This window comes from Canis lupus, chromosome 28 (assembly GCF_048164855.1).
Source record: "Canis lupus baileyi chromosome 28, mCanLup2.hap1, whole genome shotgun sequence".
Lineage (NCBI taxonomy): Eukaryota > Metazoa > Chordata > Mammalia > Carnivora > Canidae > Canis > Canis lupus.
Genome location: NC_132865.1, coordinates 18034182 through 18310721, shown reverse-complemented (window position 1 = coordinate 18310721; position 276540 = coordinate 18034182). Strand labels below are relative to the sequence as shown.

Genomic DNA, 276540 nt, shown 5'->3' with positions numbered 1-276540 from the left:
TTACTCTCCTTCTCTCCCAGTAACCTGAACCAATTTTACCATGGTATTCTTTTGTGAAAAATTCTATGTTTAAAATGCTTTTGATTTTATTGTTTTCTACAGGGAATTTTCCAGATTTTACTTAGAGAAAGTAAAGTATATTATGAATACTCAGAGAAAATGTCATTGTTTCCGAAAGTAGAAGATCTGGATAAATTAAAACCATAGAACATATTATACTTTGTCCTCAATTCTTTGTGACTGACTATAGAAAGATAATTAATACAACTGAAATAGAATATGTTTGAAATGAAAACAACTGAAGATATTTATTATTATTACTTGCTTTTTGTTTAAGCATATTGTCCTGAAAGAATATTCTTCTAACAGAAGGCATTTAACTTGTAGAACTTTGGTTTCATTTCATTGTGCTGGAAGTGGAACATAATATAGTAACTTCATAATTGTAAAATATATGGTTAAAGTTTCAGACAAAGATTCTTTGTAGACCAAACTTCAGTCAGGCTTTTGAACCCTCCCCTAGGCCCATCTGTACATTTTCTTATAAAATGCAGTATTAGTAAGAACTCTGCTAACTGAATTTACAGAAACATCTCCCCACTTCAATATCTGATTACCCTCAATATCTTATTGGGTTTCTTATCTTCCATCATCCCTCAGGTGATGCCTGATTATGCCCATCTATCTTTTAGATAAGCCAGAACCTCCCTTACCCCTGATATTTTCTCTTAGTAATTTTCTGTCTGCTGACCTCCACCTTGCTCCTGGCTATACATTCCAGGTTGCCTAGGCAATATTCAGAGTTGAGCCCAAACTCTCTTCCCCATTATGGTAGTCACTATACCTATTGGAGTGGCACCCCACCCCTTTAAATAAAATCCTCCTTACTGTGCTTTAACAAGTATCATTAAACATTTTTTCTTTGATGTTCCTCAACTTCATATTTAAAAAAATAACAATGCGATAAATATCCTAGAAGGCAAACTTTTAGGCATATCATTTATTCTTTTGTTGTCTCTGATTGGGTGAGTTCCATTGCCCTGTCTTCGACTGGACTGATCCTTTCTTCTGTTTCATCTAATCTGATATTGAACCCCTCTAATGTATTTTTCAGTTCAATTATCATATTATTCAGCTCTGTGACTTCTGTTTAGTACTATCTTATATTATCCATCTCTTTGTTGAAGTTTTCCCTTTGTTTTTACATTTTTCTCCCCAATTCAATGAGCATTTTTATGACCATAACTTTGAACTCTTTGTCAAGTAAATTACTTATCTTCATTTTATTAAAGTTTTTTTTTCCCCTGAGGTTTTAACCTTGTCTTTCATTTGGAACATATTCCGCTGTTTCTTATTTTGTTTGACTCTCTACCTTGGTTCATTTATGGTAGATGAAATAACCAGTCTTTCTCTCACTCTTGAAGGCATGGTCTCATGTAGGAGATGAAATCTGTCCTTCATCTCTGCCACAGTTCCTGGTCAACTCTTGAATTTCTTGTGCAAGCAGCGTATTATATTTTTAATAACTCTCAATACTTGAGGATGTGCCAAGACTCATTGTGTTTGATAGGGGAGGACCTAGCACCTAGAATCTTGCTGACTGGAAGCAACTCAGCTTTTAAAAGGCATCATCTTTTAGAAGTATATGAATACATACAGCATTGTTGGACCACAAGCATGAGCCCTCTGGCCCTCAGAGCATGGTGATATAGAAGTGTCCCCTGAGCAGCAGTTCAGAAATTAGGGCTGCAGACTAGGATTTAACTCTTTTTTGAGTGATACTGATGAACTGGAGCAAGGCAGAGGAAAAGCACCAAGATGGCATCCTTACTCTATATTCCTTGAGAGCAGCTCCATAGGCCACTAAATGTGTGCCAAGTCTAAAGTCTGCCTTTCAGGCCAAAGTTCTGGGACAAACAAAGTGGATTCCTTTGAAAGACTGGAGAGTGTGCCTCATCCTATGTCTGCACAGTGCCTGGGTTTGGTAGCCTGCCAAGAACTGTCTCTCCAATTTCCACAGTCCTGTGGGACCCAAGAATGAAACCTCCATGAGCCACCAGAGCCAAGCAATCAAGGAGTGTACGCTGGGCAACAGCTGCAAAACCACAGGAACCAGACATAAAAACCAGGGCACCAGACTCATGTAAAGCATGCCCTATTCCCACCCTAGAGACACTAGTGCACTGGAGCATAGTAGAGGGTGAGTGCAAAGGTCAAGCATATAAAATGTACTGAATTTCACTCACACAAATATTCAAATATGCAAGAAATTAATATAATAGCTTTTATTTAGTTTTTAAGTAATTGAGCTTTCTTCCTCTGATTCTACTCACTTGCTAACGGGAAGAAAATAAAAGGCCAATCTAATCTAAATCCTACTCTGATCTGATCATTAAAACAATCATAGGAAGAGTTCACTCTCCCCCCAAAAATAAACAGCCTCTTAGTCCACTGATGTGTATTGGAAGAAGATTGAAATATGGTCCTTCATAGGGAACCAAACAAGAAGCTAGGACAGGATCTCTACTCTTACTATGTCCCTTACCTTATCTAACACATGTCTTTGTTTCAGGATATAGCAGGAAAAATACCCACTTTCCTCCTCATCTCTCTTTCTTGCCATTCCTAAAGTGAAAGATGCAGTTGGGACTTTTATAATTCTTCCTTTCTGTCATATTTTCTTAATTATCATGTAACCAGCATGCTGTCATAGACAAAAGGTGCATTCTCTCCCCCTTGGGGGGCAACTCTTTTTTTTTTAATATTTTATTTATTTATTCATAAGAGGCACAGAGAGAGAGACAGAGACATAGGCAGAGGAGGAATCAGGCTCCTTGTGGGGAGCCGGATGCAGGACTCAATCCCAGGACTATGGTATTATGCCCTGGGCCAAATGCAGACACTCAACCACTGAGCCAACCAGACATCCTGGGGAGCAACTCTTAAGAGCTGCTTCCTTCTGACTTCCTAAAACATGCTAAAAAGGGAGGAGGATTACAGGAACCATGAGAAATCCTCTTTCTAGACTAATCTTGCTAGAGAATTCCATTTTGTGCATAAAAACCTGAACATAACTTTATTCCTCCTGTAGCAAAGTATAACCTTTCTCCATTTCCACTTACTTCTACCAGATAAAAGGACAAACACCTCTGGCTTGCCAAGTTGAAAGTCACATCAAAGGAAAAAGAAATAGACTTGATGTTTTTTAAAATGCTATCGCATAACAGTGAAATTCATAAGAATGAATGCATTTCATTAGCATCAGAGAGTACCTTCATACTACTTTACTCTTTACATATTTCCACCATTAAGGCCAAATATTTTTCTATTTTGGATCTTTTATTTTTTCTTTCTTTAATCCACCATTCCTTCTCTGTAATGCCATAACGTTTTTGTAAAATTGTTCGTTGCTGCTGCTTTGAAAATACTAATTTTTCTTTGCCATTTAATTTTAGCTGTGTTCGTGCTTACTATTGTTTCTCCTTATTACCATTGTTTGACTTGTACAAAGTAAAAATATAGGGGGTTGAAATAGGAAGGTATATGATAGAGACATAGATCCTCTTTGATTTATCCAATCCAAATTCCTTCGCATGGGATCAAAAGATGAGGGCCCCTCACCTTTTCTGATGGCTGCCCCTGGCTTCCATTACCAGAGCTTTCTGCTTTTGAGTATATTTCTGTGATTCATGCCACATAATTTTATTTATTTATTTTATTTTTTTCTACTTTTGTTTATTTTTTAAGATTTTGTTTATTCATGAAAGAGACAGAGAGGGAGGTAGAGACATAGGTAGAGGGAGAGACAGGCTGCCCATTGGGAGCCTGGTTTGGGACTCCATCCCAGGACCCCAGGATCATGACCTGAGCCTAAGGCAGATGCTCCACCACCAAGCCACGCAGATGCCACAAATATTCTACTTTGAAAAGTATATTCACAGTTTTTTTAAAACAGTCAGTTTCCCTCTCTGCCAATCCAAAATTATCTGAAAACTTAGCCTAAATTCAATATATTCATAAAATGAGGTTTACAAAATTGAACTTACTTTCCCTTTGGCCTACCTAAAATATTTTACAACAACCAGAATACAAACAAACATGCATATAGTACAACTTTGAGCCAGGCATTGAACTTAATACATATTAATCCATTTATTCTTTGCAACAATCCCAAAAGATAAATACTAAAATTTTTCAGAACATACATATGAAGACACTGACGCATGATGAGTTTAACCAACTCTCCCATAGTTGTACAGCTAGTCCAACATCATTTTTGTAGGGTTTTATAGCCAAGATATATCTTAAATTTTAGGAGATCTCTGAACTGCATGAAATTCCATGGAGAATTTTGTTAGATGTTTAAATGTGGATTTTTCTAGATAGAACATCTCCATCTTTACAGCAGATTTTGAAGGTAGTGTTTCAAAAAGTGATTACAAACTATGCTAAAAAGTTTGAAGTGTTTTCTCCAAGTTACCTAAAAGTGTACTTTTTAATAATTCTTCTCAATGTACATTAGGAATCCAATAAATATTTTTGATTTGACAGAGCATCTGTCTTAACTGAGAAGTATTTGAATTGGTAATAAGAGAACAAGTAAATTAACCAAGCAGAAATAAATGAAATCACAGTTCATTCATTAATCATCCCTACTAAATTGTAATAATAAATGGAATCTAGAAATGTATAGGCACATAGTAGTATTTATCTCAATATAATATTAAAGTTATATTTCTCAAAAACATAGCACAACAAAAATGTGTTTTTAGATCAGTCAGTATGTTTAGCCAGTATATCATAACAACAGGTTTACTGAAATTGAAGATGATCTCCTTCACCTTGTTAAAATTGAAAATTTTTTCTATAATTCCTATAGAATACATATGATAATGAATACATATTTGAGTTACAAAATATATTTAAGTCTCTGAGGTTATATGATATCCTTTTCTAACACTTACTTGGCCTTATGTTGGCATATCAGCAAATGTAATTTAGGTAGGTGACTTCATAAGAGCTCTAATTATGACACAGGCACAAACACATGCAGACATATACATGCACACACACAAACATGTCTAATTCATTTTTAAGAAGTATATTTAATAACACCTTCTCTAGAGTTTACTTATTTATATTCACATCAAAATGTGAACTCAAAAAGTATACTTTTAACAAAATCACTTTAATTCTTATCAAGTTGCTTAGATGATTCCTACATAACTAAACATAGCATTCATTCTGTGTTGGCATAATAAATAGAGTAGACAAGAATAATATACATTTATTTTAGAAGTGGTTGGGTTCTCATAACTAGACCAGTCAAGAACATCTAGAAATATGAAATTAGTCATTTAAAACAACTGAGGCCCAGGTGTGACATCTTTGGAGGACAAGATTACAGTCTTAAAATGCCAATGAGAATGGTTTATGTTTACAATTCTTTATGATTGCAGGCTTGTCATGAAAATAAATTGCCTATAGTCCCTGCCATTTTCTATTCTTGTCTCATCATGATAATAAGGCATCAGGTTTTTTATATTCAATATATTCTGAAATGCAATTTCATATAAAGATGTGTAGGGTACTAGGACACTTGCTACCTATATTTACTTGTAGATTTCATTTACATCCATATTTCTGAATGTACTGCCTGCTTTGCCTAGTAATATATATAAATTAAATCATAGTTCTGAAATATGAATGGAAATAAGATAGTAGCCCAATCTCACATTCATTTCTTAGAGTTGAATTATTTTTTCTAAATTCAGAAATGCCCAAAAGTTTATCCTGTACCCATAGGCAATTCATGAAGATGGGACAAGGCAGTATATCACCACACTATTTTTTTTCAAAGGAAATGAATGTTTTCATGTAGTTATGTCACTTGCTGTCTTATTATTGCTTTCTAAAGTACTCCCACATATAAGTCCATGGTTATAAGGGCCTGGTTTTGATATGTAAGATAATTTTCCAGTCTGAGGAAGACTATTAGTGCATAAGTGCTAGAATTATAACACTATTAAGAAAACACAATTGGAATGGAGCAAATTAGTATTTTTAAACAAGAATAGGGAGCTGTTATGTTCAAAATCTTAAGAACTCTCATAAAGATCAAAAAAAGTATTGACTTCCGATATATGTATATATATCGAAGCACATAATAATGTGGTTATACATTTTGGGACTAGAGACATGTCAAAAAATGAGAAAAAAATCACCTGACAATCTTATCCTCAACCTTAAGCTTAGCTGGAGCTTCAACTTCTTCTGGAATGTTTGATATAATCACCTAGATCCTTGTCCTCAGGGAAAGCTTCAAACCTTTCCTTTCTGTATTCCCGCATCATATTCTAAGGTCTTCCAATTACTTCCATTAGTCTTTATCACCCACATTATATTTGTTTATTTACATGTATATCTACATAAAACTTGTACCTTTTTTGGAAAGCTATGCTTTCTTTTGCTTTTTATATCCACAGTGCTTACTACTGAGTACATAATGAATAGAACAGATAAATGAACAGAAAATTGATTCACTTGGTGCTTGTAGAACTTGCAACATGTAATGATAGAGGAAAGTCCTACAGTTAAATCCAGACTCAAAACTGACACTTGAGAGTTTGGGGAAATCGCTTAATTTTTTTCTATGCCTTCTTTGGGGAGAGAACATAGTATATCTCATAATGTTGTGAAGATTAAATTGAAATATGTACAAAAATTATTACAAGTGCACAATACATCAAGCAAACATGTTGTAAATAGATAATTTGGGTTATTTTTAGTTTTGCTCTTATTGTTATTTAAATATAATAATTACAACACTAAGTGACTATGATAAACTGAGTATCTAAAAATATGTTTAAGGGATATTCTGGTTAATAGGCAGAGCCAAAACTCTTCATTCCTCAGACTCTCTTGGGTGTGTAGGAGGTGGAGCAATGAACGAGATAGGAGGCTGTTGTAGGTTCCATAAGACTTTGGAGTGAACTTCTCATCCAGTAGAGGGGATAAAGGCCTTATATGGAAAGGATACAGAAAGTCAAAATGTAGAACAAGTTGGAAATCAGAGGAAATAAATCACAGAAGCAAAATATGATTTGACAAATCTGGCCAATTGAAAATAGGACTAAAGTGGAAAAATGAGAATTGGCCCCATAATACCAGGGATATATATGGTGATTGCTTCTTTGCTTGTATATTTTTTAATATAGATGTTGGTTCAAATCATTTAAGGTATGACTACATGTAACCCATTCATTTAAAAGAGTTGAAACAGAGTAATATATTTGAGTAATTCTCTTGATCCAGCTAACATTCTAAAAATATTTTCAATGTAATTTTAAATGCTCAGAGCCCCTAATCAATCCAGCAATCAATGAAAATTATATATTGATTGCCTAATATGTCCCCAGCTCTTTGCTGGTCTTTCAGAAGTCTAACAGACACCATCAAGGGCTATTTAGGTGATTACACATATAAAACAGAATATGAAAGTCTAGTTCTGACAGTAGAATTTCTGTATTTACTATTAATTTAAAATTTTCAATTATATATCTTTCTCAAATATTTTGAACAATTTCTTGATTTCATAAAAAGAAGATATTTAATATAAGTAAATGGTTCTTAATGTGCATCATCAAGATAAACATTATTGGCTATTCTTTGATATTACAGTATTCATATCTTTTATGGCAGAAGCAAAATACTCATATCTTTTAAGCACATATAGATAATGAAAAGTTGTTGAATTAAAGAATAAAGATTAAATTTCGTATATTATTCTATATTAAATATTTCATGTCTGAAAGTGACATGTGTATGTTAAAGTGTATAATTAAGTGCAACACCATTTCATAGAAGCTTCATAATTCACTTAATTTCAAAAAGAAAAACATCTACAAAGTCTGCATCATGAGGGAAATGATTCAGACTCAATAGTTATGTTTCTTCTATGTCTCCTTTAGGATGTACTGGGTACTGGGGAAAGCCTGAATTATCTACTTAATTGAAATAAATCTATGCAGCACAAAAGGCATTTCAGGTAGACCGGACTGCATGAACAAAGATACAAATTCAAGGAAGAAAAGAACTTGGTGAACTTGAGAGATGTCAAGGAATTTGGTTTGACTGGAATAGAGGTTGCATGAAGAGAAATGGAATATAGAGGAGAGATGAGATGATGGATGGATCCAAATGTCTAAGAACACGGAATACCCTGCTTGGATTATGGATGTTACTCTTTAAAGCAATTGTTCTTAAATATCAGTGTATTTCAAAATCATTTGGTAAGATTGTTAAAATGCAACTGCAACCAAAGAGGTGAAAGACCTGTACTCTGAAAACTATAAAACACTGATGAAATAAATTGAAGATGACACAAACAAATGGAAAGATATTCCATTGTCATGGATTGAAAAAATTAATATTGTTAAAGTGTCCGTACTACCCAAAACAATCTACAGATGCAATGCAATTCCTATAAAAACACCAACAGGGGATCCCTGGGTGGCTCAGCGGTTTGGCGCCTGCCTTTGACCCGGGGCGTGGTCCTGGAGTCCCAGGATCGAGTCCTGCACCGGGCTCCTGGCATGAAGCCTCCTTCTCCCTCCTCCTATGTCTCTGCCTCTCTCTCTTTCTTTCTCTCTCATGAATAAATAAATTTTTTAAAAAATTAAAAATACCAACAGCATTTGTCACAGAAATAAAGTAAATACTACTAAAATTTGTGCAGAACCACAAGACCCCAAATAGCCAAAGCACTTTTTAGGAAAAGAAAAAAGGTGGGAGTATTACAATTTTAAAGTTTAAGATACACTACAAAACTGTAGTAATCAAAACACTATGATACTGGCACAAAATATACTCATAGATCAATAGAACAAAATAGAGAGTCCAGAAATAAACCCACTCTTATATGGTCAATTAATTTATACCAAGGAGGCAAGAATAAACAATGAGGGAAAATAGTCCAATAAATGGTGTTGGGAAAACTGGACCACTTTCTTATACCATACACAAAAATAAGATCAAAGTGAATTGAAAAACTAAATGTATGATCTGAAGTCATAAAAATCCTAAAAGAGAACACAGGTAGTAATTCCTCTAACATCAGACATAGCAATATTTTTCTAGATATGTCTCCTAAGGCAAGGGAACAAAAGCAAAAATAAACTATTGGGACCACAACAAAATGAAAAGCTATTCACAGCAAAGGAAACAATTGACAGAATGAAAAGGCGACATACTTAATGAGAGAAGATACTTGTAAGTGATATGTCTGAAAATGGGTTAATATCCAAAATATATAAAGAACTTCTACAATTCAACACACACACACACACACACACACACACACACACACAGAGAAACGACTCAATTTAAAAATGAGCAGAGGACCTGAACAGAATTTTTTTCAAAGACATACGGATAGCCAGAAGACATAAGAAAAGATGCTTGGCATCACTAATTATCAGGGAAGTGCAAACCAAAAGCACAATGAAATATCACCTGACTCATATCAGAATGGAAATCAAAAAGATAAAAAATAACAAGTATTGGGGAGAATGTGGAGAAAAAGAACCCTTGTACACTGATGGTGGGAATGTCAATTGGTACAACTACTATAGAAAACATTATGGAGGTTCCTCAAAACATTAAAAATAGAAATCTCATTTGATCCAGTAATTCCATTACTGTGTATTTACCCAAAGAAAATGAAAAACCATTTGAAAAGATATGTGTGCCCCTATGTTTACAGCAGTATTATTTACAATAGCGAAGATATGGAAGTAATCTAAGTGTCCATTGATAGACAAATGGATAAGGAAGGGACGGTATATGTATATACAATGGAATATTATGCAGCCATATAAAATGGGGTGAGAGCTTGCCATTTGAAGCAACATAGATGGACTAGAGGGTATTATGCTAAGTGAAATAAGTCAGACTGAGTAAAACAAACACCATATGATTTCACTCTTATGTGGAATATGAAAAATGAACAAACAAAAAAACAGAATCAAACCTATAAATTCAGAGAACAAACTGATGGTCACCAGAGGAAAGGGGAGTGAGGAGTTGGACAGAATGGGTGAAGAGAAGTGGGAGATACGGGCTTCTAATTTTTGGAATGAATTACTCTCAGGGGGCAGCCCCGGGGCTCAGCGGTTTAGCACCTGCCTTCAGCCCAGGGCCTGATCCTGGAGACACAGGATCAAGTCCCGTGTCAGGCTCCCTTCATGGAGCCTGCTTCTCCCTCTGCCTGTGTCTCTGCCTCTCTCTCTCTCTCTCTCTCTCTGTATCTCTCATTAATAAATAATTTTTTTGAAAAAAGAATTAGTCTCAGGAATAACAGGTCCAGCCTGGGGAATATAGTCAGTTATTGTAATAGTGTTGTATTGTGACAGATGGTAGTTATACTTGAGATGAGCATACTATAGAGAAATTGCATCACTATGTTATACACCTGAAACTAAGGTAACATTGTGTGTCAACTATACTCTTAAGTTTTAAAAACTAGGAAATGTGAATAAAGTATGGATTTTAGCTAAAAAATAAAGATGAATTTTTAAAAATACTCAACTGTACTGTGGGAGTGATATCAGCAAGATGGTAGCACTGGAATTTTTAGTGCTGTCCCTTCCCAGGAACATCAATTTGTACAACTATCCATACATAAAAATACTTTCACAAAAGCTAAAGATTTCAGGTGAGGAATTAGAGCACTTGGGGGGAACACAGAAGTAAGAGAAGAAACATTGGAGAGGGTAAGAAAGGCCCTATTATCTCTATTACGTTTCCTGCAAGCCCAGGCAGTCCAGCACAAAGAGAAATATTCTCCTTCATCCCACAGGGGAAGAAGAGTGAAGTGAGCACCCAACTTCATTGCAGACCCCTGCACCAATACCGGGCCTGTGCCAGAGCTAGCCTGGCTCCCATGGATTTAAAACCCAGAATGGCTCTTAGGGACTCAGGCTCCTGGCTTACCTTAGCACCAGGCCTGGCAATGTGGCCTAGGCTCCAGGTGAGCTCCCTGAACCCAGGATCACAGCCCGCATCAGCACTAAGGCTAGCCCTCACAGATCTGGAATCTGGGACCTAGGCCCCCAGCCCACCCCAGTGCCAGGCCACCTTCTATGGACCTACGTTCTAGGCTGACTCAGACAACTCAGGATTCCCAGCTGTGTCAGCACCAGACTGGCCCAGGGGCCCCAGCCTCCAGCCATGCTCCTGTAGATCAGATTCCTGGCCCACTCCAAAAGTAAGCAGGCCTCCATGAACTTAGATTCATTGAGGTGGGCTCTTACAGATGTAGGCTACAGGCCAGTTATCAGTTTCAGACTGGTCCCGCAGCCCGTTTCCAGGCAGAGAAGCCACAATTTTACAGTAAAAAAAATGCTGTTCTTTTGTGAGGCTATTGAGTGAGGTCTGTCTTCCAGTGTTCCACAATTCACTACTAGAGCTGAGCGCCAACATCAGAAAAAACAAGTACTGTTTCTTTCTTTCCATATGAAGTGGCCTATCTTTATTTATTTATTCAGCTGCAATTTCTGAAGAGCTACTCTATGCCAGTCATTTCACTAGTGCAGAGATGCAATGTGAGCAAAACTAGATACATTTCCTTGGAATGTCTTTGTTTGGTTTTGGTATTAGAGTAATGTTGGCCTCATAGAATAGGTATGCAAGTATTCCTTCTGCTTCTGTCTTCTGAAAGAGATTGTAGAGAATTGGTATAATTTCTTCCTTAAATGTTTGGTAGAATTCGCCAGTGAACTTATCTGAACCTTGTGCTTTTTGTTTTGGAAAATTATCAATTACTGATTCAATTTCCTTTTCATATATGTATAAGCATTTTCAGATTATCTGTGTCATCTTGTTTCAAGTTTTGGAAAATTATGTCTTTCAAGGAGTTGACTCTTCTCATCTAGGTTATCAATTTGTGGGCATAGAGTTACTCATAATGTTCTTTATTATCCTTCTAATGTCTATGTGATCTATAATAATGTTCCCTCTTTAATTTCTGATGTCAGTAATTTAGGTTCTGTCTTTCTTTCTTTTAGCTAACAAAAAAGCCTTATCAAGGCTTATCAATTTTATTATTCCTTTCCAATAATCAGCTTTTGCTTTCTTTTGATTTTCTCTATTAATTTTGTTTTCAATTTCATTGATTTATGCTCTAATTCTTATTTTTTCTAACCTTATGCTTACTTTAGATTTAATTTGCTCTTCTTTTCCAAGTTTCCAAGTTGGAGAGTTATATTACTGATGTTAGATTTTTAAAATTTCCATTATATGCTTTAAATGCTATAAATTTCCCTCTAAACATCATTTACACTGCAACTCACAAATTTTGGTAAGTTCTATCTTCATTTTCATTCAGTTCAAGTTTAAAAAAAAAAATCCTCTGGAGATTTCTTCTCTGACCCATGTGTTATTTAGAATTGCACTGATTAAACTCCATGTATTTGGAGATTTTCCAGTTATTTTGTGTTATTAATTTCTAGTTTAATTCTACTGTGGTCTGACAACAGACATTGTATGATTTCTGTTCTTTCAGATTTGTTAGGATGTGTTTTATGGCCCAGAATTTGGTCTTTGATCTTTCTTGGTGAATAGTCCTTGTGAGCTTGAGAACAATGTGTATTGTCCTGTTGGATGAAGTAATCCATAGATGTCAATTATATCTAATTAATTGGTGATAAGCTATTAAGTTCCATGATGTCTTCACTGATTTTCTGCCTGCTAGCTCTATCCATTTCTAATAGAGGAGTGAAGTATGGTACTGGATTTATGTATTTCTTCCTTCTGTTTTATCAGTTTTTCCCTCGCATATTTTGTTGTTCTAATACTATAAGCATATAAATTAGGGGCTATTATATCTTCCTGGAAAATTAACCCTTTTATCGTAATTTAATGCCTTTCTTTATCCCTGATAACTTTCTTTGCTTTGAAATCTGCTAAAACTAATATACCTACTCTTCCTTTCTTTTAATTAGTGTTCGCATGTTATGTTTTTCTCCATTCATTTACTTTTAATCTGCATATACCTTTGTATATAAAGAGGGTTTCTTAGAAGCAACATGTAATTGGGTCTGGTTTTTTGATCCATTCTGACAATCTCTGTCTTTTAACTGGTGATTTAGAATATTAACATTCAAACTGATTATCAATATAGTTGGATTAATATTTATCATATTTGTTACTTTTTTCTATTTGTTGCCTTATTCTTTGTTCCTATTCTTGACTTCCAATCTTTTTCTGCCTTTTGTGGTTTTAAATGAGCATTTTATATGATTCAATTTTTCTCTCTTTTCTTAACATATCAGTTATACTTTAAAAAAAATTTATTGATTTCCCTAGAGTTTGCAATATGCATTTACAACTGATCCAAGTCCACATTCAAATAATATCACTTCACTGGAAGTGTGAGTATAATTATAGTGACAAAATAATTCCAATTCCTGCCACCTGTCTTTCACTAGCATTGCTACCATTCATTTCATTTATATATAAGCTAAGCATAGATAGGTATTTACACATAATATATGCACATAAGTATAAATGTAATCTAAACCATTGTTGCTATTATTATTTCAAATAAATTATCTATTAAATCACTTAAGAATAATAAATGAAATTTTTTATTTTATCTTCACTATTCTTTGTTGCTCTTTTTTTCTTTAGATCCAAGTTTATGACCCATACTATTCTTTTGCTCTCTGAAGTTTTTTTTTTTTTTTTTTTTTTTTTTTTTTTTTTTTTACTATTTCTTGCAAAACAGATCTCTACTTGCAACAAATTCCAATTTTGATCTGAGAAACTCTTTAATATCCTTTACTTTTAAAGGATAATTTTGTACGGTACAGTTTTTAGGTTGGTGGGTTTTTTTTTTTTTTCTCTTAACTCTTTAAATATTACATTCTACTTTTTTGCCTCCATAGTTTCTGAGAAGTTGGATGTAATTCTTTGTTCCTTTATAGGTAAGAAGATTTCTTCTAGCTTTTTTTTGAATTTTTTCCGTATCTTTGACTTTCTGTAGTTTGAAAATGATATACCTAGGTGTAGTTTTCTTGGCATTTATTCTATTTGATTTTCCTTGGGCTTTCTGGATCTATAGTTTAGTGTCTGACATTAATTTGGGGGACTTTCTCAATCATTGTTTCAAATATATCTTCTGTTTCTTTCTTTCTCTAGTATCCCATTAAGTATATGTTATACCTTTTGCGATTGTTCCACATTTCTTGAATATTCTGTTCTGTTTTTGTCAGTCTTTATCCTCTTTGCTTTTTAGTTTTGGGGGTTTATAGCTATATATCCTCAAGCTCAGAGATTCTTTCCTCAGTCCTGTCCAGTCTACTAATAAGCTCATCAAAGCTATTCTTTATTTTGTTACAATGTTTTTGATCTCTAACATTTCTTTTTGATACTTAGGATTTCTGTCTCTGCTTATATTGCCTTTCTGTTTTTCATGCTGTCTTCTTTATCCATTAATTCACTTAGTATGTATCATATGTGTGTATATATATATATATATATATATATATATATATATATATATATAATTGTTTTATATTCCTGGTCTGATCATTTCCACATCCCTGTCATGTTGGGTTCTGATGCTTGCTCTGTCTCTTTAAATTGTGTTTTTTGCCTTTTAATATGACTTTTAATTTTTTCATGGTAGACACACATGCTATATTGGTTGGAAGGAACTGCTGTAAATTGGCCTTTAGTAATGTGGAAGTTAGGTATATGTGGGGAAAAGTTCTACAGTCTTATGATTAGGACTCAATCTTTTAAAGACTATGCCTCTGGGTTGTGAACTTCACAAAAGTTTCTCAGGCTTTATCTCCTTCCTTTATGTAGAATAGGATGGCTAGAATAGGCCGTAATTGGATATTTCCCTTCCTTCAGGTCAGTTAGACTGATGCTATCTCAGCACATTAGACTCTGGCTAACTAGTTTCCCCTGAGGGCAGACTTTGATAAAAACAAAGTACTCTAGCATAGATCAAAATGATTCTTTTTCTTCTCTTCTTGCCTGAATCATATGAGGTGATTTTTCTTGGATTAATGTGAGAGCTTGGTCAGGCTCCCACAGCAAAAACTAAAAAGTATGGAAGCCCTTTATAACTGGGTCCCCCTTGACTTTTGAAGTATCAGGGTTGTCCACATTGAGTCTCCAAAAACGTCCAGGTACAGTTTGGGTTTTCTTATCCTGACATTGGTCCAAGAAGCAGCTTCTGCTCGTGAGTCTCTACTCTAAGGTTGTATTCCTTGTGTTCACGTGTCTGTTTCTCCAGTATTAAGAACAGTGGTTTGTCCCGTGTCCTCCACTCTATTATGGATCCATAAGAGTTATTGATGTTTCATTTTGTTCATCTTTTGACTTATTGTTAGGATAGAGACGTGTTCTAGGCTCCTTACATGTGGAACATAAACTGGAAGTCTTCTAGAGAGATGCCCTATCTTTTTTGCTCTTTCTGGCTAGATATATTTTATAGGATAAAACTAATGGGATACAGATGCAATGAAACGCAGGGACACCTGCACCCCGATGTTTATAGCAGCAATGGCCACAATAGTCAAACTGTGGAAGGAGCCTCGGTGTCCATCGAAAGATGAGTGGATAAAGAAGATGTGGTTTATGTATACAATGGAATATTACTCAGCTATTAGAAATGACAAATACCCACCATTTGCTTCAACGTGGATGGAACTGGAGGGTATTATGCTGAGTGAAGTAAGTCAGTCGGAGAAGGACAAACATTATATGTTCTCATTCATGTGGGGAATATAAATAATAGTGAAAGGGAATAGAAGGGAAGGGAGAAGAAATGGGTGGGAAATATCAGAAAGGGAGACAGAACGTAAAGACTGCTAACTCTGGGAAACGAACTAGGGGTGGTAGAAGGGGAGGAGGGCGGGGGGGTGGGAGTGATTGGGTGACGGGCACTGGGGGTTATTCTGTATGTTGGTAAATTGAACACCAATAAAAAAAAATAATAAAAAAAATAAAACTAATGGGGGTGGTTAAGGGCTAAGAAAAAATGCATTAGGAACAACTAGCCAAATCAAACCCCTGTGAAGTCTTGGTGTTGTAAATGTTGAGTGAGAATAAGGAGACACATTTATAGATAAGAGTGATATGTTTATACCGATACAAAAGATTTTGAATCAGAAATCTTACATTTGATTATACCCCAGTTCTTCCTCTGTTTAGTTACATAGCCTTTTTTAAAAGTACTCAGTTATCATGATTTACCTATCTGTAAAATGGTAGTAAACATAAAAATCTCAAAAGGCTAGCCAGCCACATTTTAAGAAGACCAAATAAGAGAAAATGCATGAAAGTATTTTATAAATTATAAAGGGCATGAATTATATGACATTATTAAAGTACCATATGAAGAACTGCTTAAGCTCTCCTGAGCTTTAGTCTATAAATATTCATTGCCGATAGTTTGTTTACAAGTGTTTATTGGGACAAGAAGTATAGCTGTAAATTGCTCATCTTGTTTGTCATTTAATAATCATGATAGAATGATCAGTGGTTAAAAGATTATAGAGTCTTCTCTTTTAGAACTGATTTTCTGGTGATTGTTGAAATTCTTTCTGTCACTAGAGGATTTTTAAGAACTAGCCAATTTGAAATTCCTATACAAACAAACCTGCCTTTAATGTAGTCACAATCCCATACATTAAGTTGTGGAGTTAAACTCGGGTTCCCAAAAAATCTTCCTTAACTAAAACATAAATACTCTAGTTTTCCAACTTTTATAAACTAGGTCAAAATTAAATTTCAAGAGTGAGATGTTTCCTTAATGTTTCCTTAAATGAACTGTTGACAACTCTTTGGAACATTTCAGTATTAAATTTGGCTTCCCTCACAATAAGGCTTCTTCTGTACAGATTGTTAAAATCTAGTCACCACACAACCATAGATCCAGAATTTTCATTTTTGCTCCAAAATGTCACTGGAAGGGATTTCGTCCTTACAAACTGCATAAAATTTACAGTAGTATATTTGTAAAAGTGGAATGCTGAAATAGATCTGCTTTGATTCCTTGGTAAAGAGAAAAGAAGGGCAAGAAGCTTCAACTTCTATTTACCCTGGCATTAACTCAAGATAAGCCTTAAAATTGCTTTTTGGTGTACAAACAGTGTGGTTTCTCCATCAAAAGGTTATTTGTTATAAAAGGGCTTTATTCGTAAGACATTGGGTACATTCACTTTTTAATTAGAGCTGCCAAACTCTAGGCCAGGGTGAGGTCAAAAATCATCTTTTTATGATGCTCTTTTTCCTGATTATAAAAGTAATAACAAGTGCAACAGAACCAATTTCTTTCCCAGAGGATTCTCTCCAGTTAACTGCTCCATGAAAAAATTAACCACAAAATGAGGCTCTGATTTTGCCCTTTTAATGTTTTGAAGACTTCTTTAAATGCTACATTGTCATACAGAGAGACTATGTTTGGGCTAAACGTAGTGTTGTGTTGTTATTGTTATTTTTGTTGTAGTTTTTTTTTTCGTAGTCATCTGGCACTCAATGAATGAATAAGTGAATATATGAATGAGTAAGTAAATGAGCTTTTTACATGAGACATTATTTTATTTTATCCCTCCAGATGGGCAAGCAGCAAAATACAGTGACAATCAAATACAAATTTTATGCCACTTCATTATTGCTGAGAATTATGGAGCAGTATCAAGAAACAGTTACTAAGTATGAATATTTTTATCATTTAGTCAATAATGAAACAGTAACAGTGGATTTGAGACATTAATTGGATTATTTGAGGGTTTCCTTGCTATTGAGTTGTGTAAGTTCTTTATATATTTTTTATATTAACCCCTTATTGGGTATGCTGTTTGCAAATATCTCCTCTCATTCAGTAGGTTGTCTTTTAATTGTTGATGGTTTTATCTACTATGAAAAAGCTTTTTTTTTTTTTTTTTTTTGGTGTAGTTCCAATAGCTTATTTTTGCTTTGTTTTCTCTTGCCTGAGATGACATATCTAGAAAAATATTGTTAAGGCCAATGCCCAAGAGATTACTGCCTGTGTTTTCTTTAAGGAACTTTATGGCTTTAGGTCTCACATTTTGGCCTTTAGTCCATTTTCAGTTTATTTTTATGTATGGTGTAAGAAAGTGGTCCAGTTTCATTCTTGTGCATGTAACTGTCCAATTTCTCAACACCATTTGTTGAAGAGACTGTCTTTTCCCCATTGTATATTCATGTCTCTTCTGTTGTAGATTAATTGACCATATAAGCATGGGCTTATTTCTGGGATTTCTATCCTGTTCTGTTGGTCTATATGTCTGTTTTTGTGCCAATATCATACTAGTTTACTTGCTATGGCTTTGTAGTAAATTTGAAATCTGGGATCATGATTCCTCCAGGTTTGTTCTTCTTTCTCAAGATCATTTTTGTTATGTGGATGTGTGTGTGTGTTTCTGTACAAATTTTAGGATTATTTTTTACAATATGCTTGAAATATGAAATCAGTATGTTTCTTTTTTACTACAGAGTCTGGTTTTCCAAGTCCCCTTATTTAAATCTTTAATTTCTTATTTTTTAGAGGTAATGTGAACAGAGTTTAAAACATAGTGGTTATTCTTCAACTTTGAGTATCACACTTTTAAAATATACTTTCATAGAGAAATGGAAGTTTTGAACATCAGGCTTTTTTTTTTTTTGAAAAGTAAAACCTTCCTTCAAAAAAAAAAAAAAGGAGAGAGAGAGAGAGAGAAAACATTGTGTTCAGTTCACAAAACTTCCTATTGCAGAGACAGAGCAAAGTTTGAGAGTCTGAGCTTAAGAATTTTCAAAAAAGACATAGAAGAGAGGATGGAACAATGTAAGAAAAATCCCTGCAATTGAAAGGGAAAGGATAATCTTTTGGTGTTGGGGTAAGGTTGGAAAGATTTGGAGCAGATGATATCATGATGCAGAATCAACTTTCTTTTTTTTTTTTTTTTTAATTTTTATTTATTTGTGACAGTCACAGAGAGAGAGAGAGAATGAGGTAGAGACACAGGCAGAGGGAGAAGCAGGCTCCATGCACCGGGAGCCTGACGTGGGATTCGATCCCGGGTCTCCAGGATCGCGCCCTGGGCCAAAGGCAGGCGCCAAACCGCTGCGCCACCCAGGGATCCCAGAATCAACTTTCCCTTTACTCAACCTCTCAACTAAACCCTGAAAGAGAAGGTAGGATGTTCTGATGAGAAATAATAAAGCCCAAAGAAGGTGATGGGGAAACAAAGCAAAGGCTCTTTTTGTGCCTGGCTTCCTATTTAGAAAGCTGAACAAAGACTATTTTATAGAGCACATCATAACATCATGGTTCTGCCAAAGCAGGATGAAAGTAGAAATTTCAAGTGTGGGTCAGTTCCCCATAGTCTATATGGCATACATAGAGGATCTTAAGTAATTGGAGAGGGGTTATGGAAATGATGAGAATGCTGGTGGACCATGACTTCCAGAGTGACCCTATTGCAGGATACCAGTGATACGAAGACACAGGGACATCCCTGTACTGAGGAAAACAGCAGGCCAACCAGAAGACTTTTCTTCCCCAACCAGGAGGATAGGCGCTTTTTGCCCTCCATTGTGTCATACCATATTAGTAAAGAAGAGGGGGAGGAAAAGACCCTTCCAGATGTGAAGAAATTTAAAATGACCATCCAAAAGACACTAACCACAGGAATAGATATTGGCATATTAAGATTGAGGTTTGGTTTTTCTTTTCTCTTCTTTCTTCTCCTTAATCAATGAGAAAGGTACTTCAGAGTAAGATGAGATCAGATACAGAAAATAAATCATTCTGCATTTTAATAAGTCTGAGTTGTATATAAATTTTGTCCTCACTAAAATGGCATTACCCAGACTTTGCTTGGAACTCTCCAAGCTCTGCTTCCATTCTTGGCTGTGGGACTGTAGCAAGGTAATATTAACATTCCCAGGTTAACGGTTGCATTTTCAGAGTAGAGGGCAACTTGTTCATTCTCAGTAAAATCCTATAATTGTGAATATGTACAACTACGCTCTCCCACAAGAAGGATAGTAAAGGCTGATTATGTTAAATCATTTCAGTATCATTAAATATACTTTTAAATATAATTTTATAAAAATATAAGGTATACTTCAAATCATAACCAAAACAAACTAATGAAAACAGTTTAGAAGTAGTTCAGAAAATATATCAAATGTTATTTTGGAAAATAAAAATGTGGTAAATTAATGCACTTTTATAAAGCTTTCTAAGAATTGATTATATTAATAGTAGTACTTGAGACAGTTGTGGTACTCTTAGCTTAGTTATTTTTATTTTTATGGTGACATAAAGCTAATTATTTTTAAGGTAATTATATTACACAGCAAAATGTGCTGATAATATTTAATCAAAAAATATTTTAGACTTCCTTCTATTTTGCCTAATTTTCTTTATAAATTCACTGACAGAATGAAAGCAAAGTGAAAATTTAGAAAATTTTAGCATTTGGATAAATGTAACTTCTTAACTAATTTAAAGAAATAATCCTTTAAAAAATTATTTGTAGAGACTGTTAGAGGTAGTTCTGCTGTCCTTTCCCCAATCCTGTGTTTTAATTATCTAGAAAATGCACTTACTTTTGCCAGTGAAAATAAAGCCCAAATGATAGAGAAATGCATATCTTTTAGATCTCAAGTACTTAACCTGTAAAATTAAGAGTTTGGACTAGAAAAGAGCATTGCATTCGTATCCATCATTGCATCACACTTAAGCTATTTCAAAGCTCTATGAAAATTATGTAAGAAATTGCTTAATCTAGTTTTGTAGGAAGGGGAAAAAAGCAAAAAACAAAACAAAACAAAACAAAACAAAACAAAACAAAAAACCCACTGAACTTCAAAATCAAGGAAGGCCCCATATAGCCATCTGGTGGCTTCTTAGGGAAATACATCTGATTCTTCCCATTAATATTTGAAAATTGGCTTATTAAGGAAAATAAATTATTCTTATACTAAGTATTTGTATGATTCTAAAGCTCATCTAAAACATTTTAATTACTTCTGAATTTATATTTGCTTTTATTTTTTCTTCAAAGCATGAAGATTTCCCCAACTTAATATCATTATTCTTTGCTATTTATTCTAAATTAGTTTATTGCTACATTTTCAAGATAACAATTTCCCTAAAAGATCAGCCCCACATAGACTAAGCATTTAAAGTTGGATAACTGTATGGATTATCTTTTTATAATATAATATACTATTGTACTTACTATATACTATTTTGTATATTTACTATATATTATACTACATATATATATACTATTAAATGTCAAGTTTCAGGGATCCCTGGGTGGCGTAGCGGTTTGGCTCCTGCCTTCGGCCCAGGGCGCGATCCTGGAGACCCGGGATCGAATCCCACATCGGGCTCCCGGTGCATGGAGCCTGCTTCTCCCTCTGCCTGTGTCTCTGCCTCTCTCTCTCTCTGTGACTATCATAAATAAATAAAAGAAAAAAATATTTAAAAATAAATAAATAAATAAATGTCAAGTTTCATAATCATATGGAAAGTGTAGCTCAAGTTTTATAAATAACATGAAAAAGCATCTGTATAGTAATAGATAAGCCTATGGTAACACTGTTAGCGTCACTAAAGTAAAAGAAAATCAGAGAAAGGCCTTACGCCATTCCTAAGAAAGGAAATTACAGAAAAAAAGCCTGCGTATATATTGCTTTCATATACTATGTATCATTTGCAAAGATTCTGAATATTTCTTTTAGAAAAAGAGACTTCCTTTTCAATGTAGCTATTTCTAAGCAATGAAATAAAAACAAGTTTATAAACATGAACATGATGAAATGAAGAAAAATTATAGATATAAGTGATGTTTCATAGGCAGAGACAAAGCAAATGTGTAAAATTTACTAAAGGAACGTTTTGCTTCATGTCTATGTAAAAAACGAAAAGAATGAAAAATAAATGTAAAATTATTAAAAATAATCCATGTATTTTTTCCAAAGGGCAACAATATTCTCAGTATATTAAAATGTAAGGATTGTTCAATAAAACAAGTGTATGAGATTTTAGTGCATTTGCATAGCACAATAATTTTATTGGTAACAGAGTGTTTTGTTAGTTTTTTGTGGCATCATTCCATATGAAATTTAATGTAATGTTCACTTAAATATGGAGGCTCATATACACTTGTAACTGAGGTGAAAACTGCTTAGAACTGATTTTCAGATGTGTACTATCTTTATCCTGTATAATTTTCTTGCCAATTTTCTTAGTGAGTTTTTCAGTCAGTAAAACTTATAGAAGCAATACACAAAGTTTTACTCAAGTGAGGATGCAAATTTGGAATGCAATCACTATGATAACTAAGGAAAACATTAAAACAATCAACAGCAATTATTTTTCAACTCTAACATTTCAACCTAGAAATGTTAATATAGAATCAGTTCTCATTAAAACTTACGACTTTTAAAATCATTCAAGTAGTAGCACATAGCTAAACTGATCAAAATGGTTTCCTCAAAGTCTGACTTCTCAGGGTAGTTTATTCTCCTCTCCTTTTCAAGACAAGAAAAAATATAGAAACATTAATTGTTTTTAGACTTTATTTTTTAGAAGCATTTTAGGTCACAGAAAAATTGAAAGTACAGAGATTTCCCATAACCCTCTGCCCTCACACATGCACAGCTTTCCCATTATCGACATCCTCCACCAGAGTGGGACTTTGATGAACTTATTACCATTGATGAACTTACACTGATGCACCAAATCCTTAAAAGTTTACAATTTACCTAAGGGTTCAGTTTTGGCATTGTACATCGTATGGGTTCTGGCAAATGTATAAAGACAGGTATCCATCATTATAATATCATACCAAGTATTTTCATTACTATAAAATCCTCTGTGTTCCACCTATTTATCCTCCCACCCTGCACCCTCAGCAACTGGCAACCACTGATCTTTTTACTGTCTCTACAAGTTTTTTTCCTTTCCAGAATGGCATATAGTATGCAATATTTTCAGATTAGCTCCTTCTACTTAGTACTATGTATCTAAGTTTCCTTCACGGTTTGATAGTTAATTGCTTTTCACATCTGAAATATATTCCATTGTCTGGATGTGCCACCATTTAGTTCATTCCCTGTTCTTGATTTTGGCCATTCTAATAGATGTGTAGCAGTATCATGTTTTAATTTGCATTTACCTGACGACATACAGCATCGAATATTTTTCCCTATGCTTATAATGCTATCTGTGTATCTTCCTTGGTGATGTGTCTGTAGCCCATTTTTTAATTGGGTTACTTGTTTTCTTATTGTTGAGTTTTAAAAATTCTTTGTATATTTTGGATAATAGGCTTTTATCAAATATGTTTTCTTGCAAATGTTTTCTATTTGTGGCTTGTCTTCTAACTCTTTTGACAGTATCTTTCACAGAACAAAAATTTTTAATGTTAATGAAGTCCATATTATCAATTTTTTCTTTCATGGATTGTACCTTTGCTGTTGTATCTAACATCATCATCATACTCAAGGCCATCTAGGTTTTCTCTTATGTTCTCTCCTAGGAGTTTTATAGTTTTGCATTTAATATTTAGGTCTATAATCATTGTGAGTTAATTTTTGTTAAGGATATAAGGTCTGTGTCTAGATTCTTTTTTCTTTTTTTCTTTTTTCTTTTTGTATATCAGTGTCCAGTTATCCAGCACCATTTGTTGAAAAGACTATAATTTCTCTTTTGCTTCTTTGTCAAAGAGTGGTTGACTATATCATGACTATTTCCAAGCTCTCTATTGTGTTTCATTGACATATTTGTCCATTTTGCCAATTGCACACTGTCTTGATTCCATAGCTTTAAAGTCTTGCAGTCGGGTACTGTTGGTCCTCCAAATTTTGTCTTTTGTATCACTATTGCGGTTTGCTATTCTGGGTCTTTTGCCTCTCCATCTAATGGAAATTTAGAATCTAAACTGATTTTAGAATCAGTTTATTGATATCTACAAAATAACTTGATGAGATTTTAATTGGAATTGCATAGAGTCTCAAGTTGGGAAAAACTGACATCTTAACAATATTGAGTGTTGCTATACATTAATGTGGAATTTTCCTCAATTTATTCAGTTTTTGCTTTCTCTTCATCAGAATTCTGTATTTTTCTTCACATTGATCTTGTCCATGTTTTGTTAGGTTAATGTCTCACTTTTTTAGGTGCTAATGTGAACGGTACCATGCTTTTATTTTAAATTTATTTCACTTGTTCATTGCTAGAATATATGAAAGTGATTGACTTTTGTATATTAACTTTGTTACCTGCAACTTCGCTATACTTGATTATTAGTTCCAGGAGTTTATTGTTGTTGTTATTGTTAATTCCTTAGGATTTTCTACATAAATGATCATGTTATCTGTAACCAAAGATAGTTTTACCACTTCCTTCCCAGTCTACATACCTTTTATCTCCCTTTTTGCCTTATTGCATTACCTCAGACTTAACATTACAATGTTGGAGAGGAGTGATGTGAAAGGACATCCTTGCCTTGTTCCTGATCTTAACAGGAAAACTATTTTCTACCGTTGAGTGTGACATTCACTGTAGGGTTTTTGTATATATTCTTTATCAAGCTGAGGAAGTTCCCTGTATTCCTAGTTTGCTGAGAGTATTTAACATGACTGGCTCTTGGTTTTTTTGTCAAATGCTTTCTCTGCCTCTGTTGATATGATCTTGGGATTTTTTCCCCCTTTATCCTGTTGCTGTGATGGATTACATTTATTGATTTTTTTTTTAAATGTTGAACCACCCTTGCACGCTTGGGATAAATCCCACTTGCTCATGTGTACAATTATTTTATACATTAATGGATTCAATTTGCTAATATTTTGTTAAGGATTTTTGCATCTATGTTCATAGATCTAGGTTAGAACATATAAACATAGATCTATGTTCATAATCTAGGTTAGCAAATTTGTGGACATAGAATTATTCATAATATTCCTTCATTATTTTAATAGCCATAGGATCTGTAGTATTATCCATTCTTCCATTGATATTGATATTAATATCTATGTCCTCTTTTTTCTTAGCCTTGTTAGAAGATTATCAATTTAACTGATCTTTTCAAAGAACAAGCTTTGGTTTCACTTATTTTCTCTATTGATTTCCTGTTTTTAATTGTATTGATTTCTACTCTAATTCATATTATTCATTTTCTTCTATTTACTTTGAATTTAACATTCCCCTATTTTTCTAGCTTCAATGATGAAAGGTTAGATAATTGATTTTAGATCTTTTTTCTAACATATTTATTAAATGCTATAACGTTCCCTGTAAGCACTGTTTTTATTGCATCCCATATATTTTGATTTGTGTTTTCATCTTTAAATTGTTCAAGATATTTTCAATTTCTCATTAGATATCTTCTTTAGAGGCATCAAATTTTGAAGATATAAAAATTAAGCATATATGTGTGAGAAGAATTGAAATCCTATATATAAAACAGATTTTATTTCCTACACCTCTCCAAGCTTTTTGTCCAAAATATTGGTATGATCCATATCAAAGAATGTATGCTTTCATTAATATCTTCAGACCCATGGGCTATATTTGTTTTTGTTCATACTATGGGCTTTTTTTTATTATTATTATTTTTTAGTGGCAAAGTAGTTTTATTTTTTCCATTGATGTTGACACAATCATGGAATAAATGTTTCATGAGTGAATAAGTAATGAATAAGGTATTACCTTTTAACCTTTTTCTTTTACATTTTTTAATTTAAATTCGATTTGCCAACATATGGTATAACACCCAGTGCTCATCCCATCAAGTGCTCTCCTTAGTGTCCGTCACCCAGTTACCCCATCCCCCTGACCCACCTCCCCTCCCACACCCTTTGTTTGTTTCCCAGGGTTAGGAGTCTTTCATGGTTTGTCTCTCTCTCTGATTTTTCCCACTCAGTTCTCCTTTCCCTTATAATCCCTTTCACTATTTCTTGTATTCCGCTTATGAGTGAAACCATATGATGAGTGTCCTTCTCTGATTGACTTATTTCACTCAGCATAGTACCCCCCAGTTCCTTCAACATCAAAGCAAATGGTGAGTATTCATCTTTTCTGATTGCTGAGTAATATTCCATTGTGTGTGTGTATGGTGTATATATATATGTGTGTGTGTGTATGTGTCACATGTGTATCCAAGTCTTGATTGGATATATATCGTGTGTGTGTGTGTATCTTCTTTGTCCATTCATTTGTCATTTTGTCATAGTACATCATGGCTCCTTCCACAGTTTGGCTGTGTGCTTTTTAAAATAAACAGATAAAAATGAAGATTTTGGTGTCAGATATTCCTAATCTAATTGCCAACTCTACTGTTTAATATATTTCTTTTATTGAAAAATGTCTAGTAGTAAGGTAATAATGGTAATATTTTTTCATTGTGAAATAAGGAATGAGTGAATATTTTCTAGTTTTCTTCTGCTTGCTTTTTTTTTTCTTCAGAGAGGGAAAGAGGGGAGAATGACAGAGAGCAAGAGAGAGAGAGAGAAAGAGAGAGAGAGAGAGAGAGAGAGAATCTTAAGCAGGCTCCATGTCCAGCACAGAGACCGATGCAGGGCTCAATCTCACAACCCTGAGATCATGACCTGCACTGAAATCAAGAGTCAGACATTTAACCAACTGACCCACTCAGATGCTCCTCTTTTGTTACTTTTAATTGCTATTAGACATTGTATATAGAACAATAGAGATTATGATATAATTTTCTTTTACTTAGTTTTATTTATTTCTCATAAAATTCAAACCTTTTTCTCTGTGGTTCTCTGTGATTTCATTCTGCTTTTCTCCAAAGCTGTTTTTTCCCTTCCTCTCCTCTCCTCTCCTCTCCTCTCCTCTCCTCTCCTCTCCTCTCCTCTCCTCTCCCTTCTTCCCTCTCTTCTTTTTCTCTGTCTGGCGTTTAGGGTGAAGGGTTAATTATTTAGATACCTCCTAAAATTGAGTTAAATGGGGATTGGGTTATAGCTTTAAATTCAGTTGAATTTACCCATAGAGTAATCCCCAAACTTCCATTTTGCTACCATTTTGATCATATTATTATTTGAGGCTGGATTGAAGTTTCAGATATTTTTGAATCAAGACTTGAATACACATGTGACATCGCATAATTAAATGTGGTTCTCTGTGATTTCATTCTGCTTTTCTCCAAAGCAGTTTTTTCCCTTGCTCTCCTCTCCTCTCCTCTCCTCTCCTCTCCTCTCCTCTCCTCTCCTCTCCTCTCCTCTCCTCTCTTCTCTCTCTCTCCCTCCTTCCCTCTCTTTCTTTCTCTTTTTTTTGTGTGTGTATGTGAGGGGTGAAATTTAAGTTTGCATTGGGAGGAGGCACGGGACAATTGTTAGTGCAATTTGTTTTATGTTTGGGGTTCTTTCGGATTCTATTTCATCTCTCCAGTCTACCCTCTTGTATAAGGCTTAGATGAGTCCTTCTCTTCCTATTTATTCTCTTTCTATGGCAAGGCTTTCCTCTGTCCACCTTTATCTAGACTAGATGCCCACTCTCAGTAGTGGTTCTCTGCTCACGTATGGAGGACTTATTTTGTATGGAATTCAATTCATTGAGCTTTCCCTGTATTCAATGTTCTTTACTAGTTGCATAGGATATGGTGTTTTTTTGAAAACTTTGTGTTTCTCTTGTTGCTATAGAAGCAAGGGTTTTTTACAGCTCTACATCCTAACAGGACTGCCATTTATCTGTATTCTATATTAGTCACAACATAATATAGATTCAAGTTTAAGTAAGGTACAATAAAAATTTAGAGAATTCCATTTATTAAAAGTTTTAAAAGATTACATATCTTAAATCAACACATTATTCCTAGTGTGTGCGCCTATGTTTCTTTTGCTGCACAAATATTTCACTGTCTCAGTGTAGCTTTAGGATAAGTTTTGATCATTGTTAGGACAAATTTTCCTTCCTTTTTCTTCTTTAAGACTGTCATGATTTCTCTTGGCTTCTTGACTCTACCATAACACCCATTCCTTCAACTTGGTTGATAACAATTATATTTTAAGAAAAATTGAAATAACCACACTAATGTATGCCAGAGTATAGTGACTGATAACCTTCTAAAAGCCTTCATATCTTTTTCAAAAGACTTACTATCCCAAATTAGACTCTTCATAATGGATTTTCAGGTAATTTGACAAAATGAACTAATACTTCTCAGTCAAAGGTTATGTATATAATTGAAATTTATGTGTACTTTAAATAGTCTTTCTGCCTCCACTTCTTTACTTATGTAGTTATATAAGTGAAGAATTCTCATTCCTTTTACCACTAAAATTTTATCTTCAAAATTCTCAACAAGATTTAGTACTCCATGATTCCTTCTTTTATGGCTCAATCCCACATGTATCCTTTATTTCTATGATCTTTTATTGAAATTTATTTATATATTATGTTTTGTATTGTTCTTTTGTCCTATATTCATTCACACATCCTGAATTATGTATTATGAAACTTCCAGTTGCAAGTGTCAGAAACCAAACTCAGAAAGCTTAAATATAAATGTATTGTCTCACATAATCAAACCGTAGAAAGATAGGAATAGAGTGTATTTCAGTAACACAAGCTGGAGTTTGGAATTCAAATAGCATTATCCCTCTCTCTTATATTTTTCTCCAGCTTTCTCTCTTCAGCCACAACCACCATCACTAGTCTAGACTTCCCATGGTGTATTTTTGACTCAGGTACTTCAATATAGTGAGGAACTTGTCTGGGTTTATATCTTAACAGCTTACAATACTAGAGGAAAGAACCATTTTCCATCCACTTTAAAAAATCAAAGAAGGACTCTGTCCCAGTTTGGGTCACATATCCACCTTTTGGACCCTATGACCAAGAGGATATAAAACTATTATTAGTCTGGCTTGAGATGTGTTCCTCCCTTTGGCTGTATAATGAGATAGACTGGGGCTGAGTATTCTGATTGGCAATCCATCATAACGTATCAGAACATGTAGGGTTCTGTGAAGTAGGCCCTGAAGTCTATATGTGTGTGGGGGGGAGCTGGATGTGAGGATATTCTGATATTACCTAGAAGAGGATTTCTGAGCAGATGAAAACAAGCTCCTCGAAAGCAAGAACTATGACCTATCCTTTAGCTTCTTATTTTTCCTACTTCTCTTCTGAACAGAGAGAGTAGATTCAAAGGTCCTCTGATCATAGGAAACATCTGTGGGCTAAGTTTACTGATTAAAACTGTAGAGTTCTAAAATACATTCATAAGAAATTTTTCTTTGTTTTACAGTTGTATTTACACTGAAATGATGTTTTTATACCTTTTTTAAAAACATTGGTGAGCTAGATACCTGTATTTAAAAAAATCAGAGAAAGATAGAATGTTTGGAGGGTGATGTAAAAATAATGAATTAAAAGAGTTTAAGGTTTATATCAATCAGTGGAAGATAATAGGAAACTATATTAATGTTATTTGTAGAGTTGGAATAACTTTTCTTTTCTCTGTCTCTCCAAATCTTATGCATAATTCTAGGCATAACTTATGTCCCTCATTTCAATTTTGGTGATCTGTGGAATTCCAGCCTTTATCAGTCTCCTTTGACTGATCCTACTCTGCTTACTTGTATTTGTATAGCCACAAAATATAAATGTGACCATTTATTTGAAATCAAAGAATAATAGAATGTTTATTATCTTTAGCCATCTCTTATAAATATATCTTGGCTGTCTCAATCAGGTTCTAGATTTTTCTATGCAAAACGGCATGCCTTCTGCTTCTCTTTAAGTCTACATAGTATGATCATAGTTCTGAACACAAAATCTTTCAGCTGTTTGTGAACAGTAAAGAATTAGAATGAAAAACTTTCAGTAGGATGTATCTTGTTATTGCTTTGAAGATAGTTTAAGAAAAAAACATAATGTTTGCAAAATATGCATTCTTTTATTTACTGTTATAGATGCCAGATGTTTACTATCCTCCTAGAGATCTGAAAAAGAAGAGGATTAATGTCATAACCCTGTCTTCTTAATAGACAAGTGAATTTATGCCACTGTAAGTATATAATCCGGGGAGAGGAAAGGTTGGGAAGCTCTACTGGCTTCTATAAATATATCTTCAAATTAATAAGGGGACCAGATATTTCTTTTCTTACACCATTCAGACTGGAACAACAATTTAGATCCTTCTGGAGTTCATCTTAAATTCTTTGGAGAAAAGGATAGCATATAAATAATTGAAAATAAAGGTATTCTTTCAAAATATGACCAAAGTCTGCTTTGCCTGTCTTACCTGAAATAAAACAAATATATGTATTTCCCTGGGAAAGCATCTGTGTTAAGGGTCCTTTTCTCAATTGAATTTATTTTTAGACTCCATGAAAGTTATAAGGCAGGAGAGCTGGCCCCAATTATTGGAGCAGCAGTACATAATAGAGATTGGAACCCAAATACTAGCCCTATGTAAAGAGATTTTAACTGATCTGCCTTACTAAGATAAAGGTGGAGGCATAAGTCTTCTTTTTCATTACAGTTCTATCCTATGTCTGTTGCCTTGCTAATAATACACTGGATATATTTCTAAAATTACATAACTAAATCAAAAAGGTCTATTTCCCACTAACTACTATGCATCACTTTCTTCTACACCTCAGGTAAAGATAATTTCAAATTTGGGTCACATGGCACCTAGCTGGCTCAGTCAGAAGAACATGAGACTCTTGATCTCAGCGTCATGAGTTTGAGCCTTATATTGGGTGTAGAAATTATTTAAAGAAAATAAACTTTAAGTAAAAAAAATTCAGATCACATAATTCTTTGGTCTGTAAATCACTTCTGTAAGAACTAAAACTAATTTTAAAAAAAGATAATATTTTTGGTTCCAAATATAGAGGAGCAAGAACATAAAATAATATGATAGTGATGAAAGAACACAGTTGGCCTTAGTCTTAAATCCCAGCATAGAAAACATTTAATTTACTAAAAATAAAGACACACAGATAGTTAGCAACTCTTTTTTATTGTAATGTAGACTAGTAAAGTTTAGCCTGATTTCTGACTTAGAAGTATGGTTCCTCTTGAGACTCGAGCATGGCTTCTGGTAGTGACTGATTCCATTTTGCATCATTTAGACCAGAAGTTCTTTGGGTGGGGTATACTAATTGGCCATATATGATTCTTTTCAGGGAGATTTAAAACCCAGAACTCTCCTTGGTCAATAGGGAGTAGAGGCAGAAGAAAGGGTCTATGTGTCTATGCATATGGGCCAGCAGCAGCCTGAGAGTGGCACAGAGTAAGATCCAAATAGATCTTGTGCCCCTGAAAGAAGTGTGGAAGTAGCTAAGAAGAGTGAATCTAGAGAAGGCCTGCAGTCAGGATCCAGGAACAATAACACAACAACTAATAGACCAAGGACCAAGAATCTTCCAATACCATATGCAACTTAGGAGAAACCAACAGGGACAGATGGATAATAGAGAGTCTTTATTGCTTAGTGTTTGGCATTAAGAAAGCCACTGAAAATTTTGATGAGGTGAAGGTAGAGGACTGAAGAAGGATCCAGAATTAACTAAGATTACCTAGAGTAGACTGACGTTAATTTTCTGTCATGGAAATTGGTAACTTAAAATAGATACTACATTTGGCATCAAAATATAAATTTCCATTTCCAGTACAACTGGTCTTGTGGATGGACAGTCATATCTGATAAATTTACAAAGCAAATTTTTTTTCAAGAAAATAGATTATCAAGGCAGTTACTCCAGACTTTAAACTTTTCCTATGTGAGTTTCTGTTACCATGAGAAATGACTTAGAAACACAGAGAGTTGAAGAAAAGCAGATGGCAGGGTTCCAGAGGAAGGCCTAAACTCTTCAAATTATGAAAGCAGACATGCCCAGAACTGACAGACTGTAGGCAAGAGGGAGCAGCAAGAGGTGTATTTTGCATCAGGGGTGGAAATGTTCTGTGAGAGGAAATGGATATTGATGAAGTGGCGTTTTGTGACAAAATTCTCAGTTTTGAAGGAGACAAAGGCTGAAGACTCCTCAGAAAATCATCCTAAAGAAAATAGAGTCACACAGACTTGGTTAAAGGATGGTTGAGGGACAGAGGTCCAGGGAGATTAGAGTATAACTTCTGCATGACACAAAGAGGGACACATGTGGCTAGGGAGAGCTAATCCTCTCGTCTTAGTGATGGTGGGGCCATCAGTTTATTTATTTGAGCCCTGCTCTCCGTGGTGGCCATTTGGTGTTTCAGCCAGTTGTTCCATGGGACCCTAGTCACTTGGGCCAGTGGGGAAACAAGGGGACTTAAAGGTTAGGCCTACATGAAATGTGAAATAGAAGATGAACAATCGTGTTATAAAATGACATAAAATATACTGTTTTATTTTGCAATAAACACTTTTGGCAACAAGAAAGTAAAAACAATCATATTTGTAAAAAAATAATTAGTACAGAAATTTGTCAGGAGAGTTGGTAATAAGTGTATAATTGATTTAAAGTATTTGTGGAATCTATCATCCACTGTGGGAGAGTAATGATATCACTAGCCACATATAAAACAGAAGAAACAAATCTGATGAAGAAGCATTAACAACTATTTCAAAAAGCAGCAGTTAAATTAAAAAGATGGTGCTTGAAGACAAAGGCTGAATAAGTGTGGCTGGCAAAAGGTACATTTACCTATCACACTGTGGTACATGACTTTTCATATAGATCAAAAACCTGTTATTCTGAATTAATTTGACTCTCATATCAGAGCTATGGGCAATAATTATGTAAGCCATTTTTAATAATAGCAATAATTACTTCATACAATTTATGGAATCAGTATAGAGCTTTGAAAGTTTATTTTTTCTGAAGCAAAACATTTGATATTATTATGAATGCTACTGTGAATTCAATTAAGATCAAAGTTAAAGGTATTTTTTATTGATACATTTAGACTACTATATTTTCATAAGATTTGACATCATGATAAAACAATGTAAGTTCTCAATTAGAAACCTACGGACCAGAACTAGACTTGGAATTAGTTGTAGTGCAAACATAATTCACAATTGCATCTGAATTAGCTTTATAGTCCTGCTGTAACAAATTACCACAAACTTACAGGCCTAAATAACACAGATTTACTATCCTGTACTTCACTAGATCCTAAATCCAACACAGGTCTCACTGGGATAAAATTAAGGTGCAGCGGGACTGCATTCTTTTATGGAGGCTCTAGAGGAGAATCTATTTTGTTACCTTTTCCAACTTCTGTAGATTGCCTACACTCTTGGTTTGTGTCCTTCTTCCTCCATCAGTAAAGTAGCATCTCTTGAACCTGCTTCTGCCACCACACCTCTTTCTCTGACCACAGCAGAAAAGGTTATCTACTTTAAGGACCCATGAAATTAGATGGGGTCCATCCAAATAATCCAGGATAATCTTGCCATCTCAAGGCACAATCTACAAAATCTTTTGCTATAATAAAGTAGCATGTTCACAGGCTCCAGGTTAAGGCATGGAAATCCTTGAGAAGGGGATAGTATTTTGCCTACGATAGCATCCAAATAAACTGATATCCTACCAACCCAAATATAAAGTCTTCCATAAAGACTCTGAAGTTGAATAGTCTCATAGTTACAAGTTTACAAATAGTAATAAGTGTTCTAAAAGAAAATCAGAAGGACCAGAAGAACATTTAATCGAAAAGATTTCCTTGAAGAAGTTTGAGCTGATAACTGAAGTTAAGTAGAAGATAGATAAGTCAAGGAGTTTCAGCATGTTGGCTATAGATCATGATGCTTTCAAGAAACTAGAGAAGGCAGTAAAGGGTGTATAATTTTGAGTGAGGGGAAGAGTGCCATAATCTAATACCCACAGAAGAAGTGGGAAGAGATCAGACAAGCTTTTTAGATTGTTAACTTTTTTTTTTTTTAATCTTAAATGCAGTGAGGAGTAATTTAAGGGTTTTAAGCAGGAGGAGAAGTGTGGTAATCAAATTTGAGATTTTATAAGATGGTTCTGGCCTCAGTGTGGAAGATGTATGGGAAGTCACAAAAGTGGATCCAAGTTACTAAAAAGGTAGATATAAGATGCTGTGGACTCATGATCTACTCGTGGAAATCTGAAGGTCACCTTGATCAATCTCAGGTCCTCTCACACAAATCTGGTTTTCTTTAGCATCCTCCATGTGAGTAAATAACCATCTAGTTCTGCAAGCCGTAACCTAGGAGTTATCCATAATATTCCCTCTCCTCACTTCCCAATATCCAAGTCCCATCAGCTTTGTCTCCTAAATAGCTCTTGAATCTGTTTCCACCTTTCTGTCCCCACTGCCAGCACCCTAGTGAAAACTGCTTTCATTTTCTTGCCTGAAATTTCACAATAACCTTTTAAGTAATCACCCACATGATTGTCCTGTTATTTATACTGCAATTAGTGTGGTTTTTCAAAAGCAAATGTTTTATAAAACTCCTTCTGTTGTACCTTGCATTTCCCACCTCCCTCTCTTCACATTCACACATAACACACACACACACGCACACACACGTACACACCATACACACATTTAGAACTCATGGTGGGTGTGGTGAACCCTCTCTCATAGTAGGGCCATTTTGTATGCCAATTTCTTAGTCTTCTTTCTAGAACATTCTTTCCTATGCCTAAATAACTAATTCTCCTTCATATGCAGATAACTCAGAGAAGCATTTCCTAATACTTTATTTTTTCTTACAGGCTCTCATTAAACAGTAATGTGGGCATCTGGATCCAAATCCAGGTGAATCTGGTTTCTAAGCTCTTACTTGTAATCACTGTGATATACAATCTCCTCCAGCATAAACACCTTCTCTATTGTCCCATAGTTTAAGAAAGGATATGCTATTAAATATATAATCTGTTTTAAATTTTACTTTCAGTAAGAACACGAACCTAGAGAGCAAAAACCTAATCAACACTGAATGAATTTTCTTTAAAAGTAATTTTTTAAAGTAATCTCTAAGCCCAACATGGGGCTCAAACTCTCATTAGGTCACGAGTCACATGCTCTACCTACTGAGCCAGCCAGATGCCCCCTTTTATCTTTTTTTATGTAAAAGTAATGTTTAATAGTTTTTGTTTTCACTTAAGAAGACATTAAATAAATGAGAATTAATGATAAGGATTTCCAAAGTCATGCTTTAAGAACAGATATAACAAGTGTATTTGTTAGCTTGAGTACTGTCTGGAAGCCGGACAAATAAACCAGTGACACTGGGAGGGCTCTCTCAGCCATTAACCTTCATGAAAAAAAAAAAAAAAAAAAAACGTGAACTCAATAGATAGCTCTGCAAGTCATCTTAGCAAGTAAAAGAATAAGTAAGAAATCCTCTGTTCTTAGAAAAAAGAGGTGAGATGTACTAATGAGGCTGCTTAGAGAGGTTTGCATTTTCACTATTAGTGCCAAGATAGATAAAAAGGGCTCCAGTCTCCAAGGCTGTCACTCCATCACCCTTTCCAACACTAAATTCTCTTAATTTTTTTTTTCACTTTAACAGCTAGGGATGTTATCACTTACACTAGGGTCACTGAGAGGGTAATACTACTCTTGGTGACGCTAATGAAAAGGTACAGTGGTGTCATGAGTTAATTGCATAGTTACCACACAATTACCAATTTATGCTCTACGGATGCTAACAGAGAATGTAAGGAGCTAATATTCTGTGTACTGAATACTGCCTGCTATAAGAACAGTGCTTGGTAACATGTGACGTTTGCATGAACAGGTTTATTCACATAAATAAAGATTAAGAAAAGGAATGCTTTCCCATATCAGTGTTCTAGAGATACTTAAAAATGGACCTTATAACAATGATCTTTCTTTTAACTGTTTCCTTCCAAATCATTCAGATTTCAAATACCTGGTTGCTAGCTTAACAAAATTAATATTCAGCAACAACAATAGTTGTTTCGCTCCTGAATTGACCAGCTTCAATTCAACTTTGTTTTTCTGTAACAGAGAGGTGTCATATGGTAAATAAGATGTACAGAAGGTAGAAATAGACTAGGCTACGTGGACTCAGTTTTCATAACAAAAAAATTCATTAAAAATCATTTTTGTTTGATGTCAGTGAATCTCTTGTTCTAGTATTTGATTAGTTCTTTACTGCCACCTAATTTTCAGGATCCTTGTATGTGTTTTCCTTGTTGAATCAACTTTATTGGAATATGATGGAAATAATTTATTTGAAGGGTGCGTTCAGCAAAAATACACCAATTTTAAAATAAGGTTTATTTGGTGACTCTGAAATGTGGCTTCAGTAAAAGCTAGGAGTTGATTGCTTCTATAAAATGATCCGTAACATCTGTAAACTCACCTCTTCAGAAATTTTATTCTGAACCCTAAGCAGAATCCATATCTTACCTATAACAGTACAGATGAAGAGTAAATATAAGAGTAAATTTTCTGTCAAATAATGTCATGTTAAACAGTTTTCAATTATACCCAACTGTAATCTATATATGTTTGCTGATCATGAGGCACAATGAGCAGGGTGATAAGAGACTGGAATAAAAGTTATGAATTCCTGGCATTATTCAATCAAACACATGCATTAAGTATGAGACATTTGTGGAAAGTAGAGATACAGTAGTGGACAGAACAGGCACAGGGCCTATAATTTGTTTTTTCATACTTCTTAACATTTTTATAAGCTATTCAATATTATGTACTAAATCCATTCCCACTTAAACTGACTAGCTTCTGTTCCCTGAGTGCTGACCAATACAACTACTAATGCTTTCTTTTATATTTGCATGGTCCCAAAGTCTTCTGTCTTTCACTGAATATGCCTTGACTGCTGACTCAGTATATTGCCCACACTGTAGAGTACATATGGGATGATCTCCCATTTCCATTGATGGGAAAAGCAATTTCCAGATTGTTTAGGAGTTAAATAGAATCCCCACTGTGCAGAAAGGTGACCTCCATTATGCTTGTCCTTAAACAGCTTCATGCTCATAGTTACATAGGCTGCAAAAGAATATTAGGGCTAATACTTGTATACATCAGGTTTGGTTAGATCAGATTCTCAAAATGTGGTCATTAGAGCAGCAGCATCAGCATCACCTGGGAACTTCTCAGAAATGCAGATTCTTGGGTACTATCCCCAATCTACTAAGTCAGAAACTCAAAGGATGAGAACCCAAAATCTGTATTTTGACAAATCTTTCAGGTAACTCTGAAACTAAGTTGGAGAAACTAAGGATGAATTATGTTCCAATAATAAACTTCTTATAACTTAGAATACCAAAGGTTTATGTCTTGCCCATGCAGGATACATTTTTTATGTATTACCTGGCTACTCTCTTCTATGATGTCCCTGTTTCAGAACCCAGTCTGAAGGAACACTTCTGCCACCATTTTAGAGGGAAAAATACATCTGGTAATTAAATGTCCTGGCCTAAATATATACACATTGCTGTCACTTACTTAGAACTTATTAGCCAGATCTGGTCACTTGGTCCCACCCCATGACAAGAGCATTGGGAAATGCTATCTAACATATCCCTGGAGGTTTAGATTCAGAAATAGTTAGTGAAAAGCTTTTATGATAACCACAACTCAGAATCTGATAACCAGATATTTGGCTCCTTCTCCTTTATGCGGTCAAGACATATTCACCCTCTAAAGAAGGGAAATTTTAAAAAAAAACCTCCTATCCATTCTTTGGGGGATACTTTGGAGTTTTTAAAGTTGGGGATGATACATGAAAGTCGTTATAGGAGGTCTGGATGTAGTTCTTGATCTGGATATCTGTGGAAAAAAAAGTTCCTCTCACCCCCATTCCAATGGTGATTAGGATCCCATACCCTAGAAATAGTGTGTTCCTTAAGGTCCTACAAGAAATAGATGCCAAGATGGAAATAAACATGTAATTATTTTATAAGGGGAAAAAACTATGAAAGAGAATGGGGGAGGATCCCGAGAAGGGTGGGAGAGATAGCAGCGTGTGATGTGAATCCGACCCTGAGTGAAGGAAAGGAAAATTGGGTGGAAGCATCCTAGATGGCCATGCTGTCAAAGGAGTTTCTATAGCCAAGATTGGCTGTCAAGGTAATCTTTTATCTCCTAGAAATGGGCTACCTGAGTAGACTTAGTCACCAACTCTGAGAACATGTGGGAAAAGTGATACAAGGGTAAATATAGCAATAGATATCAAAGTGCAACAGCTTGATCAATTAAGTTCCCTGTGAGGTACATTCTCTTGGGCACCATAATCTACAACCTGTGTCATACAGATGTACTTCTCACACAGGATCAGGGAGCAGCTCCTCATGGTTCCTAGGGACTCCTTTTCCCGAATGGAACTTCAGAAGAGGGAGGCTAGTGAGATGAACCATACCTCCGTTGTTACATTTGGTCTTGAAAACAAAACTCAGCCTCTCCCTCCTCCACTCTCCATCCTAATGACCGTCACCTTTAGCTACCACCTTGGCATTTACTTGTGTAAAAGTACTCTTATCGCCTCCTGCTAATCAGGGGTTGTCCTGGGCACAAGGAATCCCAGCTGCTCTGATAGCAGCTATAACTTGTAGTTCCATAGGTACCCTGTTATGTCCCCTTCAAAAGTAGACCTCTGGGGACACCTGAGTGGCTTAGTCGTTGAGCACCTGCCTTCAGCTCAAGTCCTGATTCCGGGATCCTGTGGTCGAGCCCCCACATCATGTGTGGTTCCCTACTCAGCAGGGAATCTACTTCTCCCTCTCCCTCTCACTTGTGCACTCTCTTTCTTTCACTCTCTCTCTTTCTCTCTCTCTCTCAAATAGGTAAGTAAACACTTAAAAAAAAAAAAGGACACCTACAGAACCCAGAGTTTTGGGAATAAGAAACATGATATTTTTCAGTGGATCATTGGAATGAGATAGAGGCCACTTTTGCTCTCACCTCCTGATTCCTAGACCCAAGTATCTTTCCACTTGTAGACATAGCATCATCATATAGAGATCTCTGATTTAACAAATACTTCTATCTTGAAGATTGGCACACCATCCTTTCAGGTGTTTCCTCTAACACGATGCCTCAGTTGCGCCTTTGTTTTTGTTTTTTTAATATTTATTTATTTATTTATTTATTTATTTATTTATTTATTTATTTATTTATGATAGACAGAGAGAGAGAGAGAGAGAGAGAGAGGCAGAGGCACAGGAGGAGGGAGAAGCAGGCTCCATGCTAGGAGCCCAACGCAGGACTTGATCCCGGGACTCCAGGATCACACCCTGGGCCAAAGGCAGGCACCAAACCTCTGAGCCACCCAGGGATCCTCTCAGTTGTGCCTTTGGAAGGGTGATCCAGAGTTCTATGAACCTGGCTGTCTCTGAGTCATGCAACATATGATATGATCAATGTATCCCATGGTCATAGGTCTGCTCTCATACCCCTGTTTAGATAAGATGGTGTGTGGGTTTTACTGGAATTTAATTCTAGTTATCAGCCTAGCATACAGAAAGTGGCACTGCTTCTGCTCACAACTTGTCACATAATCCCACCTACCTAATGCCATACAAAAAGTACAGAAGACAGAGAATCAGAAATATTCAGAGGATACCATCAATAGCTATCGCATCACCAAAAGAATGACAGAGGAAAAAAATATTTCTCTAAGAATTTAAGGAAAACAGAAAGCTCTCTGAATTATGATGATCAGAATAGTTTTTATTTTTCCTGAATATATGGAGCTTTTATTGTAATGCCTTAAAGGGGAAGTGGAATGAATACTCCTGGAGAGTGAGATAACCAATACAGATGAATGGATGGTCCCAAGCCTTACTTTAAGAAGTGACAAATGCTATGAGTTTACTAGGTTCCACTTCATATGCTTTTTGTCTAAGCACACAACAATTACACTTCCTTGTTATTCACTGTTCAGTGGGGCCATGGAGCCATTTCTGGACAATTAATCCTGATCCAAAGGGGCATGTATCTGTCTGAGGCTGAGGCAGTGAAAAGCTCCTGGGTGATTCTCCAGTCTCTCCCAGTTCATGCTGTAGTGAATATGGAAGTGCCTTGCTGAAGTTATAGAGCCACAAGTTCTAAGTAGCACTGATAATTACCAGTTGTTAGAGTACAAGTGCACTGAAGCAACCTTCACCTGAGAAATATACAACTTTTTTTAAAATTATACCACTGAGATTTTTTACTTTTGTGTTGCTACCACATAGCCTAGCGTCATCTAATTAATATAGGGAAAAAAGCCGTAGAAATAAGTGGGGACTAGAGATGGACATCCATGTATGCTCCTGTTAGAAGTTGGACTAGTTCTCTTTAGTTAGTCAGATGCCGATTAAAGTAATGGACACACAAAGTTTAATAAACAAAGTACACTTTTTTTTAGGAAAAATGAAAGTAATAGCATGTTGGTTGGTTTGGAAAAGGAAGAAACTGAAGGCAAAGAAACCAGTTAATGTATTACATGGTTCAATGGAAGTGGTAAAACAGATACAAGAGCTTTTGCAAAGAAAAAAACACCAGAATTCGGGGCACCTGGGTGGCTCAGTGGTAGAGTGTCTAACTTCTGCTGGGGTCATAATCCCAGGGTCCTGGGATCGAGCTCCGCATCAGGCTTACTGATCACTGGGAGCCTGCTTCTCCCTCTCCTCCCCACTTGTGCTCTCCTGCTATCTCTGTCACTATCTCTGTCTCTCTCTCATAAATAAGTTAATTACTTAATTAAAAAAAGGAAAACACCGGAAGTCTGTGACTAAGTGGCCATGTAGAATAAGAAATTTGGAAATTACTCTGAGGTGTCATGCACAAGTGATGTGGAAAATTATGGCTACTTTCTCAGAAATCAGAATTTTATGGGGAGAGGATATTTCAATGAGTTCAGTTGAGGTGATGGTAGGGTGCAGTCAGGTGAAGAGCTTTCCAAACAGATGGAAATACAAAGTTGGAATTCAAGAAAGTCAGGCCAAAGAAATTTGGAGCATGGGTAAAGGGGAATGAGGCACAAATGATAAATAAAAAAAAAAACTTGTTTGCATGAGTCACAGATTGAGGTTGTATGTTTCAGAAGAGTGGAGGGGATTTGGGATGGCCATTTTGAATAACAGAGATGTAAAGAAAGAATCAAATATTCACACCTGCCAGGCTTTGCTGAAGCTCCAGTTTATGGTGTGAAAGGGAAGCTTGTTTTTGTCATTGTGTTTCTCCAATTCTGAGCTAAAGAAGAGATGTTCTGAGGGTGGAAGAGACTGTGTGAGTTGGTGTGAACATCATGCCAAAGGTCAAGAAGTAAGAAGGTGAGGGTGTTGGTGAGAGCAGTGCTGACAGCTCATCATGGATTCCAAGTTGGCAAGAATTCCAGTGAGGCGAAATAGACTGGATGATACAGAGACAGGAACATCAGGTATCTGAAGGCCATAGTAGAACTGACTCTACCAGCTTGAAGATCCTTTTGAACTACATTAAAATTCTGGCTAAACATAATGAGGATCCTAAAGCATTACCTCTGCCCACAGGCAGGGGACAGGGAGGAGCTGATTTGTGTCCCACCATGTCCTGCACAATCAAATCCAAGTTTGTCAGAAAGGGCACTTTTGAGCAAGTTGTATACCATACCATCATTATTTAAAAGAAACAAAAGGGAGATTTCTGGGTTCAAGCCTTTTACTGCAATTTTTTGTGCCCGTCACTTAACTCTTGCTTGATACTTCTGTTTTTTGCATCTGTAAAGCTTCCTCATAAGGCTCTTATGAGGATTAAATAAAATAACATGTGAATAATATGTGAAGTGCTTAGCATAGTGCCTGGTACATGAACATTTTAAACTGATGATCATTGCCATCATTAGTAATTGTGTAGAGGTGGTAATAGCAGGAGGGTTATTTTTGCATCTATTGAACTTGACAAATAGCCTCACAGAAATTCACCGGTTCTTTAATTTTTTTTTAATCTACCATTTCTGAAGTGTATAAATTGGAATATTGATAACCTTAGGCATAAAAGAAAGAGTTAGACAGAAATGTGGTAAAATTTAAGGGCCACATTGCCCCAACTCTTGGTGATGGCTGAAATTCCACCACTCAAGATTTATTTCCTTGATTTAAAATCTTTGCCTGGGGATCCCTGGGTGGCACAGCAGTTTAGCACCTGCCTTTGGCCCAGGGCGCGATCCTAGAGATCCGGGATCGAATCCCATGTCGGGCTCCTGGTGCATGGAGCCTGCTTCTCCCTCTGCCTATGTCTCTGCCTCTCTCTCTCTCTCTCTCTGTGTGTGACTATCATAAATAAATAAAAATTTTAAAAAATAATAAAATAAAATAAAATAAAATCTTGCCTGGCAGTATTAAAATGCTGATCTCCTTGGAAGAAATAAAGCATTAAGCTACTAGTAATTATAAATTTATTTCTCATATTCCATTAATGGCTTATCTATATGGAGTAAGATGAATAAATAAATTGAGAGCATGAGATGCTTTCTGAAGTAAGGCTTTGACAGACAAAAGGCAAACAATTTCTATTACTACCTAACATTTTATTGAAGGAAAATATAAAAGGAACTTCAAATCTATATATTACATAATCACAGAAGAATAAAACATTCTGATGGTGAAAGCCAAATTTATCAGTTCATTTTCACCAAATCTGTTGTCATGGATTACAGACATATAAACAATTAACCTCAAGAGATGAAGAAGTAAGACCAGTGGGGGTACAGAAGGACACCGAGGTAGCAGAGGAGGGAAAACTGACAGACTCTGTTGCAGGCAGTGAGATGGGGGGACTACAGCTAAAGACTCGTTTATAGGAAAGCAGTTTCATATAATGGGTGAATGTTCACCAGAAAGGTAAGAAAGGAAGGACATTCTGGATGGATGTTACAACAGGTATAAAAAAAAGTACAGAGGGAGGCTTGGGTACTTCAGGAACAGAAGGCAATTCACTACTGTAATTTGGTTGGAGAAGAAAGAAGCTATGAGTGACTGCGACAGTCAGTGGCACCAGAGAAAAACCAAGCCACATTAGGAAGGACCTTGCAGGCCACCCTAAGCAGTTTGGAGCTGGTGGGAACCTCTTAAAGGCTTTAAAACAGGTGCCCAAATAAGTAAATATTTTCGAAAGTTATCTTGATATTGTTGGGGAACGGGGATTTGTAGCCCAGGATGCATGAGTGGCTCAGAGGTTCCTAGGTGGCATTCCACATGTCCAGAGGCACTCTGACATTATGTATAAAGTTCTGCATATTATGCAATTGTTTACTTTCTCTGGGAGAGAAACCATGGACCAATATGGTCAGGCTGCCATAACAAAATACCACAGACTGGATGGTTTAAAAAACAGATTTTTTTTTCTCACAGTTCTGGAGGCTTGAAGTCCATGATCAAGGCGTCAGAAAATGTGGTTCACGGTAGAGCAGTCTCCCTTGCTTGTAGACAGCCACTTTCTTGCTATGTCCTCACATGGCATTTCCTTGATGAGTGCACATGAAGAGAGAGAACAAGCCCTTAGGTGTCTCTTCTTATATGAACATTAATGCTATTGGATCAGGACCCCACTCTTATGACCTATTTTAACCTTATTTGCTTCTTTGGATGTCCTTCCCATCTCCAAATACAGCCACACTAGGGGTTAGGGCTTCAATATATGAATTTGGATTGGCAGGGGGTAGGGGGGTAGAAACAGTCTATAACAGACTAATTTTGATCAGATTTTCAGTGATGCAAAACCATGAGAATTTAACAATAATGGGTGTAAAATTTAAGAATTGGAGGTAGAGTTAAGTTAAAGAGGTGCATAGAATGGACAGACCTTTTTTTTAAAGTATTATTAACTAAGATACTGACAGATTAAACAGGGTGTAAATATGTAAGATGGCGCAGTCACTACTGGTGCCCACCCCATACCTATTCTCTTGTACTTTCTTACTATGGTAGATCGGGAAAAAATGGCCACAAGTTCCTTCCATCCCTAAAAGCATAGTGACTATACCATCTTCCTATCAGGAAGTAGAAACCCTCTACCTCTTGAACTTTGGCTTAACCTTATGAATGGCTTTGGCTGATGGGACATTAACAAATGTGATATAAACAGATGCTTCAAAAGTACTAGGACACTGGGGCTGGCCTTCGTTTGCTTCTGGGAACTCTCAGAGCACCATGGAAAGAAGGCCTAACCTCCTAAAGGTTGAGACGTCCCATGAGGGGAGAGAAGACCCGGTCATCCCAGCTGAGGTCCTAGACATGAGCATGAGACCAGCTGAACCATGTCAGAACTGCCCCGCCAACCTCAAAGAATTGTGAGCCATGATAATTATTGTTATTTTAAACCACTAAGTTCGAAGTAGCTTATTACACAGTGAAATTCAATTTACTAATACTGATTAACAAAACCCCAGAATAATTTCCTCGATAATCTGGCTACCAAAGCTACCTTCCTGTAATGTATAGCTGTAAACTGGGTCTTGGTGATCCAGGTCTGGCCAATGTGGTATAAACAGGAATTACTCATTGGCATTTAAAGAGTGAAGCAGTTTAAAGGGAGATGATTTTGATAGTCCGTATGATCCTTTGGCTCTTTGCTCTTTCTTCTCCTTACTTCCAGGAATGCAAATAAAATGAAGGAAGCATGTTGTAACCAGGAGGATGTGAGTCCCACAATAAGGATGGTAGGGCCAGAAAACAGCAAGAGCTTGAGCCGTGGCAACATTGTTTAACAGCCCTGGTAGGTAGAAACTGCTTACCTCCAGATTTTCTGTTACGTGAGAAAAATAAAACCATTACCCTAATCTACTGGAGCAGATGAACTGAATACCAACCAGGAGGTATTACAGCCCTTCCAAAGACCAATATCTGTGGAGTGGAACCAATGCAAGCCAGATTTTGGTGTGTTGATGAGTGAATAGAAGGTGTTGATAAACAGACCATAAATTAATTGCCTCTGACTAGTGAATTTTGTCCACAAAGGCCAAAAATATAGGGCAACGTTAGAAAGGGACAGACTAGAGCAAGCAGATTTTTTTCTCTCTCTCCCTCCCTTCCTCCCTCCCTCCCTCCTTCCTTTAATTTTTTTTTCTTTCTTTTTGAAATTTTGAGTTTGTTGGTAAGACAAACATATTTATAGCCTGCAGGGAAAAAGCCACAAGAGAGGGAGAGTTTGAAGAGACAAGAAAAAGAAATAATTGATAGAACAAGGCCAGGCATAGGCAGGAAGGAATGGGATCAAGAACACAGGTGACGGGATTAAATTTAACCAGGAGCTGAATCTCTCCTTCCCGTGAATGTCAGTATTTCTTCCCGGGAAGGGGAAGGTGCACTTAGATCTACATGGATACACAGGAGAGATACAAAGGGCCTGACTGCTGTAGTCTCCAGCTTTTATCTGATGTCTGATCTTGATTGGAGGTATGTAAGAGATCAGGAAGGCTGAACTGGTGACTTCATTTGTGAGTATTAAACCATGGCAGGAATCCCAAGCCAGCTGCTATCAGCTTTTGAAAACATTCACTGCTCTTAAATTCAACCTAGGTGATACAGTGCTACTTAATAATTAATATTTCAAATGATGTGGATTAAAACAAAACAAAGCAAAACAGAAAACACCTTGGGTCAAAGGATAAGCATTCACATACCGTTTCTAAAATTATCAATATGCCTCCAGAAGAGAAAGCTTGTTCTTATGCAGAGAATTTGAATATATTTGATTGTGATGATTTAAGATTCTTGACTCCTGAGCCAACTTATATTTCTAAAGTAACCGCCCTGAAAAGAGAGCATTTTGCATAATTAGAAAAGAGAAAAGTATGTTCAGAATGTATATACATTTTGTTTAGGAAATTAAATTTGAAATTAGAATGAGGCAAGGAGGGACGATAATTAAGCTGACAGCACCAGTAAAATTCAGGGATAAATCTTTGGCAGTATGTTGGAGGGCTTTTCAAGAACTCTGTTGCTCTGCATTGGTAACTTCATTACTTGAAATTAAAGTATAAGTAGACATAAATTGTAGGACAAATCTATAGAAAGATTTGCATGATATCTGTCAAAAATTATACTAAGCAGATGAGGTAAATGAGATACTTGTGACAATATATTTTTTTAGTACTTGGTTTTTATGAATGGTAATTTTTGTTTTCATTTGGATGTCTGATAGTTTGCAGACCAAATTTTAACATTCAAACAAATGTTTCTTTTGGAGGTATCTCATAACATGAATTTTGGTGGTCTCTTTTTGCCTCTTTTCTCTATGGGAGGCAGTATGACATGGAAGACGCCAGCCCTAATGCTGGAACCAGATCTAGAATTTGCCAGCTTCATAATTCTGATCCTCAGTTTTGTCACCTATAAAAGGGTGTTAATAATACAGATCTTCTAGGGTTGTTGTAAATATCCACGTGTTAAATCATTAAAAGCCCACAAAACTATGCCTGGCACAATGTAATCACTCAAAAAAAAATCAGCTCTCATTGAAATATGGGGATGATCTTTTAATGACTATTCCATGCAGCATACTTTCTACATATGCTCGATATTTTATAATATGAAACTCAACAAAATATAGTTTAAGTTGCCATAGCTAAATAGATTTTAACTTATCCTTTTTTTAATATTTGATGAAGTCAGTTTTCAAAGGAGTAAAATATTTGTAACAAGGCATCAGAATCAAGTGTATAATTAACTCCATCTTCTCTCCCTTTTCTTCTTTCCTTCCTTTCTTTCAAATTTCTTCCTTTCTTCTCTCTTTCTCATGTCTTATAAAATGGAAGATGTTTACTTAGGAGTCCAAGAGGAAGGACAATAGCTTCCTTTTCAATTTTCTTAAAATTTGAATATCAGTTGGCACCAAAACTTATAATGAGTTTAATCCAAAAAAAACCCAAACAACATAAAATCTATGTGAAGAGGATATGCAGAAGAAAAGTATAATAATAAAACGATTGTCTTAGGAAAGCTCAGCAACCTTAATGATTACTAAAAACAAAAGGAAATGGAGTTCAATTGAATGATTATGTTATAAAGTCCCTAACACAATTGGATATTTCCTTTCCTTCAGCTTTAAAGTTAAATTTTCTTGATCATTTCTTAGACTTGTTTTGCTTCTAAGAAAACAGATGGAGTCTTTAAAGGATGTCTAGAGTCAGCATTTTCTTTTATGACCACTAGATGGCAGGTATAGGATTCTGAATACCTTCAGAAAGGCTATGTATCAGCTATTCTTATTTTTGCAGCACTAGATGAGAAAACCGATTTGGTTCAAAGTAGGAAATTTTAGAAATTAGTCTCTTTTTTCTTGTTCTCTCCCCACCCCCATCTCCTACACATAGCCTTAAAAAAAACTGGTAAAACAGGTAAGGGGGTATAAGGTTTCTAATGAGGCTTTTAGGTTTTATCTACAGTTACAGCCCTTTTGCAGGTTTGTTTTCTTAATTGAAAAATTACAAAACTAAAATCCAGCAACAAATCCGTATTTAACAAGACATGTATTTTCATGCAAAACGTTTGAGATGGGTTTTTTGGTGTGTTGTTTTGTTTTTGTCTGAGCATGTACAACCTAAACTAGTGTGTTGTTTCTATATAATCTTGATCTTTTTATTTTCTCACAGAAGTGGATCCCTGTTATGCAAGGGGCAGTTAGAGATTATAATTTAGTAATTGATTTCCTTTTTTTGTGTCTTTATGATAGGGAGATAGTCAGGATGTAGGGAACTTTGAAAAGATTCTTTTTCTTTTTGTCTCCACAGTTTTCATTAAAAATCCCCCTACCCCACCCCGGGTTTAAAATGAGGCTGAAATATCGAATTTTCTGGTTTGAACACTTGTGACTTTCCATTGAGGGGCCAAGGCCTTGGAAATGTAAAGGGCCAATCTTTGTCACAGAGGGGTTCATTGCAGAGAAGGGCGTGTTCTGCAAAGACAAACAAGTCCCACAGATAGTTGCCAAGGGCACGGAATACATCTTTGCATTACACCTTGAACTAGCATGCTCATATCACTTCTTTTTTATTGCATGCACCATAAATGACTGTAAAAGTTTGCAAATCTTGCAGAGACCTTGGCAATCAATACTTCAGTAGGAAATCTACAAAGAGAGGGGGTGGGGGGAAAAGAGATCCAGTCTAACAGTTTGCTTTTTTTGGCACGGGAACTGCACGTTGACACTGAGAATCATTTAATGTTCGATTTTCCTAGTGTCTCAGGCAGATTCGTAACATAAGCAGAGCAGTTTCCATTTAGACATTACATCTGAAATCTTGGGTTTATATTAACAACTTAGGTAGTCTGGAGACATTCCTGTGGCCTTACTTGGGCTTTACTCTGTGATTTGAGCATAAAATAAAGACTAATTTTTATCTTGATCGGTGTAACCAGGTAGGATCCGTAGTCCTGGAGGCCATGCCTTTTCCCAACTATTTTTAAGCACCTGACTCCCCAGAAGGGCCCTGCAAGATCCTGGACGTTGCATTTGAGGATCTGCACGGCGTGGCTAGTGGTGCTGCTGGAAGGATGCTAATCAATCCCTCCTCCGTATTCAATCTACTGGTTTTGTTCGTTTTACCATCGTTGAATTCCAGGCGTGAAAGGTGGGTGTTCGGTGAAAAGTCCGGCACACCACAGAACAGGCGAGGGTACCAAAGCCCTGGGGTCGCCGTCCCAGTCCGCTACAGCTCCGAGCCCAGCGCAGACCTAGCTGGGGGCTAACTGTGCAGGGTCAGGGGAGATGAAAACGACTCGGCATCCCCCTCCCAGGGGCGCAAGCCTGCAGCTTTACAGCTCTGGCAATCTGCGCCCTCGCTTTGGGCTGCGCTAGGGAGCAAAAAGACAGTTAGTTCTTTCCTTAAAAGGGACGAGGACCGCCGGGGTCGTGAGCGGCGGTGGGGTGGGGGTGGGGGGGGGCCCGGCCCTGCACGCGAGGCCCGGGTGGCTTCAGGCCGTTCCCGCCTCCATCCCCACCCCCAGCCTCGCTGGCCAGGCCCTTCCCCCGCTCCCAGTCCCGGTGACCGGAATCCCGGCCTGCCGCTCAGATGCACGACACATTCAGCGGCCTCCAGGGAGTTTTTTTTTTTTTTTTTTTTTTTTTTTTAAATTCTGGCGTGAGCTGCTTCACCCGCTGTTTCGCCCCCAGGGTCAAATACGACCCCAGCCGGAGAGCGGGGGGACGCGCGTAGCGCCGCTCCAGACCTTTAATTTCACCGGAGTCCCCGGGGCCACATCCCGCCCGCGGTGCTTTAGGTTAGGAGGACTTTGGAAGGGATCGCTGGGCTTTAGCCCAAATCCAGAAAGGACCGGCAGGTGGAGAGCTGGATGAGTTCTTTACTTCTTTTTTTTTTTCTTTTTATTTTTTTTTATTTTTTTTTGCCTCGTGCATGTAAAGGCGCGTGAGGCTGGCTGCGCGCCGCGGTGCGGTGGGCGGGTGCAGGGCGGGTGCAGGGCGATGGGGACCGTCCGGTGCTGGCCCAGGTCAGCGGAGCTGGAGCGCCTCGGCAGGAAGGCGACAGGTCCCGTTTGCGCCCTGCCATGGGTTTCTGTACCGGGCGAGGGACGTGCAGTTGCCCTCGGAAATGGGGTCCCTGAGCGCTTAAATCCGGAGGAGTGTTTCGGCGCTAGGTGCCCCGCTCCTGCCAGCACCGTCCACACCTCCGGACAGCTCGGCCCGTGGCTTCTGCTTTAATTAATCGTATCAGAACCGCTCCTGGTGGGGGGGGTGGGGGGGGCGGGAAAAACAAAAAACAAAAAAACGAACCCGAGCTCTTATCAAGGCGATCAGGTGCCGTTGCAAAGGAGAAGAAGAAGAAGAAGAAAAAATAAATAAATAAATAAATAAAAAATAAAAAAATAAAACGGTGTAAAAAAGATGATCAAAGCAGAAAGGGGAAAAAAAAAACAACAGGCTAAATGAGACATTTAACAGGAAAATGAAGTAAAGGGGTTTTGACTCTACGTTTTCTGTTCAGTTTTAAGCATAGATACGACAAATACATAGGTATATAGTTCCCCCCTAAACACTAAATCCTGAAACAGAACTTTTTTTTTTTTTTTTTTAAATCTTATGAGAACCTTTCCCTAAACATTTATCCTTATCTCTTCCTTCTGGTTGTGTTCGCCCCACACCTCCTTCCGCAGAGCATCAGAGGACGACTCCTCCGTAGAGCACATTTTTCATTTTCAGCATCATAAACCCATGCCACGAAGAACTGTAATAAATTAGTTTCAGGAAAAATATAAGTGATGCTCTAAAGCACTGTCAACGGGCATCCGCTGATCTAGTAACAACCGCCGGTCCAAGTCCTCACACCTTCCTTGGGTTCTTAATGTCCCTGTTTTGTTTGTTTGTTTAGTCATCTGAAACCACCCCCTTCGCGCCTTGGAAGACAGAGGCTTGACAGTGCTACATAAACTCTTGGAGATTTTTCTAAATCGAACAAATGCAGTAATTCCTTTAGATAATAACTAAGTCTTAGAGTTTCTACTTCTTGATCGCACTGCCATTTCTCTCATCGTTAGTCAAAATCCTTGTGGTGACAAAAATTCTCCGGCAAAGGTTCTACATGTGGTCTCAAAATCTGAACACAGAACATGCTGGCGATCATCTCCCGGTAGACCTGGGACTCTACGACGCATCGATGATGAATTGATCACCCCAAACCCGACCCATTGACATTGTAAACTGTTAGCGGTGAAGTAAACCGAGACTCTTGAACTAAAATGTGGTTTCTCTGCTGGGAACAACAGATGTCAGGTAGCATTAAAGCTTCCGCGAATGGGGATGGAGAATTTGTCTTGGGTCTTTTAACGTTTTATGGGAATCATATTTGCAGTGTGGCAGATAGTGTGACAACCATCACCATCTAAGGATCTGGGAATAGTTTTAAGGAGAATGTCCGCAGGTGATCTTTGAACAGCACCCCTGTGACAGATTTGTTGAATGAGCATAACCCGTTAATTGTTACTCCTCCGCCCCAACTCTCTCTGGGCGGCTTTCTTGGGGCCGGCGTGGAAGAGGCCGCATTTCGCCACACGGTTTGCAGCCCGCGTGGGCAACAAGGACCCAAAGAATGTGTTTAGCTCGAGAAGGTCGATTTAAAGAAAATAGTGTATGATTTCTCCCTTTTGTTCTGATTACGAAAACGACCAGCTCCTTGTTTTTAAAAGAGCCTTTCAGCGTGAGATTCAGAAGGAGGAAACTGAGAAAGTTTAGTAAGCCCCATCAAGAAAGAAAAAAGGGGAAACACACACACACACACACACACACACACACACACACCTAGCTCTTTGATCTCCCTGGCATTGTTATTACAGTCTTAAAATAACCGCCAACCCCTGGTCGGAAAAGAAAAAAAAAAAAAACAAAAAAAAAAAACCTTACGGATTAAGTAACTATTTATCTCCTGGGGATAATTACTTGTTTGACCCGAAGTCATTCATTCCCGAAACCACCAAGCTAGATTGCTGAGATGTTTTTAAAAGCCGCGGCTTCTGGGCCATATTGCCCGGTTAACAGCAGCGCGATCCCGAGGACCAGCGCGACGGGACCGGGTGCGAGGATCGCGTCCCGAAGGCTAAAGCTTGGGGAGGCGCCTGGGGTCGGGAGGCAGCGAGCCCGCGCCCCATCCCCCACGGAGGCCGAGAGGTACCTAAGCACCGACGCCACAGGTGGCCGGGCCGGGCCGGGGCGGGGCGGGGCGCTCCGCTCGGCCCCCGCTTCGCCCCGCGGCCCTCGGGGTCCCCGGCATCGGGGAAGGAGTTACCCGGCGGCCAAGGTGCAGCTTAACGCACCGCTGCGGCTTCCCCTGGCGGCGCGGCCGCAGCGCCGTCCCTAGGAACCCATTCCACTCCCCTAATGACACTTCCGGCCCTCTGCAGGACCTCATTGGCTCCGAACGGGATCTGCATGGTGGGGTCAGGCGGCTTTTGTCCACCGACGCTGGTCCCAACGCACCGCCCCGGAGCGGGCCTGAGCGGGGGAGGCGGCGGGCGCCCCGGGGGGGGGGGCGGCCCTGCAGCGGCGGAGCATCCCGGGCCCCGCCCGCCCCGAAGGTGGGAAAGGGGCATGTGGCGCGCGGCGGTGCGGAGGCCCCGGAGGCCCCGGACGGCCCCGCGACAGCGACCGAAATGCGCCGGCGGCCCGGCCGCTTTCAGTTTTCATTGAGGCCGCTGGTTACTGTTTAACCTCCCCACCCACGTCTCAGTTTGTTTAGTAAATCGATCGTTCCGAGGAGAGTCAGGCCGCTGCCCCGTCGCCATTGAGCAAAACGAATACTCTCCGGCATATGGTGAAAAGTCTCTGCGGGAGATCCCGAGCAACACACACACCAACCCCCCAAACAACCAAACAACAACGACCCCCTCGAGCCTCCCGCCCCCATCACCCAGCCCCAGCCCCACCCCCACCGCCACCGCCACCGCCACCCCCACCCCCACCCCCCAGCTCCGCGCTTTGGAGCCAACTTCCCCAAGCTCGGAAAAGTGCGGCCCCGGACGCCGCGGCCCGGGGTGTGGGGGGGGGGACCCCGGGGAGATGCGGCGGCTGCGGCGCTGAGTGCGACGCGGGAGCTCCGGGAGCGCGTCCGCGCAGGTAAGTGCTGCGCCCGCCCCCCCCCCCCCCCCCGCGGGCCCAGCCCCGGCCACCGCCGCTCCCCGCCGCTGTCGGGCCGGAGGAGTCCCCGGGCCCCTCGGAGGGGCCGCCGCCCCGGGCTGAGCCCTGCGACCCCCCGCGCCGGGCGGGGACGAGAGCAGGTCCCGCGGGGCCGCGAAGGGGCGGCCGCGGGGGGCACGCGCAGGCTGCGCCCCCAGGACAAGTAAAACTAAAAGTTGGATCCGTTTGGGAGAGAAAAGCTTTGGGGAGGGGAGAGGGGGTGTCGTCGGCGGGTCACGTGGTTGGCAGGTTTCTGGGGCCCTTGGTGGAGTTGGTTGGGGGGTTTTGTTTGGTTTTTGAGGCCTGGGGCAAGGCCAGGGCTTCTGCATACCCCTGGGCCCCGAGCTTTGTGGGGAGGTGCCGGGGCCTGGAGCATCTACCCCGACGCCTGGCTGCAGTCTCACCTTCTCACCTTGTCACCCCCCCCCCCCCCCATAGGGACACTTTGGGAGTGGGCATCTTCCAGGGACGCTGCTGCCGGGAGATGATTTGCGGAACAAGCTATATAGTTTATACCCACACACAGGTGTGTGTTATGGTTACATACATCATAACTATGTACGGTTCTACTGAAATCATTTTGGCCTCCTTGGGGAAGAGACGTCCTTTGGAAGCTTGTTTGAGCAATGCGCCCCTTAAGCAATAACCATCCCATGTCTAAGGGAAATAGGCCAGCACGAGTTAAGATCTCTGGATTGAATGGGATGTGTGCTTCCTACTTGATGCGCCTGTTTCTAAGGCTGGCCCAGCACGGAGTCCGGGGACCCCTCTGCAACCTGCAGTCGTCCCTGAACTTTGACTTGACGCCAAGGCCTAGGGGGTGGCAGAATGCAGAAGCTCTAAACTCAGAGGGATGTCCTGAAAGCTAACCACCTCATTGATAGCAACATTTCCTAGTGTTTGTCTTGTTCCTTTTCTCACTTTTCCATTCTTTTTTACTCGTAGCCTCTCTGTCTCTCCACAAACATACATTCAACATTAAAATAGTCTTCCTCTCCAGCTAGCGCTGCTTTTACATAATAATTCTGCTGTCCCCACCCACTCGCCACACCTACCTCTGTTTTTCCTCTTCTATGGACACATCATCAGGCCACCTGATCTATTTATTATGTATTTGAAGTCTGTGGCCAAGTAGAGTTGGCTCCTCCCTGGTTCGATTTGTAGGAGGGGATGGAAGAGACAGAGGTAAGAGTGCTGCTGAACTACTCATTTTTCTCTTTTAAAAGTGGAGTAAAGGGGTGCGTGGCTGATTAAGTCATTAGAGGATGTGGCTCTTGGTCTTGAGGGTCATGAGTTCGAGCCCCAGGTGTATAGGTTACCTATGTAAAAAAAAAAAAAAAAAAAAAAGGCGGAATGGAAATTGAAAGCCATTATTCTCTTCTTTCCATCTCTCCTAAGCTCCGTTTTATGGCGTACAAATAGAATTTTTCTCGACATGCTTTATGAAGGTAGCACAACACTTTTACTACATATGTCTATTAAGATCGCATAAGCCTTTTATTCTGCAGTTGTGATTCTAAGCATATGGAACAACACAAATTAATTTTGAGGATTGCTTAAAAATTTTTTTAATACTCACATGCAAATTTTATTTTTGAGGGCCCCATTTCTTTGAAAATTTTTGTTACTTCTGTGAAATCTAAAAGTAATAAAGCAACATGAAAACTATAGTAAAATACAAAGTGAACTCCCCTATTCCACTTCATATGCGTAACTGCCATTGATGGTTGGGCTTGTATCCCTTCATGTGTGTAACCACAGGAACTTTTCTCTCGTTATTTCTAAAGCTTGGATAATGGTTCATATCCTACCAGTGTTCTGAAATTTATTTTTCATTTAATATCAAATATTTCTGTCAATATTTGAAGATTGTTTTTTTTTAAATATGTCCACCCAATGTAGCCAGCCAGTATCCCCCAGAATATTCACTTTGTCATAGGGAGGCTCACTGCACAGAGGTGACCATCTGAGGAGGAAGTGAAGACTGAAACTTTGACCTTACAAATAGTGATGTAGTGAATGTCTGTGTACATTATCTTTGCAAGGAGATAGATTTATTGTGAGATGAGAATTGCTGGATCTAGGGGGATGGTCTCATTAAATTTGATAGATATTGCAAGGAGCCTTAAGTACCCACCGTGTATTTACCATGCCCTCACCAACACTGGATAATATTGATGTGTTTAAAGTGTTGCCTAACTGGTTGAAAACATGATTTCTCATTGTTGGAGTTTTATAATTTGGAAATTATATGAACCAGTCTTGGAACATCTGACTTAGGGAGCTTGAGAATTTTGTTTTAAAAATATAATAACGTAGAGGGGCACCTGGGTGGCTCACCTGGCCAAGCCTTAACTCTTGATTTCAGTGCAGGTTATGAGCTCAGGGTTGTGAGACTGAGCCCCATGTTGGCCTCTGCGCTGGGAGTGGAGCCTGCTTAGGATTCTCTCTCCCTCTCCCTCTAGCCCTCCCCTCTGTGTGTGTGTGTGTGTTAGCACATGCTTTCTCTCTCTCTCAAATAAGTAAATAGATATATAAATAAATAATGAAAATATAACAAAGTAGAAAGGGAATTATATGCGTTTCAAAATTCCATCTCATTTTGAGCTTGTAAAGGATGCCATTCCATTAGTTACTACCCATCCATTTACTAAATGAATGGCTAGAGGTACTGGTACCTTCGGATCCTTAAGCTAGATGCAAACAAAATAGTGGTGTGTACAATGATAGCTTCATGTAGAATCACTTCTCTTCGCCCTCCACTTAGAAACTGTCACCTATTGATATTAATCGGTTCATACATAGGCATAAGGAGCACTTCAAGCGAGGCTTACTCTTACAGCTGAACAACCTATTTAGGAATATTCTTTATATATATATATATATATACATATATATAGTTAATACTTACTGAATTCTTAATATGTGCTATGAAATTTTCTAAGCCATTTGCATGCATTTTTTTCCTTCTAGATTCTTTAAACAAATTTCTAGAGTTCATAATAATAATCTCCCCATTTTCAGATGGGAAGAATGAAGCATAGAGAAATTTAGAGACTCTACGAAAGCTACACATGTACAAGTGATAAAACTGGAGGTTCAAATCCAGGCACCATGGCTCTAGGCTATGAGAGTAACCATGGCTGCTCTACTTGGTCATCGGGTTGCTCACTGCATAAAGATGACCCACTGAGGGGGAAGTGAGAACTGAAACCTTGATTCCTCCACCCCCAGGCCAAGCTATATTCCCTTGCTCTTGTCTGAGTGTTCCCTGGGGAAGACACTTTTCTTGGTCACAAAATGTCTATAAGGGCTCATAACAACCTTGCTTCTGATGTATCAGGAGCTGTATATATGCACATTTATTTATGTAAGTAAGTACCTTTGTAACTCAGTACTATCTTGCCCATTCATTATGAGTACACCTTCAAGAATAGATCTGCTTTATTGCCTATACTCCCTAACTTAATACATATATAATACATGACATAATGTGTTTATATTTGTATATGAATATTTAATACATGATCTTTTATCATATTTTATCAAGATGATTTTCTGGAAAATACATAAGGGGTTCATTTTTTACTTTTTTCTCTTTTTCTTAACATTTTGAAGGACATGAAGATCTTTGAGGGTGACCAACTCATGGCATTTGAGCCAAGAAAGAAGGCTTTGTTGTCACATTGAGATGTTTATATCCCTGCCCAACCATTTATTAAAAGGGGAGCAGGGAATAGGGGACTTGGGAAGTCCACCTTCCTTATTTTTGAAGTATATGGAATTATAAATACCTATCATAGAATTGGTATGCTGATTATATATGTTAATACATGAAAACATTAGAACAATTGGCATATATTAAGTACCCAAAATGTATTCTGTATTGCTGCTATTGTGATAGAATGAGATAATGCATCTAAAAGCACTACTTGATTTATAGTAAGTTGTTAATAAGTGTCACCTGTTTTTATTGGCCCTCTCTCTAGAGAAATTATATTTACATACACAAACAAATTACATATGTCTTCAAGAGTTTATGGAGCCCTAGAGACCTGGCTAAGCCTTCTAATAAGCCTCAGAGATACGATGATGAATAAGAAAGACATCGTTCCTGACTTCATGGTGCTTTTTAGCTAAGCAGTGTACAAGGATTGTCCTAAATATGTTTAGTGGTCAGAAGATGGGCTTTGGATCATTAAGATCTGGGCACAAATCTCAACCTTGCTCTCTGCCAGCTGTGTGTCATTGAATAAGTTAATATTTCTGTGCCTGAGTTTTAAAAACTTATAAAATGAGAATAATAGTCATTACTTGCAAAGTATATGTGTATTAATTCTTGTATTATTTATATCAAACATTTTATCTGTTGAATGTTTGATACTTTGTCTATATTTCAGTAAAGAAGAATCACATTTATCTATGAAAGCAAAAAGTCAACATAAACATCTAGGCAATGTCTCGCCATCTCATTTAAAGTATTGGCTAATAATGTCATCTGGGCACATTAATTTAGTTTTGTTTTTTTTATTTTTGAATCTTTGAGTATTGTTCCTCTAGTTCATATACTGTCTAGTGTTTTGCTTGTGCTCTTAGCTTACTTAGGATTATAACATCTGTCCCAGTATTTGCTCTTTTTTTTTTTTTTTAAGATTGTATTTGTTTATTCATGAGAGACACAGAGAGAGAGGTAGAGACATAGGCAGAGGGAGAAGCAGGCTCATGCATGGTGCTCAATACCAGGACCCCAGGATCACAACATGAGTGGAAAGCAGATGCTCAACCACTGAGCCACCCAGTTGCCCCTTGCTCATTTGTTTCTTTTGCATTTACTTGTTTCAGATATCATGGTTATAAGTTGCACATAAGGGATGCCTGGGTGGCTCAGTGGTTGAGCGTCTGCCTTTGGCTCAGGATATGATCTTGGAGTTCCAGGTCAAGTCCTGCATCGGACTCTCCTGCTTCTCTCTCTGCCTATGTCTCTGCCTCTCTCTCTGTGTCTCTCATGGATAAATAAATAATACAATTAAAAAAAAAAAACAAAAAAAAAACAGGGGATCCCTAGGTGGCTCAGTGGTTTGGCGCCTGCCTTTGGCCCAGGGCGCGATCCTGGAGTCCCCAGGTCGAGTCCCATGTGAGGCTCCGGGCATGGAGCCTGCTTCTCCCTCCTCCTGTGTCTCTGCCTCTCTCTCTCTCTGTCTATGATAAATAAATAAATAAATCTTAAAAAAAAAAACAAAAAACAAGAAATGTTTAAAATAAAAGAAATGAGTTGCATGTAAAGTTGATATATATTAATTTAGCAGGAATTTTAAGTTATATACACCTTACTAGGTGCCTAAATACAAATATAAATAAAATAACATCCCTGATCTCAAACACAAACAATCTACTTAGAAAACAAACACATATAATCATCTATAATGTAAGGCAACAACTATTTCATTAATATAATAGGTAGAAATACCATGGAAAACAGAAGCACAAAGGATACATGTAGCTTGAGTAGCCAGAGAGGAGCTAATGATTTTCTGATTAGAAGTTGTTGAGTGGGGATCTTTTCTACATCAGAAAGGTGTTTGGGGCAGCGGAGGTTACAATTGGAGTAGGTGGTATGGCAAGAGATGACATGGAGAAGGAATACTGGGGAGACCGTGCCTAGGTGTCAAAGATTTGAGCTGTGCCCATTAGGCCATGAGGAGCCATGAAAAGTCTATAAATAGGTTGGGTTATGAAAGATTTCCCTCTTTTTTCCCCTTAAGGTTGACTGGCAGCATTCAGGGTCAGATTGTTGAGTATTTAAATAGAGTATGTTTCCCTACTTTGTGCTAATTTTCAGCAAAATAATTGCTATTTCTAACCTGAATTTTTTAAAAATTTTATTTATTTATTCATGAGAGACAGAGAGAGACAGAGACACAGGCAGAGGGAGAAGCAGGCTCCCTGTGGGGAGCCCGATGCAGGACTTGATCCTGGATCCCAGGATCAGGTCCTGAGCTGAAGGCAGATGCCCAACCACTGAGCCACCCAGGTGTCCCTCTAACCTGAATTTTTGCAATAACTGTTCTCCTACCTAGTCCTACCGGCCTCCAGTCAGTTTCCCAGATAGCAGTTAGACAGATGTAGAGAATACAGATTGGACCATTATCTTTTTTGGGTTTGGGTTTGGGTTTTTTTTTTTTTTTTTCCCTCCATTTAAAACAATTTGTTAACTTCTAATGCTCTTAGCGTGAAGGGCCAAGTGACTGAGTCCATGATTTTCCTGAGATCCCTTACTTGAGGCTTCTGCTGGAATACATCTCGTGGTTCCTCAAATGCATGCTTCTCTATGCTTTCAAAGTACTGTTTCTGTTCTTCTGGACACTCTTAGCCACCATCACCATCATTTTTCCCTCATCATCCTAGCCAACTTCCACTTACCTCACAGGTCTGTACTAAAAAAAAAAAAAACACCTTCGAAATCTTTCCTGATCCAATATATCAATTTCCTTGTATCTTGTTCCTGATGTGAGTGTTACCAACTTCATTACATACTGTGGTTGGATGTTTGATGATCATTCTTTCAGGCTGACTGTTGGGCCTCCAAGGGTAGGAACTGCATTGTTCTTGCCCACTTCTTTAGTTGGGCATTTAGCTGAAGCTTAATGAAAAAAATGTTCACTGAATGAAACAACTATAAAAGAGAAGAAAGGTGAAAGAATTAAAATGCTTGTTAAAAACCTTATTTTCAGGCACTGTATTCTCTATTTGAGGGTAAAATAATGACGAGAAATGATTCTCTCCTAAACTTTTCATGTCTGGTTGGGGATATGAATAAAAAAAAAGCTATTACTCTGGTAAGTGCCTTTTCCAGAATAATATATAAATAGAATAGTATAGTACATACCCTTTGTGTCGTCCTTTTTCTCATTTAGCATAATAATTTCAACATTCCGTTGTCTTGTTGTGTGTATCAGTAACTTATTCCTTATTTAAAGAAACAGATATGTGAGGTACAACCAACATACGATTACACGGCACAAATGCAAAGTGCACGATTTAAATGTTTTGCATAAGTTTATACCAGTGAAACAATCACCATAAAGTTAGTGAACATAGCCAACATCCCTAAGGTTTCTTCAGGCTCTTTTGTAAACCCTGCCTCCTGCTCCTACCTCAGATAACCACTGATCTACTTTCTGACCCTGCAAATTAGTTTGCATTTTCTAGAATTGTTTATCCGTGGGAACATAGGGAATTCTTTCACTCAGCGTATTGCTTTAAGATTCATTCATTTTGTTACATCTATCAATGCTTGCTTGTTTGTTTGCTTGCTTGTTAAATAGGATGACACTCTAAGGATATACTATACTTTGTTTATTCATTGACCTGTTGATGAACATTTGGATTGTTTCAGTTTTGCTTCAGTTTTGGCTTTTGCAAATAAAGGTGCTTGAACATTTGGGTACAAAGTCTTTGTGTCGACATATCCTTTCATTTGTTTTGTATACGGTTGACCTTTGAACAATATGAGTTTGAATTGCACAGACCCATTTTTTGGTGGATTTTTTTCTTTATAAATACAGTACAGTGATATGAATGTATTTTCTCCTCTTTATGATTTTCTTAATGTTTTCTTTTCTCTAGCTTACTTTATTATAAGACTATAGTATGTAATACATATAACATACAATGTGCTCTCAGGAAGGCTTCCAGTCAACAGAAGGCTATTAGTAGTTAAGGTTTTGGGAAATCAGAAGTCATATGTGTATTTTCAATTGCATGTGTGTGTGGGGTCAGTGTCCCCAACCTCTGTGTCGTTCGAAGGTCAACTGTAATTACTGAGAAGTATAATAGCTGGATTCCATAGAAGGAACTGTCAGACTGGTTTCCTGATTGTACCACTTTATGCTCCCACCAATTTCTTTACACTCTTACCAATATTTGGTATGCCCAGTTTTTTAATTTTAGACATTCTAAAAGGTGTGTGATGAGATCTCATTGTAGTTTTCATTTGCATTTCCCTAATGACTAATGAATCTGAGCATCTTTTCTTTTTTATTTTATTTTTTTTTTTCCGAGCATCTTTTCTTGAACTTATGTACATGTATTTTCTTTGGTGAAGTTTTGTTCAAAAACTATGCATCTCCACCTATCTTTTAAAAATTGAGTTATTTTCTTCTTATCAAGTTGTAAGAGTTCTATATATACTATAGCTACAAGTCCTTTATCAGATATAAGTTTATTCTCTCCCATATGAATTTATTCTTATACAGGGGCTAGGATTGGGTCAAGAAAAGAAAATAAATGATATTTCAGTCATTAAAAAGAATAGCATACATAAATGAAAAAAATAAAGTTGGTTTTATGACTTTATGAGGCCCCATTGTGTGGTAAAATAAGAAAAGGTAGTAGAAAGTTAGTTTACAAAAATAGGAAAAGGCCTAAAGATAGAGACTTTTTTATGTCATGCCACAGAATTTAGACTTTTTTTGAGCACTAACATTAATAAATATCATTATAACTAAAATGATGATACTAATAATTGAGCTTTACAGTTTATAGAATTCTTTTATATGCACAATTTACAGTGCTTTCCCGTACATTATTTTATTTAAGTCCTTTGACAACCATGGGAAGACAAAGACTCAGAGGCTTATGCAGTCATTATTAAATATAGCTTTTTAGATTTTAAGCCAGTGTCTTTTTAGCTAGTGTGTGTGTGTATGTGTGTGTGTGTAAGTTTGATGCAAGAGTGATAGTTGGGTTGATCTGCAAGGGCATTCTTCCAGTAGGACAGGGGATAGTGTCCTGTTGAGTTCTGGGAGATGGTACAGTAGACCCTGGTAAAGGTTAGGGAGTAAAATGAAAATTTGCAGTTAATGTGGAATATTTCACAAAAATTCAGAATCTCAGAGCATTTTCTAGACTCTGAATTTTCTTACTTGTCCTTTATTTGTAAACTGATTCTAGATGAATTAAGTAAAATTATATGTATTTGTTAGTTAATTTGCTAAGGAAATATATAGAATGACTCAGTCTTTAAATTTTTAATTTTTGTGTTTGTTTCTCAGGAAATTCAAAGATAAAAACTTCAAGGAAGTTTTTAAACATAATCCTTTGGTTCAATATATTCTGTTTCTCTTGTCCTGTCCAGGGCCCTGAGTTGTTTCCCCATACCACTGATGTGCACCATTTGTCAGCTTCAGAAATTTGAAAAAATTACGTGCTGAACAGGCTCACAATTTAGGATTTCTCTTTTTCTTTTCTTTTTTTTCTTTTCTTTTCTTTTTTCTTTTCTTTTCCTTTTCTTTCTTTCTTTCTTTCTTTCTTTCTTTCTTTCTTTCTTTCTTTCTTTCAAGTTTTGACATTTCTTCATTTGCTCCTTTTTTGCAAATCTCATCCATCTTTAATTCTTGTGGCTTCTTTTCATGGTAGAGAAATAAAGGGATGGTAATCCAGAGTAACTGAAATACTCATACTCTCAATTGAGGGATTCATTTATATTCTAAATACTCTCTTATGAGTACATAAAAGCAAATTAATAATTAGGTTTAATGTGTCCATACACATTGCTGTATGTTATCTCTGTATCTTCTGTGTAACCATTTCAAAATCACTTTAAGAACTGCTCAAGTACCGTGCAATATGTTTATGCAGACTTAGCATGGACTGCTGTTTTCTCACCAATTAATCTGGAATGTCAGAGGGTCTTTTAAAGCATCTTTGCAAAATCCTTCTCATTGAGGGTATACCATTTGGATAGTTTGGGGGCAATGTTAGCCAACTGACCAGAGCCCTGCCTTACTCATGGGCACAGTGTGTTGGTAAGGGTTAAATGAGGGGCATCTGGCTGGCTCAGTTGGTAGAGGATGAGACTCTTGATCTTGAGGTCATGAATTCAACCCCCACACTAGGCATACAGCCTACTTGAAAAAGTTAAATGAGATGACTTTTAAAGCATTCAGTAGAGTGGCACACAAGGGAAACACTGACATCACTTGCTCCTCTGCATTTTCTCTATATTAAATTAATATTTCTATATATTTATCCCTATTTCTGTAGGTTTCATATACATACATATAAATGTAAACATAAACACATACACATAACTTATTACCGCTATTAACTACTGTGCCTAGTTACCATTTATTAAACACTTTCTGTGTGCTGGGCACCCAGTGCTTCATATAAATCATTTAGTTTTCACACTAACACCATAAGGTCTAAAGTATTATTATCTCCCCACTGCGCAGAAGAGGAAACTGAGGCAAAGACATAAAGACCCAGCTGAGACTGCATAGCTAGTTATAAGTAAGTGTCAGGGCGAACCGAGGCCCTTCTGCTAAAGAGCAGTTTCTTCTTATAAGAGAGATGTTATGCAGTTAATCTGATTTGATTTTTAGGCTAAAAATGAAATAAGGTAATTTTATATTCCTCATTTTTCATATCCCATCATTATTTATGTGAAGCATGTAAATGATTTCCCTGGGCTCATCTGAGCATACCTGATACTTGTATGTAAACAAAAACCATGGTGGATTGATGCCTGAGACAGGTTGGAATAGATCATGAGACACTGAACTGGAGCTTCTTCTTTTTTTTTTTTTTAAAGATTTTATTTATTTATTCATGATTGTCACACAGAGAGAGAAAAGGCAGAGACACAGGCAGAGGGAGAAGCAGGTTTCACGCAGGGAGCCCGACCTGGGATTCGATCCCGGGTCTCCAGGATCGCGCCCTGGGCCAAAGGCAGGCGCCAAACCGCTGCGCCACCCAGGGATCCCTGAACTGGAGCTTCTAATGGAAACTAATTTATTAAAATCAGGGATAATAATGATAATAGGCACATATTTGATGAAGTAAAATCTGATGCTTAACGGATGGACTTTCAGAATTTTAACTACCTTTGCAAAATGAATTGAAGCATTTTGAATATTAACTTAATTGTAATAGTGTGTACATTATTATCTTCTCTTCAGGAGTCATGGATAAGTATGAAAAGTTTCCTAAGTTGTGATTATTTGATAATGAAATGTTTTAGGAAGCAAGGTTTACAATTTAAAACCCTGAAGTGTTGTTGTTATTGTTGTTGTTGTTGTTGTTGTTGTTTTAATATTTTTTAATTTATTTATTCGTGAAAGACACAGACAGAGGGGCAAAAACAAAGGCAAAGGGAGAAGCAGGCTCCCTGTGGGGTCCCAGGACCCCGGGATCATGCCCTGAGCCAAAGCAGATGCTCAACTGCTGAGCCACCCAGGTGCCCCAAGTCCTGGAGTGTTTTAAAAGATGATTTTTCTTTCTTAGTTTAGTTGATCACCTTCTTTCTGGACAAAGAATCCTGCTACCTGAAATTATCCTCATTATGGATATGTTAAATAAGAAATATAAGGATATTTATAGTTAGCATATATAGTATATACTGAACTACTTTCCATTACCACGTGACTTATGAATTTTAATGGTCAATTTTTTTTCTATTCATGCATTGATTCCCAGAAAGTTGAGAGTTACACAACTTGCAAAGTAATTGTTATCTAAGTAGAGAGTCTGTTTGATATATGTCCTCAAATTGCATTAAATACTTAACTTATAAGGGAGAACAAACAGTATGCATGCATAACACATAGTTCTTTTACTTAAGCCTAAAACAATTTTGAGTAACGTTGTTTTCTACCTATATAAAGTACATATTTTTTCTTGTGAGTCAAAAACCTGACATTTCATTTTGTGAAACTGAATTGATAACTTGGATATTTGAAACAAGTAGCTATGATAAAAATGTATCCTTCTTTAAAAAGGGTTATAATTCAAATAGGCAAGAGTTTTTGAGTATTATGTGCAAAACATGTAGTGGTTTAAATGATATAAGGAATAAATAGGATCCCTAGAGTTTAAAAACTAGCAAAATAGTTGGAGAAATAAATACAATAATACTCATTCAAGTTGGTTTATAGTAAATTTTGTAATATACAAATCACTTATTCCTGGATACAGATACAAATATATGTATTCATTTCTATAGAAATACGTACACCAAAGAGATTGTATAGCTCCTCTTTCTTATATAATGTATTCCAGATATGGGTAATGTATGCAGAACTTATCTCAAAAAATTTTTTTTTCTGCTTGAAGAAAACTAAGGAATAAAATATGTTTATAAGCTAGATATTTTCGTACTGTAGGGCTGCCTTAATAAAATACCAGAATCTGGGTGTTTTAACATCAGAAATTAATTTTCTCACAGTTGTGGGGCCTAGATGTCTGAGATCAAGGTGTTGGTGGGTTTGATTTCTTCTTGGTCTTTCTTTCATGAATGTCTGTACCCTAATCTCCTCTTTTAAGGACGCCAGTTTTATGTTCGGGCCCATCTGTATGACCTCGTTTTACCAAGTACAGTCATATTCTGAGGTCCTGGGGGTTGAGGGGGAAGGCACAATTCATCACATAACAGCAGGGTAACCGTAAGTAATTTAGTCTTACTACAGTCTTATATGTTCAGATCTTCCTTATGGTCCATGCATATATTCGTTTTAAACTATAAATTAAATCAACTCAGTCTGAAACCAAAACCACTCATGTTGACATCTAGAAAGCCTTCTTCTCTCCTAATACTCACCCCCCCTCCCCCCATCCACATAGTCATTCTTGCTTTCATGCAACCTCTCTTTTGGCCAGTCAGATTAGGACAAATGGCAAAAATTGATGTGGCTTGAGGATATCATCTAGATTCACTGAATACACATACAAAGATGGATCTTCTATGAATAAAACAGACTATGAATAATGTCTTATTTTTTAAAAAAATTTCTATATGCTACATATGTACATACTACTATTTCTCCAAGTTGGCCTTTGAGTAACTGGTACAGCGTTTTGATTAAGTAGCAGTAGAGGGAAATTCTGTGGGTACGTATATTTGGGGCACTGAGACTATGAAAAGTTAAAGAGCAATGGCCAATTAAGCTAACTCCAAAATAGGGCAGGTACTGTGTTTGCATTTTGGAGAAACATTTTAAATATGTCTTTCTTTCGGATTTCACTCTCTACTGTATCCAAGACCTCACATAAAACATGTATGCTGGGCAGCCCAGGTGGCTCAGCGGTTTAGTGCCGCCTTCGCCCAGGGTGTGATCCTGGAGACCCAGGATCGAGTCCCATGTCGGGCTCCCTGCATGGAGCCTGCTTCTCCCTCTGCCTGTGTCTCTGCCTCTCTGTCTCTCTCTCTCCGTCTCTCTCATAAATAAATAAAATCTTAAAAAAATATATGCCTCAACTTAATTTAGAAGCACTAAGTTTTAAGAAGCATTGGATGCACAAAGGAATATATACAATAATTCAAGGACTGCTAACCAGTTATTCCATGAATTAAAGAGCCATACAGCTAAGCACCACTGATAATGGTAGCAAAAGGGCCAAAATGCCAGACCAGTTCTGAGGGACGCTATCCATGGCTGCATCCTCTCTTTCCTGGTCAGGAGAGATAAACAAACACACAAGGCCTTTCAGGTACAAAGGGCAATTTCTGTATTTGAAGTTATGCATTAAACAGATTGTTTCAGAATTTCTCAGGTAGAATCCTGACAACTCAGCTTGCAATAAAAGTGCCACGATTCATTCTCACAAACACTTTGGTTTCACTCACGATATAATTGCAAATCACAGGCATTTGAAGCAGTGTGCTCACTCCAGTGGGTCTGTTTTAAAATTGTGGAAGATCGGTTGCATTATGTCTTTAGCCATCTTGCAATAAATATCTTAGGAACAGTAGTTCATTGATTTAGAGAAAATTATCAGTCTTGGCATGGGGTGGTATGTGTAAAGCATTTAAGACAGAGGGAATTAGACAGTAGACTGAGTTGCTGAGTGACCCTTGACAAGTTATTAACTTGTTTGTGCTTTAGTTTGCCTGTCTCTAATCTAGAGGAATACTACCGACTTTCATAGGGTTGTGAGAAGTTTAATTGGACAACACCAATAGAAGATACCATCTAGCACCATTTTCTAGTATTTGGCAGTTACGTAATAAATGGGAATAGCCTTTCTTTTCATCTCTGTGATGTTTAATTTCCTCTTATGATCCTGGAAGTAGTTATTAAAAAAAATTTTCTCAATTTTTCACATAAACCATAAACCCTCTTCCTTTATATACCTGATCTAATTTGAATTAGAGATCGGCCAATATCACCTCCAAACGAGCCTTGCAATTTCCACTTCCCCTGCATCTCTGCTGCTGTGTCATCCAAGCCACAATAATGGCATACCTGGACAACTCCAGCTGCCCATTAACTGTTCTCTCATTTTCCATAGTGTTTCCCTCAACATAAGTAAGAACCTATATCACCTCCTGTTTAAACCCATCCAGTTGGTTGCCCATTGTGCCAAGATTAAAATCCAGACCCTTTGTTGCGACCTCTGAGGCATTTGATGACCTGGTCATTCTCTTACTTCTGGCCACATCCATGTGTCCATGTTTTCTCTGTTATCAAAAAAAGCCAGGTTATTTTTCACAACTTTGGCCCTTTTCATTCAAAACTCCTTCCCAAATCACCACCACCTCCCATACATAAACATGACCTGAATGTCTTCACCTTTTCCTTCTGTTTAAATTTCACCTACACAGAGAGGGTTCTAGGAGTTTACTCTGATTTGTGCCTTCTTCGTATTTATTGTTGTTTGGAGATAATCACATCAGCCCAGCTGGCTGAGAGGTCTCAGCAGTAGAAACAAGTGAACATTGTGAAAAGGGCTGAAACAAAAGGCTAGGAGAGCAAGAGAAGAAAGGAAATACAAAATTTTTAATAAAGTAAAAAAAAGTCTGGCACATTCTTTAATCTCTTTAAAACTTTTTTTTTAATAATGTGGAAGCTTCTTTACATTTTTACATAGCCACATGTCAAGAAGGTTGAAATAAGGGAAAGTAATTTTCATAATCTATTATATTTAACTCAATATATCAAAAATGTAATAACTTCCATGTGAATCAATGTAAGTATAACAATCATTAATGACATAGTTTACATTGCTTTTTTTTAGTAAGCCTTTAAAATCTAGTACATTTTTATGCTTGCAGCACAAGTCAATTCCCACTAGTCACAGTTCAAGTGCTTAGGAGCCACATGTGGCCAGTGGATACCATGTTGGTCAGTGAGGATCCAGTAGTGAGTCGAATGAGATTCAGTCCATACCACTCTTTCATTGCCTGGGTTGACTCTTTATTTAATTGTGGGACGATCTAATTTTGAATTGGTTTTTCAGATTAGATATGTCAGATTTCTGTTTTCAAAGACTTTTTAATCAATTCATGGGCAAATATTTTCTCACATTTATGAATATGAAAAACCTATCATTTCTTTTTTAATTATGTTTGAAGACAAATAGAGTTAATAAGGGTTAGTTTACACCAGAGAATTCATGGTTCTGCTAGACTTTCTGCTACTTGTAAGATTTAGTTGTAAGGCAGTTTATATGGAGTGGCATTTACAAGTGATTCTCAAAGTTGAGTGGTCATCAGAATCACCTGAAAGCTCATAACCATGCAGATTATTGGACACACCACGAGAGATTTTGATTCTGGGTTAGAGCTGAGAATCTGCGTCTCTCAGTATTCTTTAAGGTGCTGCTACTGAAGCTGCTGAAGATTGTTACTGGTGCAGATCATCTCCTCTGCTCTCAGGCACTGTGCTTGTCAGGATTGTCCCGAGCAGCACCTTTCATTTCGTCATGTGGTCAGTGATGGAGACCTTGGAAACCACTATTTTTGTTTGTGTGTTTGTTTGTTTGTTTGTTGGGGGGTGGTAATCCTAAGTGGAGGACATTTCCTGTCCATTCATTATGATGCTGTATTTCATATGGAGAATGGAGGAGCAAAAGAACCATAGAGGGGGAGGAAAGAGAGAACCATATAACAAATTTCAGAACAGGAAATTGTTAAAGAAATGTCACTAAGATGGGAGGAGGGGAGAGCAATACAAGCTCCCTGATGACTGTCTCTAATGTTTTGCTTTGAGAGGTGGGGAACAGAGTCTATATTCTAGGTCCAGATGATAGACTTTTACGGAAGCAATAATAGCTCTGTTGAATACTCAACCACAAGTCTAATATGTCCCCTGCTGTAATTTATCTGTTTTTCTAGCCATTTAATACCCACTAAGTTCCAGATCTTAAAATTAGCTTTGAGGATCACATGGAAACAACTACCATTGTTTATATGAAACGAATAATGCTCATACAGCTAGTGTATCTTGTTGAATTTCTACAAAGCTGCTGTTGTGTGCATCAGGCCCCTGCAAATACTAGATAAAATTAATGTTAAATTTTAGAGTAATGAGAAAAATCCTTACCAAACTAAACATAACTTTGATAAAGCTGTGAGTTTGAAAAATTTTAAAGGCTAAATTTGGAAAATCAAATGAAATTAATCTTTGTTTTTTTTTTCTGCAAGTCTTAATTTTCCTACTGCATTATCTAATATTTATTGAGTACTTATCATTGGCGGGCATTGTTCTAAATGCTTTACCTGCTTTAACTCATTTAGTCTTCAAAACAACCCAATGATCCTATTATTATTGTTCTTATTTTTAGATGGACATTATACAGCTAGTTATAGCAGAGATGGTATTTTGAAACACTTACCTGCTCAAACACCTAGCTGATATTCAGTTGCCTTACTTTGTTCTTTTAAGGCAGGATTCTCTCTTCCTTGATCTTCTGTTCTACAAACCTACACCCAATTACACATCGATTTCAATTTTTTGCCCAGAATTTTTTCACTTTTGCATAATTTCATGCTTAGGGTTTCCTCTATGTCTTCTCTATGCCATTTACTTTATTTGAAGTATAACCCCTTTTCTTTTTGCTTAGATCTATCCCTTAGTAACATTTTACATTAATTAGTTCTTGAAATATTGAATATATTTATACATATTCTTACTGTTATTAGAGCAGAATTGTAACAACTTCAAAGAATTTTTTAAAATGAAAATTGAATTTCCCATTATTCAGCACACACACATTTCTTTTTTGTACTTTTTTACCTACTCTTTTATATATATGTGTGTTTATGGGCATGCATAGCTTTTATATTTATTCACCATGAGTAATTTGTATTTGGATTTTTTCATTGATTATTTAATTACATTTTTTTTCTTATTAGGGAAGTTTTTTGAATTATTTTTGCAATATTACATAAAATTCCATTGAGTTGAAATAACACAATCCACCTAGCCATTTTCCTATTGTTGTACAGGTTGATTTTAATTTTTTTCCTACTCATAATTTTGTAATGAATGTTTGTACATGGACAGAGCTTTTTAAAAAGTTGATTTATTTCTCTAGTATTAATTTAGTAAGTCAACAAGTCAGCTTTCTTTTTTTTTTTTTTTTTAATTTTTATTTATTTATGATAGTCACACAGAGAGAGAGAGAGGCAGAGACACAGGCAGAGGCTGAAGCAGGCTCCATGCACCGGGAGCCCGATGTGGGATTCGATCCCGGGTCTCCAGGATCGCGCCCTGGGCCAAAGGCAGGCGCCAAACCGCTGCACCACCCAGGGATCCCAACAAGTCAGCTTTCTTTAGCTTTTGACACATACTGTTGTATTGCTTTTGCTTTTAACTGAAGTTTTTTTTATTGAATTTTGACTTTTCTTAAGGACACATTCAAATTTTTACACATGTAAAACATAATCATTGACACCTAAAGTATTTCCAGTTCCCTAAAAAAATACCATGGTACTCTTACTCACACCTAGGTTAAATCTGCCTGTTAACTGTACTGCTGTATATATTAGTCGCTGATTCTTTTTCATTGTTGTGTAGTGTGCCATTGAATGAATAAACAGCAATCAATTTACTAAGCCTACTGTCACTGGATATTTGGGTTGTTTCCAGTTTGGGGCTATTACAAATAAAGCTGCCTTGAATGTATTTTATGTCATTTGTTGGACCTGAGCCCTCATTTCTGATGAGTGTATTTCCAAGAACAGAATTACTGGATCATAGAGGATACATATGTTTAGATATTTTTAATTTTCTTATGATTTAAAATCAATTTAAAATACTAGTACAAATATTTCTATATTGTAAATTAGTAAGAATATTATACTCCTCATACAAAGGGGAGAGAATTAATAATTTAGGAAAGTAGTTACCAAGTTATGTTTAGAAACTCTGTGTTTTGTTCATGGCAAAACTTAACAAGCCTTAGATAATTCCCTTTCTTTCTGTACAAATTTATCATACATGGAAGTATATAAGTATTACTGCACATAAATATTCCTAAACTATTAAATTTTTTTATAATAATAAAAATAGTGATAACTTTTTAAAATTGAGATGCAATTGGCATACAACTATTATTACTGCTTTGGCTGTAGGCACCTTTTACTGCTACTTTTCGTGGAATTTGCCCATGTGTGTCACTTCACATTTAGTAAGTACTGAATACACACTACCAGCTGACAGGTAGGTATTTGCTTATGTTAATGAACCTCATGAAACCATACCCTTGCACTGTGTTTAAGATAGAGTTCATGTAAATAGTTTAGGTAAGCACAGCACACGCAAGCACCACATACACAAATCATGAGCTTTACCATGTATTAGTGAATACAATTTTGAAAACATGCTTTTTATTTAAGTAAGGTTATGAAAACAATGGGTTTTAAAGAATTTAAGCTATTCTCATACATTATATCTTCTGCTCCTATTATGGGAAAAATTTCTCTAAATAAATTGGATGATTCTTTTATGTCCTCTCTTACACCTCTCAACCAGGAAGTGAGCACAAAAAATTCCTCTAACACCGACTTTCATGCAGTCATTAAGCAGCTTTTATATTTGTTAGGGTGTGTTGGCAATAAATATCTTCTCTCTGGGACTCCCAAATTATAGCCCGGTGTGAAGCTTAATTATATCATTGAACTCCCACCAGACAATGTTTCCTTTATTGCAATTCTTATTTATTGGAAGATAAAAGGGTATAAAGTGAAAAGAGTAGTTGGGAAGTGATAATGATTGGCTAAGTACTATGAAACTCCCTGCCACTGATCAAACTATGTTAATGTTTATTTTAGTCCTCAGGAGTAATAGTCACCTGTTAAAACTCCATCATATAAAGCCATTTCCAGGTCTCGGGGTCATGTGAGGTGGGAGACAAATAGAATGATTTATTTTAAAACCAAGATACACATCAGATTTAAACATTTTAAATTTGTGTGTTCTTTTCCATATTGTTACACAAGTGGCCTTACTTTTGGAAAAATAAAATTGGAGAGGTAATGTTTAAAGATACTACTATTACATTGGAAGTGAAGCTATAATAAGTGATTTTTTTAGGACAGTTTTAGCAATGAATGATAACATACCCCATATTGGCTCTTTGCAGGTATGTTTTCACTCATGCTCTCCCTCTCATTCTTAGTATCAGAATGAACATTACCTTCGGAAGACCAGTGAGTAGTCTGTAGTATTGAGCACCTAATAGCATCCAGATTTTAACTATTGGAATAAGTATTAAAAAATTAAGAATATTGTGGCATCTAGTATAGTACCTTATGCATAATGAGTGTCTCAATAAATATTTGTTGAATAAATGAATATATTAATGCAATAGGTGAGATTTTTTTGAAAATGTATCCTACTTTGATTTAGATTAACAGCAGGTATATTGAGAAAAATGTAGAAAATGAATAAAACTTATATAATACTTCAATAAATGATAGGTATAGCAAAAAATATAACTCATGATTTGTTCATTTAAGTGATCTCTGAAAGTTTGAGTAGCACTTTAAGCCAGCAGTTCTTGTCCTGGCTGTATACACTAGCCAAGCACTGTACATGTTTATGAGGAGTTATGTATTCCAGTGTCTATCACTAGAACAACAAATAAGACATTGCTTTCCACTCATACAAAGGGTATTATATGGGAGTACGAATGAATGAACCTGAAGTAAACCATCAATGTGGTTAGACCTCAGACACTTGACATTGAGTGAAAGAAGCAAATCAGAGACGGATATATTGAGTATGATTTCTTTTATATGTTTTCAAAAACAAAATATAAACACCATTTTATGTAATATGTAAATATTAATGTAATTAATTATTTTCTGTGAAGGGGGAAGATTGAGAATAATGATCAAAATCTCCTGTTAATGCTTAATTACTTGAGCATGTACCTGGCAGGTGGATATATGATTGTAGAAAGGCACAAATGAGACTTCCACAGACTGTCAATGTGTTCTTTCTTTATTTGGATGATGTTATTCAGTGTTTCATTTATTATTAATATTTAACCTGTACAAATACATTATATATATGCTTCCTTTTCTGATATATTTTACAATTTAACGAAATAAACTGCTTCTTAGGGGCACTAGTATATTAGGTCATATCTTTGTATTCGTGGAACTTTCAGCTAGAGTAAAGGTACACATTAATTCAGTAATTGCAATTACTATAGGCTTATTGAATGAGAAGTACGTTGTGCCATAAGGCTGTGCAATAGGTGATATGATCTAATCAAGGAAGTGCAGAAAGACTTTCACTGAGAAAGGGGAATTGAGCTAATATCTAAATAATGAGTGGAAACTAACTTGGAAAAGAAGGAAGAAAGGTAAGAGTACTTCTTGTAGGGAAACTGATATAGGCTTTGTGGTGCAGGAAGGAGCACAGTGAATATGAAGACAAGAAAGAAGGACAATGTTTTGGTGCAAAGAGAGAAACGAGTGTTGGGAAGAATATTATTCAAGAGGTATGTGGGACCAAAACGTGGATCTTATAGTTACATGTTAAGACTTTTGTCATTTCCAGAGTGATGCGAAGCATTAGAGATGTTTTAAGTAGGGAGATCATGAGAACAGATTTACGTTTTGAATATATCATTCTGGCTGCAGCTGGGTAGGGGCAGAGGTATACATGGGTAGACCAGTGGAGAGTCTATTTTAGTAGTTCAGGTAAACACATTTTGAAGGCTTGGATGAAGGTACTATAGAGGGGGTGAGAAGATATAGATTGATTTCAGAAAAATTTTGAGGGCAAAATGTAGGGGATTTGATAATGGAGTGGATTTGGGGAGTGAGTAAGAGATACTTGGAGAATGATTTCCTAGTTTCTAGCTTGCTTAAATGAGTGACTGGTGGTACTCTTAACTGAGAGAGGGAATAGAAGAAGACCACAGGTTTAGGGACTCTACATTGTCTGTTCATATTTATACATATTAAATGTGTGCATGTTAGACTTCTGAGTGCAGATACTGGTCTAATTTAGACTATCTTTCAAAAGTGTGTTTCTAAACTGTTTGCATTATGTCTTAAACTGAATATTCAATACGGCATAAGACCTTTTTTTCTCCCTCTCTTTTTAGACAACAGACAGACATGTGAATATAAAGGAGGTCTTTTTTGCCTCTTTCTCTCTTGCATTTCTATTTCTAACCATCACCCCTTCCTTCTACCATAGGAATCTCTTGACTCTTGATTTAACATAGTGGAGGATTATTGGTTCTTTGCTGCTCATCATGGTTAAAATAATACCCTCCCTCAATAATGAAGCAAGTGGTGTCTATTCTTAGGCTTGTTCCAGTATTAGTGAAGATCTTGACATAGCATAAAGGTGTAATGATTTGAAGAGTAGTTCTGTGCTGTCCCCTTTGAAGAGAGAAGGCTGATTAGGGCCTTCCTGAGTCTAAGAATCATAACATTTCATTGCTCTCTTCCAACCAGAAATCCCATGGTCATTCTTCCCTTTAATTTCTGATAATACGGCGGACTGTATATCTAGAGAAAACTTTCCATTAGTAAAAACTAAAAAATGCCAACAGAATGTATAGTTTTTGAAAAATATGTTTTTTAAAAAGACTAATTGTATAGCTGAGTTGGGGGGAGGGTAAAGGAATTTTAAAAACACATGAACACCATGAAATCACAAATTGAGAGAAGTTAGCAAGCACTGAAACAGATGTTTTTCCTGGGATATTTGGCAATTCCTCATGGCATACAGTTTAAGATTTGAGAACATTTTTTGATAAACAAAAAATAGCTTTGGCTGGCAAAAATTGGTTGGGTTGTATTGGAAAGCACTCTGTATCAATAGGATCTCTGGAAGGCAACTCTTATTGTTAGTTCGATGAAACAAATACAGTGGTTATGGAAGAGGTGGGAGAGAGAGGAAGAGGGAGAGAGAGAGAGAGGATGAATATGTTCTTAAAGGAGAGTAGGAATAATTACTTTTCTTGGTTTTGTTTCTGAGTGCAGTGTAAGCAAAGCGAAGTTTTACCTGAAGAAAATTCCTAACTTCACCCTCATGTAATTCAAATTCACATCTAAAAATAAATTCCAGTTTTAAGGTTGATAATTTCCCCAAGTACTTTGCAGAAGCAAGCAAAAGTCTCACAAAAAGAAAAGCACTCTAAGTCAAGGCCTTAAATAATTCTTACAGATAACATTTCAAAGGGCATGAGATCATATTAAGAAATCAGCACTAAATAAGGTAGAACAAAGCATAAATTTATTCAGAAAAACAAACACCAGACACAGACCCAAAAAGACTGTAGCTACTGGAATTTTCACTTATGAAACATAAATTAATTATATTTAATATGTTAAAAATAGTATAGATTTTAGAAATATAGTAAAAGGCAAGACTATAAAAGCAAGAATATATTTGAAAAAGTACCAAATAGTAGTTTGAGAGAATTACAAAATAAACAAATAAGTGTTGAAATTCATTTTATGGCTTATACAGCAGAGGAAACACAGCTGAAATGAGAATTTTTTTGAAATAAATATCTGAAGAAAATATAAAGAATATAGAGCAGAGAGACAGCTAGAAAATATGAAAGAGACTTTCAGAGATAAGGAGGATAAAAAGAAAAAGTGTCACGTATACCTAATTGGACAGCCAGATAGATGGAAGAGAGAAAATCAAGGTGAGACAATATTCAAAGTGATGGGGGCTGTAATAGATTTTGAATTTATGAAAGACACCTATCTTCATATTCATAAAGCAAACAAATTTCAAGCCAGTAATACGGGAGAGTATAACCAACAGAACACTGTAATATATTACAGCAAAATCACTGAACACTGATCAAGACGAAGAAAGGCAAAAAAAAGTTAACAAAGAACAGAAAGGTAGTAGATGGTAGAAACAAATCCACACACAGCAGTAATCATTATAAATATGAATGGATTAAAATTTCCAGTTAAAAGAGATTATTGGACAGAAGACAAAACGAAACAAATCCCAGTTCTATTGTTAATAGAAAAACTCCTGAACTGAATAATATAGAAAACAAAAATTGGGAAAGATATACCAAATAATTGGTAACCAAAAAAGGGGGAAAGATTCACTTTTTAAATAGCAGACAAAGAAAATTCTAAAAAATATTGTTCCATGTGGTAGCCAGCCTCTGACATGAACCCCAGTGATCCTTGCTTCCTGGTTGGTATTCATGGCTTTGTGTAGTCTCTTACCCAAATGAATAGGCATGACCTGTATAACCAATAAGATATTCCAGAAATGATAATGTGAGAGGGAGGGAGGGAAGGAAAGAGAATTATTAAGCTTTGAGAGAAAAGAAACAAATTTTGATTTGTTATGTAGATGACATGATTTCCCATTTAGGAAAAAAATCTACAAATTATTAGTCTTTTTTAAAGAGATTTATTTATTGATTTATCTATCTATCTCATGACCTGGGAGATAATGACCCAAGTGGAAATCAAGCACTGGATGCTTTAACTGACTGAGCCACCAAGATGCCTCAACGAATTATTAGTCATTTTTAACTATAAAATCAAGATAACAAAATTCAAGCACAATTCCATGTATTAATATTTAGTTAATATTTTAACTTGGAAAATGTTCCATTTTTTAATAGCAACAACATAAATTGTAAAGTATCTAAGAGTAATTAAAATCATGCAGATTTTTTATGGAAATTATAAAATTGCATTGAAAAACACAAAGATACATCCAAATAAATGGAGAAGCTCACTGCAGATAAAAAGACACTTTTTTAAATGACGATTTTCCTCAAATTGTTGCATGGTTTAACACAATTCCTATCAAGTGTCAACAAGACTTTTCATGAAAGCTGACTAGCTCATTTTAACATTCATACGATAGATCAAAAGGACAGGAATTGCTAATTCATTCCCGAAAAAGCAGTATGAGGAAGCACCCCTTGCCCTATCAGATATCAAGATCTATTTTAAACCTATTATAATTATTACAGTGTGCTAGTTCAGGAATACATTGCTGGAACAGACTGCTTAGCTCATAAACAACCCACACATACATGGAAACTTGTTCTTTTAGCATTGCACATCAGTAGAGGGAGCTTAGTCCTCTGGCAGAAGGTGTTAGGAAAATTAGCAATTTTTATGGAAAAGATAGAACTGGACCCCACCTCATTCACATGTAACATAAAAATCAGTTCCAAATAGATTAATAAATTAGAAGGGGGACATAACAATATGTTTCCGATCTCTTTTTATGAAAGGATTACTTTTAGAAAGAAGCACAACTGTAGAGATAGTCTGATAAATTTCACTTTGTTCAAATTCAAGCCCCCCCCCCCCCTTGAAAGGCACTGTGGGAAGAGTGAAATGACAGTTCCAAACGCCAGACTAAAACGTTTGCATTGCCCATGACCAACAGAATTTAGAATCTAAAATATATAAAAACTTGGTAAGCTAGTGACAAAGAGACAACAAATAAAAAAAAGTGAGGATAAGACAGTCATTTCGTAGAAAAGAAAGCAAAGTAGCCAAGAAAAATTTGTCAATTTGCTGACTCTAATCTGTAACACTGGAAAGGCAAATTTAGACCACAATGAGTGTTTATATCTTGCCTTATTTCCAGGAATAAATGGCAATATCAGCATTACTGAGCAACTAGAACTGGCATATGCTGTAGGTGTACAATGCTTTAGAAAACTACTTGGAATGAATGGCAAAATTCAGCAATAACTGTGAGCTAGCAGTTCCACTGCTAAATGGACCTCAGAGCAGGGCTTCTGGAACTATTCAGGACAAAGGAATCCTAGTTTTGAAATTTCCCTCCTTCCTTCCTTCTCTGTTTCCCTTCTCTTTTTCCTCCCTTCTTTCTCCTCCAGCATGGTAATGATGTTTATTTGTAATACAATTTAACTATATTTATTTCACCTTGCTTTCAGGGTTGTTTTTTGTTTTGTGGGGATTTTGTTGTTTGTTTTTCTGATTCTTGTTCTTGATTATTTAATTTTTTTTTCCAACATGGTATGTTATGCTTTCAAAAGTAAAAACTATGTATAAAAAGCGATCCCTTACAGAAACCACATTCCCTCCTGTATCCCTTCCACTCAATACCCCTCTCATGTAACTAATTTCATTGGGATTTTTTTGGCATGATTAGAAGATATATGCATGTTAATTTATTTTTTCTCTTTCACAAATAGCTCTATTTGTGATTATACATGCTTTCTGCCTTTTCTTCCCCCTGCCCCCCACCCTCATGATATCTCTTGAGATTTTCTGACATTTCTTGAAGACCTTTTTCATTCTTTTTTTTTTTTTTTTTTTAGATAGTTCTCTATTGTGTGACTGCATCACAGTATAGTCAACCAACATCTTAGGTTGAATACGTTGATAGTTTCAATATTTTAGTTTTCATTTCTTTAAAATCACTTCTTTTGTCTTTATTTTGTTTATTGCTACTACTACATTCTTGAAAGATATATTTTGTCTTAATAATAACAAAAAAATCAATTGAAGCTTACATTCCTGTCAATGAATTAGGCATTAAAAATAAATTATATGGGGGATCCCTGGGTGTCTCAGCGGTTTAATGCCTGCCGTTGGCCCAGGGTGTGATCCTGGAGACCCCAGATCCAGTCCCATGTTGGGCTCCCGCAGGAGCCTGCTTCTCCCTCTGCCTGTGTCTCTGCCTCTCTCTCTGCGTCTTTCCTGAATAGATAAATAAAATCTTTCATAAAATAAAATAAATTATAGAAATTTATTTCTCTAATTTAGCAATAATGTTAAGTGATAAAATTTTAAAACAGACTTATTTACCAATTGAAAAGAATGTATAAATACTTATAAAGTTATGTATGTGTTTATATTTTATCCAACTTTTACACATTTTTGGGTTATAGTTGCTAACGTAATCTTAAAAGTATTACGATTGTTAAGTGCACATGACTCATATGCCACAGTGTGACTTACCACAGGAGTTCAACACCATCATACTGGTGAAGCCCTGCTAAATAAGACTGATTCTGAGCTCGGATATTACAGCAAAATCCAATTATTATTAAAGCTTCTAACTGCTTACCCTCTATTTCTGTACTTATCCCGTCATGGACTTATAACAAACAATCCTTGAACTGGCGTAGGTCCACAAACCACGTGTTGATATGTGCACCTGGAAACATACACCAGAATATTTATAGCAGCACTGTTTGTAAAAGCAAATATTGGAAATACCCCAAATGTCTATCAATAATGGAATGGATAAATGCACTGTGGTATATTCACGTGGTGATTTATTATAAAAGAGAAAATAAATCACTCTTCTATCCATCAACATAAATAAATCTCATATAAACAGAAAATTCAGTTTAAAAAATCAAATCAAAGAAAAATACATTATAGTAGCATTTTCATTTATATAAAGACCCAAACAGAAACAACTAAATAATACACTGTTATTAGTTTATGGGTATGTTGTAAAACTCAAAGTAATGTAAGGAGTTATTAGCATAGGATAGTAATTAACTCTAGGAGTGGGATTCAATCAAGGAATGGTATCCAGAGTCCTTCAAAGTCACGGTTCATGTTCTACTTCATAAACTAAGCACTAGGCATATGGATATTTATTTCATTACTATTAAACTGAAGAGATACTAGATGTTATTTTGTATATATCAGAGGTTTCATAATAAATTATTAAAATTATAAATATGCAAGACTAAAAATAAGACTCTTTGAAAGACTTGTAAAGAGATGTGAATAAATACGTAGAGATTCTTGCATGGAAAGACTCAGAAATATAAAGCTTCTAGTTCACGTGAATGCCATAGATTTGTTTCAATTCCAATCAGAATAATTAAATTAAAAAAATAATATCCATATCTTAAGGTCTGTAAAGGATAGAAGGTCATTATTGCATAAGGAGTTTCAAGATAAGGATTTTCATGACAACATACAAATTTGGTTTTTAAGGTTTTCTGGGATAAAATATATAATAAAATGCCTGCATTCAATGATTTGGCCAGACCCACTGTAGATTTAATACTCAGATTACTGAAACTGGAAATTATGACAGAGAGCAGGGGCACTGAATCTCAGGCTCTCCTTCTAACTGATCTCATGATTTTAACTGCATTATCCAATTTTCTGGTAACTAAAATGAAAACACCAATAGTATTAATAACTAAGATAAAAATTATTTGTCTTAGCCGTACTCTAATGAAGAACTCTATGACATTAGATTATTTTCAGACTTACTTTTGAGAATAAAAACATATGGTATATGTAATGTTGTAGTGTGATTTTTTTTTCCACCGTATTGTGAAAATCCATTGATGTCAATCTTAGTTCATCATCGTGATAAATAAATTAAATAAATTATAATTTATTTTATATTTCTCACATGACAAAATAGAATTTTTAAAAAATACCCCTATTCCCTCAAAAGTTAGAGATTAAATGTGAATAAGAACAACTTGATATATATACTGGATATTAATTGAATTCTAAAAGTATAATATTTTTTAAAAGATTTTATTTATTTATTCATTCATGATAGACACAGAGAGAGAGAGAAAGAGAGAGGCAGAGACACAGGCAGAGGGAGAAGCAGGCTCCATGGGTCCCAACATGGGACTCAATCTCGGGTCTCCAGGATCACGCCCTGGGCCAAAGGCAGGAGCTAAACCGATGAGCCACCCAGGGATCCCCCTAAAAGTATAATAATTAAAGTTCTATGATACTGCTTTGAGAAAAGAATAGAACAATGGAATAATATAAAAGCTCTGAAATCATGTTTATAAATGTATAATATATGATTATATAATTCTGAATATGTTATAATATGTAAGTAATTGTAACATATCTATGAGTTAACTATTCAGTAAGTACTGCTAGATGCCATTTGGAATGAAAAAGATGAGTGAAATATTAAGATAAAAAAACACACAAAAAAAGACATATCTACCTGGTTTTGGAAAAAGGAAAACTAACTGTAAAACAATATAAGAAACCATAAGTATGGATAGATTTGTTAGAAGAGAAATATCTTTAGAATTATATAGAAATACCATTAACCTAAAAATCAAATAATCTATGAACATTATTTTCCATAATTATTACAGACAGGTTTAAATCTAACATATTAAAACTTCATAAATGAACAAGAAAAATTCTCAAAGTTTAATAAAAATGACATATTTAAATGGCATAACTGCATAAAAACCAGCTTTCCTTGAATATTAGCCAGGATGCAAATTATACTGCTAGAACTAAATGGCCCAAAAGGGTTGCTGTGATAAAGTAGAAGTTTATTTCCTTCCCACTTAGCAACCCCTAAGCCCCTGGTCTAGGCTGAATGATTATTTGTGTTTCACATGGTCCCCTGGGGACTGAGATTGTTTCTCTTGAATTGGTTTGCTATCTCCTGGAGCCCAGGTTGGCAGTTTTTTGTGTAAAGGACCAGGTAGCAAATATTGTAGGACTTGGGGGCCATATGATGTCTCTTACAATTAATTCTGCAGTTGTAGGGTGAAAGTGGCCACAGACTATACACAAATGGATATGGCTGTGTTCCAAAAAACTTTATTTACAAAACAGTCGTCTCTGTCATTTTTATGACTCTTGCTGCAGGGCATTGTCTTTACTTGGCCTGGATGAGGCTAAATCACAGGCACATCTGTATTTCAGCTTGCAGAAAGGAGGGAGCATGGAGGATTTCATGCACAATATCTTCAAGCTTAGGCCCATAAGTAGCAAGCTTCACTTATGATCATATTCCATTGGTGAAAACTATAGCTACAGCCAGCTGCTGAGAAATGTGACCTCCAATTCCAAAGTGCCCAATTACTTATCTCTTGCCATCGAGGGAGGATCATATCTAAGGGAATTGCTAGTTGTCACTGCCAAACTGTAGTCATGTAAGTTCAAAATTACTTTAAATTTTATAATAAATGATATAAATAATGATTTTCAAAGAGCAAAAGTGTTTTATTCAGTGTTGACATTATACCATTACTAGTGGGTACAATAATAATTGTTGCAGTTTTAGTAGGTCTCCAACATTCTTTGGTTCTAATACAACCTCAAAGCATTTATTGTCATTACTTTTCAAATGAGTATCTGATTTTTAAAGAGTTTAAAGACTAAAGTATGCAATTAGTGAGTGAGCCATGATTCCATCATAGGCACTCCCATTGCAAAGCCTAAGCTCTGCACTAGTGGATAATGAAAATTAAGACCACTTTTGTGGTGAATACAATGACACTGTGGGTCAAAATTTATGAAGAAATTCATATCATCCGACTTAATTATCCCACTTCTAGAATATTTTTCTGTTTTGAAATAATTAGTGATATTGTCAAAGTAAATACAGTTAATGTACTATCCTATCTTCAAATAATGTTTTCACATAATAATGATATAGGACAATGCTCACAATGTAATACTGTATAAAAATAAAAGATTGAAAATAAATTTTATTTAATTTATCACGATGATAAACTAAGATTGACATCAATGGATTTTCACAATACGGTGGAAAAAAAAATCACACTACAACATTACATATACCATATGTTTTTATTCTCAAAAGTAAGTCTCCAAATAGAGAATAATCTATATAATATACATATATTAAACATGTACACATGCGTATATATGTAAGTGTTTAATATATGTATATGCATAGCATGTATACATATTAATGTATATGCACATACATACATCTATAACTATCTAATGACATACATCTATCTATAACTATCTAATGTAAGAATATATTAAAAATGGTACTTTGGATGATAAAATTATAGGGCTTTTTTAGTTTTCTGTATTTTACAAAATTTTCAATAATAGGCATATATTTTGTTTGGGCATATTTTATTTAAATATCAAGTTCAAGTTAATTAAAATATCAAATATCAAGTTAATTAAAAACTATACTTTCTGACTATTAAGCCTTTGATTTTCTAGTGTTAATAATAATATCTAACATGTTAAACAACTAACCTCTTAAGAAAAACTGATTAAATCAAGTTAATTAAATTTATATAGAATTTATTCTATATATAGACATGTTATTTAAATAATGAGTGCATTGGGCAGCCCAGGTAGCTCAGCGGTTTAGTGTTGCCTTTGGCCAACGGCATGATCCTGGAGACCTGGGATCAAGTCCCACGTTAGGCTCCCTGCATGGAGCCTGCTTCTTCCTCTGCCTGTGTCTCTGCCTCTCTCTCTCTCTCTCCATGTCTCTCGTGGATAAATAAATAAAATCTTAAAAAAAAAAAGTGAGTGTATTGTCCTAGCATATGCATGTCTTTTCATGTGGCTGATTTTATATTTCTATTTTGTTAGCTTTTAGTTGTATATGCCCATTGATGGGCCATTTTATTTTCTTTTTTGGGTTTAATTTCTGCCAGGAAGGGCATATTTATGAATTCCTTTTTATAATTTAATTTAATATTTTAAAATATTTTATTTATTTATTTATTCATGAGACACACAGATAGAGAGAGAGAAGCAGAGACACAGGCAGAGGGAGAAGCAGGCTCCATGCAGGAAGCCAGATGTGGGACTCGATTCCGGGACTCCAGGATCATGCTCTGGGCTGAAGGCAAATGCTAAACCGCTGGCCATCCAGGGATCCCTTTTTTTAATTTTAGTATGTAGCACAGTACCAATAAGATTTCAGCTTAATTAACTGGGCGTTCAGTTTTAGTTGACGGTCGAGTGAATCAGTGGCAAAAATCATTTGAAATGTTTCATCAAATGTTATTTCAAAATAAGTAATATCTTTTAATGAAAGCTCTTTGCCAGACATGGGGCTTGAACTCACAACCTCAAGAGTCATGTGCTCTACCGACTGAGCCAGCCAGACACCCCATCATACTATTTTAAATCTTGAGGAAGGTGACATAACTTATTTTCTAAATCAGGATACTCTTGAGAGTAGCAAGGGAAGCTATTATTAATTATGCTTGGCCAACAGACTGTCACCTGTTCAAGTTTGGGCTACTGGTCATTGTAACAAGGGTTAACTATAACCAATCAAATTGAATTTTAATGTTCAAATGGAAGATTTGCTATTCGGTAATTACAAAGTAATCATAAACCCCTTTCAACATTGCATTTGTGTTAAAACATATTTGATTTTACTGATTCCTTCTATTAGTAATGACATTGCTACCATCTTTATGATCTATTATCTCAAGTCAAAGAGGATGGAGACTATAGGAACTGACTTTTCTTGTTTCCATTTGGGAACATTGATAAGTTTGTTTATAACATAGATGCAACCTAAAATTCAACACTTTACTTTTGTTTTGTTTTTTTTTTGTTTTTTGTTTTTTTTTAATTTTTTTATTTATTTATGATAGTCACATCAGAGAGAGAGAGAGAGAGAGAGGCAGAGACACAGGCAGAGGGAGAAGCAGGCTCCATGCACCGGGAGCCCGATGTGGGATTCGATCCCGGGTCTCCAGGATCACGCCCTGGGCCAAAGGCAGGCGCCAAACCGCTGCGCCACCCAGGGATCCCCAACACTTTACTTTTGAACTCATCAAAAATTTTAATTTTCTGACTCAAAATTATCCATTTCTTAGAATTCTGTATGTTTTCTTTGTTTCACCAGCACTGTATTAGAGAAATAGGATTTTAATTCCTCACGGGGATGGCATATGCTTTATAGAGAATGACAAAGCTGCTTCAAGGTGGAGTTAATTCGCCTTGGAGTTCAATGACCTGCTCCTACAATTAGTCTCTTATCTAGAGTTTCATTATGTGAGCCTCAGCACATAGCTTATCACTGGTCAGACTCCTTTCTTATTCTTGGGGTAATTCAAACCTTCAAAAGCTAAATTTCCAGCTGTAAAACATCCAGAGTGGTTGTTAATGAAGACACATGTCACCCTTTGTATAAGTTCGGGCTTTTCAAGTATCTTTCCTTTAAAATTATACCATAAAAACCTTGACTTTATTTTTTAAGTGTTAAAAGAAAGAAGTATATGCATAGTTTCCCTATGCACGTGTTTCATTTTTTGAGTAATAGGCCATGATTTTATACCTAGGTTAAATTATTTCCATCCTTTATTATTGTTATCAATGAAGAAATTCATGATCTGTGAAGATTTCTGAGCATATGACTTATTATTAGAAAAATAACTTAGAATTACAGGGATTGTTATAGGAAAGAGAGAAAAAACTTAGTATAGCCTTATGTTTGCCAAAAAGTTTTTAGACTTTAAGAGGGAATTTATGCAATATTGTTTCCTCATAGGATGCATAGAATGTTATGCAGTGACTGACGGAATAAAATATTAGAGGCCCAGTGTGATCATGCAGCTTCATTCCCAAATTTTCCTGGCTTTATATTTTCATAGCACTTTTTCTGCTCATTTATTGAATCTATATTATCTTGAATGATATGTCTATACATTTGCCTTCCACTTGAATGAGGGATCTATGAAGGCACCTTCAATTATTATTCATTATAATTCTTAATCACATTGCCTACTCTGTATTAGGCCTTTAATAGACATGTTTAAGATAATTAATAAAGAAATGAATGATTATATAGGGGTTTTAATGTTCAAATGGACCATTTCGGGTTGAAATTGTAGCTCACAACCATCCACCAGGGTAGCGGTATGTCAGGCCTCTTGAATTTAAGTTTTCTATACCCTATACCACCAGCCCGTCCTGATATCTGCAGCCTCATTCCTACTCCAGGACTATAGGTTATGTCTTGTTTTGTTCCTTGCTGGAAGCAAAATAGCACAGGAACTAATAATACTGATTTGGGCCTTCTGGAATTAAGTGATTGATCTGCCTCAATCACAGGCAAGTTATTTCATATTTCTGATCTTAATGTTTTATGGTTTTTTTTAATGAAGAAAGTAATGTATATCACATGTGATAATACTGAGCATTAAGTAAAATGTGTATTAAGTCATTAGTACATTTACTAGTACATCCTCACTTATCCTCTTGTTCTCCAGCCACATTGGTCTACCTGAAGCTTCCAGAATACACAGATTGTTGGTGCTTTGGTGTTTTTCTGTGCTCTACACAGAAGCCCTTTTCTCCCCAGTTATTTTTGCTAGGTCTTTTCCTAAATGTCAAATTCTGAGAGAGCTCTTATCTAATCAGCCTATCAAAAATAGCCCTAATCATGCTGTCATCTCATCTTGTTTTATCTCTCTTAATTGTACTTAGCAGTCACTGACATTTTAATATGTATATTTTGTATGCCTCTCTTGCTTACAAGAATAAGGTGCATGAAGGCAGAGACTTTGCCCTCTTTATTCACTGCTCTAGCTCCAGTACTAAGGAGAAAACTTAGTCTATTACATCATGAAACACCTATTTTTTGACTGAATGGAAGGAATTGTATAAGAAAATGCTGCTATTAAGAATCAAACTATTAAGGAGGGCACGTTTTGTGATGAGCACAGGGTGTTGTTTGTAAGTAATGAATCACTGAATTGTACTCCAGAAACCAATATTGCACTGTAGGTTAACTAAGTAAAATTAAAAAAAAAAAATCAAACTACTTGGAAACACTTGTGTATATGCATATTACTATAAGTGTTAACATTTTGTAGGGAATAAGATTGTCAATTATATATAAAAAATGAGATATAGGTCTTGAGTTCTTCCCTATTTCAGCCACACCCATGCTTTTTGTGCAATAAGTCCTTAAATGCATTTTTCTATCTCATCAAAACCCAAACAAATAACTCATCTTCCAAATTAAGTATATCAACCCTCAAAACAGTAAAACACTAAGTTTTTAGGAACTTGACTTCCTAAAAAAAAATGGACACTGGACTACACAGTCTATTTGAGAACACAAAATGTGATTTTTGAGAACATAAAATTTATTAACTTTTTTAAACCTAAGTGATATATTTCATGTAGTTCTTCCATCTGTCTCTATTAAGAGTTGTATTTGGTAATAACATTGCTTCTAGATGGATAGGAGGGGATTAATAATTAAAAATTAAGTTTCATAAAATGTTGGTATCTTTAGTTACACACATATCCAATTGCTACAGTCAATGTGGTGAGTAATGTTCAAGTATTTATGCTCTAGAGAACAATTAAATGATTTGCTACAACCTGGTGTTATGAATGAACATAGAGAACTATAATTTTTCCGGGTAGTTGATCTTAAAGTATAGCAAAATGAAATATGCAAGTAATTAAAGAAAATGTTTTACTAACATTTATCTTGATAAATTATTTCAGTTCTACGTTTCATTTTGCAGACACATCTGCAATGCCATTGAATTAGTGAAATAACTGAAAAGCTCATAAAAGTGATAATTGCTTTTATATTTTTGAGCAAGATGTTAAAAAGATTTTTAAAACTAACCATAATGCTCTATTAACAAAAATTCTTCAATAAGTTACTTTTGTTGTAGGGGCACCTGGGTGGCTCAGTCTGTTAAGCGTCCAACTCTTGGTTTTGGCTCAAGTCATGATCCCATGCATCGTGGGATGGAGCCCCATGTCGGGCTCCGCAGGGAATCTGCTTGAGGTCTCCTTCTGTCCTTCCCCCCACTCTCCATCTCTCTCTCTCAAATGAATAAATAAAGCTTAAAAATATTAGTAGTTGCAATGTTTGCATATTTTCCGTATGCAAACTTATTTAATCTTATCTTCAAAAAACTAAACCGAAACCAAAGCAAAAAAAAGATCCTAATTGAATATGGTTATAGCTCTATGGGATTAGGTATTCTAAGTCAGAACTGGTTACAGTGAGTTGTGTGGACTTTTCCACCTAGTGAGCATCATTGTCTGAGTGCTTATGGGAACCGTAGAGTGCCTCTTATCCAGGACTTCTTTGTCTAGAAATACTCAAAATTTTACAAACTTGTCCAGAGCCTCATGTATCTAAAAAACTCATTTTCTACACTTTGAGGATCTTATTTTCTGTGTAAGATCGTAGTTGAATTATTCAAAATTCAACATAAATATTATTAGGAAAAAAGGAATGTATAGAGTTAATATTGAATACATTGCGCCACCTACTAAGAATGAGGTTACAAATGTTTGAGGGTGGTATGATATATAATACAACTCAAGAAGGGACTTATGGGGTTACTCTAAGAATTTGCTGATCTGTCATATTTGAGATTTTTTTTTTAGAGGGGGGCAGAAGGAGAGGGAGAGAGAAGAAATCTTAAGCAGGCTCCATGCCCAGCATGGACTTGGGGCTTGATCCCACAAAGCTGAGATCATGACTTGAACTGAGATTGAGAGTTGGATCTTTAACTGACTGAGCCATGCAGGCATCTCAAGATTTTTTAAAAATCTTTTTTCTATTTCCTTGAGAGCATACTCCTGTGAAAAATATAACTGTGTTTTATTGGATTACTTAGTTTTCATTTTAAGTTTATGTTTGCTATTCTACTTTATCTGGGCCATTTTTATGTCTAATTCCTTTTTTAAAAAATGGAGCATATCCCAGTGGGCATGGGCATGGAGCCTTCCTAAGATTCTCTCTCTGTCTCTCTTTCTGTCTCCCCCCCCCCCATCACTTGCTACTCACATGTGCTCTCTCTCTCTCCAAAAAAAAAAAAAAAAAAAAAGGAGTATAAGGAATTGACAATTGACTTCAGTATTTACTTAGAAAGTATAAGAAATGCAGTTCTTACCATTCTTACCAGGTTGGTAATCAAAATCTCTTCCTTGTATTGTGAAGGTAAAATAAACACTCTATATGCAAGCCACATGGAATAAAGAATCTATTTTTAACCAGTTGATGTTTTTAGTATTTATCAAGTCTAATATATCCAGAAGATCCATTGACTAATTAATTTAGTCATTTACCAAGTATGTTGTATTCAGAGCAGATTCCAAAGCTCCATATTAGTAACAATGGACTATTCTGCATTGTAAAGAGAATACATGTGCATCAGTTTTCATGAGGAAGGACCATGTATCTCTCACATGTCTATTCATCTAAGAGGAAGTGAGAAGATGAGGATGTGTATTAATTCTTGCCACCCTTCCCCTTTTTTATTTTTTTTTAAAGATTTTATTTATTTATTCATGAGAGACACAGAGAGAGAGGCAGAGACACAGGCAGAGGGAGAAGCAGGCTCCATGCAGGGAGCCCAACGTGGGACTCGATCCTGTGTATCCAGGATCAGGCCCTGGGCTGAAGGCGGCGCTAAACCACTGAACCACCTGGGCTGCCCACCCTTCCCCTTTTTTAGTGTAATAAGGTAGCCTTGATTTATCAGGTAGTTTTATGTGATCTCCTTTCTTGGCCTTAAGATAGAAGGGAAGTTGGTGCCCACCATGGGCTGTATATTTTATGCCTATCCCCCACTATACCCCTGCGGTAAATCTTTCTTTAAGTGAAAAAACTGAAGTTGTCCAGAATCAGACAAGTAGCAGAGCCAGAATTAAAACCTGGGTTTATGTGACTCTAAAGTCATTCCCTTAGATTTTACCATGAGTTATTTGAGGAAAGAGGAAAGAGGCAATATCTTAGGTTGAAACTTTCATGGAGCATCACAAATAACATTAAATCTAATAGGTCGATCTTCTGTGTGCGTTAGAGAATACCTCTGAGAAGGTATGTGGAGCATTTGGGGTGAAGGAGTGGTGGCAGCTGGGTTGGTGGCTACTCAGGTCTTGCTCAGCAAAGGGGTATTTATTCTTGGGAGCATTACCATAGGGTAGAGTAGGCTCCTTTCTGGAGATGAGGGAAAGCAGCATCTAAGATCTGATGGAGTAAAGGCTTGATTTGCTGGAGGGAGTGGTTAGAAAGAGCATCTGTATGTGAAATTAGATTCGTGGTCAAAGTGAATGGAGATGTGAACTCAAGAGATGACTGTGAGCTCATGGGCCCTAAGCAGTTCCAGGGGGAGCCTGGCATCAACACTGGACTGGGTTCAAAATAGGATGATTAATTAATTGAGAATAGTGACCATAGCAAAGAAACATTCATCATGAGAGAGTTGAAATTTTTAAGAAAATTAAAATTTGTCATTAATAAGCTGCAGAAACTAGGTTTTCCTTCCTAAGGAATTATCAAAATGAGTTTGTGACAGATGTAGTATACAGAATGAAAGACCTGCTATATTTTTAAAAAATACAAATCTATATACACTTTGTAAGTATATATACATACTTACAAATGCATGTGTGTTTATGTGCATACATATATGTGTATATATTGTATGAGGTGATGGCCATTTTCAGTAGAGAACAAATTAGAGAATGATAGTAATTTTAAGGAAAATATAATGAGCTGTTAATTATGTTTTAAGACTAGCCTGGGCACTGGTAGGTGGTTAGGATTAGAAATATAAATTTGGGAGGTAATAATAATAGTAGCAGCTCCTACTGTTCATAAGGTTCCTGAATTAATGTGTATATAGGTAAACATGATAAAATTAAAGACCAGGTCTTGCATTAAGGGTGGGAGAAAAATGTATAATCTAACTAAAAGAGATGAGGAAGGAAGAAATAAGCAAGAGAAAGAAGACCAATGTATGTTTGTGTTTAAAGAGCTAGACTTTATCTACTTCTAACAGAAAATAGTTGTCAAAATGAGAGAAATCTTGAGAACAAAGAGACACTCCAACTCATTTTTAAAGCTTATTTTTCCTAAGGGAACAGGAATCAAATTTTAATGATTTCCACTGGAGACAAAACAAAAACAACAAACAACAAAACAAAAGCAAATAAACAAAAATCGTGTTCCGATTTTGACATATATATATATTTCTACACTATCCTGTTCTTTGGAGGTTGAGGAATTGTGTCTTCTTTCTTCATTTCCTAAATGCCATATGTGTAGTATATTTATTTAATCGAATTTACACCTTCATTGGAAGCAGCAATAACTTCCACTTACAGGTTGGCATTTAAGGGGCAGAGTTCGTGTTGCTTCAGCGTTGTAACTGGGTCAAAGTTAAGAACAGTTTTAATCTCACGTATGCTTTTTAAATCAAAAGTGAAAGCTAAAGAGAATAATGAATTTCATTCTTACACTCATTTTCCTAATGACTTTCTGAGTTTTTTCACTACTCCTTAACAGATATGATACTAATGAAAAAAGTTGTTTATCTTAAAATATGTATTTTTAAGAAACAATAATGGTTTCTATCTTAGGTAAACATACCATTTTAACTATATTCAAAATACAACAATACAAAATATTGGGCATTTTTAAATTTTTCTCATTTCATTTTTATTCACTTATAATGACTACATCTGTTTGACAGTCACTCAACAAATATCTATCTATCTACCCATCTATCTACCTATCTGTCATCTCTCTGTCATCTTCCTCATTCTTCTAGGCTAAGTGGGATTATATAAGGAAACATAATTCCTACCTCCTGATAGGAAGGAGCTTCATAGTAGCTGGGCAAATAACATATAAAATTGAATAGAATTTAGGATAAATAATAATACCAAGTATGTCTTGTAACAATATACGGCCATATCCCTAGTCAGCAGGATATTCGTAAAGTATCATGAGTTCTTAGGAAGGAAAGATCACTGTGGACTGTCAAGAATATGAAACCTAATATATGTGCAGAATTTTAAACTTGTGCCTGAATTGTTCTCATTATGTAGAAAAAAATTCTGATTTCTCTGTGCTATATGAATAAACAATATAAAATATGATCAGGAAACTAGTAGGAACATGAAAAAAATATAGTTGTTTTGTTGGGTGATAGGATTCTGGGTAATAAAATATTTATTCTAGTTGTCACTTCAAAATCTTGCTTGTGTAGTGGTGTTTATAAATGAACTGTGTACTTTGGCTTCGCGTAAGCAAAAAGAGGTAAACTCTGCTATGTCCTTGTGTAAAATCAAGGAGCTAATTCATACATATGTTCATTCAGGAAATGTTTGTTCATTTATGCATTTAATCATATACATGTTTATTCATACCTCCTGTCTTAGTTCAAGCTGCTCTAACAAATTACCAAAGACTGGGTGCCTTAAACAACAAACAGTTGTTTCTTATAGTTCTAGAGGCTGGAAGTCCAGGACCATGGTGCCAGCATGGTTGGGTTCTGGTTGAAAACCCTCTTCTGGGTTGCAGACAGATGATTTCTTGCTGTATCCTCACATGGCAGAAAAAGAACTATTGAGTTCTCTGCCCTCTTCTCCTAAGGACATTAATCCCATTCATAAAAACCCCACCTTCATGACCTAGTTACCTCCCAAAGGTCTCACCACTAAATACCATCAAGTTGGGATTAAGGTTTCAACACACACATTTTGGGGAAGCATATTCCATCCATTTGGGGAGTCCTCTCCTATCCATTGGAGTGATTCAGACACTAATGACGTGATGTCAGCATGGACAGGCATTTATCTTCAGAATGCTGAAGCAGTCTGGAAAAGCTCCCCATTTCTGGAATGTTACTCATACACGTGTGTGTGTGTGTGTGTGTGTGTGTGTGTGTGTGTGAGTGTGCTGTCATATATGTATATGAAACTCTATAAGCATTTGACGAACACCTACTAGTCTCATACAGGATATGGGGACTTTGTTTGGTGATGTCTGATACTCATTCTCACATTCCAGAAAGGAAATACCCAAAGCAAAAGTTTACTTAGTCCAAAGCTAAATAAGTGCAAGATTTGCAAGATCTTTTGGTTGATATCAGTAATGGTTCCCTGGGGTGCCTGGGTGGTTCAGTCCGTTAAGCGTCCCAACTCTTGATCTCAGCTCAGGTCTTGATCTCAGGGTCCTGAGCTCAAGCCCTCATTGGGCTCCATGCTGGGAGTAGAGACATTATTATTATTATTAGTTATAATAATATTTATGTTGATGATGATAATGATGATGGTTCCCTAAAGAAAGGTTTTTCAGATAATGTAAGACATGTTTTAAAGGGTGCACATTGGGATGCCTGGGTGGCTCAGTGGTTGAGTGTCTGCCTTTGGCTCAGGGCGTGGTCCTGGAGTTCTGGGATCCAGTCTTACATCGGGCTCCCTGTGGGGAGCCTGCTTCTCCCTCTGCCTATATTTCGCTGCCTCTCTCTGTGTGTCTCTCATGAATAAATAAATAAAACCTTTAAAAATAATTATTTTTTTAAATTTTTATTTTTAAATAATAAAAATAAAAAAATAAAAAAAAACAAAAAAAAAGAAAAATAAATAAATAATAAAAATAAATAAATAAAGGGCTGCACATACCAGTGAAAAACTATACACTATGGAATAGGGGGAATCATGTAGTAAATCATTTTTCCTTAGTCACATTTTAAACTTTTTAGAATGATTTTGCTTTTTAGTAAGAATTCGCCTATTTGTGACACCCCTTGGATAGAAATTAACTAGCTCAATGTTATGATACAGTACACAGAAAGTTTAATATGTGGCATCTGAGCAAAAACCTCTTTAAATACACTGTGAGCACAAAGAATTCCTGAAAAACGACTGGTATCTAAATGGTTTGAAAAAGTTACTATAATTCCCTACAGGCGCAGTTAATGAAGGCAGTACCTATCCCTATATTGAAAAGATGGACATGGTTTTCAAATATAGTCAATTTATGTGGAGAGACAGAAGATACTTATTTCCTTTAATCCAGTTTACCATTTAATCTATAAATGCAAACCATGTTAAAGGATGCTTGAAAAAAATAAACTTGAAAGTCAACATTAACCTCCCAAGGACCAGCTGAAGGTGCTCCAAAGACAATAAAAGCAAAATTTCATTATACAGACTTCAAGTGGGTTTTTTAAAAAATACCAAGCCTTTCCAACTAAAATGATGAATGCTGTTCTGATTCTAATTGACAAGTATTATATAAAAAAGAGTTCTTGCCTTCGTTCTTATCAAAACTGTGGGGATTTCCAATGATAGGACAATATTATGTGGGTGGAAACTTCTCAGAAGAATAGAGAACTTATCAGTATTTACTTAAGTTCTATTACATTCAGAGCCATAAAAGCAACTACGCTCATAAATTTATAGCCAGTCAAGGATATTGCCTCTTCCCCCAAAGAGGCTAGATATTAAAGGAGTACAGTGAATGAGCTCAAATCATGAAGTGGTTTCAATATTGGAACAGTTTTCCTCCTTCATATTTCAACTTGTAGCCAATATGCTATGAAAAATCACTGGCTAGCTAACTTTGGGGCTTTGGAAGCAAAAAAACAATCTTAACCCTTTTTTTCTTACAGATTTTATTTTTCTTCCATAATTGGTACGTAATAATAGTGTTTGCCCATGAATGAGCTCTAACCGTAGGTGCGTGATCACCCTACTTGCTTTTTATAATTTCAAATTTGTAGATAAAGATGTTCATAGAGGTTAAGAAGCTTGCCCCAAATCATAGCAGAAACAAGACATAAGCCCAGATCTTTCTGATTTTGAAGCTAGTCTAGGATTAGCTTCCTATTTCTGCTGTAACAAATTACCACAAACTGAGTGGCTTGAAATAGCATATATTATTTTATATGTTTTTGTTTTTTTGTTTTTGTTTTTTTTATAACACAAGAAGTCCCAAAGAAGTCTCCTTGGACTGAATTTAAGATTCAAGAGGGCTGCATTGCTCTGGAGACTGATGGAGAATCTATTTCCTTACCTTTTCCAGCTTCTAGAGTTTTTCTCTACTCCTTGGGGCTCGTGGCCCCTTCTTCCATCTTCCATCTTCCAAGCTAACAATCCGATCATTCTAATCTCTATTTCTGTCACCACATCCCCTTTTCTAACTCCTCTGACTCCCTGTTCCATATTTTAAGGACCCTTCTGATTGCATTAGGCCCAGCTGGCTTTTTCAGGATATCAGGATATTCACCCTCTTTTTTTTTTTTTAAGATTTTATTTATTTATTCATGAGAGACACAGAGAGAGACAGAGACAGAGACAGAGACAGAGACAGAGATACAGCCAGAGGGAGAAACAGGCTCCAGGCAGGGAGCCCGACGTGGGACTGGATCCCGTGTCCCCAGGATCATGCCCTGGGCTGAAGGCTGCGCTAAACCTCTGAGCCACCCGGGCTGCCCTATTCACCTTCTTTTAAGATCCTCAACTTAATCACATCTTCCTAGTCACTTTTGCCATGTAAAATAACATATTTGGAGCTTCCAAGGATTAGGACATTTTTGGAGGCCATTATTTTGCTTATTGCAGAAGCTAAGGAAGATATAGATAAACATAGTACAGTTGTGTGCAGATTAATATTAATAAAATTAATGTTAATATATTGATATTATAATTTAGTAGACCATATATAATCAGTAAGATTAATAATCACTAAAATGACTATGCTAGTATAATATAATAGAAGTAGTTTGGGACAGATAAATCCTTGCTCCATCATTTACTAACCTCAGATAAATCTCTTAGTGCTATTTCTTTAGAGTCAATACGCTGGTAAAATTATACCAAATTTTATTCTGTAGAACAAATAAAAACATATTTAAACACTTACCTGGTAGGTGTTTAACAAATGCTTGTTTCTTCTCCCTTATTTTTAGAAAATAACAAAGAGAAAATGGTTAAAATAGTACATGCTGCATGCAAATATCACAAGTACTGAGTAATAACAATTAAACCTGCAAAATCTGTTTATTTTCTAAATATGTTTAACATTCTGTGTCAGCCTTATTTTTATTTAAGAAATAATATTGTGCTACCCCTCCCTTTTTTTCCTCTCATATTCAATGCCTGCATTTTTTTTCCTTATAATGTTAAATTTGGGCATTCGAATTAATTCATTAGCCTGATGATGGCTTCTTCTCATACCATTTTAGGTACTTATTTTTTTAAGATGAAAGTTTTTTTTATTGTTTTAAGTGTACAGCTAGTAGTTTTATGGGACATGAATTCTGAGTCAGTCTTTTAAAAATTACTTTTTTTGATTAATCACAATCATGTTACAGGATGGTTAGAATTAATAAGTTCTCTCTCTGCCTTGTCTTTTCTTTCTTCTCAACAATTTTTCTTTCTTTTTTTTTTTTTTTTCTCAACAAATTTTCAGGGCAACTCCTAACTGTTGCTTTTTAATTCTTTTCTGTTGGAGTGCTACTCTATAATTCTTGATCACATGCCCCTCGACTTTAAAATAGTATTATTGACTCCTGCTCTGAAAGTTGAGGATGTGTCCCCCTTAACTTACCCCATCTCTCCTAGCCCTTCCTTTCAATATTTGACATTTTTATTTTTCGTTTTGTTCTTTTATTGATTACTTTTATAACTTGAAATAAAAGTTAAAAATTAATTTCTTTTTCCAGCAAGTCTAGACTCTTAATTTTTTAAGACAAGTTATTATTACTTCTACTAATTTCTTCACCTTTTCCTTCCTCCTGTGGCTTACTTTTGGTCAGCTAAACTTTTATGTTCTCAAGCTTATTTATATTTATATTTTTTTCTTTCAGTAACCACCACCAAGTCTTCCTCTTTTTTTGTATTTATATTGATTCTAAAAGTTGGAAACGTGTAAATAATGTTGGTAGTCCACAAGTACCGTCTAAAGCTGAGGCTATACTTAACTTGGATATCGGTTCATCCCCAGAAACCTAAGATACCCTTGGAAAAAAGTTAACTGTGCTCAAATGATTCTTTCTTTTGTTTATTAAGCTCAATTGCTTGAAATCATTCTAAATTTACATTTGCTTTACATCTGGGCTTTAACTTTTCAGACAGGTTTGTTCTTAACCCTGAAATTTCAAATTATGTTTCTTTTTGTTTCTCAATTTGCTCTTACCTTACCCTCATTTTTTTTTTTAACCCTCAATGCCTATTGTTGTCTCAGATTTTCTTCCCCCAAAACGTCCCTTGTGGAGCTCTACATATTTTTGAAAATCTCACAACGCAACACAATTGGAGGATTTCAAAAGATGAGTGTGGGCCTTTTTTCATCCTTTGACTTGAGATCCCCATGGGCCTGTTCAATTTTGAAGCTTATATTCTACTTTAGTATGGGAGATATATTCTAGTTTTTTTCTTTTTTTTTTTAATGATTACTTCTTTCCCATTTCTTTGTTTTCATTTTCTCTTCCCGTTTCTGTTAGTTGGACCTCCCAGGTTAGTTTTCTTTGTCTCTCTGTATTTTTATTCTTTTTTCTTCATTTGTTCTTTACATAAGAAATATTTTTATTGCTTACTTTTTAGGCTTCTGATGCACTTTGTATTTTGGTTATTATGTGTTTAATCTCTAGGATCTCTTCAGTTCTATAATTATTTCTATTATTTATTTTAATATTTTTAATCTATAAAATATACCATACATGCATAAAAGCAAACAAAATATTATTTTCAAGACTGTCTTGGCTGTTCTTATTCTTTTGAACACCACATAGATATTTAGAATGAGCTTATTAATATTCACTAAAAATCATGCATGAATTTTCATTGAAATGCAATAACCTTACCAATAAATATGCAAAGTCCTTGATTTATAGAGTCATCTGTTGATACTGTCTTCAACTTTGGGATTTTCTGCATAAAATCATTATATATGTTCTATAAGTACACTATGCTTTTATAGAAATCAGTCTTAAAAAAATACAAAAAGAAATCAGTCTTTAGAAAAAAAAATCACACCCCTGTTTTCTTTACTCTGAGGTAAAGGAAAACCTGTATTAGTCAGTGATTGCTACACTAATGCTGCATAACAACAAGAAGCCATAAAATGCTCAATGACTTACTCTTTATTTTTATACTCTCAAGGGTGTTAATAGGATTGATCTAGGCTAGGCTCTTTTGGATTAGGGCTAAACCACAGAGTTCGGATTATATTTCAGGTCTGAAGTACAGTTGAAGGGACAGTGGATAGAGGGGCATATTCTTTGGCAGATGACAGGCACACAAGACAGCAAGCCAAGCCATGAAAACAAAGTTTCTGTTGCATGATGTCCACTAACATTCTATTAGTCAAAGCAGTTTCATGGCCAACCTCAACATTAGTTGGTGGGGAAGTATACTCCACTCACAGCACAGGCACTGTAAAAGTACCTAGCACAGGGTGTGGTTGTATAATCCTAGTGTAAGAAACTGAATAATTGGGACAATAATCCAATTTATATCAGAAGGAAAGTATATGAATATGAGTATTCTTGGTATATATGATTTTTTGTTTGTTTATTTTGCCATTAAAAACTTCCTCAAGCTCTTTTTTTTTAAGAATTTCACTGATAAGATTAAAACGTTACTCATTGACTTGTTATATAAGTAGCCACTTTACTGAAGAGAAAGGGCCACTTATACTCTCTCATTAGTATGAGACCTGTGTTCAAACTATCCAGTGAATATTCCTCAGTATGACCAGTATTTTCACTAACTCTTTATTTGCCCAAATCCTATTGCCCTTCAATTTCCAATCTTCAGATCTCTCCGAGTTATGTGTTGGTATTTCTTCTTTCTCATTCCTCCATCCACTTGGTGAACAGGTCCTGTCAGTTCCAACTCAACATACCTTTCAAATCCACTGACTCAATTTTTATTCATTAGAATTTTTCATCTGCAACCAAGAGTTTTACCCTCACAAACATTTGGAGTCAGAAACATCTTTAACAAGAGAATTCTGAGAATGTCCCATGTTTAGAGGCCTCAACTGCTAGAACCTTGGCTCTCCACTGACTACAGGATAAAAACTGGATGTCTTTAGAACAGCATTTAAAGCTCTTTATAGCTTAGTCTCAATATTTTTCTCTCCTGAGGAACATTCAGTTTCCATCTCTCCTCATCCACCACTCAAATCTATATGGAATGCTGACTTTCAAACTCTTTACTCTTCTAGATGACTTTCTCACTGTTTCAACTATCATCCACTGTCTTCTACACTCAATAAGTCATTCACCATGCAGAGCCAATTCAGACATCATTTTTGCTCTCAGGCTTTACCTGACCCAGTCAGTGTTCCTCTGGGGAATTTTATCCCATTCTACCGAAATACTCATTTAAAAATTTCTCTCTTGGATTCTTTACTTTTGATTATAAATGTATAAAAAAATTCTTACAAAAACCAGGTGACATATACAGAAGAAAATAAAGTCTGTAATAATCACTGTTCTCCTCTGCTTAAGAGAATACAGTTAATAATTTGGTACTGTTTTGTTTTAAAGGTCAGTTGGCTTCATTTAACAACATGGCAGAGGCATTTTTTCAATTACATCTCATTGTAAAAAATTAATTTAGCTATTTCTCTCTCACCCTAGATTGTTCATTCCTCCAAGGAGCATCTATTCTCTCGTAATGCCTTATTTCCAGTAAACAGTGCAATGTCTGGCAAATAGGAGACATTTAATTAATAGTTTTGTGAATGTTAAATGAAATGGGAATATGTTTCTAAGTCCAAATATCTCAATGAATCAAAAAAAGTTTATTAACTACAGTCAATGATAAATTCTAAAAATGGTGGTATTTTACTAATGTCAATACATCTTGTTTTATCAAAATATCATTTTTTGGGACACTGGCACTGTGGCAAGGCAATAATTATGTTGTAATTGTTTGTCAATCCTATCTTCCCCTGTTTTGATGGTTGGAAATTTTTTACCATAAGGAATTCAGTCACATAAGGCTTTAAATATTGATCAAATAATGCTGCAGCCTAAATACTGGAAAGGATTCACAGGGTTAAATCATTCTAGTCCTTCTTTTTTCTTCCCCCTTTTAAAGAAATGTAACTCTATTGTCTGATCTCCTTATGGTCCTTGTCACAACTGTATGGCTTTTAATCACTCATACATTCAGTGAGTTACTGCACTGCTGGAACCTTAATAATGTTCTAGTTTGTTTGGATGATCTTCCTGATAAGGTCCTGACAATCTCTCAGTATAATGGGAAGACAATCAAAATAAAAAATGCTCTAAGAGTTCAGGTAGTAGAGCATGCTATTATTTTTCACAGAGTGCAAGGATATTAAAATACTGACTTCCATGCCTTTGATTGAGTTTGTGATGAAATTCAAGAAAAATTGAAAATTTGAATTATTCTACTGCCAGTAGGGACTGTATATCATGAGCAGAAAGCAGGCATATATAACCAACTGTTGTATCATAATCTCAAGAGTGTCAGATTGTCCTTCTTTTATAGGAGTTTCTGTAGTGTGTCTAGGCAATTAATTCATTATATAGCTCTTTTATATTTGCAGTTACCACATGGAATTTTACAAAAATATCAAATGTCAACTTTACTGCACATTGTTTGAATAAATAATAATAATGATGATAGAGTATTTCAGATTTTTCAAGGTGCTTTCCATTAAATTATCTCATTTAAACTCACCAGACCTCTTAAATAAGCAGTGGAATTATAATTCTCTGCTTGCTCCCTCCTTTCTGGCTCCTTCCCTCCTACTGTTTCCCTATTTCTCTTTCTTTCTTTTAAAGGAGAAAATTTGGTATATGGGAAGAGCACAGAATATAAATTCAAGCATTTAATCCCATTCTTGCTCCCATTGAATTATTTGGCATTGGGAAGATCACTTTCATTTCTTAGAACCTTGGTTTCCTAATTGGCAAAATAAGAATAATGCAGAACTATATACCTCAAAGTTGTGAGGATTAAAATGAAATATAGGAAACATAAAAAAAAAAAACAAAAAGCAAATGCAATGTCCTTGTTAGGTTCTTTTAAAGGGAGCTTGGGATAATGGAAGAGAGAACATTTTGGCCACACTGCTTTTTAATTATAGTACTTGATCAAGTGATCTAACCTTCCTGAGCTTCATTTTTCTCATGTATAAAATGGGCCTAATAATTCCTATCTTGTGAAATTATTAATAGAAAAAATAAGGAAACATATATACTGTTCCTAACACAGTTTTTGAAACATTGTATTGTATAAACTCTTAAAAATTGTTTGTCTTCCATCTTCCCTCTTTCCTACCTTATTTCTTCCTACTTTATTCTTCTTCCTCCACTTCAACTTGTATGGCAGGGAAAATGGAGCACATGATTGCAAAATCCTGAGATTGAATAATTAAAACATTTTTTAGCATCAAGACTTTTCTCTTTTTCAAATAATATTGTAAGCTGCAGTTGAGAAAAGAGAAGGGGATTCAAGTCCCCATGCCCCTCTTTTGAGTGAAAACCCTTCCTCTCATGTCGTAAAGCCTGCCTTGAATCCTGAACACTTTTCACAGTAGAATTTGAAAACCACTGTTATAGTGCAACCTCTTCATTTTACAGATGAGGAAACTGAACTTGAGAAAAGTTGAGTGACTGGCCTAAACTTGCAAAGCTGGTAAGTGGCAAGCTAAGGCTAGAACTCATTGTGTTTTCACTTTGCCCCATTGTTCCCCTTACTAAGTGATGGTACAGAGTGCAGATATGTATAATTAAGATCCCTCTCTTGAAGGATAGTACAGTCTATTTGTGGAGGTGGAATTTAGATTAAAAAGTTGAAGAAATGTAAAGTGGCATGATATAGCTATGAAATAGATGGAATAGGTAAATACTTCAAGAATAGAGGAACATGAATGATCATTGTCTTTTGGGATGGACTCTACAAGCTCCAGGAGAGCAGGCTGTTTTTGCTCATTGTCATTTTATTCCCAGTGCAGACAGAAATGCCTGACTTCCAATAAGACACTATTACTTGTTATTTTGAATGAAGTGAATAGATGGGGTAATGAAGTATATAATCAAGTCAAACTTAGAAAAAGTCCAGGGATTTACAAAATATAGGTAAGGGTGTTTAAACTGTGGGTTGCTCTTCATTCTTGTGCGATGAAATAAATTTGGTGGATCATGATTTACATGTAAAAAGTTCCAGTGTCATTATGCCATGAAGATTGTTTGGATTTATATGTGATACTGACATATAACATGTTTAGATTTTTAAAATTTTTATTTACTTATTTATTTGAGAGAGAGAGCGAGAGAGCAAGAGAGAGAGCGAGATGGCAAGAAAGAACATGAGCAAGTTGGAGAGGGAGAAGCAGGTTCCCTGTGAGCAGGGAGCCCAATGTAGGGCTCTATCACAGGACTCTAAGATTATGACCTGAGCTGAAGGTAGCCACTTAACTGACTGAGCTACCCAGGCTTCCCATATAATATATATGTTTAATTGTGTGTATACTTGGTCACAATTTATGTCTCACTTTAGGTCATGGTTTAAAATGTTTGAAAAATACGGTTTTAGACAAAGGAAACACTAAAGTTTGAGGCAGGCATATAAATGTTTTGTGGAAGAATAGTAACTTTAACAGAGTTACTAAGTCAGAGGTGAAAAGAATAGTGAAATCAAGATGAAGTTGAAATCAAGATGAAGTTTGTCCAGAGGAAGAGGAATCCATTTGGTTCTTTAGCTACTGAAGAATCCTTGGGGATCCTTTTTGCCTTCCACTGTTTCTACACTCCACACTAGAAAGATTAACCAAACTACACTTTAGAAAGATTAAGTCATCAGGAAAGGTAAATTTGATTGGAACTGGGGAGTCCAAATAGAAGACTATGCAAAAGAGTTATCACAGAATGAGGAGTTGTGGCCTTGACTGGTGATAACTAGTAGAGAAAAAGTTTCTTGCCATGACTGAGGGTTAAAAAAAAGGTAAGTGGATGGGGTTAAAAAAAAGGTAAGTGGATGATATTGACATAGAGCCCAAATAGCAATTTCTTAGAACTGAGGGGGGAAAAATTAGGAAAAAAAAGTAGGACAATAGTCAAGAGAAGATTTAAGATGGGAAGGAGGTGAGAATCTGGGATGGGTCAAGCAGAGAGAGTCAATAGAGAACACCCCTAAACATGACTAGAAATGAATCTAGAAGAAGATATCAAAATTCTAGCTACAGAGATCACCTTGAAAGGAAGAGAATTCAATTTCCTTCTTCGGAAATACCAGAGGGAATGAGAGGGATACTGATTGTAGACGATAGAAACTTAACGTGTGAATAAACATTGCTTTCAGTAAGTTGAAGATTGACCAGACACAACTATTTTAATCAAGGATATAGTATTACTCTACTTAAACTTTGTGTTACTAACAAGAGACATTTTTTAAGTGTGTAAAAACAATGTATTTGTTGTATAGGAAACATATGCTTTATTCAACCTAAATTTGTCTGAGACACTACTGCCACTTAAGAAATTACAAAGTTCTGAGTATTCTTCATTTATGGGTAAGTTAGGAAGTTAGAAAGAAGATGATTATTGTATGAAAATTTTGGATCCTCTATCCTTAAAAATTACTTAAATGAATTTGATAATGATAAAGCAAGTTCTGAAAGCTGGAAATACAATTAGAGAGGGATAAAATATGTTCACATTAGTCAAGCCTTTCTTCTTAATTTGGGTTTATCTGCCATTCAGAGGAAACTTAGAAGTTAAGCGTTAGAATAATTATAATTTAAATAAAAAGCTATTGCTCAACTTTTTTATTTAGAAAAGGAAACTAAATAATACCCCTTTGTTGTTTACCAAAGTATAGATATGATGGCATTACAGATGCCCATAAATGTGTGTATGTGAGTTTACATAATTAAGAGCACATTAGTGTGTGTGTGTGTGTGTGCGCGGGTGTGTAATGAAACTGTCTCTAGGCATGGTCAGGTACAAAGGTCCATCACTTAGGTCTCAGAACTAAATAAACATGTGAGTTTATGATTATTTTATTGAGCTTTCTTATTTTATGAGCCACTAATGGCCCTTGGATCAGTTATGTTGATGAGCCTGGAAACCTACAGCTTCAATGAGATTTTATTTATTGTTTTTATTTTAAAGTGCCAAGAAGAAAATGCCCAGTTCCCAGTCTTATTTTTCATTTACAATAAACCATAGAATAAAACTTTTTAATGTAGAGATGGAACTAAAGTATATGTTAAGTAGTTTCTAACTGGCAATTTGTTTATGACTTTCTAATTTACTTTCAATTTCCAATGCAAGTTGTTGAACTTTTGAGTTTATTTCTTACTATCAACTTCAGTATCAGCTTATGTTGCTTTTACACATGCTGAACTTATTGGCTAAATTTACAGGGTTATGTGGTTTAGCATTTGTGAGGAAATAATGTATAATGAGACACTTTTTAAAATTTGTTTTTGCATGTACTGTAATTTATTCATGTAATTTGTATATAGTTCTGTAATTTATTCATGTCTTTTTTTTTTTTTTTTTGAGAAAAAAACTGTAAACTTCTGTGGGAACTTGCAGACTTAGATGGAGCTATTCATCATTCCAATTTAGTCTTTCCGAATTTACCCGCCAGGTAAGTCCCTCCCCTCTTCTAGGGCTAGGTAAATAAATTAATGATGTGAGGTAAAGAAACAGCTCCAGTTCCACAGGAAAAGACTTGAAGAGTGACAAGTAGATGCCCCTGACTAAAGTATTGATATTCCTAATATTCATGAATAGATCGAGTTTGAAAAATAAGCATAAAAGTTTTACTTAATGTAGTAGTTGATACTTTGGGTTACTTATCTATTAGAATTAAATAACCTCCTTACTCTACTTTTTTATCAGCATCTTGCCATTTTTATTGATAGCACCTCTACTAGAGTTTGTCATGTGAAAGAGACATTTGCCAGTTTAGCTTCAAGTATCTTAAATATTTTGGTTTTCTAGATTTTTTTAAAGATTTATTTATTTATTCATGAGAGACACAGAGAGAAGCAGAGACACAGGCAGAGGGAGAAGCAGGCTCCCCGCAGGGAGCCTGATGTGAGACTTGATCTCAGGACCAGGGGATCATGACCTGAGCTGAAGGCAGATGCTCAACTGCTGAGCCACCCCAGCATCCAGCATCCCTGTTTTTGTTGTTGTTGTTGTTGTTTTGTTTGTTTGTTTTTTAGATTATCCTGAAGTTAAAAAAGAAACCATTTGACTTGATACATGAGTGTGTTCCATGTGGTTAAACTGTACCATTAAATTTTGAAAGGATTCTAGGTCACTTTTTGAATCACAGACTTTTAGTGCTAAAATATTTATTAAAATCACACCATGGAGAATGAAAAATATTATTGCCTATTGAATCCTGTATATTCAGAATTAAATCCTTCAAGTTTCTTTATATACACAAGAGTTAGAACAGTTCACTTCTGGTGACCAATTTGGAGTGGAAGTTTAAAGGATATCTAAGCAAGAAACACCCATTTTCTGTGTATACAAATGTTCTAAATAAGATTTATGTCCAAGTTAAATAAAATCAAAATCTAGTGTTTATTATTCTGCTAGACCTTGCATTTCTTTGCATTACCACTTGCACCATTGCAAATATTATTATAACAAATTCCCATTATTCATGACTTTACATAAATTCAAATGATTTTGAAATTCAAATGATTCTAGTGACAGAGGATAAAAATCTTTTAAGGGAACTCCTATATATGAGAGCTCTAATAATACTTCCACAGGCATTTCTAAAGTCCTAAACCTCGTTGTTATATAGATTCCAAAATCCAAGTCTTATAGAATCGGATTTTTAAACAAATATTTTTATCTTAGTGAAGATGGTAAAATTTATAGCAAATTAAGAGCTAGGTGTTGAATCTGGCAACAGAGTAGCTAGATAATGGAGCGCACTTTAAATAAACTAAATAAAGTGGCTTGTTAGACTCGAGTCCGTATATGTGACGTGGTGACCAGGGAATGCCTTTGGTATCAGATAAATTTAAGTTGGAATCTTGGTCTTGTCAGGGGTGTGTGTTCCTGCTCAAGTTACTGCACCTTTTGAGTGTCAGTTTTCTCATCTATAAAACTGAGGACAATAACACATCTTACTGTGTAGGATCTGATTAGGATTAAATGAGAAAGAAGAGGGCCTCGCAAAATGCCTGGCTCAGAATTGGCCCCTCCTACGTGTTAAGCACAGTACTCTCCTTTCAAATGCAACTTTCTGAATTGTCCTGCAGGAGCTCCAACCCTTTTAAACAGATCTGCCTCTTCTGGTTTTGCTCATGAATGAAGACAAAAGATTATTTTACCTAAAGAAGTAGAAATGATTGCCTTTAACAGCAGTTGTATACACCGAAAAGGAGGGGTGGAAGAGGGCTATATTTCCTACAAGTTAAACTTTTTATTTCTTGCATATCTTAAGGATTTTTAAAATCTACACTTTTTTGTTGTTATTTTATAATCCATATGGAATATTTGGTTTTTCTTCTGCCTTTGAGAAAAAGAAATGTGTGAATCCTTCACTTGTTCATAGTTTCAGACTAATAATTACTCACACTGAGTATTTTAAAAATGTCAGTTACAATAGTAAACAATTCACACGTATTAACATACTTCTCAGTTATGTATGATATTATTTCATTTTTACACGTAAGGAAATTGAGGCAAAAAAGAATTTAGGTACATTTCCCCAGGGTCACGTAACTAATAAGTGATAGAACCAGGATTTGAACGTTTGAAGACTGCCTTCAGAGCCAACCACTTATTCACGGCACAGTAAATAATCAGAGATAAAGTCAGTCTAGAAAATCATACCAGGCTGTGTCATTAAAGAGGTCCTGTCACTGTTTTTACTGTTTTTTTTTTTTGGGGTGGGGGGTATGTGTGTGTGGGTGTTTTGTGTAAAGAAATTGCTATGCTGTGTGACTACTTATTTGCTGAATGAACATTTTGTTTATTAGAAACAAGATAACAAGAGGGAATATAACAAGTGTTCTTCTATATTTGTTTAACTACTGTGCGGGTGGACATGAAGGAACATTTTACCATAAGCTGAAGAAATTTGAAAAATCTTTTCAATCCCTAATGTTTAGATATTTTTTGGTGTTCAAGTAAGAATTTTGTTTTTGGAAACAATCCTGTGCAATTTAAGAGTAATGTAATTTTTATCGAATGTATATTTAATTGCCTAATAGGTAATATTTGGCTTATCTCTGTTATACATAAGGTAATTATTTTATTAATCAAAGTAATTTATCAAGAATTAATAACACAAAGCCTTAATAGGTTAACTGGAAAATATCTAACATGTGCATTGAATTAAATCCAAACCTGGGGAAAATAACCTTCACTTTTTTGAGCAGGACACATATTGATTATACATGTGTGCAGCCACGATGGAACCCATGTTGGAAGTGTGTCAAAGAGAGCAAAGCTGGCAGCTCTGGCAAAATGCGACAACATGACTGTACTTTAATATGCAAATACAGGTCTTCTATAGGATTTTCAGTTTTACGTTATGTAATTTCTCATCAGGGAAATTAAGAGTGAATAATAAATATAACATTTAAAATAAAACTCAGTTGGAGTTTAAGATAGTCTTCACCACTATTAATTTCTTCATACCTAAGTGTGATATCTGAATAATATTTTATCTTATTTCTTGAACCTTGCCCAAAAACAGCTGAGGTAATCCATAGTGTTATACATATTACTGCAGCGTAAGTAAAGGACTCTCGGTCTCCAGTCCTAATAATGAATGATCTTGAGCGAGTAACATCATTTCTCTGGGTCTCATTCTCTCATCAGAGGTTGGAATTAGGTTGCTGACTTTCAAACAGTGCTCGGCCGAGTCAAACACATCTGGAGTGCTTTTATTTCCCATACAATTCACACTTTGTATTTTACCTATGGGTTGCTTGATATTTGTTTAAAAGATACTTCCATAAATTAAAGATTTGAGGAGCCCTTGGACTAGATTACATCTGGAAATCCTTCCACCATTACCATAATATGATCCATTTCTTCTTTTCTAATTCCTGTGCTAGAATTAGACAAAGTACAAATGCTTTATACCCCAGACTTTTCATGGGATACTCATCTACCCATTGTACCAGTTGCAGTAACACTTGTTTTTCAAGGTCCAACTCTATGGCCATCTCTCTGATGAATAAACTTAGTAAGTCAGGGAAAAACTCTCCTTTCTTGGAATTTTAGTAACAGTATGTTAGCATATTTCTTTATGAGGCACTTACCTGTACTTCATTCTATCATGGTTATTATGTCTTTGAATTGTTGCCATCCCTAATTCCTGCAGGGGCTAGCCAGTGTATGGGGATGAATAAAAGATAATGATGAGATGATAGGGCACTCCCTGGAGAGCACATATGTCATCAGGAGGGGTCAGAGCCTTAATGGGCTTCCTGGAGACTGTCCACAGGGAAATTTAAAATCAATATTACCAATTGTGTTTCAATAAAAAAAATGTACACTCGAATGTCTTATGAAAGTTTTAGCTTTTGGAAATTTACATTAAAAAATAAAAATCAAATAATGCCAGAACAACAACAAAAAATGAGTGATGGCCACTTACATATACTTCTGGACTGCATGTGTGTCTTCATTCCTTAACATGAATGCAGTCTATTTATTTATACCTTTGTTCAATAAAAACTAGTGTATATTATTAGAAATGTTCAGATAGCCTTTTTATATGGGCCTGAGTAAAATCATGATATTGATAAAAACTAGTGCAAGCCTGACTGTCAAGAGCAATAGGACAATATCTTCAAAATGATAGAACTGTAAGTGGGTCATCTTCAAAGGTAAAATCTTTTGCTCTTAACCTCAGTGTCCCCTACTTGATGCTTTGCAGTATAATGTAGATACCTTCTAGAACAAGGAGGTTAAGAAACATTTCACAGTGTTACTATAGTTAAGAAAGAGGCAGATGGATTGGCCAGTTGCCTGGAAGAAAAGTCTCATCTAAAAATTTAGGAGGGTTTTAGTACAGCCTTCTTCTGTTAATCTTAAAGGAGATCATTTCCATTAAAGACCGGTTTTCTTTTTTTGCTTTTCCTGAGCACCTTTAGTACTCGTAAATACCTTAGAATATGCCAGAATACTGATGAGTTTATATTCTTTTAAATATTGGTCTGCTGGTGATCACACTTACTTATTCTCATCAAAACAATTTTAATTTTAAATTATCCCAACAAAATTTTAAGCACTCACATTTTAATTCTCTAAATGACAGTGATAATGTTTATACCAGATTTAAACTAGTGTTTTATTATTGTTTCCTATTTGAAGTAATTCCCCATTAAGCTTTCATATTCTAGTTGGAATTTTAATCTAATGTTTTATTCTCTTTTGACTAAAAAACAGAGTATTCAGTAGTGACTGGGTGTTTAGGAGGGATGCTTGAACATTTCTGAACTCAGTGACCTATGAACTTAACATGCACCAGCAAAATAAAGTTTGAAATGATGTGTTTATGATGCTAGCTTTCCAATTATGAGGAAATCACTAATTGTTTATCGTCTTGCAGTTTACTAAAATAAGTACAAAATTGATATTATACTTCTTTTAAAAAGCGAGTGATGATTTACTAGGTATGTATTCATTTATTTCAAATAGTTTGAATAAAATTTCTGCTTTTATTTTAATAAATCAGCCAAGAGAAGTTCACATTTTCTTTCTAACACAAATGTAATTCTTTAAGTAGTGCTGATGGTGCAGAGTTCCCTGCAATACTCAGTACCTTTGGTTTTTAATAGTCCTGTTAACAAAGTAGACAGAGACTATCTTTTTTTTATAAAAAGGATAATCCACCGATTTCCCTGAGGAAATTCCGGATCCCAGGGCCCCTCCCTGCACACTCTTGTAGTTCTGCTTTCTTTCCTCAGCCTTTGTTACACTGCCCCCTGCATCTCACCAAGTGGCCTCACAGTGTAAATTGTTCAGGTTATTCATCTGTCTTTTCTCCTTAAAAAAGTATACAGTCTATGCAACTGTCCATGGAAGTTCAGTTTCACTGATACAAAGCTGAGCTTATTAAGAAGTCTACTTTCCTTAAATCCAAGGAGAAAGCTAGTATTTAAATCAAAAGTAGATAATATTTTTAAACCAAGTGTATAGCAGATAGTTTCCTTGAAGATTTATCATAACATTCTTTGCAAGACAAAACAGGCTAAGATTTTAATAAGTATTATTATTATTTATAGTTGCTTAGAGTTATTCCTGTATGTTAATATAGTTGGTCAATAATAACTAATAGGATTTATGAAAAGAATAACCAACTTAGCACAATTTTCTATGCAGATGATACTTTCATATGAAAGACCTCATTGGATTATAACTACCCTAGGATCAGTAGTAGTATTAATAGTGGTGTTATTACAGATATATGTAAAGATTCAAAAATAAAGTTAAGAAAGACTAAAGTTAAGGAAGCCAGTGGATAGCAGCTTTCAGAATGTAAATCTTTTTTAATGAAATACAATTTTAGTAAAACTGACAATGTTTTTCACTTTGTCCCAACATGTCATTATGGGACAATAATCTCAAGTAAATATGAATTTTTTAATCTCAGCATTTCTTAAAATAGAAATTATTAGAAACAAATCAAATTATTAAATAGGAGAATGGTTAAGTATATTATTATACATCTTCATGATGAGCATTAAGCAGCCATTACAAATCTTGTTTTTTAATAACATAGGAACGTGCTGAGCCAAAGGCAGACACTCAACCACTGAGCCACCCAGGTGCCCTTTAATCCGTTTTAAATTATTTTTGCACATGGTGTAAGAAAGTGGTTCACTTTCTTTCTTTTGCATATTGCTGTCCAGCTTTCCCAACACCATTTGTTGAAGAGACCATCTTTTCCCCATTGGATATTCTTTCCTGCTTTGTTGAAGATTACTTCAACAAAAATTACGGGTTTACTTATTACTTTTGTGTTCTCTTCTACTGATCTGTGTGTCTGTTTTTGTGCCAGTACTATACTGTTTTGATCACTATAGCTTTGTAATATAAATTGAAGTCTAGAATTGTGATGCCTCCAGCTTTGCTTTTAGTTTCCAAATTGCTTTGACTATTTAGTCTTTTGTGGTTCCATACAAATTTTAGAATTGTTCCAGTTCTGTGAAAAATACTGTTCATTTTGATAGGGATTACATTAAATGCATAGATTGCTTTGTGTATTATAAACATTTTAACAATATTTGTTCTTCCAACCCACAAGCATGGAATGTTTTTCCATTTTTTTGTGTGTTATCTTCAACTTTGTTCATCAGTGTTTTATACTGTTCAGAGTACAGGTCTTTCACCTCTTTGGTTAGGTTTATTCCTAGGTAACTTACTGTTTTTGGTGCAAATGTAAATTGGATAGTTTTCTTAATTTCTCTTTCTGACGCTTCATTATTTTTTTCTGACGCTTCATTATTAATGTAAAGAAATACAACAGATTTCTGTACATTGATTTTGTATCCTGCAACTTTACTAAATTCATTTATTAGTTCTAGCATTTTTTTTTTTTTTTTTGGTGCAGTCTTTGGAGTTTTCTCTATATGGTATGTCATTTGCAAATAGTGAAAGTTTCATTTCTTCCTAACTAATTTGGATGCCTTTTATTTCTTTTTGTTGTTTGATTGCTGAGGCCAGGACTTCCAGTAGTATGTTGAATAAAAGTGGTGAGAGTGGACATCCCTGTTGTGTTCCTGACCTTAGGGAAAAAGCTCTCAGTATTTCCCCATTAAGGATGTTGGGGCAGCCTGGGTGGCTCAGCAGTTTAGTGCTGCCTTCAGCCCAGGGCCTGATCCTAGAGACCCCGGATCAAGTCCCATGTCAGGCTCACTGCATGGAGTCTGTCTCTCCCTCTGCCTGTGTCTCTGCCTCTCTCTCTCCTGTCTCTCATGAATAAATAAATAATAATTTTAAAAAGGATGATGTTAGCTGTGGATTTTTTATAGATGGCCTTTATTATGTTGAGGTATGTTCCCTCTAAACCTACTTTGTTGAGAGTCTATATCATGAATGGATGTTGTACTTTGTCAAATGCTTTTTCTGCTTCTATTGAAATGATCATATGGCTCTTTATCCTTTCTGTTACTGCGATGTATCACACTGATTGATTTGCAAATATTAAACCATCCTTGTAACCCAGGAATAAATCCCACTTGATTGCAGTAAAAGACTTTTTTAATGTATTGTTGGAGGTTTTTTGCTAGTATTTTGTTGAGGATTTTTGCATCTAAGTTAATCAGGGATATTGGCCCGTGGTTCTCTTTTCCAGTGGTGTGTTTATCTCATTTTGTTTTCAGGGGAATGCCAGCCCCATTGAATGAATTTTGAAGTTTTCCTTCCTTTTTCTGTATTTTGGAATAGTTAAAGAAAGAAGAATAGTTATTAACTCTTCTTTGAATATTTGGTAGAATTTGCTTATGAAGCCATCTGGTCCTGAACTTCTGTTTGTTGGGAGTTTTTTGAACATTGATTTCATTTTCTTTGCTGATTATCAGTCTGTTCTATTTCTTCCTGTTTTAGTTTTTGTTATTTGTTTCTAGGAAGTTATCTACTTTTGCTAGGTTGTCCAATTTGTTAGTATATAGTTTCTTTATAATATTCTCTTATAATTGTTTGTATTTTTATGGTATTGAGTGTGATTTCTGCTCTCTCATTTGTGATTTTATTTATTTGAGTCCTTTCTCTTTTTTTTGGTAAGTGTGGCTAGAGGTTTATCAATTTTATTGATTTTTTTTTTCCCAAAGACCCAGCTCCTGGCTTCATTGATCTCTTTTATTGTTTTGTTTTGTTTTAGTTTCTATATCATTTATTTCTGTTATAATCTTTACTATTTCCTTCCTTCTGCTGGTTTTAGATTTTGTTTCTTGTTCTTTTTCTAGCTCCTTTAGGCGTAAGGTTAGGCTATTGAGATTTTTCTTGCTATTTGAGATAGGCCTGAATTACTATAGAGCTCCCTCTTATAACCACTTTTGCTGCATCCCAAAGGTTTTTTTGGGACATTTGTGTTTTCATTTTAATTTGTTTACATGTACTTTTTAGTTCCTTTGATTTCCTGGTTGACTCATTCATAAAATAGTAACATGTCACTTAACCTACATGTATTTGTGGTCTTTCCAGATTTTTTCTTGTGGTTGACTTCTAGTTTCATAACATTGTGGTCAGAGAAGATGCATGGTATGACTTCAATCTTTTTGAATTTTTTAAGGCTTGTTTTGTGGGCCAATTTGTGATCTGTTCTGGAGAATGTTCCATGTGCACTTGAAAAGAATGTTGTATTCTGTTGTTTAAGATGAAATGTTCTGAATATATATATATATATATAAAACATATATAATATGTTCTGTTAAATCCATCTGTTTCAACGTGTCATTCAAAGCCATTGTTTCTGGCAGCTCTTTTCTGCCCTTTGGTACTGTCCCTATGCTTTAATAAAACTACCTTTTCGCACACCCCCCCAAAAAAAAACAAAGCCATTGTTTCCTTGTTGATCTTCTTTTTAAGTGATCTGTTTATTGATATAAGTGCAGCATTAAAGTCCCCTACTATTATTGCATTATTTCCAATGTTTTTCTTTATATTTGTTATTGTTTTATGTATTTGGGTACTTCTATGTTACGTGTATAAGTATTTACAATTGTTATATCAGGATGGTAAATGAAAAGAGCAAGATATACAAATATACAATGCATGTGATCACAATTATGGAAATGTACTTCTGAGTCCTGAGCCTAAATGCTCCAAAGTGCAAATGGCTCAGGGCCTTCTCTGGGATTCTTTTGTTCCACTTTTTTGCCTGGCTGCCCCTCCTTCAGGTCCCAGATTAAATGTTACTTTCTCAGGGAAGCATTTGCTGACCCTCAGGGTCACTTCAGGCTGGGTATGTTCCTTTCTCATTTCTATATTCTCATAACATTTAAATTTCCTTTAACATATTTATTTTGATTATAGTTAATCACCTTGTAGTATCCCTTGAATATCTATCTTCCTCAATAGACTATAAGCTTCATTTGAGCAGTAACTATGTCAGCCTTGTTTGCGCAACTACCTGGCACAGAGACTGGAACATAAAATGAATTCAGTAAACACTCTTTGAAGAAATGAATGAATGAATGAATGAATGCAAGGCTCTGTGCTGAGAACATTTCACGTAATCTTATTGAGACCCCACAAAGATGTTATGGATCTTTGTCACATTTTATGGATAAAGAAACTAAATCTAAGAGAAAATTGTCCAAAGTTATATAGCAAGTAATTGGGACAGCTTAAATTTAAACCCTGATATCTTGGATTATAGTGCCCGAGCTTTTAGCATCTGATTGTGTAAGTCGTTGCACAACTAATGCAACTAAGAAGACATTTATACCCTGTTGAACTACACAAATGGCTTTATTTGTAGGTCAAATATGGTAATATAGGACAGCCCAGGTGGCTCAGTGGTTTAGCGCTGCCTTCGGCCCAGGGCGTGATCCTGGAGACCCGGGATCGAGTCCCACGTCAGGCTCCCTGTATGGAGCCTGTTTCTCCCTCTGCCTACGTCTCTGCCTCTCTTTCTCTCTCTGTGTCTCTCATGAATAGATAAATTTTTAAAATCTTAAAAAAAATGGTAATATGTCACCAATTTCCTATTTATTAATAATAATGAATTTATAAATATGTTAAATATATAAATTTGTATATATGTGAAAAGAGCGATAGAATTGCTGTGCGGTTTTCTGCATATTATTCTATATTCCTCAGATTTTCTATGCCAAATATTTATCATTTTCTGTGGAAAGAAAGACAGTTGTTAAAATCTATTCATCCCATAATGGTGAAGCTAGATCTCACGTCCATTTCTTTGGCACCATATCCCAAAGAATTTCCACTGAGTAAACAGACTCTGAAAGAGAAAAATCAGAGTTCTGTGTATTGCATAGTTGATAACTCTCTTGTGAATTGGTGTATAATTGGCAGTTGATCAACTTTTCTGCTTAATGTAATCCAAAGTCAATCTTTAAAGTGCATTTTTAAAATTTCCATTTGAAATTCTATGTAAAACCTAAGGCCATGGAACAAGAAGCCACATTTAGTCTAGATCATTGAAACTCTTAATTCATGTTTTGAGCTGGTTAAATATATTTCTTTATAATATGTCTTTCACCTTCTCTGATATTTTCTCTCACAGACACTGCTAGCAATCAAATTTATAGCATCCAGTTTTAAAGACATATGTTTTATTTATTGCAAGCATTAGTAGTCAAGATAAACATAGCTTTCAAAAGTTAGTTTTGTTCTTTAAACCCACCAAGGTAACATAATTTAAAATTTATTTCTATAGTTTTCATCATACTTTTTCTCTTGACTTTCCTTCCTGTGATTACTATTTTGATTGTTCCTGCTCTTGAAATAGATAAAAATGAGCAAGGACTCTGAATAACAGCAGGTTGCTACCACTCTAGTCTGTTAAATACTTTTAGCAGAAAAAGATAAAATATCTTGGCATATAGCATTTGATAGGCATGGAATTAGGGCATGCTGCCTACACACAGATCCTGATGATTGTCAAAGCTACTGGCTCCATTTAAGTCTACTCCAGCTGCCCATTATACGCTGGATCCGAAGAATTAGATATAACTCCTAAGTGATTAGACAGGGCTTATTCTTACATATGGCTTACCAGTCTTGAATGAATGAATGAATGAACCCTAACTAGATTCTTAATTTCTAGCTGTTGTTTCTTGATGATTACATTGGATTTGTTGGCCCCAACCTTACAGATGAACCTGATTGCTCTTCTGGATTGTCTTTAAAAACCAGGCTTTGAGGCAGCAGTGGCTCAGTGGTTTAGCACCGCCTTCAGCCTAGGGCGTGATCCTGGAGACCCTGGATCGAGGCCCACATCAGGCTCCCTGCATGGAGCCTGCTTCTCCCTCTGCCTGTGTCTCTGCCTCTCTCTCTCTCTCATTAATAAATAAAAATCTTAAAAAAAACAAACAGGCTTTGCCAAATTATTTCCATGTAAGCTCTCTACATATCTTAAAGTAATAGTTAATTGACCCTCTTAAAGGGACCTCAGCATAATTTCTCTCTGAACATTGACAGTATTTTTAATATATCTTAATAACTAGATTTAATTAACCTGATTTGGTTTTCCTTTCTTCCTTCATTGATCATATGTATGTTGAATTTGTGTTATCTGCAGAGGCGTCAGCTAAGCCTTGAGAGAGAAGACAAAATACACTTAAACAATAGTCTTTGCCTAACCATATTGTATACTTTAGTTAAATTAGTAATAATTTGCCATAGTTCATTTGCAGAAATCACTCTATATCCTTATAGATGGAACCTGGCCAAATTCAGGCAAACAAACAAACAAACAAAAAATTTTAAGATTTTTTTATTTGTTTATTCATGAGAGAGAGAGAGAGAGAGGCAGAAAGAGAAGCAGGCTCCATGCAGGGAGCCTGATATGGGGGACTCCATCCCGGAACTCCAGGATCTCGCTCTGGGCAGAAGGCAGGCCCTCAATTACTGAACCACCCAGGTGTCCTACAACAAACAAAAATTTAAAAACCTTTTCTAGGCTTACAATTTTTAAGTTGATTTTGAAAATTCACCTTCAGAAGTGAATTCAAAAACTGAGTAACTTAATTATTTTGTTTAACATCTCATCAATTTAAAATATGATAAAACTTAGATTTGTTCACTCTTTTCTGAATGATGTCATTGCTTTAAAATTCATTTTCTTTTTTTTTTTTTTAAGATTTTATTTATTTATTCATGAGAGACACACAGAAAGAGAGGGAGAGGCAGAGACACAGGCAGAGGGAGAAGCAGGCCTCATTCAGGGAACCTGATGTGGGACTCGATCCCAGAACTCCAGGATCACGCCCTGGGCTGAAGGCAGGCGCTAAACCGCTGAGCCACCGAGGGATCCCCTAAAATTCATTTTCAAAATCTTTAATTTCTTTCATGATAATGTTTACCTTGGGACAGGCTTCTTTTGCCAACTCACAGACAGGCTATTCTTTTGCATGTAATTCTATGTGCGGATTAGCCTTTCTTTTTTTAAAATTATACTAATAAAATTTATAACATGATTTTGGCTCTAGGACTTGCCACATTTAATACTTCTAAGATAGATATAGCTTTAATAATTTTTAATCTTTTGATGTGTACACTTATTTGTTTAAAAAATCTTTAATGGCCTCCAATCATGCATGAAAACAAACCTGAATATATCTGTGTAGCTCTCTCTAAACCTCCATAATATGATCCCACTCTAAAGGTCTAATGAGTTTCTCATGCATTCTTTCAAACATCCATTACTTGCTTTCTTTTTTACCCCCAAAGTCTTATTTACACTTGTTCACCAATTAAAATTTGCACATTCCGTAAAGCAATGTTAGAGCTAATACCATTGATCACTCTTTTCTTCAATTATGAATTGTCCTCTGAATTTCAGAAGTAACTAAGTTAGAATAATGTAATTGCCCAGTTATTCATACTAATTATTTGTGTCAATTTTTCTCTCCACAGATAGGTTGACTCCATGAAAATACAAAGTGTATTCTCTATCTTTATGTACTCAGACCCTAAGACAATGATATTCCTCACTAAGGACCACTTAGTAGGGAGTTTAGAAATTGCTTCTGCTATATATAATTTGACAAGATTGAACATTTGGACATTCTGAACAATAAGCTTAGAATCATACGATCTTAGAACTTTTACGCATTAGGAATCTTAAGGATTAATATACCAAATTCTTCATGGTACAAATAAGTTTGAGATTTAAATGGAGACAAAATGGACCATCCATTCCTGGTAGATTTTATCCCAGTGTCTCTGATATCTTTTTTCATTCTGTTTCCTCAAACTTTAAGTGAAATATATGTGTTGCGATGGCTTTCACCTATGAAAAAATATTAAAAGACAGTGTCACATTTATGCTTTGGTAAGAAAGACAGAAACGACTTTAGGAATTTGAAGCCGGAAGGGATTAAATTCAAAGAACACAGTGCTCACAACACCACTGGAAAGCCTAGAGAAAGGAAATTCAGGAAAGAAAGCTATTAGCTTTCAGGTTCACTGCTAACTTTGGAGCCGAGGAGCTGGCCTCACTGATCAAACTATCGCCAACATCAAGGTGGCTGAGTTCCAGGAAAAACAACAGAGGCCTTTATAGAAACTTCTATATGGTGAAGCTTAGGCATTTATTTGCTTCCTACTACTGCATGAAGCAATAGCTTCTGCATCTCTTCTACCTTCTAAATGTGATGCAAGTGCTTCTAAATGGCAGAATCTGATCCAGAAAAACAAATTTCTTCTTATATTTACATCTTAGTTCTTTATTCTGACAATTTGATGCCTTTCCACACACCTCAGTACCTCACAAATGATCAATCTGCTATACCACTGAACAGTAATTGATGCTGATAACAGTAGAATTGTTAGTGCTGGAAGGAACTAGAACTAAATTGGACCCATCTTCTCATTTAAAAGGTCAAAATCACAAAGCAGTGGGATTGGAGAGCCAACTTTAAAAAACCTACCTCCTTACTAGTGATGGAAAGTTTTCCACTCCATGTGACTCTGAACCTGCCTGTTGCTCTATGCTTCCGGTCAATTTAATTTTATGACCTTCAGATTTAATGAAATAAGTACTACTTACACCTAATTATTTGGTGCTCAGGCCATGTTTTAGTTTAATAAGACACACTTCAGAAATTGCTACCCGATCTTATCCCATAATACAGACTAAAAAGGAGTTAAGACTGCTCATTGCTGCTCCAAGATGAAATCAACATTTTATTTGATGACTTACATACAGGAAAGTTGACCAATAAATCTATTTAATCAGATCTCTCAATGTTGTGAATGATCCTCCTGGTAGCTAGATATTATAAGTCTATTGTGGCCACTTCTCATTTTTACTCGTTGTTCTGGATGGAACTTGCCGTGGCACTAGGGCTTTCTTAAGAATAAACCATTCCAAAATCACACTGTTATTATAGGTTGCTTTGTCCTCAGGCTCTCTAGTCTTCCTTTTGGGCTATTGGTCTTTCAACATGCAGTTAGGGGATTAAAGTAAATCATTTAATCCATGCAGTGTGTCACTCAATAGTATACTTTTGGAGATTGTTTCCACAGGAGCACCCGTGAGCACAGCCAGTCTGAGATATTGACACTATAGAAAACACTGACAGCGTGCTCCTTGTATTGATTCTACTCTTCTCTGCAAATATAGACTCCGTTCCCTTACCACAACCTTGTAAGTGGTGACTGCTGAGGTCTCTAAATTGCTTCGTAAATTATTTATTACTGGACACCTTGTAAAGACCTCCTTTCTCCTTGTTGGACTTGCTTATGATTTCTAAGGTCTCATATATATTGAAAAGTCTCACTGTACATGGACCTTCTACTAGAACTGTTTTTCTTACTACCTTATGTTTGAAATATGACTTGTTCTACCATATAATGATTATACCTCTTGTCATTCTTATTTCTGATATGTTGTGTACAGATTGTCATAAATGTTTATATATGCATGTTTCCCACTGAGCACTAGACAGGCTGGCAATTTGGAGCCTGGCACTGGGCAATTAAGCAATGCATTTTCAAATTTAAAACGCTGAAAATATTTGAAGGCCATTTATTTAATGATGGAGGAAACAGCTTTTATTAGTCAAAATTGTTTATTGGGTCCGACATACCTACTTGATTCACTTACACTGATGTAGTAGAGTCAGTGTTCTGAAAGAAATTTCCATATGCTTTTTAAAAAATTATTCTCTTCAGTTTTCTTTTGTGATTCTATGTACCATAAAATTTTTAATGTTCATAACACAGATAATAAAAAACAGACTTTTGTGTTGAGTAAACAGGGCAGTTTGAAGATTCTAACTACCTTTTTCGCTGACTGAAACTACACACACACGTATAAAAATACTCAATGGAAAAAGATTTGTGCTTAATCATATGAATTTCTTCCTCCCTCTCCCCCTGGTTTCCTACATTGGTAGGCTCAGTACCTATACACTTTGTGAATTAGGGCTAAAGTTATTGTAGCACCCTTTATAGTTTGGAAATTCAGGAAGCTTCTTGCCCCATCCATTCCTTAAAATCCATTTGATTATATTTGAAGAGTTTTCAATATCATCTCAACCATTTAAGAGCTTCTATGACTCGAAGAAAGTAACTTAGGCTTTGTAAATAACAGTTCTTTCTAGAAAATGAAATGATAATAATAATAATGACCCAAAAAGATTATTAGAAGAGTAAATGTGATAATATACAGTCTTAGCACAAGCATATATTACATATCTATAATGGTCATAACATAACTGGTACATAATTTTTGCTAAAGAATTTAATTTCATGATGTTTATATATATATATATATATATATTTTAAGATTTTACTTATGTATTCATGAGAGACATGAGAGAGAGAGGCAGGGACATAGGCAAGAAGAGAAGCAGGCTCCATGCAGGGAGCCTGACATGGGACTCGATCCCGGGACTCCAGGATCACGCCCTGGGCTGAAGGCAGGCACTCAACCACTGAGCCATCCAGGCGTCCCTATGATGTTTATATTTTTTTATATAGTACTAATAGATACTTGTTGAAAATAATGAAAATATGCAGTGAATAATGGTACATTAAAACCATAGCATCTTTTAGGAAATTTTTTTTTCTAATTATAGAAATTTAAGGAGCATGAAAACATACTTGTAAGATCACTGCAATTCTCAATGAAACAAGGAATACAAATCTGTTGGAAGACACAGGTCTATAAATCCATTATAAGATTTATAAGCAGAGGAAGCCAGCTCTTCCTGGGAAGTCCAGACTGACTGCTGTGGGCAAGAGAGAGCACAGGAAAAGCAAAGCTGGAAGCCAGCAAGCATCTTTAGAGAAAGAGGCCATTGTAGCCATACATGTCAGGCCTCTGTCAGTGATATTCTTCCCAGGCAAAGTTTGATCCAGTGAAATGCTGATTTTCTTGTCTACTGTTTTGTGCCAACATACATTGTTATGATCTTGTTTCATTCTTTCCCTGCATACTGAAGGAAATTGCTTTTAAAATGAGTTGTCTATACCTATTTTCATACTTTACTTCTAGCTTGGAATACTTGTTTCTTGAAATTATTTCTTGAAATTATTTCACTGTTTCAAGGTCCAGCTAAAGTCCCACCTTCCCTATAATCTGTCCCTATCGGTCCACCCACTTGTTTCTTTTTTTTTCTAAAGTCTTTCAGCCTTGATAATATGAATCACCCTAACTAGTACCTGAGATTAGATACCATACTATTTGGTTAAATAATTATTTATTGTAAAATTATTCTTCCAGCTAGAAACACATAAGGCAAGAAAGATTCTTTTACTGTCCCTTCAGTAGCTACATAATGAAAGATTAAAAAGAGAACCAAAAAGCTGGTTAAAACAGAGGGTTTTTTTTTTTTGTTTTGTTTTGTTTTGTTTTGTTTCAGATAAAACGCACATTCTAGCGCTACACTGGAGCTTTCCAGTAATCCTCTATGTTGTGCAACGTTTTACATATGTATCCTACTGTCACCTAATAATAACTGACTTTACCGCACTGCTTCAGAGATTGTGTAAAGTTTTCACATAATTTATTTCATTTATTTTTTAAAACAATTTTATGAGATGAATCTTATCCTCATTTTGCAGGGAAGAACCAAAGCCCATAAGAAGTTATATGGTTTGTTTTGAGTTACACTGAAGTCCATTGCCTTTCTGTCAATCCCAGCTGATCTCACAGAGTGGCTCTTTCATCCTCACAGTAGCCACATGAGGAAGGCCAGAAAGACATTTTCTAGCTTTGATTAGTAAACAATGAGGCTGATTTCTCTTGAGAAAAGGTGAGAGAATAACTATCCAACCAAAGCAGTCTCTGACTATTCCCTTTTGGAGGCAGAAGAGGTGGGGACAATTCTCTGAACAAGATTGATTTGACACAAAAAACAGGTGGCAGCCTACAGACTTACTATCTGCAAGAGATGCATGACTGAACAGAGTTGGGACATGATTTAAATAAATATGTGTGTGTGTGTACACGTATACACACCCATATATTCAGATATATATGAATAACATAATATTGAAATATATGTGAAAACCTGTAAACCTATTTTTATTTCTATTGTTAACAATTAAACTGAGGCATATTAAAAATTTTAAGAGTTTATTTAGGCAAAAATCAATTTTATGCTACTAATTTCTTTAAACCTTGCTATGTTTTTATTGTGATTCATTTCCAAAGATATTTGAAAATTTTTCCCAAGTAATTAGGAGTATGTTTTATTTTGCTATTGCTACATTTCCTACTTCAAGCAGATTTGCAGACTCAGACATCAGTGCCAAATAATAGAGTGACCACCCTCACCATATTGATATTTAAACAAAGGTGAAGTTTCTGAGCAGCATCCCATTGATATTTAAATTATGATATTTATTAGGGTTACTAAATGATTGTAAACTTTGAGTTCATTCATGAAAATTAATGGAATCCTTACTTTGTTGAAAAAATTGTGGGAAAATCCAAGTTGTATAAAACACTGAACCTTTCTACAGAAAATAGAGTGCAATGAGGCTATGAACATGTATTCAATAAATTAACAGACAGCATGAAATAAATGATATAATAAAGTCAGACAAAGCGTTTTTGCAGAGAGTGAGGAAAAAGCATTCCCTGTCCTAGTGCTCACACACACACGCACAGACACAGAGCTGACAATGTAGGAGACTAAGGAAAAATCATGCAGTAGATAAGTGAAAATTTAAGTCATTTTTATTGCCTAAAATAATGAGATGAACATTAATAAGGTTTTTATTATAGTTGCATAAATTGGGCTTTAATTTGTGACCATTGAGAATACTGCTACTGACTAAAGATTGAATTTGTTTTTATTGAATGTAATAAATAAAGATTGTACATTCAAATATCATGAATCATGTGTATTTAGAAACAATTTTATCAAGTGCAGGTACTATGACTTATTAATCCTTGAAATTATTGCCTAGATTAGTGCCTAGCACATAAAAAGTGGTCATTAATTTTTTTTGAATGAACAAATGCTGGTAAAATGTAATTTTTGAAAGGGCCAAATTTAAGGTAATGTCATTTAATTCAGCATATGTAGAAATAAATATGCACTCAAATACAAAATCATAAAAAAGTGTTTTAGGTTAACAATAAACATCTACCTTAGAAGGTGACAGTAGCAATTTTTATTTAAATTGATTGTAAATTATGGCCTGCCAGTTATGTATGAGGCAGTGTTTTTGGTGGTAAGGAAACTGCATAGTTTCATGAAGTTTCATTTCCATCAATTAATGATTTTTATCCAGTAGTAAGCTAGAAGATGTCATCAAATAACAAAAATTGAAAACAGAATGAGATGAGTGTAATAGAAGAGGGGGGGAAAGGCAGTGATTTGGGAGCTAAATGAATTTATGATCATTTTATTCATGCTTACGTGGCTGACACAGATTACATTTTTAGATTAAACAGTGTCCTCCTACCCCTCTCATCTTATCCTCTTCGAAATCATCAACAGTATTTCATATCATGCAAAGTCATACAGAAAACTCTAATAATGTAAGTATAGTATCTCTGAATCTCCATTTCTGATATCCTCATGTGGTGGCATTCACTATTATCACTTCTATTACATTGTTAAGAATAAGGAAGATATTCTTAAACAGGATTTTAAGGTACTAACCATTAAAATTAGTGTTGGCCTCAGAATTCACTATGCTTAGGAGGTAGCAGGTCCCTGAGCTTGCTGTCCACTTTGGAATTTGTGTAAGGCAGGCACAATAACTTACATAAAGGCAAAACATTTCACCTTTTTCAATGAAATAATGTATAGAAACGTGTCATATGAACAGTCTAAAGAATAATACTAGGATAGGCCCAGGATAGCTATCTCCCTACTTAAGAAATAAAACATTATCTATATTTTTATATTTTCCTCTTTGCCCCTTTTATTTATCAATTGCATATCCCCTCCCTCCTCAACAAAGCCTTTGAATTTTGTGAACTTTTATATTTATATTTATAGGGATGTGCTGCTAATAATTTATAATTGAAAGACACATAAATACCTAAAGGAAAAAGAACATAATATCAAAACTAACATGTAAAATCTGTTACTTTTTCAAAAACAACTTTATATTTAAATCCAATTTTAATAATATAAGTGACAATGAAGAAAACATGGAAGTCAGAGAAAATTATTTACAAGAGAAACTGAATTTACAGTAAAATGTACTTCTTAAAGGTAATTATTTTTGAAAATATTATTCTAATCACTGTTAGTCTGTATTCTTTTGTTTTTTTTTTTTTGCTTGTTTGTTTTTTGTTTTTGTTTTTTGTTTTTGTTTTTGTTTTGTCATGAACTCTACCTGACACTGGCAGGGTTCCAGAAGCTTTTTGAATATATCTTAATCTTCTAATTTCTTTTCAACTTTGTTGATGTTACATTGCCTTCACAACACTGTTTGTTTTTTTTTTTTGATATTTTATTTATTTATTTGAGAGAGAGAGAGGAGAAAAAGAGCACATGCAGGGTGGGCAGGGCCTGAGGAAGAAGGAGAAGCAGACTCCCCACTGAGCAGGGAGCCTACATGGGGCTCCATCCCAGGACCCCAGGACCATGACCCGCACTGAAGATAGACGCCTAGCTGACTGAGCCACCCAGGCACCCCTGGAGATTTTTTTATTTTCCCTGCAGCCTCCAACTATTAGCTAGTCACACAGACACACAAAAAGACATTTGCTACTACTATAGTTTCCCTTAGAACATTTTTAGCCTCCTAATTGTTTTGGGCAGGCTGCACCAGAATTCTCCACCACTTAACATTAAGAGGGGATTTATTCTCAAACGTTAGAGCCTGTTATTACCATTTAATTTATAAATAGGGAGAACCTCCCCTGCAAAGTGCAAAACTGATGTTATGACCGTTCGTAACGGTCATGAAAGAGTTCCTGCAACATATTGCTTTTGTTTCACAAAAATCAACAGGACTTAATGTCACTGCAATCAGAAAAGTGGGGAAAAGATACAGAAAACATAGAAGCAATGTCATGTGGAAATTATACTGTAATGGAGCAGCATCAAATATATCATTACTACATATGCAAATGATATTACGATGAGTGTAGAAAAAATTTTGCTAGTCTCAGATGACCAGCCTAATATTTTATGATTATGAGAATTGCAGTTTAAAGGAAAATTTAAAGCAGTGTCTACTAGATTTTGACATGTTGTCTTATCAAGTACAAATTTTGTTGTAGAAAGTACATGTCCTCAGGTCAAATGACCTGTGATTCAGAATAGCCTGGTTAGGTAGTCCAAAGCCCTTTGTTTCTTGCCACTAGATTTGAATGGATGTATAAGTGCTTTGTAAATGAGAAGAGTTTAATGACTGGGAACCAAACAGCTGTATATTTGTATTTGAACCTACATTAAAGGTATCCAAAGTCCCTTATGTACATAAAAAAAACGACTTTAAAGCAAATTCTGTTCCCTCAATTGGCAGAAAGAAATGCTTTTGTGTTTGTATGTTGTTAAAACATATTTAACTTTAGGGTCACTGGGTGGCTCAGATGTTTAGATGTCTTCCTTCAGCACAGGTCATGATCTCTAGGTCCTGATATCCAGCCCTATGTCAGGGCTCCCTGCTCTGTGGGGAGTCTACTCCTGCCTTTCCCTCTGCCTCTCCCCACCACTTGTGCTCTCTCTCTTGCTCTCTCTCAAATGAATAAATAAAATCTTAAAAAAAAAACATATTTTACTTTATTTGGGATAGGACATCACATCTGATTCCTCATAGGAAGAAATCCTAACTGTGGACATAATAGAGCAACCAGAAGGAAAATAGATTTGATTATAAGAATTAAGATGAAATAAAGATTTTCACCCTGAATTCATAATGATGAGCTCCTCTTCAATAGCTATAGGAAACAATGCTATCTTTGCCTCTGTGTTATTTATTAGGTATATTATTTACTGAGATTTATTCCTCTTTTAATTTCTTATGAAAACAAATGAACAAAGAAAAAAGAGACCAATAAATACAGAGAACAAATTAGTGGTTGCCAGAAGAGAGGTGGATGAAATAGGTAAAGGGGATTAAGAGTATTGTCTTGATGAGCACTGAGAAATGTACAGATTGTTGAATCATTATATTGCACACTGGAACTAGCACTGTATGTTAATTATACTTAAATAAAAAAATGTTAAGAGAAAAATAGACTGTAGATACTGGCATAAAAATAGATGTGTACATCAATGAAAAAGAATGAGAGTCCAAGTAAAAACTATACATTTATGGTCAATTGATTTTGACAAGGACCATGCTCAGTGGTTGATCATCTGCCTTTGGCTCAGGTCGTGATCCTGGGGTCCTGGAATCGAGTCCCACATTGGGCTCCCTGCAGGAAGCCTGCTTCTCCTTCTGCCTGTGTCTCTGCCTCTCTCTGTGTGTCTCATGAATAAGTAAAATCTTAAAAAAAAAAAAAAAACAAGACAGTTTACTGGGAAAAGAATTGTCTCTTCAACAAATGGTGTTGGGACATTTGGAGATTCATATGCAAAAGAATGAAGTTGAAACTCTCTTTAACACTGTATCCAAAAATTAGCTTAAAATGATCAATGCCCTAAATACAAGACCCAAAACTATAACACTGTTAGAGGAAAACATAGCTTTACATCTTTGTGATCTTGGATTAGGCAATGAATTCTTGGATAGGGCACAAAAAGTACCAACAAAAGAAAAAAGCAAAACAACCAACAACCATAAAAAATAAATTGAGCTTCACCAAAATTAAAAACCTTTGTGCTTCAAAGAGCAACTCCACTCCTAAGTATGTACCCAAGATAATTTAAAATATATATTCGTATAAAAATTAGGGCAGCCTGGATGGCTCAGTGGTTTAGCTCTGCCTTCGGCCCAGGGCGTGATTCTGGAGACCGGGATCAAGTCCCACCCACATCAGGCTCCCTGCATGGAGCCTACTTCTCCCTATGCCTGTGTCTCTGCCTCTCTCTTTCTCTCTCTCTCTCTCCTGAATAAATAAATAAAATCTTTAAAAAATTCATGTCAGTGCTCATAAAACATTATTCTTAATAGACAAAAAGTAGAAACAATTCAATTTTCATCAATGGATGGATGAATAAACAAAATGGGAGATATCTATTAAATAGAGTGTTATTAAACCATAAAAGGAAGTACTTATATATGCTACAACATGGATGTATTATGAAAACATGCTAAGTGAAAGCAATAACACACACACACACACACACATACTGTATAATTCCATTCATGTGAAATGGCCAGAATGGGGAAATCTAAAAGATAAACATAATTAGTGATTTCCAGGGGCTGGTAATGAGTATGAGTTTTTTAGGATGTGATCAGAATGTTCTGGAATTAGATAGTGATGATAGTTGTACAACCTTTTTAATATTATTAAAACCATTTAATTATAAATATACATATATATTGTAGTGAAAATATATATTTGTTACAAATGTATACACATTACATTTATGAAGTTTAATTATGTATACGTGTGTGAGAGTGTATCTACAATACCTGGTCTATACAAATAATTAATTAAATGCAAGTGTAAACAACAACATAATAGTTCTAGTGTCCAGTTTAGCAAAAAATAAAAGTATCAGATATTTGGTATTGATGAGGTTGTGAGAAAACGGGTATTCTGTTACCACATAGTGTTCGAGTGAGTGTAAATTTTCACAATCACTTTGAAATAATTTGACCTCATCTGACCGCGTCCCTCCAAAAAAAAAAAAAAAAAGAAAAAGACTCTACCTGTCTCTGCAAAACACACATTGGTAGGAAAAATGTAGTTGCTCATGATAACATTATCTATAATAGGAAACCCCTAGGGACAACCTAATTGTTCATTGGACAAGTAATTTCCTACTAGAGGGTGATATGGAAACATTTCCTGGTTATATTCTCAAGCAAAAAAGACGTTTGTAGGACATAAAGTATATTATTATTTATTTATTTGTGTTTTAAAAGTATGCACACACACACAGAGGTTTTGTATGCATAGACTTTCTTTGGGCAGACACACAAAAACTCAAAAATAGTGGTAGAGTCACCAGGAAGGACAATTTGGGAATTGGAAGGAGGGTGAGGTTACCTTTCATAAAGAAAACTTCATAGGTAAATAATTATCAAATATTTGAAGAAATTTCATGTGGTAAACGAAAGCATTGGATAAGAGAACGGGCTTTGACATTATGTAGCCCTATATTTGTGTTTGATTTTTGTCACTGAATTCATTTTGGGCAATTATTTAAACTCTCTATGCCTCCATATTCTTATAAAATAAAGATAAAAATAATGGTCACCTACAGCGCTACTGTAGATATTAAATAAGTACAGAATGTAAAATAACATTTGCTGGGCCTGGCAAAGAGTAATCATCTAATAAATGCTATATAACATTTTTATGAGCAATAGCAGTAGCTCAAAATGATTGAATGTGCAGAGGTTTTGGCTTTCAGTAAGAGATGTCAAGATATTCTCGCAATAACAGCTAATCTGGGTCAGAGTTTCCTAATCATGGTGCCATGCCAAGCTGATGTGTTATAATTATTGTGGGTTTGGTGAGTAATTTGTTTGGTAGGTTACTTTACCAAAGTTAGAGGACTGTTTATGTTAGAACTGAATCATTGCTGGGATGCCTGGGTGGCTCAATGGTTGAGCGTCTGCCTTTGGCTCAGGGTGTGATTCTGGGGTGCTGGGATCCAGTCCTGCATCAGGCTTCTCCCAGGGAGCCTGCTTCTCCCTCTGCTGGTGTCCCTGCCTCTCTCTCTCTCTCTCTCTGTGTGTGTCTCTCATGAATAAATAAAGAAAATCCAAAAAATAAAAAAAATAAGAAAAGAAAAGAAAAAAGAAAAGAAAGCAAAAGAACTGAAATATTGCTGTGCCAATTAAGACTCTAACTCTCCAAAATTATGAAATGAATTTTTGAGTGGGCTAGAAAGGGAGTTACTTATACCCACAGGGCAGGCAATTGCTGACAGCTCTGGGCGTGCCAGTGGGAGTGTATGGGAACTTATGGGAAAATCATGTCATCACAAGAGCTGTAATCCTTTGCTGTGGATAAGAACTAGTTCAAAGTCAGTAAATACAAATCCAGGTGACCTAAGGATTGAGGAATCCTTGTAGACTATTTTCAGAATACATGAGGCTGAGTTACCTCCATAATCCTAAAGGCCAATAAAATTCTGAGCATGATTAGGAAAGAAAACAGAAAATATAACCTTACCCTTTATATTAAACAATAGCATTTCTGCTTTTAAGATACCAGTGGAGTGGTGGTATCAAATCTCAAGAAAGACACATTCTTAGAACTGGCATTACTAGGGCAAAGGTTATAACATTTCATTATATGTCCATATGCATATACATGTTTGGAGGAAAGCAGTATATATTATCAGCATTTTTTGAGTCGTATTGGTTGTCTGCAACATATAGTGTTGTCATTTACCAAATAAGCTAATTTGCTAGGCATAAAATTGTATTTTGAGATGAATGTCCTTTGCTTATCACCAAATTTAGAATTTTCCCATGTATTAGTTTTCTGTTTACATTTCCCTTTGTCTAAATTGTATATTTATGTTCCCCTGATGACTATTAAGTTTTTGATATTTTTATTACAAATTTAAATAATCTCTTATTACTCACAGATAAGCAACCCTGGGATCCTATACAGTGAATTATGAATTGTGGAAGCTAGTTTGAGTCTCTTATCTGCCTAGGTCTATAATGTTGTGATTTTGAATTATACCTATTATATTTGGTGGGCTGTGAGTAGAAAGGAAGGTAGATTTTTCTTAATTCCATTCATTAATGAAGGTGTTTATAGAAATTTTACCAGAATCTGGGATATACTCAATTCTTAATACTTATTATGATTATCACTGAGTAATATTCCTTTCAGAAGATTTTATCAGTAGTTTATTGGGGTTTATAAAGAAGGAACTATAATTTAAATAAAAACTTGAAAAAAATGAAAGAAGATCTCTGTTTTTGTAGGGTGACATTTTAGAAAAGATGTTAGTTTTTGGGTGTACTGATTTTACCCGCTAAATATTTGATGTAGTTACTGATTGCTAAACCCGATTCTCCCGCTAACTTGTTGGTGAACCTTTGACAAGTCACTTAACCTCTTTGTTTCCTCAAGCACAAATGAAGTATTAGTCTTAGATGTCTCTAAGGTCCATGCTAGCTGATTCTTTCTGATTCATTTACGCTACACATATCTTTCTCCCAAATATACCTTTGGAATTTCCAAATGAATTTACGATTGTCCACGGTCTACCATGAGTTGGCTTCTCTTTTTATCTGATTCTTTAATCCTTTTTTCAGCACAAGATTAGCAGTACAAAGGTTTCAGAAGTTTGGAACTCAAAAAACCACAATGTTTTGAAATTATATTCATTCACTAAAATATGGACAAAGTTAAAGCAAAATATATAAGAACACTGTTTATCTTGCAGTCTTTTGGAGTCAGTTTCACTGTCCGGTTACTCATAAACAAACACAAATGTGCCTTATGCTGAAAAGAATTATATTGCAATCTCCATAATACAGGGGTTACAGAAAGTACATGATACAAGAGTTGCAAGTATACATACTTGGGTATTCTTGCCACTTGTTCCACTAGTTTAAAAATCATCTGAAGAAGAACGTGGTGAATTCATTTAACTCTGTTACATTTTAAATATTTTGTAGATACACAGACTCTAAATAATTAACTCTGCTTACTACTCAATGATTTAAGTGGAATGACCCTTGACAGTCTGTTTGTAATAACTAACACGGTGCATTTTAATTATTATTATTTTTTAAAATTTGGAAAAGACATCCCCAGAGTTTAAGATTCTTGGAGGTGAAACTGCACTTTTAAAATTGGTTATTTTGGTGATTTTTCTCTCTTAATGAAAATGAAAGCGTTCTGCATTTGAAAAATGTGGGTGTGCTTTTAAAGATGATGATGTAAGTAATTCCAGATTAGGCAGTTGGTACTCTTTTTTTTTCTACCACAGTGCACACATCTTCTAATGTATTAGAAGCTGTATAGCCTAAAAGTTATATAGGTCTGAAAGTACATCTAGTGATTCTTGTATAAAAATCTGAATTTGAAAGTTCAAACAAAGACTAATTTCATAAACGCAGGAGTTAAAGATAGCAAAAATAAAATCTATCATAAAATTTACAAGCAGCTTTAGCAGTTATTAAATACTGGGTTCAGTAAGCAGAGAACTCTTATCTTCATTGTAAGTGCCTGTTTATCTTGTACTTGAACTCTTCCCTCATTTTATCCTTTTGAATAACACTGTACTAAAGTGGATCTCTGATTAATATTTAAATGTACATGGGGATAAATAGGTAACATAATCAGAGGAAATAATTAACAAGCCACCTCATTCTCATATCCTTTCATTCCTATAACATAGGTAGCATGTATCTTGATTACTAGAATATCATTCCCTCTGACCTCCTTTTTAATTCAAAGCTTAGAAGATTTCATGATTGAATTGGCTCACTACACTTAAAATTATAGTTCCTAAATATTGTCCAAATATGCTGCTTGTGCACTGACTTTTCCCAAATCTGACTTTTCTCCTCCTACATACTATCAAGAGGTAATCCGTACGGATTATTTTGCCCTCCAATTTAGCCAATTTTTTGATGGGATGCAAGGTCACACAGGAGCTTAGGTGGGAACCAATGAAAAATCTTTTTGGAAAAATAATTTTTTTCAGTGATTAAAAATGAGATCATTCTCCATGTATCCATGTAGTATTATATTAATGTCTTGATGCTTGAACATTACAGTTTCATTTGAGCTGAAAATTTCTGTAGGCATGTGAAAAGCTTACATGCACAGTAAATTCTACATGTATGTGTGTACATTAGGATGAGAATGAGCGTTCACGAAATACATACTTCATTTATTTATATATAGATTATCTGAAGAAATAAATAATTACCTATTTTTATATATAACCCATCTACTTGCCTTCCTACCTATTTTATTATAACTTTTGTCTCTATTATTCTATCATCAAGGGGTAAAATTGGGAAGGGGAAAAATTGACTTTTAAATTTTGATTTACATACATTGTAAAATTTGCTTTTTCTAATGACAAATCATTTAAGGCTTTTATAATTAAAGATGTGAGGAAAACAGTAAATTTTTTTTGCAAATATATTTTATAAAACTATTTAGTATTTATAATAAAGTTTCAAAACTGGTTCAAAAAGTATTAACTGTCCCATTAAAATTTAGTAATATGTTTTTAAAATACATGGTGTTTGGAAATAATTGTGAACAGAGGTGTGTCAAGTTTAAGATAATCATATAATTAAGTGCTTTAGAATAAAACGTAAAAAGTAATAAATGGATATGCCAGGTTTTTGGGTAAGAAAACTAAAATGTGTAAAGAATTCAGAAGCTTTTGAATTGATTTATAGTTTGGGTAAAACTTGTCAAAAAGATTGTAAAGTTAATTTTAACGGTATAAACAGAATGAGATAGTAATTTTGTAAAAAAAAAAAAAGAGGACAAAAAAGAATGGAGACTAACCGTATTAATATTAAACAATATTATTAGGCTACAGTGATGCTATTAGTAGTAGTAATATACACAGAGACAATAGTGTAAAAATAGAGAGACCATATGGAGATTGTCTTTATAGATAAGAAATTTCATTCTCCTGGGGTAAGATTAGGCTAGGACATCTATGCTACCTTCTCTCCCCAGCAAGAACTTTGAGACACTATTTGAGAAGGAAACCTGGACAGAGGCCTTGAGCCATTTGCTAATCTTATAAATCCAAATAGGATATGTTTTCACAGGGATTTACTATATATATATATATATATATATATATATATATATATACACACACACGTATATATAAATTATATATTAATATGTAATATATTTATATAATATTAATAAATACGAAATATTTGTATATAAATTAACATGCCTATATATATAAAAGTGATTATTTAAATACAAATCAAAAGGAAGTTAGATCCCATCTTATGCTATATCCCCCAATAAATTCAGGTTTTAGGTATGCAGCTGTAAGAAGACAAAAAGTACCAGTTTTCAAAGAGCTTGGGGTCTTGCTAAAAACACAACCCAGTGTAATTACAATAACAAATGTTGATCTTATATTGGAAGAACAGTGTGATGAGGGAAACAGGGAAGCTGTAACTATGTAAATAGACTTGGAGGCAAGAGAACACCTGAACTGAGGAAATCCATTAATACTGAAGCCTAGAGGGTAACGGGTGACTGAAAAAAGATGAAGCTGAAGAGGAAGACCAGCATTGAGTTTGAAGTGTCTTGTGATACATGTAGAAGGATTTGAACTCCATTAATAAGAGCAGTGGGAAATCATTGAAGATTTTTTAAATTTTAATTTATTTAACCTGAAACAAAATAAAAACTAAATAGTTGCCTCATGTCTCTTACCTCCTGCCAGTGGCAACCACCACCAATCTCTTTTATATCTATGAGCATGGTGGGGTTTTTTTGTTTTGTTTTGTTTTGTTTTGTTTCATTTTTTAGATTCCACATATAAGAGAGAACATAACAGTATTTGTCTTTCCTGTCTGACTCACTTCACTTAGCATAAGCCCTCAAGGTCCATCTATGTTGTCACAAATGGCAAAATTTCATTCTTTTTTATGGCTAAATAATATTATATATATGTATAAAAGTTAATCTTTGTATATGGTATAAAACAGTGGTCGCTGGGAACATGACTTCACTATGGATCATTGTGGGAGATTCAGAAGGGCAGCGGCTGTGGCCATGGATTGGTAACCGTGCCTCCCGAGCAGGGTCCCTAACAATACACCTCCATGACCACTAGCATAGAAAGGATGGAATGAAGTCATGCTTCAGGAGGTGTTTTTGAATAAATGTGATGGGGATCAACTATTGAGTAAATGAGGTGGGAAAAGGGAGAGAATTTGATAAAACTAGATTTTTATTTTGGGCTTCAGGGCTGATGATGGTGCCAATTATAGGGTAAGAGAATGCTGGAGAAGTAGATTCGACTCAGGAATGTATAAGTACTTTCTGAAGACAATAGAGCGCATGTTGAGTATGAGCTAGTCGAGAGACATCCAAGATGCAGCTGGATGAGAGAACAGGCCTGTTAGTCTGACTTTGTTTCTGTCTTTGTGTCTATCTCTCTCTGCCTGTTCATACCTATATCTATATGTTTATATATCATGTGTGTATTCATATATATATAATTGCAACCCTGAGAGAAGGTGAGATTGCCACACTTTAGAGTGTAAGACCTGCCTTGCTGCTAAAACAGCAAAGATATCACAGAAAACTGAGTGTAAGTGACTATCGGGCTGACAGTCCAGTTAAGAAAACGCACAAATAGAAAATTCAAAGATACTATAATAAGAGCGTATTTTTAACGACATTAAAAAATGCAATCAGGGCAGCCTGGGTGGCTCAACGGTTTAGTGCCGCCTTCAGCCCAGGGCATGATCCCGGAGACCTGGGATCGAGTCCCGTGTCAGGCTCCCTGCTTCTCCCTCTGCCTGTGTCTCTGCCTCTCTCTCTCTCTCTCTCTCTCTGTGTGTGTCTCTCATGAATAAATAAATAAACAATTTTTTTAAAAAATGCAATCACTATCTTTTGAATGAAAACTGTCTTTTAAAATTCCTGTTACATATTTATTATAAAGTTACAGTTCACTCCCTATCTCCTGTTATTGTATGTCTCCCTTCATAATATGTGGTTATTAAAATTAACTTTGGAGGCAACAAAGCTCTTTTTCAGTGGGGGGAAAAAGCTATATTGTTAGACTTCTTTGTAAAAGATTCTGCACAACAATTACAATTGCTATGCTTGATATTAGTTCATAGATTCTATTCATTCATTTGAGAGAGAAAGAGAGAGAGAGCACAAGCAGGGGGCAGAGGGAGAGAGAGAAGCAGACTCCCCACTGGGCAGGGAGCCCTCGATGTGGGGGGCTCAATCCAAGGACCCAGAGATCATGACCTGAGCAAAGGCAGACATTTAACTATCTGAGCCACCCAGGCACCCCTATTTAAGTTTTTATGTATGTATTACTGCCTGTCTATGGAGATACTGTTTAAGGGGCTATGTATATATAGCTTAGAATATATATCATAATATATTTATGTAAACATTTATTTTATAATAAGTTTAAATAAATAATGATTAAGCAGTTCTTTAAATTTCCAAAAGGCTCAAGCATATGATCACAGTTGATCTTTGCTATTTTCAAAATGCTTAATACATTATTACTATTGATTCGCATTCAAAATATTTTTAATTTTAAATGAGGACACATAACCCAGGTGTAGGTCAAGGTTTCCCAACCTCAGCATTATTGACATTTGACCTAGTGATTCTTTGCCCTGAACCATCATCACTCTGTCACTGGAAGGTGTTTGCAGCATCTCTGGCCTATACCCACTAAATATCAGTATCACCTCCCTTTCTCTCTCAGTTGTCACAACCAAAAATGTTTCCAGACATCTTTAGATGTTCCCTGGGGCTGGCAAAAATCACCCTTCATTAAGAACTACTGCTATGGTTTGATGATTTTCCTAATATGCCACCTAAATTTTGGTGGAGTGGTATTTCAAGCATGATATTCCATTTTTTAAAGAGAGATATTACATATAAGTTAATATAAAGCTGGAATTATGCCATACCTACATAATGGAAATACTTTCACTGGAGTTTGGTTCTTGTCTTTAAATAGGTGGACAAAGTGAACTGAAGCATACCATGAAACAGATGGCATAAAAAAGGGAAAGTCAGTCAAAGATGCGAAGGAATAGTAACCTCCTTGAATCCATAGGATGATGGATTTCTTCCCCCATCGTGCTTTTCCTAGATGCTAATTTAGCCTTCTAGAATCAAGGATTTGAACATTATATCTCCATCATTTTCTGATAGGCTAAGTAATCCCTAAGTCCTATTGCTGCAAGGGCTTCTTCTTATAGAAAAAAAAATCATTTTCTTCTTCCCTCAGTCATACAAACAAAACACATTGATTCCATTGCTACATACATAATAAAGTAATTGTCTCGATATTCTGGACCCCGGAAGCATCTGGGTGGCTCAGTTGTTTAGCATCTACCTTTGGCTCAGGACGTGATCCCGGGATCCAGGATCGAGTCCCACATCAGGCTCCCTGCAGGGAGCCTGCCTCTCCCTCTGCCTGTGTCTCTGCCTCTCTGTGTGTCTCTCAGGAATAAATAAAATCTTAAAAAAAATATTCTGGACCCTGGTGATGAACAATAAATGAAGAAGTGAAGAGGTATATATGTGAATCTTCTTTGAGTACATTAAATTTACGGGGAAGCTCATATGTACAATAGCATTATACAAGAAACTAGTAGTTTGTAAGGAACTAGGGAGTTACTGAAGATTTTTTTTTTTTTTTACATAGAGGGACTCAATGGATTTTTTAAAACCTCCCCAAAATCCATAATACTGAAGAGTGTGTTAAACTTAGTAAAAAAAAAACTTACCAAGACATTTCATTAACAAAATGAATTGATTATAACTGACCAGAAAAAATAGCTCCCTGTATATTTGCTATTCTGTATTTTTCATAATACTGTTAATCACTGTCACTTCTCCAATAATATTCTTAATGGGCTGCTGTGTGCCAAAAAATGAAAACATTTAATAAAAACACTTTATATGGGCTACCTTAAACTGCTAGAAATAGTAACACTTCTTTAAGGTACAATCTATGGTGGATTAATTTTTATACTCTATTGAAGTATAATACCGATACATAAGTATAGCACGATAAGGTTTTGCAACTATACACTCCCATCTAGCCATAGATTAGAATTTGAACACAGAGATATGAGCACCTTTTAGAAACCTATGATATTCATGTGGGTTGACTTTCTATTAATATATTCGTTAAATAAGAATTTGTTACATGCATTATATGCATAGTATTGTGCTAGATACAATAAGGAATATGAATAACTAGGTAAGATTATATAACCCTAGAAAGAATTGCTTTGAGTTGGAGACAATAAAAGGAGATATGAGTAACCCATTCAAAACATTCTATAATTACATACCTAACCTCTTCCTCAGTGAGGAGAAAAGACTCCAGAAATTACAAGATCAGTCTGACCTAAAATGATTGTCTTGAGAAATGTTTCATCATTTAATGTTGTACCATGAGTAATTTTGAAAACCTACCTTATGTGTTTATGTCCATGCTATATGCTTTTTAAGTTCTTAGAGTCATTACATTTTTTATCAGAATAACATCATAAAAAAGTTATTTTAGAAAGAGTCACCTATACACAGAATAGAATAAACATAATGGAATGAATGAGGGGCAAGTGAAAGATTAGGAGGCTGTTGCAGTAGCTCACACAGGAAGTGATTGTATCTTGCGTTAGGAAACAGAATGAATAGCTAGGGATAAATGAGAAACGTATTATTTAGGATAAATCTGACTTGGTTATTGAATTGATAAGATTAAAGTGGGCTAAATTTGCTGTAATTGTTAATATTGTGTGTGTGTGTATTACTGGAAGAATAATTATACCAGGATCAAGTTAGGAAAATCAGCAAGGAAAGCTTTTTGTTTGCTGTGGTAAAATGAGTTCTACTTTATATTTATAATTTTATGTATATACATATATATGTATATGTATACAATGTGCAATGACCTGTTTCACAATAATAAGAGTTTGGGGATAATATTTGGCAATTCTTATATTCTTGGTGTAATTCTAACCAGTGACAATATCCAGAACCTTCTCCATTAATATTTTAGCCTTAGTGGACAAATGTTATCATGTCCAAACTACCTCTGAAGTCTGGAAAGACTTGGATTAAGCCGCCTGACATTTCACCTCTAAACCAACTAGTTCTGTAGGCTCACCTGGGTCATTTTTTTAACTTCACAGTAACCAGATTGAAGTTTTTGGTCCCCACTTATAATATTGTGGAAAACTTTTACTGTATATGACAGAAAAGCATTCTGGGGTAAAAAGGATTAACCAAAACTTAAGGTTATAGGACACCTGGTTGGCTCAGTTGGTAGATGATGCAAAATTATATTTTGCAATGGAGTAATCGTGATAAAAATTTGGAATCATATTTCTAAATAGTGATGGTAATTTTAAATGCATGAGATTCCAAAAGAAAATAAAATAGCAGTAAGCTAAAAAAAAAAAAAGAATATTTATGAGGTGGATAAGGAAGAAAAAAGAGGGAGTTGCCCCACAGGTAAAGGAAGAATCAGAAAATATAATTTTAAATAAAGACAGTTATGGTATTTGGTAAGTCGGGGTTAGATTTCAAGAGAAGCTAATGAAACTTCAATTTCAAGGACCATCACTGGCATGAGCCCCTTCTGGTTCCTGTCCAGGCCTTGGCAGTGTGTTTCCAGAAATTTATTTCTTTTCAAGAGTCCCATCAAAACTGTATAAGCTTCAGCTCTTGTGAAAAATAGATCAGATACTATACAATTTTACTATAATAGCTTTCTCTACTTGATATTAATTTTTTACTCATTTTCATTTAATAATAGTGGTAATACAATAAAAATTATTATGATGTGCTTTTAACACTTAAGCAAAATAAGTTTTTGCTCCTAGTATTCTGATACAAATATTTATTTAAATTTTACATATTTGTGTTTTACATTTTTCCAGAGGTCCATAATTCTAACCTAAATTGCTTGTTCTTTTTCATTTTCTTTTCCACAACTGAGAGGAGAACAGTTAGAAGAAAATATTTCTGCTATCATGATGCATATTAATCACTGAAACATGAAATTGCTCTAATTAAAGTTAGTGTGTATATATATTTTATATCTATATAATATATAGATATAATATAATTAGATAAGGGGTCTTTGAACAGAAACCCACATAAAGCCAGGTTGCAGATTGATTGGTTGATGAGAATGCAATCAGAAGTTCACAGGAACTTAACCCTCTATTTCTGCAAGGAGCAAAGGTTCAGGTGCTTGTCTGAACAAACATTCCATTTACTGTCATAACCCAGTATCACAGTGAAATTACTGGCTGATTTTTTTTAAAGATTTATTTATTTATCTTAGGCAGGGGAGGGGCACAGAGAGAGAGAGAGAATCTTAAGTAGACTCAGTGCTGAGCACGGACCTGACGCCAGGCTCCATCTGAGGCAAAACCAAGGATCGGGTGCTTAACCAACTGTGCCACCCAGGTGCCCTGGCTGATTTTTTTTTTTTTTTGTATTAAAGATTTAGAAATATAGTTCTTACTTTTAAGGGCCTAGTATTGAAAGTTATTGTTTGATTTCTTGTATCAAATAAAATGACTTACAAACATTAGGAGGTTGGATCAACAGAAATGGACAAACCTCAAAGAGAATGGATTTATTAATATCTATCAATTGTTTCTTTACATTTAAACCCAAATAATAATAACAGATATATGGTCACATAGCTTTTTAAAAATTTAATTTAAAAACTATATATATATAGTTTCTATTTGAAACATTCTATTTGAAAGACTACAAAGAACTTTATAATTCTCAGGAAGTTTTCTTTTTTTCAATGTATAATTAATATGTTACACCACCAATGAATATCTTTCTTTTTCTTGCATATTGAAAACGTCAGTAATAATGCATGTATATATATATATATATATATATATATATATATATATATATATATAGTGGATCTTTATTATTTGCAGATTCCGTGATTACACATATGCCTACTTGTAAAATATATTCTAACCTCAAAATCAAGGTCCGTTTGCAGTCATTCGTGGATCTGCTGACTGGTAAAAAGTTTAAGTTGCTGGATGAGCATGTTCCCAGTTGAGATTATATAAGGCAATGCTCTGCCTTCATGTTTCAGCTCTCATACCAATAAATATCCTTTTCATAACATATTTAATGCCATGTTTTTCTCATATTTGTGCTTTTTGTTGGTGATTTTGCTATTTTAAAGGCCCCCCAAGTGTGGTGCTAAAGTACTGTCTAGTATTCCTAAACTGCAGGAAGGCTGGGATATGCCTTACAGAGAAAATACATTTTAGATGAGCTTCATTCAAGCATGAGTTATAATGCTGCGAGTTCAATGTTAATGAATCAACGATATGTACATGTATGTATTAGATAAGGGGTCTTGAACAGAAACCACATAAAGCCAGGTTGCAAATTGATTGGTTGATAAAAATGGGATCAGAGGCTCACAGGAACTTAATCCTCTGTTTCTCCTAGGAGCAAAGGTTCTATTTGCCAATTCAGTTTTTGCAGCATGGTCCCTCTGAAATACCTAAGAATAAACAATAGTGTAAATTAAGACAGTCATTGAGGAATTCGTGAATAAGAGGATTTATACCTCTTTATATTTACCTACAAAGCAGTAAATTAGCTATTTCAAAGTCTAAGTGTATAAAATGCTAATGATATTTTTCAGCCCAGCTTTGTAGATCCAGTGGAAAGACAGTGGTTTTATTTATCCATCTCTTTATAAAGATATAAATTATTATTACATGATTATAAGTTTCATGAGGGCAGAAATTTTCTCATTGTTCACGTAAAAATACATAATGACTCGAAAAGTGCTTGGCATACAAAATATACTTATGTACTCCATATAAATGCTCTGCTGTGTCAAAGTTAATTATTTGCATATGTATTTTATTCATACTTTCAATAATTATTTGGGGAGTGTTGACCATATGGCAGACACTATTCTGGGCCTGGAGATATAATAATAAGTAAAGAATATAAAGTCTTTGCCTTCAGGAACTTACAGCTTAAAGCAGTGGTTTCTAGACTTTCTTGCACATTGGAATCACCTACAGATTTTTTAAAACTCCGATACCTGACTCCACCCTACATTCTAATTTAATTAATATATGATGTAACTTGGGCCTTGAGGTCTTCAAAACTTTTCCAGATGATTCTAATGCATAGCAGAATCTGTGAATCACTGACCTAATGTACAAGTTAAACATTAAACAATTACAAATTACTTATTTGAGAGTGATAATAGCCTGCGTTACTTTAATTTTGAAATTCAACACTTTTGCCAAAGGCCACAAGCTTACTATGATGTATAGTTCAAATTACATTAATATTTGCTTGCTATTAATATCATTTTCATTTTGTCCTGTATTTTTATCCCAAAAGAAACACTTCATTATGGTATTTTCAAAAACCCAGTTGCTTTTTTCAAAAATAAATGTATCTAAAAGGAGGTGGAATTAATGTAATATTTCAGTTGAGTCAATCACATACTTACCTTTATTAAACAGAGTGGTAAATATTATTTAGTTTTATATAAATCAAGTATCACAGTAATATGTTGTTCTTCCTATTATATAAAAAAAGCATTAAAGAGGAATGTTGAGCAGTTCTTTACTCTGACTGTGTGTATGGTCTGTTACTACTTTTTTTTAAATGAAGAAACAATAACTCTCATGTATGTATTTATGTAAGTAGGCTGGGTGGATGGATGGATGGATGGATGGCTAGATGGATGGATAGATACGGTTCCTATCTAAATTTTATGGCCACAATATGTTTGTTCAAAATATTCAAATCTTAACTTTGCACCCAGCTAGTAAAACTGCTGCTATTTTTATTAAACATTATACTTCTTCAGAACATATTTGAAATAGGTACTGGCCAACACTGATAACTTCCTTCCCTTCATTTTGCATAATGCAGCAACTTTGATATCAGAATGCCACCACAATCTTGAATATTCTGACTAACTCTGCTGAGTTGACAGTAGCAACAATGGTAATAGCCATTGTAAAAAGGCGATGCAGAAATAAGTAGCTGTCGAATCCTAGCGTCCCTTATATCCAGATTTTTTTATTTTCCGTACAGTATAATCTATATTCCAGTTAATAATTTAGTACTAATCAGCTCCTTATCTTCTGAAAAGGAGAGTCTGTTTTGAATCACAAGGCAACTGACCTTGAAAGTAGGTTTAATATATGCAGATTTCTCCTATCACCATTTCGCTGTTTCTCAGAATGTTTTCTTGGTTACATTTACAACTTGGCTGTACAGTCCCTCTTGGTCTAGCCTAACAGTAACTGATTTCATGCTAATAAAGTCTCCACTCTTTTTTAGTTTTGAGTAAAGTCAAAACTTTATCTTATTTATTTCTATAACTACTTTTAAATAATAATCAGATGTTTTAATGAGAAAATCGGAAAAATATGAATAGTTGAAGTAAATCATGAATATTATAAAGAATAGTAACATATTTTTAAACTAATTCAGCTGTTTCATAGGGTGCATCTTTGTCCAGTGTACTTAGATTTTACTAGAAAATGGCATTCTTTTAGTAGTGATGGGAATTATTTGCATTGATCAGATAAAAGATGAATCTAAAATAACAATTTACAATTACTTCCTTGGACTATGGTCATGATTTAAAAAGCAATATAAATTGAACAATGAGCCATGGATAATTATAATTATTTATAAAGAGAATTATAAAAATATGTAAACAAAATCTCCATAAGTTCAGTTTAAATACTAAAAGTTTTCAGCAATTTTAGGTTAGAAGTGTGTTTCAAAATAATCGTAGTAGATCATTTTTAACATTGGGAATGACTTTGATTAAGCGAGTTATGTGGTTCTGCTGATTATTGCTTGATTGTCAGATGTAAAAAGAAAAAAAAGACAAGGGAAATTGTTTTGGTTTATATAAAAATGCTATATAATCTGGACTTTAAGAAAGGATTTATGAAGCTCTTTGAAAATAGAATCTCATCATTACAGTCAGTTCCAAATTTCTTTCTTTGCATGTTGGTAATCACAACTTGCTCTGAAGATTAAAATGTCTGTTTTGTTTCTTTAAATTTTTTAATATGCTTGTTTTCCCTATTAAAGTAGAGAAGAGACAAAATTTCTGTTTCAAAAGATGACTGATGGTTAGGTTAAGACAGTGACAGCAAGGAAAATAATGATTTTTTTTTTTTTTTTAGTTAAGTCATTTTTGAGAAGTGGAAGGTGGCTTTGCTTTAGATTAATACATCACTTTACTGGGCAGTTTCTCTACTTAATGGTTTCCTTACATTGAAAACCACACTGAGCTGATGTGGATAGTTATTCTTCTTCATCTAACCTTTAGAGATCACATTTATGTAATCGTCATACTTGAAAAGGTGAAATACAGAAAGAAGAGAAACTACTAATGTTCTTTTGGTGTTAATATAATATTTTGGCTAACAAAAAGTAACCTCAAAGAAATCAGCTTACAGAACAAAGTTTACTAACTCTAACTTTAAAGTGTAATGTTTTAATATTGATATTAACATTCCAAATTATTTTCATGAAAATTATTTTACATAATTTAGAAAACAGGCTAAGAAAAGTCAAGATCATTTTCACGAAAATTATTTTATGAAAATAACCTTGATTTTTATTACCTGTTTTCTACTTTAACTCATTCTATGAAGGAATGATTAAATCAAATATGGAATATAGAACAATTTAACAGACTTAATAGTCTTACAGATAAGATAGAAATGCTTCTGCTATTATCCTGAATAGTCAATAGTGAAGTGAGTTATTGTCTTCTTTAAACACCATGTAGTTTTCATCTTTAAAGAAATTTAAATATCGTATTTCACATATTGGCTTAGAAAATCATTGCTCTGAGAGAAACATTCTTCAAGAATATAAGTTGCACTTTTTTAAATAGACCTTTTATCTACAAGTCCGTGTCTTTCTCTATGGGGTATTCGCCCTGACCAGGCTAAGAGGGTACATCTTTGTCTACAAACCATGATAGCACCCTGAAGAACAGCAACATTTTGCCCAGCTTACCGAACATATACTACAAAGTGACCTCTGTTAAGAGAGATTTTCAGTAGGTCATAGTTTATCATATACATTTATATTTTTGGACCTAGATTAACTTAATATATTTCTACTTTAGAAAATGTATGCTACTTATTATAAATTACTTGTAGGAATTAGCATGAATTTTTGATGTTTTTCCCAATTAAACCTTTCATAGTAAGCTTAAAAGTACTCATAAATTAATGATGAACGTCGGGTTTAGTAAGTCTCATTTACTTAAGGATAATTGTTTCTATATCACCTAGGCATAAAATTAATATAGTTCTTTTAATAACTACTTAAGCTTTTAATCTAATGTAGCCTTAATGAATGTTACCTATAAGAAGTACTTGGTAAAGCAATAATGAAAAGCTCCCTGTATGTTATCCATCTGTCTTTTTCCTGAAAATAACTGAACTTCAATGTGAAAATATGCAAATACCATAACTTTGTGTATTTAAGGTTTATATATTTAAATTATATAATTTTTATTTTGTACAATTATGCCGTGGACAATGTTTCCAAAAATCACTTCCACTAAATTATGAAAATTCCACAATCACTATTGTATGGAAAACACAAAAAATACTAAAGAATGTGATATTCGCTTTGATATGAGGCATAACTAGAAATCTAAAAGTAACCATGACTAAAATTGCTTCTCTGACATTTTCTTCTTTTCCTTTTTTCTTTGCTTCCTCATCCATCTCATTGTCCTTCCCCTACTCTTTTTTTAAGCAAATAGAAATATTCTGAATTTAGCCCAATTAACTTTAGAAGTAGAGAGAAGGGATTGGTCATAAGGAAATCAACTACTAACAAGTTATCTCATGTTAAAATCAATATGAGAAAAACTCTAATCTCCCTTTAGCCAACTTCCTGGGTTAACTCAGTTTTCAACTTCCTTTTGTGGAATGTACTAATTCGTTTCCAGGGTAGGCTAACTTCCTTAAGTAGTAGGAATCTTTTTTTTTTTGTTTAACAGCCTTCATTGTTTTATTTTACATTTTTTCTGATTACTGATAAGGTTGATCATTTTCCCATGATATAGTTTAGATTTTCTTCATAAACTAGTTTATTTTATTTTAGTAAGAACAGTAACATGAGTCCTACTCTTTTAACAAAACTTTAAGTGTACAGTACCATATTATTGACAGTTACAGTGTTGTACAGTGATTGTTTATAGCTTATTCATCTTCCTTAACTGAAATTTTATACTTTTTGATTAGCCACCCCCCCCCCCCATTTTTCCCTCTCCCCGGCAACCCCATTCTTCTCTTTGGATCTATGAGTTTGACTATAGATTTCTCGTTTTGGTGTAATTATGTAGTATCTTTTTCTGTGACTGGCTTATTTTATTGAGCATAATGGCTTTTTTTAAAGGTTTTATTAATTTATTAGAGACAGAGAGAGGGAGAGTGAGAGAGAGAGGCAGAGGGAGAAGCAGGCTCCATGCAGGGAGCCCGACGTGGGACTCGATTCCTGGTCTCCAGGATCACGCCCTGGGCGGAAGGCGGTGCTAAACCACTGAGCCACTGGGGCTGCCCGAGCATAACATTTTTAAAGCTTATCCATGGTGTAGTATGTATCAATAGTTTATTCCTTTTTAAGGCTGAATAGTATTTCATTGTATAGCATACTCTTTTCCTTCCATTTATGGACATTTATATTATTTCCAACTTGGCTATTCTGAATAGTGTTGCAATGTACCCTGACCACCATCTGACCAACTATATATAGTCATCAATTGTATTCATTATGTAGCATGGTTATGTCATCTGTTCTTGTTATTTCATCATGATTTAGTTAAACATTGCATAATTTGCTAAAACATGAATGTTAAAAGAGATTTTTTTTCCCCAATAAAAACCTAGGGGAATACTTTGGAAGTGGCTAAAAGCAAGTTGATTAAAATGTATAAAATGTTTTGAAAACATATAAAATTCTAGAAGGCTTCTGCATTTAGGTTTTACTGCTAGTTTTGACTTTTTTCCTCCGTTTTTAAAAAAAGGAAACTAGACATCAAAGGCAGTGTGTGAGATTTATACAAACAAAAATGTAATAAAGAATCACAAGCAGTGAATACTTATTTGAACAAAAAGTCTTGGTTATCCAACAAAACAGTAGCAATTTACAAATTTAAGTCAATTACTCTATTAAGTATGGATACACCATTTTCGCAATTCTGTTTTAATTATTTTATTTGCTTAACCAGTTCAGTAAACTACCAATCCCAGCATTTAAGAAAAGAAGACTTCTACTGTACTTTGTAATTTCTTGAGACTCTAAAACCTAAAGAGAAATTTCCCTTTGCTAGACTGAGGCTGACTGGATGCTGTGGGTGTTTCCACATCTGAATATCATTAGGAAGACAAACTGCCCACTTGAGGAGATATGCCTGCTATTTGGATCTGCTATATCTTCTGGAAATTCTCAAGTTTTTGACTCTATAAAATGGAGAAAATAATTTACAATAGCATGGATGGGAAACAGGTTTTATCTTGAAAGCCAGCTCTGATTAATTGCTAGTGACTACTTGAGGATCTGTTCTGAGATAAATCTGTAGCCCCTTCTCCACTCAATGAAAATGCCCTGATTCAATAGTGATGCCACTCGTGGGCACGGGATGAAGTAGAACGATAGTGTTGTTCTCTTGAGCTATACCCACACTTCTCTTAGTGTTTTGAGTCCTACAAATTAATGACTGTCTACCTTTTTCTTCTTCTCCTTCTGTTGGAACACTTTTATGGGTGATATTCCTCACCTTGTTTAGTCACTACACAGACGAGAAAGACTGTGGGCTATGCACAGTTCACTGCTTTGGTTCACAAGGAAACATGTCCATGTTATTTCACCACAAGTGAGAACTAATTCATGCAAATGAAAACCATGGGATACTGTCCATGTCTCCAAAAACCGATTAAGTACAGTTGGCCTTCACTAGAGAGAATCAGTCCCTCAAATAGATCCTTCAGATAGTACCTTCACAATTAGGAGTGCTACAAGATATGAAGACAAGCGGACTATTCCAGTGATCACTGTTTGATTGAGTGAATCTGGATGCTAAAATGACTCCACTGTTTTCTTCACAAATTCTTCACGTGGTTTTGAGTTTATTTTAAGAGACCGGGCTTCCCAGATGAAAAATATAAGTATTTCTAAGATATAATATTCACAAAATTAATGGTATTAAGAAATTGAATTAGAAATATTACTATGCCATAGTTTTTAACAAATGTAGGAAATGAGATTCTGACTTTATATTATATAAATGTGGCTAGAATTCTTTCTTGGAATATAAAATCAATAAACATATTCTCAGAAGTAAAATAAAACCATTGAATACTCTCTTCTAAATGTTCCCCCAAATTCTAAATGTCCCCTATCACATGTGCATGTAAAAGCTATATGTGCTATATGGATGCTAGATATTAGGTTGATGATGGGAATGTATATAGATCCACACGTTAGGGATAATTTTATTTCAGTTTAGGGCCTAGAATTTAATAGCCATTAGAAGCCAAAAGAAACGGAACCTTACTCACATGGTTCTTGTTTATTAGAGTGGCTACAATGTACTAGCAACTGTAGTGGTACTGTCCTTGGGAAGTTTCCAAACATTCAAGGGAGACAGATTCGAATGTAAGTAGATAGTGAAGGAGAATATGTTAAGTCATATTAAGGTTATGTCCAGGCTACTACTGGAATATATCCTAAATCCCCGTCATTTCAAATCATAAATGTTTTACCCCAAAATAAACAAAGTTAGCTTGATTGTACAGTAAGAAAAATTGAAATTGTTAAGTGCCTATGTCAAGTGTCCACTTACCATCTTAACATCAAATTTCTAACAGTAAAAGCCCATCTTTTAGAACATGTGGTAGGTGCTTTCGTCCTCTTACATAGGATAAATCATGCTATAAATGCTTGAAACCCAAGAGATTCTCTCTTCTATTTTTAACTACTTAATGACATCATTTATTGTCTACTGGAAATCAATTTAGGAAATCATGTTAGTCCACTAAGCACTTCAGATAAGGTGATTCCATGAAGCATTCCAAGATTATCACAAGGAATTGCTTTCGCATGCCATAAAAGAGAAAGAAATGAGCAGAATATCGCCCGTGGAGGAGTTTACAGTTTTACAGCTCCTCCCACTGCAGCACATAACCCACTGCTAACAGTTACAGTTAACTTTGGATTACCACTCACAGATCGGAAGCCCAACAGCCATCACACGCACTGGCCTGCGGTGCCACTTGTATGTGTGTCTCTAAATCAATGATGAGGGTATCGGAACCGATACTGGACATGGAGATGGCAAATTACAGCGAGGTTTTGGATCCAACTTACACAACGTTGGAGTTTGAAACTATGCAGATTCTATATAATTCAAATGGTGAGTTCTCATCTGCTTGCAGATATAAAGGAAAGTGGGTATAATGGGAGGGGCAATGCTGAGTGTCCCAGCTGGCAGCTCTGTGTTTTCTTGCTTCTTAAGACCACATATCTGAGCCTGTGCATTTCATCACAAAATTTAAGTTAGTAATGTTATGGCTGGTTTGTGTTGAGACTCTTTAAAAGTCTAGTTATGCATAATAACGTGACCTCAGCATTCCATCATGGGCCAGTTAAGGTAAAAAGAACAGTTTCAGCAGTTACTTTATTTACTGTAAATCACAGTAGTAAGTAATATTGGCAGACTGGCTGTGAAGTACATTTTCTATGCAGTATTTAAAATGACATATGGAACGCTGGAGGCACTTACTGGTCGCCTCCTCCTGTCATTTCAGTTCTCCATGGCCACTGATGAGAAACTGCATCTAAAATCCCTATCAAGTTTCTGCACCAAACACAATATGAAAGGAATTAAAGGCTTATATTATAACCTTACTACTTGACAAGCTAATGTTTAGCCTCACGAAGCTCTTGGCATTTATCTACTGTAACTTTTTAACTTTAAATAAGGCATGAGTTGTTTAGAGTTCATGTCTTTATATAATACAGTTTACTGTTGACTTTGTATTTAAATTTTTCCCAAAGTAAAATCTTGTCCAAGATTACTTATAATTGTTAGAACACCTGAAATCTACTAATTATGTATACTTTGAAAAACCTGTGTGTGTGTGTGTGTGTGTAGTTCAGGACTGAGAATGTATCTTGTACTCAGGATATGGGAATGTTCTGCTGTGCTCCTCTATTTTACAACTGCTGTTCTCATTATATTTATAGTAAACAATAGCTTATTAGTGCAAATATTCTTTTTAATCATCAGAAGATGAATTCTGAAATTTTAGCACAAAGAGAATTAAAAGAAACCTGTAGTTCAAATCTTAGGAAGTCAGTTTTTTTATTCCTTATGTTTAGATTTGACTAGAGATATTTAATACTATTTGTCTCAAGAGGATCATGATTTTTTTAAAAAGACTCTATATTACTAAATAAGGACAGATTTAGCATAAGTATTTACCATAACTGAATTTTGTGTTGTCTCACTTGTTTGTTTTGTAATAATATTAACAATATGTAAGTATGGCATTAAACAGAAAGCAAGAGTTGAATTTTTCATATTTCCATAATCTCCTAGAATACAATCAATCCTAACACTTCTGTCATATTTCTAATATCTATTTTGTGTATGTTACCAAAAAGAAGAATTCCTAGCTTTAAACTCTGTAACATCACATGATAAACCCTTAAACATATTCACATTAAGGTTTTTCTCAACTTGACCAAATTCTATATGGTTAATGTCTGTCTATTCAGAAGTTTTAGTAAGTAGAATATGTGTGTTTTCACAGAATATAATTGGTGCATGACAGCCTTTATTTTATCTTCTGTTATATTCAATATATGGCAAATTGTTATTATGCCTATATTATCTTACAATTTTATAAATTTTTAAAAAGATTTTATTTGTTTATTCATGAGAGACACAGAGAAAGAGAGAGACAGAGAGGCAGAGACACAGACAGAGGGAGAAGCAGGCTCCATGCAGGGAGCCTGACATGGGACTCGATCCCATGTCTCCAGGATCACACCCTGGGCTGAAGGCAGCGCTAAACCGCCGAGCCACCCAGGCTGCCCCAATTTTATAATTTTTAGTAAATTACCTTAAAATATTCATTGTCTTTTGAGTACATACAGATTTTAAAGGTATAATCAATAATGTTAATCCATTTAAGAAATATTTAAATTAAAATATTTATGTGGATTTCTTAAAGTCTCTTCCTTCAAAACTATGGATTAGACACGTACTTTATGCCAGACACAGTTCTGAGAGCTGGAAGACAGGGGTGCATACGACAAATCTGAGTTCTCTAACATCATGAAGTTTATATTCTATAGGTAAAGCGGGATGATGAAAGAACATACCAATACATAATATAATTTTTAAAAATGAAATAGTTATTTAAAAAATAATCAGGGTTCTAGATTCTACTTGAAAGGCAGATGAACAATGACTCTTAGATGTGTGTTCAGAGAATATTTCACAGAAAGTGTGAGATTGGAGCAGAAATCAAGTAGCCAGCTCAAAGGCTTTGTTGGGGAAGAACTATCCTTCCGGCAGAAGGAACAGCAAGTTCCTGAGATGGGAGCAGACTCCAAGGGGGTTAAAATGGCAACACTGTTGAGCAGTGAGCCAATGGAAAGTAGTACCAAGTAATGGGATTGGAGAGGTTGGAGGGGGCTTTAACACACAAGGCTTTATAGCAGCCCTAAGATGTATAGGCTTTATTCTGTTTCTGAGGGTTAGGTACAGAAGGCTAATATGATGTGACTTTCTTATTCCAAGAGCACTTTGGGGTAATAAACAGTCGGGGAGCAAGGGTGGAAACAGAAAAATTAGATAAGAGGCTATTGCAGTAATTTAGGGGAAAGATTATAGTTGATTGGATAAGGGTGGCTATGGTAAAAGGGAAGAAAATATGGATTCGATATGCCTTTCAAATATAGACTTAGTATTAGATTGGATATGAATAATGAAGGAGAAAATCCAATGAAGACCACCAGGGTATTGGTCCTAGGTACTGGATGGTACCACTGAGTGACATGGAGAAGACTGAAGGAAGAACAAGTTCAAGGGGAAAAATAGAAGAGTTCTGGTTTTTGAAACATTAATTTGCAATTCTTATTAAACCTTAAGGTGAAGTTGTTAAATAGGTATTCGGGCATTTCAGACTGATACCCGTGGAAGACATCAGAGCTAGAGATAAAATCTGTGGATTTTCTCTCATACATTTGTATTTAACATCATGGGATTAGAAGAGCTTTCCTTGGGAAAGAGTATATTTGGAGGGACTGAGACCTATGGTGTCCCAAAGTTTGAGTTTCAGAAATAAGAGAGGGAAGACTGGAATGGGAGGGGCAGAAGTGGCCAATGGTTCAAGGGAGAGCACAGGTATGCTCCAAGAGGTTAAGGAATGGACTGCTTTGAGCCTGTGAATCCATTAGTAGGGTAATATAAATCAGAAATACTCTGTATTAACTTGAAGCCTACTCTGCTTTTTCTTTAACAGATAGCTCTGCTCCAGAGACAACAAGTATGAATGCCACAGACAATGGTGTCAACTGTCTATGTGCTATATGTGGGGACAGAGCCACAGGAAAGCATTATGGAGCATCAAGCTGTGATGGGTGCAAGGGATTCTTCAGACGCAGCATACGCAAGAGTCACGTATATTCCTGCAGGTATTTGAGATGCTCCTTTTGAGAAAGTTACTTTGAGAGGCATTTCAAAATGGTGTGCAAGAAGTAAGGGAATAAAATCAGAGCTTTTGGGGCACCTGGGTGCCTCAGTTGGTTAAGTGCCCAACTCTTGATTGTGGCTCAGGTCATGAGATCAAGCCCCACATCAGGCTCCCCACTCAGCACAGAGTGCTTGTCCTCTGCTCCTCCTCCCACTCACTATCTCGCTCTCTCTTAAATAAATAAATAAATAAAAATCTCGCTCTCTCTTAAATAAATAAATAAATAAAAATCTCGCTCTCTCTTAAATAAATAAGCAAATAAATAAAAATCAGAGCTTTCATGTTTCTGTAATTCTAAGACAAAATCCATAAGCTGTGTTAAAAGGATATGTGGATGCCAGTGCAGGTTATATTCCCACAAGTGGTTCATTTTTTATGAAATATTTTAGACTTAAAAATGTATTTAAAAAATCCACATACTTATCACCCAACCTAGGCCAATATAATCAAAGCCTCTAGTGAACACACCTCTTGTATCACTTTCTCTCTTCTTTCCCAGGGATAACTACTGTCTGAAATTTGGTGTTTGTCTTTTCTTGTGTTCTTTTATTGTTTAACCACATATTCACGGACCAATGGACATATTTAAATCTGTGTGTTTTCCTGCACATTGATTTTCTTTTCGACATCTCTACATCCTAAGTCTTTTGAACAAGATTACAAAAGTGGGGATGATTTCTGGTAGCTTGTCAATGTAAATGAATGAAATAAAATATTCAGTCCTAAAATTTTAAATGTATTTCTCATGCCACAATTTTGCCATTGAATTTAATGTTTTGTCTAAAATGTATTTAACTATACTGTATATGTCACATGTTTCTACTAGGCTTTTAAAAAAATAGTATCTAGTCAACATCATAGTGTAAGTTAGGATTAAATATTCCACCTCGAGTATTCAGAGCGACAGTTCTGGAATGCAGATTACATCTATGTGAAATATGGACTATTAAAAAAATGACTGAAGCTAACAGAAAAATATCAATGCTCAGTTGATGAAAAGCATGTTGCTGTGTTGTTTTATGAACAAGCTAGACATTTGGAAAGAAGCTCCCTCTCTCGCAATCTGTTGCCATTTTGTTTCTAGGAATCTGGGAAAAGTTAATATATAACTCTCCAAATATCTAACTAGTGTTCTCTAGTAATTTTTTCCAGGAGAGCTTAAAGTTGGTTTTTAAAAAAATGTTAGTTATCTACTTTAAAACCTTCTTGATAAACAAACAAAAATATATTTAGATAATTCTTGCTTTTATGTACATCAAAGCTCTAGAGACAAAATATAAACCAAGTAAATTTGCCTCATTATTTTTTTTAAGATTTTATTTATTCATTCATGAGAGACACAGGCAGAGGGAGAAGGAGGCTCCATGCAGGGAGTCCGAGATGTGGGACTCAATCCTGGGACTATAGGATCATGCCCTGAGCTAAAGGCAGATGCTCAACCGATGAGACACCCAAGCATCCCAGATTTGCCTCATTAAAAGCATTTTCTCTAATTTCTATAATTACATTAAATATTCAGTGCTTTTTAAAAATTAAGAATAAAAATAAATACAAAATAACATGTAAACAATATATTTTGAGTCATGTGTTCTATTGAAGATGAAATACATATATATGAAAAAATGGTGTGATCCAAACAACTAATCCCAACAAATACTTTTAAGAATCAGAAAATAACAGCACCAAGATTTCTTCCCATCTTGTATGGGAAAAATGAGAAAGGAGATTCCCATAGCAACTCTTGGAATTTAAAAAATACTCCCGCCACATGGACAGTTTAACTCCTCACACCTTCCCATCATGAGTATTGCTGCCAACTTAGCCTTCTTTACATATTTTGGTATTAAGCAAATGCTATGATTTTCCATTTGGAAAATAGTTATTATAATGATGAAAGTGTAGGAGCATCAAGGTCTTTTAAGCTCAGATTTTGCTGGTCTCAAATTGATCCATTTCCTCAGATGTACAAATTTCATTTCCACCCTAACTTCCGTCACACAAAAGTTGGGCTTTCCTTCCCAAAGCACTTTAAATTGCTGATTCAATACTTCTTAAATCACGTTTCCTTTATTATGACTATTTGCAAACTTGTATGTATACACTATTAGATTGTTGCTTCCCTGAATGGAAGAGACAAGTCATATTCCTTTGTTCAATCCCTACCCCAGGATCTTGTAACAGAAGGTGCTTAACATGTTTATTTAGTTCTTGCATCAATGTTAGTTGAGTGTGTTTCCATCTGGTATATATTGGTAATCTAGTTCCCTCTCCCGAAGTCTCCTCAGCCATGAGTTCCCAAGTGAACAATTCTTTTTTTTTTTTTCTCCTCATACTGAAGATATATCTCTCTTCCCACTCAGTTCCTTTATAGGAGGCTTTATATTTGCTCCATTTGAAATGGCTACCCATCATTTTTAGAAGAAATATCTTCTTTTATAGATCACTAGAAATGTTCTTTTATTCTCATCATTAATAATTAGCCACAAATAATCAGTATTATAGCAATACATGTAGATGTGGGTAATTTTATGACACAGTTTTGAAGAAATGTTATTATTTTACCATATGATTGAATAATATTTGCCCCAAAACTACAAAAGTACATTCATACAACTTTAGTTTAAAAAAAAGGAAAAAAAAATCCTTCCAATTTGACAACTGTAAATTAATTTGAGATTGTTAAATACCATCCCAAGTTCCATCAAGAGTGAATTAGTGGACCTGGGAATTAAGTTCACATCTAATTCCATAGACTGTACTCTTTTTTATTCTGTGTAAAATTCAGGTTTTGAGTATGTTCGCAGAATTGTGCAACCATCACCACCATCAACTTAGAACATTTTCATCACCCTGTAAAGAGACCTACCCTTAAGCTGTCCCTCTCCATTTCCCCTAACTCCCTCCCTTCCAATGACAGGCAAGGACTAATCCACTTTCTGTTTCTATGGATTTGCCTCTTCTGGACATTTGATAGAAATTAAATTACAGGCACACCTCACTTTATTGCACTTTGCAGACATTGCTTTTTTTTTTTTTCCTCTTCAAATGGAAGGTTTCTGGCAACCCTGCATTGAGGGAGTGTTGGCACCATTTTCCCAACAGTATTGGTTTACTTTGTGTCTGTGAGTCATATTTGGATAATTCTTGTAATATTTCAAACATTTTCATTATTACTCTGTTGATTACGGTGATCTGTGATCAGTGATTGTGGCTCGTTGAAAATTTAGATAGTGGTTAGCAGTTTTTAGTAATAAAGTATTTTTGATTAAGGTATAACACTGCTATTTTAGACAATACTCTTGCACAGTTTATAGATTACAGTATAGTGTAAACATAACAATATACACTGAGAAAGCAAGAAATTTCAGTTGACTCACTTTATTATGATACTTGCTTTATTGTGGTGGTCTGAAACCGAAACGGTAAAATTTCTCAGGTATGCCTGTATATAAAACGTAGCCTATTGTGTCTGACTTCTTTCACTTAGAAGTGTTCTCAAGGTTCATCCATGTTTGTAGCATGTATCAGTACTCCCTCCATTCTTGTTCATTGCCCAGCAATAATATCCATTGTCTAAGTATACCACATTTTATACAGCTGATGGGCATTTGGGTTGTCCCTGCATTTTGGCTGTTATGAATAATGATGATTTGGACATTTGTGTACAAGTTCCAATGGAAACATAGGTTTTCATTTCTTTTGTGTATATACCTAGGGGTGAAATTGCTGGGTCATATGGTAACTCTAATGCCTAACTTCTCTTAAAAAGTGCCAAACTTTCTTTGCAAGCAGCTGCATCATTTTATATTACAAAAAAGCAACTTATAAGGGTTCCAATTTTTCCACATCCTCATTGACACTTGTTAGTATCTGTTTTTTTTTTCCTTTTATTTCTGATTATAGCCATTTTATTGGGTGTGAGGTAGTACCAATTGTGCAGAGACCATACTCTAAATGCTGTTCTCACTTGACTCTGAATATGTAATTTGGCAGAGTAGATTTCAATTGCATGTGAGGAACATTTAAAATTAATAGAAGAATATTTAAAAAGAGAAAAGCATAAAAGTGCAGAGGAATGAAGTTCTGATATATTCTCCATTACACTGAAATCATTTAGTAATAAGCAATTAGAATTCACATGCCAAAGAGTTTTAAACTAGGTTTGGCTTTTGTGACTCAGGATAGAAGTAATAATGTATACTATGTATACTGGCAGAAAGTGAGATATCATTCAGGTTTGTTTTCTTATAAAGACTACATGAGAATGGGGGGGGGGGGGCGGTGCATGGGTGGCTCAGTTGATTAAGCATCTGCCTTCCGCTCAGATCATGATCCCAGGATCCTGGGATCAAGCCCTGCATCAGGCTCCGTGCTCAGCAGAGAGTCTGCTTCTCCCGCTCTCTCAGCCCCTCCCCTTGCTTGTACTCCATCTCAAGTAAATAAATAAAATCTTGCAAAAAAAAAAAAAAGAAAAAAGAAGTGAGGCTTGTATTTCCATGTATATGCTGATCATTAGACTGGAAAATTTGCAGGTAATTGTTATTACACATTCTTCCTGTTGGGCCAAATTTGACCATACTTATTTTATGCAAGATCTGTTTATCTGTTTATTTGTGCATGTTTGTTGTTGTTGCTGTTTTTGATAAATAGTTTTCTGCAAACTAATATATCTTTGTTTGATATTATAGGTTCAGTCGGCAATGCGTTGTTGACAAGGACAAAAGGAATCAATGTAGATATTGTCGATTAAGAAAGTGTTTTAGAGCAGGAATGAAAAAAGAAGGTAACAATATATAGTATAATAATGATAATTATTGATGAAAAGTGTTATACACATACATCTTCATTTAATCATAACTTTTCACAGGAGTTCTGATTTTCCTCAGTGAAGAATCTTTAATTCCCTGAATTTAAGAATTTACCCAAGGACACTGACACCAGTCTCTGATGACTATCTGATTCCAGACACTATTACCTCTACTACTGTGATATACCTGGAAACAAAATCATTATCTAAATAATATCCTGATATCCAGTTCAAAAGACAAAAGGCAAAATCTATTAATAGGTTGAAATTATAAATGTATTTTTAAACACACTTTTGTTGTCAATAACAATTGAATATCTTTATTCATCTCATAAATATTGATTGAATGTTTGCTTTTTGTTCATTGATTTATCTAAAAAATACTTATTGAGCACTTCCTTCTAAAACCTGTTCCAGATGCTAAGGCTTCAATAGTGAACATAACTGAAAAAGAATCCTTCCTCTCAGGGAGTTTATAGTCTATGGAGAAACAGAAACAGTGGACTAGATATTCTATTTTAGTGTACATTAATTTCATTTTGAACATGGTAAATAATCTTATTATATTATCTGACATTTTTACTATGGTTAATTTGGAAACAAATCTGTTGAACACATTTTAACATTTGGCAGAGGACAGCCACTGCCAACATAATATGCTTATCAGTTTTGTCACATGCTTATGCCTATTATATACAAAGAAATATTTTTCAGGACTATTTCAGAAACCATAAAAAAATGAAATCAAGTTAATATACTATGGAAATGTAAAACATATCAAGCTTACCTTGAACCTAGTTTTGTCATTGTCACAATATTTTAAATAGACAAAAATTCCTTTGGTTTCATTCAGATTGCTCGTCTCCAAAAGAAGGCAAAAGGAAGTTTACAAAATTAAAGGAGAGGCATTTTGTTATTATAAAATGACTTATTTCTAATGGCCTATTTCATAGTTTATGAGATTAATTACATACTTCATCAAACAACTTCATCTATTTCTATTTGAATTCCAGCGTTACTCCTACAAAAGTATAAGGAAGTCACAACCCTCTATTTCCTTTAAGAGTTTACAAGTTTTGGGCAGCTCGGGTGGCTCAAGGGGTTAGCGTCTGCCTTCAGCCCAGGGCACGATCCTGGAGACTCAGGATCCAGTCCCGCATTGGGCTCCCTGCATGGAGCCTGCTTATCCCTCTGCCTGTGCCTCTGACTCTCTCTCTCTCTGTGTCTCTCATGAATAAATAAATAAAATCTTAAAAAAAAAAAGTTTACAAGTTTTGAAATAAAATTACTTTAAAATAGTTAAATTATGTCTCCAACCATTCATAGAATAATGCATTAGTTTTTTTCTAAATAGATTAGGAAGAAACTTTTGGGCTTCAAAGTAGATATATTTCTCATATTTACAGTAATGGCATAATATCAAGGTTATTCAGATAGAAACCTATATAAACATGGTTTTATGTCAAAAATGATAGCAGTAAAACGATTACAAATGTTCACAATATCTTGCCGCATTTCTGAGGATTGATCATGTAAATGAAATTCATAAAAGCATAGCTTACTTTTTAATTTTTTATCTCTACATATGCATTTCCATATGAGTCAGTTTAGTCTGAAAATCAATGACAATTTCTATGGGGAAAAAACTGTAAGCTACCAGTAAATATGATTTTAAGATAAAATATTAATGATACACTCCAACTTAAACACTACTCACTCTTAAAGGCAAAAGTCCAGTATTTTCTCTCCCAGATTAATGGGTTGATGGTTGATACTAAGTTTTGGGTAAATAGTAGATTTTGGCATCCTTAGAAATTGGTGAATCTCTTTACAGAAAGAATAATTGCATCATAATTTCTAATAGTTTTACATCTTATCTCTCCAGCAGAATAGAATAGAGCATTGATATAAATAATTTAGGGGTACAGGCCTTGTTTTCATCCTTTTTGGTTAACGGAATATAGAATCTCCGAAGTTTTAAAACTTAACATGGAAAGGCATCTGGAAGACTCAGTCACTTTAGCATCCAACTCTTGGTTTTGGCTTAGGTCGTTATCTCCAGGTCGTGGGATCCAGCCCCACATCAGTCTGCTTGAGATGTTTTCTTTCTCCTTCTGCCTTTCCTGCTTCTGTGGTTGCTCTCTCTCTCTCTCTCTCTCTTTCTCTCTCTCAAAATAAATCTTTAAAAAATAAGTAAATAAACAAAATCTAACTTTGATATATACAAGGTAATACTCCCTCTCTCACTCTTCCTTATATTTAAAATGTAGTTTTCAATAAGGAATTTCAATAAGGAATTCAACACACATTGCTTTTCCTTTCTTTTCTGCAACAAGTAGATCTGGCTCCCTCTAAGAAGCTTTTTATATAATACTGAAGATGTCTCCACCTTTCCAAAATGCTGATGTTCAAATCTCAGTCTCCTCAAAAAACACCCCTTACTGTAACTTTTGCTTTATTAATAATGTTTGTAAACTGTCCCAAGGACATTGTTTCATGAGAGATCATAAGATTGCAAACTTAAAACCACCTTAACTAAATAAATTTACTTTCCATTTCTGTTACTATTTTAGAAAAAAAAATATGAACATTTCAAAATCTATGACTCATATCTTCTGACAGTGAATATAATCTTTGAGTTGGTCAATCGTAGGGGCAATTCTCTTCCTCTACTTATCTTACAGTTTTATTAACTTGGAGAGAATGGAAGGCCGTCCTATTACAGATACAGCATGGTTGAACTGACTGACCCAACACTTTCTGACACGCATATGATCATGAAGCTTCAAAAGGCAATATTTCATGAATTCTAATGACAGGACTGGCCTTCTACTTTTTGAAAGTGGTACAAAATGATAAATATCTTCAGTTGTACCATACTTTCCCCTCTGCCCCTTAGCCCCTTCTTATTTTTTATACTATTACTTTTAAACTTTGAACTGTTTTCCTGACATATATCGAAAAGAACTGACCAGTGAATACTGTGATTTTTCTCCCCTAGCTGTGCAAAACGAACGTGATAGAATAAGCACCAGAAGAAGCACATTTGATGGCAGCAACATCCCCTCCATTAACACGCTGGCACAAGCAGAAATTCGGTCTCGCCAGGTAACTTGCTGCACTTCAGTATCTAGTCCTGTTCAACAGAATCAAATGTCTATTTAGGCATAATTAGAAAATAATTTGAGTTCATTTAAATGGGCTCATTTCTAAAATAAATTACAGTTTTACTTTGAAAATATTAGATGGACTATTGACTTAATTTTGATACTTCCTGAACAACTTCTGTCTTTAAACAAAAAAAATGCAATGCATTTCAGTCTAATATTGTTAAATAAAAGTTTGTTTACAATGTTGATTTAAAATACTAAATGCATAGCACAATGCTCTGGGGACAGTAGGTTGTTTACTAATAAAATCTGTCAAATCAGTTACTATGACTTTTGGGGAGCTTGGTTCCCATCATCATCAGAGCTTCCTTCCATGAAAATGGTTTCTGAACTCAAGAACTCATCTTGGCATCTGCTTTGGAAACAAATATTTAAGGGAAGAGCCAGAATTCAGAAACCAATGAAGAAAGTTAATTATTTTAAATTCCTAAATGAGAATATCAGTTCCAAAGTCTAAAAATATCTGTCATTAGTTGTATACATAAAAATAAATCATTTAAAAATCAAATGAAGAGGGCAGTCCGGGTGGCTCAGCGGTTTAGCACTGCCTTCAGCCCAGGGCGTGATCCTGGAGACCTGGGATCAAGTCCCACGTCGGGCTCCCTGCATGGAGCCTGCTTCTCCCTCTGCCTGTGTCTCTGCCTCTTTCTCTCTCTCTCTCTCTCTCTTTCTCTCTCTCTCTCTCTGTCTCTCATGATTAAATAAATAAAGAATCTTAAAAAAAAATCAAATGAAGAAGGATGACTGGATGGCTCATTCAGTTGAGCATCTGACTGGATCTCAACTCAGGTCTTGATCTCAGGGTTGTGAACTCAAGCGCCATGTGGGCTCCACACTGGACATGGAACCTACCTTAAGGAAAAAAAGTATCAAAGTAGAAACCTTTGAAGACAGTTTATTTTAGCATTGCCCCATTAGAAAAGTTAATGATATTTCTCTATTATAAAAAATGATGAAATAGCTAACTATTAATCAGGTTCTATAATGAGTCAGCACAACTACTTTCTATTTTGATAGCATGAGGGTGGAATGATGAGGCTAACATCACCATTATCATCAGTACTGAAGATTACTTGATGATCCTGTAGAGCATTTACCGAATACCTTAAAAGGAAGCTGTGAAGAAATAAACATAAGCATAGAAAGTCACACTCCCCCACATACATGTCCAAAAATTAAGTTTATAAGAACTTTAAGAAAGTAGTTTTTAGCCGAAAAACATTTTAAAACTTATATTTTTATACAGTTCAACCACTTAGAAATCATATATAATTTGAAAATTTTTTCCACACATTAAGCTTTTCAATATTGCTAAGTCAAAAGTTGGTTTCTTAATTTTACTTTGATGGCCTCCCTTTAATGCAGCAACATAACTAGTTCTGGCTTCTCTTCTAAACTTTTTTCTTCAGTTTAGTAAACTATATCCACTGAAAACATTTTCCTCATATATTTCAAAAAGTTATAGATAGGCTTTCTTAGTGGAAATACCATTTTTTAATTAAAAATAATATCACAGAGCATATTCATGTGACTGTGGCATATCGTTTTGTATAGTCATTGTGAATTAGGAAAATCCTGAAAGTTGAGTAACATATTTTATGGTTTTGCCAGTGAGAGAAAAAAAAAGGTACTGCTCCCAGAATATGGTACTGTGCAGTGAATGTTTCCTTTCTTTCCTTTCCTTTCCTTTCCTTTCCTTTCCTTTCCTTTCCTTTCCTTTCCTTTCCTTTCCTTCTTTCCTTTCCTTTCTTTTCCTTTCCTTTCCTTTCCTTTCTTTTTTTTTTTTTTGTAAAGATTTTACCTATTTATTCATGAGAGATACAGGGAAAGAAGCAGAGACACAGGCAGAGAGGGAGAAGAAGCAGGCTCCCTGCGGGGAGCCCGATGTAGGACTCGATCCTGCGACCCTGGGATCACACCATGAGCCAAAGGCAAATGCTCAACCACTGAGCCACCCAGGCGTCCCACAAGTGAATGTTTTCAATTTAGCTTGTGCCGATAGGTATTTTTTTTTCTCAATTTTAAAATGTTTCATATATCTCAAGATACTGTGGCAATGAGAGTGCCCACTTCAAAGGTGTTTACTTATTGCAGTCATGGAAGTATTGCTCACATATTATGTTAAATGAAAAATTAATGTGATCTTCTTAATGCTAGATCTCAGTCTCAAGCCCTGGTGCAAGCACTGACATAAATGTTAAGAAAATTGCCAGTATCGGTGATGTCTGTGAATCTATGAAACAACAGCTCTTAGTCTTGGTGGAATGGGCTAAATATATTCCTGCCTTCTCTGAGTTACCACTGGATGATCAGGTATAAATTAGAGGATTTGATGAATGCTTTTGGAAATGTCTTTGGAACTTTGCTAAGTTTTTGTGTTTTTTAAATTATATGTGTAATAGATTTGACCATCTTTAACAAAGGTTAAATAATGAGAAAAATAATTGGTTTTCTTGTCCATTCAATTTGTTCTCTCAAGAGGCACAACTGTTTAACTTCTCTTTTAGGGGTCCTGCAAATGTATTAATTGGGTGAAGTTGAGGAAGACACGGTTCTTCCCTTTTGGAGTTTAAAAAGCTTAAGTAAAGAGGAAAAACAAATAGCAAGGAACTGCCATTGTGAGAAAAGTATTGGCAGAGTAAATATCTGGGAGGCAATGGTACACTATTGTGTCGTGGTGTTTATGGAAGGTTCCATATAAAATTCCACCGAAATACCAGGCCACTCCTGGACAGAAACCACATAGGTTGTGTTGGTGTCTTTGTAGGTACTTTATTCAGTTAATATAAAAGTTTGCCTTTTATGTTGTCAATTTTATTCTAACACTTACTATATAAAAATAATAGGTCTGGCAAAAATGTTTCTAGAATCATACTCTGAAATCTACAGAGAAATAGAATTCAGATACAATTATCTTTCCCTAATACATATATTTTCATATTTTGTCAGATATATCTTAAGACATTTTAATTAATAGTTAAGAATTTTAATTTCCTAGTCTGTAAAAACTAGATGATTAGCTTCAGATTCATTTTGAATGCCTACATCTAAGTAGTTAATATTTTGTAGATGAAATTTGAAAAATTTTAATTCCCCACATTGAGTAAACCATAGTGTGTATTATAGCCAGTGCATATTTTTGCACCCTCTGACCAGTCCTTGCTCTTTACCACTAATATATAAAAAAGAAACAATGAAAAGGAAAGGTGCATGATTGTTTAAAAACCCAAGAAAGGCAAAATATTTACACAACCAGAATGAAAAGTGATCATAGGAAGTTAGCAATTATATTTCTAGGACAGTGTTTCATATGGTGACCAAAAAAAAAAAAAAAAGTGCTATGAAATCTGAAATCATTCTTAAAGTATTCTGTAACTGCCTTCCTGGTGTGAGTCATGGTTATTGACATACCATAAAGATAGCTGGCTCAGAAGGTTATTTCAGAGTGAATAATGCTAAATTGCTAAAACCTACGTGTCTCATCCCAAGCCATATAAGTAGGGTTATGTTATTTATCAGTTTTATATTTTTATTACCACTCCTCTTTAAAAGTTGCTGACTTATGTATGAAGACGATGATTTAAAAATTTGAAAACTAAAATCCAGTAACCCGTCAGAAATAGTTTTTATTTACTAAATGACACTTGAATACTAACAATATAATTAATAGCCATGGGTTGGCAAATACCCATTGTGGTTAAGGCACTAGCGAAGTAGCTTGCAGTTGCATTATATATCATATTATTTTATTTAATCTTCTCTGGAGTTCATGAATGTTATTATCTCCAATCAACAGTGTTTCAAACTGATCCTAGATCAGTGAAATTCACTCAGGAAATTCATCAAACAAATATTTAGTAGGACTACAGTTCAGTGTTAGGAACTGTAAGGATTTGGCAGTAAAAAATACACATTGCGTCACTATTCCCATAAAGTCTGCACTCTCTTTGGGAGAGACAGACAATAAAAAATATACAGATTATGACTAAGTGAATTCTAGGTGGGGGAAGTTCTATAAAATGGAATGGAATGAGTTGTTGGAGAATGACTGGGGTGGGATGGTAAGACACACTTTAAATTGGAGATCAGAGATTTTTCCTGACACCTGAATGACAAGGGGCCAGGCATGCCCAGATCTGAGGACAAAGCATTCCAGCAACAGGAACAGCATGTTCAAAGGCTCTGAGGCAAGTAGGAGTAATGTGCCTGGATAAAAGTGAGTAAGGGCTGTCACAAGATGAAACCAGAGAAGTGAGTGGGGGGCAAAGCATTGAGCTAGCCCCCGTGAGGCCACTGTTAAGGAGTTTGAGTTTTATTGTAAAAACAATAAGAAGCCAGTGAGAAGTTTTAGCAGAGGAGTGATATTAAGTGATTATTATTTTACAAATATTATCTGGGAAACTCCATCAAGAAGGATTTAGGATTGGGCAGCCAGAAAGGAAGCAGGAATATGCATTAGCTCAGTGAAGGGCCTTAAGGCAAGCAAGAAGAAGGATGGTAAAGGCTCTGGCTGGGGTGGTAGCAATGGAGAAGCAGCACCCAGATTTACTGTACGATTAGAAGAATAAAAATGGACTCTGTTTCTGACCTGAACAAGCATTTCGGGTGATGGGGCCATTGACTAAGATGCTGAAGATGTTGGAGACACATTACTTTGATGTGTTATATTCGGAATGCTTCCTGTTCTTTGGGCTGGAGATGTTAAAGTAGGCAATTGAGTACACACGTAAGGCTTAGTTGAGAGCTTAGTGCAAAGAGAGGTTCGGTCTAGAAAGTGTGTCAGCAAGCAAATCACTCATCCTCTTCTCAGTATGTCACAAGTCTTTGCGTTGTTTTTATTTATTCAGTTTATGTGTAACAGAGTGTTTTACATATATTTTCTTATGTTGTCCTCATGACCACACTTTGAGATTTTTATCATTGCCTCCCTGTGAGAGATGAAAACAAATGAGTCCCAAACCTTCAGTTTAGTTTATCTAAGGTGAAATAGTAGTATGTGGCCAAGCCACATGTGAATTCTGATTTGTTTGATTCTATTTCACTCCAAAACACTTTTCTTTCTTTTTTGTTCTACTTTTTTGTTTGTTTGTTTGTTTGTTTCCATTGTATTGACTTGGAAGTTTTAGAAATTTTGAAAAGTAAAACTCTATTGACATGCTAAGGTGGAAAAATAGAAGCGTTCACGATGGCAAGTATCTATGAAGACTATAGTTTATTAAAACAAAACAAAAGGTCCCAGACTTAAAGAACACGGAGTTAATCAGATATATATTATAGCGTCTTTTAATCACTATATTTTATAATTAATTGTTAAACTTGAAATTTTTCATTCAGGTGGCACTGTTGAGAGCTCACGCAGGGGAACATTTACTGCTTGGAGCTACAAAGAGATCCATGGTGTATAAAGATATTTTGCTTTTGGGTAAGTTTTTTTTTTAATTTAAGAAGAAATTATGCATGCTTCATCCTTACACAGGATCTATTCTGTATGTAACAAGCATTCGTAGACACTGTCAAATGGTACTCTCACTTCACAAATTGGATTTAATTGATATTGTCCTCACTCAAGGCCCTATATTTCCTTGACTTGATTGCAAGGAAGTTTAGAGGGCATTGAGACACTCAGGGTTATCAGTGAGATGATGGATGTTAGCTGAACCTATTATGGTAATCATTTCACCATATATGTAAATCAAACCATCATGCTCTACACCTTAAATTTACACTGTGATGTGTGTCAATTATTCCTCAATAAAACTAGGGGAGAAGGTTTAAAAATAAAAGAGATGTTGCTCAATAAAGGTAAATTGAATTATGTTTAAATCATATCAGGACAAAGAATTAGTGATTCATGTGACCACTTTATTGGAATCTCAGTGTTGTTTTACATTCTTTCAGTGTCTACTTAATACTTATAATTATATTGTTTTATACACTTCCAAGGAACATGTTTATTTCCCATAATCTTATTGCTTACAGTATGATGCAACATCCCAGGTTAAAAGAAGAATAATTTGGTGACTATGTCTGAAAATTCTGATAGTTAAGTTGCAGTGCTGGAAGAGGCAAAGTAAGATGGCAGGTTGAATGGGATAAGGCACAGAGGGAAAGCTTTTGTTTTCCTTAAGCAATTGTTCCAATCCCCAAGTCTTACTTGCCTTTTAAATTAGGTTTCCTGTTGAGAGAGTTGAGATCCCTCTAATAATTATTACCCCCACCTCTCTCTGGCTGTATGAAATGATGACCAGATTGTTTATCCTATTTTTTGATAGATACTGTGTCTCAAAATAGAAATAAATTGAATGTGATATAACAATAGCTAGGGGCAGCCCCGGTGGCGCAGCGGTTTAGCGCCGCCTGCAGCCGGGGGTGTGATCCTGGAGACCCAGTATCGAGTCCCACATCGGGCTTCCTGCATGGAGCCTGCTTCTCCCTCTGCCTGTGTCTCTGCCTTTCTCTCGCTCTCTCTGAATGAATAAATAAATAAATCTTTAAAAAATAGCTAATATTTGTTGAGGACATACTATGTAAGATGCATTGCTCTAAGTGCTTTACATGTAAATACACACACCTCATGTAATCTTCATGATAACCCAAGAGGTAGGTACTGTTATTCTGCAGGTGAAGAAATGCAGGCAGAGAATGTTTACCTAAGATCACAAATCTCGTAAGGGATAGAGCCAGGATTCTAAAGCGCATAATATGACTGCATAGACTATGCTGTTAGATTCTATTAAACACTCTCTTGCATTTAGAAAACTGCAAGAGATGTGAATACAATATACTTAAAAACCCAAATGTCCTTGCTTCCTTGCTACCTAATTCTAAAGTGTTTTACCTCGAATAATTAGATAACTAACTTTTCATAAGAGCAAGGCCACATTTTTTTAAGTTCATTTGCACATGTTGTTACACTGAAAATCGTCTTTGCCTGCAGTGAAAAAATTCAGAATATACTGCTTTTTATAAAACCAGAAAATAACAGTTTAGGCTGTTATCCTAGGAGTTTTTGTCTTTTAGAGCCAGAGATTTTCTGAATTAGGGATTTTCTGAATTTAGGGATTAGGTAGTCTAGTCTCGATTCAGTTTCTGAATATTCTTGAATTCATCTACTTCTAGTTGTTAAAATTGCGTCCCAAGGGCTGTTACAGCTACACACCCCTACATCAGTAAAGGAGTCCTAGTTTTATCCAGTGTAAGCAAGAAAGTTTCTTTAGGTTGTGTGTTACGCTCATTAATGAGTAAGACACTAATAGATAACTGACACAGTGGCAGGCTAATCATTATATTTTGTGTCTCCCTTGTCAATTATTAGCTTGTTATTGGTCTGTACTTTCGTGTTATCACTAGTGACTGGGGCTGTTAAAATGCATGTGATCATATTATCAATGTCATTGATCCTTGACGTGTTCTTAAACTTTTCTAACATAACCAGCTAACAGTACTGGAAGGAAGTACTATTACTACTCCTTCAAGGGAAGAACCCTTAAATCCCATCTGATGATCTTTTTGTTGGACAGCGGCTGATCTTTTTTTCTCCTAGGAAACAACTATGTAATTCACCGCAACAGCAGTGAAGTCGAGATCAGCCGTGTGGCCAACCGGGTTCTAGATGAGCTGGTACGACCATTTCAAGAAATTCAGATTGATGACAACGAATATGCTTGTTTGAAGGCAATTGTATTTTTTGATCCAGGTTTGTTTTCAGATTTCCATTAAAAAAATAATTATAATGAAAAGTAAGCTATTTCATATTAGAACGTTTACTCCTCACACTTTAGTAAGATTCGATCTTTAGATTGCCCTTTGTCTTCCTTTATTAGATGCAAAGGGGCTAAGTGATCCAGTAAAGATTAAGAACATGCGGTTCCAGGTGCAGCTCAGTTTGGAGGATTACATCAACGACAGGCAGTATGACTCCCGGGGGCGGTTTGGAGAGCTGCTGCTGCTCCTGCCCACACTGCAGAGCATCACTTGGCAAATGATTGAGCAAATACAGTTCGTTAAGCTCTTTGGAATGGTTAAAATTGACAACCTACTTCAGGAAATGCTACTGGGTGGTGAGTACATTTGAGAATTTCCACTTTACTTATTAGCATCGCACTCTGTACAGAGTTGACCTATTTACTGTTTGTCCATGGCATAATGAACCCAATTTTTTACATTTAGAAAGTCTGCAAAACTCATTGGATGGAGACAAAAATACCTGAATGTGTTGAAATCCTCGTTCTTACTAGTTTCCACCATCTTTGTGCCACCCAGTTCCTCTCGCCTTAGTTTTTATCTTTTCGAAGGTGGTAAATAGAAATATATTTCCTATATTTAGTTCTCCTCGGACTGTATTATTTTTTTCTAAGCCTTGACTCCTTTAAAAGCTCAAAGATACCAGCATGGCAACATAACCTAGAAATGTTCATAGTAAATACCTTAAAAATAAACACTTTCCTCCTGAAGTAATTAATTGACATAACACAATGAGAAAGGAAAAAATGAGATTTCGTTGCTGCAATAAATGTCAGGAATAAGTTAAGAAATCATTTATTTTGTGTTCTGATCTAGATTACATTTCCTTGTAAAATCACTTTATTTTATTTTAGTTTAGTTTTAGTTTTCTGGTTCTTAATGTGTTCCTAATGACATCTTTCTGAAATAAAAGTTGTTTATGCTATCAGTGTGATCCCAAATATTATCAACTTGAGGTAAGTGATTCTTGGAATTGCCTTAACAACAGGCAGCAAACCTAATGATTCCAGGAAACGGCACACAAGGTCCATTATTAATACACACCATAATATGATACAACATTAATCTAGCCAATGCACAGTGAAAGCTGCCCTTGTCCTTAATATGGCGGCAGTTCTATTAATTTATTTTTGAAATCCCAAAAAGCACTTTGCAAAAATAGCAATATCCACGCTGTCAATCAAAACATTTGTTGCAAGGTAAACTTGACGTCCCTGATTAAATATCACTAACGCAAGCATCTTTTTATCTTCTGTAGGTGCTTCCAATGACACTAGTCATCTCCATCATCCCATGCATCCACATTTGTCTCAAGATCCATTAACTGGACAAACTATACTTTTAGGTCCCATGTCGTCACTGGTTCATACAGACCAGATCTGTAAGTACCTGAGCTACTTTTCGACCATAATAACTTTTAAACTTAATTAACTGAGAAAAAGTGGCATTTGGGGAAAGAATCTATCAGTACCCAGGAACTGCAAAACTCAAGTACAGTTTCCTCTCTAGGACTCAACAGTGGGAGATTGTGGTGTTCAGCAAATCACTTATTCTCCTTAGGCACAGGTTTGCTTCCTGAAATGGGATGTGAGTACGTAAATGTTTCTAAAGTATAACAGGATCTACACGCAGTCCTGGTTTTGTCTGGTAGTGTAGGATCGTAAAAAGGACTTTGCAAGCTGGAACCATGCAAAGGAATCTTAATAATAAATAGGAAAATTATAGTTTGCTTGTGACCTTTAAAAAGGCTTGCCAAAACATTAAGGACTCTCTTAACTACAGGATATAAATGTAGAGGGAAATTGAAAAATAAGAATCCTGATATTTATTTGGTACATGGTAATGTAAACATTAGATTCACTGAGAATTAATGAGTTTTATTTCTTTGTTAAAAAAATTATGAAGTGGGGCAGCCCGGGTGGCTCAGTGGTTTGGTGCCGCCTTCAGCCCAAGGCGTGATCCTGGAGAACCAGGATCCAGTCCCACGTCGGGTTCCCTGCGTGGAGCCTGCTTCTCCCTCTGCTTGTGTCTCTGCCCCTCTCTCTCTCTCTCTCTCTCTCATGAATAAACAAATAAAATTTAAAAAATATATATGAAGTGTAGGGGCTCCTGGGTGACTCAGTCAGTTAAATAAGCACCTGCCTTTGGCTCAAGTCATGATCCCGGGGTTCTGGGATTCAGCCCAAGTTGTGCTCCCTGAGCCGCACCTAGCTTTTACCTCTGCCCCTCCCTGCCACTCATGCTCTCTCTCTCTCTCAAATAAATAAATAAAATCTTTAAAAATATATTATAACGTGTAGTTTAAACAGTGCTTGCTGCTTTTCCGTCCTCTAACTTGCAAGTGGAAGTGGGTACCCTTTCTTTGCCTTGATGAATTTTACTTTTTTGAAAGTTTGGATCAGCTGCCAACATTTTACCTTTTGTACTTTCCATGTCTTCATCCTTTTCAACACGATCAGTTTTTTCAATAATGTCCATCAGTTTTCCTTCACTAAGCTTCAGAATGCAGATTTAGAGACTCAAACAGTAGCAGTGTCTGCATTCCTGGGGGCAGCTACTTCTGTAATTCCATCCATGCTCATTCACCTCCTGTTTATGACTTTTTGCTCTTTTTTATTTCTTTCTTTCTTTTTTTTTTTTTTTGCAAAATATCATGAAAATTTATCACTAGGAGACAAGGAGGCAGCACAACTACACATTTAAGTTGTCGGTACATGAACTGAATAAAACATATTCAGTGGCCAATCACTAACAGACTGAAAGATGTGATGTGATTGGTCACTGATCATAATGCACATCTGTCATCAAAGTAATTAATAGACCAAAGAATTAGCAGTGAAGTTTGTACGTATGCAGTTACTCGCAGTTAACTTTGAGTTACCATGCTCACTGAAATTCAAACCACGGACTGGTGCTATTTAGCTAAGCTGTGATAACTGAAATTCGTGTGTGTGAAATTTGTGCAAAGTGAGGACTGCTGGGAAAGCTCTTTGGAACTAAAATGGTTATAAATAGTAGAGGTTAGTAGCTAAATTAATATGATAGTATTACAGATTTAACACAAATTCTATGTTTATAAGCTACCCCTTGGTTAAAAATCTGTATTTGACAAAATTTCTAGAATTGTTTCTGAATTTATACTAAGTTAACCCAGATTTGCCTTTGACCTATCTCCTCCTAACACTAAATCAAAACAAACAAACAAACAAAAAAAACCACTAAATCAAATACTTATTACCACTGCTATCCCTTAGATACAAGCACTAGTAAACCCATGTGTAAATTATATCTGAAACACAGAGTTCTTTGAATATATCATACAGGTAGAAATACAATTATTAGAAAAATATACAAATTATGGAAATAGCAGGACATACTTAACCTGTGGATATAAATGTACTTGAAAGACCATTTGGAACCATCTTTGTGAGGTAAATGTTACGATTTTCATTTCTGTCAAAAGCAGAGAGAGACAAACCCAATACCATCTCTCTTAGAGATTAGTTATTCATAAACCCAGAAAATAAAACACATTAACAACATATTAAACATTATAGGCATCAACTGGCAAGAAAGTTTAACAATTCTGCTGGTGGTTGAATCTTTTACTTTTTAAATGTTAGTTTTCTAGTATTTTTAAAAGCATTTGCTGACCCTCATCTTTTAAAATTCACATCCTATTTTTTATTTTCCCTCTTTCAACAAAATATTTTACAAGAATCATTTTTAAAGGAAAATTCGCTCTGTTTGCCCCTATTTGGAATAGTTTATAAATCATGCAAAGCAAAACATTAAACACATTCACACACAAAAATTAAGTTCATGTGTATTTTCCTGGCCTTTGTACAGTAAAAGTTTGCAATATGGAGGAAATACTCTTCAAGACAATGAAGTATGCAAACCGTAACTTTGTTTTTTAATTACTTGGGCTTGCTCTTTGCATTGATGGGGAAGGGAAGGGTGAGCTCAACTGTAATAGTAATTTTGAAGCTGAAAAGCCATTAGTTTTTAGATGCTTTTAACTACAGTATAGGTTTCAGAGCACTTGAAAAGTATCTTACCTTATTATATCATCTAATATGTTTGAGTTAGTAGAATCCAAGCCAAAGTTATTTTATTTTATGTGCGTTTTTTTATTGCAAAAAATGTGAAGTTGTTTTTTAAGATTTGAAAAAAGAAAAAGAACTGACCTTCTGTTAATTCTTTTCATTGACTTTTTTTCTGCTGGGTCTGCCTCTAAGAATGAAACTCATAAATGCTATTAAGAAAGGCAGGAAGTGACTTATAAGGGACTATTAAGTAACTATTAAGATGTTTAAGCATGCTCTATTCCCTTTGAATGCTATCTAGGAGTTCAGAAGGTAGTGCAACTCCAAAAGGACCTCAATGAGCTCGTATTCTATAATCATACTTTATATATGGCTTTTAAAAATATCTCCAAAATAAAAATAATGCATATTGATATCATGCAGGACTTAATGGGTTGGGCTAGGATGACAATCACATACAACTCTCTGCTTCTTTTTTAGCAACTCCTGAGACCCCACTCCCTTCCCCACCACAAGGCTCTGGACAAGAACAGTACAAAATAGCTGCCAACCAAGCTTCAGTGATTTCACACCAGTCTCTCTCCAAACAAAAGCAATTGTGAGGATGTGTCTACTCGCAAACGGCACTGCATAAATGTGAAAACTTGTTGATCTTGAAATAACTCAGGATAGTACTTTTGGCAAACTGTTAGCCAAGGCTTCTGCATGGTGCTGTTATAAGATGGTATCTTGTGTTTTTGTTTATAGGCTCATGTTTTTTGTTGTTGCTGTTGTTTAAAACTTTCAGATACAAACAATGTGTATCTGAGTTTCAGTATGTTTGTATATATTTTTCCAACTTCCCTCGCACTGTTCCCCAACTAGTTGAATCTCATGTACTACTTTCATTTGTTGTCTTGATATTAATTTAAGTCTGTAAATAATTGCTTCATTGTGATGTGATGTAGAATTAAGTGTTCTTTTTTGACTAAGAACAGTAGTAGATCAGCAACTCCAGATCAGTGTAAAATAAGCCAAGTTGTTTGGTTTTGTTTTGTTTTTATCAATTTTAAACTTGCAAATTAGAAAAATAAAGCAGTTGCTATTGAAGAGGAAATATTTCTTTGAAGAGGAATCACTTTTGGATATCCTGTGGCTAAGAAATATCTTTCTGGCTCACAGTTAAATATGCCTATCTTTAGCTTAGGAAATTATAAATAACCATTCCAAGGATGACTGGCTCTTCCTTGAAATCTGCCTCTATTTGAAGATTTATCTTAAGATAAAGCATGTTTGTTTTAACAGTTAAGATACAGGATAAAAGGTTAAAAAAAAAAAAAAGGGAAACCCTTAATACAGTGTCTCGACCAAGAGAGACACTGATTTTCTTTCCTAAAACAGTCTAGAAGTCAGCATCTATTGACTAGAAACTTACTGAATATGTGTATCCAGTTCCCAGGGAGGCTGAGAGAGCAGTGTTTAGGTGAGAAACTTTGTGCCCACTGAAACTGCACCAGTTTGAGAGACTGTTATTGGCCGACAGACCACCATCTGTCACATATGCGTTGCCTCATTTAATCCTCACAGGTACCTGTCAAAGAGCTATTATTATCTTTCATTTACAAATGAAGAAATCTATTGCTTTGAGGATATGTAACCAAAGTTCTTAAACCTAGGATAGACACCACCTTTATGACCAGGTCTGCTTGACATTAAGGAAAACAAACCTTTGAGGTGGAATGAAAAATGTGAGTTTTTGACTATGGTTTTAAATATATGCAATTGAGCAGTGATGGAATCCTATCCATCTTTTACCTTAGCACATATTCACATGTAATCAATGAGTGTAAATTTGTTGCAGCATGAATAAGAAACCATTGTGGTTTTAATGCCTTCTCTCTGGAAAAAAAACACAAAACTTTATTTAAAAAAAAACTTTATTTAAAAAACACTTCAAAACAAATTAAAGAAAATAAAAGATATAATCCAAAATAGGTTATGATGAAAACAAACACAAATTCAAATCACTGACTCAGAAGATTTTCAAAAATCAAGTGGACTGAGGAGTATAGTTCATTGGAGCCCTATTTGATGTAAAGTGAAGCTTATTTAAAAACAATTATGATGGGCCACGTCAAGAAACAGTGGTCTCTCTCTCTCTCTCTCACACACACACACTCATACACAGGCAACATACACATTTCCTGAAGTAGTAAAAAACTGGTTGAGTAATTATCAGGGATATAAGAAAGTGTCTCAATCTGTAAGAGACAGAATTCAAGGATTTTTACAGAGCCTCAAAAGTTCTAAAATTTCATAACCCCCATTTACCCTACAAATAAAAATGTTCTATTATTAACTAACTTATTAACTCAGAGTAGAAAACTGATTAGAAGGTATCATTGAGTTAATAAAATCAAAATTCCTTCAATACCTGGTACCTGCAAACTATAAAATGTATCTTTGAGAGTGAGTGAGGGAAGAGCAGAGTTTATTTAATTATTATTTTGTGGAAATTTAGCATCTCAATTTCATGCTTTTCATCTTTAAAAAACAAATATCCTTTGTAGGTTCTGTTTAACTTTTTGTGCTGTTCTCTTAATAGATATTAAAAAAAACTTTAAAACATAAAACCAGAAGATTCATTTTTAGTGAGCCTTTTAACTTATCTGCATACATTTACTAAACAGCTTTGTTTTAGAAATTATTGCTAACGACTTTGTTTTAATAACTATGGTCAGGGAATTTTTAATATAATATTTTTGTATACTTAACTGCCAAAAATGCTGGCCAAAGAGGAACTGAAGTTTTCAGCATATTTTCAAAATACTAGTAATGAAAAACATTGCTTTTATATAGCACAAAACTTTTTTCAGGTAATAAGTATGAATAATTTATTGTGAAATAGTGATTCATTTTATAAATGTAAAATTATTTTTATAAATTTTATTGTTGAAAATCAAAACTTACTAAATTTTGTAAGTGTTAAATTATAGTGAGATTAAAATATTTCTAAACTGTGATATGTTGTTTCACTGAACTTTCTAAATAAAAATTGAGGAAAAAAAACCTGAAGTAGAGTGCTTCATTATTGTTTAAAATGATTTTGAAATTCTAGAGATACTGATAATATTTTTTATGTGGACATTTGATTAAATTCAAATAGAGTTCACCAATATTGATCTTTAGAAGCCGGAGCAAAATTAATTAGCACATCTCCAAATAATCATAGAATTGGACACTGATTGAAGGGAGAATACTCACATTTACACTTCATTGTATAGTTTTTCTTGATAATTTTGTGACAGTAATTAAAATAAATGAGCCAGCCTGGCTTAAATGTTGTGTACATATACTCTGGCAATACTTTTTTAACCTAGATGTTTTCATTGCTATTGTCCTCCATTCATATTTAAACCTTTTTTTGTAAAATCTCTTAAAATATGAAGACTTTAAATTTTATTTTTCTAAGATTCTACTTTAATTTTTACTCTTATCATGGTAACATGTCCACATCATTTAAAAACACAAATTATATTTAAGATTTATAGTGAAAACCTGTAGTACTCCCATTTGACCACTGCCTCCACATTCTGTCTTTCTGCAAAAGCACTCCAATAGTGTAGCTGTTTTATTTGGTGTTTTTCTCCATAGTTTGAAAGCATTAGATCATATCACCGTTGTTCAATTTTTTTTTTCAGCTTTAGACTGTATCTCTGGACACTCAACTCCTACCATATTCTCCCAATTTTTTTTACAGATCAATATTTTTTTTACTTCCTTCGTAGTTACTACTTAAGTAACTGTGTACCTTGTTAAAATATGAAACATATAGTTTTTATATTTTTGTGGAGAATATAAGAAATATGCTCTAATATTATAGAGCAATTCAGTAGAGAAAGAAGAGTTCCTGCTCTAAGGCACAGGAGGATTGCAATTTAGAATAAAGATAAAATGTTGCATATATTAATATTAAGGTGTATTGTACTCTATACTCCAGTGCAATTTGACATCCATTTCAACTTGGGCATTTGAGCTGATCTTTTTTAACTTACGTCACTTTCTTCCCTCCAAGATCTCATTGAACTGCCCAGAAAGAAAGCTTTTTAAGAGTAAGAAAAATCTATACGTGTCCTGAAATTTTCAATTTTTTTTCTGCAAAATACAAGGCAGACGACATCAGAGTAAAAGAAATGCACACTTGCCCGTGATTAACCAAAAGCATAATGGTGCATCTGTGAAAGTGATATGAAATTCCAGATATAGAATCCTCAAAAACTTCAAAGTTGTTACAGGAGAGGCTAAGACCAAGAGAAGAGCTTGTGACAGCCAATGAAAGTCAAATCAAAGGACATAAAGAGCAACAGCAGTGACCCACTGCGGGGTGCTCATAGTGTGATTCACCTGATTTCCCTTGAGGCAGATGGGTTGTCAAGAAAGGAGGGTCTAAGCCACAGCAATTTCCAAGTTGTGAGAGTTGTATTCAGTTACAAAAGAGATAGAGCAATCCTAACTTCGGAGTAGTGTAATAATTATATGAAAGAAGGGACTCGATTCAATAGTGAACTTGTCCCCTACAGCTTTCCCTCTTCCCCGTCATCCCCCGACCCCGTTCTTCCTTACAGGCACAGATAAAGTTGTAAAATACATAGGCATATTTAAGTAGAAGGCAATGCCTTGGGTGGGGAGGATGGAACTGGATAGGATGAGGGACAAAGACAATTCTTTCTACCCACCCAGACGTGGAAACAAACAGTTGCTGAAGAAATCTGTGAACTTTCCTGTGGTGACCACCTGTCAAAAGTAGCCAGTGCTCCATTTCTTATATCCGGCTGGATCCATTTTTTTTGGAAAAAAACAATTCTTTAGAAAACACAAAGTTTGCCCTACAATACAAAAAAGTACTAGGTGGGGCAGCCCTGGTTGCTCAGTGGTTAGTGCTTCCTTCAGCCTGAGGTGTGATCCTGGAGACCCAGGTTCAAGTCCCTTGTCAGGCTCCCTCCACGGAGCCTGCTTCTCCCTCTGCCTGTGTCTCTGCCTCTCTCTCTCTCCATCTCTCATGAATAAATAAATAAAGTCTTAAAAAAAAAGTACTAGGTGCTTCAAAGAGGGTTCAGGGAGAGATGAAAGGGAAGAAGACACTGTATGCCAGGACTCTAATTTTACACTAGTTGCAAATAACGGGGTCAAACTATATATGTGTGTGTGTGTGTATTTCTTATTGATATTTCATAAATACAATTAAAAATTTACAAATAACTATTAATAGAACTAAAATAGGATTCATAGGGGATCCCTGGGTGGCTCAGCGGTTGAACGTCTGCCTTTGGCCCAGGGTGTGTGTGATCCTGGAGTCTCAGGATCGAGACCCGCATCTGGCTCCCTGCATGGATCCTGCTTCTCCCTCTGCCTGTGTCTCTGCCATTCTCTGTCTCTCTCTGTGTGTGTGTGTCTCTCATGAATAAATAAATAAAATCTTTAAAAAAAATAAAATAGGATTAATTGAATATACCTTTGTAGAAAAAAAGAATAAGAAATATCGAGCAGTCCTGTGAAAGAGGAGTCTTAAAAAATATCAAGGAAACAGAAAACTAAAAATAACATGGGAGATATATGACAAAACTTTGATATCTCATTAAGTTTTATAGGTTGAAAAAAATCACCTGATATGATATAATTATTTTTAGATTAGATTAGAATACAACTTCATTTATGTCTTTATCACATAATTCTTTAGTACATAATTCTTTACAAAGTGATCCAGTAAGTGACATTGATGCAATATAATATACGAAATATATTAAACTTCTACACTTTGCCACAAATTTGTAGGCACTGGAGCTCTCAGTTTCTAAGGGAATTTTGAAGAGGAAAAACATTAAGCCATAGTCATACAAATAATTACAGATAACCAATCATTACTTTGTAGTCCAATAACCAGACATTTTGAGTTGCCTAGATAAATTTACATTGAGATCAGGAAAGAGCTCTCAGGAAAAAACTGAAAGAAGACTGTACCTAAGGCTCAGTGAATAAGAACATGAAGGCCGGGGCACCTGGGTGGCTCAGTGGTTGAATGTCTGCCTTTGGTTCAGGTCATGATCCTGCGGTCCTGGAATTTGAGTTCTATGTAGATGGAATCTACATCAAGTTCCCCTCAAGAAGCCTGCTTCTCCCTCTGCCTATGTCTCTGCCTCTCTCTCTGAGCTCTCATGAATAAATAAATAAATAAAATATTAAACAAAAACACAAAACAAACAAAAAAACCCATTAGGGCCCAAACCAGAAGGTATAAAGGTGGGTGGAGGGCAGACAACACAGTTCCTAATGAGCCATGCTAAGGATTTCAGATTTTAATTTATTTCCATGTGATTCACCAAATGGTTTTAAGTAGGACAGAATATGATCCACACTGATTTTTTGCAATCAATCACTCTGCTAAATGGAAAATGAGTCAAATTGGACCAGAAACATCCTCACTGAAAGGAATAAAAAGAAATATTTGTATTCTGGATTAGGGTAAAAGTACCAAAAATTTGGTACAAATACATGCAACTAAATACATACCAATATATATCACTGTTTTGGAAGCAGACTCAGTGAGACTTCTTCCAAATTTGATATTGGGTATGTACAATGGTACAGCATCTTTGGAAAGAATTTTCATATTCTTACATGAATTAAACATACAAAAAAACACATACAATTACTATATTAGCCTGAAATACCAGTCTTAGATATTGCCCAAAAGAATTGAAAATATGTGTCAAATAAAGACTTGTGCAGAGTTTTTTATTCGTTATAGCTGAAAACTGGAAACAACCTAAACATCCAAAACTGTTAGTGGGGAAACTGTGGTATATTCACACAGATTAAATTAATACAAAAATTAAGAGATGAATTACTGATAAGCATTACAAAATGGACAAATCTTGAAAACATGATGAGCAAATGAAACCAGACAAAAGTATACACTGTGGAAAAAAACAAAAAGAGAGAAAGTATAACTGGTCTATACTGAGGGAAAGCAAATCAATTATTGCCTAGGTTTGAATCTGATTTCAAAGAGGCAGGAGGACATTTGAGGGTGTGGGGGTAGTGATAGATTACAGCTTGATTTTGGTGGTGTTCATAATTTGTCAAACTTTGCCAACATTTACATTTTTTTTAAGATTTTAATTATTTATTCATGAGAGACACAGAGAGAGAGAAAGAGACACAGGCACAGGCAGGGGGAGAAGCAGGCTCCCTGAAGGGAGCCTGATGCAGGACTTGATCCTAGGACCCTGAGATCACAACCTGAGCCAGAGGCAGCCTCCGAACCACTGAGCCACCCAGGTGCCCAGCCAAGCTTTACATTTAAATGTATGTATTTTACTGTATATAAATTATATCTCAATAAAGTTCACAAAAGTGAAATGCACTATATTATTTAAAAATTACAAAAAGAACAAGAAATAAACCTAATTAATGCTATAAAAATAATTCATAAACAAGAAAGTAAAAAAGAAATACAACTTAAGAAATAGAAAAAAATATATAATTTGTAATAAATCCAGTTACTAGTGCTCTGAAATGACAAATAAATTAGGTGAAATCTTTGATTAAACTACCCAAGATAAATGGAGGGAGCTGAAAGAAACATACAGGCTGATAACTCTTATGACTATAACTGCAAAATGTCTAAACAAAATACTGGAAAATTAAATTCAATGCTATAACGAAAGGATAGTATAACATATTCAAGTGGACTTTCTTCCAGAAATGCATGATTGAGTTACTATTTGAACATCAATCATTAATGGCAGGACCATCTCTACCGAGCAGGCATCACAGCTTCTGTTCTGCTAAAGGTGGGCTGGGTGCTCCCTTTTGGGTGTCCATCCTAAAGCATTCTGCACTAAATATCTTCCCTCCTAATCTCAGAGTCGGATTCCTAGGGAAATCAACCTGAAACAGCATACAGAATTCATTTATATTTATATGCTATCATAGGCAACTGTAAAATGAAATTATTCAATCCTGTAGATTACAAGATCATCAAAAACAAAATTGGTGAAAATCAGATTTATGAGGTGTAGATTACAATACCATCAGAAGTCAAACTTATAAAAAAATAATCTAATGAAATTATTGACGTTGAAATGTTGAAAACCATGAAACGTTTCTGAAATTTATCTTCAGATAAATTAAGGTACCAATTACAGCATGGACGAGAAGGCAAAGAAAGCATGGAAAGTGTCGACAAAGTCGAATTACAGATGTATGGAAATAGTAATGGAAGTGAAAAAGCTGGTGAGATCTGAGTTTTCATTAGAAAAAGTTACCATGGGGCACCTGGGTGCTCAGCCAGTTAAGCAACGGACTCTTGATTCCATCTCAGATCATGATCTCAGGGTAGGGAGATGAGCCCCAAGTCAGGCTCTGTGCTGGGTATGGAGCCTGCTTGGGATTCTCTTTCCCTCTGCCTCCCCTAAAATAAAAAATTTTTAAAAAGTTATGATAGTTAAGGATTTTGTAATGGAAGAGTCCTGGATAACAAACTTCTAGCTTCCCCTTTTCACACTATTTCTCTTTTTTGCTGATGTTTTCTTCTCTTCTTTAGCCTCTCTGCATGCTCCTACTTGTCCTATAAGATGTAGTAACATTACCACCTTCACCCCTCTGTAAACATTTTTATAACCTTCTCAGGTAAAATTAAGGACTTCTTTACATGTTTTACTGTTTGTTGTTTATACTGAATATTTATAGCACTTATTTCAATGCTATCAATTATTGCTTATTGCCAATTAGAATGAACCCAGAAGAGCAGGTACAAGTTGGGTTCATTTTGCATTCCCAGGATTCAACCAAATTCCTGGCAATTATTAGGTGATCAGTAGTGATTTCTAAATTAGATGATTAGTCACAGTTGTGAATTCTTTTTTGTTAGTAAAGCTCAAAAAGCAAAAAAGCTGAAGAGAATATATTTACTTCTATTCAAAGGATTATTTTTAGCTAATGGTAACATTATTATTATAAGATAATCAGTTTATCACATTAACTTTTAAAAGTGAAAACAGTAAAAAAAATCAACTTTTTTTTTTTTTTTTTTTTTTTTTTTTTTTTTTTTTTAAAAATCAACTTTTTAAAAAGATTTTATTTATTTAATTATTAATGAGAGACACACACAGAGAGGCAGAGACATAGGCAGAGGGAGAAGCAGGCTCTTCCCAAGGAGCCTGATGCAGGACTTGATCCCAGGACCCCATGATCACAACCTGAGCAGAAGGCAGATGCTCAACCACTGAGCCACCCAGGTGCCCTTCAACTTATTGCTAATAAGTGGAACATTATCACCTAATCCTTGCTATATTATTAAATTGTGATCTTTTTCAGAGACTTTAAGAGATTTCATCAACTTATTTTTCATATTTTAAAATACAAACTTTGTTAAAAAGATATTTTGCAGCACAAATGTATTATATTTTATACAGCAAAAAAACCCATCAAGACACAAAGGGTTTTTTATTATATTAGGGGTTTCTGCTCATTTAATCTAAATTGTAATTCACACAAGTCATTCACCTGCTTATACCAGACATTAGGGCTGCAGGCAGGTTAGTAGATAGTTACAATATTGCCTGTTTATTTTTTTAAGCTATGGAATGATGTTGATTTAATATACTGATAATTTAGGAAAAACATGTAAAGCCCATTTACCCTAAGATAATGATAGTAAAAGAGAGAAATGAAATTAGGTTATATTATTGATTATTTTATTTATAAGTCATTGGTGCCCTTGTACTGCATAATAATTCAATTTAAATATAAATGTAAAGATCTAATGAGCAGTTATCTAGCAGATGAATAAGATCAGAAACACAAATCAAAACGTAGTGGTGTGTGTTTAGAAAAACACTGATCTTAATCTAGGGTTGGTTTGCTTTGTCTACAGAGGAAAATCTGAAATGATTTCATTTCATAATCCCATTTCATAATCCCATCACAAGACACACAACATGACAGCATTTCTGCAGCATAATGAAAGTATTATGCTACAGAACTGCTGTAGAATCGCCTCTACATTTCTTTACCAATATGCAGAAAATATTTTTTACCATAAAATCTATCATGATAATTCTTGAATAAAAATAAAATTAAGGGGAATTTTAATATAAAGCCTATCTAATACCTCACAAATATTTATTTTAGACCTACTAGGTTCAAAGAATGAACTAATGTACTAAACTGAATTTGGACAGAAATACAAAAAATAAAGAAAGTACATTTTTGTTCTTAAGGAGTTTGAAATTTAGTGAGCAAGATTGACAAGTTCTTAATATTTATGACAGACAAAGCAGTAGGTTAAGATGCAGTGTACCATAAAGACTACGGCCCAGCTTAGATTCAAATGTGGGCTCTAGTGTGCAGTATCTGTAAAATTATCTGCAGCTTCTTCTTGTGTATCAATTTCCTCATCTTTAAACAAAATAAAACAAAACAAACCCAAACAATTGAGTGATTATACTATTAACATTGGGTAGGCTATGATAAGGATGAATTGAGAGAGTTTTTAAAATGTGGTTATTATGGAATCTGAGGTTTAGTAAATACTAAAAGAAATATTCACAACAATTATTAGAGGTACACAGGATGAAGCCTGAGAGCACAGATTTAAAAAATCAGTAATATCTTGGGGGAGGTGGGGGGCAGACACTGTGGTTCAATGTATTTCTAAGCTCCTTGAGCGTGTGGGTCAGTGTCTGCATGGAGTGTAGAATAAACTGTGCCCACCGCCAAAAAAAAAAAAAAAAAAAAAAAATCAGTAATATCTGATTATGATTATTGAATGTTTAGTTCCAAATCATGATCTAAGGCAAGTATTAGATATTTGTCTTAAATATATTTTGACATCTACATATTCCTTTCCAAGTTTCTTAGAACATGTTTTGGAGAAAATTCTCTTTAAAATATCATCTTAGGGGATCCCTGGGTGGCGCAGAGGTTTGGCGCCTGCCTTTGGCCCAGGGCGCGATCCTGGAGACCCGGGATGGAGTCCCACGTCGGGCTCCCAGTGCATGGAGCCTGCTTCTCCCTCTGCCTGTGTCTCTGCCTCTCTCTCTCTCTCTGTGTGTGACTATCATAAATAAATAAGAAAAAAAAATAAAATAAATAAAATAAAATATCATCTTAGAAAAAAATCATCTTAGAAAATAATGAAGTTCTTTTTCATGCTATTTATGATAAATCATCTTCATAATGCTGTCATGTGAATTTCAAGGAATAAATCTATTTTTCTAAATAGTTAAATAAAATCTCAGGTTAAAATGTGATCCCCAAAACCCGGTATTGATCATAACTCAAATGCATATAGGAATTCTTTTTTTTTTAAAGATTTTATTTATTTATTCATGAGAAACAAAGAGGGAGAGGCAGAGACACAGGGAGAAGCAAGCGCCATGCATGAAGCCTGATGTTGGACTTGATCCGGGATCATGCCTTGAGCTAAAGGCAGACACTCAACCACTGAGCCACCCAGGCGTCCCCATACAGGAATTCTCAAAAAAATATTGCCTATGATTTTTTTATATGGTACTCTAAAATGATAATGCTATTTTCATATTGTGGTAAGGCATTGCAATAGGAAATTCCATAAACTTGCTAAAGGACCTGCTGACCAACATTTTACAAACATGAATAGAAACATAATCATTGAACTAAGAAATGAAAAATAATCATCTGTGTATTGTATAGAAAAAAGCATTTTGACATTATAAACAATAAATAAAGGGGATATACAATATCTACTTTAATACGTATTTCTATTATTATATAAGAAACATCTGGCTAAAAAGAGAATGATAGATATGCAAGGAAGTGGTTAACCCTCATCCAAGAATTAATAGTGCACCTGAACCAGGTAGCTAGCATGACCCCGAGTACACACCCCAAGGGTCCAAATTTTATGTGGCAATCTTTAAGATCCAGACAGTCTGAGTGACATAGTCTGTGTTCTTGCTGCCCTAAGTGCCATAAATAATTACACAAGTGCAATTGCAAGAGTGCTGTAAATGAGAATCACTCTAAGTTAATTCCTATAGGTTGAGAATTTTCTATAATTACCAAAAGCTCAGGGTGCTGGTCACACATAGATTTTGAGACCTGGCCAAGTATTCACAGCAATTCATTCTGGGCCAAGACTGCCTCCTGACTCCCAGGTGGACTCAGATAAGGTGAGATACAAAGAACAGCCTTTTCTAGGAAACCACCTGAAAAACTGCAAAATTATTTATTCACCTTGTGCATAGTAACAGCTACAAAATCCTGACATGTTGGTAGCAATAAGTATAAAAAGAAAGACTATTAACAGTCACATCTTAACAAATGAAATTACAATTCATGCAAGTGAAGATATTTTGTTAGGTTTTAAATAGCTTTTGAAAAAGCCATTTTAAAAAATTTGGCACAGAAAAACACATTAGGAAATTACAAAATTGGACAGTTTTGATTAGTGATATTTAGGGCTTTTGGCCATGCTGTTTTCTCTATCCAGAACACTCTTCACATGGTTAACATATTGTTAATAATTGATGTGTCCACTCTATGTCACTTCTTCAGAGAGACTTTCCTTGACTCTGTCCCCTGAGAGTTATCTTCCCTGTCGTTGACACAGTGTATCTCAACTAACGATCATTTTATTATTTGTTCATCCACCTCCTGTCTTGCCCTCTCTCCCATTTAGAATGTAAGCTATATGAGACAAGAAATCATATCCAATTTATTCACCATTGTACTGCTAGTGGAGCTACATGGAATGGAGCTTACATAAACAAGTATTTGTAGAATTCACTAATTAAAAGAGAGACATTCAACTTCAGAAGTATTGCATACAGCAGTACTTTGATCCCTAGAGCAACCACAAAAAAGTACTACGAAGAGCTGTCAATAAAATGACAGAGACAAAATGGAATATACTTAAAAAATACTGAATTAAACTATCAAAGTAGAAATGAGAAAAGGAGGGGAAAAGAACATATTGGATGTATAAAAAACAAATACAAAATGATAAACACAGATCTATCAATAATAGCCTTTAACATAAATTAACATTTAAATTTAGAGATGCTTGGGCTGAATACAGAGCAAGATCCAACTATATGTTGTTAAACTTTAAAAATTAAGCCACAGATATACTAAAAATAAAGGATAGAAATAGTCTTTAAAAATTCAATAACAAAAAATTATTGGCTATGTTAATGAGACATTTTATAATATTAAAGATTCAATTAATCAAGAACACAACAGTAATAAATCTGCATAATTTAATATCAGAGCTAAAAACTAAATGAAATAAATTGATAATTAGAGAGGGAAATGGACAAATTCACAGTCATAGCTAGAGGAGATTTTGCACTCATCTTTTAGTAATTGATAGAGACAAAAATCTATTGAGAAATAGACAATCAGTAAGGATAGAAGGGATGTAAACAAAATTATCCAATTTTATTTAATTGAGACATATTACACCTAATAACCAGATTAGGCCCTCTTCAAAACCAGATGGACCATTCACAAAGATAAACAATATGTGGTACCATTAATATGTCTTGATAATTTTCAAATTTCTGAAATCATATAGAATATGATTTCTGACTCCAACAAAATCAAATTAGAAACCAATAAAATTAGCATATCTAGGAAGTCACAGATATTTAAAGTTAAGTGGCATGGTTCTATAACCCTTAGGTCAAAGAAGAAATCACAAGGAAAATTAGAATACATTTGTGCTGAAATCTCATGAAAGCATAACATGTCCAAACTTGTGGAATGTAGCTACAGCAGTGCTTAGAAAAAAAGGTATAGTTTTAAATGCTTGTTTTACGAAACAAATGTTGAAAAACATAAGGAAGTACCCTTGCTCCTTAAGAAGCTAGAAAAACAAAATAAAGTAAATCCAAAATAGTTAGAAAAAATAACAAATACTGGAGGAAGAAAAATCAATGAAATAAGATGAGGCACATATTCAAGAAAATTAATATATGCAAAAATTTGTTCTTGGAAACATTCATGAAATTGATACACCCTTAAAGAATAATAAAAAAAAATGAGAGAAAACACATAGTACCAACATAAAGGAAGAAAGAGTAATCATCAATATAAGTTCTTCATACATTAAAGTAAAACAGAAAATCATTAACAATTTATGGGAATATACAAAAATTTATAAGAAATGGATGTTTCTTTTAAAAATTTCTGTAATAGATATAAGAAGAACTATAACATTTAAGTAACCATATATTTATCAAAGCAATTGAATTCTTAATGCAAAACCTTCTCCAGGCCCAGAAGACTTTAGTGGCAAATTCTATTAAGCATCTAAAGTAGAAATATGACTGGCTTTGTACACACCTTTAAGAAAATAAATGAGGACAAAATGCTTCCCAATTTCCTTCTGAAGCCAGAATAACCCTGAGAGCTAACCTTGAAAAGGACAATTTAAGTAAAAAAGCTGACAGACATAGTTTTCATGAACACAGATGCAAAAATCCTGAACAAAATATTTTCAAATAAGTTCTGACAATATATTTAAAGGATAACATATCACAAAGAAGAGAAATTTATCCCAAGAATGCAAGGTTGTTTTAACACTCAACAAATGTAATTCAGCACAGTAACGGGATAAAGGAGGAAACTCATCTGATAATCTCAGTAGATGCAGAGAAAAACTGGTAAAATTAATTTCAAAACTCTCAGAAAACAAAAGCAAGAGTGGAACTTCTTCAGTCTGCAAAGGCATGATAAAATATCAGTCATTTTCTTCTTTTGAGGAGCTAGTCAAAAATATCTATTCTTACCTCTTCTATTCAAAATTTTACTGGAAGTTAAATCCAGTGGGCTAAAGTAAGAAAAAGAAATAAATGACACAGAGCAGCCCGGGTGACCCAGAGGTTTAGCACTGATCCTGGGGACCCGGGATCCAATCCTACATGGGGCTCCCTGCATGGAGCCTGCTTCTCCCTCTGCCTGTGTCTCTGCCTTTCTCTCTCATGAATAAATAAATAAAATCTAAAAAAAAAAAAAGAAATAAATGACATAAAGACTATAAAGAATGAAGAAAAAAGAAAGAAATTATTTCTGTATATCAAGTAACAATTGGGAAATAAAATAAAAATACCATTTACAGGAATATCAAAATTTAGTTAAGAAAAAAATTAAAATATATGCAAGACCCACATATTGAGTACCAAAAATATTTTGAGAAAAAAGTAGAGAGGAAAGATATACCAATGTATAGATTGCAAGACCCAATAGTGTTTATTCCCATACTGCTATACAATAGTGAATTTTCAGTAGTAGTGAATGTAGTAAATGCAGTATCAATCAAAAGAGAAGAAGAAAGAGGGGAAGGAAAAGAATGAAAAGAAGAAGACAATATTTTTCAATATATACTTGTATTAAATGAATGTATGTCTTATGGCCCAACAATTTAATTTCTAGGGCAATAGCTAACGGGATATGTGCATGTGTTTTTTAAACAAGCTCTTTGGGAATGATTATAGCAGCACCACTAGTAATAGCTTCAAATCAGAGATTGCCCAATTGTGGTATGTATATGGAAGAGACTAGAATATTCTGCAACAATAAGATAAATGAGCCACATGCAATCACACAGTCACAAAAATATAACGCCAAGTAAAAGAAGTAAGGCACAAGAATATGTACTATAAATAAAAGTCAAAAACAGGCAATGTTGTTGGAGGTCAAAATAGTGGTTATGGCAGGTGAAAAGGGCATGCAGAGGGCTTTGGGCAATTGGTAATGTTTTATTTTTAATCTGGGTGCCATATAATTGGATGTCTCTTTTATTAAAATTAGTCCATGTGTTTACGACTTGTGTACTTTTTTTTATACTGGCTACACTGCAATTAAAATGTTTAGAATTCAAAAATGAATGTAGGGATTTCTGCTTCTTGTCCTGAGGAAGCCATTGAGAATGGACTTTCTCTGCTACTGTAAAAATAATTAAAAAGAGAGAAAAGTGGATAAAGTAAATGCAACTACTGTTTTTAGGCATTGGAGAGCTGAAAGTTCAAGATCATGATCCCTTAGGAAAAAAAAAATCCTGTGATTCCTACAATCACCTCAGTTCCTTAAGTGAAGAAAACAGCCAAATCCTGTAGGAGGTTGGGAAAGGACTCCAAAGCAAAGCAAAGTGGTCTCACTGAAGTGAGGAGGCCAGAAGGCAGAGATCAGAGTTCAGGACAGCTCAGATGGCTGAAATTTGCTAGGCTTATCTTTCTCCCCATACATCTGAGAAAAAAAACAAAACAAACAAACAAACAAAAAAACCTTGACCTGTTTTATAGATGACCTCATTCACAGAATGTGTTCAATACTGAGCACTCAAATTATTCTAGCTGATTCAATATATGTAAATTACATTTAATAATGATCAATAATTTTGTCAAGTGATAAAACAATTTAATATATATAGTATTAAAAAAAAAAAAACAAACCAGAATCTAGCTTAGACTAGAAAAGCAATGGGCTTTTAAGGTATCTGAAACTGGCTTTGAATTTATTAAGGTTTTTTCCTTTAGGTCCAGAAAGCACACAGACCAGACAAACAATATCCCCTTCGCCCCCTCCATTCCTACACCCCCCACACACAATGGACCTTGGAGAACAGTGGCTTTTCTCTTAGTCTGACGGGATCTGCATCACCTGTAACATATGAATTAGCTGAGCCTCTGAGAGGCCCCATATTGACCTCAGTCATTTTGTTCAGCAATTCTTCAAAAGCAGGCCAGGGGCTCACTGCTGAACATGCTTGCAATACTGATGTTTGTGCTGTGGAAAATTTTAGGAAGGGAATTCTATTTCCCTGAGCAAGTTTCCAAGCACTAAACTCTCTTTCAAATAATAAAAGAGGTTAGAGACGAGCTTAAGGAACAGATTCAATTTTTCAATGTGGCGTTAATAGGGGCAAAGCAAAGAGACAGATTGCATTGACAAGGAAACAAAAATGGGTAATGGATTTAATAGTTTGAGTTCCAATGGAAGAAATAACATTGTCCATGAGATTGTTGTATTTTTTTAAAAAATGTGGCTACCATTAATAGTGCATACAAGGACCAAAAACAAAAACAAAAACAAAAAAAAAAAGAGCTCATACGGTAGTATATAAATCATTAAAAAGTTCCTGGCAAAATTAAGTACAGAAATATTTGTTTCCTCTTATCTATTGTCTTCATTATTCATATCCTCAGTAATTTCTTAAGAACTCAGTATCATTGATGGTAATATTTGCTGCCTACTAACCTGAGGTTTTCAACTTCTAAAAACAAAAACATCAATAACAGAAAACCCGGAGCTAATTTGTATGTTAGGATGATAACTTGTGGGGTTTTTTGGTAAGTGTTGCATGAGGAAAATTGTTAGATTCAGTATGTGATCAGATGGCTAGTCAAGGGACACTTCAGTTAATAGTTTTGTTAATTATTCCTGCTTGTTACGTAAGATATTGATGAAAGGTAACCAACTAAAAACTTTGAAAATCCCGTGAAATCGATGGGCCCATATACTAACTTATATGTGACAAAAAATTAGTACATAATTTAGATGAAGAAAGGAAATTTAGAAATATCAGATACAAACCCTTGCTTTAAACTGTAGAGTAATAATTAACTAGAGGGAATGATAACAATGTGTTAAAAGGTAGAGTTAAAATTTTGTTTCCAACCAAATGCAGAGAAAATACCTTCAATATGACAACTGATCCTAGCCCAGAAAAAGGCATGAGGAGTCCAATGGTATTGAGTTTATACTACCAGGTAGATATTTGGAAGCGAATTCAGTTTTGTCAATGTATAAATGGTAATTGTGATTATTTTATGAGAGGCAGAGGGACAGAGAAGAGTGAGGCACAAAATTAATGTAAAATACCTAACAAGAAAAGACAGACAATGGAATATTACAAACGAGAGAATTATTTTCAATCATACTTCCTACAATATTTGTTCAGGTACTTGAGGAGATGTGCATCCACACTATGGAATGGTCTATCTGCTGGTTTCAATGACTTTGCCACAGTGTAATTTTTTCCTTCAAAAGCAGTTAGATCAACCAATGAGCATATTAATGGAAACAACTAAAAGCAACAACAATTCAAGCATAAGAAATAGAGAAAAACTGTCTTAGATGTTCACTCAGCTTAAGTCTTAAAGAATGGGTGTTAGTCTGATCTGAATTTTCCATTGTAAGGATTTCTGTCAGTTTAGGATCATTAGAACTTACTAAACATCCCTTGAAGAGCTACCATGGGAAGCATTCGCCAAAGAAATGTTATAAATAGAGCTTTATTTTTGAAAAGCTCTTTGAGAAATAAAGAGCATTTTAAATTTCTTAGTCATAGAAGCACCTCTTCCATCCTAATGTATTGTGTTCTCATGTATTGTGAGCAGATATATTTCTCTTGGAACTTTCAGTTAGCTTAGAGGTATTAGCTAACGGGTGACTGTATCCCTCTATATACTTCACAGATGCTTCCAAACTTTACCAAAAACAAAATTAAAGAAAACAAAAAGTTTTCTTTTCATAGCCGCATTTCTATAGAGTAAATGTATTAAGACTATCACCTTACTTGAGAACTTAACTACAATTTGTGTGGAAGCAGAAAACCAAGGATAAGAATGTTAATTTGGATGTTGTTTTTGTCATTTTGTTGGCAGGGTATTTTGGTGAAATTTTATAGGTTCACTGTATCATCAATTGGCTAACCAAGAGATGTTTCCGTAGATAATATTTTTAATTGACTTTGCCTGTTATGTCAAATATTTATAAGACACTGACTAGCTAAAAGACTTTTATTTAGTGACTAAATGTATCCCAATTTTTGCCATTCAAAAATATCTATAAAGATCATTTTTCTTTTATTCTGAAGCCCTGTGACAGTCATTTATTGGTTTATGACTTCATAAAATCACTAACTAGTCTTCTGTGTTCTCTTGTTGCTTTGGATGGTAATATTACTCACATAGAGCTTTCTTTATTTTTCAGTTTTTTTGAGGTATAATTGACATAAAATTGTATCTTTTTTTTAAATATAGCTTTCATTTAGTGGGATGCCTGGGTGGCTCAGTGGTTGAGCACCAGCCTTTGGCCCAGGGCGTGATCCTGGAGTCCTGGGATGGAGTCCCACATCAGGATCCCTGCATGGAGCCTGTCTCTTCCTCTGCCTATGTCTGTCTGTCTGTCTGTCTGTCTCTGTGTGTGTGTGTGTGTGTGTGTCATCTGTGTCTCTCATGAATAAATAAAATCTTAAAAAAAAAAGATTTCATTTATTTATCTGAGAGAGAGAGAGAGCATGTGGGGGTGAGAGGCAGAGGGAGAGGGAGAAGAAGACTCCCTGCTGAGCAGTGAGCCCCACACAGGGCTCCATTCCAGGACCCTGGGACCATGACCAGAGCCAAAGATAGCTGCTTAACCAGCACTCCAATAAAATTGTACCTATTTAAAGTATACAATGTGATTATTTGACCTCTATATTTGCAAAATGATTACCACAATCAGGTTAATTAACACATCCATCATACACATACTTAAGTTTTTATGAATATGTAGGTATAGTGAGAGGGCTTAAGGTCTACTTTCTCAGCAAATTCAAGTATATCACACACTATTATTAACTACAGTCACCATGTACAATAGAAACCCAGAGCTTGAACTCTTTGACTAGGATCTCCCCATCTCCCCTCATCAATCCTTTCCCATCCCCAAGCCCCTGGTAAGCACCATTCTACTCTCTATTTCTAGAAGTTCCACCTTTTTTTTTTTTTTTTTTTTAGTTTCCACATATAAGTGAGATTATAACTATTTGTCTTTCTCTATCTGGCTAATTTCACTTAATATAATGTGATTCATCCATGACTCTAAATTTGCCCATGTTGTTGCAAGTGGCAAGACTTCCATTTCATGACTGAACAATATTCCATCATATATTTTATTGTCTATATATACCACATCTTCTTTATGCATTCATCATCAATATAAGTTGTTTTACATATTTTGATTATCATGAATAATGCTATAATGAACATGGGAATGAAGATATCTTTTCAAAACACTGATTTCATTTCCTTTGGATATATACCTGGAAAAAGAGTATTGGATCATATGGTAGTTCTATTTTAATTTTTGGAGAAATGTCAGTTCCATTTTATGTGGTGGTAGCACTATTCTATATTACCACCATTTATATTTGTTATCTTTTGTCTTTTTGATAAAAGCCATCCTAATGGTTGTGAGATATTTCATTGTAGATTTGGTTTACATTTCCCTAATGATTAGTGATACTGAGAATCTGTTCAAGTACCTATTGGGCATTTGTATATCTTTTTTTGGAAAAAAAAGTCTATTCAAGTCCTTTGCCCATTTTAAAATCAGATTATTATTATTATTATTGTTATTATTTTGCTTTTGTGTTGTAGAAGTTCCTTATATATTTTGGATATTAACTCCTTATCAGATACATGGTTGGTAAGTATTTTCTTCCATTCCATAGGTTGCTTTTTCATTTGGCTGATTGTTTCCTTTGCTGTGTAGAAGCTTTTTCGGTTTGATATAATACTACTTGCTTATTTTTTTTTTAATTTTGTTATTTTATTTATTTATTTATTTATTTATTTATTTATTTATTTATATCATATCTAAAAAATCATTGCCAGGATGCCTGGGTGACTCATCGGTTGAGCTCCTGCCTTCAACTCAGGGCGTGATCCTGTGGTCCCGGGATCCAGTCTCACATTGGGCTCCCTGCATGGAGTCTGCTTCTCCCTCTGCCTATGTCTCTGCCTCTATCTCTCATGAATAAATAAATAAAATCTCTAAAAATAAAAAATAAAAAATAAAAAATAAAGAAAAAAATAATAAAAAATCATTGCCAATCCAATTTCAAGAAGCTTCTTCCCTATGTTTTCTTCTAGGAATTTATGGTTTCAGGTCTTACATTTAGGTCTTTAACTCATTTCAAGTTAATTTTTGGGGAATAGTGTAAGATACAGATCCAGTTTCCTTTTACATGATATCCAGTTTTGGATACCAGTTTTGGATATCCAGTTTTCCAATACCATTTTTAAAGAGACTATCTTTTTCCTATTGTGCTCTTAGCAATTTTTTAAAAAAATTATTGACCTATATATCCGGACTCTGACTCAGTTCTTTTTTTTTTTTTTTAAGATTTTATTTATTCATGAGAGACACAGAGAGAGAAGCAGAGACACAGGTGGGGGAGGGGGGAAGCAGGCTCTCTGTGGGGAGTCCGCTGTGAGACTCGATCCCAGGATGCTGGGATCATGCCCTGGGCTGAAGGCAGATGCTCAACCACTGAGTCACCTGAGTGTCCCTCTGACTTTGTTCTATGATCTGTGTGTCTGCTTTTATGTCAGTACCATTCTGTTTTGGTTACTATAGCTTTGTAATATTGTATGTATCCTGCGAATTTATTGAGTTAATTTATTAGTCCCAACAGTTTTTGGGTGGAGTCTTTTCAGGTTTTCTATATACAAGATCATGTCATATGCAAACACAATTTTTCTTCTTGCTTTCCAATTGGGATACCTTTCCTTCCTTCTTTCCTTTCTTCCTTCTTCCCTCCCTCCCTCCCTCCTATCCACATCTCTTTCTTCCTTCCTCTCTCCCTCTTTCTTTCTTTCTGAACTTAGGAAGCCTAAATAGACTTCCAGTACTATGTTGAACAGATGTGGCAAGAGTGAGCATCTTTGTCTTGTTCCTGATCTTAGCCTGACATTAGCTATGGCTTGTTATATATGGTCTTTATTATATTGAGAATACATATTATTTTATTGCTTCTATACCTAATGTGTTGAGAGTTTTTAACATGAAAAAACTTAGAATATTTTCAAATGTATTATCTGCATCTATTGAGGTGACCACATGATTTTTATCCTTCACCCTATTAATGTGGTGTCTCATATTCTTTGATGTTTGTTTATTGAACTGTCCTTGCATTCCAGGGATAATTCCTACCTGGTAAGTCAAACTTGATCATGGCGTATGATCATTTTACCATGTTGTTGAATACTGTTTGCTAGTATTTCGTTGAGGATTTTTGCATCTATACTTATCAGGGATATTTGCTTGTAATTTTCTTTCTTGTGTTTCCTTGTCTGGCTTTTGTATAAGGATAATGCTGGCCTCATAAAATGAATTTGTATTGTTCTCCCCTTTTCAATTTTTTGGAAGACTTTTAGAATCATTAGCATTAATCCTTATTTAAATGTTTAGTAGAATTCACCACTAAAGCAATCAGATCCTGGACTTTTCTTTCTTGGGAGGTTTCTGATTACTGACTCAATCTCCTTGCTCATTTTTCATTTTTTCAGGCTTTTTATCTTCTCATGATTCAGATTTCATAGGATGTTTGTTTCTAGCAATTTGTCCACCTTTTTCTAGGTTATTCAATTTATGGGCATGTAATTGGTCATAGTATTTTCTTGATACTTTGTATTTTTGTTATCAGTTGTGATGTCTCATCTTTTGCTTCTGATTTCATTTATTTGAGTCTTCTCTTTTCTTAGTTTAGTAAAAATTTGTCAGGTTTTCTTTTTATCTTTTCAAAAAAATCTTTTAATTTAATTGATTTTTTTTGGTTGTTTGTTTTTCTGGTCTCTATTTTATCTATTTCTATGACAATATTAGAGTATTCCAATATTATATATTACATCATGTTAAGATCAAGAACAAGATAAGAATGCCCACATAAGGTATTGAAACTAAATGATTAAATGATTTTGGTATTTAAAAATGGAAAAGCTTTTGTTCCCACTCAACTTAAGACCAATCATCCCAGCTAGCTCTTACACCCTCAACTATCCTTATCTGATCCATGTTGAAGAAATTGCTAATAATTCCACAAACTTTGTGATAAATACAACTTGGTACAAACTCTTTTAGCCTTACAACTTTTTAGTTGTTACTGCATGTTCAAAATCCTGCCTGGTAGCTGTCTTGCTACCTCTAAAGGATACAAATCTTGCCAGCACCATTTTAACTGTTCTTCTCTCAGACACCTACCTACATCATATCATCAAGTGACTCCATAGAGAATTTTCCAAATTTTGCTTTTGCTTTTCATTTTTCAAACCAGATCAGCTTCTGCTTGTTTTGGCTTAATATTTTGTACAGCTTCAAAATGTGTTTTGTCTTTTCAAGTGAAATGAATACAAATTGCTTGCAGAGCACCTATGCAATTGAGCAGATTTCAGACTGCCATAACCTACTCAGGAAAGCAAAGCAAAGCAAATGCTCTGTTAAAATTAATAATGAAAGAATAATAGAGAGAATTATATAATCTTCCACACAGTCATTTGCAAAAGTAAAGTTTGTCTCCAAAGATTAGTTTAAATAATTAAAAGTTAAAGACACTGCCAAGCTATGACAAAAAATAAAGTTTACTTTTTGAAACAGTACATATGTTACTGACCTAAAGAGAGAGAGAGAGAGAGAGAGACAGAGAGACAGAGACAGAGAGCTATTATAAAGGAAAAAGCACATTTGGCACAGCAAAGTTCTTTGAAGCCAGTGCGTATGATCTGAGTTTGAGTTACTGGGTATTGTCGATATTCACTTTATGCAGCACACAAAATTAAATTATTTAATACTATGGTGACACCCTTCAATAATCTGACTGGCAAGATTATGACAAACGAGGGAAACAGATAAAAACTGATTTTAAAAATTGCATGACACAGTGATATTATATTTTATTGGTATCTTTTAAGAAAGATAAATTAAAATAATTAATTTTACTTCTCAATTTCGGGAATTAAGATATATGCATTATGTGTCATATTTCCACATGTACATGGCAGATAGGAAATGTTGGGCTATAGACTCTGCAAATTGCAAATTAGCCTGCTGGTCATAGAATGAAATATCAAATACTCTTCCCTTGCTCTGCCTCGTCTCTCTCATTCCTTTCCTGACAGAATGGTCAAAACTAGTCAAAGAGGTTCTGGAGGATTTCATAAAAGGGCTACTGCTGTAACTAATTCATGCCAAATCATTACAATATAGCAAGAGCTTTTTTTAAAATCCAAATGATAAAATACACCTTAGCAAATGGTATAAAAGAAAATCATCTCATTCCATTTGCATGTAAAATTACTATATGTTCCATAATGTTTATTTGGACAGACACATTTTAATTAAAATAGTCAGATTATCATTGAATATCAAACAAACTGCACAGTACATCATTCATGCACCTGAATAAAAATGACAGAAAATATTAATATGGTATCCACACAGTACTCCAGGTAATTGGTTTTTTCTATCATTGCATTTTACTGTCGGGAAACATAGTGTGAAGTTGTGGATCTTTGAAGACACATCTAAATTCTTAAAGAAGAGAAGAATATATTCTGGGTGTTGAGCTCATGATCTTTAAAAAACCCAACAATTTTAAAGTGAAGAATTAACAACATCAAAAATGCTATGAGAAATGAATTACATACAGATGAACTCACTATGATTAATTTTATTCTCCTCTTTATTTTTTCTGCCTATTTTTGTAGGCATATAGACATATGCAAATATACAAAAGTAGTAGTGCTGTGAAGCAGCTGCCAGCTAGATGTACATTTGGGGCAAAGATGAAGAATTTATGTCAATCAATATCCAACTTTCCATTTTTAAGGTATAAAATATTTTCCTTTTCCATTGTATCTTTCCCACCTCATTTATCACCATGTTTACTTAAAAGAAAAGTATACTGGAGCTTTAATTTGTTTCCACAGTGACCTGTCCATCTTAGAGGGAACCAAGTTTCACATCATAAACCTGTTTCAAATTGCCTTTCTATTCTTTGCAAGATGTTTTGAAACGGAGAATCTTGGGATATTTGTGTTGGTGAATGGTTATCAGAACTCTTCTTAGTTATCCTCATTGCTATATTCATTGGTGTGGGTCAACAAAGTTGGAATGAATAAAAGATCAAATGTGGCAGCATGAGCTCTTGGAAACCATACAGGACAGCTTCTGTTGTGACACTATAGACTGGCTATGAGTAAGTTCATTGCCTTCTTTGGTGTATTTTCCTCATATTTGTAAAATGAGAAGTTTATGCTATATATTTTCTAAAATGAACATCTAAAAATCTACCCGATTTCTTGTTTTTTTTTTTTTTAAAAAAAAAACAAAACAAAACAAAGAAACCACCTGAATCATTTATAAGCAAACATTTGCCACATACCTGGAAGTTTGGCTTGCTTGCTTCTGTTTGTATCTAGATTATTCATAATCTATAAATTACTTGAATTTCTAGGGCCATTAATAACTGGTATTTCCATAATGTTTCCATTTTGAAAGGAATATAGGGAAGTATAAAAATGTCCTGAAAATGAAATATGTCAAGAATGTAGAGCAAAATTACTACTGTCACTCATTTAGTTTTTGAGGGGGAAAAACATATTCCAAATGTTCCTCTCTTTAGAAAATAACTACATTCTATTAATATAATTCGTAAAACCATTTTGCAATAGATATACTAATTTGAAACAAAATATTTAAATTTGGCATAAAATTAAACCCCATCCCTCTTTTATTTGTATCCATTGCACTGAGAACTCTCTAGAAATTGATCGTCCTGAGCCAACTGACAATCATGTTCAAATATGACACATATTCCTATAAGAGGTAAAAATTAGTGAATTGACATAATTCTAGTTCAGCTATGTTTACATTGCCATTCTACAAACAAGCTTTTCTTCCTAATGGAACAGCTTGACAATTCTCAGAAACCCAGACTACTTGAGTGAAAATTCAATAAGTAAGTTAAGAATACCAAATGGTAACCAGGCCTTGGGGAAACTATAGAATTGAAACACAACTTTTTTTTGACAGTTTGTAGTGTAGCTCTGGTGCTCTGTTTCAAAATCTGTCAGAAAGATGATAACTGGACTTAGGAGTTTAGTTTGATTTTTAAACCAAATAATCGGACAGCCTGTCTGGCATTACTGCCTTTGGCCATTTAAAAAAAAAAAAAAACAAAAAAAAAATACACAACTCTGAGTTTTGAAAGAGCAAAACATTAAAATCATCAAATTGTTGCTGTGTACTGGCAGAAGCATTTTCTAAGTTTCACGGCATGAACATCCAGTCAGGGCAACCAGATAATGAAGGCATCCTCACTGATGTCAATAGGACTCGACAGCAAACACATCCCCAAAGAAATGATCTTTAACAATGATGTCATCTAAAGTGATGGGGGAATCATCAACCTCCATTTGTTTCAATGGTGATTTTAGTTACACTTTCTCAACATGAATAAACAGGGACCCTCCCCACATTTATTTTATCTGATACTCAAGTAAATCTAAGAAAATTGATCCTAGAATCTCATTGCTTTTGAGTTTCATCAGGTTTCTGTTAAACATCTACAAAGAAGAATGGAAAACAACAACAACAAAAACCACTAATAATATTATATTTAGAGGTGTATTTGACTGGAAACTTATTCGCAAGGGTAATTCATAGTTGCATGAATCATAGAGTCATTAGACCCTAGAGTTTGAAGATACTTTAAAGATTATGTCACTTTTAATTCTGCTATTCCTGTATTCTATAACATTTGAATACAGAATATATTAAATTAAGCCATTAAACCAACAAGATCTGATTATTTTCATGATGACTTAAGACAAGTAACAAAGATAATATTTATCATAAGTCTTTTATTCCTCACATGCTATATTAAGTACTTTATGTACATTTTTTCCTTCGACTCTGAAACCCTTCTGTGAAGTAGGTACCACTAGTATCCATTTTGCAGTGAGGACACTGAAGCTTTGAGAGGCTTCATGGCTTTCTCAGAGCACAAAGTCAGTAATTGGTACTCACAGGTGATTCTTAATCATAGCCTACCTGGATTCATATAGAGATGTTTGACAGCTGTTTATTCTCATTACCTAGATAAATAATTACCTTAAAAATATTGCAAATTTTCTACCTGGTGTATTGAAGGGATTTGAAATGGTCTACCCATTAGAAAACAAGAAAAAGAAAGAAGGAAACTTCACTGTGGACCTGGTTGAAAATTTATATCAATTAATTCAATAATACAAATAAATTATAGAGGAACTTACCCATATCCCCCTGTGTCTTTTATTCATCATATCCATAACTATTATTCCAAAGATACATGACACCAAAGGATAAATTTCGAGGGAGTAGGTAAGGCTGGGACAAATCTTACTGAAAGGATTAGCATGTGGCAATGAAACCAGGGAAGGAAGCTGTGACATGGGGCTTTGTGTAAGGAAGAAGAAGAAGAAAGAAGAAGAAGAAGAAGAAGAAGAAGAAGAAGAAGAAGAAGAAGAAGAAGAAGAAGAAGAAGAAGAAGAAGAAGAAGAAGAAGATTGCTGAAAGGGAAATAGGATAGATAAAGACAAAAATCGAGGCAGAAGGAGAGAGAGGAAGAGAGGCAGAGACTGGGAGGGACAGAAGGAGAGCAACAAAACTGATGAAAGTAAGCTTAACTTTCTCTTTGGTTTAGGATTGGTACTACTCATAGCTCTCCAATGTTTTTAATGCCCATTTGTATATTGAGCAAGTAAAGAAAAATTTTTAAAAATCATCATATCTGTAATGCTTATAAGACACAGAAGTAATCCTTGCCAAATAATTCAGACAACTAAGGTTAAAATGTTGAAAATATGAGACCTGGTTTAAGGAGAAGACAAGAATGGAAGTTGCTCAATATTCTCTATACACTTAAACACCACCAGAAACACTAGAGGATGAAGGAAATTGTATTTCCGTGAACTCTCTTCATGGGAAGTTCTGTCAATAGTGGAAAGATGGAATACTTAGGGTGAGCTTAGCCTGTCTGCACCTCCCCACCCCTCGTTCCCAGCTGTCATGCTAGCTTCTTGACTCAAGAAATTTTAGTCTTCTGCTAAGAGGAAAATGCAAATTTAGAGCTTGGACTTCGGAGAGGAATCCTTCAAGGCATTATAGTATTGCCACAAACAATTCTGTTTTCCCTCCTTCTACCTATAGATCCCAGCATCTTTCTTATTAAAAAAATTAAAACAGGGGATGCCTGAGTGGCTCAGAGGTTGAGCGTCTGCCTTTGGCTGAGGGCGTGATCTGGAGTTCTGGGATCGGGTCCCACATCGGGTCCCACATCGGGCTCCTGCATGGAGCCTGCTTCTCTCTCTACCTATGTCTCTGACTCTCTCTCTGTGTCTCTCATAATAATTAAATAAAATCTTAAAATAAATAAATAAATAAATAAATAAATAAATAAATAAATAAATAAATGTAAAACAGGAGTCTGACATTTATTTGAAGGAGCATCAGGTTGTGAGCCTTCTCCGGGTGGCCATGTGTCTTAAAGCAGCTCCAATCACTGCAGAGTCAGAGGAAGCAATGCAAGAATATCCTACTCCCACTGTTTTAAGCAAATACTTACATGATAATAAAACCAAGCAAGTGACGAAACCCCAACCAACAAAAAGAAATCATCAAGAAAAGTTCATACCATACTTCTCCTTCCCAATGTATATCTTTTTATCACATTGATCTTTTAATACTGGATAAGCATCCTCTAAATAAACCATCACTTCACCTCTGCAGGCTAAATCGGTAAAATAAGTTTGTCATCTTTACAGTGAACTAGAATATCTGAACGGAGATTGACCGTTGTTCCATTCATACACAACTGCCTCTAGTTCTCTCCAGATCCTTGTGAGGGGATATTTGGTCTGTAGAAAACTGTATTTATATTTGTGCTATGCACTCCAAAAAAGATTAGGTTAATTTACACATTCACAGGGATACATAGTTACAACATGAACCCCTAAGTAATATTTGGACTATTTTATCAAATCACAGCCACTGGGAGGAATGTCGGTGATGCAATGCAAAAGGCAACTATAGGATTTCTCCATTCCAAACAGCACCAGTAGGAGCAGCTCTTTCCAGATCACTGAGTGGTTTGGAGGACTCAAAAATTCTGTCACCCTATCAACACCTAGAGGAAGGCTTTCCCCAGAAGTCCCAGTCACTGCAAAGGACCACCGGGACTTGGAACCTCTGAGGTCTGTACAGTAGTGAGGAGAAACAGGGATGGCCAGAGCTTTGGAAATACTGCCTATAACATATGTTTTACTTTTAAAAATTACTGTTGAACATTTATAAACTTGGAAAGGAATTCTTTGCAAATTTGTTTTTATTCTTACAGGAGAGGCAGATGGAAATCAGATAACTGAAAGCCAGAATAACAGAATTTGAGGACCTAACCCAGAATCAGAAGAGAGATGTTCTCCAGAGCCACAACTGACTGGGGATTTTATGAATTTTCATGAGAAGGAGTCCGTAGTTAACACCGGAGTACCAGGTCAATTCTACAGTTCATATGCATCTATGCGTGTGTTGTATGTATCCAAACAAATTGTTTTCTAGATTTATGCTCAAGCTGACATATTTTTGACAGCATTGTGTGTTGTAATTAACTTTTTCACTAAGGATATGAACTGAAAAAAATACCTTTCAAATAAATAATGGGGTAGTCACATATTTAAAGCCATTTTAAAAAATAATTTTAGAAACATAGCAAAATGCTTTGCAATATAACATAAAATGAATAATAATCGGGCAGCAAATTATATGTGATAAGGCAGAAATTGTTAAAGATTCTAAAATATGAGAAGATATTGTAGCCCTGCTTATTTTGAAATGACGTTATGATTAATTTCCTTTTTTAAAGGATGAGTATGCATTATTAAAAACGTTTTTTAAAAGTTTCCATTTCTTTGAGGAACCAGTTTAGATATTAAGCTATTAAGATTAAGTAGATTAGGGGGTCCCTGGACCGCCCAGTGGCTTGGCGCCTGCCTTCAGCTCAGTCCTGGGGTCCTGAGATAGAATCCCACGTCGGGCTCCCTGCAAGGAGCCTGTTTCTCCCTCTGCCTGTGTCCCTGCCTCTCTCTCTCTCTCTCTCTCTCTCTTTCTGTCTTTCATGAATAAGTAAATAAAATCTAAAAAAAAAAAAAAAAAAAAAAAAAGATTAAGTAGATTAGGGTGCCTGGGTGTCTCAGTTGGTTAAGCGACCAACCTTGATTTTTGCTTAGGTCATGGTCTCAGGGTTATGGGATTGAGCCCGGGTCCAGCTCCACCTTGGGGCGTGGAAATTGCTTAAGATTCTTTCCTTCCCGCTCCCACGGCCTCTCCCCACACTTAAAAAAAAACTGAATAGATCAAATGACTTGTCTATTCCCATTCCAGTTACCGGTGTGGGAAACCAGGTCAACAGCGCCCTCTGCAGAGTGGTGATAAATGGCATCGCTTTTATTTTGGGTGAAAAGGACTGACTAGTAAAGCAACAAGTTTTGCTATTCATAAATATAATGATGTACGTTTGTTCTTATTGTTACAGAACAAAACTGATAGTGATTGTTTGCTAAATTATAACATTCTTTTTATGCTTTCCTACCATCTCCTGCTCCATGTGCTACCCTAACCCTAACCCTAACCCTAACCCTAACCCTAAACCTGCTTTCAATTCTGTCACGTAAATTTTTACTTACCACATTGTATTTATAAATTTGTACTTGCAGAAGATAGAGACAACAATTTATTTAAGTCAGATATTCTCTTTCTAAAAACCACTGAAATGTTATTATGATATTGTGTTAGTTCAAGGGGTACCGTCACAAATAAAAAGCAGTGACTTTAAATGAGTAGATGGGTATGGTTGGCTGATTGTTGAAAAGAAAAGCTTCTAAAAATTGAATTGCTTACCACCTGCACTCACATACCAACATTATGCCTTTGTTCTTACTCTTTGGAAAAATATCTTACTCTATTCTATTGCGACCAGATTTCATTAAATTAATCTAAGCAATTTTTAGAAGAAAAATATATCAGCTACACTAACTCTCTAGCCTTTATATTTCTTAAGCTCACTTTTTCTCACTATACCCACACTTACACACAAGCATATACATGTACACAGTCACATGAACACTCACCCACAGTGCAGTTCCTTCCATCCGTTATCTACAGTTATACCCCATTGGGTAACCGACTTATTAATTACAAAAATCTATTTCCTACTTCTCTCACTTCTATTCAGCTCAATCTTGTCCCTTTCAAAATCAACCTTTGACCAATTGCTTGTGACTATTTTTCCTTCTACTTTATGGATTCTTTAAGGGACAGCTTTCAATTCCTTCTGACTTCTCTGAAATGATACAATTGTTTCTCCCATCTTTTTATCTCTTCTTCCTAATTTATCTCTTCTCCTGTCTCTACCATTTCCCTTTAAGATTGCAGCCGTTTCTTCTTCAGTACCCAGAAGTGGGACCACCCTTCACTTCCCACTTCTCGACTTCCTACTATGTCTCGGGCTCTTAAAAATTAGACCAGCTATTTTTTTTTTTTTTTTGCTTTATTATACCCAGTGACTGGTACTAAGTAAGAGCTCAACAAATATTATTTAAATGAGTTTATTCTGAAATTTTAGGACAAGACTTGTTTTATTACCTCCACTAATCCTTCCTTGTCTTCCCTCTCACCAGCCTCTGTGATTTTCATATCCATGTTAATGCCTCTATTATTAATGCTGTTCCCCATTTTCCAAAATCCTTATATTCCAGGAAAATTTCTCAACTACTTCAATTATCCATGAGCACACCTATAACTGAGACCACACTATCATTCAGAATGGGTCATCTCCAGCATCTTCTGCAAGGTACCTTTCCCTTACTTTCATTTCTATATAAATACACTTTCATTCCTCTTTTGATCATTGGTTTCTTGGTCCCAATAAAAAAAAAGTCTATAAACTTATAAGTATATTCTCACATTTTTTTTCTCTTGAATTTATAGTTCTTGCAGTTTCTTTCAAAGTCCTACACCTTGGTAGAGAAACAGTTATTCATCTAGGTTACATTGTCTTATGCTTTTCAACTTTCTTTTTTATGATAGTTTCACTTCTCTTGCAGGTCCCTGTATAGTCTTCCAGTTGGATGCTTTCCACTGGGTTGATTCAAAGTTACTGACTTTTTGTTCTATTCTGTTTTGCCCATGCAGTGAATGTTAAATTTTTTTTTATATTGCTTTTCAGTCTTAACATTTCCATTTGATTATTGTTTCGGTTTCCTCGGGTAACTGCAAATTAACTAACACAAACTGGGTGACTTCAAACAATAGAAATGTATTCTCTCCCAGTTCTATGAGTCTGAAATCAAGATGTTAGCAGGGCCACTCTCCATCAGAAGGCTCTGGGGAAGAATCCTTCCTTGACTCTTCTAGCTTCTGGTGATCGCTAGCAGTTCTTAGCATTCCTCTCCTTGTGGTAACCTCCCGTGAATCTCTGCCTCCATCTTCCCGTGGCATTCTTCCCTCAGTCTCTTCTTCATTTGGGTCTTTTCTTAGAAAGACACTATTTATTGCATTTAGAGCCTATGCTAATCCAGTTTGGCCTCATCTTAACAAAAGCCCTATATCCAAAGGAGGTTGCATTCATAGGTACCAGCGGTTAGGACTCCAACATACTTTTGGGGAGACACAGTTCAATTTTCAATTCTTTTTTACACTTTCTGCTTGTGGCTGAAAGTTTACTATCTTCAATTAGAAAAATATTTTTCTTGTCTCATTGAGCAGAGTTATATTAGCTGCTGTAAAATCCTTATCTCATCTCAACATCTGTGCAGTGTCACAGTCATTGCTGTTGATTATCTTCTGTCTTTGGAACAAATCACAGTTCCTGAGTGCTTTATGCAATGAACAATTTGGGATTGCATTATTTGCATTTTGCATGTTGGGTTGTGGAGTCTCTGGATTCTGTTAGCTTCCTCCAAAAAATATGACACTTGATCTGCCATCTAATTAATGTGGTTAGACTCAAACAGCAAACTCTGTTCCAACTGCTGTGGGCAGCTCAGTTTGACGGTTTATATTAGCAGGGAGGTTTCTGGACTTCTTACATGCAGGGTCCAGTGTCTAAGACTAGGATAGATTTTATATAGAGAACTGAGCTCCCTTTTTCTAGATCTCTCTGTGCAAATTCCTCCGTTGCTTTCTGGCTTCTCTGGTTGTCCTGTCTTCCTTTTCCTGAGGCCAAAAAGATGGCAGATATTTTTGTTTTTGTTTTAATCTCTCTGCAATGCATTCTGGGCAAATTTATTGACTCTATCTTCTCATTTATTATCTATTCAGGTTGCAAGGATTTTTTTATACTTTCCATTTATGTTAACTAGTAGAGAATAAGTAAGAAATTGATTAAAAAATAACTAAGGAAATTAATGAAGATAATAATAATCCCTTTAAGGAGAATAATAATGGATTCACCTACATTTTTAAAATTTCATTCATTATATCCTCTTTGGGGAATATTCTTTTTTTTTTTTCCTGAGAAGATTTCCTTTTACTTTTTTTTGTACTGTATTCTTGATTTCCTATATCCATATCCATATTCCAAACAGTACAAGATAGCATAATTTATCTTTGTAAATTGCTTTCAAAAATCATTATCATCTTACTAATTATATTGTCTGCAAAATTTGCATTGACTCTAGTCACATTTACCACAGATATAACTCCATTTCCTGGATCTCTGACCAAATACCAGTTTCAGCCAACGTTGTCTGCATCTGCCCATATAAATCACTCCATAAATTAGAGTCTGCATTCCTCACAGAAAATGGATTCGTTTTTGAATCCAAACAAAATAAATCATATAGGAGAATCATGAAGTTAGGATTGCAGCCTAATTTTCATTAAGCTCCTTCATTAACATAGTTTAAAGCTTCAATTCATAATCAAAATGTTGTAAAATTACGTCCATAGTAATTGTTTATTTTTCTTCCCATCTCATCCACATATAGTATTCACTTAGGAGGTTTTTCTCCCTTTGTTTTCAGGGTCTTTGTGCTTTTATCGGCTGCTTAATCTCATTTGCAACTTTCAGGTTTCTTTATAGGATCCTGCAGAAACTTAATAAGCATTTCTGTATTTTAACATTAAAGACAATGGAGTCTGGATTTGGTAACAATATCAACATTTCAACTATCACCATGTGTATTCATTCTTTTAATATTAATTAATTCATTAATTCATTTAATATTCACTTAGTGCCTACCCCGAGTCAAGTATTTGATGGTGATAAACGTTATGTTTTCTGCTCTTAATCTCAGTCAAGTGATGGAGACAAATACTGATACATTTGAGATAAGCTCTGTAAACGAAATATGTACTTGGAAAGAACATCTTCACTGGCCATTGCCAGCTAAATGTCTGGTGCAAACCTAAATCAGATGGAGGGCTGTCAGGAATCATTGCTCATGTTGCTGAAGTGATCACTTCTACAGCCGCTCAGCCTTTGTTTCTTTATTGGCTAGGAATTATGTAAATTGCTTTCTCCATATGTTTAAAATGTAAGGATGATTGTTTTTTATATAAATTTTTAAACTTGTCCAAGCATTGTAAACAGTGTAAAGGGTGAAAAGTGGGAATGTCACATGTCACAGTGTATCAGGCTAATGAGATGTCTAACAAAGACTCATAGACATACAGCCTGGAAAACTCTTCTTCATATTCATGTTCTTGATAATTTCTTGTTTATAATATAACATAAGCCAAGAAAACTATTTCTTTCAGTAGAATTGTGGGTCAACTCAAGGTAAGCCATTATTCTATAAAAACATTGTTCAGAAATAACCTAATTAGGTCTTATAACCACATTTCTAAGGGCTACTGTTCTGTTATTATGTGTAAAATATAGGAACACTTCCCAATAAAGTGAAAATGAGGAAAACTGATATGATATCTACAGGAGTAAGCTAACAATTTTCCAGACAACAGAGTTATATATTTTGCATTATTGTTCTGAAGACCTATAGGCTTTGATTACTTGGGACTGCCTTTTTTTTTTTTTTTTTTTTTTTTGCCCTTCCTAGCAGAGCTGCAGATTTAATTTTATCGGTATGAGAAATATGAAGCTAGGGAATTTAATAATTGTTTCACTAGGTAAGGGATGAAGTAAATTCCATTGCCTTTCGTTTGATTACAATCTTCCCTGCTGGTTTAATTAAAAATATCCATGTGAGGAGGAAGAAACATGGTAGAGGATCTAATTGTTTTATTGTACTGGATGTAGAGTAGGAACAATGAAATTGAAAGTTTATAGTTGTAAAACTTAAATGTTTCATGTAAATCTAAAATGCAGACACAGGTCAGCTATAGACAAATGTCAGTAGAGTAGATTCAAAATGCACTGCAGGCAGAAAAGATGACATTTATCAGTCATCCATACATCAGTAACTAAAACAATTTTAGGGTTGTCTAGACAGGCATTTATTATTTCTTAAATTTAAATCTTTAGTAGAAGGACAACAGCAGGCATAGTATCTATATTTAGTTTCACAAGAAATGAGAAGAAGGCCCAGGAACAATTTCAAAAACATTTGCAAGTGTATATAGAAAAAAGTTTCATTGCTGTTATTACGTATTGAAAGCAACTATGTGACTAAATTAGTTTTCTCAGCTACCATGACACAGGCCTGAAAAAATATACTAAATACTGATAGGCATAGTTCAGTTTTGGATTTGAGGTATAAGATTTGTTTTATAGAAGAGGAATCTTTGCAACATTTTCAAGCTTTTAATAAAAATCTTTACTAAATCAGAATATTGTTTTTAATACCAATTTGAAAATAGTAGAATAAAGTAGCGGGAAATTAAATATGCTAACATTATGAAAATGATATCCAAAACCTTTTCCAAATATAAAACCAGTAAAGGATTGTGAGAAATAATAAAAAATAAGCAGGATGGTGGATAGTACAGAGCTATAAATAACTTTCAATCAAAGGGAAAATATAATTGGATAGGAAATTTTATTTGAAACTATCAATTGAAAGTATGGTTTAGAAAACCTGATCTATAAAGTAAGAACTAATGTGTCCCAAGATTTCTAAATGGAAAGAATAGAATAAGTTCTATATAAGAAGTTTGGGAAATTAAAAACAAAAACCAAAGAGCAATCTAAAGAAACAAACAATGAAAGCACAAACAAAATAAATCTTTATGTATCAGTTGCTGAACCACTTTGGAATTTTATTTATTTTTCTGGTGTCATTTTATTTTATTTTTTACCTGTAATTACAGTTTTAAGTGATATAATTTTTATATTCTTGAATAATATTTTGCTAGTATTAATATACCTTTCTATATATGTGGCTATCTAGTCCTTCAATTACTTGTCTTCATCCCTTTCTACCATGGAAAATCTATAGGTTCTAACATTTTTCACTGTTTGATACCAAAGAATTTTTCTCTTTTTTCTCTTGCTATATTTTTGAAACAAAATTTTTGATTTTTGAAGTCTTCCTTAGTTTGGGCCCAATATTTTTTTTAAAACTACCAATGATCTTGTTTTTCTAGCAATGATTTATTTTAATGCATATTTTTGTGTGTTCAGAAATCATGGTATTTTAATGCCATCTATTCTTTGGCTTTCCAGGAAGTGCATTTTACCCTCCCCCCCAACACATACCCCAGATATCTGTCTTTGTGATGAACATTATTGTGCTAAATATATTACATGGTGCAGATTACCTCAGTCCAGTACTTCTAGATCTTATAGCCGTAAATCACAGCTTTTAAATATTTATAACATTCCCTTGAACACTTAAAGGAGAAAGCCAAAATAAATTTTTTCATTTGCTCTTAGAGTAAAAATGCTTTTGCTGGTTAATGAAATAGTTTTTCTTTCTTTCTTTCTTTTTTTTTAAAGAAATTAAGTTAGACTAAATAACCTCTATTTAAATATTTGGTATTGGATGAGTATTCCTGAGTGTTCAGCTTTTCCTTCCTGAGCATCAAAATAATGGCTAAGAGGCAGGTCCTCAATACAATCTAAGGATCACTTTCTATCTTTTAGCTTTTATTTTACCTGGAATTCCCTTCAGCTTCCAATGCTAATCATCAACCTTACTGTTTTCTTTAGACAAAAATTTCACCCAAATATCCACCAAATAAAATAAAGCAATCCCAATTCCATTGAGAGTTCATATTCTCCTATATAAGACCAACTGCAATACATAGTTCAAATGTACAAATATAAAGTTGGTTTAATGTTAAAAAAAGATCCGTCACTCATAAAGAGGAGCAGGGCCCATTTTCCAACATCCAGAGACAGAATAATCTGGTCCTAGATTTAAAAAAAATGAAACACATGAGTACTGAAGCATTCCTTAGAATTCCTCAAGACGTCATAAACCAATTTGGGGTTCATTTCCAAGATTTTTAGGGCAAACCTACTTTGCTCTACTATATGCTGGGAATTTCTTAGATTTTACTTCTAATACCTGCCTTACCATCAGTATCCACTAGGTGGAGATAAAATTATATATTTCTTTAGGTTTAGGCCAACCAACATTTATGATGCTCTATGAAAGGAATATTCATTTTCACAATTTGAACATGCACCGGCTAATTGTTGCTTCATAAATGCTCTTATATTAATCTATATTTTTCCTGAATATTATTTTTATATCGGTCTACATTTCCTTTTTTGTTTCTGTGTTTTATTATAGATTTTAAAATATAGACTACAAATCGAATTGATTTCAGTTTTATGATTTACTTTTATTTGTGGGAAAATACTATTGAATGAGTATTCACAATTCTGGAGTAGAATAAAATGTAATCCCCAGCATTATGTACCGATGCTTTGAGACTAAGTACAGGTTGTTGGCAGGGATTTAATTGGAGGAGTTAGAGAAGAGGTAGGAGATTTTCCTTTTTTCTGAGTCAGGTAAGAATGCTCCACTTAGCTCTATGACTGCTAGGAAGCAAAGGGAATGAAAGCAAATGAAGCGGTTATCAGATCCTGCAAGATCCCAAGTCATAAAGATCTGTCTCTACTTCTCTATCCTTTTTTTTTTTCTATTTGCTTTCTCCTCTCTTTTCTTCTCTTTTCCCTCTGGCTTTCTCTCTTTATATCTACCATATGGATACTCCTATCCATCTAGATGGATCTAGATACATGTACATATACATACGCACATATCTGAATTTATATTAGAATCTTATATAATGCAATTTATGTCTTGTATGCATATCCTATAAACAAACACAGTTAAGAACTTTGTTTTTAAAAGGCAAGAAATAAAAGAAGTACTTTTAAAAGGACTCCTTTTTCTGTCTTGTTTTAGGGGAAACAATTTGCTAATTACATATTATTAGAAATCTAGGCATTTTATTTCCTCCTTCTTTCTTGTTTTGCTAGAGAACAGAATGTTTCCTGTGAATCTTATTCAAGTGCTTTCCAGGAAACTGGGACTTTTAAATTTTCAGGCAGAAGAATGCTCTTTCCTGGGTAAGAACAGACTAAACTTAAAAACAAAGGACTTCTATAACTGCCTGGAATCTAGGGATGGCAACACTTCAAGAGCTAGTTTTTAATGTGAAGCTCTGAGTTACCAAGCACAGTAACTAACACTTGGAGGTCAGGATCTCTTCCTCTCTTCCCAAGAAATAGAATCCTGAAGTTCAAGGATCTCTCTCACAATACCACTTCTCATCTCTTGGGATATACACATACAAAGGTTCATTTGTAAATGAAGGCACCTACCCCAAAGTCCATACAAGCAAACACACAAAAGCAAAGAAACTCAATTGCTTCACTTTGGTAAATTGTTTAAACCCATTAAGTACATTTGATCATATGCAAATGAACTCAACGTCTTTGAGGTTTGAGGAAATAGTTTTCTCTCATTCTCTGTGGTTATCTGTGCGGATGGTCCTTTCAATTCTATATTACCCACACTCATGGTAACTTTAGCCAGGCATATGTCAAGCAGCCTATTATTTTAAAAATAAAATAGAATTTTCTATATGGAAAGTAAATAAATCATGCTCAGTGAAACACAACCTTTACCAATTTGAGTCTTTGACCAATCCATGTTGTTAAAATCAGTGATATAATTGCCCTTAGATTCTAAAAGCTTTTTAAGCCTAAAGCATTTAAGGCAAGTTAGTTTCTCAAAATTTCAAATTGCTTCCAGTTGGTAGCATTAGTGCAATAATAATGTTTGATGGTTTTAGACTTTTCATTTAATTCTTAATTGGAATAGAGACAAATGTTACTGATTATGAAAATGTTGCGTTCTATTACCAAATAAAATAAGTCTTCAAAAAGAAAAATAGTGTCAATCTTCACACTTGGATAAAGAAACAAAAAACAGTAATAACACACTATTCCTGTTTCAGCATAGGCACATGGGCTTAATAATGAGCATTTCTTCATCATTTTCCCTCTCTATTTTTTTGGCAGTCTTTTTAAGATATGCAAATAATCAAAGCAGAAAAACAAAGAAAATAACTGGCTAATGCATTCTGTTTACATTTTGATGCATGGAAATATCTTTTATGCATTAATGCTATGTACTAATACTGTTTCCGTACTGAATCCATTATTGTTGTCATTGATAATGGTCCCCAAACTGCAATTAACATCAATATTCATCTTCCGCAGAAATGATAAATTAGAAAGAGTGGTTCTTTAATTTACCTTAAAGAGACAAAAATCATCATGAACTCTCAAGTAGTTTTTCCCAATGTTTTCTTCTGCTTTGCTGACCTCTCATCTCACACAGACACACACTCTGTCTCTTCATTCTTTTCATGTTATATTTGAAAACATAGGAGTAATCAGAAAAGCTTCAATACTGAATTTTATTTCTATGAACCTGGAGTAATTCTTACTATTAAGTTATGTCTTTTTTGTTGTTGTTATTCCACAAATTAAGGTAGTTTACATTGATAATCTCAGATTATGAACTGGACTGTGTGAACTAAAATGACGACATTTACTGCTAATGTGACTTTGATCAAAGAAGCTATTCCTTATAATTTCACCTGCAAAATGAAAATGATATATACCTGATTTTACTATTAATTGAGTTAATGCATGCAAAATCCTTAAAAAAGTATCTGGAGCTCAAATGTAAAATGTTACCAATGATGATGATGGTGATTATGATGATGATGGCAGTGACTGTATGGAATCTGGAAATGTTTTTAGCACATTTTGGCATTAGTTGGCTTATTTTCAAATTTTTCTGCATGGTATTTGACACTTTTATATTATCATTTGTTCCTTTCTCTAATTTTTTGTTTGTTTTCCAGAAGTATTGAAAGCTTGTAGGTGGAAGACAATGTGACTTTCCCAAAGTTTTAAACCTTATACATACAATAGAGCTGAGGTTATGGAAACCAATCATCATCATCAAAAAACCCCATCACGCTTATTCACCACATAAGCTATCTAAAAAACACTGTGCAATGAGAATGAGAATTGTCTCAATTCATAATTGAGAAATAATGATACTGTTATAATAGCTACATTTGAATAGACTTTGAATTTACAACTATTTTTCTTTATTTTGCTTTGTTTGAATCTCAAAATAACTGTGTAAAGTAGGCATCATTAGCTCCAAATAAAAAAAAAAATAAGGCAACAGAAGCTCAGAGACTTAAATAACTTGCCAAGACTCACTTAGCACGAAATAGTGGAACTGTATCTGGGAGGCAGGTTTTCTATCTGCAGAGCTCCCACTCCTAAATAGATCATTAGGACTTAAATGGACCTTCACATTTTCTAGTCTAAATCGTTATTTATTCAATGAGAAGATGGAGGACAGAGAGGAAAAGGACCTGGACAATGTGAGAAAGAAGTAGAATTAGGACAAGATCCGTTCATTGTAATTTATATTTCATTGGTCTTTTTTTCTATACTCCCATATCCTATGAACTGCATTTTAAATAGTTTTTTTTTCCTACAAAATTTGAGCATGTCTGAACTTCTTTTTGAAGCCCTCCTAATGCTTATAATATTGCACAACTGACTCAATCCTTTGAGTTAGAGATAAGAAAGTGGCCTCCATGGGCTGTCTGTGAAGGACAGTGCTTTATCTCATAAGATCCCACCTTCTGTTATTTGTACAGTGGGGCTAGCAAATGAGGTTAGCAGTGCCTCATGATAGCAGTTCTCTCAATTGTAGAATTCTCACAGAACTAATCAGAAACCCTGGAGTTTGCTTTATATGGAGCCCAGTTGTTTTTTTTTTTTTTTTTTCCAAACCTCAGTAGAATCTAGACTTTAACATGAAACAATGCAGGGGATGCAGGGAAGGCAAAACTTCTTCAAGCCGTGATGGGCTGTAGAGACACTGCCTCATGAACAATACATTTGTTCTCAAATACTACACAGAGATTCATATGTAGACCATATAAGTATGATCATAGTAGAATAATACTTTCCAAACGACGTCTTTATTTGGATGTTAAATGTATAAGGATAACACTATTGAAGAGATTACAATTTATCTCTGTTTTTTAGTAGGTAGAGAACCCTGAGTTTATTCATTTAACAAAGGCTTTGAAGATAAAAATTTATCAAGTAGATACGAACTGAAGAGTCCAGAAGGATGCACCTAGCCCTCTCAGACTGAATTAAATGTTATTCTCTGCAAAACTTATATTTCTTTCATTTACTCATTCATGTCTTCTCATTCATTTGTTTAGTAATATGTATATTCATTCAGCAAACGTTTGTTGAGTCTATTAATACACTGGTCTGTGCCAAGCACAACTAAGGAACAAGCAAATAAAAAAGGTATAGACTGCCTTCTCAGAAACCAGGGGGGATCTACTGAAATATTAACACAAATGACTGCATTATAAAGCTGGGACCAATAAGTGTCATGAAAGTTCACTGTAAAGAAGATTTCATGGAGATCTTAAGAGACAGAGGTGTGTTTTTAAGGAATGAAGAATTAGAGAATGGTTCATGAAGCAGGTGAATTCTGGTTAACTAAAAAGAAGATGACCTGAGTCTGCAAATAGTGGTCAAGGCAAATAAAGAAAAGGGCATAAAATGAGTATCAGCAGAAAGGCAGGCAAACAAGAGGGTAGTGAAGATTAGTGATTAGGGAGTCATTATTTTTACTAAAGAATAATTCAGTAATACATTGGGAGAAAAGATTTAAAAGAAGTTTTTGTTTTCTGTTTTTAAATAAGCAATTTGGGATGCCTGACTGGCTCAGTGGTTGAGCATCTGCCTTTGGCTCAGGTTGTGATCCCAGGGTCCTAGGATAGAGTGCCACATCGGGCTCCCTGCAGGAAGCCTGCTTCTCCCTCTGCCTATGTCTCGGCCTCTCTCTCTCTCTCTCTGGGTCTTTCATGAATAAATAAATAAAATCTTTAATAAATAAATAAATAAATAAGCGATTTTACGCCTAGAAATTTATCTGGTATACATACTTGCCCATGTGAGCCATGATATCTCTAGAGTGTAACCTTTGCAGTATTATTGAAATATCGAAATTTTGAGATACCTAAGTGCTCATTGACAGGTAAATAAATTATAGTACTCTTACCCAATGACAGCTGAGCAGCTGTTAAAACAAATAAGCAAACAAACAAATAAACACCAAACATAAACCGAGACTGTTTCATATGTTCTGATATGCTGCAGCCTTCAAGATAATTAATATCAGGTGAAAAAAAAGCAACTCAGAACAATGCACATTGTATGTAATCCATTGTGTAAAAAACAATCAGGATATAAACATACATGCCTAAATACATTTAGACTATCTCTGGATGTATCCCCTGATAAAAGTGATTTCCTCTGGGGAGGGGGGCTGGGCAGTCGTTGGGAGAAAGAAGTATTTTTCACTGAGTGCTATTTAATATATTTCAAATGTTAGATACATTCAAGTATTTATAATACATATATTTTAAAGTTTATTAAGAGACATGGTGGAAAGTTAAGTTTTTGAAAACACAATGGGAAGAAAAATAAGATACATACTAGTTCGAAGCTACAGTGTTTTTTTTCTTTTTTTCTTTAATAGTAAATGTCCTGGGTGTGCTCGAAGGCAGAAGTGAGGAGATGGATGGATGGAGAGGAAATGAAATAGAAGGTAAGTGAAAATTATAGGATTTAGGGCAGAAGTGGAAAGGCTGGTATCTTACAAGACAAATGTCCTTTCTATATGGTGTCTAAACAGAGCCACTGAATCACATATTTTGGACAAAAGCTGATGGGTCGTTCTTTTGTTTGTTTTTCTTTCAATAGCAGTGATTGGAGAGATGTGTTGGCGGACTGTTTTACTGGGTACAAAGATGAAAGCACAATTGCTTTAAGATAATGGTTGGATAGTTGAGGTTTACAACTGAATGACTGCTTCCCTAGCCACTACTTCTTCATAGAACTGTTTGTTTATAACTAACCAGGTGATAGGGGATATAGTCAAAATGGGAGGGGCTGGGATGGAAATACGTTTGCCCTTTTTTTTTTAAATTTTTTTATTTATTTATGATAGGCACACAGTGAGAGAGAGAGAGGCAGAGACACAGGCAGAGGGAGAAGCAGGCTTCATGCAGGGAGCCCGATGTGGGATTCGATCCCGGGTCTCCAGGATCGCGCCCTGGGCCAAAGGCAGGTGCTAAACCGCTGCCACCCAGGGATCCCCTGTTTGCCCTTCTTAAGGGCCAGCTGCTTTTCTCATCTATTACTTCATTGATGAATTTAGGGCAATGATGTAACCTACCCATTTGTTGTGAGGATAGAATTGGTCAATATAAGGACAATATTTTGGGGAAAAAAAAAGTGTAATGTATATTGAAAGACAGGTAGGAAGCAAAATACAGATGGAGAAGATTTTGCTTAATTATTTTAGTCTCTGAAATCTGTTGCACTGATGGTGGTGTTTGAAATTAATCTGTGGCTCATTCAGTCCAAAGACAAATGTTTTAACATTTAATAGAAATGTGAGTACTTTACTGCATTCACTCTGAAAATCGGCAAGTAAAGAATAAAATTTATATTTGTTGTAAAACAAAATCCATTTTGTCTTATAGCATAATGTTGTATACATATTCGGTGGATGAATGACTGCTAATGTTGAGGAGCATTCTGGAGGGTTGCTCTGACCTTCACCCTCTCCTGTTCCAAACTTTTGAAGCAATCTAAATGTAACTAAGTATCCAAAAGGTGTTAAATAATGAAAGCTTAGTGGAGCAGCATGAAGGTCATTTTTGTCATTGTTTCTGAAATTTGGAGGCTAAGGAATAAGAATCTTGTATTAAAGAAGCATGGAATAAGTAGAGAGGAAACCTCTTTGAGGAAGTACTTAGCCTGGGATTTACTCTTTTTATTTCAAATATTCAGCAGACTATAGAAGCTGACTCACTTTAGGAAAGGGTAGAAGATGACATTTTGAAAGTAGAAATATTGAAGACAATTCATTGAAAGAGTACCACAGTTGGAACTCTCTCTCTCTCATATATCTAGCTATCCACCTATCATCTATCATCTTCTATCTGTATATCTATGCATGGGTGTGTATGACATGTTAAATAAGAAAAGCAATCTAACTTTCCCTAATACGGTCAGTATTAAACTTTGAACAATTGGTAAAGTGCAGAGTCACAACTAATTGAAGTTAGTATATTAGCTCTGATAAAATAAATTTAATGGTACAATTGAGAATAGCAAATACATTTTTTAAATATATAAAAATTTGAAATAAATAAAATAGAATCTGAATCACGATGAACATTACCCCAAACACTTTTTGTTAAGTACATCACTATAGGGGCTCCTGGGTGGCTCAGTCAGTTAACCGTCCCACTCTTGAATTCAGCTCAAGTCATGATCTCAGGCTCTTGAGTTCAAGCCCCACATTAGGCTCCTATTAAAAACAAAAACAAAAATGTCACCATTACCCTAGGGAAATATTTCAAAAATTTCATTCATTTATTCAAACACTACCTTTGTAATTCTTGCCATGTCAGTTTGCCCATGTCAGAAGTATTACTGACTACTTTATAAAATTTTTCATCGATTTTAATTTGAATTTATAAAGGTAGTTTTTTCCTACACAAGAATTTCTTTAAAACTCAATATTATAGTTATGTTACTTCAACTAGAGATACAATAAATATATAACCAATGAACAATATTCACTTGTTTATCTTCTAAAGTTGTGTTGAACACTATAATTTAACCACAGGCAGAGTGAGAAGAGATAGGTAATTACAAACACCCATTATTTTGGCAGTTGCTATTCTATTGAGATAAAGAGAAACGTTATAGATGTAAAGAAGTAGCACCAGAATTCTTTAAGAGAGGGGAAAGTATCTTGTAGTGACTTTGGGGAAGATGGTGAAATCCTGAAGGTCTAGGCAACAAATAATTTGTTTCTCAAAGAGGAGGTATAAAGAGAAAGGAAGGAAGAGAGATTGGGGCATGAAAGAGTATGCTTCAGGGGATGGCTTTCGGTAAAACCAGGGTGAAATCTGTTACAGTGTAAAAATAGCCAGGTAATATTTTGACAATGGGCTGTGTAATGCTCTATGAGAGAAAAATGACTCTCTTCCTTGTTACAGTACAAACTATTTCTCACTTTCCACTTGTGCCAGTTTTCAGTAAAGTTACCACTTACTGCTAATTTGTATGAGTAGGGATTTTGTATAAATTAAAGATGCTCACATAGAAGTATGGTCCCTGAGACACAGGTGATTATACAAATTTACAATTTTCCCTAGAAATTTCAAGAAATTTGTGAAGTACTTTGGACTCTCCTATGGTGGAATTCAGGGATCTGAGATGATTTCAGACTCTGGGTCAATTATATTACATTTAGTGCATCCATTACATAAAGTGCACATTCAGTTCCCAGCTTGTTCATTTGATTTTGGTAGTTTTCATAATGTTCCCAGAAAATAAGTCTTCAAGATTTTTAGGAAAAGGCAATGAAATCAATGGAATTTGTAACAATTGCAGTCACTAGCCTAGACTTCAGAGTATGTTGATCAAAAAATTAGCATCCCTGAGGAAGCTGTTTCTGTGTGTGTGAGTCACAACTATATCACAAATGCCCCCTACTCACTCTAAGAAGGTGCAACTGTTTTAGATTGGGTTCTTCTAGAACCAGACTTTGAGACAAAGCTGCAAGTGCAAATAGTTTACTTGGAATATGAAGTAAACACCAAAAGAAAATTGAGAAGTGAGCTTCTTTTCCCCAAGGAAATTGAGAAATGCACGTATCTCAGAATTATCCCACTCAAAGGCAAATGAGTACTCTCAAGAGTACTTTTCCTTCCTTCCTTTCTTTTCTTTTCTTTCTTTCTTTCCTTTCTTTCTTTTCTTTCTTTCTTTCTTTCTTTCTTTCTTTCTTTCTTTCTTTCTTTCTTTCTTTCTTTCTTTCTTTCTTTCTTTCTTTCTTTCTTTCTTTCTTTCTGGAAAGTTAGACTACCACATGCAGCATCTCATTTGGATGTGTCTGGAGTCTTAGAAGTTTGACTACCCTACATTGTCTTGCAAATGGACCTTGAGAGCTTGTTTGGAGGTTCTAGCAGGAGACTGTGGCTACTCCTATATCTTGATGGAAGATAGATCCTCCTCTATGGGGAAGATTGTCCTCTTCTCCTGAGGGTGCAGCTTCTGGAGAGAGGGATGCACTTGGAGTGGTGAGGGAGGAAGGTGACACCCGCCTACCCTAATCAACCCTGACGATCAGCCTAATCAACCCTGACGATCAATGGGGTAACATATGTTGCAGCCAGATTACCTTCACATCCTCAAGAGTCATTTCTTAAAGAATAACGGGGGTGTTAGATAATTGATTTCACCAGTATGTCCAACCTGCTTCTTATGGGCCAAGTGGCCAGATAAAAAGCCCACTCAAGCATTCATAGCCTACAGACTGTAGGTTGGCAGGAGTATCTTGAAAGATTAAGATCCACAGGATGTGAGCAAAGGCACTGACAGCATGTCACTGTAACTAAATAGGCAAGGTTACTTCTCTCAATCTGCCAGAGGGCTAGGAAGGAAAGGGATCAGAAAACCAGCAGACTTCTTTCCTAAGGCTACCTACTATATCGCAGTACTGCAAAGTTGCTGTGGTATTATTATAGCACACAATGGATACTAGTAATAGTTGAGTTGGTTGGTTTGGTTTTTAGATTTTCTGTAATGATGATCATAATGATGTCCTGGTACACACTAATTGTCTACTGACTACAGAATCTGTTCTAATCTTTATATAAAGTGACTTGTTTAATTTTTACAATATAATGTTACTATACTAAACTTGAGGTGAGAAGACTACTACTCAGTATGGAAATTATTCCAGGATACATAGCAGCAAAACCTGCATATGAAAATAAATGCCAAGGTCCTTTCTACTTTTAAAAGGCCCTATCTTTTACAAGATTGAGATGCATGTCTCTGTGTGGGTTAAGGACAGAAGACACTTTGGTGATCCAAGGATATGATATGGATAAAATAAGATATAAAATGAGAAATGATAAAGCAATTGTCTTCATCTGTTTGGACTGTTATGACAACACACCATAGACTGACTGGCTTAACAAGACACATTTATTCCATTATATTCCTGGAGACTGAAAGTCCAAGATAAGGGTACCAGTAGAACTGGGTTCTGGTGAGAGGCTTCTTCCTGACTTGCAGATGGCCACCCTCTTTCTGTGCATTTACCTGGCCTTTCCTGGGTACATGTGCATGGATAGAGAGAGCTCTGGTGTCTCTTCCTTTTCTTATAAGGGCACTAATCCTATCACGAGGGGCTCTACTCTCAAGATCTCATTTAAAACCTAGTTAGTCTCCAAAGGTGTCACCTCTGAATACCATCACATTGAGAGCTAGGACTTAAACATATGAATTTCAGTTCAACAAATGTTTGGTAATATAAGGAGCAATTTTTAAAAAAATATATTTTGCAGAATATTAATAGATATTAAATGGAAGAGGATTGACTACAGAAGTCAAACAAGTTAGGGAGATATGTCTAAGTGATGTGATTTTCAGGTAATATATACTTAAAAAAATTGTATTTGTTTTCCTGCAGGACATTTCAGATTTTTTAATTTGTTAAATTATATTGTGACTAGTCAGGAAGACAGAGTATGTATTTCCCCCAAGATTATTTGATGTGGACTCCTACTTTTCATGGACTGTATTCTGGGTAGGGAGAATGGATTCTGGGATATTTAATCCTAGATATCTTTCCCCACGCATAAATGTTGTTCAAGTTCATTAGTTAAGAAATTTCCCATTTTAAATTTCCTGAATTAAGGACTGTTAGATGAAGCATTAGAAGAATGTATGCCTTCTTTTTTTAGAAATACTGTCAGGTGAACACATTGCAAAAGATAATTATAAATGTCAAAGATGGGTTCATATGTGGATCTATTTAGTGATTAAGGCCACAAACTGCCCAATATCATTTTCACACTTGCAATTATTCATAATTTCAGACTTGTCTCAACCAGATCAACTAAATTTCCCTTGAAAAATGGAGAGAGAAGCCAGTTGCATTCGGTCATAGTCCAGAAGGAATTCCCGCATTTCAAGGACTCACATGACACTATTTCTTTTTTGGTTCCATACCTTATGTGTCTGTTGGCAACTCATCTTCTATATCCTTTATTTTTAAAATTCAAATTAATAAACACCTACAGTGAATTCATTTTCAGTTTCTTCAAAATTCTCTCCAGTGGTCGAGAAGTCTTCCAAATCACAATAAAATATTTTTAAGGTCTTTATTCTCTCTCCTAGACTAAAGTGACACTCTGAAGTTTCACATAATTTCTAGTCTGCATCTCATAAAATACTGGCAAAATTTATCAATTCAAATTAAATAGATGTAGCACGGCGTAATCTTTCTCTATTAAATATGTCACTTTTTGCAATTGTTTCTTAATATCCCTCACAGCTTCCATCTAAGATTAGCACTTTCTTTGCTGCCAGAGTTTCACTAACCTACTGAATTATTCACTGAAGCATAACCTTCAGATATCAGGTTAGAAAGACCTTGATTATGGCAGGAAGTGAACTGTATAAACCATTTTTCTTTAAAAGAAAATTTCTCAGTATAGCAAAGTCTGAAATGAGATAAGTATTAAACGTGTGTAAAAATTAAGTTCATAATTGATAGGAATTTAGCCAACTGTGACATTCCTGCATTTTGTTTATTATAATGTATAATACCATCTTAAGTACTGCAAAACAGCATAAAAAACATGTGCATTGCTATAGTGCTTATATAACCTAAGAGGACGCCAGATTTATTGAACAAAGTTGTTGTATGTTAGACCACATAATGTTTTACACAGTCTCTGAATATACAGAATTTTTGTAAATTATATTTCCTCTTTATGTTCTATTCACTTTTTTTCCCCTTCACTATGGCTTTGTTTTAGTGTCCTATACCACTAGAGTTCATGATGAAGTCAGCAATTCACCATGGGCCTCCCTGCAGCAAATTCTATTAGTAGCGTCCATTGCTTTATCTCAATTCAGCGCTGAAAGGTTATTAGAATACCGACTGAGGAGACAACACTCTTGGAACACCTTTGCTAGTGTTGAAATCAGAAAACTCACCACTCACAAATCAGCCACTTCATGACCAATCCACTGGGTACCCAATAGCTAAAGTGCAACTCTGATACACAGCCTCATGTTTCTACTAGATGAGAAGAAAATGCATAGAGACAAATACTAGTCTGCATTCATCTACATTTATTCCATCAGCCATTGGAAAGACTTTTTTCTTCTACAATATATTTGACCTCAGACAGCATTCAAATGACTTTCCAAATACTCAGGTGGAGCATATATATTTTAAATATCAGTCTACTTATTAATGTTAGGCTTCTCCTACCATTACCAGTGTTGTAAAAGTCAACACAACTTAAGAATGTCAATAGTGAGACATGATGCATTATTAAAGAGTGTGCTTTGATCAGATTTTCTACATAGATTTGCTGTTCAGATGGAGGCAATAAACTAAGAAACATTTTTCACCATGAATCAATGTAAGTGGTATAGACAACATTAACAATTTTCTTTTAATGTTGCCGACCCTATCTCCAACAAAACTACCGATTGCATTCTCTTCTAAAATTTTAATCTGGTTGAATGATTATTTGAAAAGCTTTTTATAAGCACTTAGGGAAGTGCCAAATAAGCATGTGAAATGACAAGTTGCTTAGAAGTACCGGGGGAGAAAGATCTAAGAAATGTACTAGTAAAGAGAAAATCATGAAAACACTTTTACCTGAAGAAACAAAGAAAATCTTATTAGAACAAACATCACAATAATTTGCCATTTTGTTCAGGTAAAAAATTCAATTATTATGCATTCATACCAATAAAATGTGTGTTTTTTTATTTATTTTTAAATGTGTGTTTTTAAAAAGATTTTAGTTATTTATTCATAAGAGGCAGAGACATAGGCAGGGGGAGAAACAGGATCCCTGTGGGAAGCCAGATGCAGGACTCAATCCCAGGACCCCAGGATCATGCCCTGAGCTAAAGGCAGATGCTCAACCACTGAGCCACCCAGGTGATCCTTTACCAATAAAATGTTTTTAATGGAGAGAAGACTATCAGAACTTGGAGTTTTTTTTATAAGGAGATATACATGGTTTATTTGAGTACAAATGTATATTTTTTTCTTTTTTTCTCTCTATTCTATAAATTTTTATTCTATAAGAGCTTGAATTGTTGGATAAATACACTAAAAAAGTAGAAAAAAGAGTGTCTCCCTTTTATTGCATATATGTCATATCTTGCCAAATTGAGATAGCTTATTTTTTTCTGCATTTGGTGCTTCCATCTTCTCTGAGTGGAGCATGAATTTACAGAATAATGTCATCAACATATGAATGTGAGAGACATCATATGAATTAGAAAGGTGCAGTTTGATCACGCAGTAGTGAAGAGTGGAGCGATAAATCATTTTCCAAGAAAAACCCAACAAATCTTCTTCCATTTGTTTAAAAAATATGAGGTTTCAAAGAACTTTCCTAGCAATAATTCTCAGTAGAGGGAGGTTGTCTAGAACTGTCTTTGCATTTACAGTTATTAAGCTCCTCAATAAGTGCAGAAATGAGTAGGACCCTGTCTAGCCCTCAAGAAATTCAGTCTTATAGAGGTGTTCTCCATCTAGTCCAAAAGGGTGTGCTCCATGTAGCGTAGGGATGGAAAATTATGTTATGAGTTATGTTTCTTAGGTCCACATCACTCATACTTCTATTGGTCATTTTTCTTGCTGATCTCATATGTGATTCAAATATCTTTCTCAAAAGTGTAGATTGGCACCTGAGTTCAAACTACATTGCCATCTCTGATTTACTGGGCAGTCTTTATTCTGTGATATTTCTGTGTCTGACATTATGTATTCAGGATTTACATGGATGGGAAACAAAGTGTGCATTTTATGGATGTCAGGGAAATACATCAGTTGATTACCTTGAAGACAAAGAATTCAGTGATACTAATTTATTTGAAAGTCAGGAATTTATGCCAGTGTGAATCAGAATTCAGGAGAGGGTTGGGATTCATTTCTCCATATACTTTCTGCATATTAAGACAGGACATGATTTGTTTGATGCTCCTGATGATAGTTACAATGAGCTTCAGAATCACTCTGTATGTAACTGTCATCTAATTTCATTGAAATTTTTTATAGAATGCCAACTTCCATGCAAGACCACATGTTGTCTGTGGGCATAGAACATATCTATCTTGCTCACTGCTTAATATCCAGCATATCATAAGGGGATCCCTGGTATAGCATAAGTGCTCAATAAATGTTTAATAGTTAAATTAATTAATTGGTCGACCATCTAAAGGTATTTGGTATTTAAAAGTTCAGGCAAAATTAAACAAAAACCTAAGGGTGCCTGGCTTGCTCAGTAGGTAGAACATTCAACTCTTGATCTCAGGGTTGTGAGTTTAAGCCCCATGTTGGGCCTAGAGCTTACTTAAATTAAAAAAAAAATCCTAAATCTAAATGTAAGACAAGATGACTGGATATACCATATTCATCAAGCTAAGCCCATGTATTATCTTGGCTTCTAAGATGTTCCACTAGTAATGGGTATAAACTTTGGTACACTCAAAGTCACCCAATTCCTAACTAGCTTAATTTTTGCTGGGAAAGCAGAGGGAATTGGGAACTCCAGGTATGAGAGGTAAAACTGGGAAATAAAATTTTAAAAAATGGTAAATCTCATGGAAGATTGTTAAGTAAATTAGGCATGTGTTGGGATGGGAGAAACTTTGTAGAAGAGATGGTGAATGGCAGGATCCTAACTTTCATATGAATCTGAAGACTGCTGGATCCCTGGAGCTAAGGCTTCATCTAAGGTGAAGATTCATTTGTCCCTTTATACTCTTTCCATTTCTCCCTTTCTCTTTATTTTTATTCCTCTTCAAACTGATAACAACAACTACATATTGCACTACAATCCAATGTAAGCAACATTTAATCTGTGGCACTAAGATCTCTCATGACAAATCAAAACAATCCATGCTCATTCTGTAAGTCTACTTTTGCTAAGTATATTTAAAAGAGATTGACTAGTTATATGCAAGAAATTACCAAAATAAATTGAGTGAACAATTTTTCTCCTTCTCAAACAATTCTTTCTTATTTAGATCCTTCATGGGATTGCTAATTAAGACTGAAATACAAACATTTTTCTTTCTCTGGTTTGTTCAGGATACAGTTCTTGCAGTGTTATAGAAAGTCCTATTGCTGGGGTTCTGGAATTCATCAACGGTCTTTCAAGAGCTGAACATCATTATTTCATGGAGACATCTTTTGCCTCTGTCCCTGATGTCTCTTTTGTTACCAATAACAACTGTACATGTGCTACCTGGTAGGCAATGATGGTGGTTTCCCTGTGAAAATAGGCCATGAAGATGGCAAATGGAACTTCTTCTGCTGGTCATTTCATAGCACTTGCTTCAAAACACAGACAGAAAATTTGAGTGATGTCCCCAAGCCATATAACAAACTAGGTCAGATCATTCTTGGAACAATTACTCATTTCTGTGGTCCCCTTATCACTTCCTTGACTAGCCAAGTGAATATTTCACTAGTGGGCTGTTCATTGGAACCCAATCAAGATTTGTGGCAGGGTGATAATTTATTTCGAATTTATGATTGTATGGCTGTACGTGTTAAAGGAAGTGGTTTGCCCTGACTTTCCCTATGTAGAGCCATATGATGAGGATTCTCTGAGTTAGGTAACAATTTCATACCTAAGCCTAGGCTGCAGATAGAGTGAGCAACCCCCTAAACAACATGATTTATAGATTTTTCAAAAGTGTTTTCCTACTGATTTTATTTCTCCCAATAGCTTACCACCATACCTGAAATTTTCACTAGAATCACTCCTCTGGATCCCATCAAGGCAAAGCTTTTAGCAATTTTGAGTAGTCTGCTTTGAAGCCAAGTAAGAGATTGAGGAATTGAGACTCTGAATTACCAAATACTGGAATATTCCAGAATTCTATCCTCAGCTGACTCTTCTTCTCTAAGCCTTCTCACTAAGTGATCTTAACCAAGTCCAGTTATATGAAATTTTCATAAATATATCCCCAAATTTTATCTCACTCTAACTTTTCCATGGTGCTCTGTATTTTACAACTGATTTCTTATTAAACAACTCCACTTGGATGAGTAATTGACATCATAAATCCCTTCTGGAAGCAAGTACTTCTCTCAGCTTCCTTCTTCTTAGCAAATGGTATCATCATGGATCTGGATCCTAGGAGCTTTTATTGATTTATTTATTTCTTCACCTTGCACATCTAACTTATTAGCATTCTGGTTAGTTTTGCCTTAAAAATATATCCATTCTCTGCACTATGCTCAGAATGAATTTATGAAAATGCAAACATGATTAGTATGTTTTCCTACTTAAATTTCTTTAATACTCACAAAATTCTTTTAAAAATTGCAAAATTTTACTGCAGATTCTTGCCTCATATACTACTACTCTTTCTAGGTTCACTATGCTTTGATGATTTAATCATATCGGGTTTCTTTCTTTTCCTTCATGCACTAAGATCATTTAAACCGGAGGACCTCTCTCTGAAATATTTGGATTAGCTTCTTTATTTCATTCATGTCTAATTCTAAGACAAAGAAGCCTATAGTTAGGCCTGTCCTAACTCTTCAGTTGGACAGTCCCTCAGTCAGCTCTCTCACATAATATGGGCATTACCTTTAACAAAACATTAGTTTTTGATTTACCTCACTAATTTATTTGTTTGCCTAATTTTTATCCTACCCTTTTTCTGAGAACAAGGAACTGTCTTATTTACTATTCCCAGGGCATAGCTAAAACAATTAATAAAGTACTGTAGAAACTCTATACATATTGTTTGAAGGAATATCAAATGGATGGAAGTCAAATCCCAGTTTCCTAAAATGTGGCCGGTGTATTCTGTACATTTAATTTGTATGTTAGAAATGAATACCAATGTACATGTTAGTTTAAAATCTAGCTTTGGGGGGATCCCTAGGTGGCTCAGTGGTTTAGCACTTGCCTTCCACCCGGGGTGTGATCCTGGAGTCCCGGGATCAAGCCCCACGTCGGGCTCTTTGCATGGAGCCTGCTTTTCCCTCTGCCTGTGTCTCTGCCTCTCTCTCTCTCTCTCTCTCTCTCTGTGTCTCTCATGAATGAATAAATAAAATCTTTAGAAAAAAATTAAGTGTAGCTTCATGTGTGTCAAGTATACTCAAATAAAAAATTAAAATAAGTAAGCAAATAAAAAAATTAAGAAAAGATATAAGGGGATCCCTGGGTGGCGCAGCGGTTTAGCACCTGCCTTTGGTCCAGGGCGTGATCCTGGGGACCCGGGATCGAATCCCACATCAAGCTCCCGGTGCATGGAGCCTGCTTCTCCCTCTGCCTGTGTCTCTGACTCTCTCTCTCACTGTGTGCCTATCATAAAAAAATATATATATATAGTTAAAGATATAAGAAATATATCTGTGATCATTTTTGGAAAAATACAACCTGCCACATTATACAACTTTGTATTTGACCCCGACTAGAGTGATAGTTCCATGAGAGCTGTGACTTTTCCTTTCTCCCTGCATGTATTTGTTGAGTAAATAAATAACACTACCCCCGCACCCCGCCATAAGATAAAATAAAACATAGTTTAATGTATATACTAGATTAGGAACAAACTAACCTCAGGATCTCAATAGTCTAACATACAACTATTTTTCTAAAGATTTTATTTATTTATTTATTTATTTATTTATTTATTTATTTATTTATTTATTAGACACGAGAGAGGCAGAGACATAGGCAGAGAGAGAAGTGGGTAGCCTGATGTGGGACTTGATCCCTGGACCTGGGAGCATGCCCTGAGCCCAAGGCAGATGCTCAGCCACTGAGCCACTCAGCCCCTAACATACAACTTTTAATAATTATTCATGGGAAGTCTGATGCCAGTGAATGGAGATGCTCTTTCATCACGTGACCCATTCGGGTTCCTACATGTTGTAATGTTAGTTAACCTCTCCCCGGGGAGGTGGAGATGGCACGGTAGCTCTTAACTCTTTGGCCTAGAAGTGAAACAAATCACCTCTGATAAATTAGTATTGGCTGGAACCAGTTTCATGGCCTAATGTAATTGCAAGGGGAGTATATAATATATAGTTTGGGGGAGTGTGTGGTATATATGGTGAGCAGTGCTGCCTGTAAACACATCAATGGTGAGTTAGGCTAGATACAGGAGTAAGATGTGGCCAGGATGTAGGAGAAAAGGTGTCAAATGCTTAAATTTTTAAGAAAAGAAGAGAGAGGGAAGGAGAGGATAAAACAACGTAACTGAAGTATAACAACAACAGCCCAGCTCTCTGGGCTCCCCGCACAGCTTCTGTGAGGCCCGTATTCACCTCTACCCTGGTGGATCTATTTTCCCATTTGGTTTGCAGCTGTAGCTAACGTTATTTCCTGTGCCTAGTATTATTTGAAAGTTTGCCTCTTAAACTCATGTTCTTCTTGATCCTTTTGCTCTAAAGTATCTTCCCACCCTCAGATGGCTCCACCCCGGGCTTGCCTTTGTGTGCCACTTCACAGCTAATCATCTTAGATTAATACCAGGGGCGCTTTTGCCTAATGGAGTTTCAGTCCGAAAGAGAGAGAGAGAGTGAGAGAGAATCAGGGAGAAAGCTCCTGCTAAGTGAATATGTCTACTCATTTTCTCCTGTGTTTTACATGCTCTCTGGTATAAAAGAAATCACAGAAGCCAATGGATTAAATATAAATGTGAAGTAAGGAAATCTGCGATAAAAGAGAAGCGGATAAAAACGTACTTGAGCCCAATGGGCGGACCATGTGGTGAGCTGATATATACTTTAATTCTGGCATCCCTGTGGCTAGCCAGGTTGACAACATTTCAAAGATGACAATTATTTGGAATAAATCCAAGATTATACTTTAAATAAAAATGTTCATAAATCACAGCTCTTCCACTATGAATAGGACAAGCACATAAGCAATTACTTACAGGAGCAGTATTATCTTGCAATTCAAGCTGTTTCTTAAGTTGATTTGACTAAAAGCTTATTTTTTCCCCCAAAGTGAAAAATGAAAACATTCAACTTGTCTTGCTTTGTCCTGAATATGAAGTTCAATTAGATGAATCATTTATTCTCTCAAAAAGTTACATGAATGAAAAATGAGAATTCAGGAAAAAGGGGGAAAAGGAGAGAGATTGAACGTGGGCCAGCTGCTGCAGAAGGAATGGCTGGGAGAGAATGGGAACCAGTCCCCCCAGAGAGAGCATCAGGTGCCACAAGGGGATTTTGGCATTGGGAAAAAATCTCCCTGTCTCTTGGCTTCCAGAACAATAGAACCCATAAAATAACTCTCTCTCTCTCTCTCTCTCTCTCTCTCTCTCTCTTTGCCTGCCCTTTTTGGAGTGCAGAAGAATGAGCAACTCTGACTTCTGGTCTTGGATCTGCCACATTCCAGTTTTGTGTACTTAGGTGAGTCTGTAAACTCACAAGGATCAGTTGCATCATTTGTACAATGGAGATTTAAACTTCACTGGCTGGGTTGAATGGGTTGAAATCTGGTGATGCATACTGAGTTCTTAGCACATCTCAGGCACATATTACATGCTGACGTGAGGCTTTGGTATGGTACCATAAAGAACTTTATAGGGACCCGTGGGTGGCTCAGTGGTTGAGCATCTGCCTTTGGCTCGGGGCGTGATCCTGGAGACCTGGAATAGAGTCCTGAATCGGGCTTCCTGAATGGAGTCTGCTTCTCCCTCTGCCTGTGTCTGCCTCTCTTTCTCTGTGTGTGTGTGTGTCTCTCATGAATAAACAAATAAAATCTTAAAAAAAGAACTCTTTATATAACTATATTTATGCATGTATCTCAAACACCGAGACAATTAATTTATGAATGCTCAGTTTAGAAAAGAGTTTAATTGCATCACTGTTTTCCTATCACAGTTTATATAACACCAGGTAATATGTGAAAGCTTTACTTCTTCAATTTCTCAGTGCAGGCAGATGTTTCATTGTTATTTGTAACTCTCAGTGACATGTCAGTTGCTTTTTAAATTCTAGGATAGGGTCGCCTGGGTGGCTCAGCAGTTGAGCATCTGCCTTGGGCTCAGGGAGTGATCCTGGAGTTCTGGATCAAGTCCCTCATCCAGCATCCTGAGGGCAGCCTGCTTCTCTTTCTGCCTGTGTCTCTGCCAATCTCTCTGTGTCTCTCATGAATAAATAAAATCTTAAAAAAAAAATTCTAAGATAAAAATGCCCATTCATTTGACAGGGAAAATGGCTCTTACCTATGTGGCAATGAAATAAAATTTTCTTTCTTTTTTTTTAAGGTTATTTATTTATTTATTTGAGAGAAAGAGCACACATGTGTACGCACAAGCAGGGTGAGGGGAGTGAGTGAGAGGAATGGGGAGAGAGAAGAATAGGAAGGAGAGAGAATCTGGAGCTGACTTTCAGTAGAGCTTGGTGCCTGATGGGCTTGAACTAGGTCCCTGAGATCATGACTTGAGCTGAAACCAAATGTTTGTTGCTCAACCGACTGAGCCACCCTGGCACCCCTGGAATAAGATTTTCTTGATGTGAAGGGAGCTCGTAAATTCAGTGAGTAATTGTTATATTGCCTAGTAGTGAATAAAATTCAGGGAGATGCAAAGAAGAAATTACAGAAGACAAATCCATATTAGATCCAAATTAGATTTCTTTAACATGTTGAAAAATGCTAAAATGTAATGGGAATGGATACATCCTGCATACTACTTTGGACAAACTGTTTTTTAAAATGAGAAGTAAAAGTGGTGATCCTTAATATAATGCCAGTACATATCCATATGGACAAATTTTGGTAGGGGGCATTGGAACTTGGAAAAAATACTGTAATATTATCTGAAAGAATTAATTATATCACAGTAGTGATTTTTAATCTTTTTTTATTGTAACCTATAGTATGAAATATATTTAGCATGTGACTTGATCCACATGCACATACACACACACACCTACAAAAGCAATATAAGTTTCATAAAATTATATTAACCCCAAATAGGGTAGCTTGGGTGGCTCAGTGGTTTAACGCTGCCTTCAGTCCAGGGCCTGATCCTGGAGACCAGGGATCGAGTCCCATGTCGGGCTCCCTTCATGGAGCCTGCTTCTCCCTCAGCCTGTGTCTCTGCCTCTTTCTCTCTGTGTCTCTCTCATGAATAAATAAATAAAATCTTTTAAAAAACCCAAATATGTATAGTGAAGTCTAACATTATCTATGTTCTTATTTATTAAATGTTGATGACTCTTAGTAAATTAATTCCCAGAACTTTAAATGAGCTATGACCTACTTACATTTAAAATATATTGTTTTATAAATATTCATTAAATTGTTAAAAATAAGAGTTATAGAGGAATCTTTACCTTATTTTATATTCACATGTATAAGAAAGTATAGTTATCAAGTGAAATAGTGGAAAGTCCTGAGTTATACTTGTGTTTATATAAATAATTTCACATAAAATAAAGATATAGTTCCAATCAGGGATAAGATCATACATTGTACACAAAAAATTATTAGTCTAGGTCTTAGTTATTTGGAAAAATGATGTTTAGATTCCCTATATCACAACTTATATCTAAATAATTTGCAATTAACAAGACAGGAAACAACAGATGTTGGTAAGAATGTGGAGAGAGGGGAACCCTCTTACACTGTTGGTGGGAATGAAAACTGGTGCAGCTACTCTGGAGAACAGTGTGGAGGTTCCTCAAGAAATTAAAAATATAGCTACTCTATGACCCAGCAATTGCACTACTGGTATATACCACAAAGATATTGTTGTAGTGAAACACTGGGACACCTCACCCCAATGTTCATAGCAGCAATGTCCACAATACCCAAACTGTGGAAGAAGCCATGATGTCTTTCGACAGATGAATGGGTAAAGAAGATGTGGTATATGTAGACAATCGAATATTACTCAGCCATCAGAAAGGATGAATACTTACCATTTACTTCGATGTGGATGGAACTGGAGGGTGATATGTTGAGTGAAATAAGTAAATCAGAGAAAGACAATTATCATATGGTTTCATGCCTGTGTGGAATATAAGAAGTAGTGAAAGGGACCATAAAGAAAAGGGGGAAACTGAGTGGTGAAAAATTAGAGAGGAAGACAAACCATGAGATTCTTAACTCTGGGAAGAAACAAAGGGTTGCGGAAGGGAGGGGAGTGGTCAGATAGGATAACTGGATGGTGGGCATTAAGGGGGGCACATGAGAGATGAGCACTGGGTGTTATTCTATATGCTGGCAAATTGAATTTAAACTAAATAAATAAATCATTTGCAAATGCATAAAAACATAGGTGTAAAAACAATATTATAAAATTATATACTATTGTTATATTAAAAAGTTATATAACAAATATTTTTTAAATTAGTTTTAGGTATATAATTTAGTGGTTCAAGACTTGCATACAACACCCAGTGCTCATCACAACTGTACTCCTTAATCTCCATCACCTATTTAACCCATCCTCCCACCCTCCTCTCCTCTGATAACCCTCAGGGTGTTTTTTATAGTTAAGAGTCTGTTTTTGGTGGAATATAAAGTTATTTATGTAATTTTGGGTTGTGGAGTCCTTTCTAAGCTTGGCAACAGTCAGAAATCATTTAAAAAATTTACAGAATCAATTACCTACATGTGCAATTAAAATCCAAATGACCACCTGAGAATAATTTGAAACATATATAATATACAAACTATCTCTAATATACAGATGCCTTTCTTAGTATTTAAAATAAATGCCACAAAAGTAAATAATAATGTGTAAAATCATAAATAAATAATTCATAAAATATGAACCTAAATCACCTATAAGGAAATGAAAAAGTATACAAGCTGATTATTAAAGAAATTCAGGTTAATGAGTAACTTGGACTTGTCAAATTGGCAAAGATGTACTTTTAGTTATAATGTCTACTGACATTTATTGTCTGATTTTTATGTGTCTGACACTGTTTTAAACATTCAGCATCCTGTTTACTCTTTCTAACAGACCTATAGGAAGATATCATAGCTACCATCTGTATTTATAGTACAATGAGGCTGAGACTGGTTAAATAACTTGCCTCATACAGCTAGCAAGCAGTGGAGTCAGGTTTTTGATGCCAGGAAAGAGCTCACATATTTAATCAGGAGTGTGAAAAAAAAAATATTGCTGGAGGAAGTACAAGATGGTACTGTATTTCTAGGGAGGAATTTTACAAAATATCCCCCAAATACTAAAAATGTACTTACTGTTTAGAATGTCAATTGTATTTCTACAAATTTACCTGATAGAGCTACAACCCTATGCAAATAGTCACATAAATTTCCATAAAAAAATTTTTTTTTATAATAGTAGAAAATTAACAGAAAAATAGATTAAAAATTTACTACTTGACTACATTATTTGTGGTATATGCATGTGACAGCAATTGAAATACTGCTTTTGATGAATAGTTATTGACAGAGTAAGTATAAGAAACAGATCATATAAGAATATGTATAACATGAATTTTGCCAGGAGAAGGAAATCAGGAGGAAAGAGAGAGTGAGATCAAGAGTAATAATTCTTGACTTCCTCCCTGCAAGTTTTTCTTGAACTGGCTGTGTCCAGTAACCATAATCATATTTCCTAATAAGACAATTGACTCTACATAATTGTCTATCCTTTCAGGTTCCAGAAACAATACTCTCATTCTCATTCATTTGTACATAGGGTTAGTGACAAGCTCTGGGTTATTGTCCTAATCTTTGTGATTTCTTTATATTCTAAACATTTGTAACTTCCCTCCATTTAAAATAAACCTCCTCAAATATCCATTGGAGTTCATTGTGTATTCAGTCTGGAGAAAATATACAAAGAAGAGGTTTAGTAAACACCCTATAGTTCTCACTTTGAATTCAAAATATAAGAATGAACTCAAAATATTTTTAAATATTTATTTATTAATTAGTTATGTTCACTGAAAAGGCCTAGAGAAAATGACTGACCCACCAATAATGAGCCTTCCCAGGATACAGATTGTGTTGATGGAATAATAGATAATACCAAGTTTGGGCAGAGGGGAAACACAAAAGATAACTCTAGAGCATCTTGATATACCAGGAAGCATGACAGTCATCAAAGATTACTGGGACAAATGAGAGAAAGGGTAGCTTTGAGCTTCTAAAAGGGTTAACATTGAGACCGTGGACTGATTGATTCAGAAGCTCTAGGGATGAGATCTAAGCTCTAGGGGCTGCAGAGCTCCTGAGGTGGTTCTGATGAGCAGCCCGGTAGGCACTCTGAACTAATGATGTGTCCCTCACTTCCTAGCCTCAGTACCATCTCAATGTCCACACCAGTCAGTGGCACCATTATTCTCCAAATGTAAGGTCATGCTTTCAGAATGGCAGGCAACATTCAGAAGGATAGGCCAGTTCAGTTGGCTGTCATTCCAATTATGCCCATGACAAGAACCAGAGGAACCTAGGATAAATGCCATTTCGGGTATATAAAGACATGACTGCACTTTGAGAAACTGAAGTATCTTACCTCCATTCACCATCATAGTATTACATTCCATGAAAGGTGTCTTGGCATCACATGGATGTATCTGCAAAAGTATCTTAAAGGAATAGTTCTGAAAGGTGTTTCCAGGGTCTGTGTGAATATTTGAAAATAACTGTAATCGCTAGTCAGAATTTACTGTTGACAGCATTCTTAATAAAATGAAGGTAGTTAAAGGCTCAGGAGAAAAGTAAATAAAAAAATAAAAGGTTAAATATTGAAATTAATCTAAGCTTGTTAAATATGTTTAAACAAGCAAGTTTTAAAAAATATATTTAAAAAAACATAATTAGTTACCTGCTGAAGATAACAGGGAATCAATTCACTACTTTGAAAACTGGTGAATTCAGAGGAAAGATATCAACATTATCCTGCCTTTCCATATGAATTAAACCATTGGATAAAAAAAAAACTAGTAGGTGAGGGGCACTTGGGTGGCTCAGGAGGTTAAGCATGAGACTCTTGGTCTCTGCCTAGGTCATGATCTCAGGCTGTGAGATGGACCATGCCTTGGGCTCCACGATTAGCAGGGAATCTGCTTGGGAGTCTCCCTGTCCCTCTGCACATACTCTGTCTATTATAAATAAATACATCCTTTTTTTCACATGCCCTCTTAATGCCCATCACCCATTTACCCCATCCCACCCACCTCTTCTCCAGCAGTCCTCAGTTTGCTTCCTATAGTTAAGAGTCTCATGGTTTCACTCCCTGTCTGATGACTTCTCATTCAGTTTTCCCTGCCTTCTCTGAAGATCCTCTGCACTGTTTCTCATATTCCAACTATGAGGAAAACCATACGATAATTGTCCTTCTTTGATTGACTTATTTTGCTCAGTATAATCCTCTCCAGTTCCATCCATGATTACGTAAATAGTAAGTATTCATCCTTTCTTTTTTTTAATTTTTATTTATTTATGATAGTCACACACACACACACACACACACACAGAGGCAGAGACACAGGCAGAGGGAGAAGCAGGCTCCATGCACCGGGAGCCCGACGTGGGATTCGATCCAGGGTCTTCAGGATCGCGCCCTGGGCCAAAGGCAGGTGCCAAACCACTGCGCCACCCAGGGATCCCCGTATTCATCCTTTCTAATGGCTGAGTAATATACCATTGTGTATATATACCACATCTTCTTTTCTTTAAGAAAACTAGTAGATGAGGGGAGTTGTCTTTCAAAAGATTTCTTAGTTTTAGATTTTTTATTTTTTTTTATTTTTATTTTTTTTAGTTTTAGATTTTTTAAAAGACTCCTAAGGCTCAACAGAACATGCTCATTTATGGATATTTTCTAAAGTCAAAGAGGATGATACATTCAAAGAAAGAATGCAGGTAGACATTAGAGATCAAGAGACATTCAGGTGTAAGCTCTCCATGGTTCTTATTCATAGAAAGATACACCTCACCTTTTGACTCAACCACTAAGATCTTTTTTTTTAAGATTTCATTTATTTATTCATGAGAGACCCACAGAGAGAGGCAGAGACACAGGAGGAGGGAAAAGCAGGCTCCCCACAAGGAGCCCAATGCGAGACTCAATCCCAGACCCAGGATCATGCCCTGAGCCAAAGGCAGACACTCAGCCACTGAGCCACCCAGGCATCCTCTCAATTACCAAGATCTGAGCAATGAATTTTGGGTTCAGAAGAGCTCAAGGCAGAAGCTTCCAGGAGGTCTTTTATACCTCTCTGGTACATAACCACTCGGGCTATCTTATTAGTTAATGCCAGTTGAAAACTCTTAGTAAATAAATTGGCCTTAGTGTTTGGGAGTCACCAGGGGAGTTTAGAATTTTAAACAATATATCATAAATTCCATTGCACTTATCTTGGTCAAGAGTCAAAGCCATACATCTAGGTATCCCTGGAAATAGAGACAGCTTTCTAAGGCCAGCTGTAGATTAATTCTATCCTATAGAGCCTTCTTGTGAAATCATTCCACCTAATAAGTGAAAACAAAATAATAGAATTAAACTATCACTATTTTGCAATCCTTAATGAATGAATGGATCTGAGTATTTTGCATTTCAGCTGCAAATATAAAAAGAAATGAGATTTTCTGTCTCTTGATGAAAGAACACACCATCAAAGGAATCAATCCTGAGCCTGATGGAGTCTCTGCCTACAGTTAGCAATTTTCAGGAACTCTAAAAGACAGAGGACGATGTTATATTGTGCCATGAGAACTCAATTAGCTAATCTGGATTCATAAACTCAGGCCGCATGTCTGTAAGTTCTTTAAGATCCTGTCAGTGGTGTGTTCTTTACCTGAAAAATTATAGAGAAAAGAAGAGGAAAGCAGGGGAATATGAAGAATTTTTTTTTTAATGTAAAAGATATCAAATTAAAATTTTGGCAAGACACTGTTCTAGTGACTAGGGCTGCACACACACTTGGGTGATGAAACCATAAATAAATGCAGAGAAAGTGGCTTCCACTGGGATGAATCATGTGGTGCAGCTTCTGGGCTGGCAAAGTTTTATTCTGACCTGAGTAGGATCACAGGAGTGTTTTGCCTTATAATATTTCACCAAGCAATACTATTTTTGTATGTGTAGTTTTCCAGATCAGTGTCTTATTTTACAATAAAAAGTTTAAAAGTTTAAAAATGAAGAAAGAGCAGTTGGGGCTGTGAGTGTTAAGATAAGGGGTCTGAATTTAACTTGATAATGTACAACTATTTATTTATTGATGATCTCTAGTATAACAAACAGATTTTGGAGAAATATAGGCCTGAATATAAGAAATATATTAAAAATATATAGAGAGAAATATATATTTCTTATAAGAAATATAAGAAATAATAGAAATATAAGCCTGAATCCCAAAGGGTAATTTGAGAATAGCTGAGTAATTAGAAATGCCACATTTAGAGCCATCTGGCATTAATACTTTGCTATTCTTGAGAATTCTCGATCAGATATGAATAAAAAACTGTTTCTTCATATGTCATAGACATATTGGTGTAATAACCACAATGTATCTCTGACAGCATCACAAAAAGAGGAAGCTGGCTTAGGAGGAAGAGAGGACCTATGCGTGCCAGACATGCTGTGGTTTAATGCCAGTGAACCTTTGGTCTTCTTGTACTTGCATATTGCAGCAATAGATAGTAGAGAATGTGATCTTTGCCCCAATAATATATTTAAATTTTAAACAATTTGCTGATATTCTTTCTGTTTATTGCTACTTCAATAAACAGATTTCAAATGGGAGGTTTGATCTCCTTAAAATGATTGGATTAATAGGCAAGCAAAATTACAATAGCTTTTAATGGATTTATTGAGAAAGAGAGTAATTGAAACCAGAAGACCAAAGTGTAAAAGATTCTATCTCTGGTTATCAGAGGACTTCCCCGTGACTTTATTTTATTTTTATTTGATTATTTTTTAGAGATTTATTTATTGGGCAGCCCAGGTGGCTCAGCAGTTTAATGCCATCCTCAGCCCAGGGCCTGATCCTGGAGACCCAGGATCGAGTCCCACGTCAGGCTCCCTGCATGGAGCCTGCTTCTCCCTCTGCCTGTGTCTTTGCCCCCCACCCTCTCTCTCTTATGAATAAATAAACAAAATCTTTTTTAAAAAATGTATTTATTTATTTTAAAGAGAGAAGGAGAGAGAGAGAGAAAGAGCAAGTGGGAGGAGGGGCAGAGGGCGAGAGAGAATCCTAAAGCAGACACTGAGCACAGAGCCCATCACTGGGCCAATGTGAGGCCTGATCCCAAGACCCCAAGATCATCACCTGAGCTGAAACCAAGAGTCAGTCACCTAACTGACTGAACCACCCAGGCATCCCACTTCCTTATGATTTCAAATGGAAGGAGTAAGATGGGGTAAGGAACAGTGGTGTAAAGAAGCAGCCTTCACTACAGTGTAAAAATAGATTTTCTTCAAACACTGGGTGGAGGATGGGTATTTGAAATAGCATGATATATAAATGCATTTAGTTTTTTTAAAGCTAGGATAACAAGTAAAATGTGGTGTGATGGAAACATGTATGTATGTGAGGGTATTATGGCAAAAGTATAAGGGGTTGGACAAAAGAGTAGATTGTGTATAAAAGAGAGAAAGCAACACTAACTATCCAATTCTGAGCTTTGGATGATAGCAAACTCTTCAATTTAAAGTGACCTCTTAAAAAATGACCTCTTAGGTAATCTAACCATTGGTGTTCTTAAAAGAAGTGCTTTGTAGGGCACCTGGGTGGCTCAGTGGTTGAGTAGCTGCCTTTTGCTCAGATCATGATCCCAGGGTCCTGGGATTGAGTCTGCATAGGGCTTCCTGTGGTTAGCCTGCTTCTCCCTCTGCCTATGTCTCTACCTCTGTCTCAGTGTCTATCATGAATAAATAAATAAAAATCTTTTAAAAAGTGCTATAGACATTTAATAACTATCATTCCGTATTTTTGATACAAAAAATACATTTTTTCTTTTTCTTGAAAAGATGCCCTATTTCTAAGGTAATAAGAGAAGCAAAGTGTAAGTTGTTAAGATTTATACATTTCTGTAAAATAATGGGGGCAACTATCCACCCCTACACACATGCACATACAGACACCTGCATGTGCACAGACACACAATTCCGTGGGAACGTCAAAATTGGAGTTTCTTGAATTATTACATTTGGTAACATCTCAGGCTGAAGTAATACATGGTCAGACCCAGCACACATGAAAATGAAAAAAAAAAAAAAAAAGCTAAATACCAGCCTAGATATGCTTGTGATATGCTAAAAATGAATTTCAAGTACTAAAAGCACCACATAAGAGGAAACTATCAAAAAACTGCCAAGTTTGAGATTTAGAAATGTCACTCACTGATGCTGTTTCCAAACAAAAAGCTTTTATTCTTATGGCAGGTTTACACGGCTTAACAGATAAGCTTGTGTTAGGTGTTTGCACGTCGCCTTTTAGAGACGTATTTTTTAAAACAAGAAAGTCAATGTGCATAAGGAAAGAAGTTAATGGGTTAAAAACTGTGTAAATGTTACTCCAGTAAAATTACAGCTTGTTGTTCAGATGAATACTCTTCACTTCTCGTATAGCTTTAAATTATGGACAAATGCTTGCAATTGTGAACTCCCTACATTGTGGCTGCCTGTTCCCAGGCTTCATCAACCAGGGCTGTCCAATGGGATTACTGTAAGCCTTCACGGCAGTCTGCCAGCCACTGATGAGAAACTCATACCCCTGGATGTTAGATTGCTCTCTTTATTCCATCCTTGTGATGGCCGTGATTGCTGTCATGGTGTTAGGCTAGAAATTAGCATTTTGTGGCCCAAATTTTGCCATCCAGAACATACTTTAAAAAAAAAAAATCAGAGCATGGTAATTTCTTCTGTCAAAAAAGGAATACAAGACTACCATGATACAGATGTCTGCAAAACTTAGGTCAGGGAATGTTGTTGTGTGGTCCTGGTTGGCAAAACGAATGCAGGGGGTGCTTTACTGTTATCATAGGCCTCTGCTTAGAAGCCAGTGGTTTTCATTTGATAGAACTAAGATTGAGGAAAATATGAGTTAGTCCTTGAAAATATTAAAATTAAAAAATAATCGTGATTTTAGCATTAAATTAAAAAAATCTGAATCTCGAGAGGCTCCCAAACTAATTTTTAGCACCATTTCAATTCTTATATCTCGAAGCGATGACAATATAATATGTGCTCTCTTGTAAAAGTTTCTTTCTGATACATGCCTGAGTAAACTGTGAAAACTGAAAGATAAAGGAGTTACGAAAAATAAAGTGGTAATATTCATTAATTTTGTTTGTGTTTACCCCTTAAATCATTATGACAAAGTGACCAAAGTAATGCTTTTAGCTTTTATGGCGTTCAGTGTTTTATATAATCAATGATGCTGTACATATCCTTACATTAATATTTTCTCTCTATCCTACATTGGCTTATATGTGCATACTTACTAAACAATTATTAAAAACTACTGACTTTTTAGGCTTTTTAAAAAAAATTTTATATGAACCTGTATTGTGGTTAGGACTTATATATAATTTAATTCTACTCTTTATGCTAGGGATTAATTACAGAAAAAGGAAAGAAAGAAAGAAAGAAAAAAAGAAAGAATAAATGAAAGAAAGAAAATGATTTAAATTTTCCTAAGAAAAGATGATATAGTTTCCTTATCTTCTGATTCTTCTTAGGCTATCCACAGACATGCTAATTTTTCCTGTCATTAACAGTGAGCAAGCTAGAAGGATTCTGACATGTAAGGTGCACAGTTTCTGTTAGGAGCCTTGATATTTATCCACCCAAGCTTATCCATCATCTTTAATCATGCAAAAGGCAGAATTACTTAATCATTTCATTTTATTGAAAAGAAAAAGAAAGATTTACATTAAAATGATGACATGCAAGAAAAAAATAAATTGAAAATGATTATGAGGAAAAGGTAATGCAGAGACTAAAGCTCCATTGGTTTTGTGATGCTCATTTAAAGCAATGATCTAGTCAAGCTAAGACATAAAAGCGATGATGATGTTAGCTGTTGGGGTACAGCCATCTTATCTTTACATTCCTAGTCCGCATTCTTAGAAAATTAGGTAGAGAGCGAAGACAAATAATTCAGCATTAGGCCTAATTGCCTAACCCTCTTCATTCTTATTCCAAATTGAATTATACCTTAATGATAATCTTATATAAAGAAACATTATTCCAATATTTAAATTCAACACCTTGAAGATCTTTATACAAAATACTTGTTTTAACTCCAACAGCACAAAATATGCCAAACCACTCAGACTGCAAGAATGATCAAGTTCTGTCTCTAGGCAGTAGTGTGTATTTATTTTTCACAAGCAAGCATGTTCTTTTTGTTTCTGATATATATTATCAATGTCCTTTACTTTTATGGACAATGATACATGTTTTACATAAGCGGTGTCTCTTATGCATTGCTTTCTACAGAGCTGGGTGAGCATATTTTAAAATAGTTGGTTGGTACATTTCCACTGTTCCCCTAGTCCAGCCTTTCTAGTTTATAATATTTCTATTTCTCCAGTTGAAACGTAATGATTATTTCAAAGATGGGGAATTTCAAAAAGTTTGTGAAGACACTGACAAATTTTAAGTATTTTTTATATTGTAGAAGACAAAGATTTTTGAAACAAATGGATCTTTCCCCCAATTTTTTTTTTTTTACCTCAAAATATATGTTGTCTTGTAAGGCTAACTTATCTATACTTGAAGGGAATAGTGCTTAAAACTATTAATTACATCAAATAAGAAGAGCAGTTACACACAGGAGAGTCGAAACTGAGAAAAAAATGTTTTTGGTCTTTCTAGGGTCACATAGTATTTATTCTTTTAACCTTGATTAGATAGGTATTTGACACCTACTATGTATCAAGAACTGTGCTAGCTATTGTGAGCAAAATTCTTGGTCTGCAAGATGTTTTATTACATTTTTACACATAGCATAAATTATTTGGAATCAAGAAAAAAAAGATGTTTCCTACTTTCCTACATATGTAATGGGACACATTTTCACTAAACTCGAATGTCTTCTAAACATATACATAGCTATACAAACAGTGATACTAAAACTAATTCAATATTTCAGCATACTCAGACTGTATATGGCATTCATAAAGTTTAATCTGAATTTAAACGGCACCATTTGAGATGATCCAAGAATATCACCGTTTTTCATATAAACATATATAATCAACAAAACAGCTCAATGTAATTGAATATAAAAATTAAAAGATACAATCAAAAGATTGAAATAATTTTTACATCTAAGTTACAAAGATTATATACAAACTCCAGTAATTGCAATTTTGAAAACCATATAATCTATATAATTAGGTTTTAGAAATACATGATTTATGATATCTTCCCTAAGGACCAAGAAGCATATATTAAAATTCAACTGTTCTTTTGCTCATCTAAAGTAACTTTAAATACCAGACTCTATAAATACTACTTTATACCACAATTCATTTGGGAAGATAAAGAGAAAATTCTGCTTTTTAAAAAATTTAACTTCATTGATGACTTTGCTGCTGGAAAATTCAAGAACTTCTTTTTATATTCTTAGACAGTCTTATCATTCATGCAGCCTTATTTTTAACATACAATAAAGAATAATAGAAAATATCACAGGGGAGGTGGTCGGGAGGATGGGGTGACGGGTGATGGGCACTGAGGGGGGCACTTGACTGGATGAGCACTGGGTGTTATACTATATGTTGGCAAATCTAAGTCCAATAAAAATATATATACATAAACAATACCACAATATGTCTAAATGAGTGGTTTTTTAGAATGAATTAAGCAAGTAAACTTTAATTTTTATATATATTAAAATTTTACTTTTATTTTAAAAGATATTCATATACAAGTTTTTGAAAATAGGCAACTGACACTAATTGTATGAATGTGAATGTGTAGTAGACTTTTAACTCTATTACTACAGAATGGAAACAATGAAATAAAATGTTCAAACTATTACAATTTACATGTTTTTACATAAATCCAAATTAATGCTATGAACAATTTTTTTGAAAAGAAATTCATGATTTTTTTCACAGCAATGGAAATTTTATTTTATTTTATTTTATTTTTTTATGCAATGGAAATTTTATTTCCTTTTTTTCAGTGGTCTATTTTAAATATATTGTAGTATATTTTGCCACAGACGAAATCAAATACCTATTATTTATGTTTGATATTGATATAAAATGTAATTAAAAATACAAATTTCTGCCATACTTTTTTATGATCTAGTTTTCAAAGGCAGAAAACAAATCAAGCCTAAATCATTTTATTCTTATATTGGTTATTGACCCACTGGGTATTTAAACCTTCAAATAAATCTTTTTAAATGTAGTTTTCCTGAAAAAGTTCATATATTTAAATTACTTGAAATCATCCATTACTTTAAAATGAAAATGAAAACCTAGGATAACAGACAGAAACAGAAAAAAATTAGAATCGCAGCATCAAATGCTAAGGGCATAGTAACAAATTTGGTTTACTTTAACTTTGTAGCAATAGGTGGCACTGTTACCTAAATACTCTTTGATTTGAATTGAAGAACAGTGGAAATGGGTCGTCTCCGTATATAATTTCATATACGTAAACAAATGAGAACACAGATGTAAACTTTAAAGATTCCGAGAGTTATATTGTTATCATTATTACTTACTATTTTTATTTATGTAGCCAGCAGTATGTCAAAAAGAAATGCAGATGAAAACTTATGACAGTAAGTACGATTGAACAGGAACACTTTTAGTATGAGTCGTGAAAATGGTGAGTTTTTAATACAAATAAAAATAAACCACTTAATGTTTTTCCTCCAAAATTTTACTTTAAAAATTCCAAATCCTGTGGGAATTAGCAGTGGAGATTTTCAGTTGTTCTCAAACCCCGACAATTCAGAATGCTTAACTTGATTAACAAAACTCATTCCATTACTGCCAGGTCTCTTCTGGCATTTTTTTGTGTAGTGGTATAAATAAGAAAGGTATCATGTGATGTGTATGTTGTTAAATAGTAATTCCTGACAATATGCAATTCATTAGGCTGATAGTACAGAAGTAAAATTCTTTCACCACTGCCAGCATAGTCACTGTTAACATCTGAAGGAAAAAAAGAAAAGGAATAAAACAGGCTATATATGTGTTCACAGTGTTTATATGTAAGTAAGCAGAGCAATAATGACCGAGCCTTTCTTTTTTTTATTTATTTTTTATTTATTTTTATTTTTATTTTTTTGACCAAGCCTTTCTTGAAAACACACAGCACTTCTGTAAAAGCTGGGTATGTTGACCCTATGGCAGGCAGATTGCAAGAAGACAATTCTTTCTTCTGGGGAGACACAGCCTGTCACCAGGACAAGGCTTGCTAAGTTGGGTGGAAGCTTGATTCGGTCCCCATACCTCCTGCCACCTTGGTGATGCAGCCCAGTGCAAGCCACAGTTTGCACCAAGCCTTGCAAATTGATTGCTATACCCACTAACAGCTGATGTTCCTTCTCCCAGAATTCTCAGAAACGATGGCTAAGCATATGATTTGATGGTCTTCGTGACGATGCTGTCTTGTGCTTAGATAATTCTTCCTTTTCTTTCTTTTTTCTTTCTTTCTTTCTTTCTTTCTTTCTTTCTTTCTTTCTTTCTTTCTTTCTTTCTTTCTTTCTTTCTTTCTTTCTTTTAAAGATAATTCTACTTTCTTAAGAGAGAAGCATAGCACTGTTTGCAGACAGTGACGCATGATGCAAGCCCTTGCTTCAGAAAGGAAGGGCTTGCTTCCTGCCCTGCTGCAAATGGTGCCCCATCCAGGCCTCCACCACCATGGATTCCCATGCATATTCTCTCTGTCAAACAGAACCTTGTGGCCCAAGATTGCATTCCCTTTCTGGGGAGACTTCTGCCTAATGTAAACAATGTGGGGATCAGCCTCAACTTGGGGCAGTTCTTAACATTCACCCCAGCTCCAGAACTTTCCACAGAACTGGGTGGGACTTCCATGGAGAACACATCACAGCTCAGCTTCTCCCTTTGCTCAGTGCTGCTTGCTCACTTCCCCTTGTACAGGGGCTGTTCCTTGGGCATTCATGGACAACCCTCTTGCACATGAACCTCCACCTGCAAGCCTATCTCCTGAGGAATCCAAGCTGTGCCCTGTATGAAGATAGGATGCCAATTGAAATAGAGGCCAGGGGACCTTTTAATATAACTTAGTTCTCTCCATTGTGCTTTACAGTGAGAAACTGTAGATCATAGCTGTGATAAGACTATTCATTTTATTTCATAAACAAGTTTTTGATCATAAAAAGACCTTAAAGAATGAATAACTGATTGAAGAAAAAAAAACTTTAATAGCACCTAACACTGCTTGATACTAGAATAAATGAGTGCTCAATAAATGTTTGGACTGAATGCTATACTAAGTGGATACAGTTGAACAGTATGGTTTTATCCATGTTTCTTGCACATCATTTATGTGTCAGTCCCTAGGGAGGAACAGAGTGTTAACTAAGATGTGGCCTCTGCTCTCAAGAAGCTACTGGATCAGCAGCATTTCCAATGTGTGCACAACCCACATTAGTGTATGCTCTGCTATTTAGGAAGAATCAGATACCAATTGTGTGGAGGAAACAATTTCCCAAGCATAGTTTTATGTGTTTTTCATATGATCTAAACCAAATCATATTGGGTAATTTGAATTTTTGTGTAAAGAACGATTTCTGTTTAAAACACAGAGTTGTACTCGTTTTTTTCATCGGATCAAATACATTTCGGTTGAATGCCATAGCTGAAATTTATTTTCAAAAAAAGATGGCCCAGAAAGTACTACTATAAATAATTTTAATGATGACCATAGCAATTAATACATTTTTTTTAGAGTTTCAAAGGCTCTTCTTTATTTATGCAATTCTGTAGTAGTAAAAATAGGACATGCATGCAACCACTACCTCTGCCTTCGTCCATGGCATCCTTCTCCTTAGGCCAGATGAAAATAGAATATAAAAATGAGTCTTAGCACGAGACTCCAGGGAGTTATCATTAATTGATTAAAATAGACATTGGACCTTATTTGCTACCCAAATCTAGTCAAATTATATCATTGTATAGTACAAGGCACTAAACTGAGATTTAGGAAAATGAAAACATTGCCTAGATATCTTTATCTAGGGTTGTAGTGCCCAATTTTCCAGTCTAGTTCCCTTTTTTATAGCACTGTCCAGGCAAATATTTGTGCTGCTGAGCTATTAAACCACTGCATTACCAAAATTCTTTTTTAATGAAAATGGGAACCAGTTTATAGATTGATTTTTGTACTAGGCTCCTAATGTATATTGTTCAAGCCAAATTGTTTGGCTTCAGAATCATTGTGTTCCATATTGTGCTGATTAATCATGTGGAATCTACAACAAGATTCCAGGTAGCATTTATCTAATTTCTTATATTAGTAAGCCAATTATCAAAGGCCAGTAGCCAATTTTAAGCTTTCATCAAATGTTGGCATTAGGCATTATTAAAATTTCTAATGATTTCTTGAATTCAAGAAGTGGATGAAGGAAAACTTGAGTGTCACTGTTTTATAACTGAGAGTGTCTTATTTTTTTTATTATAACGTATATTTTTAACTTTGTGGCAGGGGAAATGATCTACAATAGTGGGCATGCTTCTAATTCACCTTGCCACATTTTGCAGTTGAATATCCTAATTACTATCATGATTGTATTCAGTTTGTGAAGCCCGCTTCATGGAGGCATGATACTTGGAAAAGTAAAGCAAAACAAACAAACCCACCCCATTTTTTCCCTAACCGCTACAAGTAGAAACTTTAATAACCTATACATTAGAGGAATGAGATGCAATAAAATATGAAAAAGGAGAGTTCAGAAGATGGCCAAAGAAGAAGACATAAAGCAGCAACCATATCAGTACCTTAAGGGATAGGCTTTGAAAATAGTAATAGCTCTCCATGATTGATGCTTTGTGTTTTTGGGGTATTAATTGCTTTTATTTATGGTTGGAAAATGAGGTAGTCGAAGCACAGAGAAGTCAAATGACTTACCAATGAACCTGATACTGGGAGAGGTGAGATATGTGAGGGCAGTCTGATTTCTGAATTGGGATTCTGTTTTGTTTTTGTTTTTTTTTAAGATCTATTTGAGAGAGAGAGAAAGAGAGAGAAGGCAAGCAGGGGGAGGGGCAGAAGGAGAAAGAGAGAGAGAATCCTCAAGCATACACCCTCCTGAGCGAGGAGCCTGACTTGGGGTTCAATCCCAGGACCCTGAAATCTTGACCTGAGCTGAAATCAGGAGTGGCTACTAAACTGACTGAGGTGCCCCTGGGCTTCTGTGTTATTGTACTATAGTTGCCTCTTGGCAATTTTAATCAATATTAATGATGAATACATAAAAAAACATTTATATGAGGCAATTTAACATTTTATTTTAAAAAATAACAATGCCACCTAAAACAAATCTACAAAGACAACAAGATTGCTAAGTTATACGGCTGAAGGCAGCAGCTGCAGGGTTCTGGGGTTAGACTCCAGAGCTGGATTTGTCCTGAGACGACATGCCAGATGCTACATGTATGTGCAAATGGGCTATCTGTGGTGAATGAGTTCATAGAAGTCATGATGATCACAAAGAGATCAGATTGATGACATGAAAACTTTTACAATGATTTCTTACTTTAATCATTTAACTTTACTCACAAAGATATATACATATGTGTATACATATATGCATATATATTATTAGCTAAGTCTGCATATAAAAGTAAATGAATATTCAGACTATATACAACCATACACACAGATTCCTAGCAAACGTTATGTCACATATTTTTAGCAAGAGACAATATTGTGTTATATTTTGAGTAGTCCTTTACCCTTGCAGTTATCCTAAATACTTTTATCACAAGGGAAGGTAGGCTTATCTCAAAAGGTTATGTCAGTGCACATAATTTCTCAAAAATGTTTTCATTCAGTTTTCTTTAAAGACTTTGTATTTAAAGGAACTGGAAAACTGTGATCACCTGTTGACTTGTGTAAAACTATCAAAGCAAAGGCTAGTAGGCATTTATTTTTATGCGTGGTGTAGTTTATACTTTCTGTATACATACATAATGACAATCTTTGAAAAATTTGGTTCTAAATGTCAAGAACCAAAAAGAACTCTATCATGTGTGTTATTAATATGTTTCACTATCTAAAAGAATATTCCATCATGTAGTAGGAATGTCACATTACCATAATTTTCTTATATCAAATGCATGCATTTAGCAGGTACATTATGATAGCATCTGCCCTGAAAGAAGAAAATCCGTTTTATACTGAGCTTCATGATGTGCTAACGCTGAGCTGTCCAACCTACTTTAAAAATAGATCAATATTTTAGAAGTAATTTTTGTTCCTTTGTTTAGTAATTCAATACATTTAAATAAACTGGTTTCATGTTCACAGAATACAAAGTATAATACAGTTTTGTAATTATCTTGTAAACGGAGTCACTGTGGACATAATGGATCAAAGTGGGCAGAGTTGTATCTGTTTTTACTACTCGTGAAATTATGTATTTAGTCTAAATTTAAAAATAATTCAAAAAAATTTTTAAGATTTTTTATTTATTTATTAATGAGAGACAGAGACAGAGACACAGGCAGAGGGAGAAGCAGGCTCCATGCAGGGAGCCTGATGTGGGACTGGATCCTGGGTCTCCAGAATCACACCCTGGGCTGAAGGTGGCGCTAAACTGCTGAGCCACCCAGGCTGCCCTAAAAATAATTATTAAATCTTCAGTTTTTGGTCTGTATTAGAATAGTCATTTATGATTCTTATGCTTATAAGTCAAATATGATTTATTATAGGGATTTTTTTTAGATTTAAATATAGTTGAAAAAAAGAATATTTGTACATCAAAGGAAGTAAAACTGGGAAATTTTTACTTGCCTTATTATAATATTTTTAACTTAAATTTTAAAATTTAGAAATCTGTTACACATATGAATATAAATGATAGTTGAAAAATAGAAAATTGGCAATGTTCGACTATTTGGGGTCTTCAAATTTTCACATGGTTCTATTTAACATATCAAGAGATAATAATGCCATTGCTATCTTGTGTTATATTATAAAAATATAACTTTTCTTTGGAAATCAATATATCTATTTCTGTGACATATTTAACAACTATGGTCACAATATTAGTTCATCTGCCTCACATAGGAAGCCTTAGACTATCTGTTTAAACTTGATAAATAATCATGTTTTCATTAGAAGCCCCAAATTCTACAGCTAGAAAGCATATTACGCTAATCTTGCAAAATTGTAGCTGCTGTAGTAATCATCTATTATCTTCTTAGGTAGAGTCTGTGTTTTGGCAGAGATTGGGATTTTATCAGACTTCCACGGCAAATAGACTAGAAGTTTTTTGGCTCATTGCTTCCTATTGTCAAATAACACAGACTTAACCATTGCCCCGCATTGACTGTGACTACCCTGTTCATCTCTATACTTCCTCTTGTTTAGAGTTTCCAACTTGTCATCTCGGTGTTTCAAATAGCATGTCTGTGCTGTATGTCCACACCATGTACTTTTAGATGCTGCTTCTCTCTTAAACTCTGAGCCCGCATTTCTAAATTTCACATACACATACATATCACCGAATGTTAATCTTTAAGACTGAACTCATGCTTACCTCTAAAATACCTCTCCGAGACTGGCATCTCAAGACAATTGACATCGTCTTCCTAACTTCAAAGCTTTAGGATCATTGTTGACTCATCCTCTTCTTTCCTAGTTGATAAATTGAATTAGTGTTTATTTTTTCATTAAAATAGCTCAAATTTGTCTTCCCACTACTGCTGTTGATTCTGGAAATTATCATTACACACTAGGACTAACTGCAGTAGCCTTTTGATTTGCCTCCCTGCTAGTTTTCTGCTCTCCACACCATCTTTGTTATCATCACTAAATCCATGAGCAGATTACGGCCCACTTCCAAAATATTTCATAGCTCCTAACTGTGTATCAGATGAAGGGGAGATGACTTGCCTTCTTGTTTACAGTCCTCAATAATTTGATCATGCATTCCCTGACACATATTCTGTCCAGCCTCACCTCAACCTCTTTCTTAAGCAAATTATCTCTTTAGTAAAAATTTTACTTCTGGTGGTACCTCTGTTTGTCGGTCTCATTACTTGCACTTGTAATATTGCATGCACTGGAATGTTGGTTTCCCTGCCTACCTACCAGCTGTGCTCATCTAAGCTGTCCTAAAAGTTATTCTCCAATTCTTTGAGGACATTATATTTTGCACAGTCTTTTGATAATCTTTCCATTACTGTCTTGAATTACAGAGGAAAATTTATCATTATTTACTTTTTATGCTTTCTTTCCCAACTATGCTATGAATGTCTTGAAGGGAGATTAAGATGTAACCTTTTTTGCCTTTTCATTACACCTTAGTGTTTACCATAATGCCAACTGCTCAAAATGTGTTCCCAAAACACTTTTCAACTCTCTATAACATAATTTTTTTATAACATAAAATATTGAACAATCACCCAATTTTGGTTTACGCTCCATAGGCTTATTTTTCCCCCTTTCCTGAGATGCTACATACGTCTAACATATGTTTGTTACGTCTAACATACGTCTAACATACGTGTGTTAAAATATGTTTATGGAGTCACTGATGCTCTGATGTCTGATAAAGTTGTGCTTGCTTCAACTAACATTATCTCTAGACCATCACACTTATTTTTATTTTCTTGGTTTTTAACCCCTGATGGTCAGTATTTAGTTTCCTTTTTAATATTATCCATGCACCTCTGAAATCTAACAGCAGGAGAATTTAAATATCCTTTGTTCAAGGGGGTTGTGGGTGGCTCAGTCAGTTAAGCATCTGGTTCTTGGTTTCAACTTGGTTTGTGATCTCAGGGTCCTGAGATCCAGCCCCACCTCCAGCCTCCCGTGGGGCTAGTGCTGAGCTGGGAGTCTCCTTATCTCTCTGCTCCTCCCCCTGTAGACTCCCTCTCTCTCTGTGTCTGTAAAATAAATAAATAAATAAATAAATAAATAAATAAATAAATAAAATCTTTAAAAAGATCTTTTGTTCAAGAATTCAATCATTTTGCAGATATCCTCATGAGAGAAAACTGGGAGGTGAGAGGAGGGAAGTGGATTGCACAAGTGTGTAAAACTACTAAATGACACAGCATTTGAACAGCTGTCATCTGTTTCATGATGCATCAAAACTCCCTTTCTTTGGGATGGGGGGTATAGTGTCCTGGTCGTAATCCATCTGTCCTCCAGGAATCCCTAGATGCCATCTTCACCCTTCCTGACCCTGTTCCCTGGGGTATGACACCTATTTTGCATCACCCAGTCTCCCTTCCTTTCTGGGGTTTGGTAGTGTTCAGCTAATGGGAAGTGTCAGTAGGAAATGGAAGAATGAGGGAGGTGATGGGGAGAAGTGTGAGTATTTTTTATCTGCTCCCTCCTGCTTTGGGCTGTGATTGCCCACAGTCACCATGTCCTTCTGTGACTCGAAGGCCACAATGCCTCTTGAGCAGCCCCTCCATGCCTCCCACTCCCCCTGGGTTCCAGTAACTCTGTTCCCACTGTCTTTTCAGAACTAGCCTGGCTTCCACAGCTCAACTTCATTCCCTGAAACTCAATTACACCTCAGTTAATAGATCCTTCTTTAAAATCTCTCCACATAGCTGAGTTATATTCTCGTTCCTACCAGGAAATGGAAATGAACAATAGACCAAACGACCACTTAAAAAATGGGACGACTTTTTGATTCAGGTTTAGAATCCAAATTCAAGGGTTTCACTAAGTCTATTATTGCTTCTCATATCTTGGGCAGCATTTTTCTCTTTTTGGTTCATTTTCCACATGAAGTTAAATGAAAACTAAATTAAAATGCAAACATCTCCTAATTCTGTTAAGATGAAGAATGAAAGAAAAGAGATTAGATTTTCGTCAGAGTATTCTTCTTGAATTAAAAAAAAATGTATGTTTGGAATTATTATCATTTCTTTTGCGCAATAAAGTGCTTTTGGTAGAGTAGCCTTTTCCTTTTCCCTTTAAATGGCCGTGAGGTTGTTGAAGGATTTCTGTGTGATGGTGCAATGTTTAAATTAAATATAGATTTGGGAGTCTGAGCCTGCTGAGATGAGTGTGCTGAAAACATGAACGGACCAATCACAACAAACTGGAATGAATGATGGCCATGGAATTGTTGGCACTTGTTTATTTTGTAGACAAACAATTTGACTTTTTTTCAGCCTGAATTGAAACAAATGGCTTTAGTGGTGCCAAGATTAGATGATTTAGCCAGAGTTTACATTTCAAGTGAGTCAATTCTTAGGTTCCATTAAAATTACAATAAACTGGACACTAAAAAATAAATTTTGTCATTGCTACTTGCTTTTCCTCTAGAGTTTTGTAACACAACGAACAAGCTCTTTTTGTCTATTTTCCGTGTTGTCATCTCCAAGTCCAAAACAAACGCTGACAATCCATGCGATTACTTCTAGTCTTTAAAGATGTCCATCAGAACTTTATGGTTTGCCTAGACTACGTGCTCAGGGACTCTAGTCTTATATACCTCAGAGGCACTGAATTTTGTTCTCTCTGCACAGCTATAAATTTTTGGCAGAATAATCTAGCCCATTGTGTCTTAAAACTCTTTTAAATGTAAGGCATTTTTTTTCCTCTTGCAGCCCTTTTTTGTCAGATACAGACTGATACAGAACCATTCTTTTACTAACATTTCATTAAATTTAAATAGATAAATATGAAAACATATGGTCACATCTATGATTGCCTTATTTTACAATAGGGAAGTTGAGAAGTAGACTCCTCCAAAACAAAACAAAACAAAATTGACGCCAAATATGAATTTAGTAAGGGAAGTACAAATAAAATGCCTTGAGAATTCAGAAGAAATGGATTATTAGCATTATATTTTACACTAATAAAGTCATTCTACTTGTGAAGATATGACAAAAAGTGTCTAGCTAGACTGGAAATTCTTTAAGGATAGAAACGAGCCACATATATCTCTTCATGGGACAAAGCTTTGCTTCTGGCCCACAGTAAGAGTTCAATTGCTATTACTAAGTATTGAAATGGTAGGGATATTCTGGTGCGAGAGAGCTCAAAGTGACATGGCACTTTTTCATCGAATGTTCTGAGAAGGATACTGTCCCTGAGAAGGGAACCAAATTTAAAACAGAGATCATCAGAATTTAAAAAAAAAAAAAGTGTGTCTGCAGGATGAGACACAACTCCTCACATCCAATGCCCCCAAACAATAGGTAATCCCAGAATACCAAGGCTATGATGATCTCTCCTTTTTCTGTCAACCTCTATCTTCTGCCACCAATTTCCCAGACCTACAACAATAGGAAATAGTCACACCCAAGTGCTGTACCTCTTTTATGTGCCACAGTTAAATTCTAAGAGTACTGAGTATCCACCTCACCCTCAATAACTTTCTGTCCTACATTGCTTCTGCTACATATCTGATGACCAAACTCTATTGGAAACAACTCTAATATTGAAATCAAATTCCATGGATCTCCCTTTCTAACCTTCTAGCTTGCACTCCAATCACACTGGCTTTCAAATAATTTTGGAAATCTTTAGTCCATTGATTGCCAGAGAGGTTAAGATTTACTGCATGTTTTGTATGTACTGAACCCTATGGATACCACTGGCTCATGGCTTTCCCCTCACACTAAACTGGGAAATTCCCGATTCTGAATCAATCCAAATATTTGTCTTTCCACATCTGCATGCAGCTTGTTTAACACCATTGGGGAAATAACACAATAGTGTAAGTTGTTGCCACTTGGATTCATGAGGAACTCTGCTAGGAAAATTCAACTCCTACCCTCATTCATGTGGTTTTCTTCTCTCCACGGCAACTGTTTTAAACATTTTCTTTTGTCAAAGTCAGTATGCTCCTTTTGATTTTCAGAAGTAAAAATGAATTTCATTCAACTTTTTAGATGAAACAGAAACTGTCATATAGGACCTCCCTCAACTTTTCATCATAAAAATCTACAACAATTCAGGTCTCTGCACCACTCTTTCTCCATTCCCTCCTGCTACAGTAGAGAAGGGGTGCATTCTCCTATCCAGAGACAGTTCTTCCAGCTACACACTTGTGCCCATGGACTGTCATCATTCATTTATCATTCCCTCCCTTGCGTGATTCTGGCCCCTTCTTATTTTACTCCCACTCAAGTGTCCTGCAGCCTCTCCCACACCCTCATTATACACAATTTAAATGGTCTTTCTGGATCTGTTCTTATCCACTCAAACACCTTGCAGTTAATTGCCTGCTTCTTACCCCTCCTTCAAAGTCGTATTTCTCAAATAGTTTTATACATTTCCTATCCACTTTTTTCTCTCATGGCATCAGTCTTTTATCTATTATACCACCACCTTCTTCAAGATCACCATTGGCCTTCCTATCTCTAAATTCAATAGGTAATTAGTACTATCTTGCCTCTAAATCACATTTTCATAATAGATTAATTACTCATCATTGGCCTTACTCTCTCTAAATTCAATAGGTAATTATTATTGTCTCACCTCTAAATCACATTTTCATAATAGATTAATTACTCAAGTAATATATGTAAAAAGTAATGCTATTGTCCAAGACAAATTTCCTGCAGATTAGCTTCCAAAAAAAGAATATGACCTTTTACAAAATTCCATAGAAATAGGTCACATCTCAGTGCTCAAGACAACCAAACTTATCCAACCTCGAGATTTGGACCCCAGCCTCTTAATCATGTCATGGAAGGAACTGCAGCTTCCCTAAGCAAGAATGCTGATATGAGATATTCTGCAACAAGCTGGTTATATAATTTAGCTGCAACAGCAAGGCTTGGACCCCAACCCTTAATTAGAACAAGAAGGGGCCAGTGACCATTGGCCCAAATTGCAATCAATTAAATATTGGGTTAGAGCTGGAATGAAGATTCTGCTAGATTATATTTCTATTGTATCCCCTGAGTGACTAGATGAGAGGCTGATGTTTCTCTAATCCTGCAACTAAAAAGTCACATAGCCTGAGTTATTAGGACACCTCACCTGGAGTCTGATGAACAGCCTTAGTGGAGCTCTGTGTGCTGCATAAGAAAAAATGGAAATTGGGGACTTGCTGACTGGCTACTCATCTTGGTTTGGGCAGTTTTCTCCACTGAATACTACTGTTGTAGGTAGGGGATAATGTATGCCTTGGCAATTTGCCTGTGTTTGCAGGACAATTTGTAGACATTTTTCTTTTAAAATGTAAACAGAACAAAATTTATATAATAAAACTATTAGGTTCTTTTTCTATCTTCCCAGATCTCAATCATTGCCTCCAAATAGCCATTTTTAAGTTATTGACTAATTAATAAATATTTTTCCTACTAAGGTAGAATATACAAATGTAATATGGTAAATATGTAGAGATTGAATGAGAAATACATAAGAATATTTGCTGAAAAGTATATGTAGTCATTCACATTTATTATTTGACAAATCACCTTTTTCATCATAATTTGGAGATATTTCCCTGTCAATATTCATAGCTCTGCTTCATCCTTTTTTTTTCTCATTCTTTCTATCAGAAACTTATTATGTGTAATATAGATAAATCATAATTAGATTAGCTGTTCCCCATGTTGATGGATATTTCATTGAGTTCCAGTTTTTTATTATTATAAACAAAGCTGTAGTGGACATCCTTATAAATTGTTCTTTATGTGTATTTGTGATTTTTCTGCTGAAGCATATGAATTTTAAAGAATAATTATATTACTTAAGAATGTTATATTTTGGGGGGACACCTGGGTGGCTCAGTGTTTGGGCACTCGCCTTTGGCTCAGGTCATGATTCTGGAAGCCAGGATTGAGTTCTGCATCAGGCTCCCTGTGTGGAGCCTGCTTCTCCCTCTGCCTGTTATCTCTGCCTCTCTCTCTGTCTGTGTCTCTCATGAATAAATAAATCTTAAAAAAAAAGAATGTTATTTTTTGATGATCAGTCTGGTGTGAATGTGGAACAACTTCATAGGAAGTATTAAAGTGGAAGAGATTTATTATGTTCTCAAGTCCTAGAAGAGAGAGGCACAGCTTGCCATTCAGGAGGCCATGTAAGAGGTGCTCCAGGAAGTAGGTTTAACCAAGCAGGTGGGGAACTGAGAGAGGTGAGGATCCTTGGGCAAGTGCCTTTATGCAGAGTACACGGCAAAGACAAAACTAAAAACTAAAACTAAAAACTGAAGTGTTTAAATGTCTCTAGGCTATAGTCAAGAGTAGGGGCAAGAAGGAAAACTTGACAGGGACCAGCCTTATCACACTGGTGGGCCAGGTCACCTGGGTAGAGTGCTCACACCTTGTTTGTGGCAATGTTGAGGCATCAGGAAAATATGAAATTTTATTAATTTATAGTTCATTGTATATAAGAATGTAAGCTCCATGAAGATAGACACTTTCACGTTTTATTCTGCTACACCTCAATGCCTACAACAGTGTCTAATAACTAATAAGTAGATGCATAGTAAGTGTTAAACAAAGTACTAGCTATAGGTTGACCTGTACATTTGACATTTTGATTCATGTGGGCCAATGGCTTTCTAAGAAGCTCTATCAGTTTGGTATTACCAACTACATATGAAAATATCTATTTCCTCACACTCACATTAACACTGGATATCATAAATATATGTATATTTTTAGTTTTTGCTAATCTAATGGGGAAAAACAAAACAAAAATCTATTACTTAAATAATGAACTTGCTAATTGATGAAGTGATTTACAGGCTTTTAAAGTATTTATTGATCATTACAGTCTTTTCAATAAATTGTCTATCCTTTATTGTTGTCTTTACTCATTTACAGAAATTCATTACAAATTCGGGAGAGTAATAATTTTTCCAATGTACATTTATTTTTCATAAACTTTCAATGCTATCTTTTAGTGTATGGCCATTTAAAATGTCATAAAATAAAATTAATTAGTAGTCCTTTTGTTGGGGCTGTTGGTTAAGCATCTGCCTTTGGCTCAAGTAGTGATCCCAGAATCCTGGAATAGAGTCCCACATCAGGCTCCCTGCTTGGTGGGAGGTTAGCCTCTCCCTCAACAGCCTAATCATGCTCTCTCTCTATCTCAAATAAATAAATAAAATCTTAAAAAAAAATTAAAATACTCCTTTTGTTGATTTCTTTTATGTGTTACTTAATAAGGCCTTTTATACTCCCTCAGATCATGTAAGGATTTTCTCCTAGTATTTTGTTAATTAAAATATTTATTTTGTCCTCAAAATAGAGTTGGGCTACAGTCTTCAACTACGGTTAGAAAATATCAACTTCTATTTGTATTTGGAACATTCCTTTATACATTTTGAAGATTTTTTTTGCTTTAGAATTTTTCTTTCTTCTGTCATAATTGTTTCTTTCTCTCTATTTTTAAGGCTCTTAAACTCTAAAAGTCTTATTAGAGAATTGGAGATCTACTGGATTTTGAGTTTGTCCTCTTTTTTTTATCCCCAAGTACTTTCCATAATTTTATTTTTCTGTGTTCTGAAGATTTCCTTAACTTAACTTAGAGTTTATTGATTTTTTTGACATCATTTTCTCATTAAGCCCATATGCTTGGTTTTTAAAAAGTTTATAATTTAACAATCTTATTTTGTAATTTTCAAAGACTGTATCTTGTCTTTTACTTAGTCATTTGATAAAACAACTCATCATTATTGTTTAAGTATTTTGTATTTCTCTGAAGACATGGATTCAAATTCATCTGTTTTCTGAATAGTTTGTTTCCTGTGACATCATATATTTTGTGTGTTTATTCAATAGCTATCTTTTGTGAAGCATATTTCCCTCAATTATTTAGAGAGATCTGTGTGTCATCCATACCTTGGGAGTTGGATACAGTTAACAGGCATGCATCCTTGTAGTGGGTACAGTTTATTTTCCAAAGGTCACTGCCAAAATGTAGGTGCTGATTCGGAGAACTGTGCATTTGACTGCATGTACAAAATTGGTTGACTATTTTAGCGTGTATAGATTTGTAGGTAGGCCCTACAGAAAATTTTAGTGTATTTCTCTCGTGGGAGAAATTTCTCTTCCTTCTTTGGGGAGTTGTGGCACTCTGTGTTAATGCAAGCTCAATATGTGTCCCCACAACACCATCAATGCTGCTTATTAAGAATGCAATTTTTAAAAAGATTTTATTTATTTATTCATGAGAGAGAGAGAGAGAGAGAGAGGCAGAGACACAGGCAGAGGGAGAAGCAGGCTCTATGCAGGGAGCCTGACGTGGGACTCGATCCAGGAACTCCAGCATCACGCCCTGGGCCAAAGGCAGGTGCTAAACTGCTGAACCACCCAAGGATCCCCAGGAATGCAATTTACAAAAATTTACTAATAAATCTAATTGTATTAGTTTCCTACTACTGTGTAACAAATTGCCAAAAATGTAGTGGGTTAAAGAAAAAACTCTCACATCGTCTCATAGTTCAGTAGGTCAGAAGTCCAGTAATGACATAGCTGAGTTTTTTGCTCGGGTTCTCATAAAACCGCCATAGAGATGGCACCATAAGATGTTACCTATGGCACCATAAGATGTTACCTATGGTCTTGTCTGAGGTTCTAGGTTCTCTGCCAGACTTATTTACAATATTGGCACAAGTGAATTCCTGTGGTTATAGGACTGCAGTCCCAGTCCTTTGCTGTTCATTAGCTAGAGGCTGCTTTTGGCTCTCAGAGGCCACCTGCATTCATTTCCAGAAGACTTCTCCATTTCCAAGTCTAGCAGGAGAGAATCTCCCTCAAGTTGAATCCTTATCAGGCTTCAAATCTCTCTGATTTCTCTGGCCTTCAACCTCTAGATTTTCTTCTAAGAGCTAATCTCATTAGATGATGCTCACTTAGGACAGACTCCATTTGATTATCTCAACTGATTAGGCAGCTTCATTACACCTGCCAAAATTATTTTTGCAGTATAATGCAACATAATCATAAGAATGACATTCCACCACATTCACCGGCTGTGCCCACACTCAAAATGAGTACATAGACAGGTGCTAGGGACCCCCCCATCACCATATTTGACCTTATACTTGCACTTATGGCTCCATAGGATCAATGGAGGCAATATAATGTAGTTAAAGACCAAATGGATCACAACATATTTGAAAAATTTATTTCCTGAGTTAGACCAATAAAAAACAAAATGATCAACAATACTATGTTTTTTGTCCAAGTCAAAGGAGTCAATGTTCTTGAGAGTTCATAGTATATAGCCAAAATGTGACTAAGCCTCAATAAGTTGTGGTGGTTTTTCCTCAGTCCTCTTTGTCTTGATTTCCTTACCCTCTGATTTATCCAGAGAGAGTGCTGTGTGTGGTCTCCATCAGTCTATATCCCACCATGGCTTTTGCTGGGGTTCTAAGCCTCACTGGGACCATGGCCTCTTTTTGCCCTGCTGCTGATCAGCTCTCTGTAGTCATGGGCCTGTAGTAGGGCTTAGGCTACTATATTACCACTCCTCCAGCCTTATAGGAAATATTGCTTTTCCCTCACTACTTTCTTTTCTTTAAAATTTTATTTACTTATTCATGAGAGGCACAGAGAGAGAGAGGCAGAGACATAGACAGAGGGAGAAGCAGACTCTCTGTGGGGAGCCCGATGCAGGACTTGATCCCAGGACCTGATCCCAGGACTCCAGGATCATGACCTGAGCCCAAGGCAGACACTCAATCTGAGCTACCCAGGCATCCCTCCTTCATGACTTTCTTTTAAAAATGTTCTCAAATTCTTATTTTAATTTTCCACTGTTTATCTGAGACCACAGTATAACATGTAGCAAGGCTTTTTTGAGAAAGAAAAAGGAATAATAATTGTAAGCAACATATAACCACTTTCTAGTCTTGACTGTTCTCATAGCCCACAGATTTAGGTTCATGGTCATGCATACAATAGATGTCAGCTTCTTTCAAGCATCGGGAATGCTGTTAAGCATATCCATGATTGAAAAGTAGGGGCTATTCTTTCCTCCTCCAGCCCGAGTCTTCCTTTTTCCCGTTACTTTCTTTCCTATGACCTGTCTATTTCCTGGAAAATTGGCAGTGTTAATATATCATCCTACTTTGGAGGCAAAATTCAGAAACATTACACTATTTTAAGTGGAGATTTAACATTAAAATTCAGGTCTTACAAGATCTCTGGATGGAGTGGTGTCAGGGTGTAGTTACGTGTGTTTAAGAGTGTAACACATCCACTGAATTTTAGAAGATAGAACATTGTTCCTGCTGCCATTACTACTGCTGATAAAATGCTATTCGACATTCACAAAACTGGTGGTTAGACACAGGAATGCAGAGTTGGGCTACCACAACTTTCTCTAAATATTTGTGTCTCCATGACTGTCCTTGCCAGAAGAAAAAACAAAAGGAAGTTGGCTATAGTAGACAACTCTAAGATGGCTCCCAAGAATCCAGGCCCATGTTGTACAATCCCTGTAATCCTCACCTCTTGAGTGTGTGTGAAACTTTTAAATATGATGGGATATCTCTCTCATGATTATGTTACATTATATGACCAAATGGATTTTATAGATGTAATTAAGGCCCCCCAGTCAGTTAACTTTGAGTTAATCGAAGGAAATTATCCTGAGTGGGTCTAACCAAATCAGGCAAGCTCTTAAAAAAAGTCATAGAGATTCATGTTGCCCTGTTGGCCTTGAAAGTATAAACAGCCACGTTGTAAACTATTGTGAAGAGGGTAGTATGGTGAGGGATAGCAGACAGCCTCTGGGAGCTAAGAACAGTCTTTGGTTGATGGCTAGCAAGAAAGCAAGGACTTTAGTCTTGCAACCTCAAGAAACTAAATCATGTCCACATACAGTGAGGTGCTTCCCTTTGACATCTCAGTTGTATCCCATTTCAACACTGTGAGAAGGCTCAGCTCATCTGTAGCTTCATCTGTACCCATGGAAACTGTGAGATAATAAATTTGTGTTGTTTTAAGCTGATCGATTTTTTTTTGTTTTTGGTACTTTGTTATGTAGAGATAAAAACTAATACAATAGCTTTCTGCTCACTTGTGTCTTACAAATATGTTGCATATGTGCCTAACTGGTGGAACCTTAGTTGTAAGGGAGTCTGGACTATGAAGTTCTTAGGATCTTAGCCCCTGTGCTAGTGAAAAATATGTAAAAAGGAAAGAGGATGGGGTTAAGTAATATGAGACAATATCCTGCATACATAATATCTAAATATTTCAAAGGAAATCCTGGTTTTTAAAAATAAATGTGTGGTTATGTCATTTGCCTCAATAGCATATAATAATCCAAAATCAGTTTTTCTGCATATTTTGTTTTATAGTTAAAAATTAACATTTATAAGACATCAATAATATTATCTAGGTTCAGTTTTATCTAACCTGATCCACTCCTTCCTCCAATGTAAAAAGGACATGTTTTAGAACTTTTTTGATGTCTAAGGATCTGTTAAAAATATAGTCGTGAACATTTGAGATAAATAATGGTTTGCCTCTGCATGCAGTTGGAATATTTAGAAAATAAGTCTATATGCTTTATGTGATCACCCTTTGTATTTTCAACAGAAGAGATAAATTCCTTAGAGTTGCAGCTCCTTTATATTTCTCTCTCTACCCCCTGTTCTTTCTTTATAATTTTTATTGTGATTTCTGGTTTACATTTGCAAAACTAGGACTCATTTTGTGGATTTGCTAGAAAATTTGAACCTTTTATTATCTTGGACAGTTTCTGAGGGTTGGGAATTTGGGTGCAGTTTAGCTGGCAGTTCTAGTTCACAGTATCTCATGGGACTCCGGTGGACCTGTTAGCCAAGGCAGCAACTTCCGGGAGCCTTGACTGGGATTGGAGAATCCGCTTCCACCATCACTTATATGGCTGCTGGCAGGGGGCGCTAGTTCTTCACATGCTGCTTCCCCATAGTGCTGCTCATGGTATGATTTTCCAAGAGTGAGTCATCTGAGAAACTGAGAGTGAGAGACAGGGAAAGAGAGAGAGAGAGAGAGTGCAAAAGAGCAATCAAAACAGAAACCTTTGTGTCTCTTCTATTACCTGATCTTAGAAGTGACAAGCTATCACTTCTGCCACATTTTATTGGCTATAAGTAAGTCGTTATGTCTAGCCTTCAATGGGAGGGCATTACACAAGGGCACAAATACCAGGGGGTAAGGAACATTGAAGGTCATCTGAGAGGCCGCTTCCCAAAACATGGCATTCTTAATAAAAACTAACCAGGAGATCAAAAGAGAGAAAAGCAAGGGTAGCCAAGGCAGACTTGAATTTCTAGGCTGATAAAGCTGGTTGCATAGTAAAATCTGAGTTGTATCATGTCCCTCCTTTATGTCTCACAAACATAAATGTGGCAAGACTGCTATTTGTGCCCAGATTTCCATCTCTCCATCTTACAAAGTAATTAAACTCTGGGGTTTTGCTAGCTATCTGGCTGCCCAAGATATGGATCATATTTCCCAATCTCTCTTGGAACTAGATATAGCATCTGTTGTGAATAAAAAACTGTGGACAACTTTGAGTGGTGCTCTCTTATTTCCTTTTTTTCTCTCTTAGTGATTGAAATGTGGACATGGAAGTGAGCCATCTTGGATCACATGGATGAGAGCAATCCTCTAGAGATAGCAAGACAACAAAGTAGAAGGAGCAAAGGAACTGATTCTGTGGAGATGCCATGCTAGTCCTAAATTGTTTACCTCTAGACCTTCAGATGAGAGAAAAACAACTGCCTTTGTGTTTAGACCAAAATTATCTATAATGTCTAACAGAATAGCCAAACTCATATTCTAACTGCATATTTTTTTTCAAACTTCTTGGACCACTGCCCTTAGTTAAAAATACGTTTTAAATTGCAACATGTACATACACAAATATGTGAGTCACCAAGAGCTTTTACAAAAGTATAGTTATCTCTTGCATGTACACTCTGATATTTTCTATTTTACTCTACTGAATTCTATTCTATTCTTTTCTATTCCATTCTACTGTTTTATTCCATTCCATTCCATTCCATTCCATTCCATTCCATTCCATCCCATCCCATTCACTCCATTCCATTCTATTGAGACAAATAATGCTGGATACTACCTACTAAATCAATTTCAGGACTCACCAATGGGTCACAGTGTATAGTCTAAGAAACACTGTCCAAACTCTTATAATGACATAAAATGATGTCCTTGTGTCATATGCTCTATGACAGAGCTTCCACCCCCCAGTCTCCTGCTTAAATAGAAGTAACTTTACATTATTACTAGTTCTCATAGGTTCAGTTTATTGGAAATTTATTATGACTTCAATTCTGATTCCAGTTTTTAAGAAATTTTTCCTAGGATTATGGAGAATATACTGAATGCCTTATGTTCATAGGTTTTGTGCTAGGTGAATAAGACATTATTTCCCTTAAAGATCTATAGACTATTGAAACAGACCAATTTGTGAGCAGATTAATTAAAATAGAATATGATTATTACTATTGTAGCTCAGAGTGGTCATGAGCTGATAAAACAGCAAAACCTTTTGTGTTTGTAGCCAAAAAAATGCATTGATAGTAAAAAGTCTGAAATATCATGAAGCAAAATTGAAAGAATCTTCACTTCCTTCTGGAATGTTTTCTTCTCCTACTAAGTAGCCTGAAACAGAACACTTACGAATTTTAGGACTGAAAAAAAAAAAAAAATCACTTGAGTTAAGAACTTCAAATTCTTACTCCTTTTCTTGTACACAGATTGTAGATCTTAGACTGAAAAACAGTGTACATGAAGACTGTGATAAATGTTATAAAACTAACATTTCAGTAGTGATTTTGCCCATGTTTATTGACACTTATTACAATGAAAATCATTTATAGCTTTAATACTCAAAATCCCTTTGTCACTTCTAATATCTATGACATTTTAAAGTGACTGATCTATCATATAAATTTTTTTCAAACCAGTCTTAGAATGTACTTACTTGTCTACTTTGTATTAACCTGACTCTCACTGGAAGAATTTCCTTATCTTAAAAGTGGCAGGAATGTGCTCTTGTAACAAAAGCTTAGGGTAAGACCAGGTTCAGACGGAATGAGACTATTTCTTATTTGGATGGAAACTGTTTGTGGACATTTGATGCCAATCTAAGTTTCAGAGTTGAAAGAGACAGTAAGAATTCAGATGAGCTTAAGCTCAAAAAATAGACATCATCAGTATATTGTGAAGAGAAAGGTGAAGAGGAGAAAGTGTAAAACTTTGAATTGCTGCTTGTTCTGTATTAATCACAGTTCCTTTTAGTATGTATCTCCTTGGAAAGGGAACCACAACACATTTGGAATATCTTATATGGGATGGCAGAGAACAGGCTATTTAACCAGTGGCCAAGAACAACCTGATGTTCTGAGCTACAAATTGAAAGTGAAGGTTACTTTCTTGTAGACTTTATCTTAAAGCAGTAAAACGGGTAACTGCAGCTACAACTGAAGTATTGATTTTGTAATTTCAGCAAATTAAGAACAAGACAGAAAACCTATTAAACCTTTCCACTGATTGCCAGGGTACTTTTTGGTGATTCTGAGGTTGACATTAAAATTACATACACCTATCTCTTGAAAGTAAAACATATACATTATATAGAAGATGATAAAAGAAATTGTGGTATGTTTTAAATGTGAAACTTGCAAAGCCTGATACTATAAATGTCAAACAGCATATCTAATTTTCTTACATTTTCATAAGTTGGGGTTAAAGTTAGACATACATTGATTATGTTTTAAAAGATTAAACTTTCCACAGAACCAAAAGATTTTTTTAAATAAAAAGAGAAAGAAACCCTGATAGTAACATGACATGTCAGAGCATTATAACTAATGACTATATAAAAAAATATATCATAAAGACTACTGAAAAGTGATTAAATTATATTTTTTTGTATACAAGAGGAAAATAAAACTATTTTACAGTTTTGTGGAACATGTCAAACTTTTTAAAAAACGATTTATTTACTTATTTAAGAGACAGAGAGAGAGAGCATAAGTGCGTGTGGAGAGGGGAAGGGCTGAGGGAGAGGGAGAGTGAATCTCAAGCAGACTCCACCCTAAGCATGGAACCCAATATGGGGTTTTATCTCAGGAGCCTGAGATCACAACTTGAGCCAAAATGAAAAGCTGGTCGCTTAACTGACTTCGCCACCCACGTGCCCCACTGTCAAACTTTTAAAATATAATTTTAAGACTATTCAAGTGAATATATTAAAATTTACATTAATCCTAATGTCAAAGAAGAAACTGGGTATAAAAATTGATTACATGATGGAAAATAAAATTCAGGAATTTTATTCAGTGAAATAAATTTGCTGAAATTCATATCTTTCTTTTTACATTAACTCTACCTGAAATAATCATATTTCTTAGTAGGTAGATAACATTAGAGATAATAGTATTTTAAAACATTGGGAGGCAACTTTCGTCTGCAATTAGGGAAAATCACAACAACAAAAATCTCATAAACAATAAGAAAAATGTAACAAACTGGAGCAGCTCTAGGTTTAATTAATTCAATGATTCAATCACATATTAAAAAAATTCCTTCTTGGGAAGCCCCAGTGGCCCAGTGGTTTAGCGCTGCCTTCAGTCCAGGGCATGATCCTGGAGACCAGGGATTGAGTCCCATGTCAGGCTTCCTGCATGGAGCCTGCTTCTCCTTCTGCCTGTGTCTCTGCCTCTCTCTTTCTCTCTCTCTCTTCTGTCTCTTATGAATAAATAAATAAAAATCTTTAAAAAAATCATTCTTATAATCTTTCCATTTTGCCTTCTTCAGTGTGTCAGTTTTGTCTGAAAGATTGCAAGACAGTGTTGATAGAAACACCACAATGTTCATTAAAAGAAAAGGATCATTTCTTTCTTTGCATCTCTTTTTAAGAGCAAGGAAACCTTTCTCAGAAGCCTTCTAGATTATTTTCCCTCCTGCCTCATTGACCAAAATTTCATAAATTTTTTATGACTTCATTAATCTCTGGAAGTAGATGGAACAATCAAAATTAGCTTAGAGTTTTAATCACAGCTAATTAACACAAGTTTAGTATGAAGACCTTCCCTAGAGGTGTAATGACTCTATAGATGTGATAGATACCTGAACCAAATCATGGCTAGGAAGGAGGAATGATTTGGAGTAGTCAACCACAATGCCTGCAATCAGGCATTATCTAATATCTAAAATGTCATAGATATTAGAAGTGACAAAGGGATTTTGAGTATTAAAGCTATAAATGATTTTCATTGTAATAAGTGTCAATAAACATGGGCAAAATCACTCCTGAAATGTTAGTTTTATAACATTTATCACAGTCTTCATGTATACTGTTTTTCAGTCTAAGATCTGGTTTGTCTTTCATTAAATTGAACACATACATAGATATATACAATAAGTTGAGAAGCTGTCTATGGTTTTAGTAGTGCAATGTACACTTCACATTCATAAACTCAAAGCCGAAAGCAAATTCTTTGCAATATCTGTAGAAATACAGATGAAATTCCATCTATTTTCCAAAATACAAGTGGAAATAAAATGGTGCATAATATTTTATGTGATCATTTGAATGTTATTGGAAGCATTTCAAATTATTTTAGATCACTTATTAAAAAAATCTAATTAAATCAGTGGAACATGTGTTTTACAGTTTTTTAAAAAATTCAAACACCTGGCTTCCACTTACTGTTTTTATTTTAAGTCTACCATACTGTCAGTTCCTCAAAAGTTTGTAATCATACCATCAGTTGTGCTGATATTTGATCCTAAGGGTGCTTGATTCTAAGGATGTTTGATTCTATCTCTATACAGAAAAAAATTCCACCAATGGCAAGAAAATCCCTTTAGTAGTAGGCTATTTTTGAAAAAGGAAGGGCATGATAATTTAAGTCATCCTCCCAGTAGTGAAGGTCAAACAGCATTAGAGAGTATGTTTACAACTAAACCCCAGATGCATGAGCTCTATCTCTGCCTCCCACTCCCATTTTTTTAGAGAGAGAGCACAAGAGCAGGGGAGGAATAGAGAAGGAGGGAGAGAATCTCAAGCAGCCTCCATGCTCAGCATGGAGCCCAACAGAGGGCTGATCTCATGACTCTGAGCTCATGATCTAAACCAAGATTAAGATTCCCACACTCAACTGATTTGAGTCACCCAGGCACCCCATCTTTATCTCTCTTTCATTAACTCATTCATTCATTACTTCATGCATAGTCATTTACCTATCATTTACTATGTATCTAGCACTGGAATAAGCATTTTGAAAGTTACAAAGATGAATCAAATAATCATTTTCCTTCTTTAAGGAAGTAAGTCTACTGAAGGAGGTAAGGTATATTCAGAAATAAAGTAGAGAAAGTATGTAGTTCCAGGAGAGAGGAACCGATAAGGGAAGTTAAAGGAAGAAAAGTTTAAGTCCTGGTGAAAGATCAGGAACTGCTCTATAGAGACAGATTTGTTACTTTCATAACTAGCTTACAATCGGAATTGCACTGCCTTTTCATTCTATTTAAACAATTCTCTATAATGAGAGGCAATAAAGCAAGGAATTTAAGAACCTGATGTGAAGTAAGACTCTATCTCATTAGATCTCCAAATACATAAAAGAGTATCAGAGTATGGGTGGGCAAAAAAGACAAGAATCTACTTCCCAAAATATAAAAAGTAAAACTATTTTAGAGCAGTGGAAATATTTCCCCAAATATATTTTATTGTTACTCAAGGAATTTTTACAAATACTGGATTTACAAATTACATGATTATTGACAGAGAGATTATTTTATTGTCCAGTAACTTCCCCAGAATTCCATGTTATTAATGGTATGCAAGCAAAGTATTAGATAATCAAAACAAAAAATAAAATTTTGGCATCAAAATGTTATCTAAATAGAATAGTTTCTAATAATGGGTTTTTGTGAATTAGTAATTTGAGCCTCCAACTGAATTGATGTGATTATCACTTGATAAATTCAACCTGAAAATAACTTTAGGATCTGATTAGACAAAATATTTGGTTAAGTGTCCTTGATACCACTATGACAAAAGGTAACTGGTTAATTGTAGATTCTTATACTAAATAATATCATTTCTGATCTATTCAAGTTATACCTTAAAGTAAGTATATTCTAAAAAAAAGAATGTGAAGTAACATCATTTATAAACATAGGAAAGAGAAAAAATACAGTATCAATAAAATGTTTCTGAAACATTCATATCAAAAGATTTCTCATAATCAGAAGACATAAATACAGCCCAAATGGAACCTAATGTCAATATGTTCAGCAAGTTATTTAATTTGAGGAAATATGTTTGGGACAATCAGACAAGACTGAATTTATTTTGACATTGAAAAGTGCACAAGAAGTTTCAATTTTTCATGAAACAATATAAAAAAGAAATCATTGGCTGATAGAAGATATTTTGACAGCCTAACTAACCAGTGTTTCATCTATATTACTAAACATAACATTTGCAAAGCACCACTGAATGTGAATTTTGATCATTGACCCAAAGGAGAAAAGTGCTCCATTCAAGCCCTGTGCATTGGTCTCTATCAGATGGTTGCTAGTCTGCACAAGAACCTATGTCTGTCATCTTTTCTCCAACTTGCAGCATTGTATAGCTGTTACATCAAATTCAAATTGGATAAACTCAGGGAAAAAAAAGATAAAAAAATAAAAATCAAATTCTCATTTTTATGGTCTTCAGATTGATAAATTCTGATGCATTTTCAGCATGCAAATATTTCTAATTTAAAAAAATCCACCTGTTTCTAGACAATACCACAAACAATGGTTATTTAAGGTGATGCCATAAAATAAAAAGTTCTGCAAATAGACTCATTTTGGTCTGGATAGCAAATACATGGATCAATAGTCCTCTCTCCAATGTCCATGACAGATACTGCTAAATAGTCAGAGCAGTTTCCAGCTGAAGCCAAATACATCTTCAGAATTGTCTACAATATAATACTCCAGACATTCATTACTTTTCTATTACATCATTTGAAGTTTATTTGACATCCTTAAATTATGTCAAATACAAGTTCTATGAGTGTCTAATCATTGTAATGAATCTGAGGCTGATTTTTTAAATATTTTGAATATTAAAAACTTCCTATTTATATTTACAAGTTACTTCTAGTAGGCTATTGCTAAGATCAAGAAGAGGATTCAAACTTAAAAAAAAAAAGACCCTATTTGGAAGGTGAAATTTACTCAATTAAAAATGACTTAATTATATAAAACTTATAGTTTAAAAATAGTGTTTATAATAAAACAGTTAAGAAATAGAGATTAATCATAAAAGCAAACCTAAATAACCTACTAAAAGTACTAATTGTTTGGCATAGCAGGAAAACAAGTTAATCGTTCCTTCTTGGTGTGGGATCACACTATTAAATCATAAATTCAAGTCAACAAAAATATACGGGGACTTTAAATAGCTACTGGGATACACTGGACAACATAAGTGTTTGTAGATACTTGGCAAAATCTCTTCTCACTCTTGTTCAGTAGGTCTGCAGAGCCATCTTTTTTGACTGTCTCAATAGCTTCCAAGTGTATAATGCAAATTAGACATAATGGCTCCCTAACTCATAGAGTAAAGGTGGTTATGGTAGGAAGAACTAAAATGAAAGCTCCTTGAAATGCCAACCTCTACATCTACCTGTTAGCTTTTCTTTCATACACAACACTGCACCACTGCTAAACCATGAGTAATTTCCTAAGGGAATTATTGAGATAATTACCACCGTCACAAACCAAAGATGCCAAAGATGATAACACCTACCAAATGTCCATTTAAGTCTCTTTTGGATTAGTACAAAAACCACATAGGTCTTAGGAATGATTGCAGATTATTTTAAACTTTAAGAAGGTAGTGATTTTGACTAAAGTTGTCACTTCTCATACAGTAGTTATGTTTTCATTGCTGAGCAAACAGTATAGCCTCTGGCACCTTTTATGTAGCTATTGACTTAAAAACAGTTTTATTTAACCATATTTAATAAGGACAATCAGAAGTAGATTATTTTCTTTTTTTTAAAGATTTTATTTATTCATGAGAGACAGAGAGAGAGAGAGAGGGAGAGAGAGATGCAGAGACACAGGCACAGGGAGAAGCAGGCTCCCTGTAGGGAGCCTGTTGTGGAACTTAAATCCAGGACCCCAGGATCACGATCTGAGTCAAAGGTAGAAGTTTAACCACTGATCCATCCAGACACCCCAGAAGTAGATCACTTTCATCTTGGTGGGAGAGTAGTACATCTTCACCATTTTAAATTATATTTATAATCAACTCTCTGTTTGGTCATATTATAATTGGTAGGAATGTCGAGCCTTTTGATAGTTCACAAAAATCCACACTGGTCTACTTTTTAAAATGCAAATATACTAATTGGACTTGAGAAGCAAGAACCAATAAGTATCCTAAATACTTTTTAAAAGCAGAAGCATGCTAGAGTATGAGATACTAAGTCAAGAGAAATTCCAGACTCCTGTCACATAAGTGAAGTTCAGTTCAGTTTTCTGGGGCTTGATGGAGTAAACCTTTCAGATGTATACTTTGCTCTTTGGCTTTTGGAAGCCATATGCATCACATTTGGGTATACTATTTTTATCCTTTTTTGGAGTAATATACAAGACTGCCGGTTTGAATTGGGACCCAGAAAAAGAGAGAGCTCTTCAAGTCCAGTCTTGGGACTCAAGCAGCTTGAGACTTGAGTCTTATGACCAGTGATACCTCAAGTTGTCTTTTGCACTTAAGGATGTTTTATGGAGTTACAGGCGACCTCCAATAGGAGACTTATGGGGCAGATCCATAATTTGGAACAATGCTTTCTCATCCTCTGTCAATGATGATTTTCCATTTGAGAAGCAGCTCCTGGCTAATGGATGCTGTTAAAGATTGAACATCTGATTACAGATCATTTAGTGAATATTAAACCTAAGTTGCTTATCACAAATTCAATGTTTTCTGCTCTAATAAACTATTAAGTTTGGCATGCACCACCCAAAATTGTGATTGTAGATGAGAGATCTGCTAGGTCCAACTAGATCCAGAAGACACAGATAGATTGCACTTATAGTTTACTCAGACACTCATAATATCTTTCCTTCTTGCTTGGTTACTCTTCTCTCTGACCTCTCCTTTGCCTTTTAGATAGTTCAGATGACCAGTTAACCAAAGACAAATATTTGAAGGTGTAGTTTATGGATGGATCCACATGGTATATTGGCACTCATCTCAGGGTAACCCTGAAAGATAATATTGTGGATGTAAATCTTTCTAGTGGTTAGAATTTTGAACAGTAAATTCAAGGTGGGGGTTTTCCTAGAATGTGGTATATGCGTAATACTAAAAACAAATATATATGGTGCTATTTCCATCATAACTGTAATACAAAGGGCTGGAAACCAAGGAATGGAAGTGAGAGTGCCATTCTATTATTGCATGTTACAACATGTTCACAGAGGAATTCTTCATATATTCCCAGCCTTGGAATTGGAAGGCCCTTGTTTCCAAAGGAGGAAACTCCTATCAATGATCACAGCAACAATGCATTTAAATTGGCCACTTATGGCTGTCCATGCCTATAAATCAATAGAGAAGAGGGTTACTAAGTTGGTCAGTATAATTTAACTTGTATTTGCTTGTTAACATTACCAGAAAATGTGCTAACTCAATGTTGAATGTGGGACTGAGAATCTAGAACTTTTAGAAATAAAAATTGGGGGTTACTCCACCAGGTACAAAACAGAGGAATCAAGGTGTTGGAGAGGTCAAGGAAAAGATGGATGGAATGAAGCTCTGATATCCCTGACCAGCTGTAGAAGTAAAGACCATAGGAGCTATGCCAATTTTATGCTGAAGGTATATACTTTTTTAAGTCAAAGGAACATTAAAATCTAAATTTAAAAATAAACTGAATGTAAGTAATATAAAATGAACTACTGATGGTCATGCAACCAGTTAATGGCAGAAGCCACAGTTGAGGGAAGATGAAAGAAAGAAAAGGCTCTGTGAAGCCTGGGGCCAGGGATAGGGCCCTGATCACCTGGCCTAGAGACAATTCTGCATTCGGAGTGTTTTCCCCAGTCTAAGGTACCAAAGGTAGTTTTGCCATCTCTCCTGAAATGCTCCTCTTAGGTCCAAGCTTTAGAAAGAAACATGGGAATGCACAAATAAGCAGAACAGATTTACATCTCTTCTGAATTTCTGTATCTTGGTTAAAAAGAACTTTATAATTTCCTCTAAGGATAATCTTTGCTTATTTGGTCATCATTTTTTTTATAACTTGAGAGCTGATTCTAGTGATTTTCCTCAATTGAAGACTGTGTATCATACAAGGGAAATGATGTCTTTATCAGCAACTTCTAAGTAACACTTTTTTAGTTTAAAAAAGTATATTATTTATTCTTTTTCTTTCAGATTGCTCATATGTGTGAAATAATACAGTGTTTGTCTTTCTCAGTCTGATTTATTTCATTTAGCATTACACCCTCTAGGTACTCAAAAAAAATAATCACTATTGTAAAAATCTAGAAATTTAAGTATCATTTATATTTTTGCTTTATATATAAAAAAGAACATTGTCATCATTCAGTTCCTTTTCCTCTTTAAACACAGAATTATACAGTATATACTAAGACTGCAATTTCAAACATAATAAACTATCATTTGTTTCTTTTTATATTTTTATATTCTTGTAATGGCTTCACAATAGCATATAGATCTATCACAGATTAACCAGTATGCTATTATTAGATATTAAATATTTTGATAATTTTATGACTATAAAAACCACCAAAATGAGCATGTTTGCATCTGCATATTTATACACATTAATAGGTAGCTCCTAGGAGAAAAATTTTGAAGTAAATCACTAGGTGAGGGAATATATAACATTTTAAAATGCCTGCATTAAGATATGGAATCATATCAATACATTATATCCAAACAATATTAAAATACCTATTTAGTAATATAACTTGTCTATTTATTCTTCTTTTATATCCCTCAGCAATGCCCTGTAATTCTTTTTTATGTAAATTTTTGTGTATTTCTTATTAAGTTTACTACAAACTATGCCATATTTTTGTTGCTATTCTGAATGGATTTTCTGTTTCATTATGTGCTCAAATTAGTTACTACTTGCATAAAAAAAACTATTGATTTTTACCTACTTATTTGAAAGCAGATACCTTTTTGAACTGTCTTACTAGAATATTCAAATATTTTTACTAGAATACAGTACTTTTATTCCAGTAGGATATGAAAATTGTGTTTTAGATCTCAGGGGTCTTGAATATCTAATTTTTAAAAAAATAAATGATGTAATAAGTAATAAAAATCACTCACCTAGGTATAAAATTCTTGGACCACAATATTTCCCTCAGATTCTGGTTTATTCACATTTCAGTCAGATATTACTCTCCAGTCTGCTATTGGGAGGTTACTTAATACTCACAAAATCCTATACAATTTTCTGATCTGAATGGACTTCATTTAGCACACCGTGTCTCCCTTGTGATGATTTTTTTCTCCTGCCTCAATCGTCTGAAGATTTATCACTGTGACTTCTGAAGTCTATAGTAAACCTCAATCCCAGCAAACCCTGCTTCTAGAGAATTTTCTATCCATAGAGACATGCATCCCAGTACTTCGTGACATGCTCAGTTCCTTTTCTTGAAAATGTTCTACCTAGGTGTTGAAAGAGGCAACTAGAACATTTGGAAACTTACTCTGGTTGCTTTGGAGATTTGCACTTGTGGCATTAAGGTATAGTGATCCAGTTTCTGTTACAGATATAGACAGCTGGGTATCTGGGACTTGAGACAGAGAGAAAAGTAGAAGAAACCTTCCAAGTTTTTAACCTAAACCATTTTGTGAATGTCCTATGAGGAAAAACTTTAATAGATTTTTTTCTCCACCAAGTGAAGAAATATCCATTTTATTTTAAGGGTAATGGAAATGTCCAATATGCTGGTATAAGGCCATCTGACAGTGAGATTTCTTCTTTTTTTTTTTTTTTTTTTTAAGTCTCTTCTTGTGAATTTTAGTGGAAAGTGAAAAACAATATTAAAAATTGCTAGGCAGGTGCCATTTTGGAATAGGTTTACTTGCTATTGAAAGTTTAAAGTAAAATGTACTTGTTTTACTATAAGATGTCATTCTTATTTAAAAGAGTTTCTCTTTAAATGGTAGATACAGAATTACATAATTTTGTTTTCTGTAAAAAAAAAGGTGCTGAAATACCCTAAAAGCCAAATTTATGGCCAGATAAAAATGTTAGAATTATTACAAATACAACCTGAAAATTATAATGGAAAACTTGACATTTTATCCAACTTCTTCAAAGTGTATCAACTTATACTGCTATTTCTAAAATTTCTCTTAATTCTTTAGAGACTCCTATCTGGGACTCTTTCCATTTTGACTTTTTCCTTCTACTTCTCTTTTCTTTGCTTTGTTCCCCAACTACTCAAATAATCATTGTGTACTTTCAGTAGGCATACAACATATAATTCTCAGGCATCAGTTTGCATTTTAGTGACTTTTCTATTTGCTTTCTAGTTTTGCTATATTGTGCTTGTTAATTCTCTTACAGTATACAAATCTCTGGGTAGTTTTTAGATAATTTAGTTGGTTTCCTGAATCTGTCAGAAAAAAATCACTAAAATATTTCTTCAAGGGGTGCCTGAGTGGCTCAGTAGGTTCAGCATCTGACTCTTGATTTCAGATCAGGTCATGATCTAAGCTCTGCACTCAGCATGGAGTCTTCTTGAGATTCTCTCTCTCTCCCTCTGCCCCCTCCCCCACTCTCTCTCTCTCTGTCTGATGAATAAATGAATCTTTTAAAAAATAAAAAAATAAAGTATTTCTTTGTGGAATTCTCATCCTCTCACAATAAAGTATACATTGTTACACCTCCCTATAAAAACATTACACTTGTTTTCTCTGTACATGTAATCCCTGAATGAAGATTTAAATTTACACTTTTAACCTGATACAACAAAAGCTGAATTAAAAACCTCATTACAAAAACAAGTTTCATTGCTTTAAATTAAGCTCTACTATTTAGGGCAGCCCCTGTGGCACAGCGGTTTAGCGCTGTCTGCAGCCTGGGGTGTGATCCTGGAGGCCCAGGCTCGAGTCCCAAGTTGGGCTCCCTGCATGGAGCCTGCTTCTCCCTCTGCCTGTGTCTCTGCCTCTCTCTCTCTCTGTGTCTCTATGAATAAATAAATAAAAATCTTAAAAAAAAAAGATTTAAAAAAGCTCTACTATTGAAATTTATTCTAAGCCATTGGGCATCTATGGGATTAAAAAATTAAAGGACAGGTAATAGACTTTTTCAGAACTGGCAATATTTTTACAAGTGTGATAGGTACTATGCTTTTCTGGATGGAATGAAATTCTGTGAATGATTCAGTTCAAAACAAATTGAAGAAAAAAATGTTTATATGTGGGGATTTATTTTCTATTAAATATATATATCTCCCATTTTTTTGTATTTTACATTTAAAAGGAGTTGTTTTGGTTGCTACATTTTTTTCTTTTCACCTAGTTCTACTTTTTGTCATGGCTTAAAACATTATATTTCAAAGATAACACTGAAAGTTCTCTAGGGATTGGTGTTGCTTTATTGAGTGATCTTTGATCAGATTGTAATGGAAAATCCCTGCAGGTGATATAAAATGTGTACATATATTTGAATACATAAAATATGTATTTTTTCTTATTTCATCCATCTGACACTTCTAAATATGGGCTTATTTAGCATACCGGCCAAAAATGATGGGATCATCTTGAGGGTATATTTCAAAAGAGTGACAATTTTAAAAATTGATGATGAAAATAATTGGATTTATAAATTCTTTGAAAATCAGGGAGTATGTGTCTACAACAACAGTAAAAGCTGCTATGGAGCCTATAGAAACTCATTCAAAAGAAACATAATATTCTTGTTCCATTACATATGTTTTAAATATTGTTAAGCATCATGGTGTTCATAAGCTTAGATGGCTTAAATATTGAATATTAATACGGTCATTTATTTAAGATACTGAGAGACAGTTTGTATATAAGAGAAATATGTGCTATTAGCTTTATTGACATTAAGTCCAACAATCCTAGATTTTATATATGTATTATGTGTTTTTATGTAAATTCACATAAAAAAAAGAAAGAAAAGGCAAGAGTACTAAAAATTAGGATTATCCATTTCTTTAGATGTCACTCATTAAATTATCATCTTTCCCCTGAGGCTATATTTACAAGGTTTGTGCTACATTGTTAGATGAGGAGTGCTAGGAGCCACACCTAAGATTTGAAATAATTGCAAGTAGTCATATTAGGATTTGTAGTCAGAGCCAATAAACTGCTTCAAAGTGTTTTTCCCTCTGTTAACTTGTGAAAATAGAAGTGATAGTGGGGGCTCAAAACACCCTTTTCAGGAAAAAAAAGAGAGAGAGAGAGAGAGAGAGAGAATAAACCACCACTACCAATAACAAAATGCTGACAGAAATACTTGAGGTCACATTGAGCTCTTACCTGTGGGTCCTGTGTTCTCATGGTCAGAGTTGATGAACTGACGGTCAGTGAACCTCGGACTGACTGTCAGTGAACCTCGGGACACAGGAGAGGTGCAGGAAAACACAGCTTCTTATACTCACGGGTTCTACAGATACAGAGTTACTGCACACTGTAAGGGACCATGTGGAAAGGTTGGGGGGTGAGCAAGTGGACTCAACCTAGCACAGCAGGAATCCACAAACACAGTGCCTTTGTTGGAGGTCAAGGTGGAGTACAGGAGAAAGGCAGGAGGAGATTTCCATGGTGTGTTTGAATGTTACTAGGTCATGATCCCGGCAGGGCAGGAAGGAGAACTTGTGGTAAGGAAAGGTCATCCTTATCACAGTGGTGCACATGGTCACCTGGGCAGGGTGTGCACAGTGCGGATGTTCAGTCAGCAGAAAAAAAAAATGAAGTTTCAAAATTTACAACACACTTTAACACTCCTAAAGATCCAGAAGTGGCATTATTCTATGAACGGCATTGTATCCAAGGTCCACAAGACCACTCTCAGGTTCAGTTGTTCGCTAGAAGGATTCATAGAAATCAGAAGAGCTGTTATACTTAATGCTTTATTACAAGGAAATGATGCTGATCAAAATCAGCAAAAGAAAAAGGTGCATAGAACAGAGTTCAGGAGAGACCAAGCACATGTTGTCCTCTCCTGGTGCACTCATACAAATAGTGCTTAATGATTCATCACACATCAATGTGGGACAACACATATGACATAGTGCCAACCGGAGAATTCATCTGAGCTTTGGTGTCTGGGATTTTTATTGGAAGTAGCCATAGAGCATCCTTTGCAGCCAAACATAATAACTCAGGCCCCAGCCTCTCTAGAGGTTGAATGGATTCTAATGGCCTGAGGCCCCACCATAAATCACACTGTTAATTTAAAATAATTTAAACCATCCGAGGTATCCCAAGTCCCCAAGTAAACAAAGATACTATTATCAAGGAGAATATTCCAAAGGCTTAGACATTATCTTCCAGAAACAGATCAAGAGGCAGACCTTTCTTTGGAATGTGCAGGGCTTGAACATCCTAGACTTGCTGGCCGAACTTTTTTTTTTAGATCTATTGAGGTACATATAATTGATATTTAAAAAATAGCATACATGTATACATCTTGATGAGTTTGGACATATGTATACACCCATAGTCATTACAGTTACCATAACCAATGTTCTAAATGGTTCATCACCCCCCCCAAAATGTCCTTGAGCTCTTTTGCATTTTGTTTTGTTTTGTTTGGGTTTGGTTTGGTGAAATCCATCCTATTAACATTTTTTAAAGTCTATAATACTGTGTTGTTAACTTTAGGTACTGTGTTATACAGCAGATCTCTAGAACTTATTTATGTTGCATAACAGAAACTCTATACTCATTGAAACTATTACCATTTCCCCACCACCACCACTCATTCTTGACAAACACCATTCTATTCTCTCCTTTTCTGGATTTGACTCATTTAGATACATCATATGAATGGAATCATG

At 35.2% G+C, this 276540-nt stretch overlaps 1 protein-coding gene across 4 annotated transcripts; it reads left to right on the top strand.

Moving 5' to 3' along the window:
• Window positions 1-52448: 52448 nt before the first annotated feature.
• HNF4G (hepatocyte nuclear factor 4 gamma) lies at window positions 52449-173928 on the top strand. 4 transcript variants are annotated; one of them, XM_072804168.1, is made up of 13 exons: window positions 52449-52564; window positions 100973-101027; window positions 103901-103988; window positions 147581-147765; window positions 150887-151058; window positions 155806-155900; window positions 158926-159032; window positions 161252-161407; window positions 164429-164516; window positions 166638-166790; window positions 166918-167154; window positions 168096-168218; window positions 171367-173928. In XM_072804168.1, exons 4-13 carry the CDS (start codon window positions 147630-147632, stop codon window positions 171486-171488), a joined length of 1389 nt encoding a protein of 462 aa, XP_072660269.1. In that variant the 5' UTR covers window positions 52449-52564; window positions 100973-101027; window positions 103901-103988; window positions 147581-147629; the 3' UTR covers window positions 171489-173928. The 4 variants fall into 4 exon arrangements, with proteins under 4 accessions (XP_072660269.1, XP_072660273.1, XP_072660270.1 ...); XM_072804169.1 differs by lacking the exon at window positions 52449-52564 and adding an exon at window positions 53772-53809; XM_072804170.1 differs by lacking the exon at window positions 52449-52564 and adding an exon at window positions 73055-73357.
• Window positions 173929-276540: the final 102612 nt, after the last annotated feature.

Bases quoted from the DNA above. Each gene is read 5' to 3' on its own strand.
- HNF4G (XM_072804168.1), top strand. From the start codon at position 147,630: ATGTGTGTCTCTAAATCAATGATGAGGGTATCGGAACCGATACTGGAC. The intron at 151,059-155,805 runs GTATTTGAGATG...TTGATATTATAG, and splicing joins AGTCACGTATATTCCTGCAG to GTTCAGTCGGCAATGCGTTG. The intron at 166,791-166,917 runs GTTTGTTTTCAG...TTCCTTTATTAG, and splicing joins AATTGTATTTTTTGATCCAG to ATGCAAAGGGGCTAAGTGAT.